Source organism: Epinephelus fuscoguttatus, linkage group LG16, assembly GCF_011397635.1.
Source record: "Epinephelus fuscoguttatus linkage group LG16, E.fuscoguttatus.final_Chr_v1".
NCBI lineage: Eukaryota > Metazoa > Chordata > Actinopteri > Perciformes > Serranidae > Epinephelus > Epinephelus fuscoguttatus.
Genome location: NC_064767.1, coordinates 11,149,609 through 11,437,151, shown reverse-complemented (window position 1 = coordinate 11,437,151; position 287,543 = coordinate 11,149,609). Strand labels below are relative to the sequence as shown.

The 287,543-nt window shown below is 41.8% G+C and overlaps 3 protein-coding genes and 1 long non-coding RNA gene across 8 annotated transcripts; all 4 read left to right on the top strand.

Annotated features, from left to right (window-relative positions):
• The first annotated feature begins 32,021 nt into the window (after positions 1-32,021).
• Positions 32,022-66,466, top strand: b3gnt2b (UDP-GlcNAc:betaGal beta-1,3-N-acetylglucosaminyltransferase 2b). The gene is made up of 3 exons (XM_049600716.1): positions 32,022-32,415; positions 51,886-52,048; positions 61,012-66,466. Exon 3 carries the CDS (start codon positions 61,037-61,039, stop codon positions 62,228-62,230), a length of 1,194 nt encoding a protein of 397 aa, XP_049456673.1. The 5' UTR covers positions 32,022-32,415; positions 51,886-52,048; positions 61,012-61,036; the 3' UTR covers positions 62,231-66,466.
• A 9,574-nt stretch (positions 66,467-76,040) lies between these two features.
• On the top strand, positions 76,041-95,713 carry LOC125903665 (uncharacterized). Its single transcript, XR_007451328.1, has 3 exons — positions 76,041-76,161; positions 85,385-85,449; positions 95,637-95,713. It is a non-coding gene; the product is annotated as an uncharacterized LOC125903665 (long non-coding RNA).
• Positions 95,714-105,258: 9,545 nt separating this feature from the next.
• Positions 105,259-270,045, top strand: ehbp1 (EH domain binding protein 1). 5 transcript variants are annotated; one of them, XM_049600386.1, is made up of 26 exons: positions 105,259-105,679; positions 106,287-106,757; positions 124,653-124,710; positions 124,801-124,896; positions 128,163-128,216; positions 152,731-152,912; positions 155,478-155,617; positions 157,683-157,796; positions 160,203-160,340; positions 161,199-161,463; positions 163,823-164,069; positions 184,083-184,261; positions 185,316-185,364; positions 194,568-195,362; positions 197,466-197,507; positions 197,884-198,030; positions 212,539-212,689; positions 216,053-216,331; positions 221,387-221,541; positions 227,618-227,756; positions 228,180-228,280; positions 231,559-231,682; positions 256,595-256,694; positions 258,378-258,451; positions 268,266-268,380; positions 268,851-270,045. In XM_049600386.1, exons 2-26 carry the CDS (start codon positions 106,654-106,656, stop codon positions 268,939-268,941), a joined length of 3,939 nt encoding a protein of 1,312 aa, XP_049456343.1. In that variant the 5' UTR covers positions 105,259-105,679; positions 106,287-106,653; the 3' UTR covers positions 268,942-270,045. The 5 variants fall into 5 exon arrangements, with proteins under 5 accessions (XP_049456343.1, XP_049456345.1, XP_049456344.1 ...); XM_049600388.1 differs by having other exon boundaries at positions 105,260-105,679; positions 216,053-216,109; XM_049600387.1 differs by lacking the exon at positions 157,683-157,796 and having other exon boundaries at positions 105,260-105,679.
• Positions 270,046-273,680: 3,635 nt separating this feature from the next.
• Positions 273,681-282,618, top strand: otx1 (orthodenticle homeobox 1). Its single transcript, XM_049600820.1, has 4 exons — positions 273,681-274,238; positions 276,864-277,053; positions 277,776-277,927; positions 279,558-282,618. The coding sequence occupies exons 2-4, from the start codon at positions 276,957-276,959 to the stop codon at positions 280,305-280,307; spliced, it is 999 nt and encodes a 332-aa protein (XP_049456777.1). The 5' UTR covers positions 273,681-274,238; positions 276,864-276,956; the 3' UTR covers positions 280,308-282,618.
• Positions 282,619-287,543: the final 4,925 nt, after the last annotated feature.

Sequence of the window (287,543 nt, the reverse complement as noted above, 5' to 3'; positions counted from 1 at the left end):
TCAAAGTAAAACAGTAAATGAATGAAATAAAAACAACCTAAAAAAACTTGAGCTGTGACACGTAGCACATTCACGTTGTACAATGTTAAAACTGTATGTTTCAACAACACTCTGGTTAATGTGTGGTTGGGTCAAGCACAAATTAATTTGGTTATGGTTAGAAAAAGATCATATTTGGGCTTAAAAATCTGGTTTTGGGGGCACAATCACCGCTTAGAAAATGCTTTTTTGTGGAACAATCCTGGCAGGAAAAGGCAGCGATGTCTTGGTGGCAAACAACAGATTTTCGTGGTGTTAGAAAATGCAGAGGTGTCTAATTGAAAAAACATATGCTTTTCCATGGTTCTATCCATGCAGAACCCACATCCATCTTATGGTAAAAAAACAAACAACAAACAAATGTTCTTTGTAGCACTATCCTGGCAGGACATACTGTAATGTCTCAGTAAAAAAAAACAACCAACTTCTTTTCTTAGAAAACAGAGGGATATTTTGGGGAAAACAACCACTTATTGTGACATTATCCATGAAGGAAATGCAGCAACGTCTTGGTATAAAACGAGTGCTTTTCATGGCACTATTCCCGCTGGAAACACAGTGACATGTTTCTAAAAAACACCAACATGTGGCTAAACCTGCTGGAAAAACAGCAATGAGGACTCACTAAGACACAAATGAAGCTCATTGTAAGTTCAGTCAGGAAGACTTTCTTTATGCTGCATCCATTCACAGTTCTTTCTCTATCCCACTGCCACCACTTCCTCCAATCAGCTAACTATGGGTGTTGCCTCTCCTGGTTAGCCAATCAAACTTTGCCACAATCTCCCTCAGCCATTCATGTCGCTGCTACCAAAATTTAAATCTGTTGTCCTCTCTGCTCCTGTCAGCTGTCATTTTTGGCAGATCTCCACCAAGTGAAAAAAATGAAAAATAAATATGTATCTCCTCCAAAATTCAATGGATTCTTCCTTGACCCATGCTACACCCTCCACCAGGTTTTATGACAATCAAGACTGTAGTTTTTCCGTAATCCTGCTGACAGACAGACAAAGAAACAAAGAGAACTGAAAATACAACTACAGTATATGTTGTTAAAGGAATACACCATATTACAGTTACAATGAAAGGAATAATATCATCTGCAATGAGAGAAACCTTCTCTTAACACTGTTTTCATAAAGTTATAGCTCCTCCTGTGATGTCCCTCCATCGATACACACTCTGTTCATACACACCCAGAGGCACGTTGATAACTCTCTGTCTGAGAGAGACTGTGTCCTCTTTGGTTTCACTGCAGAGGAAGTGGCCCATTAGAGGCAACGGTTTGATTTGAAATTGTTTGGGAATGTGTGTTTGTGTGCCCCAGCATAGTTTAGTGTCTGTGCTGAGTGTGTTTTCCTGTGTGTGTATGTACACGTGCACCCAGTGTGTACACAGCATTTGCCTGCAGCTCTGTTGTGTTTGTGGCTCTTGACAAAAGGACCTTGATGTTGTTCCAGCGTTGTTTCAAGCTGTGGTCCAGTCGAGCTGCTCTTCTCATCTCCACCTCTAATCTCTAAAACACAATCTGACTGCTCTGTTCCTGCTCTGATTAGACTGCCTGGCTCCTTGCTGTGTGTCGCTGGCAGAGCCACAAAGTCTGGGCCGACGCACGAGCAAACTGGACACTTATTAATCTGTCACATGTACAGTGCCTCTACGTTGTCTGGCTTGTGTCATCTTGTGTTTACTGGCTATCAGGAATGATAATATACGTATCAGAGAAGCTGTTTTTCATATCTGCTTTTAAATGCACTTTTAATTGGATTTAACCTCAATCAAGTAAGTAACCATTAAAGGGTCAGTTCACCCAAATAACTGAAAACTCACAGCTAGTGGTGTTTAGGGCTGAGACAATATGTTTAACTCCTGATTCAGTACTATCACAATACTTTGGGCCGATTTTTTTAAATACTGCAATTTTGATATTAAGATTCAGTGCGATTTTTGTTTAAATTTTTTACACTAGACCATGGGGAAAAAGTTGAATCACACACAGCTAGAGACTGTATATCATGAGACATTTACAAAACCAATGACATAACGTTATTCAGCCTTTCTGTTATTACTGTGGCATCATATACTGTATAGAAAAGTAGTAAAAATAAATATTAACTGTTTTTATGATCTTAATTTGACAGTTTTATTCCATTTTAACACTTTGTGGCCTTGCACTGTGTAAAGTGCTATATTAAATAAACGTTACTTCAATACCAAAATGCACGTTACATCCTGTGGCTACGCACTATACCACTCCAAAATCCTCCACTTCACTCCCCTCCTAGAGGAGACTATTTGCCAAGAAGTGTCTGTCTCTAGGCAGAAGCTCCAGAGACTGACTCAGTACTGGCTGTAGCAACCAGCAGCTGAATGTCTGTGTTCTTGGACTGTCCGCCATTTTCTACTTTCTTGCCTCTGATTTTTTTTTCTTAAAACAAATATGACGTCACGTTACTTATAAATTACCACAATAAAAGCAGCAACTCCACTTCTCTTCACATATAAATTATATCGATTAAGGCATTTAAAAAAATCAGATTTAAAAATTTTTTTTTTGATTTTTGATTTTTTCCCCATTCTTGGAAACCAAACTTTAGGTTTGGTTAGGTTAAGGTAAAGAGGGAAAGACAAAGGTTCTGGTCAAAATACAAACTGCTTTAGTTTAAACTCAAACGCACCCTGAGATCGGATTTCCAACTCAGAAACTCGGAGCAACCGCATCAACCCCGACTTACTAATTCAAGATGGCTGCCGGTCACATACATAGTGAGTAAACACTCTGATAAAGTACTGTTTATGGCAATTTTATCTTATTTGTTTTACATTAGGTCAGCCATACCCATAGTACTGTTCATGGTTGGCATGTTGCGACGCTGTCTGTGTGTACAAAATACCACATAGAGCATTGTTATCAACTGATATTGCTAACAGTGGCTACAGCTAGCCCAACAGTAGAACGGTAACGTCCGTGTTTTTTTCCGACTTGTCCACTGTTGTCAGCTCGGAGGTGACGTCATTCCCACTTCCAATCTCCGAGTACAAAACGAATGCACCATAAAATTTGGAAAAATCGAGGTCACACTTGAAAAAAAAAAAAAGGCAGGACAGGACAAGAGCAGTGGACTCCTGCATAAAGAACAGAAGTTTAGTTGCAACTGAAACACTTGGACAACATCATAATGAAACCATTTATTATTTCACAATGAATTCTTCTCCCCTGTATTTACAGCATTAGTTGCTTTAAACTCTTGAAGGGTGAGCACTTTATTAGGGCTTCTGAGTCAAAGTGAAACTTGTACATTTTATTGTAAAGTGTTACCACAGTTCACAGAGACACTAAATACGAGACAGGAAGTGAGCAAACATGCATGCCTCAAGGCAACACACTCAAGAGTTAACTGTAACTTTCATTTCTGAGTAAAAACAAGGTTTAGTGAAAACAACTTTCAGGTGTGAAGGGGTTTTTCTTCACGCCACCACTTCCTGTGATGAATCATTTTTTAACATGCAAGCAGATAACCAGAGAACCATTGATTCCTCTCCTGACAAACAAGTAAATCACTGTCATGTCTTTGAGCACAGACAGCGAGGAGGGACTGATCAGGGGAAATTATTTTCACTCTCATTTACTGGTAATCCATCAGTGCAGATGTTACAACACCTGTATGTGATGTGTGGGCCAGAAAAGTGCAGGTTTCATGCCTCACTGATTTTGCACCACACTGAGGCCAGTTTTTTGGGAAAGTTTGAATGTTTTTGTTAAGCATAAAGTGGGGTTTATTTAAGAAAATGACAACGCTAAATAGACATGATGAACAAAGCACATCAAAGGTGCAGCACAGCTTGATTGAAGCATGATTTAAGTTATGAACCTAAAACCACTTTATTTTACAGAATGATAGAATTGTTTCCACACAAAGACTGATTTTTTTTAAAATTATCTATGTAATGATTTCCACTGAAATTTCTGTTTACATGGAGCCATGCGTAGTCCAGTTAATGTGCTCTAATATGTCGTTTATCATATCAAAATACGGAAAAGTGAGAGCGCCGAGTAGCTCAGCACGTGTCCCATGTACTATATAAAGGTAATGTCCTTGCCACAGAGGCCATGGCTTCAATTCCAGCCTGCAGCCTACTGCAGCATGTCATCCCCCCTCTCTCCCCCCTTCACACTCAACACGGTCCTATCGATTTAAGGCAAAAGCCTCCCAGAAAACATATTTAAAAATATGGGAAGTGGAATGGCTGGAGCCAAGCGCAGCCTCCCTCTTTCATTCCTTCAACCACCTTCCTGGAAAGATCGATGTTGCAATGTTTGTGAATATCCAAAAACCTGTCGAATCTCATAATGTTTAAAAGTAAATGTGTTTCTCCTTCCAACCAGAAATGTGGGCTTTTTTTTGGGCATGTACGTATCTCTACGCTTTGTGACAAGTAGTGGACCAAATGCATGACTCTGGAGACCGTTTGGGTAAAATAACAGTCTTTACTGATCAAAAGGTTGGTTCGGTACACAGAAGGACACTCAGTGGAAGGATGAGGCAGAGGCTGAGTCAATCAACAGGCAAAATAAAAAAACAAAAACAAGAAAAAGACACAGGGAAACAAAGGCTGGAACACTAGACACAAGACACACACTGAGAGGCCGTTTACACGTTGCCGGCTATTTTCATAAACGGACATTTCACCGTCTCCATTTTCAAAAAGATCTTCGTTTACACTTACCCGTGTATATATACACAAGAGCATGCCAAACCTGTAGGTGGCAGTGTAACGAGAGACTCAAGCCTTCCATGTATCCATTGTCACCATAGCAACATAGGTCGCACTTTTGACACAGGCGCAAGTTCCAGCGTATACTGTGACGTGGGCTGCCTATAACTTTGTTTATCTCCGTTTATCTCAGTTTACATGCAAACGCGCAACCGGAGTTGTCCAAAATCTCCACTCTGGCCGGAGTTTCTAGAAAGACTCGTTTTCAGAGGAGAAATCTCCATTTGCGTGTAAACGAAGGGCACAAACGAAGGAAGATGTCTTTGTTTATGAAAATCACCGTGTACGTGTAAACGGCCTCTGAATGCTCGGGTGAGGGGAAGGATAACAAGACACAGGTGAGGCTAACCAGAGCAGGACAGACTGCACCGCCTGGCTCTCACCTGATCTAACAGCTGATTGGTTCAGATGTCGACTCAACAAGATGACGTTTTAGATAAACTACTCATTTTTGTTGAATTCTAGAGATTAACATTGTATTTGTCTGACCTGAAGGTTTATTCTGTGAACAGAAAACATGTTGTGTGACTGATGGTGAAAACAAACTGATAAATGGGTCTGATCACTTTTTTAATGAACTGACATCATTCCAGACAGGATGTGTGTCTGTGACTTCCTGTACGGACTGAAGGCTGCTGGAAACTGTCAGGAAACTGTCTGACTTCACTGCGGCTTTTTGTCACCGCCCCCCGCTGCAGGGGGCAGTGACAAAAAGCCCAAGAGGAAATTAAATTTTCCTAAAAAAAAATTAAATTCAATTTTTTCACTGTGTTGTCATATACACTCAGGTCCAAAATACACACACATGTACAAACAGGACCTTTACAGGATGTCAGAGCCAAGGAACTGCCCATGGACAGGTGCCCCAAGCACGCACAGTAAGGAGTCCACGTGGCATATTTCGTCTGGATGGGGACTTGAACCAATCCAGGTCCCTATGGACTGAGCTACCACTGCTCAGGTCTGAGCACTGCATGTAAATGTACTCACTGACTGTGATGCCTTTCCTCAACACACAGCCCTCACATGATGACGATCCTCTCACTCTTGAGGCATTTAAGATCAGCAGTCTTCAGCCATGCTGGCAGTTTCATGAGGCAGTACTTGCTCTGAGCTAAATGCTAACATCGTCATGCTAACACGCTCACAACAACATACTGATAGTAACTGCTTATGTTACTCAGTCACTCTCCTCCAGCATTTCCTGGGATTCAACCCGACACCCTTCCAGGTACCCGTCCACTTGGTGCCCTGCAGGCTGCAGCCACCTCGGCCTCGCATGACCTCCATGTCAGCATACCAGAGCAGATGGATTACAGTCGAGGACAGACGCCACCTCACCATCAGGATACATTAGCAAGGTTTAACGACACAGCATTATGGCAGGCGATAAAGAAGCCAGGCTTCTCTCTAGCATTACCCATGTTCCCAAGAGTCAGCATTTTCCTTGCATGCAGCGCCTTTCTGCAGCGTTATGCTCGGGGCTGTTTCACATTTCTGAGGCAGATAAGGTTGCAAAAGGTCACAGAGAGGTCAGGACCAGGTGATAACTACATTTTTCTTACCCTCTGCTTATTTTCGCCTTATACTATAAAATAACACATTCCTGTCGCCACAAGTGTCTCCGCTTAACATCACGACTCTGCACACAGCATTTATACCATCTCTTCCCTGTTCTGTTCTGATTTCTATTTCTCATTAAAGCCAGTGTTTCTCAGAAACGATTTGAAAAGACTTTTAATCATGTTCCTGTTGCTGACAGAATTGATTATCACATTCCCCAAATGCAGGGAGAGTTTCCAAAAGTTGCGTGTTGGCATCTTCCTGCAGTGTGATGGCAGATTCAGTGAGTTCTCTGCCCAGTGAGGAAAAGTGTAAGTTAGAAAAACAAGTTAAACTTAGTGACTGATGAGAGGGTGAGGCCCTCATAACAAATTAGTTTGGCAGCAAAGGTCAGAATAATGATGGTGTCAATGTTTACAGATGTAGGCTCTGACATATATCTAAACTATTTTTGTTGAAATTAAGTTACTTTTTCAATTCAATTCAGTTTTATTAATAAAGCCCAATATCACGAGTCATAATTTGCCTCACAGCATACGACATCCCTCTGTCCTTGGAAAAACTAAAAAAAAGAAAAAGGTAGAAACCTCAGGAAGAGCAACTACCAATAATAATAACAACCTGAAAATTACATTTAAGATCAGAAATATTCTCTTGATTCCCAAGTAACTGTCAGTCTGTTGGAGGCTGTCCTTCCAGGAGAAACTCCCCCAAAACTACACATTTATGTTAAAGTGAAAACGCCATCTAATAGCCTTCAAATAAGACTCTTAAGTGTCACTGCCCCTCATCAGTCCCCATCAGCTTTTTTTTTTTTGGCTGTTTCAGCATGTTGAATCGGCCAAAAAAAAAACCCTGAAGGTTCAGCATGTTGAGTTGGCGTCGTCACCCTGACTGGCAGTTCAGCTCAGCGCACAAGAAGAGAAATGGAAGTGAGGAAGGTAAACAAAAGAGTTAAAGTCAAAAGCTAGTGAGACCAAAACAACCTTGTTCTATAAGGTCAAATTATTTTTCTTTAGCCGTGGAGCTCTTTAGCAGAAACATTTAGTGATGGTTTCTGTTTTTGTTCACTGACGCACAGGAAATATGTTTATTCTTTCAACGTTAGTGTCAAGAAGGTCTTCCGGTTTCCCTCTTTGAATGACGATCACAGACTATGGCTGTCTGCTGGTGTGGTGAGTTATTTCCTCTCATGCAGGTGCAGAACACACATGTTGGTTGGCACAACTTTCTGGCCAAGACACGGCAACATGAGGTGACACAGCAAGGGGCCTTCATCGCCACTAGTTCTCTGAAGTTGGTGAAGTGTGTCTGGGCCTTTAGACACAAAAATGATTTGATTTTTGTAACAGTTATTTGTTTGCCGCGTTTGTAATTATGACAGGAGTAAACAAGGCAGCCAGGTGACATTCTCATCAAGTGACAAAAATCTTCATATGGAGGAGGTCAGGATGGAGAGATGTGCCAACTACACATCAGACTTTGACATGGGAGAACGCTGTAGGTATGCTGTGTCAAACCCTGAGCCAATGAGTTTCTTTCAAGCATGACTGTGATTGTTCCTAACAGCGTTGTGCACGGTCAGACTTCAGAGGAGCCAACTCAAAGTTTAGTTCTCACACATTAAAATTAACTAGTTCGTGTTCACAGTCCCAAAAACTGAACAAGTTTTACATTTATTTCTTCCATTTTTCAAAAATAAAATAAAATCTCATGATTATCATTAATTTACAGATATTTCCCAAGACCGGTTGGATGCTTCAACTCATTGCCCATGTGTATGAGGCTCCAGTTTGTTTGTTTTTCAGATCTGACAGGCACAATTTGCATATAGGTGTAAGATTTTTTCAGTTGGATTCTGTGACTTACTGATCGGTGGATTACACATCCTTAAAATATCCTAATAAACCAGTTTTAGCAGAAGGTATCTGTGTCAACATGCTCGATGCCGTAAAAAGAGCACTGTTGACTGTCGCAAGAGTGAATTACACTCATATTCAGTGTCATAAGTAGCAAACTGATGCATTCAATTTACCATCTCACCAAAATGAGCACGAATGAATGTGCACATTTAACAAGTTCATGTGTAAAACTGGTCTCCAAAATGATGTTTATCATCTTAAACAGGACTGTGAAGATTGTCTAACCTTAACAAAGGAGTCAGATATTGAATGTTACGCCCCATCTTTGAACAGCCCTATGGGGTGAACAACAGTCCACCACTGACCCAAATCAACCACAGAGAAGAGGACACCTTTAAAACAATAAAATCCATGGGCTTCATTGATATAAGACATGCAGACAAGACTGTAAAATCCCAGTCTGAGAGGCAGCAAGACCAGCAGTCCCATACCAGAGGCCTCCCTGCTCTTAAGCACCACCTTTCCAGGCCAGGTGCATCTCAACGAGCAGTTCACCTCGTCAGGATATGCAGCACGCCTGGGCGGAGCAAGGAGAGGGGAAGGGGACATGTACAGTTGAAACAGACACGTTTCAAAGATTTGTTGGTCTGTTGTCTGTTTATACCCAGATGCATAACATACTTCAGAGTTCATGTAAAAGACTAAACAGCTCCACAAGCTTAAAACAAACAGGCTGACTCTAACATTAGCATATGCTCTCACCTTTTTCCATTTCAGTGCTGTCATACAAAAGAACAGCTGAGCAGGTGCACGCTGTGATTGTAGGACAGTTTAATAGTCTATTTCACAGCATTTGAATGTGAATATCAGGCCTGTACAGAAACAAACACAAATGGCAGGTGGTACAACACAGACTGGTTTGACCGGTCCTCTCAGTCAAACCCCTTAACGTGTTCTCAAACCAGATTAACAGACGGAGCTACTGTGCGTGTTTCCCCTTGGGCTCAAAGTACACAGAGGATGCAGTGTGACATGATATGACCATCACACTGTGCATTGTCTCCACTGTGTGCTTTGAGTTGTCAGGCAAGCATACAGTAAACACCCATCAGTTGAAATGTTAAATCAACTCTCTGTGTGCACTGGCTGGTCGAGTGGACAAAATGATGATTTTAGAGGAGCACAGCAGCTGTGTTTGGCCTTTTGCTTTTCTTTTTTCTTTTTGCAGCAATGAAAAGTGAAAACAAAAGTGCAAATTAAAAATGACTGCTTTTTATTTTTGAGTCTAAATCAACAGGTTTTCTCCCCTGAGAGAAAAACGGCACGTCTCTACATGTCTGTGTTCTTGTGTTTCTGTCCCGCAGTGTGAAAATCAAATCTCATAAAGAGAGAAAGATTCAAATCCACCAAACAGAGACAGTTTTATGGGGTTATTTTTAATTTATGGGGTTTAAACTAGAGTTTGCTTTGTGGGGTTCAGTTTAGATAATGGTTAAATATTTAATTTTGTTAATATCTATCTTTAAGATCTATCGATCTTTTAAGTTTAAAGTTAAGTTAGTTTTACGCTTTTAGTAGTGAGGGATGAGCCTAGAGCCAGGAGTTTAGCTGTTCCACAACGTGTGACTAATTTTCATAGTTTTGTTTATTTGTCAAAACATTTTCACTCCCAGCTCGTCACAGACTCTTGGTTGGCGGCCCCAGACATCCAATAGCTATGTTTGTTAATAATATAATGTAACCTCACATGACATGACATATGTCATTAGCATAGCATGCTACACACTACTAGCACCCAGCAATCATCATTACATATCTGTATATCACAGAAAATACCAAATAAAATGACTAATTATTAATTTAATTTAATAATTCAAATAGTTTATGGTAGGTTTTTTTTTGGAGTAAGAATATCATGTTGTTATAGATGCTATTGACTATTTTACAAAAAAGAAAAAAAAAAAAACACAACACAATAGCCCCTTTTACACTGCCAGATTTTCCGCAAATGTTGGGCCGTTTTGCCGGCCACCTGCGAGTGTTTATACACACAGAGGCGGAAAGGCGAGTTGATCCAAGGCGGCAATTTTCCACCTCATAGGGTAGTCATGCGACCCACTGGCGGTGGATAAAGAGGAAACAGCTGATAGCAGGAATTAAGGAGCAGCTAGTAGCAAGAGGGAAACACAAACCTGACAGAAACTGTAAAGATGAGCAACTGGGGAGACAAAGAATTGCGCAGCTTCCTTGCCCTCGCAAACGAAGAGGCCATTAACCATCAGATGACGGGGTCGGTGAAGAACGGGCCGACTTATGAGAGAATCGCCGAAGGACTGACCAGCCGCGGCTTCCCTCCCACATCACTGTTTACATCACACGCTGAGCTACATGTTTTGTTACTTGCTCACGCACCCCATTGCCCTGAAAAAGGCACATTCTGTATTAGGTGGCATTTTGCTGCACTCCCCGGTTTTGTTTTTATACTGCCAATGCTGAAAAAAGACTGAATGGGCTTTCCTGCAAATTTGCACAATTCCTATCTAAAAAGGGCTATTGTTGGAGGGCCTGCTCTCTCTATAGGCCCCCCACTTCACGGGCCGCAGTGCAACCACATTGCCTGCACTGTCTATATTTACACTCTTGTCGAGAGCTGTACACAATAAGTCACTTTCAACAAGGGGACACATTCAGCTTCACGTAGTCTTTCTTTGTACATTTCTTTTAACTAAAAGATATTCATACAACGCTTTAAATCATTCTGTAGAGAATTCCATAGTTTGACGCCAACCACTGAAAGACACATCTGCTTTGATGTAGTTCATGCATACTGGTGCTTAATGTGAAATTTCCTTCTGTGCTCCTCGTCCTCTGAAATAAATACAAACAATTTTGTTACATTTTCTGGTAACACACAGCTTTTTGACCTTTACATAACTAATGTCTGACTGTAAACTGAGACACTCTCAGTGTAAATTCCATCTATAGACAGTGAAACCAAGATTATATTAGTGGAGTCTGGTGCATTAGATGACAGTGATTTCAGGGCTGTTTCTGGTTAAACAAAAAGGCTCTTACTCTTCAACATAAAATCTCTATAATATCACTGTAGGGACGCTTTCCATAATGTTGTCAGACACTTATAATGGCAAATGAGCCTGTCAGTGGACTTAAACTGACATTGCTATTGCCCATTAATGTTCTTGCAGCCTGTCTCTCTGCTGCTGGCTGCAGTAGTCTCACTCAATACTGGAACAGTTTCAAAAGTTGTTGTTTCCGTTCATCACTTAGACACAGAAACACAGAACAAAAGGGTCCAGGTTGAAAAATACCATACTCAACCTTAAGTGCTGTGGGTGTTGAGTGGTAAACATAAACTGAAGTGCTATTAAAACCCAACCACCATCACCACCCACACACTCTTGTACTCATCACCACTCTGTCTCTCTCTCTCTGTCACACACACATGCAGTCACACACAGGGGACACAGAGCAGTTGCTGTGTGTTGGGAGAGCAGCGTCTTTGATGGCTGCACCTGAGCTCAAGTGTGGCAGAGGCAGGAGGGCGGAGCTGATGGTGCTGGTCCCCTGTGAGTTTGTATCACAGACAACAGCAGCAGCAAAGACACACGTGAATACACTCGGCGCAATGCACCAACAGTATGCTCCACTCAAAGTTTCATTATTTATACAATTATAAATGACACATACTGTTTTTGTTCATGTGTATGAAACTCAGATTTCAGTATGATTGTTGGAAATGTAAATTCTAGATGACACTGATACACTTAAAAGGTCACATTTCTTTGGTCAGCGATGAATTTCAAGACATGACAATCATCTGTCTTCATTTTCCTCCCTCTCCGTCTCCAAATTACATTCTGAAAACATATGTGATAACCATGGTGGAAGGCCCATCATGGATAATTGCACGGCTTTCAGGAGAGTGGGAAGACCACAGATGCAAACAGTGTCGTTCAGCGTGGTGATTACGGTGGGTGGTTTGGTAGGTGGTGTCTCTGGCATTTCCTACATGAGCAGGAATTCTAATGGCAGCAAAGATTTAAATTTACATGTTTGTTTGTTTCCCTGAAGAAAAAGTCTACTCTCAAGAAAGTGTAACTACTTTAAAAACAGCCTGTAGGGTTGTTTCTGACATGCACGGATCCATGGTAGTTAACATATTGAAGCTCCAGAGTGATACTGCAGTCCTACATTAGTGCTGTGAGCTGTTTTAATATGTAATCCTATCAGAGAACTCTAAACGAGGCCTGCAGGGACTTTTACTTTTTTTTAGTTACTTTTTTCCAACCCACCAGATCCACGCACCAACATTTCATTCAGGCAGAGTGAATCTAAAAGGTCTTGAAGGGAAATTAGTTTCCATGTTTGAACGCTGTCACCATAAACTCGATGGTGCTACAGCAACGACTTAGATAACGTCCAACTAATGTCGGTTTGCTCGGTAATGAGAGAACAATTTATCACCTGAAGCTGACACAGTAACTCTCTGTCAGCCCTCAAGGAATGGCAAAATCTCCATGGGAACTGTTTCCTCTTCTCCAACAGGACAGAAAACAGAAAGCAGTGCAAACATGCAAACACTCAAACCTTTTACCCGCCTGAGGCTGCCCGGAATACACACACACACACACAAACACACACACTCATTTTCCTATCCAAATGAAGGACTGGGAGAAAAAGAAAAAGCTTGAGCATATTTTGCATCTGATGTGCAAAATTAAACTGGTTCAAATCGCTTTTGAAAAAAAAACAAATAATGCCAGTGTTTATTTGACTTTCTTAGTGAACCAGATTAATGATGTGATTTTTTCATTTCTTGATAGCATCAGATATGTTGTTTGCCATACATTGCAAATCAAATTGGTTGCTTTATCTCTACATATATCCCAGTTTCATCAGGACTAATCTTTGTCTATTATTTATCAGATAAATTATGTAAATACAACTCTTATATGTTGCGGGCCCAACATCACGACAGGCTAAAATAAACTGTATGAGTCACTGCTGTTCAATGAGCTATGACGCATTGTGTTGTCTCTTCTAGTCTCTCCATCTTTGTCCGTCTCTGTAACATGAGAACAGGCATCGTTTAATGCATCAGATTCGCCCAGCGATCTGATTTCAAAGCTGCTCCCACGTTACCCCGGATGAAACAGGATCTGAGAGGATGAGTCACTAATGGCTGCAAGTTTCTTTAATTTTTGTTTAGTTGTCTGTCACATGTATAGAGTAAGCTTTATGTGAGACACCTCAGTATTGAAAGAGAAAATGAGTCAGAGAGCATCCAGGCATCTGTTGTGCTCCATCTGTCTGAATGTAAAATAAAAACTTCCCACTGACTTTTCTCTTTGCCTTCTCCGAGCTTCACTCTGCGTGACCAAAGCTCAAAGAAGATGCGTGCAACAGAGAACAGACACACACGTTTAGACATGCAACACTTCAAAAGTAAAGTCATGAGAAGTTCCACACATCAGGGCATCTGATCGTGTCCCATGACCCTGTGGGTCCAGCGTTAACGGAACAATCAGCAGTTCTTCCCTCCTGGTTTCAGATCTACTCTGACTGTTTAAAGAGATCTGAAACTGACACACAAATTATCTGTACGCTTTGTTCTCTGTTGGTCTGTGGTGATAACACGATGCATTTTAAAGATGGAGGAGAACAAACGTCACCATGAGATATGTGGGATGAGATTCTCTATCATGTCAGATACTGATGTGATAGCTTATACGTACTTTAACCAGCAGGGCAAAACATCCTGTACAGATCCTCAGTGCTGTAACTATTTACAGTGGCTACTGTCACAGCTAATGATTAACAGCTCAACCAGATCTGGAAACACGGTTTTTCCCCACTTACTGGCCTTGGGTAATAATCTCCTCACAGTCCAGCTGAGCGACATGTTCATTTTGATAACAGCATGCCCATTGATAGATGCTGAACTCATACTGGCTCAATTACTGTGAATAAGCCATCATCCACATGCTTACATTTTTATGTTATTACTATAACACAGTTAGCCTAATATGATTCATATTACTGAGGTAAGAAATGACGCAAAACAGCCATTTCATCATTATTTTTAAAAGGAACAGCATCGCTGACAAATCACTCCTTAACAACTCATTCTTTTGTGTGAATAAAAGTGAAGTTTCATGCACTGTTTGTCAGTATACCTAAGAAAAGTCATCATGAATAAGCCATATAACTGGGAAAGGCTGCGATCTTGTGACCAGAGCGCTGATGGGAGTAAAGAAGGATGTGGTATATGGTGCAAAAGCCCACGTAGGAAGGTAGGTTGGGGTGGTATAGGTCAAACAAACAGGACAAACAGGATGTGATGCTCTGTGCCCGCAGCCACACAAAAGGTTGAATGATTCCTATAACCACCCACACCATCACCACCTGTTCAGTCGCCTTCAATTTGCAGTCACATTAGATCGACACGACACCAGTTTGTTTAGTTTGAAATGTATTAGCACTCACTAGATGAAGCGTGCACATTTAGTTTACATTGTTTTGTCATTTTGCTGTTTGCTTTTGTAAGTTCTTAATTCATTTCTCTTTGTCTTTGAGTTACCTGATGTCACTTCCTGGTTGGAGACTGGTTTAATGCAGAAGGCCATCCCATGGACTGAACTAAAAGCTGTGACATCATAGCAGGGATTAGGTGTTTCTTTGTGTGAGCCTTAGTTATTGACTATGTATGTTCTTCCCTTTGTGTTAAATTTGGTTTGATCTGCAAGTATATCCCATTGTTTCATTCTGTTAAGTCTGTTTGTTGAGTTAATATCTAGTTTTGTCAGCATTAGTTTTTGATTAACAGTTTGAGTTATGTTTTGTCAAGTTCTTTTAAAGGGCCTACTCACTCAAGTTCTGTTATCTTAAGTCATTTGCTTTGTTAAATTAATTTCTGGGAAATAAACCCACCTTTTTTTAACTTTAAACCTGTGTTTTTTGTGCTTCGACTGCATGGGCCACGACACACCAGATAAGCAAGTGAACTTTAAGTTATTTTAAAGTACATCGTCACCATGTTTCTTTTCCAAAACCTAACCTATGTGACTTGCCTGAACATAAACAATGTGACTTAACGTTAAAAATGTAAAGCGATGGCGTCATGCTTGGGTCGCCAGGCCTTAAGATACCACACAAATTGTTGTATAAGTGTAGCTTGGGAGGTTTGACACAGTTTATGTCCCAGACTTCAACTGAAGTACTGAAGTAATTTAACTTCTTAACATTTATAAAATGCAGAACATTATGGCACTTCTCAGTTCTATGGTCAAATATTTATAAATACAACCCCAATTCCCAAAAGTTGGGATGCTGTGTAAAATGTAATTTTAAAAAAGAATGTGATGATTTGCAAATCCTTGTCAAAATATATTCATGTGAATAAGTACAAAGGCAAAATATGTAATGTTCAGTGTACTCATGAACTTTTTTTTAGATATAGACTATAGATCCAATCAGCTGGCTGTCACCTGATTACAGCTGGGGCGTATGACTCCCGTGTCCTGCATGAACTAAAGCAAAGCTTCATTTTTGAAAGTACGATTTCTTTCAAGATTTTCAAGCAGGCCCTTCAAAATCTTAAAGATTTAAAGACTGTATGTGTGGAAGAATGGGCTAAAATCCCATCTGAGCACTGTGAGAAAGTTGTTTCTTTATATAGGAAGCATCTTGAAACTGGCGTTGACAACTATGTTAATTCATTTGGTTTGGTTAACTTGGTGTTTGGGGGGGGAGTTAACACAAATGTAACCCTTGAAAAAATGTAAATTTTTCGGTATTTTTTCTGTATTTATGTAATTTGTGTTACCAAAATATTCTTCTTGCCTCTGCAAATTGCCCCCCAGGGACAAATGAAGTGTGTTTGAATTCAAATTGAATAGGAATGCTAAACGTGTCTTCACCTGTGCTTTTCCCAATGTGACCTCAAAATATCTTCCTTTAAAAGGGTCTGTAGATCCACCCAGCTTATCCAGAGTAATTGAAAACACCTGTGTGAGCATGCAGAGCTTTTACAGTTATTATACTGAGTACTGAATGGCAGAGCATTAATGGTGAATCATCAGCCAGTAGTCGCAGGTAATGTCTACATTTTCTTTCCAACTGGACGGTTTGATCAGTGATATCTTTTATAAGCCGTCTATGGTCAGACAGCCTTCTGATCTGCCCGCACCAATCGCAGCAGAAGAGGGCTTGGATTGTGTTAGAGGAACGAACAGACGGACACCCAGGACCCAAAGTCACAGGACCCAAGGACATCGCTGCCAGGATCTGGGCAAAGAGCTACAAGGCTGCTATTGTTGCTCCAAGAGGAACCTCAAGCAGACAAATGACAAAGAATTTCAACCAGCCCTCCCCTCACGTCCAGCCAGTGTTACTGTAGGGGGAAAATAAAACACAGACGTTTAGGGTTTAGTATCATTTGAACTTCTCCTGGGAGGGTTTATTTAGTTTTGACCTTGTTTTAACATGCACACAATGCAACATTATTGGTTGTTGATGCAGCAGCCAGAGAAAAATATAAAATAAGTTTTTGTCCCAAAACCTAATCACACGTAAATCACAGCATTGTTTAAATGTAAAGTTTCAACATATCAGCTACATAATCATGCGCAAGTGTAACGTACGTGTGGCTTGCAAAAACGCACAATGTCAATATTTATTCTAGGGACTGGGTTGGCCTTTTGCACGTCATGTGATGTGGAGCAGGTGGACCCAACTACAGGACACTGCAGGCAACAGGAGATTAAATACATCATTGCAAGAAAAAGCTAAACCAAGGGTCTAACAAAGACTGAACTGCAAATTTAAATCCAAACTAATCTGACAAGGGAATGAAAAGCAGTTGGAGAAAAGGGTGAAGAAGCCCAGGTGAGAAGGATAAGGTGGTAAGGTGGGAGAGCAGGCAGGGAGCTGATTGGCTGGTAAATACTCTGGAGCAGGGACAGACTAACGAGGCTGATGCAGGGCAGGTGTGTAGATGGGGAAAGGAGGGAAATGCAGCACAGGAACCAAGAGGGGAAATAACACAGTAAACACAAACTCCTCTTAATAATAAACTGACAACAGTGAAAACAAAGACTAAAAAACTAGTATAAGTCTGTCATAGATTTAACTCTGTCCAATCTTCCCGAAATGTCCGAAAGCATAAGGACACAAAGCAGACCGTGACATTATATCTATTGTGTTACACTGTGTGTCCAGTAGTTTTGTTTCCCAACATTAGTTTTACTGTCCAAACTGCCAGGAATAATAAACCTGTAAGTATTAAAACTTAAATATATTCAGTCTAAAAATTATACTGTGATCACAGTCAAAGTTTTCTAAGTCTTAATTTACCTCAATGACAGCTACAGGCCTGTGGACCATTAAACGCAACCTCTTCTCGCCCAGCTCATCGAATACTACTGCTTTGTCAGTGGACCTAAAAGTCAAAATATGACACGCTAAGTAGCTCCTTCATCAGTTTCGGACGTTCACAGATGGTGTCTCAACTTGTGACATGCTTGTTCGTCGCTTGTTACATGCATTGTGTCGAGCCCAGTCTCACTCTAAAATTGTCGAAATCTGGCGCTTGGGTAGTGATTTGCGGTGTCAGAAACCAACGAAAAAAGGCGTCCTTTAACGTCAGCGTGATATGTGGCCGGTTGCCCTTATAATTTAACGGCACCCAGCAGTGTCAGGGGGAAACGTGGTGGGACTAGGACGAAAGTTAAGGCCGCGTAAGTCATGTGTGTTTGTTGTTGAAGGAAAAAAAACGTCAATTCACAGTGCTGTGACGACATTGTGAGTTTGTTTTGAAAGAGACGTTAAATTTCCTGTGAAAACAGAAGTGTATTTTGAAAGAAGACAATGCATGTAACAGGCAGAACTTGACACGGCATCCCAGAGCGTCAACAACCAGCGCACCCAGGGTACCTCGCACGTCAAATGTGTTGTTGTCTCTTCTATTTACGTTTCTGTTATCACAGAAAATGTACAGTTTCTGCTCATTATGTGCATACAGTATTTTTCAAAGTAACCTTTCTATGTAGGTAAACACTTCATTATTAGGTCCATTTTCTTAAGTTTCATTGTTGTGGCCAGCAGCGTCAGAAATAGCTGCTGCCCGGTGAGTATCATACCACCGCGAAAGGAAAAGAGCCTCAGCCTTGTTCTCTGGTTAATATTGTGTGCATGTGTGTTATGATGTAAAATCCAACATGACCTTGAAGCATTAGCATGAGCTAATGTTGCACGGCTGCTGAAAGACTGTTAAGATTTGTTTGTGCCACGTCATGTGGCATTACCCAAAGTATTTTCCCATGACTCTCACCTGTCGCTCACACAACGGAGCCACTTTTCCCCTCAGAACTTCAGAGTCCTGTTTGTGTATTTCATATAAAGGTTACAGGATGCATCATATCTGTGAGTGTGTGAATGTGTGGGTTCATGCGTGCATCTGTGACTGTACAAATCATAGCTGGTGACAAGGACTCCCTCCCGCAGTGTCCCACAACGGCAACGTCTTTGCTGCTTCGAGACATCTCTGGAATTTCCCATCATAAACTTGGATGCCTCCAACTGCAGTTTGTTGTGGTTTAGATGACCTCAGTCGCCCTGTGAGATGCTTTGGCTCTCTGTGTTTATAACTCACATTAAGGCATCTTGTTAGAAACTGTATGGAACTAAGTTATGACATAAACAATCATGAATAAATAAATTAATATGTGTAAAATATCTTTAAAAAATGAGCCAATAACTTGTGAAACTATTAAAACTCGCCTCATTATTATAAAATGTTATTTAATCAATCATGTGATCAGCTGGTTGGGCAGTAACATCACTGTCATGAAATGCGATGTCATGAAATGAACATAAAAAAATGAAAATAAACTTTTGATTATATTTCATTATAAAAACAGTAATCAATGAACATTTTCTTAAATTATTCAACAAAGTAATATTTTATAGCTCAGTGGTTTTCAACCAGGGGTTTGGGGACCAGGGGTCCTTGAGGGAGTTCCAGGGGGTCCCCAGAAAACGGGACGTTTTCTCTATTTGATTAACTTTAGAAGTGAGCCCAGTGTGAGTAAGAGTCATGAGAGCGACTTCTCTGATCATCGGTTTCACTTCCTCTACAGTTATCTCCTCAGCTGTTGTTGACAACTATTAAACTCTGGTGTTAATCTCATTTAACACCCAAAATCTCAGCTGGAGGTGCCTGAAGCAAAATCCATGACGCAATGTGCATTAATTTAGGAACAGTGGCTCTTGAACAAAAAGGTCGAGAACCACTGTTTTAGATGATCTGAGTCGCCCTGTGTGATGCTTTGGCTTCCTGTGTTTAAAAGGCTTCTCTTTCGATAATCTATGGAACCACAAAGTGTTCAGTATTAGATAAATAAAAACACATTATGACAGAAATAGTCATATGAAAAAATTAGTAAAATATCTAAAAAATAAATATTGTTTAAAAAAAAGAGGAAAGAAAGAAAAAACAATTTGTAAAAAAAATTATAAAACTTATTATTATAGAATGTTAATTAATCGTTTATTGTCAAAATTAACTGGGGTGTAGGATTATCTGAAAGGTGATAGGGCAGTGGCATCATGTTAATGAAATGATGAAATGTGAAATTATGAAATTAAAAGGGATAAAATACGATGTGACACGAGTAAAAATAAAAACTGACATTTTAAAAAGGGAATTTTAGAATAAAATAATCTACAATGAACGAAAAATGAATTCTTATAAAAAAATTTAATGAAAATAGGAACTATGACAAAACATTTTGCATTATTGAGTTGAGGGTTAATAATTTCTTACATTATTCCACAGTAATGTAACCAGAGGGTCACCAGTTCAAGGACCTATATGTAAGTATGGAGTGTGGACTGGTAGCTGAAGAGGTGCTAGTTCGGCTCCTGGGCACTGCGGAGGTGCCTTTGAGCAGGGCACTGAACCCCCAACTGCTGAGGCGCCTGTCCGAGGCAGCCCCTTCACTCTGACATCTCTCCATTTAAAGCATGATTAGGTCCTGTTTGTGCATGTGTGTGTATTTCAGGCATTTTCTTCTCCTTCTATTTTATAATTACTTGTTCATTTATGTCATACTGAGCATTGTAGGCTTAATACATATCTTCTATTCATTCATTCAATGTAAGAGGCAAAATGTTTAAAGCACTGTGTGATATCTGAGGTCAGGACACAGTTTACAAAGATTAGCAAACAGTATGCTCAGCATGCTTCTATGCAGCCTAAAATAGCTCCATGTAATGCCTCTAACAAAGTCATTTCTCAGAAACGGCGTATTGGTTTCCTCTTCAGGAGGTGCACTCATTCTTTCATGATACCAGTCATCATTCTCAACATTGTTGTAGAAATTACCCGACAGGAAATGACTCAACTGTCATTTTGACCTTTGGGCATTAAAACCTTTCACAGCGCTGAGGTTAAACTTTTTGCATTGTTATCTCATGTTGTCACAATAACCATTTTATTTTGTAAACAAAGGGTTCCTACACACTATCTCTGGGAGAGAGCAGTCAGGCACACCCTTGTTGTGCATCAGCGCAGTGTTTAGCATAGCATCAAGGGCGTAGGTTTTGTTTCAGCATGAGGGGGGCACATGCATCCTCCACAAGAGATTCTGAGCGTCAGACACTTAACTTCCTGTATTCTTGTGATTTTCCATGCACCAGTATGTGCTTTTTCTGCATCAATTTATAATTTAGTCAGAATAAAAGTCCTCTGTTACTTTAATGTTTTTAGTCAGGGTGACAAAAATACTGTCTAAATGTTGAGGGGGACGTGCCACCTGGATCCCTCCCCAAACTCTACACCTATGCACTGCATTATGATGAGTAACTTCAGTACCAGTAATCTATTATTAATCAGTAATGACCATTATCTCACTTTAAAGATAAGATACCACCCCCCCTGCTGTACTCACTGCACTGTACACACACTGAGAGTACCTACCCTGATATAGTAGTAGTAGTCCCTTGAAATGGTGTTCTAAGGACTATGATCGTTTCTAGTTCTTGGGCTGCGGACAAAATAAAAAAGAGGGTTCTTAGAAATATAAAAACGTTTCTCTGGTCCCAAAACACATAATATCACCAGGTCCTCAGTGAAGAGGGTGTCGGTGTCCATATCACAGAGGGCCTGACCTGAGCGCTGCATTCTGACTCAGTGGTGAGAAAGGGAAAGCGGAGACTGTTTTACCTTAGACGCTTGAGGAAATTTGCAAGATCCCCTCAAATACCGATTTTCTATTCCTGCACCATCAAGAGCAACCTGATGGGTAACATAATTGTCTGGCTCAGAAACAGCACCAACAAGGACCTCAAGGCCCTGCAACGAATTATTGGCTCAGCTGCACATACATTAGGTGCTGCTCAACCTCACATAAAGGATGTTTACACCAGACACAGCAAGAATGAGGCCAAGAGAATCATTAATGACGCCAACCACCCATTAACTGCCTTTTCTTCCCGCTGAGGTTGGGAACAAGGTACTGGATACACCAAGCCTGCACTTAGGCCTCGTTTCTGCCAAGCAGTATGGTTCGGTTCAGTTCAGTTCTTAACACATTATAACAGGTTTTTTTGCGTTTACATTGTCAAAAGCTGTGGATGGTACAAGTAGAACTGATGATTTTTAGTTACCCCCTCTGTTAAAACACCTAGCACACAAATCTGATGCTAAAAAGTGGAGCTAGAAACACTGCAGCCTGTTGATCTGTCCAAAGAGAGTCACCACTGTTGCTCGACAAGGATTAGATGCACAAACGCGGTATTTTTAATATCCCATTGGTTGCAAGAGAGGCTCTAAACCTTCAGCCTGTTCTTTTTTGTTCTGAAAATGTCAGTATGCAATCCAATGAACGATCAACAATGTGCAGATGTTCCTCTGCGTCTCTGATGAGGAGTAAGTAAGTAAGTAAATTTATTTATATAGCACTTCTCACAGAGAGGACTCACAAAGTGCTTCACAAGATAAAATACAAAAAATACAATAACAGAAACAATGCAAAATACACAAAAACAAATAAAAAGTAAAGTGCAGCGAAATACAGAGATGATACAATGGACAATTAATGGAACGCATGCCTAAACAGATGTGTTTTTAACTGCTTTTTAAAAATGTCCACGGAAGAGGCCGCTCTCAGCTCATGAGGTAGTGCATTCCACCATTTCGGTGCAACAGCCTTAAAGGCTCTGTCACCTTTCGTCTTTAATCTTGTGTGAGGGACAGTAAGTAGGTGGACTCCAGCGGACCGCAGTGACCTGACAGGACAGTGAAAGTACACCAGATCCGTCAAGTATGCAGGTGCTTGACCATGGAGGGCTCTGTAAGTGATGGTTAGAATCTTGTGCTGGATCCTGAAATTAACAGGGAGCCAGTGCAGGGATGCCAGGACTGGAGTGATGTGAGTGAACTTATGAGATCTGGACAGAAGCCTGGCGGCAGCGTTCTGGACCAGCTGGAGGCGGTCTAATGAAGTTTTATTTAGACAGGTGAAAAGAGAATTACAGTAATCCAGACGTGAGGAAATAAAAGCATGGATGATCATTTCTAGCTCGGAATAAGTTAACATGGATCTGAGTTTGGAAATGTTTTTGAGGTGGAACTACAGTGAGAGCTGGATGGAGCAGTGACGCAGCTGTCACTATCAGGTATTGCCTGCGGTGCATAAATAGACTATAGACTACTGAATGGGCCTACCAGGCCAAAACCCAGGGGCCCAAAGTCAGGGGACCTCCTGGCCTTCACCTGCAAAATATCAAATGTCAAATCAACAAGTCCTGACCAGGTAGAGACTTAAAATGACTGCAGAGAGACTTAAAACCACAACAAAATGTGTGTCTTGCTTGTATGTAGGAAAGGTGGTGCGGCCCTTTGCCTATCTGTGCCCAGGGGCTCATTGTCCACACACGCTGCCATGGAAACGCAAAACAGATCTACAGTTTAGGTACATGTTTGTACAGGTTATGCTCCAGCTCTACAATACCTTAAGTGTTTGGTGGAAATTTGGCTTAAGGCTGAGGAAGAGCTTTAACCCTCAGGCCACAAAGATCCTAAATGAGGTCACTGCTTAAAACTGAAGGAGGCACAAATTACATTTCACTGGAATTGTATCTTACAGTGTATGTTTTAATGTGACAAATAAAATTAATTGAATGATTGATAGTTAAATGCATGTTTTTGCCCATAAATAAAACCTTTGTGCTTCTGGGAAGCAGTTGAATATGCATGTTGTCTGATCCAAAGATAGCCGGAAGCAATAGTCTGCTTGTAAACAAATTTTTATGATCTCCAACTGCAGATAGTGTGCAGGCGTTTTCTCTATTAAAATGGATTTATTACCCTTAGGCAGTAATTCAGTGCAGGCACACGTGTCCACAGATAGAGCAGGTAGATGCACGGTGCATCTCAAGACAGTTCAACAGAGCTGAACTCACTCTGTCCGTGAAAGCATGTTGAGCATTTTCCTTGCAAACACTGCTGTTTCTGACTGTTTCAACCATGCAATAAAAATTACAACACATGTAGATCAGTGTTACTACAGTTCATCTTGTATTGTTTCCTGTTTCTAAACTGACGCCTTCCTGTAAGCAATGTGTGTGTGTGTGTGTGTGTGTGTGTGTGTGTGTGAGTGTGTGTGTCCCTGGCTGAGCTGGACTGTGCTAACACGCATTGTGTTGGGTCGGCTCAGTTACCCCAGAGGCTGTAATCACCCACACCACCGAGGACCAAGCAGCATCACGCTCATTAAATATACAGACAAATGACGCTTCAGCCCAAGAACCAAAGCAACACAGGCTGAGCTGTGAACGCCTCATAAAGACGACAACGTCTGGAGCAAAGCTTTCAATCACACACAGTTTACAATATGTGTTACCACTGGAGTTAAAAGGAATGCTAATGTCATGTCATTTTTATCCAGCTGTGACAGTAAATAATGTTTTATTAGCAGCGATGCTGGGGCAGGTCTCATTGTGGCCGCCAGTCTTTATGAGGCTAATCCTCAGTCCTGCTCCCAGCAGTTGCTCCATGTTGTATCAAGTGTCAGTTAAGTTTTCCTGTCAGTCGCTTCTGCAGCCCTGTCTGCTAAAAATTTTGGATTATGGATGGGACAGGTGTGACGTTTTGAAAATGTGTTATGTGTGCAACCCACCTTGGAAGATTAAAAAAGCAGCTAGCAAGTTAGAAGCTAACTCAAAGAAGAACATCGTCTGAAAATGTTCAAAAAATTTTATGTCACACTCAAGGCCGACACTGTTGTGTTTAGGTCGCGCCTATCATGCCTGTTTTGCTTCCGGCATGCTGTGTAAAATCACACACTGGGTTGGAATGATGCTGCTGTTGTTTGGTTCTGTGTAAATCCAAAGGCAGCATAAAGAAGGGACTTTGTAGCGGCCCTATAGCTCGATCTCTGGGTAGAAAGGGCTGTTGTCTGTGAACATAATCCAGGCAACCATTACGTTGGCTCAACAACGTAATTAAGAAGGCAGTAACAGACAAACGTAATTTCTAGGAGACAGGGCTGGTTACTAAACAAACTTAAAGTGAATGAACTTGACACAACTTAAAAACACAGATGAAGGTGGTTTAGTCTTTCAAAACATTTCTTGTTTGAATCAATCGTGTGCAGCGACTTTTTAATTCCTCATTTTCCTTTTCTGGCCCTCATTAACAGCAGGGTGCTTTAGTCCCACTTTGATTAAACCTGATAAATGTGCAGCTGGGTGACAGCAGTGGCAGCAGTGCCAGCCTGTGCTCTGCAGACACCCTTGGGTGATCATATACACAGCAAACAACGCCTCACTGAGCACCTGAGACTCTGAGAGGTGGACACCTGAGTCCTGGCTGACTGCAGGCTCCCTCACACCCACCACTCCCTCTGTCATCCTATCCCGTCTTGTTAATGTCGTTAGCCAGGATTAACACCCCGCCCTCTGTTCTGATGACACAGTGATTGGTGGAGGGCTCTAATGTACGGGAGGCAATTAACCCTGACCCACAGCAGGGTGTGGGACACATGCACGCATGTATTCACGTCTATGACATTAAGCTGTGAGAAAAATTAGGCAATTACCTCTGTGAGGTAATTACATCAGGACAACTGTGAGCTAATGTCGGTCACTGGAATCATTTTCTATGAGGTCACTGGACGTGATGGTGATCCATCATGCCATTATTAAACCTTCACGTGTTAATACAATATATATTGATTCATTCTGCCAGCATCGGAGGAAATGTTGGATACAGCAAGCCAAGTGGGACAAATGCTTCTGTAGGCTAACGTGTTTTTCTTTTAGCACTTTCATGTCATTACAGAATGTGTCATTTTATATTTTCATTTGGCCAAACCCAACAATGAGTTAGCCTTTCTCGGAACACTCTCTGAATTCCCTGTTGTGTAGCACGCAGCCCCAAGCTCGCTGGTTCTTGCTGATGATGCAAATCTTTGAAACCACATCACAAATATATAGTTATATTTACAGAAAGGCTCAGTAATTTCTTAAAACAATGAGTCACTGCTTTTAGAGAACAGAAGGAAATAGTGCATTTGTTGGGTTATATTTTCAACTGCCAAGTAATGAACATTTTGTGCACTACAGCGCACTTACGGCAGCAGGATGGTGTATATACACTGCATTTTTATAAAATTACAATTTGTAACTGTAATATTTCACAATAAATCACTTTATCATCACCAAAACGCTATAGCTGTGATATTTAACTGCATTAAATCTTTTACTGTGAAATTCATGGAGGTAAATATAGTAATTCAACAGAAGTACTCTGCTAAATCACAGTAATATATGGAGTATACCTGTGAGATTACAATGAAATACAGTAATTCTATGGGCACATATTGCTAATCCAATCTATGAAAACTGTGAGATTACAATTAAATACAGTCATTTCACAGGAACATACTGTTATATCACAGTAATGTGATGGGCTTTAACTGTGAGGTTACAATTAAATTAATGAACTTCACAGGAGCATACTGCTAAATCACAATAATATGGAGGTATAACTATTGTGAGATCACAGAATACAGCTGAAGATCATTTCACAATAATTTACAGTAAAAATGATACAGTAACTTACTCTGAAAGTGATGCAACTAGTAGCCTGTAAATGTACACTCAAATCTTTTACAGTGCAGGACAGAGTCAAACTAAACTACAGTGTGTCCATTTCAGCGTCGGGAAGGTTACTTAGGTTACAGATTACTTAATAACGTCATCAAAGCAATGCAACTTAATACATTTGATTACTTTTCTTGTGTGAGAGATTGCTGTTACCTTAACTTACCTGTAGAACTTTGCTCAGGCTGGACATCAAGAATTTCAATGCTGATGTTTTTTTCACTGTTGTTAAACAAGCTTTACACTGATTTCAGAAGGGAAATATTTTTGAAATTCCAGCACTGAAAAGAGCTGTTGTCCAACAACGTGGCCACCCTCCTTGGCATGGTCAGCTGGTCGCAGTCACGGCAGACTCTGGTTGCTTAGAGCAATGCTCATTGATTTTATTGGCAAATTCAAACAATAGAATCAATCATCAAACAAAATTCGAGCGCATACTGCCAAATGAATGGTGACCATCTGGACGGAGAGCTCTCTCCTTGTCAGCCACGTTACCCTCGATGGTGTTGTGCTCAACTTTCCAGAAATGTGCCAAAAGAAGACATTGGAAAGCAAGAAAATGAATGTTATATTCAACATATGAGCTTTTTACTGAGAAGACGTGAAAGAAAAAGAGGGAGAGGGAGGGAAAGGGGATTGAAAGAAAGGGGCAGTGGGGGAACAAAAAGGGAAAAAGGACCATTTAATCTGATGAATGCAAACACACACCTCCAACCTCACTGACAGACCCCCTCCCATTGGGTCTGGGGGTTGTTCTATATAGGTAAAGAAGCAGCAGGTGGTGGCAACCATCAGTCAGCCCCCTCTCCAGGGTCTGGGAATGACTGAGGAAACCCCTGCAATTTCATATAACTTTTAATTTATGGGATGGAAATTATAGAGGGAGACAGAGGTGGGGGGTGGGAGAGAGTTTACATATATGTATATGATGAAGAAAACATGTGAGCCTGTGCAACAGCGTGGCTCACTGATGGGTTTTAATAGTTTTTAGACAACAAAGGAGCTCCTATTATCAGACACTGGCTACACAGACAATACTAGCGTGTTGACACCAAGGAAAAATACTGAATATCCCAAGCATTATCCTTTTAGCCTGCAGTAAACTCCAAATGTAATTGTATTTGCATCCTCTTGGCAGTGCTGCTACATACAAATGGCTGTATACGTACTTATTGCAGCAGGAGGATTAATGAGGAAGAGATGCCTGGAGGAGCCTGTGAGGTACAATGGAAAAAAAACTGTTTATGAGTTTCCATCTTGACTCACCAGCACTGGCACATTTCCAGTATCTATATAATTCTGAAACTCTCGCCTGCTTCTTAATACAAGAGTGAAGCCGTTGAGGAGAATTACAGTAAATAAACATGCCATTCTTGATAAGCAAGCAAGTATTGAGAAACAGTGAACCTGGCTTTAAAATAACAATGAGTCGCTTTGTTTTGGGTGCAGCTTCAGATCTGTTTGGCTGCAGGCAAGCGCTACACTTGGCCTTAATCGCCACAGTTTGCACAGCCTTTTTTCACAGCTTCATTTAATGCCCCACAACATATTTTTAACAGCAGCTGTAACAAGTTGTCAGTTTGTTTTTTGGTTGCTTGTTTGTTTTAAGTCATATCTGCACCATCAAGAAAACAGACCTGAGTCTCAGCCATGATTCAACATGAGTCTGAAAACAAACTCCTCTGCTTTGTTAGAAATAGTCAGTATACTTCAGAGTGTGTGCATGAGCAGCTTAATCATATGTGAACCTCGGGATTATTATTTATGAGCGCAGGCCGGGTGTCCATTGTTTCCACGGGGTGACCAGCTGTGGGTCTGCTACACAGAGGGATGTGGAGCCTCCAGCCTGCACACAGCAGATCCCCCTTTTGTCTTGGCCCGGGTCATTAAGAGAGGACAGCCTGGGGACTGGACCCCTGCTGTCTGGAGACCCCACACCCACACCCATCCCACACACACACACACACACACACACACACACACACACACACACACACACACATTACACATACCTCCAACTGCCATCTGGATGCCTCTTGTTGGGACCCTTCAGTTCTGCTGTTGAAGTGTTGCATAAAAAGAGAGTGGACAAAACACAAACAACAAATCTGCATATTAATGAGAAAAGAGCTCAAATGTGATCCAGATGTCAACACACTGCTTAACTGTCAGTACCTGGATTTCAAAAAAAGCTCAACCAGACCTCCTTCCCTAACCAGTAAACTTGCCAGAGCAGTAAACTAACGATGAGAAGCTCTGTCTCAACAGTTCTTTCCTCTACTTTCGCCCACCTGTTTTGACTGACTCTGAATTTGAATGAAATAAACCGGCCTTTGAACCATAGTTATCATACACGTCGACTAGTGTCACTCCCACTGTGACTGCTCTAACTAGTCCACCTCTGTTTACAGCTCAGTGACAGTTGCTGTGTTTGCTAGAACATCAGCAAACAAAGAGACAACGGACTTGTCAGCCTGATTACTGTCATGACAAATATTCTTAGATGACTGCAGGGGTGCTCCGTTCCAGCCTTAATTGACTCCCGGCTATTATAGCTCAGTAATGCACAAACATGAGAGTGGTATTGATCGACTCATCTAACGCTTGGCAGAGACAGTGATTAGGTGTATTCCCCAAAGTGTCAAACCGTTACTTTAAGAGAAGACGGCTAATGTCTGCTCAGAGAGTCTTATACCTCTTTCTAACTGGATGTGATGCGAACGAGCAAATGAGGAAACATCAGATTGTATTCAGTGTTTCCTAACCTGCTCTGTTCATCAGCAAACAGGCTAAGCGATGTGTCAATTGCTTGAACATCTGCTCACCCTGGTCCCATTTTTGCGAAGCTTCGTGCACTTCCAACCTGTTTTCAGACCAACAGCAGGCTCGATCGTGGCTCAAAAGGCTCCCTGAATGTTCTCGTCACTTGTGGTATATCTAGAAAATTTTTCACATGCCATCTGCCAGAGTTTGCTCGCTCGCTGTATGTTAGGAAAAGGTGTTAGGGCCCTGACACACAAGCAAACGTCAGCCTTTGGTCAATGTCAGGCCATCTGTACTTAAGCATGAGTTTAACCTGTAACACAGATTCTACACTGTAGTATTGCTACTTTTACTTAAAAGATATGAGTGCATCTTCCACCACTGTCACCGGGTGACTTTGACGTTGCTGTAGACTGTTTAAACATGTGTCAGTCTGTTATTCAGAGTCAGTTGCACTACTAATAATGATGTGGCCAGGAGCTGGTTCTTATTCAGATCTGTATTTAGACTCTGTTGTCAAATTAGGTGTCAGGTGATCGTTAACATTACTTCTTGTCTTTGCTTTTTGTACACACAAACATGAGGAGGAAAACCTTGGACATTTTAATTGTTTCACATATTAGCCTGATACAAACAATACAAACTGACAGACTATGTTTCTTTCTGTCTTTTTGTTTTTCGTCTTAAATTAATGACTCATCAATCGGCAAACATTTCGTGTCAGTTTGAATGTGGTATGTCAAACTGAGGCTGCTTGACAGCTAATTCCCAGGCTGCTCTCTGTTGCTGGTCAACCCCTGGCCAGGTATCACACAAATCTGCAGTGGTTGAAGAAGTATTCAGATCTTGTACTTCAGTAAAAGTAGCAGTACTGCAGTGTACAAATACTCTCTCAAAATCTTACTTCATGAAATACTAAGCCTACAAAATGAACATTTGGTAAGCAGTTAGTCATGCCGCGTTACCTTGAATTCATGAAGAAAAACGTTTACTTTTTCTCTGATGCCTCCACAGAAAATGGCAAATATTGATTTGTTGTTTGCTTGTTGATCACGTTTGGCAACTGTGAAACTACATGAAAACATCAGTTTACAAACTCTCACACAACTCCTGCAGGATAGTCTCATTGATCCAGTCATATGCTCAGTACTCCCCAAACAAAAACCTGTCTTCAACACTTTACCATTTAAAACTAAACTAACAGTCAAACTTATCAAAGCCAGATTCCAAGGCTAAGATTTTTTTTAGAAGAAATGCAAGATTTTGGGAAGTACTGAGCAAACAACTGGATACATGAGCCTTGGATTATACTGCAAGAGCTGTGTGAGAGTTGGTAAAGGGATGTTATGGCGGAGTTTTGATGTTGTTAAACATGGCCCTCAATCAATCAGTAAATCAGTATGTTCATTTTTTGTGAATGCATGTGAGAAAAACAAAGCTTTCTTTGCAAATTCAAAGTAGCTTCAGTGACTGAGCTGTCGATGTCATCTTACTAACGGTCTTGTTGCCTAAAACGCAGCACCGTTTTGAACTATGTAACCAACTCCCAGCATGTGTTAGCTAGGCTTGATAAAAAATTTCCACACAGCAGGGTTACAACTAACCCGCCTGTAGCACATTTTCTCTATTTTTGCACTTCAAACTTCCGTTCAGTTTGAACTAATGTCCTAATTAAATGAGATATAGCCTACTTTGTATTTTAAATTTGTCTGGTATCTTACTGACATACAGTTTCACAGTCTTGTCAATATTCATACATTCAGTACTCATATTTTGACATGTGGACCTAGGTTACCCAGTGAACTCTGTCTCACTCTGAAGCTGTCAAAATCTGGTGCTTGGCTTGATTTGCAGTGTCAGAAACAAACGAAAGAGGCATCCTTTAACGTCGGCATGATACGCCGTGATTGTTTAACGCCTCCCAGAGGCAACAGGGGGAAACACGGCAGGACAAGGACGAAAGTTAAGGCGGTGAAAGTCCAACTGTGCTGGGTGGGAGTAGTGGTGGATCGGTCCAACAAACACTGACTTTCACCCGAGAGAGTGATATGTGCATCTTGTAAAATTCAAAAGCCAAACCCTGCTCTTTTATTGCCTAAACCCAACCATGTGTTTTTGTTGTTGAAGGAAAAAATAAACTCAATTCGCAGTGTTGTACCGATGTTTTTTTGAAAGAGTCTGTGTAAATGGTCAATTTCCTGTGAAAACAGAAGTGCATTTTGAAAGAAGACAATGCATGTAGCAGGCAGAACTTGTGTCCCAGAACGTCAACAATCAACACACCCAGGGTACCTTGCACATCGTATGTGGACATGGAAAGTCCATGACCAAATGCATATATGTGACGAGGTCGGAGTGACATTGTGCACCAATTCTCAGTGCAACTGTAGAAAAAAAAGCCCTAACCCAAGAAACAAATAAATAAAACGTCAAACAGTTTAATAACATTTAGCCAAAACTAAAATGTGTTAGGTTGTGCCCTGCTCTCCCTTATTTAGGCTTCTGCTGGGCAGTTTAACCTATAATGATGCGTCATAATTTATTCATTGTTTTAAATTTTGTATTAATAATCTAAGTCTGCAAGGTAGTAATTTAACTTATCAGATGAATGTAGTGGAGTAAAAAGTACAAAATAAAGTAGCATAAAATGGAAGTACTCAGGTGAAATACCTCCAAACTGAGTACTTGAGCAAATGTACTTTGTTCATTTCCACTGCTGCACATAAAAGCCTGTGCAAATAGCTAAATCAAACTACTTCAGAAATCTAGTCTCGGTATTCAACAACAGCTCACCTGAGTGAAATGAAGCCATAACCGGTTTTTTGGGGTTTCTGTGTGCGCGCGCGTCTGTCTGTCTGTGTGTGTGCGCTCGTGCCAGCCTCGCTCCGCCCCGAAGCAGCAGCAGCAGCAGCAGCGCAGCGTCATCACCGCAGACAAGCGTTCAAAGAAGGAGTCGGTGCTTCAACCAGAGACTCTTCAGTCGTCGTCCGCGGGAGTGAAAACAGGAGCGACTCACGGTGGGGGAAAAAAACATGGCGAGGTTTTTTTAGCCGGTGAGAAAAAAAAAAGTCGCATGGATTTATCCAACTTTTCCGCCATTGTTGGGATGAAGAAGGACGGCTGAAAACAAGTGAGTTAATCTGGTCCCGGAGGAGTTTTCTGTCAGGACTTTAAAGGAGAAACTACGGTCACATCACGGGCGACCATCTCACCGCTCCCAGAGGTAAACTACCAACTCTACTGAGACTTTACGCATCAAAGTGTAAACCAGGGTATAAAGAAAACATATATGTGTTTATAATTAAGGCTGCCTGCTTGTTTACTTTCATTAAAGGAAAAGAATAAGTAGGCTGCAACATAAACTCCTGTGGCGAGACACACGATATGCAATAGAAATATGAAAGCAGCAAAACAGCATTATCCAAACATATGGCGAGGTGAAGCGCTGAAACGAGCTGTGGACATGGGTTAGTTGGTCGATATGAATTTAATCAACTCTGATGAGTGATTGTTTGTTTTAAAACATTTATCAATCCAGAAAAAGCAAACATCCGCTGTTTACAGCTATTAAATGCAAATATTTGCGGCTTTTCTGTGTTTGTATAACTAGAAATTACAAAGAAAGTGAATATATTCAGTCTAAACTCGTAGCTTTGGCTTTTTGGACGCTTTGGTAGCTATTTTCCACATTATTAGATATTCTTTAAAAGAAACAATGATCAATTTGTGATGGAATTAACTAACAAATGAGTCACTAGCTTTGGAAATATTCATTAGTGGCTGCCCTGGTCAGTGTAAACACTCACATAGTTTAGTGCCAAGTATCCCTGAAACCTCCCAGACTCCAACACAAACACATAATGTATGTTCAAGGCAGAAAAGCAGGCCAGCATTAATCCAATATTTGGAGGAGATAAGTGAGAGAATACTTTCTGAATGCTGCTTTTGTCTGCCTGCTGGCTGTCTTTTATTTCTGCCAACCTACATTCCTAACCTGGAGATCCTCCTATTCCAGTAGCAGTAGTAGTCTACTCTTCCTCCGTCTCTCCTCTCCTCTCCCTCTTCACTCTGCGATGCCATATGTGCTCTCCAAGATAAAAGTTTTTAATCACATGAGCAACATTTTCCAGAGTTGCTGCACAGATGTGTGTGTGTCAGCACGGCTATGTTTAGACAGAAAAACCACACTTTGGATGAGTAGCCGTCATCCAGCCGAGGGTGAGTCTCTGTCTCTCTGGTAAATAAAAATGGGGACCAGACAGTGAATGTTTGTAAAGCAAATGACAACAGAAGCTTAGCTTACGCAGAGCAGTCACATAAACCGGCTTTCATTTGAGCAAACCCCATTTTTGGACTATGCTCTAACTTTAACACCGTTTTATATGGAAAATATGAAATGTATGAGCAAACTGATTGGCTTGTTGAGTAGGTTTGCTCACTTTTCCCATCACACACCACATTAATCTAAGAGTTAATATCTTGGATTCATATGTTGTTCCATTTATATCTTCCTGCTCTGCACAACAGGGCATAGTAAAGATGATGACTCCTTTATTTTCCTTTCAGATATTACTGATCTCTGTTTATCAGTATGATGTCCCTGACCTGCGTGATTAGTAGGTTGTGGTGTAGAGAACAGTATGTACACCATGTATGTCTTTTGTTGTGTTGTATCAGATAAAGGAAGTTAAAATGACACGTTACAGGGTTTTTTGTGATTTGAGGTATTAGGGAAGAGCATGTTTGGTGGTTCTGATTTTTAGAGATTGGAGTTGTTGCTGATTTAGCTCAGTATCAGGTTGCTGTGGTTGAGATAGAGCAAGCATCCAGGAGCAGCGCCTGGCTTTAAAACTGATTTGATGTCGTGGGAAAATGTGGAATTTCAATGTCCAGGTCCGTCATGTGATGCCACGGGGCCCAAAAAGACTTTCCTATAACTCAGTGGATGAACTGTTAAAGCGTCACAACACACACGAAATTACTACAAAGTCTTGAAGAGCTGCGAGATCAAATCATTTTAATCCCCGTTCATGTTAACAAAAAGGCTAAACCAGAAGTTAGCCGCTTTGTCGGTGGAAGTCTCTCGTCTGTTTGCTCTGTTGGCCCCACAATTTGGAACATCCAGGTAATTTCATATTGCAGAAGTCAAGCTTATTTGGCTTCATTAACGATGCTTTACAGGAGAAGATTACACACAACAAGTTGTGCCAATGGTACACGCTCCTGGGGCCTTATTTATAAAACAGTGCGTAGGATCCATAATAAAAATGTACGTACAGGCCATCTGCATTGCCAATTTCCCGTCCCCAAAATGTTTGTAACTATGGGTCAAAGTTTGTCCCATCAGGTCTGTTATTATAGATCACAACCTTTGCGTGGGAAGTGGCACGCACCTCTTTCGGGCTTCATTTTGTGTGTGTGAAATGTTATAAATGAGAGCTCTAGTCTTGTAAGTGGGCACAACCATCTCTTCCTCTCATCCCACACCCTGTTTTGAAGTGTTGTGAATATTGTGTGGATGGATGAAATGTGATTCAAAACAATACAACACTATATTCAGTATATATTTAATGTTTGTTCCTTATTTTGCCGCTTGTTTTTATCTGCTAGCTTGATGTCTGATAGCATCTGTGTACAAAATCATTACAGCTGCTGCCAGATCTTTATTTACCTGTGATTTGTCTTTCTGAAAAATGCCATGTTAGTGTCCGAAAGTTCGGGAGATATGTATCAGTGACTTTGGGGTGAAAGAAAAATGTGCTCACATTCACTTCTCCTACTGGAATGAGGAGACACAGGATGGGCGCTAGTCTCCTAAAGGGGTGGAGTGGTGGCAAAACACGTGATGCAGGAAATGACTCTAAAGTGAGCCATCTCATTTATCAATGATCTCTGGCTTCATGCGCCACTGAGCAACTTTCATAGCAACTTATCATACATCTAGGACACAGACGTGTTGGGTAACCAGGATTTTACTGTGCTGTATTGTATGATTTATCTTCCATTTCAAATACACGAAAGGTTAGTTTGCGTCGCCCAAATGGTCATCCCAAAGTCATTCTGCCGTTTAGACACAGCCAGCACTCTGCATTAACAGCCAACTATGTCTCCACAGCACATGTAAAGTGCTTACTTTTAGACATTTGCTCATGTCCTGCAGCTCAGTGAGCAGGCACAAGCTCCAGTTTCCCACTCAAGGACACTTTGACCGTCGCAGGATGTGCAGTCACCTGTTGATTAAATTAAGCCTGTGACCTTTTTGGATACAGGACATTTCTCTGCCCACTCTGATGTTTTCATCTGATCTAATCTGTGGCACTTACTGGTCCCCTCCTCATTACTATTCCACACATTCCTGACAGTGGCTGACTAACCGTTTCTAGTGGAGAGGAACAGGGATGAGTAATAACATTCATCTACATAAGAGATTCCTCCTAATGTGCTCAAGAACACTAATGTCAAAGGCAGGTCAGCTGTTTATTTAATGGATGTGCACGACTTTGGTGAATAGCAGAACACGGGCTGCTTTATGCCGGCCTTACGCCAAACGACTTTTCAAGCAGTTCCACTGTCGCAGACGAATTTCCAATGTCAGAATAAAATCACACCATATTACCTCAGTTGGCTCACGCTTCCATGATCTCAGTCATTTGGTTTATGGTGGTCGTAAAACTCAGTCTGAGCTGTCTTAAGTCAGTCTTTGTCTCGTCTAGATGTTCAGACATAATGAAACATGCTGCGCTCTCTCCAGCAGCAAACAAGAAGCAGCAAACGGGGTTAGAGAGTAAACATGGAGTCTTGGTTCTCTTAAACTGTGGAAAAGGAGTACAATACATTTATATGCACATTTATGTCGAGCTACGGTTACAGCTCGACTAGGCCATTTAATTAGACTACTGTCCTTGTCCCAGTATACGGGCACGGAAGGGGAATCAATTTATTTACTGAAGAATGTCCGACTCTGCTATGATGGGTGGCAATATGCCTCCTTTCAGCTTGTTAGTACTGGACCTTTTTCCCATTGACCTATTACGTCACAGACCAAATAATTGACAAACACGGGTAGCTAGCAGCAATCTGGTATCATGGTGGACAACTTTACAGCTCTTTGAGAAATTTGATTTTTAGTACTATTTCAGTGAGACTAACACGTTTGCATGTTTTTTAAAAGTCAGCTTTTAGTCGAGTGTTCAGTTAAGCCTGTATCTGATCCACCAACTAACACTTATTATAGTGAGTAACCTTAATTTTTAAAAATGTATCACCTCTCACACCCACAGTCTCCTTTCCACTAAAGTATTGCAGCTAACCAACAGAGCGAGTTGAGGCAACAAAATCCAAACTGTAAAGTTTGTGTGCCGAATTAACAAGAACACTGTCGACATATGACAGCTTTTATCTTGTGTTTCTAGAGTTATGCGTTTTTGCAGACACGTGAGGAATTGTTAATATGTCATATTTCTGAAAGGGAGTTTGAGGTAACATTTTAGACCAGAAGCAGAATGGGAAATAATCTTAAAAGGAATCCCAATTGAAGTCATGCAAATAGTGACCCTGCAAGATCCCCAGTCTTTGCAGAATCGTATATGGTGTGTGACTAAAAACACACATTGTCTTTAGATGTGAGACGGTGTCAGACTTTAAAAGTGTTCAGTGTATGGTAGGCATCAGTTGCAGACATGAAAAAAATGTTTTTCTAAAGTGTTGAATGAAGTAGGCTGCAGCTGATTTAAATCTGGCCCTTCAGCAGCCCTCCTCTCATTTCAAGGTCAGTAATTCAGCACACCCCAAATGGGAGACCCAGGGGTGCTGCTAATTATGGGGACATCCCATCAGGTCTGTACTATACACATCACCGTCGCTCAAGTTGACACAGAAATCTGCCCTGTTTAGAGAGACTGTCACACAGTCCCTCATAGTTTGATTTGCAGCCAGAGTTTTCTCAGGTGACGCCTCCTGCCAGACCAGTTTACAGAGGAAATGTGTTTGCCTGGCTGTTAGCTGCCTGAGCTCCTTATCACATCCAACATTAAGTAGGCTCACAGAGAAAGTCTGCAAACAAAACCGGCATTGTGTTTACGTCTGTGATGCAGAACAGCAGAAAAATGTCTACAGCTAAGCAGATGGGAAGGCTGCAGTAAAAGAATTAATTAAAAAAAAACTTTTGCAGAGCGTGACTGAGCAGGTCAAAAGAGAGGGACGCAAGGAAATATAAAAAGTTTTACAGTTGAGAAAATGTTGTGCCAAAGGAAAGGGCTCTCTGACAACGATGTAAGCATTGGAAACATTCTCACTATAGTGTCCACTTTTTTGGCCCGGGACTTTTTTTAGGTGCCTAAATTTTGTTGTGCTGCTGTCCCCCCGTTCACAGCAGTACATTGCTTAGCTTCTGTGGCGGTACTCCTGCCTGTTTCTCCAAACTGCTGGCGAGCAGACCGCCATCTTCTGTACTGTAATACACTGACAGTAGATAAGCACCTCATACACCCCAAGTGATAAATTCTGAGCTGTCTCTTTAGTGTACAAGAACATGCAAACTGTCAACTTGACTATCAGGAAAGCATCACTGAGACAGTGTGAGCTGTCACTGACTGCAGCTGTCGTTGGTTAAGAGACAGATTAGTGAACCACAATGGCTCATTTTCACTTTCGACTTTTTGTAACAAAGATAGCTTCACGTGTGCATTAGACAGAGCCAGGCCAAACTCATCCTGGACGCATCACCAGGCAGGACGCACACAAATGAAACTGATCGCCTCTTCTGAATCCAGATCTCAGCGTTTTCAGGTTATATAGCATGTGGTCCAATTATCAGTGTTTGGCACATGTACAGTTGAGACATGGGATGATATGGAGATTTTCTGTCCTGATTATCCTGCCAGAATAACTGCAATTAATGATATTATTCCAATAATCATTAAAAAACGCTTCAAAATGACATTAAAACTTACTGGAATACATTCACCCTACATTTTCTTAAGAAACAAGTACTTTTACTGCATCGCAGATAGGACATACATGTACATCTTTTTTTGTGAACAAACTTAAGTAAAAAACAAACAATCTGACATCGTAGGCAACTGGACTTGCTTGAGTTTCTTGAGGACGTTTCACCTCTCATCCAAGAGGCTTCTGCAGTTAGATACACTAAAGGGCAAAGAACGACAGACACTGAAGTTCCTGACTCTACAGTCTCGCCCCAAAACTGAAGAAGCCTCTTGGATGAGAGGTGAAACGTCTTTAAGAAGGTCAAGCAAGTCCAGTTGCCTACGGTATAGCACTTAAGATTACCGTGGCCTGGATGACTGAGAATCTTCACTAACGTATTACAAAGCCAAGCCCGTCAATTCTTGGAATTGGCATCATATCTTTTGTTATGCAATATCTGAGTGCTTGATTGAGATGTTTTGCATTTTTGAGGTTTGTGCACAGGCAGCATGTTTTTGCGGAGTGTCTTTAATTGTTGGTTCCCCAGCAGTCTCTTTGGATGTTGCTTGACATGACGTCCGTAATGATGATGATAATGGAAGTTCACCATAATCAACTTATCGAGAGTGTTTGTCATCATGATCTGCAACAAAATCATATATTGTCCCACGCCTAGTTTACATGCTCTGCTGACTTGCTTCCTGCTTGTGTACACTCATCTCTCCTCTCTTACTCCATCCATTAACTTCTCATCTGGCCTCACAGAGAGTACAGGGGTCCTCTGACAGATGTCACTTTGTAATTTCCAGACCAACTGTATCAGTTTTGCACAAAAGAAATCCGAAGCTCTTTAATGATTGTTCCTGCAGGTTTCATCTGATCCCCTAAAGAGAGCCAGGGCTGAAATTACAGGCTTTGTTTCTTTCTTATATATATCACCAATAATTCATTTAATGAGTCTAAACACAAATGTGTATTTTCCAAAGTCAGCTGCTGTTAAAGTGCTTGGCTGCCACTGTTTTCCGAGATCCATTAAAACCAGCTTACAGGGATATACTGCGGCATGGACACAACTAATCCATAATGTTACAGTCAGTTTGCCGACAGCAGTAGCTTCTGACCGTGGCAAATACATCAGTGGGTTTAAAGTCTTTAAAGGCATTAATGGGAAGATATAAACTGACACCAGTATTGCCTATAATGGCACACAGACAGCCTTTATGTAAGTGGTGTCTCGCATGCATTCAGCAAACTGAGCAAAATAAAGTTTCAGACTATTTTAAGTGCATTTAGGCAGCGTAAGGACATGATGCATAGTTGTGCTGGCTCTGCACGCGAAGAGGTGACTCTGCCTTAAATGTAGGATGTAACACTTTGTGGGTGGACATCTTCAGCCCACAGACTCTGCCAGCCAGGCCAGCGCTGCGTCTGTCATGTTTCAGAGTCATCTTCCCCTAAATCTGATTTTTGACAAGTGAAACAAACACTTGCTCGGTTAGACTGAGATTTAACAGCTGGAGAGCATGCCATGATTTGGCCATTTAAAAAAAATGAATTGCTGGAAAACTCCCACTTGTTAGTGTTCTTTTTTTAACGCCAGAGGAACACAGTGTTTTTTTTTCAGTGTTCAGTCACTTTCCAGTACACTACCAGAATGAGTAAAAACGAAACATACCTGCGCAGTGGATTAGCTCGGGGGGTAGGAACATTTGATGAGGGGAAACAGACTGTAGAGGTGTTGGAGACGGTGTGACACAAAAATGATGATGAGGATGATGTGAAGAAATTAACGACCACGTGTGTTTATGGTGCAAATAATTCAGTCTCCTGGCGGACCGCAAATTTGCAGAATTCGTTTCTGCTGGAGGAACTTAGCTGTCACTTTGCATGCAACAATTGTCACCAGTTCTGCTTTTGTAGCCACTGATATCCGTCCACACTGGGGACCTGTTCCTGAAATTAGATTTTGGCACTGCTCAAGAAGAGCAATACAACATCTCGTGTGCATTAAGGCAGCAACTAATGGTTATGCTCAGTGTCAGTTATGCTGTGGGTTATTTTCTTGATTCATTGATTAGTTGTTTGGTCTATAAAATGTCAGAAAATGCTAAAAAAAAAAAAAAAAAATACAATCAGTGTTTCCAGAGCCCGCAATGACCATCTCAAATGTCTTGATTTGTCCACACCTCAAAGATATTCAGTTTACTGTCATAGAGAAGTAAAATAAAGAGAACATGTTCACATTTAAAAAGCTAGAATCAGATGATTCTGCCTTTGTATTCTAAAAGAATCAAATTAGTTGGTGATTAATTTAGTAGGTGACAACTAAATGATTAATTGTTGCGGCTCTGTGCATCATTTTTATCAGTTGTTTTTGTCTATGAAATGTCAGAAAATAAAAAATGCCAGTCTCAGTTTAAGGAGTCCAAGGTGATGTCTTCAGATGTCTTGTTTTGTCTGACCAAAAGTGCAAATCCCACAGTCAGTTTAATGTTAAACCTGCAGTCTGGTGTGAGTAACAGATTAGTTGATCAATAGAAAACTAATTTGCAGCTATTTTGCTAACAGATTGTCATTTTTTTAAGCATAAATGCGAAATAAGTGCTGTCTTGTGTGCTCTAATGTGTATATTTGTTGGTTTTATAAATGCTTTATGATACTAAGACAAATATTTGGGGATTTTGGACTGCTGGTCACACAAAACAAGACATGGAACGATGTCTTGAGATGCGGAAAGTTGTGATGGACAAGCTCATGGTTCGTTAAATTCCCGTAGTGGAAAAAACGCCTAGTGACATTACGCCTGGTGCATAATTTGGCACTCCTTGGGCTTAACAAATTAGGCTGGTGGTTTTGTCTCTCCTTTCTGTAAACTGTCGGGCAGAGATGACAATGAGACGGGTTGCTGAGGCAGCCCTCAGTGCTTGTGCAACAGGATATGACTGTTTGGAGTTTGGTGACATGTGAGTGGTTGACTCTACACACACACACACAAATGCACCAGGATACAATTACAAGGGAAGTAGCTTGTAAGTTTCACAAGAGAAGTACCTCTGTGAAATGCAGTTAAGTCATGTGACAAAGAAATTTCGAGTGTTTACAGTGAAATAATCAATGAAAGAAATCATGGTTAAATATATACAGAAATTAATACATCAGTTTTCTGTTATCACTGTCTCCACTCTTCCTCTCTCCTCCCCATACCCTCTTCCTGCCTCGAGTCCTAGAGGGTGTGTAACTTTTTAACAGCTGTATAATAATAATCCAGACCTGATGTTGCACAGGAGCCCATCAGACTTCCTTAATTTCTTCCCAACGGCTCTTGATTTTTAGTTCTTTCGGGTTGTTTGAGGTCAGGTTATCCAAGGCTTCATCATCTCTCTCCTTTATTGAATTACACCCTAACCTAATACACCTAGAAACATTACAATCTGATAATCGTAATTTGATTTTGATCTTAAACACAGTAGGACAAACACAATGTGATAAACTCGAGCTGCACCATATAGACAGTTCAACATCCTGTTTTGAAATGTGGTCATGTGTGCAGCTCGTTGTCATGTCAGAAGAAGGAAGTGTACCCGGTGAGTTGGGTGTGGCTGAGTCAGCACCCGCTCATTGTTGTGACATTTATACGTTATGATAGGGAAAACCGAGCTGACACTAATTGAGATGTTTCACGTTCCCTCTCCTTTGACTTTCAAACAAACTCAGTCCAACCTGTAAATTATGAATGCTTATCTGTCTCTCTGTTTGCGTAAAGCAAGCACTTCACCTGTGTACATTTATCTTGGGAGTTGTCAAAAGCATTTGCCTTCCTAACAGCATTAGCATTAGTTGCATTATCACTGTAAACAAAGCCACTGCGTCTGTGTGTTCTTTTCCCCACTGACATACACTTCCTAGACTGCCTATTTGTTTGTGTGTTTTTGTGGTCTTGTTTTTTTTTTTAATGTGTACTCAATAATTCTCTGAAACTGTCTGTCTCTGGTGATTTCTTTTCCTTCCTGTAATAACCGCTGTCATTAGCTGCATTTTGCCGTTTTCCACTGAAAGGCTGAACGACCACATCACCCACAGCTGCAGCGAGGCTTTTTGTCAGGCCACTTACATGCATATAATTCCGTGGCGGACAAAAGTAAAGGCTGAGGTGTTTTCTTTTTCAACTCCTGGTAGTTGCTTTATCATCTCCAAAAAGCACACAGTAAGGGCTCATTTATGCTCAACGTTAGATACAGAAATGGATGGAGCCGTCTGTCTGTACTCTGTGTTCATTTTGTGTACGTTTTCTGAAAGCTTACGGACGAAACAGAGCTGTACCACTGGAGAATGTGTAACAGATGAAGTGAGATATGATACTAGGAAACGACAAAGAAATCTGAATAATGTTGGAATAGAACAAATTAGTAATATAGTGAAAAGAATTCTCTATCCACGTGTTGGGATGTAAGATAATGGCAGCACAGGAAAACCCATTAAATAAAGGCGATAGACTGCTGTCTCATTGCCAGTGGACCGGAGCTCTGTACATGGCTCCGCAGAGGACACGAATGCTTTTCAGTTTTTAAAATGTCACGTTCAATGTCACACATAGGCTGGGAAACAGGTTGGTAAACAGTAGGAAGCAGCATGGTGGCTAAATAACATGTTAATGGTGCAGACTAACTTGAATTCTGTTAAGGCTGCTTGTACGGAGACGGACTTTATTTTGTGGCGGCAAGTTATTGTGTTGTGCAGGGAAAGGGGTGAAAGCATGTCCAGCCGGGTTTCATATTTCCATCACTGCTGATCAGATGAGCGGAGCTGGAGCTGATAAATACCTGACTCTACTGCAGAGTCTTTTGTTCCAGGTGAATGCTGATTACCTTTCCCATTAGGGACAAAAGCCAGGTGTTAGTGGGTTTTGTCCAGTGAAACGAGGCTTTACATGCATAAAATTGTGCTGTTGAAGAAGAGTAAAGCCAGAAGTCTTTTATTTTTTAACTCTTGGTATTGGCTTTATCATCTCAAAAAGCACACCATAAGGCTGCATGTACTTCAACATCAGGATTGAAACATTTTAGGATTAGATTGCATTTTTTTTAACCTCAGTTGAGCCATCTAACAAATTGGCTGCTTTTAGTCAAGAAGAATGGGGCAAAAAAACCCTCCTCTTATTGACCTGTAAATGTCTTAAACCAATGCCAATCAGTATTATTTTAATATCAGTGGATCAAACGAGAAGGTGCAATGTGACAAGGGTTGTTTGTTGTGACAAACTCAAGAGAATTATCTCCAGAATCTGCAGTTTCCTCAGCTCAATGGACCATTTACACATCTTTCAGCTGTTTGGATTCCTGACCTGCAACTTTACTGTTTAAGTTCATTCTCTGCTTTTATCAATCCCATCAAGCTTCTGTTTTCCTCACAAACACTTGCCCTAGTCCAGTTCATGAATTATTAAAGGGGACATGGCAACATTGTGTGTTTGGTGATGTTGTGTGAATCCATTTTGAAGTTGAATGCCTTTTTCTTATAGGCCTATCTCACTGCACGCCTTTCCCCTTGTAGCCAGTTGGCATGTACACATACTTCTCTTCACACGTACACACACACTGAACTCTCATGCCAAATTTCAGCCTCCTAAGGCACAAACTGTGGCTGCTAAAGAATGAGGAAATTTTTGTGGACAGAGCAATCTATACCCACTGTACGCTACCTGCACAGCAGCAAATGACAGACTGACAAAGTTAGCGTCTACCTGGTGAACATAATGGAGCACTTAGCAGCTGAATATCCACATATTTTTCACAGGAGCTGGTAGAGTCCAGGGCAGAGCTAGAAAAAGAGTCAATATTGGACTTATATTTGCCAGGTGGCCAGACACATGACTCCAAATGAAAGATAATGTTGCTCCATATTTGCTGTAGTTTATTCTAAGCAGCTGCACTGGGACATTCTGTTATATCCCATATCATGACCTATAGAAGCTGGTTGTACTTTATAAATGGATGGGATTGTACTGTAGGTTATTTAATACTGTCAAAAGGTGAATATTTACAGGGTTTAATGCTGCCTGATAATGCCATGAATTATAATCCTGACTAGTTGTTGTATGTAACTGCTCCTACAGTTAGTAATCTTGGAGGGTATGGTCATGACTAATGTTGCAGCCTGAGATACAGTATTTACACAATGTCTTCTTTGCTCATGAGGTCGCACTGTGAGTCACGTGTTTCAGGATTAAACGTGGCATGTTTTATGTAATGCATAAAGAGCAACAGTGTTTGTCTCACTCACTCACTCTCACACACACACACACACACACACACACACACACACCTTAAAGTCTAGATTATGTTGAGTGTGAGTGGATGAGTCACGCCATAGAGAGAGGTGACCTTTAGCTTGCAGAGTCAGAGTGACAAGTATTTGTTGATAATTAGAAATTCCATTCTATTTTAAGTGTGTGTGTGTCGGTGTGTGTGTGTGTGCTGGGATTACTGTCAGATGATGAAAGTCTCTTTGTTCCACCACCATTTATTATAACATTGTTTTCGCTTCACAGACTTGTCATTTAATCAGACAGTTGTTACTTTAACAAGACATTTTTTTTGGCTACATCATCCACCCAGGTTTGAGCCATCATAAATCTCTCAAGTCCTAAATGCTGCTGAAGTGTCACGGAGCAAAACGCACAACCTGTTTTAGGCACACTAAGGCCCAATCTCAATACACTGCTTGCCCCCACCGCTCAGCTCTAACCCCTCCATCTCCACGATCACGTCTAGGGTGTCCAGATTCTCTTGTGGCCTTTCAAACTGAGGTTTTTCAGAAGCACACTGCAAACCAAGTGTATGAAAAATCACTTGCAAGGTGGCTGCACGACAAAAGAAGCCCACAAATGTATTTTCTTTGTTATTAAGGATTAAAAAACGACAATAATCATCATGTTATCTTAGTTTAATGTCATTTCAGTGTCATTTTCAGGGTGGCTACAGGTCCTTAAAAGGTCTTAAATTGTCTTGAAATCAGATTTGATGGGTCTTAGATATTTTCTGTCACATTACTGCGAAGATTTCTCCAGCCTGACAGACCCAGTGACTGTTTGTCTTTGGACAGACCAAGGATTTGTGATAATAAATAGCATTTTATGACAGCGATGACATTTTGTTTTTTACATGAAACACATTAAACTTAAACTCACCCAGTTGTTGTTATTTTTCTTTCCTGTTTCTTTTGAACCGAGATTATAGTGTTTACTAGGAAAGAGAACTTGAAAAGGGTGGTATTTAAAGGGTCTTAAAAAGTCAATTTAAGTTGGTTATATCTGAAGACACCCTGATTTGGCTCTTATCTTATAACAAGCATTACAAAAGACCTGTTATTTCCACGTTGCATTCCCCCCTTTGATGGCATATAACACCCGAAATTTAACTTAAGTCCAGTGTCAAAGTTGCTGCACTTGTTACCGCTCCTCTAGTATCAGTGCAGACTGGCAGGGTAGGAACACAGGTTGCTAACTAGCCAACCAGTTGCCTGGTAATGAAGCAGTGTGCCTTTTTTATTTGATGACTTGTTTGATTGATTAACAGCATGAAAATTAATTTGTGAACAAATCACAATTGTCTTGACAACTGCAAAACCACCAATGATGTGTCAGGGTCTTGAACGGTTGTCCCATCTCATAGAGGAAGATTTTATCCACTACCCCTTATAACTTTGTTTTTGGGGGACAGGGGGCACAAGAGAACAGGGAAAAATACTAAATGGGATTGGGCCCAAGTCATCGCTAACCTGCCCTCTGCCATCCAACAAAGCAACTGAATATCTGCGTATCTATCATTCAGGAAAAAAGACATACTGTAGTTATTAAACAAACATGATTATATAACAACATGTTCAACCAGACTTTTGTGTTTGCATATGACTAAAAAGACTTAAACGACCAGTTTTTAAAAGCCAACAGACTCATCAGTCAAGCCCACGTGTCTGTGACTAACTCTCATAGCTCCAGTGGGACCTTTAGCCCTTTGTGAATACTGGTGTTGACTGTCGATATTTGGTGGGCAGACTCCAGCTCAGGTGGCACCTCTCTCAGTTTCAGCCCTCAGGCTATTTATGGCGCTCTCTATTCGCACCATGTCGCTATAAGACCCACAGTCCCACATGCGGTAACATCCTCTTATATTTCTCAGACCTGGGTGAAGTACAGCACAAAAACGTCTCTCTGGTAATTATAATCTACACAGGTGCAGGATGGAGTGTGTGAGCACAATAAAAATGCTTTACATGATGCAAAGAGACAGGAAATAAGTTAAAACAGAGATAGATGCCAATCATGTTTTGTCTTCTAGTTGTAACATACCTTTCAAAATCAAAGTATTGGTGAACTAGAATCATAAAACATCTTGTGTAGGCTTTCCTGATCGATGGGATATGCAATATAAGGACTGTGCTTTGTTTGTGTAACCAGAGATCCCTCTGTATATATTCGCAGGCCATTTGTAGGACACATTTAGGCTGGCGGTATTTCCAGCACATGCATTTTTAGCATGGCATGGGTGGCCGGTTATTTCTCACTGAGGACGTCACACCGAACTCCACTGTGGAATTCAAGAAGTAGAACATGAGAGAAGTGGATCAAGTAAAACATGGCTGAAAGATACACTCTCTGGTTTTGTCGTCGTGTCCTATAGGTGGGAGGGAAATGGAAATTGGAAGCTGTTGCAATTCAGAGCCAAGTCTTGACACTGCAGAGCTGGTTAGGACTTTATGTCAGGTCAAAGCACCCACAGATAAATGGTTAAACCGTAACGCTGCAAACGCTCTGCCTTCATGTTCAGCCTTTATCATTCATCCCTCCTTTTTGTGCTCCTCTCTGATTGGTCGGACATCCCTCTTTCTGCAGTGTAACCCTCTCGGCCAGTTGTGAACTTTGTCCAGTGACCTGATGTGGCCTCAGTTGGGACCACTTGTGGGCTGTGCTGTCTCTTTGTCTGCTGTCACATACACACACACACACACACACACACACACACACACACACACACACAGAACATTCAGCAACATGAGCCTATGTCGGCTTCACATGCTCTGCCCTGGTGACCTGTTTCACACTTGCTGTGCATCACTGTGTTCTCATGCGCTGACCACAGACTCCACACACTGAGGCATTAACTGCTCAGTGCAGAGAACACGCCTCTGTACTTCTAGAACCTTTTCACATACGGCATTTGGGAGTGACTGAGCCACTTCTCTAAATCTTCAACTATCAGAAAACAAGGTTGTGTTAATCAGTGCTGCTTTAGTAGTTGTGTTTTCAGCTGGGAACAGAAATGGCAGTCAACCTGAATATTAGACCTATTTCCAGCTTAGACTTGCTGTGTTTATCTGATACATTTATCCACAGCGGTTATAGAGGCCCTGTGGCAGTGAGAGGATCCAGAGATCATGTGAAATGTCAACAAAGCTCACACGCCTGTGGCATTTCTTTCTTTTTACCAGTTTATTTTTAATTCTTTGTGGCAGGTACTGAAGTACATGATGGAGAAAGACTAGAAGAGAAAGCCTAGTCATTATGAGGGAGTGTCTGAATTATATCCCAACAGATGCTGGATTTCTTTTTGTGATGTATTGGCTGTGTTTTTTTTCTTAATTTGTTCTTTATTTATTTAAGATTGTTTATTTGTTTTCAGTTGTACAAATATGTTAAATTCAGATAACAGCAAACACAAGCAACATCACAAATGAGCAAAAAGGGAAAAAAATGAATCAATAATGTACAAAGGATTAAAAATGTTGTGTAGGAAGTCAATATAAAAAGATTAGCTGATTGACTGCAGGTCTGAAAGCTACATCTAAGTAGATTTAAGTATAGGAGGGACACATAAACCTCAGTTTTCCTACCTCAGACCTCAGAGTTTCTCTAGTTTGACGTGCTGTGTGACGTGTCTTAAACATCAACATGTGACTGGGAGGTTCAGGGTTTTTCCACTTTAGGAGAACTAGCCTGCATGCTAATGACATTATAAAAGCTGCAGTCTCATAATTAGCTCATTTTTAAAAGACTAATTCACCTGCAGAATGTCTATTTGTATAGCACTTACTCTACTACTGTGTGTTACATTAAAATTTGTGAAGAAAAATTTTGTTGCATGCCTCCACAGTGAACAGAATCCAAAAAAAGGTGAACATTCTTCGTAAATCAAACAGGTATCACATTTAACAAGAGCAAAACTATATCAAAACATCTGTTTACAACCTCTCCACAACTCGTGCAGTATAATCCAAGTCTCATTTATCCGGTCATATGCTCAGCACTTCCCAAACACATGTATTTTTGCTAAAACATTAAGATTTAAAACAGTTACGCAGAGTGTTTGCCTTGAGTGTGCCTGAGCAGGCGCATGCGTATGAGCTCCACTTGAGCAAAGGTCAAACACGCATGCCTGCACAGGGACACCGCTCAGCTGTGCGTGAGACTGTTTATATGGAAGTGTTTTAAATCATTAAGGTTTGAACAAAAATACATGTGTTTGGGGAAAAATTGAGCATACGATTGGACAAATGAGACTTGGATTTCACTGTGAGAGTTTGAGGCATGCCAGATAAACAGAGTTTACTTCCAGAATTCAAGGTAACACGCAGTGAGCTGTTGTTGTACAAATGGTCATTTTGCAGTTGAAGTATTCCCTCAAGAGACTGTCGTTTAGCAGGATGCCAAATATCGTGATTTGTTCCTTTTTTAAGGAGCTGTGACCATCTTACATGCTTAGTGGGACATATTACCATTGAAAAATAAATCTGTCAGTGTCCTTCAGTGGACAAACTGGTGGCAGTACGTTTCGAAATTATCTCCGTCTTAGTTTGGCTTCTCGGTTCTGCATTTTCTCACATTTTTTTTATTTCAACTATGTTGTGAAAGAAGTGATCCACAGCTGTTGACAGAGGGTTAATACTACAGCCACTATGTCAGAATGACCCCCGTGACATTGACTTGTCATCTAAAACTGAGAAGTAGAAGCCAGGAATTAAAGGTGTAAAGTTTCTGAACAAGTCAAACACACACTTAAGTCTGAGAAGTGCTTTTCTTTTGTTGAGGACGGAGCACAAACAGAGAGTGGACTCCAGAGCACACACAGTATTTAGGTAAGAGTCAGTGAGTGCATTCAGAAACTAAAGGGACATTCCATTGTTGATTAACTCTCCTTCTCACATTTCCTTTAACATTTTTGGATAATCTTTAAGTGAACGTTTCAGACGGTGTGTACGTTAGCGCAGCCTAGTGAAAGGTGATATGAGCTCATTATCTGCTGACCCCTCATATCTAACCTGGAGAACCAGTGGTTTAATGATTAATAGAACCCAGTGCTGTGTGTGAAGGGAGCTTTCCACATCAGCCTCTTTGGCAAAAGCTAAATTAGAGTTGTTTTTAGTCACTCGCTGATTTATCTGGTGATTATTTTAGATCCTGCTTGTTTTATTAACTTCTTGTTGGTGCTATTAGTCATTTTTGTTTTGCAGTTCCTTCACAGCTGTCAGTAGCGTGGCAAAAAATAAGTTTATGCAACGTCTGAACAGGACCTTCATGACTTTACAGTTGCCTTGTTTTCCAACAGTAATGTTTGAGCTATCAGCTAAAGCACACTTCCAAATAATCGGGGCGTTGTTCAAGAAAAGCATCAGAGTAAACAGCACAGAACTGTTATGATGCCGGTCTGGTTGAATATTGATGCCCGTCAGCTCCATGATAGATGTGGAGCGCAGCAGACGTGCATGCAGCAACATGCCTACCTGAGTAAGGCTGCATTCACACTGAATCATGTGTTCCTGCGATTAGCCGCAGGGTTTGTGCAGCAGTGTGGGAGTGTCACTTAAATGGCCCATTTGTGGAAGAGTGGAGGGTGGAGACCGACTCCGACAGGGAGCGCACAAGAGGACAGAAGCAGCACGATTCTGGCTTCATGTTGGCTAAAATGTTGGGAACATTCTCATGTAAGCAAACACCTATAAACACAAAGGCAGTTGTGCAATATATGGACGTGACTTAGATGATTTTTGCTGGCCTCGATATGTCGATAACATAATTATCGTTCGTGCAAGGGCCATTACTAAGTAGTATTGGACCTTCTCCAGTCAAACAGTAAGTGTATTTGATCTTTTTTGTACCCAGATCTAGATTAAAATGACTGTTATACACTGTGAGCTGTGATGTGGTAAAGTCAAGCGCTGTATTTTTGATGGAGATGGCAGTTAAGTGTGTCTAGTGTGGGTATACCACACGCCTGTGGCAACTGAATACTTTCCATTGAAGAACTCTGTTGGTATCAGGATCATTTTAAGGGTACTGGCATTGTAATGTTTTAACCTGTACCCAGCCCTTGAGCGTGCACACAAAAACAAAGCAAGTGCTCTCCTTTGTCGGACAGTGCACACAAGCTCTTTATACTTTGGTTTTCATTTTACTCAGTATAATATTTAACAATTGAGAGAGACTTTGTTACGTGTTCCTGTGGATTGCAGGCGTCTCCTGGTCTGATCGCCGGTTACATTTTTGGCCACTGCAGCGTGACTTTGGGTTTCTACAGAAGTCGATTCTGTTTCAACATTTTGCCACAGGTCGCTGTTTGTGTTTTTTGTTGTTTCGTCCCCTGTAGCTTCACAGCCGCAGCCTTGACGCACTACTCACATTCAAAAGAATGGAGGGACTGGCATTTTGCCGCAACACCTGATTTGGTGTGAATGCAGCTTAAGAGAAGCTCCAACATCAGGAGCTCTAAGCCTGAGGGGTTAAAGCAACACAAATGTCTTTAAACTAATGAGAATCCCTGCAAAACAACTATTAATGCCACCTCTGGTGTCTGTGGTGGGAAGAACATCTGAGATTCTTTCTGCATCTTTAAATAAAAGCAGCAGCCCCTCATGGTGTGAATGTCTGCAGCGTAGGGTCAGCGTCTGTTTCCTCTCCTGAATGTTGCTCTTGTGCAGACCATGAGGTCATATTGTCTTTATTCCACCTGTGTCTGTTAGCTGTCAGTCAGGACATTTACATGCTCCAGTTGAGTTTCTGCTGTAATCGAATTCCTTTGATAACATGTAAATGAGAAATCCGGTTTCTATAGTTGGGATGGAGCAGTGGAGAAACCTGTTGGAGTGATAAATGCCCATTTTAAATCTTCACAGTCCGAGGGGACGTCTTCAGATGTCTCTCTTGTCTGACTAACTGTCCAGAATCCCAAAGATATTCAGTTTACTGTCATGTATGACAAAAGAAAAGCATTAAGTCCTCACATTGAGACACATTTGAGAAGCTGAAACCGAGAGAGGTTTTAGATTTTTGCTTGAAAAATGAAAATTCAGTTCACTTCTCAAAGTAATTTCAGATTAATTTCCTGTCAACTGACCAATCATTGCAGCTCTACTGTGTATGGACTTTACACGTGCAGTGCCGCACAGCTACTTATGTGGTAGCGCGCTGAGATCAGGGTTGAGCCTCACTGCTTGATCGTAGCGGGTAACGGTGATCGATGACAATGAAATCGTGATCTAGACAAATAGATGATAAATTGTTCCCGCTCTCCTTACTTCCTGCTCGTTATTTTTGATCAGCTCACTTTCTTCAGCTCATTTTCTCTCACGCCTCTCTACATATTTGCATTATAAAATGTTTTGATAACAGACTGGTTTTTTGACTTCTTCTTATTGTGGATATTTATCTTGCCACGTTCCTCGAGCCACACTCCTGTCAGCTTGTTGACACACAGGTCGTTTTATCTGTTTTCAGGTTGGACCTTTCAAAGCTTCCCTCCCTCTCGCGTTCCTCCCTGCCTGATCCTGTTTGCCTCATTGGCTGCTGTTCCCCAGAGGGCGGGGCTAAGTATGGGGTAAGAGAGCCGAGAGACGACACCAAGACGACACAAGCTGAGGAAGCCCTCTAACCTGCACAGGTGAGACGTGCACACACACCTTCAGAAACACATGCAGCATATGGTTATGTGACTTATGAGAGGGAGTTTAAGGGGATATAACAGCAGAAATGGAATATGATAGAGTAAGTCTGTTTTCTTTGGTTTGTAACTACGTGAAAATAAGGATCGTTGTGTTTTGATTACCTTAGAAGGAGCTGTGTATATCTAGGGAGCAGGTACTTCTACACAGAGAGCGCCACGTTGCACTGCGACATTTCTACCATATCACAGATTGTACAAACCAAGCAGTGGCTCCAAGTAGGGCCATTCATGTTTTGGCGCCGGCCACTGTACTTAGCAGCCCCTCCAAGACAAGTGCGTCTCAAAAACACAGATTTCTGTAGTGTAAAACTGCTTTATTCTGTGTTTTTATCTGTTGAAATCACCAGGTCTGTTTGTTTTAGAGAGGAACAGACCTCTGCAGATAATTCAGCTCCTATCAAAACCTCCTAAATGATGAACACTGAGGGAACTCTAACCAGGAGAAGTTTCAGCTGGTTGTAGTCTGCTATCCTCATGGCTAGAAGTCACTGAATCCCCTAGATCTAACACACCGTTCCTTTAAAAACACCTTCAAGTCTGCATATTTTTTTGATATTTGTAATGTGCACTTAAAAGTGCTACTACTTATCAGTAAGTCTTGACAAGATTCAATTTGTGTGATCAAATTCAGAACAGTGTGTTCAAGACATCTTGTACTAACCATGGATGTACTAGGGCATTGCATACGCTGCTCAGTGGGTGGAGCCAGTGGGAGAAACACTACTGTGCAGAATCAGTGGGCTGATACCAAAGAGTTAAACTGGGAAGCTGGAAACTTTTTTGGTTCTCATTCAGTTCTCATTCAACTGAAGGCACCATCTGAGGGTCTGGTATCCAGATCTAATCATAAATCCATGGTACACACTAACGACTGACTCCATAATGAGGTATATGTTTGTGGAAACAGAACCCTGAAACTCATTTAGATCTGCTTTAACTCTCTCTCTCTCACACACACACACACACACACACACAAAGCCCTTTTAACCTTACACAGCCATTGTCTTCTGCTGTCTCACACCCATCCCCCACACAGGTGAGACTCCTCACCTCACTGAACCTTTTATCAGGTGGAAACCACGATGGTCAAACACAACCTGGCATTGTCCAGTAAATTACTGCCAGATATAATCAGAGTGCCACAGACCTGCTGTCTGTGCTGATCAATGAGTCCACATAGAAGTCCATCTGGCTCGCTGTTGTTGCCAGGATCTGACCTGTGCATCCATGCATTGTAAAAAATGTTTGATTTTTAGGTATTATACAACATGTTTACCTCAAAATATCCTCCCCACATTCATTTAAAATCTTTTGGTAGCAAGACATTCACAGTTGAAATTGGTTGTTTGCTGCTCTCTGAGTATATGCTGATATTTTTACGGGGTATAATACGCTGCAAAAGTTTTAGTGCTGACTCCCGGCGCAAACAGAGAACCAAAACACTGAAAAGATTAACTTTAAATTACCACAGAAACCTGAATGCTAATGCCTTTTAGTCAACTATCAACTGGTGCTGCAGAGTCCTGGATTACAAGGTAACCACATGCTAAACAAATAGACTGACTTTACCCAATAGATAAACATTTAGTGGCACATTAACCTGTTTATAAAATCCCCAACGTAAAACATAGTAATTTCAAACCATCTTCACCATGAAACTTTTCCTCAAATTGACTCCTGTTGAACATTTCATAGGCGGAGATATCCTGCATTTAAGTATCACACGACCCTGCATGAAGAGGCCGCTACATTTATAACTGAATTAAATTTGACTTAAACTAATTCACCTTTGATACAGGATGTTCTATCTTGATGTAATTATTTACACAGAGTTTTCCATAAGCACTGGCTTTCAGTTGGATTACTGGACACAATAACTTTAGTCATGTTGTCGTCATTTTTTAGATTTTGGTCTTTTTAAATATGTCTTTTAGGCAAAAAAGGGAGTTCTCACACTGTTGTGTTACTTGCAAAAAACTTTAATGGACAAACAACATTTCAGTCATCCTACACACCTGTCTGCAAGTGATCAAAGGTGTGCATGAGCCTCTATATTTTAGTTTTGTGAAATATATCTTTTAACCAGAGGAAAAATATCAGTCATCGGACATCTAGTTCTTAAAGGCTCTAGGATTGTTGCTTAATCTACAGATTGTACCCCCTTGTTCTTGTACGCCTGCCGCCACCATAGACCACCATAGAGTATAGAAGCAGATCAAGACAGCCCTTCACTATCTCTCAAACAGTAAAACTAAGTAGCACTGATCAAATATTAACCAAGATTCTGTCACTGTGTTGCCTGTCTCTCACCTCAAATGTTTTCGTAAACATTTTTTAGCTTACTGGTTAACTGCAATTTGAGGTTATTTGTTACCGGCCACCACAATTTTGTTTATTTTTGGATGAGCAACAGGCTTTACATCACCTCTTGAGCAAACAGCCCTTTTTCTGTTTTCTCTGGTCATGTAGTCTACTGCTTAGACAGCCCAGTTTTATGAAAAGACCATCTTTCTAGCAGTGAGATGCTTCTTTAAGAAACAAGCTGATTTAAATTGCGTGGCAGCTCCCCCCGATTCCTCCAGACATCCTGTGTCAACCAAAGAGTGACTGAGAGACTCTGATTCTTACCTTTTTAAATTGCTTTTTTCAGTGTTTTACCTTTTCTGTTATTGTTCTTTTGAAGAGGAGGACACCTCTGCGGAAAATTCAGCTCGTGGTAAAAACCTCCTGAGCAATGAACACTTCCCTTTTTACTTTAAAATGTGGGTTTAACAAACAACCGAATCTGCCACACGTTGTCACGTCATCTTTCTTATCATCATTTTAGTTTTCGCTTTTCTCATTGATTTTATCTGTTTTCTTTCTGTGAACATGTCTCATACTGTGTAGTGAGATGAGACTCCTGCACCTAAAACTTCGATTTGTAATCGTCAACATAGCCTCCGTAATTCTCAACTGGGACAGAGGCGGAAATGAAGCAGGGAGAAAACAGTGTGGGACTAATATTACAACACTACATCTGTGTTTGGTGAAATACGGTGGGTCATTTGGGTTGGAATTCTAACTTGACAAATTATGGACATGGCACGTTTGCATGGGATTAAGATTCTGGACATCCTCCGCAATTATTACACAAGGCTGGAGGTCCCCATGTAAGATTAGTGTCATGGGAACAGGGCTTCAGACTACAAATGGCAACCACAGCACTGACGGTAAACTCACTCAACAGTTGAGTCAGCTAATGGTTGCTCTGCTTTATGTCAGTGGTATATCATTTTCCTAAATCTGACCTCCTTTCTCACACATCATCATCACCACACATTTTCATACAGTTAAAACGTCAGTGATCCAGAGCTAAAGATGTTCCCCGGAGCAGATGCACGACTCCTCCATTATGTCATTTATGAGCGCTGTGGACCTCTATTAAGTACAAACATGCTGTGCTTTGTTCGGCTGCTTTATGTCTTTTCTTGGGAAACTGTGTGTGCGTGCTCTGCATCTGAATCTATTCCTATCAAGAACATCTTCATGCAGCATTTTGGTTTTTGCAGAATGTGCACTTAGACAACCACAGGTGTGAACCACAGCAGCACCAAAACAGAAACGAGTTGGCATTTGAGTGTTGGAGGGAAAACACTTTTTAATGTGATGAGAGCTCATTCAGTCATAAATCTGCTCCAGCACTGGCATGTGACAGAAATAGTGAACAGTGTCTTCAAGGGACAGTTTTTACAGTATTACCGTAAACGTACTGCAACCGTACATGAGATCACTGATGCTAAAACACCCTTGTAACAGCATTAAGGCTGAAACAAATGGCTTTTAACCAGCTACAGATGTCCCATCAGCCTGATGCAGGTAGGTGTGTGTTTAGTCCTATGCTGCTGACGCTTAATTAGATGTCCGGAAGCTGTGGTCTTGTCAACATGTTGTTCCTTCTTTAGAACCCCCCCTTCCCCCTCCCACTCATTTCCCAGAAGTCTCCTTGTTTGTATGGGGATGCAGAGGACAGGAAAGCGTAATCATCCATGAGAAAAAGAGAGGGAAAGGAGGGGGGTCCGAAGAGAGAAGACTATGCCCGTGCTTGTCTTTGTTTGTAATATAACACTTATATACCTTCAGGATTATGTATCATTATCCTGTGGGATGTGACCGGCATTTCTCTCTGTTTTCATGCACATATGAGAGAAATTCGAGAGAAAGGAGGAGGGCAGGAGGAGGCAGGTAGAGGAGGTGAGGAAAGAAAAGGGGGGGTAAACAGGGATAGGGCGTAGGAGAGAGCAAACAGGGGCGCAGCAGTGCCAAGTTGTTGCTAGGAGGCCGAGGGAGCAACACGATACAGAGGCAGGAAGGATACTGTGGTGTAGAGGAAGATAAACCCTCTGGAACATGAGTCAGTTATACATTTCAACTGTTTTAAATTAGTGAAATTCATATTTATAACAAGTATCATATAGCTGTCATATTTAGCTCTGTCATGCCATATTCCACTCCTCTGTCTTTGCATCATGATACTTATTGAAGTGCAGGATTTTCAGCGTTGGACAGTCAGCGAATCAGCTGGTCCACTGATTAATCAATTGGTTGATGGAAAGATAATGAATTACCAACTATTCTGATAATGGATTTATAATTTAAGTCATTTTTCAAGCCAGAATGACAAGTACTTGCTTGTTCCAGCTTCTCAAATATCAAGATTTGCAGCTTGTTTTTATCAGATATGATGATAAAACAACTTTTTTGGTTTTAATTTGTTGTAATTTTTATACTCTAAACATTAAATCAAGTAGATAATCAACAGGTGAAACCAATCATCAGTTGCAGCCCTACACCAGACTGAAATATTTAAGGTATGGGTTGGATTGCTATGAAATATTTTATGCACATCCAAGGTCTCGAGAGGATTCAGTGTGTCATGCTAATGCTCTTTTCCTCTTTCCTGGATGAGCAAATGTGTCAGAAATCTACTTGCCCCTATACAGATTGTTTTATTTATTAATTGTAATAACAAAGACTAGGGTTAATTGTCATGTTTAATCTTTTTTTTAAAGATTATTTTTTTGCCTTTATTAGACAGGACAGTAAGTGTGAAGGGGGGGAGAGAGGGGAATGACATGCAGTATATAGCAAGGACATGGCCTTCGAATATGGGACACCTGCTCTACCCACTAAGTCACTGGGTGCCCATCATGTTTAATCTTTGAGCAGATGAATCAGAACCTGACCTGCCTCAGTGTTCATGTTTCATATAAGCACCAGCAAAGCCCCGAGAGAAGAGTTGTCGGCGCCCCTCATAGCTGCCATGCAATCGAGATGCCTTTGGCTCTTGTCATGGCATCTTAGCAACGTTTTTGAGAACTTGACGAACCTTTGAAAAACGACCCAGTGTATCCACTTTGCTCACAACCTGTCCAGGATAATTAGAATCTCCCTTGCGCTTCAGCTCATAAACTTTATCTTTTGTCTGTTGCCATTTTCTCGTTCTAGTCAGTACCGAACACGTGCAACTCTCAACTGAGATGAGATGGAAGTAAAACAGCTCACTTCTTAGCTACTTCTGTCATTAGCTGATGAAAAAACAAAATGTGTAAGTATTTCTATGTGAAGTGAGTTGCTAGATTTACCAGCCTGATGTGGCATTTTACTTGCTTGGGCAATCAGGCAATTGGCTAACACATTCACTACCCCTTCACAAAGAACTGTAAATACATTGTTTCCTTGCAGAGCTGCTACCATGGATTTTTCTTTTTGTGACAGGCATTTAACTGGAAGGGTCAAGAAGTTTTAAAAACAAAGGTCCCAAACGTCCGTAATATGTCCCAGATGCTGAGACATTTGACTTTCAGAGCTCACCCTCGGGGCCTGGCGGCTCAAAAGCTGCACGCTTACTGCCGTTTATTATGTTTTATCATCGTCCAGTCGTGAGTTTTGTTTTATTGTTTTCAGTACAGGATACCTGTCGCTTGAAGTTTATGGCTTTGAAACAAAATTGGAGAGATAAAGTGGAGCGTTCTGGTAGCCCTGGGTGGCGCCGATCATGTAGTCGCCAGTTTGGCTGGGAATCTTCGTTGAATGTCATCCCTTCTCTTTGCTCCCTCGTTTCCCGTCACCACTTTATTCCCAGCTATCTAAATAAAGAAGAGGAAGCCAATAAATACAAGTAAATTTAATTGTCATGGATAATATTGGTCACTGTGTGTTTTCTCAGTACCACAAGAATTTCATAGAGTTTATAAATAACTTAATGAAAACTCTGCTGTGGCTCAAGCAGATGTAAAAGCTGCCTCGCTTGCGAATAGGAGGAAGACACAGGAAGAGGGCAGAATGCAGACATTTTCAGTAAGAAGAGAAAAGAAGTGAGACACAGCAAAGAGGATGTTATCAAGGATGTGTGAGCATGCCAAAGCAGGAGCCTGAGGCAAACCTCCTGAAAGGCTGTATTGTATGTTCGAACCCAGCACACACACGCTGTCCTCATTTCTTAATTCAGTTGACGCCGGCCAAAAAGGGGCAAAATCAAGGTGACGATACACTTTGAAATATTTAGCTTTGAAGAAACTTTCCTCTGCCATTGCATTGCTTAAATTAGGTAGACGGCATGTCACAGTAAACAAAATACACGAAGCAGTGTGCTGCAGTCGGACAGCAGAAGACAAACCAGCACATTCTGTTATATAACCTCAGGTGAACCTCAGGGGAACCTTTTCTAATGGTGCATAATTGGTTTATTGTATTTAGTTTGGGCAGAAGCCAGAACTCACAGTTAGTGCATTATGATTGTGATAACTACCTGTCCTGTCAGTGCACACACGCGTGAGCATGAACACACCCTACTGGATAACCTGACAGCTGTTAGCTGTTAATTTGCAGAGTTTGCAGAATGATTTTCTGTCCAGATCTTGCACGGCGGGTGAAAACAATCTAATTTAGTGGGATTGCAGTGCTGTGATAGAGACAGACACTAGCTCTTGTTAGCAGGAGTGCAAATGTGATTCTGATCTTTTAGATGAAATGTTTGTGCATCTTCATGTGACTTTGTGTCGCAGTGGTCTTGTGGTTGAAATATCTTCTCATCCGTTCCTTCTTAACATAGACAGCCATGTTAAAACTGCATGCTTCAATTGTGCCGCCCCTCACTGACCATAACAACAGTGATGACTTTGTTGTTTTCCTTGAAATGGAAGGCATATGATCATCACCGTGAAAAATCAATTAATTTTTCCATCAGTGATTCCTGTCAGGACTGACCACGCTTTTAAGAGGTTGAGTTGCATTAAAGATCTATTACAAGCATGTTGTCAACAGCAGCTCATTTGATTTTAGTCCGTCGCGCTTACTGGCAGAGTCGCTGAAAGTCCCAAGGAGTCATTTGCAGTTGTGTTTGTTTGTAAACCCGTTTGGTTAAAAATATCTGAGAGATCACAGTGAACATTTGTTAATGCTGCAGTCAGGTGCACATGCAGAAGCCACACTGTAATCATTGTCTAACAAAGATGGTTATTCATTCTCACTTTCTGAAATGTAAATTTCCAGAGGGACCGATTGCTTAACTGTAGGGTGGCTCTACAGAAAGTGTTGTGTCTCTCCTAAGCTCTACTTAGCATGAATCTCTGAGCAGCATTTTCTAAAGGACACATTCAGCTACTGGTCAGCAGCTGCTTTCCCTAAAGTTGGACTGTTAAGCTGTAAATCTGTTCTTTCACTGAACCCTTAAACCATGTTTGGTTCTTTACTAATGTTGTTAAGTTGTATAGTTTGTAGTGTTTTATTGATGTTTTTGACAGACATAAGCACCACAGTATTATGATGCACAGTGTCCAGTTGTTCTGGGGGTCTTTAAAGGGAGAGGTCACCCCAAAATCAGTGCTGTTTATTAGTCTAGATTGTTTTTGTGTGAGCCTCAGAGTGTTGGAGATGTCGGCCATAGAGATGTCTGCCTTCTCTGGAAAAATGTATATATTCAAATGTATATTTTTGGCACTTTGAGCACCACAAGCCGAGTGCCATCTAGTTCCATTATACTGGAGAGAAGGCACACATCTCTATGGCCAATATTTCATTGATAAATAGCACTACGAGTAAGGAGAAAAATAGTTTTTTTGATAATGAAGTGAACTGTCCCTTTAAGGAGGGAAACACGACAAGTACACAGGTAAAGGCCTCTGCACACTGAGTTTCCATCTGAAATTGTCGCACATCTAAAAATGAATGTGACCTCACTTTGTATCAGTCACGTTTGCACGCTGAGTCTGAAACTTTGGTCTGTCGTGAAGATTATTGGAACACATCTGTGTTTTTCGTATCTGTCAGAAGCCTTTAGAGACGCTTGACTAAGACTCGGTAAAGAAAATGACAGAGGAACGGGGCACACAGAATCATTTCATAACTCAGATAGCTCGCATTCAACAGGTCAGATAGTAATATTCAGCTGGATGGGGATGGAGAGTGGTGACAGCCAGATGGGTAACTCCAGTGGAGAGAGGCAAAGGAGGAAATGTGTCTTTTAATTTCGTCACGTACTGCGAATCTTTGCACTGAATAGAACAATAAAATGCATCGGAATCAGTGTGCAAGGTTTCTGTGTGGGTTTTTTCAGATGACTAATTAAAAAATCACTCAGTGTGCAAAGGCCTTAACATGACTAAAATCCATAGCAACAATGACTAAATGACTAAACTTTGGTCCATTGTACATGAAGACATCAGGAATTATCCCTATCCACACAGACATTGAATACATTATAAAACTTTGTGTCCAGTAAAGAGTCCATGTTGTCCATGAGAGACTAAATACAAGTCCACGTTATGGTTCCACTAAAATATGGTATTTAAACGCAACTTGTGAAGAATGAATTTTCTATCCTTAAGATTTTCTTTCTTTCTGTATGTGTCTTGGCTCAGGTGGTGACGGGTGCAGGACGCTGTCATGGCGCTGCCGCGGAGGAAGCTAAAGCTTGTGGTGCCATTGATGATGGTCAACCTCTTCATCTTCATCATCATCTCCCGACACAGCAGCCAAGACAAAAGCAGCAGTCAAAAAGTCCGCATCCCTTCCAAACCCTTCTGGACCAAACTGGTTCCCAGCCCTGCTTACTGGAACCGCCAGCAGCAGATTCTGGACCTTCACAACAATCCCGTCCTGATGGCGAACTACAGCGCCACAGACATTCCTGATTGGCTTAACGACACCAGTTTGAACTCTGACCCCTGCCAGCCCAACTTTAGGGTTACTACTCAGGTGAAAGACTACAACTCCCTACCGGGCCGCTTCAAGGACTTCCTGGTTTACATGCGCTGCCGCTCCTACCCGATCATGGTGGACCAGCCTGACATCTGTAAGAAGCCGCCTTTCCTGCTCCTGGCTGTCAAGTCCCTGGCACCGCACTTCGACCGCCGCCAGGCCATCCGCCAGTCCTGGGGACGGGCGGGTGTTATGGCCAATCAGACGGTGGTTACCATCTTCCTTCTCGGCAACGCCACAGCAGGGGACCACCACCCAGATCTGTCTGAGATGCTTCACTATGAGAGCACCCACCATAAAGACATCATCCAGTGGGGTTACAGGGATTCGTTCTTCAATTTGACCGTCAAAGAAGTTCTGTTCCTGGAGTGGATCCAGACCCGTTGCTCCAGTGCTCGCTTCATCTTCAAAGGCGATGACGACGTCTTTGTCAACACCTACCGCATCCTGGACTTCCTCAAGGGCCTCTCGGAGCCCAAAGCCAGGGATTTGTTTGTGGGTGATGTGATCACCAACGCGGGGCCACACCGAGACAAGAAGGTCAAATACTTCATCCCGGAGAGCATGTACGTTGGGACGTACCCTGCATATGCAGGAGGAGGTGGATACCTTTACTCTGGGGACATTGCTGCTCGTCTGCACAATGCGTCCCAGCATGTAGCGCTCTACCCCATCGATGACGTCTACACGGGGATGTGTCTTAGGAAGTTAGGGCTGGCCCCCGAGAAGCACAAAGGCTTCAGGACCTTTAACATAGAGGAGAAGTACAGGTCGAACCCCTGCGCCTACAAGAGCTTAATGCTCGTTCACCCGAGGACCCCGCAGGAGATGATCCAGATCTGGGCCTGGCTCAGTACTCCTAACCTCACCTGTCAGTGACGCCTCCGCAGCAGGCGGTTTGAGACTGAAACGACCCTGGAGATAAGACATTGTGCATTCTTTTTCCCTAAGGGTCAAAGTGACAAATATTTTATTTTTAACAGGGTCATGACTTGAGAGTTGGCAGCTTTAAGTTAAGATATTATTATATTGGTCACTTGGAGCAAGTTGATGCGTTGTTCCTCTAAAAATGAGGAGGGATGCGTTGTCAACATGGCCACCATAGTATTTTGACTTGACGTCAAACTTCCGTAGACGAGCTAACCCTGCTTTACTGTCAAACGAGCTTCACCCAAAGTGGCCGTGTCTTTCTCTGCGTGCACATATTTATATCACAACTATTTATATATGGCCTTTATAATGCTTTAACACTGTGTGTCAGCTCCCTGATGGAGCGTCTCAATGCTGTATTATATAAACTAAGAAACTGGGATGCGTTCACCTGGGACTCTCTGTGGTGTTTGGTCAAGGGAAAGACACTGGGTCTGGTTATCGACAGTGATGGAAAAAACGTTATGTTTTTAGTACTCTAAAGCGTCTCAACATTTCAAACATAGACAAAGGAGTGAAGCTGTTAGGGCCCGTACACATGCCTTGTTTTTTGTGGCCTTAAATCCATTATTGTCAACGTATATGCGCAGAAGGCGCAGCAAGAACACCAGTGTTCCCAAGCCTATTTTTCAGGGCAAGTCAGCTGTGCCCTGAGATAAACAAAGTTAAACTGAATGCAGCAATGTGCACACTGCATGTCGTGACGAGGAACCACCAATCACAGCCTGCAGATATCTTTCCTTTCTTCCATAAATATCAGTCTGTGTTAAATATGGAGGAGAAGTTTTTGTGCAAGGCTACCCTGAGCTTTACATCTGCCCCATGTCAATATTTAAGGCCTAATACACACTTACGAAATGTTTGCTAGAAGATCAGCTCCAAACTCAAGCTCAAACAGGATTTCCAACACATTCTCACCTCCAACCCGTCAAATACCGACGCTCAGTCAGTGGCTCTACATGTCAAACCATGATGCTCTGGTAAGCCTCCACCATCAGTCTTGGACGCTCAGGGACAGCATGTCGATTTAAGCTTTGTGTGTTTTCAAAATAAACTTAGGTTTTCACAGGAAATGAACAGTTTCAGCTCTTAAATGCACAAATCTCTTTTTAAAAACTTAATTTTTAGGTTTACTTCCTTTGGTTCAGGCAACAAAAGACAGGGGTTGGTTTAGAAAACACCGTCATAGTTTGACTTGCAGTCTTTCCCCCTTTTTATACTACAGCAGTCAAAAAATGCCACCAACTGGTGTGTTTCACACTGCTGCATAAGGGTGCTTCGACGTTTCGGTGTGTGACGCCGAAGGCCACTGATAAAGCGTCGGTATTTTACCTTTGGGAGTGAGACCAGGCTGAGATGTCTACATGGTGCTGGTTATGGATGCTTATCAACGTCAGGCACAACCTGCCTCTGCGCCCTAAGAGTTGGCACAGGAGTAGCACCCCGGGAACCCGATCTCGTGTTTTCCAGGCGGTAAAAGACAAGGCATGTGTCCCGGCCCAGAGACTTCACTTCCTAGTAACAGCCAGTGGTTCCCATGCAGCAGTTGTAGCTTTAAAAGAGCTTCCTGGTGAACACTTCCCAGTAACTGTTGCTGGAGGCTTAGTTTGTGCTGCTATTCCCATCCACACTCCCTAAAGTATTTACTTGTGACTCGCTCCAACTCAACCTTAACCAGTTTCTCCTCATAAAGAACGTTTTCTGTTCTAAATTCAGCATTCAGTTTCTTTAAAATCCAGACTCTTCGTTTTATTAATGATCATTTCTCTGTTTCCATCATTTGTGCTGTGTCTTTTTTTTTCTTTCTAAACTGGAGTGGGTGAATCATGTTACAACAACACTTCCACAGAGCTTCGATACGGGGACGTTCGTTGGAGTGAATCCACACTTTGCTTTCAGGAAACAGGAATGTGAGTGGAGCTCTGTGCAGTTCAGCAGGTCTGGGCTTGGTTTTGACATGGGTGGAGAAATCAAAATGCTGTCTAATTCCGCTTCAGGTTCTCACTTTACACAAAAAGACAAACTGCTCACATGAAGCCTAAGTGCATTTTCAGAGATATAGTTACTTTGAGCTGCCAGCGTAGAGCCTCTCGCTTTAACTTGCCTCCTTAGTGTCTGCTGCTGCTGTGCTGAGTGCTGTTAGATGTTGCTTTACTGTGGCATCAGTGAGTTAGATGCTTTAAAACACAGGTGGGGCTTCACGTCTGAGCTACCTAAGCTTTTATTACTTGATAAATTGTCCCGCAATGTTCACTGATCATTTTACATATCCATTAATGGTGGAAATTACTTCCTGTTGTCTTTATTTTACCTTCGTTCTGGGACTCGTTTTGTTGGTGAAGGCTCAAAATCGCAGGTAACTCATTTTGAATCGTCATTTTATTTGAAGTTACTGCTTCGCTCACTACTGTATGGCTTTACTCTTTTACCCGCTATATGAGAGAAGTGCTGCACATATTTACTTTGCTTCTATTTTACGAATGTTTGCTGTATGTGAGTCACAGTCAGACACACGGTGAGAGTTTCAGGTGGACCTTTACATGTCTCAGATGCTCTTGAGTTCTCTCACAGACCCCGTTAGAAAAGGTCACAGAAGTGTGTTGGATGAATGTATTTTCACCCGTGTTTAGGGTCGGTCCACTTTAATTTATTTTAGCTCAACAAATGGATTTTCTTCAGTATTCATGCTCTGAATGTCAGCGGACCTGACAGGAAGTGTTAGTCTCATCTTGAACCTGGTCCTTAACACTTCGATCTGAGAGTTCCTACGCCTCTGTTAGAGCGCCTCCTGCTGGTCAGGATGGGAATCTTCAGCTTGAACACACAACAATCACTCCAAGACCCAAAACTGTGGTCCAAGACCTAATCTAGTTGTTCTCTTTTAACCACCTGTTCATGATCTCAGTTGTCAGACGGTCCAAATTGTCACTTACAGCAAATTATTTCTCCGTTTTACTGTTTGTGTCACTGTAATGTGACTTGTTTTGGTGACTTTTAGCCTTCATTGGTGTCAGATAGTCGGGGTTTTCCACATAAGAAAAACAAATCAAGATAAGACAATCACTGTAAGATTTTAAGAGGTTGAATTTGTATTTTTTTTCTCTTGGATGACCGACTTACTGGACACTATTTTATCTACCCTCATGTGCTCAAAGCCATCTAACGGATTAAACAAACACTAAAACAGGAGTCAAGAACTGAGTGGAGGTTATTTCTACCCTTGAAATATTTAAGCGAAGCATCACCTACTCACATACCAATAATAATAGGTTACATTCTGTTCTTGTTGCACGCAGTTTGTGGCTACTTGAAATGTTTACATGCTTTAAAAAGTCATCATCACTCGTTTTTAGAGTTGTTATTTTTCTGTTTGATGATTGGCTGTAGAGGTATTGTCTAGTTGTCCACACTGATGAGCAACTCTGTGTTTTACTGTTTCTGTCCTCTCATCTTGTACGTCGAAATATAAGACCTTCATCTGTCGTTGAGCTTTATTTTGTAATTTTGCGTCACAGTTTTCTGTTTCCTGTTTCTTTGACACGCACAACTTCGCCGTGTGTTTGGACAGTCAGTGTTTCTCTGGTCGCAGTATCCAGGATGTGTCATTTTCTGAGCTTCTGTAGATGTTGGTGTTGTTTTTTTAAGGCAGATCAGTAAGTTAGTGGGTGTATACAAAGGTTACATTACCATCAATATGCAGTGAAATGCAACTGTGGCTCCCGTTAGATAATTGTGATGCACAGGGGAATGTGACAGGGAACAATATTTCCGGCCACGGGCAAAATATCCAGTAGAATCTAACAAGAGCGTGATGAATGCGTGAGTGTTTGGGCATTTAATCAATCAGGATCTGGATCAAATATTCGTCTTGTGTTCCCCAGAGAGAAAACGTCTGATAAATCTTTGCTCTCACAAGCCATTAACTCATATTTACGAGTACCTGTACTGTCAGAAACCTGTCATTACTGTGTTAAACAACACCTGCACTAGTCAGAGATGATTACCAAATCTGTGCCTGATGTTTGTAAGTACTGTACGTGTAAGATTATCTTTCAACCACGTGATTGCTTTTTTTTTAATATCTTGAACTTGACTTGATTATTTCAATAAAGTTATATTTTGCTGTTTTTGTATATACTGTTCTATGCATTTTTATTGTAATACAAATAAATTATGTGAAGTAAACGTTCAGTTTGTTTCCTCATTTTCTGGTTTTTATTATACATGTTAAAAAAAACAGTCACATAATAAGTTACAATTTCTTCAAACTGTCCGTACCCTTCTGATGTATTTTTAGTATAAGCTTTACATTGGAGAAGGGTTTTTTTCAGCTAAACCTCATTTTTAAACTAAGTTTAAACTTTGGGCGGCATGGTAATGCAGTGGTTAGCATTGTCGCCCACAGCCCAAGTGTTTCCCCGGGGTGGGGGAGCCCCTCTGTGCAGAGGTTGCATGTTCTCCCTGTACCAGCGTGGGTTTCCTCCAGGTACTCCAGCTTCCTCCCACATTCCAAAGACATGCAGGTTAACTGGTGACTCTACATTGCCCGTAGGTGTGAATCTGTCCAGGGTGTACCCCGCCTCTCTCCCAGTGTCAGCTGGGATAGGCTCCAGACCTGAAGAGGTGAAAGTATTCAATGTTTTACCAGAACAAAAGTAAAATCAGAAAAACATTCACTTGTTTTTTGAATGGAAACCATCATACCAAGCCATTCCAGCTAAACTAAAACTAGAGATGAATTGTACTGTATTGTAATGAATTGAATTAAAGGTACACAAGAGGGATGTGCATGGGCCCTATTATCTCACAAAATAATTTTGGCTCATGCAGTGAAAGAATCTTAGCAGCAGAGGGCAGCAGTGTATAAACTGCCTGAGCACTGACACAACCACTGTGTCCCAGCTCCTCACATAGAAGCAGGTTCTTAGTCTGAAGTGTATTCACCCTTTCCTCTCACGGGCATTTACCCTCCACTCCTTCACACGGGGATAAGGGAAAGATGGGATACAGTTGTCATGGCGACCATAATCCTAAAGTGGTGGCAGTCCTCATCTGGTGCAGGTGTGAGAGAGCGAAAAGGTACACAAGAGGGATGTGCATGGGCCCTATTATCTCACAAAATAATTTTGGCTCATGCAGTGAAAGAATCTTAGCAGCAGAGGGCAGCAGTGTATAAACTGCCTAAGCACTGACACAACCACTGTGTCCCAGCTCCTCACATAGAAGCAGGTTCTTAGTCTGAGGTGTATTCACACTTATACAAAACCAAATAAAGTAAATGAAAAGCAGACAGATGTTTTTTGTGTTAATGCACAGTGTGATGTCCACATGTGGAGTTAGATTGGTTTAATAGGTCAAAATGTTTTTTGTATTCCTCAGTCTACTCAGAAAATGCTCTCATTGGGCCAAGAGCGCTGAGCACAGCAGTGTTGGAGACAGTGCAGACGCATGAATGCCCATCACTCCCTCATTTTTTGGACGTGTCCAAAATACAAATATATTGGAGAAAATATGTTACATTTTTAAAAAGATTTTTGGATATGAAATACTTACTGATGTCAAGGTCCTGTATTTCAGTGCAGTAAGGGAGGGTGTGATTAATAAAAGAGATTGCTATCTGTGTGAGAAAGTGATTACAAAGAAGTGGTACAAATCTGTGGGTGGACATAATCAAGGAGATCTTTATAATGGAAAAGATTATTTCAGAAGACATGGACGCAGCTTCATCGTGAATGTCTGTGGACAATAAAAGGACATTTAACACGTGGACTCATGAATACTCAGCTGCTGTGGCCCCTCACAGTGTTCGCTAAGGTGTTCATGTTTTGTCTAAACATCTAAAAATACTTTAAATAAAGAGTTTAAGGAAAAGAAAGTGATGTGCACTTGGACAGGAAATGCTGTAATGGTAAAATGTGATGGACAGCTTGTTATATGAGACAGTGATCCGTTAGAGATTAATCTAAATGCATCAGTCTCTGTCACCACATTCTTTATGATGCCCTTAAATTCGTCAATGGATATATGTGTTTCTAATTTTAGATCTTTTTGAAAATTGTTCCACATCCAAGGTGGAGAGTAGAAGAATACAGTTTTCCCCAGATCTGTTAAAACCACTCAGAGGAGTGTAGCTGGAAACTACCGGAGCTGACACAGAAGGGAGCAGAGGTAGGTCGAAAGTTTGCCCAATATTGCTTTATAGATAATAAATATACCAGTGCTGTTGTCTACAAGTGGTCAGTGACATCCAACTCACCAAATCATAGAGAATGCAGTGATGGGTAAGGGACTGTGTTTGTTATAAAATGTAGAGATACATGATATGTTGAATCAAGGAGGGGGTTACATGCATGTACAATATGTCACTGTGATCAATCACAGACAGAAAAGAAGCTTCCACAAGTTTTTTTCTCAGCACTGAAAGTAAAACAAGACTTGTTTCTAAAATAAAAAACAATCTTAACTTTAAGCTGTATGAAAGCTTGTCATCTGTCCATATACCCAGGTACTTGCATGAGGACACTCTTTCAGTGGATTTACAGTCAGAAGTGAAGATGCTACAATCATCAAGCAGCTGTGAGCGAGCTTTTGAGAAGACCATAAACATGACATGAATGTGTGCACTGAATTCCATGGCAACCTGTGCAGACATTGTTGAGATATTTGACTTAAAACCACCAAAGTGTCGCTGTAGAAGGAGAGTTTTATGTGTTTCTTTCATTTAAATCATATCAAAGTAAGTAACTAAAATGTTCTCGTTGAAAGTACACGTGTGTAAATAGTGTATGAGTCTGAGCCAGAGGAACACTTCATCAGACACACGCAGCAGCTTCTTTTTTCTTCTTACAGAGACGAACCCATCGCCCTTTACTCTCACGGGCATTTACCCTCCACTCCTTCACACGGGGATAAGGGAAGATGGGATACAGTTGTCATGGCGACCATAATCCTAAGGCGGTGGCAGTCCTCATCTGGTGCAGGTGTGGGAGAGCGAAAAGGTACACAAGAGGGATGTGCAGTGGGCCCTATTATCTCACTGATAATGATCCAACGACCTTTTAAGGAAATTTAAAAAGACGAATGTGGCTTCAGCTCGCTTTTATCAGATCATGGTCTCTGCCAGGAGAGATACAGAGTCCACTTTGTGAAACAGGCTCGGCCAAAACAAATGTAGCCTCTGCATTTCACAGAAGCAAGACTCGTAAAAATCCAAGTGAAACATCTGTGCCGTGATCGGCCTCACTGTATTAAAACTTAATAAGGTGTTCCTCACTTTACAGTCAAGTGTGCACAGCAGAGCTTCCATGTCCTAGATACAGATTACAGCCAACATTACCACCACAGACAATTCAAAACATGAATCTTCACAGCTGTCTCAGTGACCCGCGTGGCATCATGGTATTTTTGTGTATTTTCAGGTCTCCACCCTTGTTTCCTTTTCCTTTTAGACTCCACTGTTGCATCCTGTTGGCAGGGATTTATTCTCAGAACGACTGCAACACATGCAGCATCCCCGAATTTGGCCAGAAATTATACACATTATATATATTTTGAATATCCAACACCTTTTTCGACCGTCCCTGCTTGTGTCATGCCTTGCCTGTCTTCTTCCTCTGCACCATAGAGCTACACTGTTGTTCACAAACTATTTAAAAGACATTAAACAAACATGTTGCTTCATCACCACAAACAGGTATGAATGAAAACCTTATTGCCCCAAGGTTTTGCACAATTGAGCACAAAATAGTATCAAAAAACACATCAACAAACATACATAAAAACAAGCATCATAAAAACATCTCAAAAAGCTTCATCAGTGGGAAATCTACGAGGGCATCAAGTTCAAGAAGTGCCATTTCCTGACGTTGAAATTGGAGCTTGTCAAGCAGCCATGAATGTAAGAGAGCATATTCAGACCACAGAGGGTGCAGTGGACCTGCTATGATGGAGCTTGTGTACTTGTCTGTCGTGTGTAGCACGGCATTTTCAATTCCACTGTTTGAAATACTCACTGGAGCACCACATACGCCACTGAAAATAGTCCCTAACAAATGTGCTACTTACGCCTATTTGCATGACGTTTGGTAAAAGTCACAGTGCCCAGCTGTTTTGGGGAATTATTTAGCCTCTTTTAAAAATGTAACTACATATTCGTTACTCATTTGAAAGACTTAAGTTTATGTCTCAACTGTGGAATTCACTTTCTCTGTATAGGTTATTAACATGGCGAGCTCTCTCTGTATCTTTAAACGTAAATTAATGACCTATTTTTTTATTTTGGCTTTTAATGTGGAGTCACATTACAGTCTTGATTTTTAAGTTTTAACCATTAGTTTTTACCTCTTTTTAAATCTCTCCTATTAATTTTCATTTTATTTTATTTACTCTCTTTTTATTCTATGGAGTTTTAATCAAATTAAATCCAACACAGATCCACTCTCATTTGGTGTTTCATCTTGCTACATTTGCATTTGTTTGGTGCTGTGTCTCTTTGATGTTTCTTAGGTTATGCTTTTTTATTTCATTCATCCATGTTGTTCACTGTTTTACTTTGAAACTCACATCTCTTGTTTCACATCACTTCACTTCCTGCCCCTGTGTGTCTTCCCTCCCTTTTGATGACTTCACCTGTGTCTAATTGTCTGTCCCGCCCTGATTAGCCTCACCTGCGTCTCGTTATCTTTCCCCTCACCACAGTATTCAGTGTGTGTCTTCGCTTATAATAATATGCCAACAGTCTGATCATCAACTTTAACTCCCAGGTTTGAAGCCTTAATTTGAAGAGCGAAATCATTCACATACATGTAAAACAATGTCGGGGACAAAACATCTCCTTGCTTCACACCCAATTGTTGGGAAAACCATCCAGCGGTGTGTTCATTAAGCTGATCCTGGGTGACAGGGGCCTGATAAACAGACTAAAATAGACTTAATGGCACAATAAAACTTCCCCATTAATCCAAATAAACTCCCCATTAATCCAATCAAACGCCTTCTTTAAGTCAATAAAGCAAACAAATGTAAATCTATGCTCCTTAATTCTTGCACGTATAAGGGAACTAACTACATATATGTAATCGATACATGCTCTGGATTTAATGCAATCGTTTTGCTCATCCACAGGCAAACCTGTCCTCTCTGGGTGGTCCACAAGTCTGTGATTCAAGAGTGAAGAATACAATTAATACACACAGCTAATTAGACTTGCACCCCTATAACTGAGAGGTTTAAATAACAGACTTATTCCACTGTCTAGGAATAGTGCCACTATTAATACAAGACTGAAACAACTCATATAAGACATTAAATAACCTTGGTGACTTTGACTTTGGCTCCGCTTTCTTTCCCCCTTTCCTGTCATTCTTCAACTGTAGTATCAAAGTCAAATAGCCAGTAAAGAATCTTTAAAAATAGGCAAATACAGCCAGAGGGCAGAGTCTCTTCTACTGGGTTAACACTGATAATAGAGAGGGATTACCTCTGTATGAGCCGATACATTGTTTTTGGGGAAAATCCCACCAAGAATGTCTTTAAATATGCAGTTAGGAAAATTATATTGTGCAGGAGAAAAAGAGAAAAGAAGAGGACCAACCCAGTCATTGTTAATTATAAGTTATAGGAGTTTGGACAAGCTGGTATTAAGTTTTTGGGGAAATTCCAGTCAAGTCACATGTTTCTCAGGTCTCTGAATGCTGATGGTTAAAATGACACACTGATTTTATGCACTCAAGACAGGTTTTAATGCTTTTGCCTTCAAATTTCAAGTGAGTCTAAAGTCCTCATTTTTGTGACTTCAGGGTTTGCGATTCCAGTGTCTGCGGATTCAAAGACATCTTTGATAAATCGACCTGAAACTTTAGGTTATATACACTCACTGGCCACTTTATTAGGTACACTTTTTCAACTGCTTGTTAACACAAACAGCTAATGAGCTAATCACGTGGCAGCAGCTCAGTGCATTTAGGCATGTAGACATGGTCATGACGATCTGCTGAAGGTCAAACTGAGCATCAGAATGGGGAAGAAAGGTGATTTAAGTGACTTTGAACATGGCATGGTTGTTGGTGCCAGAGGTCAGAGGAGAATGGCCAGACTGGTTCAAGATGATAGAAAGGCAACAGCAACTCAAATAACCACTGGTTACAACCAAGGTCTGCAGAAGACCATCTCTGAACCAACAACACGTCCAACCTTGAAGCAGATGGGCTACAGCAGCAGAAGACCACACCAGGTGCCACTCCTGTCAGCTAACAACAGGAAACTGAGGCTACAGTTCACACAGGCTCACCAAAACTGGACAATAGAAGTTTGGAAAAACATTGCCTGGTCTGATGAGTCTGGATTTCTGCTGCCACAGTCAGATGGTAGGGTCAGAATTTGGTGTAAACAACATGAAAGCATGGATCCATCCTGCCTTGTATCAACGGTTCAGGCTGCTGCTGGTGGTGTAATGGTGTGGGGGAGATTTTCTTCGTACCAACTGAGCATGGTTTAAACACCACAGCCTACCTGAGTATTGTTGCTGACCGTGTCCATCCCTTTATGACCACAGTGTACCCATCTTCTGATGGCTACTTTCAGCAGGATAACGCACCATGTCACAAAGCTCATATCATCTCAAAGTGGTCTCTTGAACATGACAATGAGTTCACTGTACTCCAATGGCCTCCACAGTCACCAGATCTCAGTCCAATAGAGCACCTTTGTGATGCTATCATGTCAATATGGACCTAAATCTCTGAGAAATGTTTCCAGCACCTTGTTGAATCTATGACACCAAGAATTAAGGCAGTTCTGAAGGCAAAGGGGTCCAACCTGGTGCTAGCAAGATGTACCTTATAAAGTGGCCAGTGAGTGTATTTCAAGCTGGATCCCAGGCGGCAACTAATATGTAAGCAATGAAGATTTAGATACCCTTGAAAAAAATGGTGGTGAATGCTTCAGTAAAACATTTGCTTTCACTGCTTCTGATGATGTTCAGATGGTCTTTGGTCAGAAACAAAAAGGTCCATTCTTGTTCTTCATACTGTTGTTGGAAACACACCAGAGCTGGAAAATGGACACATCTAGGACACACAGCCTCTGCCAGAAAGGTCTGACTGTCACAGGAGAGCAGCAGAGAGTTGATTGATTGTCCTCTGGTTCTGATGAAGCTTCTGGATGCAGATTAAACCCCACCCACCTGGTTCTCTCTGCAAAGTGTAATTTGTAACTGTTCTGTGATCCAGGTCTGAATGAGACTGAATGAGAGAGCGACAGCTGAGTCATTCTGACCACTGAGCTCTTTTCCACTAACTCTTCCAGCAGAATGATTTCCAGCACATTTTACTAAAAACTTGGAATTTAATGTTGAGCTCGGTCCAGTTACACTTTGTCAAGGACCTGGAAGGCTCCTCCCTCTGTTCTTAGTTTTCTCCCTTCCTCTGTATGTTGTTGTACTTTGCCCTACTGTGCAAAAAGGGACTCAGGGAAAAAGCAAGTTCGCAAACTAGGTGTGTGTCTGTGTTGTGGGACAGATTTGGGGATACAATTTGGACTTTAATCCAGCCTTGCTCAAGGAAAAGCAGGTGACTTGCTGCAGGAAATTTCAATGATGGAAATGTTAGTGAGAGCTGGACAGAAGAGTGCCTGGAAAATGTGTTGTGTTGGAGCACAGAAAGCATTATTTAAGCCCCTTTTCCACAGCACAACACCCGCTAGTGTAACAGAGTAAATAAGTTGGTGAACCACTTACCATTACAAGCTGCCTTTCTGTCATTATGGAAGGTACACTGATTTGAATTTATTGTTACAAATTTACATGTTTCATTATTATGTTATTTACTGTCTTGTTTTGTTGTTTGTTGTGATGTATTAGTTATCACAGAGATGTCTTATTTTTTTGTGTGTACTTGAACGCCACACTGACTGGCGGGTTGATTGCCTAAACTCTGCTAATTATACTTTACTTTTTATGGTTAAAAATGTGTTTTATTTTCCATAAATGTGCCATAAAAGTTCCCAAAAACACTAATTAATGTTCTGTGAAGATGTTGGGTGGTTGGAGATGTATTTGGAGCAAGTAGCTCTGCGGGTTACTGTGTAGGTAACTTTATTAGCTTGTTAGCCGTTAGTAGCGTAGCACGAGCCAAATTAGCCTAGCAGCTAGAGATCTCTTCCTCTTCTCATATGAAACCAGGGCCAACAGCAACATTTAACAAAGGTTACATAATTTTGCTCCATTACAACTCACAAGGTTCACTGACAAAACAACTGTCTTTTACTAAACACGTTTTCTAAACAAATACAACATGCTAACTTTATTAGCACAAGCCTATGGCATTTTACATTGTATAAATTAGCGTAGCAGCCGGTGATCTTTTCCTCTTCTCATATGAAGTTAGGGAAAACAGCAACACTTAACAAAGGTAACGTCACATAATTTTGCTTCTTTACAACTCACAAGATTCACTGACAAAACAAATGTCATACTAAACATGTTTTCCAAACAAATACAACATGCTAACGTCATTAGCACAAGCCTACGGTATTTTACATTGTACTGCTCATATGAAGCCAGGATAAATCACACACAAGACTTAAAATGCTATTTTAGTGGAGGCTGTATTGTGTCCACAATTTATCGTTTCTTATCAGTGAAATTAAAGTAAATGAAAGCTTTGTTTCCACTGAGGGAAATGGTTTCAGCTTACAAAAATAGACAGGAGGTCTGCGCCGTGTGACGTGTAGTTACATTTCCGGGGAGGTGCATATCAGGCTAGGGCATAGGCTCCATGTCGACGCAGAGCCTACACCGTAGCTACAGCTTCGATTCAACACAGTAGTGTAAACTCAATATTAGTCTACACAACACAAGAGTACTAACCTGTTACACTAAAATCTGGCTTTTTATTGTAATGGCAAAGGTTACAATCGGCATTCACCCCTGGGTCAAATGACTCTCTAGTGGTCACAGGTATTTATTGGCTCCAACTCTGATCTGTATTGTTGGAAACACACCTGGGTGAACTCACTAATTTTACCCCCTTAACCAGCGAGATACAATGACACGCTACCACAAAATACCCGTCCATCTGAGAGAGGAATTGAATAAGTAAAATATATATATATAAAGACATAACCACCACTAAGTTTTCACAGGCTTCCATGCTGCTTCTTGTTTACTAACCTGTTTTCCATGACATGGAATGTGACACCCCCCAAAAAAAACACACTCACCCATAAAGGTACTCTCGTCTGCTGCAGAGCCATGTACACAGCTCTGGTCTACTGACCACGGAAAAGGAGTCTATAGTCTGTTTTTAGCAGATTCACCCGTGTTTAAAAAACCCACGTACATGCTAATTTTGGTGGAAAAGGGTTATTAGTGTTATCTAAAAGATTTTCATTGTCATGGCTGAGTATGTAGCTGATTTCAACTCTGGAAAAGTCTCAGAGATTTCAGAATGAGACTTCTAAGCGAGACTTGGTTTCACACACTAAAACACAGACCAGTGAAAGGTAGAGAAAAATGTTTCATTCCTCTGTAGCATCTTTTCTATAATGTTGTCAGACACTGTTTGCCTCTTATCAATACTGGAATGCCTTCAAAAATGGTTGCTCCCATGAGTCACTCAGACAAAGACCTCGGAAAATAGGGATGTAATTTGAAAAATACTGATGTTTCCCTTTCAGGTTACCCTAGAAAATTTAAATGAGTAAATCCTCAGAATTAAATTAAACCTATTTCTGTTCACTCAGCCAATCGTGGGGCTGGATTTGACTGAAAAACAATCTGAAAATCAGACGGCCATAAGGTGATCATCAAAGCTGACCACATCCTCACTCAATGAATGGCATCATCAGCACGCTGCCAGGAAGCCTGGATGATAAACTGGAGGGTAAGTTCTCGGAAATTGATGGGAGCAGCGATTCTCTTTCTCTCTGTCTCTCTCACACACACACACACACACACACACACACTGATGAGCTGATCTGTACGTCAGGGTCTCGGGAGGTTTCACTTCCTCATCTGTCACCTAAATGAATGTAATCTCTCTGGGACCAAAGGAGCAGCACCACGAACACACACAGACACCTTCTCTGCCTCTCTCCCTCACCTATACCTGACACGCACACACACATATGCAAATACACAATACATTTTTTAAAGCTCACAGAGGCTGTTGAAAGCCTCTGGCATCAGTTGGCGCCTGCAGATAAAAAGAGAAGAATCCTTCAGGCTGAATGGTTCAGTATCCTGCAGCATTTTGTTGAGGGAAGTGAGCCGACATTAATCACACTTCAGACTTGTTGGTCACTCAGCAGCACTTAGAGGGAATAACAGGAAGAGAAAAGCCTGGAAAAAGCATATTTTCACGCCGTTATGAAACCAAAATAAGGTGATATATTATATACTTGTATACATCATGTACTGTACATCACATTTAGAGGCCAATCTTTACAGTAGAGGTTCAACATTATTTGAGAAACTTCCTCTAATAAACAGAGTCTCATTCCTACAGCCAAAAACTTTGGAAAGTTTTTTTTTTTCCCGTTTTCCAAACTGGAACAAGCGAGGTGGAGGAAACAGTGGGTCACAGTGAGCGTGGAGGTTTTGCCTTGTGAAGGATGTGACATGGAGCGAGTGAGTCACTCTGATCCAAATCTGCCCTTTCCAGCGAAATCACCCAATGCGGGAAATCACTGTTTGTTGATGTTTGAAATGCCCCAATATGACAGGTAGAGCCAACAGTTACAGCGTTTGAGATTATTTCTGAGATCTCTGCCGTGGTCATGCCCCAGTACAGTTGTAAATGGAATTTAAAAATTGCTTGAAAACTACAGCAACTTCTTTCCATAATCAGTGTCTCCATTGCTCTGGTTTATCCAAAGACGTCACCCGACAGGTTTTCATTGGAACTATTTTCTACCAAAGAAATAGCCCCTATGAAAACTGCTGACTGTTTTTTGTTTGTGTTATGGAAAATATGCTTTCTCATATTCCTAAATTTTGTTTATTTACATAACAAACCATCTGGTTACAGGCAAAAGAGATTCACAGGAAACAATGCACGCACGCCAAAACCCTGCAGCCTCCTCTTGTCTGAATGCCCAATCTCTATCTCCAACAATTTGTGTTGTCTCGTCATAATGTAAAGCACATATGAGGATAAAGGCGCACACGACTGGAAAGCCTCTCCTTCTGTTGCAAGCTGTAAGACAACTGGCTAATCTCTGCATATTGTAGTCTTTACTGTCAAAGTGTCTGTTTAGCAAAGTGATTCTGCTGTCGGAGAGATTTCAGATGCTGTTAAAAATCAGACATGCCTCATTTTAAGCACACTTCAGTTTGGCTGCACACTAAACTAGGTGTTCTTCCTCTGTTGCATTTCTGACAGAGCAGCAGCTTTATGTGTGTTTGCTGCCCCAAGTGGTTGATACAGGTTTCAGTTTCAACAGAACTGTGAGCTTTGTTATCAGTGAAACAGCTCAGTTGGCATTGCACGTTACTGCAAACCATGGATACATTACAGTACATCATGCATTTCATACATATCATATCAACACTTCTAAAGTGATGCACTTGACTTTTTCATTGGGAGATGGAGGGGATGGTAAATGGCAGGACACCTAGGTGAGTTGACTGCCAACCTGCAGACCACTGTTAGGGACCAACAAACAACAAAACCGGTTGTGTTTCAGCAGGTCATCACTGCATTTCTCGCGGAATTTTAGCCACCAAATGTGGTTCTGTTTTTTAACAACCTGTTCATTTGTTTGCACCGGGGATAGTGCCACAATAAGCAGTTTCCAGTGAAGATTCTCAGTCATCCAGGTCATGATAATCTTAGGCCATATCCACTCAAAGACGGAACTGATTTCGTTTTTTAAAAGTTTTCCATAAACACAGAATCGTCTCAAGATATGTGTACGTAAACATGAAGCCACTGAAAACGCTGTAGTATATATGCAAGGCCTGTAAGTGGCACTGCATCACTGCCACAAAGTACACCAAAAACAGATACTAAGAAATGGAGCATGCGCATAAAACTTGTGCGATGTACACAAACACGAAGAAGAAGATGGCGGAAAATACAAATGCCAGAGGAGCCCACTTTGTATGGACTGACGACGAGGTAGAGCTGCTACTTAGGGTCACACTTGATTCTTCTTCTGCAGCACAAACGCAACCACTGCATAGTCAGCCATTGTTGTTGTGGCGCCTTTACGCCTCGCACATGCGGGTTAAAGGAGAGGTGGGGTTATGGCGTCATCGCTTCAGAAAAGAGGCGTACTGTGTTGTAAATACGGAAACGCGAAGGTGGCGTTTTCAGATTTTTCTCATTTTGGGACCCGGTTTCAAAAGTTGGCATGTTTGGGCTCCTAAAACGCTGGTTCCATGTTTACGAAAGGTCTATACGATAAAAAACCTTTGCGGATACACCCAATCTCATCTCCGTGTGGACATGGCCTTAAGTGCTATATCGTAGGCAACTGGACTTGCTTGAGCTTCTTGAAGACGTTGCATCTCTCATCCAAGATGGATGCAATATTGAAGAAGCCTCTTGCAAGTCCAGTTGTCTACGATATCGCACTCAAGATCACGAAAAGCAGTTGTTTTTTTACCAAGACATCACTGTGTTTCCAGCAGGGATTGTGCCCCCAAAACCGGGTGTAAACATAACCAAGTGTTTTTTGTGCCAAAACCTAACCATACATTAACCACAGTGTTGTTGACACTTAAAGAAACATTAAGTTTCAACCTGTTAGCAACATAAAAATGAAAAAAATTAGACACATCCAACAAACAAAGCCAACATTTATATTGTATTCTGTATCAAAATAAGTAGTAGTAACCACAAGTGTCACCAAATTAACTGAAATCTTAAGGATTATAACTTTAACGCAGCTTTAATCAAAACCTGACTTCATTCAGCAAGAACATTTGTACAAGGACTTTGTTTTAGTTCAAGTGTCAGAGCAGCATGATAAGAATAATCTAGCACTGAAGTAGAAACATTAGACAGCTAGCTGAGGAAGAAAGATAAAATCATCAGTAAAACAATTTTAAATACTTAGAACCATTATGTGATAACATACAAATACATAAAAACAATATATACACAAGTAAGTTGTTTGTTGAACCCTAGAACCAGGCAGGTTTAATGCCCTGCTCTACCCACTGATGTACAGAGGAAATTAAATCTTCATCTCTGGCACTGATTGTCAGTGAGAGAAAGAGTTAAAAAGACAAAAGGGAACTGGTCACATAAATCTGAGATGGAAACTGTTTAAATTTGCTTTGTTTTCTCAAAAAAACATAAAACATAATCCTGAAAAATACAGAAACACTTGATTATAGTAATAAACATAATGATCCTGCTTATTGAACACAAACCCTTGAGACGCAGTGTTTACCCAACGCTGGTACCTGTGAACATCAACATGAGGCACTTTGAGCTCACAGGAGGGCACCGAAGGAGGGAAAGAGGAGCAATTTACTGCAACACAGTGATGAAACAGTGTCCTAAAGGTAGAGGGAGTTATGATGGATGTTCCACCTCCTGGTTTTAATGATCATATAGCTTACAGCTCCTCCAGCTTGTGTTTCCGAGGGAGGAAGTTGTGCTCTAATTCTCTGCATCCTTTGGGGGTAAGAGAAATGATGAGGGAAGGGAATAAAAAAGGGAGGCAACATGGAGGAAACAGAGGAAGAAATGGTGGAGAATAGGAAATGTGGCATGAGAGAGATGGAGGGAGAATGAAAGGCAGGGGAGAGAAAAGAGAAATAGTCTTTATCAGGAGACAGAGAGCGGAGGAAAAGTAAGAGAGAAGGGGAAGGAAGTGTGATGCGGGGAGTGATGGCATGAGCAGAGCGGCCCTGGAGAGTCGTAGCTGAGGAAATCATCACCCTGACTAGTGCAAGAAAAGAATATCAAAATGCAAAGATTGCAATTCAGAGTGTCGCTGCAGCAGCGTGCAGACTAACAATGTGCTTCAGACATGACTCCACCCTGCTGCAGCACACAGAGAGGGAGATCTTTACCTGCACTGCAGAAGATTGGTGCTGTACTGCATGTATGACACTTTTTTTTATTAATACTGAAGCTAATAGCAAAGGTCTCGTTAAAACAGAACCTGTAAACATGCACTTGTGAACTAAGAAGGATCCAAAACACAGGTGAAATGTTAAAGACTCTCTGCAGTGTGGTAAAGTGCCTGGTGCAGCTGCCTCCACTCCTCCTGCCCTCTTGAATCACTGTGGCTGGCTACTGAAACAGAATCAAAGATATTTGTTAAATATAAAGGAGTAAAAGAGCAAATACAGAACAGAAATGTCTCTGTGAGTTTGTTTTCTGGCTTGACAACAAGTTATTCTTACATTTCTGCAAACACATATCAAAAACTCTGCCACATTACTTTTCCTGGCAGGGCTGACCATGTTTGTGTGTTCGGAAATTGTCAAATTTCTCCTAAAATATCCACCAGAACTTGTTTCTCAAGAAATTAGTGGTGTGAAATCAAGTGTTCAGCAAAATAATGCTTTGGCTGAACATAAATAGACACAAGTGAAGTGAACAAGAAGAGCTTTGAAAGACTTTAAATCATGTCATTATTTAGACTTTGTCTGCTATTCGGTCCATTTGATTCTGAGTGGTTGTTTTCCAAACCAAAAGTTTCCATGGAAATCTCTACAAATCTGCACTGAGGCCCCAGTTGTTCTGAAATAATCTATTTGAAGTTTGGCTATCAGATTGGAACAAATCTTGAAAATGGGTTGTTCAAAAGAAAAAAGGATTCTGAAATTTGGAACAAACCTTCACTCTGTGTAGCAGGATTGAGATACCTTGGACATTGCTGTGCTTTCCGCTTCTAGGTAAGCTAGGCTTCTCCTCCTGGACGTGTGTGGGTAGAACTCACTTCACACGACTGGGAAGCTTCCATTTCTGCACTGTACTTAACGTCAACGGGTGAACACACAGCCACTTTCATCAGTGAAGGTACCTCTGCTGGGCTGCAGTCTCTAGCATGGCCACAGAACAGGAAGCTAGCGCTGTCCATGCAATGAGCTGCACGCTGTATTTAAACAAGATGGTGTCACAACAGCCCTTTTCACCTCCAAACAACAGTGGTATCATGCTGCTCCAGTGTGTGATTTTAGACAGCTGGCTGTGGACGCAAAAGAGGCGTGATAGGTGTGACATGTAACACAACAGCGTAGGCCTCTAGTGTGGCATGTAACATATGCAGCAGCAGCGCTTTATAAACAATAACATGGCGTTAACAATCATTTATATCCCTGCTATATGCCGGTTGATCTCCTCCTGTTTGGAGGGTAAGAGGCTCCTGGACCTCATTTTTTGGCTGTCCCTTTTATCCAGATGTTGTTTCTACTTCCATGATTGTACCTTTTATACAGAAAAGCAAGGCGGCATAATGGCATGAAATTCCTGCCTGAAACAGCCAGTGTAAAAGGGGCTAACCTCTGCCTCAGTAGAGCAGGTCTGAAGGAGGAGGAGCCTTTATGTATGGGATTGAGTTCAGGTGTGAGCCTTTTTGCACTACCTGCAGCACGACCCGGGGCTCTGCTGGCATCAGTTGATTGTGAGAAAATGTGAGCTCCTTCGTTCTTAATGCATTTATGTTTGCAGTACCCTGATGCTTTAGTTATTTGATGTTAAGTTGAAAAGAAACTGTGTTAACTCTTGACAGTTATGGGGTAGCATGATATTTGCTCCTTATGTATTGGATTTATTACATCCGTAGGTACCCCTGCCCTACCACGTGTCCATGTCTAACATAAATCACACTTGAAGTGGACTCCTCTACGTTTCATCATGCCTGACAGCACACAACAGTGTTACTCATAACACCTGGTAATATCCATCATCAGACCTGACTGGAGAATATTATACACTTATGTATATTGCTCCTTCTGCTGCCTCTCTTCAGCCACATTTCCACTACTCCCAAGACCCCTTCACTGCCATTTTCCATCCATCCACCAGATGCCCTCAGTCTTTCCCTCCTTCTCCCACCACCTGACTGCTCCACCCAGCTACACACCTGCTCCCACTTTCCCTCATCAGCACTGCAGTATATGACCAGCCCTTTCCCACACAAGTTCCAAGCTCATGAAAATTGCAGCATGGTGGTCAAGCCTGCTTTCCACTGAAGTGAACGTCTCTGCCTGCTTAGTCAGTGTTTGGGCCCAGTCCCTGTTCCCTGAATGCACCACATTGTGACATTCAATCTTTCCATCACTTTAAGCAAATGCTGTGAGGGCCTAAACGTAAAAACGTTAGTGACTGTATTTGCTGAATTCTAGGAGACAGCATCGACTCTATCTTTCATCAACGAGCAGCTGAAAATGCCAGGGTGATGGGAAAGTCTTGAGATTTTTTCCAGTGTGTGCAGAGTTTTTGTTCCAGTACATTTCAAGACCTGACATTTCTGCCCCTGGCTGATCGATGGTGGATTAACTGATCGTTTTGTTGCTCATTTCCTTCAGATGATTATGGGTTAAGATTGAAAAGGCTGTAATCTCAGATCTGAAGAGTTTTATTATCGCAGCATCTTTAATTTCCTTTCTACACTGTCATCATTATTGATGATTAGAGACACACCTCGGTGGAGGAAAAGTCTCGACTCATTTTCATCTTAATTTATCTCTGTCAGTGCAGCTCCCTCCATCTGTCTTGTTTTCCGCCAACATGAGCCCTCTCCTCTCTTCTTATATTTTGTTTATCCTCTCTTAAATTAAATGAAATTCTTTCACCCACTTTAACCACCTTTAGTTTATTTTCACACTGTGCTTCTCCCTTCTCTGCTTACCTCAGATGATCTGACCTGCAGGGTGTGAGGACTGTTAATCATACCACTGCTCTCTCACCTGCGTCAAATGGCCTTCTCACTGTATCAAACCAAACAAACACAGTAAAGCGAGCTGTATCTTTATCTTCCCCAGTGGAAACAGATGTGTTTTTTACCCTGTCATGGAGGAGAGTGGTGGCACAGAATCCCAAATGGAAAAAGTGATTTCAACCTGAAATTTCACTGCTGTGCCTCCTTCCTCTTATTCCTGGAGCTCAGAGGATCCTATTTGTCAGACCTGTGTGGTTTCATTTCAGTGTCACACCCTCCTCTAAACCCTCCTAAGGGAAGAAATGTCTACACCACTCCCTCTGTGATCTCTCATTTTAAATGTCACTTCAGCCGATCACACATCACCACTGCTGTCATAGAGCTGTATTCAAGTTAATTCTGTCATACAACATCACGCTCATTAAATATCGATTTGATCATCTCAGGACACAGAAGCAAAAGAATGAAAGTTGGTAGCATCTATGTTTCATGCTTGTTCAGTTGTCTAACAACAGAAGCATATGTTAAGTAACACCAGCCATCTGAAGGAGGAAGGAGGAGATTCAGCCGTTGTCCTGTTGTTCGAGTGTTTCACTGCAAGAGACTGGACGTTTTCTACAGTAAAAATATGGTGGTGCAGTGGTTAACACGGTCGCCTCACAACACAAGGGTTCTGGGTTCAACCTAGCCGACCAGTTTGCACGTTCTCCCTGTGTCAGCGTCGGTTTTCTCTCAGTTCTCTGGCTTCCTCACACAGTCTAAAGAGGTTAGGCTAATTGGTGACTCTAAATTACCTGTAGATGTGAATGTGAGCTAAATGGTTGTCTCTTTTTATGTGTCAGTGACAGACAGGATGATTGGGTGAAGAAAGAAGCAGGCTGTTCTTATGTACTCTTTGTACCAGTATCTATGAAAAGTAATGCACCAAAACTCATATATATCCCATGTAATCATGAGCAAGTAATTCGTATAAATGGGAACCAGGAAGGCTGTGATCATGTAACCTATGTGCTGACAAACACGAGACTTTCACCCAGGAGACCAGTGATCATGTCCTGTGTGAAACTAAGTGAATTTTGAGGTATTTTAATATTTTAAAATGTACATCATCAACATTTTACTTTTCTTAAACCTAATCTATGTAACTTAAGATTAAGTACATAACATGACAGCACCATTTGTGGGGCACTAATTTGTTAGACTCACCAAATACCAACAAACAATTTGCATGAGTTTATTGCATGTAAAGTCAATGTAAACGCAGAATGAATGGGAGTTTGCAGCATGATGGACATGATGAACGCTATGGATACAACGTGAATGATATGAAATACGCAAATAGCGAGTAGCGTGATTTCATGTCATACACTTTTTTGCGAGAATTGAAAAATCTGAGCTCCAACAACTGTTTCGCCAACAACTGATAGCCAATTAAGATCCTCTGGGGACGTACGATGCCAAGGACATACCAGCGGAAGTTCATTCATCGAATTAGCTGTTTCACACGGGTGTGAAGGGAGTCAACTTAAAATATTCTAACGTTCAAACTCGCGTGAATAATGCAACGCAAAAAATTTGCATCGCATTTGGTTTGATCAGTTTTGGATGTTTAGGGAGGGCGCGCCAATTTATGCCCGTCTCTTTTCAAAATAACCTCCAGTTTTTCACAGGATATTTACATACATCACTAGATTAAGATGCTACACATACTTGCACACTACATTGTTAGATTCAAGTGAGGCAGGAGTTGTATGAACCATTGTATGTGCATTTTTGTTATCATCCGAAACATTGCAAATAGATATATGAATAGACAACATAAAACAACATACTGAAACAAACTAGTCTGGTCTGTCTGAAAATCTGTCTGGTTGACAGGTGACCAAGAAACCCAGTGCAGAAACATTTTAGTATGGCCAGATTTATGGTAATGAATCAATATGTACACTCACAAGTTAAAAGGGGCTTTAATACACTAAAAAAACATGGAAAGAAATGGGTGTTACCACAACTTTTTGCATTTAGTGTTCAAGTTTTCTGTGTCTTTATAGCATCACCTGCTGCTGAATGACACTGAGGAAGCTTTGTCTACATTTTGTGTCAGCTGTCTGTCGGTAATGCTGCGTAAACTGTTTTAAATTCACTTACGGCAAAGCGTTCTGTTTAGAGAAGTAATGAATTGAATTATTCTGATTGAGTTACCCAGGAGGCCTCTGTGTTTGCTGAACATAATTGTGTTGCTGTGTTTGTTTGCAGCACTTCAAATGCCCGATCCTCGAAGGGAACACAGAGAGAGGTGGTGAAGTCAGCAGCTCATTACAGTAAGTGCTGCTTTAAAGGAATTCATGTCATATCTCTCAAGACAGCCATGTTAACAATGCTGCCTCTGAACATATAATAGAGTTACACATACAAACAAACAAGCACCGTGTTATTGTTTCCCCAAATACAAAGATCATTTTATGGTGTCTTGGGCTCGAAATTGAAATCTAAAATCTATTTAACTCTGGGGAACTTGTTTCTAGTTTCCATAATGTGTAATCATCTTGTAGCAATAATATCTGCGATTATGGAAAAATAGATTCACAATTACTGCCGTCCTGCTGGGAAGAAGTCTCATTTTACATCAGCTCATAGGAACCATGTGCCTTAATGTACATAAGCAGGCTCATCACGGAGCTTATTTGACAAAATGTCACCATAGTTGCACCTACAGTACAGGCCAAAAGTTTGGACACACCTTCTCATTCAATGCGTTTTCTTTATTTTCATGACTATTTACATTGTAGATTCTCACTGAAGGCATCAAAACTATGAATGAACACATGTGGAGTTATGTACTTAACAAAAAAAGGTGAAATAACTGAAAACATGTTTTATATTCTAGTTTCTTCAAAATAGCCACCCTTTGCTCTGATTACTGCTTTGCACACTCTTGGCATTCTCTCCATGAGCTTCAAGAGGTAGTCACCTGAGATGGTTTTCCAACAGTCTTGAAGGAGTTCCCAGAGGTGTTTAGCACTTGTTGGCCCCTTTGCCTTCACTCTGCGGTCCAGCTCACCCCAAACCATCTCGATTGGGTTCAGGTCCGGTGACTGTGGAGGCCAGGTCATCTGCCGCAGCACTCCATCACTCTCCTTCTTGGTCAAATAGCCCTTACACAGCCTGGAGGTGTGTTTGGGGTCATTGTCCTGTTGAAAATAAATGATGGTCCAACTAAACGCAAACCGGATGGGATGGCATGTCGCTGCAGGATGCTGTGGTAGCCATGCTGGTTCAGTGTGCCTTCAATTTTGAATAAATCCCCAACAGTGTCACCAGCAAAACACACACCATCACACCTCCTCCTCCATGCTTCACAGTGGGAACCAGGCATGTGGAATCCATCCGTTCACCTTTCTGCCTCACAAAGACACGGCGGTTGGAACCAAAGATCTCAAATTTGGACTCATCAGACCAAAGCACAGATTTCCACTGGTCTAATGTCCATTCCTTGTGTTTCTTGGCCCAAACAAATCTCTTCTGCTTGTTGCCTCTCCTTAGCAGTGGTTTCCTAGCAGCTATTTGACCATGAAGGCCTGATTCGCGCAGTCTCCTCTTAACAGTTGTTCTAGAGATGGGTCTGCTGCTAGAACTCTGTGTGGCATTCATCTGGTCTCTGATCTGAGCTGCTGTTAACTTGCGATTTCTGAGGCTGGTGACTCGGATGAACTTATCCTCAGAAGCAGAGGTGACTCTTGGTCTTCCTTTCCTGGGTCGGTCCTCATGTGTGCCAGTTTCACAGTAGCGCTTGATGGTTTTAGACTCCACTTGGGGACACATTTAAAGTTTTTGCAATTTTCCCGACTGACTGACCTTCATTTCTTAAAGTAATGATGGCCACTCGTTTTTCTTTAGTTAGCTGATTGGTTCTTGCCATAATATGAATTTTAACAGTTGTCCAATAGGGCTGTCGGCTGTGTATTAACCTGACTTCTGCACAACACAACTGATGGTCCCAACCCCATTGATAAAGCAAGAAATTCCACTAATTAACCCTGATAAGGCACACCTGTGAAGTGGAAACCATTTCAGGTGACTACCTCTTGAAGCTCATGGAGAGAATGCCAAGAGTGTGCAAAGCAGTAATCAGAGCAAAGGGTGGCTATTTTGAAGAAACTAGAATATAAAACATGTTTTCAGTTATTTCACCTTTTTTGTTAAGTACATAACTCCACATGTGTTCATTCATAGTTTTGATGCCTTCAGTGAGAATCTACAATGTAAATAGTCATGAAAATAAAGAAAACACATTGAATGAGAAGGTGTGTCCAAACTTTTGGCCTGTACTGTATACTAACTCAAAACATCTGTATCTCTTTGGCCTGTGAACCCCAGATGTGAAATGAGTGCCACAGTGACCCAGAGTCAGCCACCATCTGCTTTGAATTTCCCTCAGTTAAGTTGCACCAGTTATCCTCTTATCTGATTTGAGTCATTCTTCATGCCTCAGTAACTCTGACTGCACGGTGCTTAAATTTAAGATTTGAGGAAATTATGCTGCAGGTTTTAACCTCTTTGCCGCAGACATATTGTCATCTTACATGTTACTGTGGAGAATAACTGACAGGGGAAGGTGTACAGAGACCTCACATGCAGTGAAAGACAGCAGGGAACATTATAGCTGCACTTTATTACTGGATATCAGAAGGGTAGACTACACTTTTGTGGCGACGACTTGTGTCATGACTTAGATGAGAGGGTGGCTCTGTGGAGGAGTGGCTGTAAGGCCGAGGACATGATGGCAAACAGCCTGCAGTTATACAAAAATTCACACCCTGTACAATTTTCATGAAGAGGGAAATTAGCTATGGAGATGAAAACCATTTTTTGTACCAGGCTGTGAACACAACACATTCTCACTCCAAACTTGTCACATAATGACGTTTGGTCATGGACTTTCCACATCAAAATATGATGTGCCAGGTACCCTGGATGTGTTGGGTGTTCACGTTCTGGGACTCCGTGTCAAGTTCTGCCTGTTATATGCATTGTCTGTTTGCAAAATACACTTCTGTTTTCATAGGAAATGTATAGTTTGTACGCTGTCTCTTTCAAAATAAAGTCTTTCAATAAATTAAGTCTCTAAATGCAGTACAACACCACAAACTGACGTTTTTTTCCTTCAACAACAAACAGACGTGGTTATATTTTGGCTATTGGCTACATATGCACATAGTTGGGTTTAGGCAACAAAACATGGTTGGGTTTAGAAATAAAGAACAGGGTTTGGCTTTACAATCACAGGAAGCGAGTACCGTCCTCCTGAGTGAAGGTCAGTGGTTGTTGGACCCATTCACCACCCCACCTGCCCACCCTTATTTGACTTTCACTGCCTTAACTGGGTAAAAACGTTTAATTCTGCTGTAAAGGTGGGCATTTTAACATGGGGGTCTCTGAGGACTCAAGTGGCCATCAATGGAACTGCAGTTTTTGGCACTTAGCTTAGCACTAGCTTCATTTTTCAGCCCTGGATGCTGCCCCTTGGTTTAACCTTTAAACAAACAAATACAACTTTTTAAACTCATTCATGATTTTATAAATTGAATATATTATTATTCTGTTTTTAAAATGGCATTACAGTTGTTGAATAGCACATTATGACTTGTTTAGGACTCGAAACTCAAAGTTAAAGACTTGGGAATTGACTTGGAACTTGTCCGTCTTGCCTCAGTACTTGAGTGCAAAGACCTGAGAATTGTGACTTTGAAAACAATGACTTTGTCCCACATCTGTATTATTCTGCAGACTAGGATCCAAACAGGGAAGTATTTATGCAGCTGAAACGTTTCAAAGCACGACACAAATCTGACCTCTGACCTGCAACAGAGCAGAGAATTCCCCTCCAGAGATTATTACATGTCAAAATAATATCAATAATCTGCTCATATCTGCAGCATGAACCACAACAACTGTGGGGTTTAAACTTCCACTTTCCTCATATTAGATTTCAAAACAGCCCATCAAAGATGATGTACTTGGAATTGTGTGGCTTCAAGTCCGGGACAGTCAGCAAGATTTAATGCAACAGAAAAGCCATAAAAGTGATAATAAAACAGGACTGGGATGGAGGCTGTATCTGGGCTCATCTCCTAATGGCTGACGTCTGTGTCTTTATAGTGGCAGATACAGACAGAGATATGAGACATTTTACTAGCTGAGCTGCTGTTTTTCCAGAGGAGAGGGAGGAGAGGGGTGTAGAAATATCTTCTCTGTGAGCCGCTGAACCCCCGACCCCGGCACTGGATCAGTCTGTGTTATTACACCTGCAAGCAATGAGTGGGCCAGCAAGATCCGCAGCACACTGGAGATCAACCAAGGAGCGTAGTAGGCTTCCCACTGCTCCACCCTCTCTCTTTATCCTCATATTTCTCTCTGATGCAGCTACTTTTCTTCATTCTTCTGCTTTTTTCATTTTAAACCTCATCAAAGGAAGTTTAATGGCCGTAGATTCTCTGTTTCTGGGTTGAGTGTCTTGCTCCAGGGCAGTTTGACAGTAAAGGGGACTCACTGCTCCCCGATCCAATTTTTATGCTCTTATTTTTGCTCTTCATGTCCTTAATAAAATCTTTTTTTTCTCAAACAAATAGATGTGATATTTATTGCATCCTCCTTCCTCCTTTTTTTCTGCCCCGTTGTTAAATTCTTTGCTTTTGGTCCATGTGGAGACGTTGCCAAGATTATTAGGTTTTCCACCTCTCGCTCCTGCCTTCAATATGTTTGGACAGCCAGAGAGAAAAACTCCTGATAATAAACTCTAGAACAAATCAATTATCCCTGTGCCAATCTCGGTGTGTGTGAGAGTGGAGACACAGCGAGCTCAGAAACTTTTCAGATTTTGCAGACTGTGCACAACAGAAGCCGTGTTTCACGAGCTTTATTAGCAACTCAGCAGGTGTTATGAAAGTTTGTTTGTTATTAGCAGTCATCATTATGACTGCTTTAAAGACTGCTGAGTCATCACATCTTTAAAACCTGCACCTCAAGCTTTGTTTTATAGGTTGAAGTCTGAATCAGTTTGTCTTTTATACAAGAACAACAATCGTGTTGTTCACAGGCGGTGACTAAAAAAGTACACAAGAACTAACACAAGCACTCTAAAGCTGAAACAGTTAGTCAATTACTTGATTAGTTTACTGACAGGAAGTCAGCAATTTTTGTAACTGATTAACTCCTTTGTCCCAAAAGACTGTGTTAGTATGACGTGAAAAAAATGTCATAACATTTGTTCTGATGGGTGTAATGTGTGATGTGTTTGTTACATAAACTATAAAACCACAAATACACTATAAAAATATTTATTTGAATGAATACTTTCTTATTTTATTAGGTATTTTGTCATATACAGATCCACCAACCAAGCTGCAATGTTTGACCAGCTGGGATGAGAACGTGTTAAAAAGTTGTCTCTGAACATAATCCAGGCACTGAGAATGTTGCCACAACAACATAATTAAGAAAGCAGTTTAGTAACATACAAACTGCCCATTCCAAGTACAAATACGAACACAGATTATAAAGTCGGTTAAACAGATACAGATACAGGTAATTGTGTACTCACTCATCACTACTAAATTACAGCCCTAACTCAAACATAACAACACCTAAAAGGAAAACAAAGACTAAAATTAATGAACTTTGACACTCCTGGTTTCCACAGCAACCAAAATGAGAGTGATCCGCATACTTTCATCTTCAGCTTGTCATTTTCACAGATCATATTATTACAACAGTAATAAACAAATGTAAACTGTGCCGGCTAAAAACACTATAACTCGTCTACAGTGTCATGACTTATTATTTGTATATCATCATATTCAGAGGCAAAGAATCAGTGAGATCGTCATGAGGAAAAATGTGAATACAAAGTTTAATATCTGTACTGAAGAATGATAATGACGTGACACTGTCAGACACATTTTTCACAGTGAACTTATGACCCTACAAAACAACTGTTCCTCAAAACATGAGCTGCCACATTTCACAACAGTTGTGAAATGAGGGATTAGCTCAGATGTGTTGGTGCATCTCTCTGCTTTGATTTGACTTGTATTTGTGGCTCAAACACAGTTTGTTTTCCCTCAGCAAAACATTATACATCACTGTCTGCTTTCTGTCTCATGGAATAAATGCTTTAGAGCTAACGCTATACAGACAGGAACTGCTTTTCTTTATTTGTAGACAATGGGGAGAAAATTTAAGTTATCTTCTCTGACAAGCCAGCCAGAGGGAAAAGAAACATTAAACCGGAGTGTAATGTTCAGCTCGCTTCGACAAGAGAAAAGGGAATTCACTGCCACCTGCAACGAGCATGACATCCAAGCAATATATAAACACATTCGACATCTGATTCTTGTGTTTCCCGCCTCTGTCGCTGTGTTTTGCACTGCAGAGATTCTCATGGGGTCTTTAACCAAAACTCTGTTCCACCTCCAGCAGCGTTTGACTTCTCTCTCTCTGCAGTGTCAGAGCTAAATGATCAATGGACATGAGAGGATAATTACATGAGTACTGCTGACTGGAAGTGTTGAGCCTTTAATAGTTCATTGTTTTTACATTGAAGGGAAAAGCAAGAGAAGTGGTCTTGTGACTGGAAACAGGCCAAATCAAATCAGCAGAATATCTGGGTGGTGGAAGTGAGATGGGCACTACTTCCTCTCCCTTTAGAAACAAACATGACTAACACACTCTCCCCTCCCTAAACAATTACTATCAAAGGCACCCAGGTGCTGGTGTATGAATGCATGTGACTCTCTGCTTTCAGTCATCTGCAGTCAGCAGTTTAAGACAAAAAGACATTAACATGCACTGAGGGCCTTGTAGTGTCACCCAAAGTCTTCACATCTGGATGCATTTTCAGATGAATCTCTAATAGCTGATGTTAATGCAAGATATTTGTCAAAGTGTCAAGTTTTTCCGCCCTAAAAGTCTACTTTAAAGGAGGTCGACCTGACCTGCCACACAGGAACAAGTTTGTTTAAGTGGAAGACGACTATAAACAAACTGTCCTCACTGAGGAAACACGACTCTGATTAAGGGAGAATGATGAGTGAAGACGCACAGAGATACTCACATGCTAACAATCAAACTCCCAAGTCCCCTGTTAACTCTGCACAAACTGCTTCTTCCTCTTACTGCTGCAAAATCAACTTCTTTTGAGGGAATTAAATCCGCATAGGCTCAATCACTATACAGACCCTACGCCGTAGCCTACGCACGTGGCCTACACCCTTGTAAGCATTTACATTTGTGCTGTGGTGTTGCTGGCCGCTAGTCTAATTTATACAATGTAAAATGCCATAGGCAGCTGTTCTGTCCATGAATCTTGTGAGTTGTAACAGAGCCAAATTTTATAACCTTGCCTTTGTTGAATGTTGCTGTTGTCCCTGAACACACATTAAACACACATTAAACATGGCTTAATAGAGACCATTTCAATCACAGCACAACAGACAAACACTTGTGTTTTGCTGGACACATTTTCCCAAAAAATACAACATGCTAACGTTATTAGTCCAAACCTATGGCATTTTACATTGTATAAATTAGCCTAGCAGCTAGCGAACGTTTCCTCTTCTCATATAAAACTAGGGACAACAGCAACATTTAACAAAGGTAACGTTACAAAATTATGCGCCAATACAACTCACAAGGTTCACTGACAAAACAACTGTCTTATACTAAATACAATTTCCAAACAAATATAACATGCTAACATTATTAGCACAAGCCTATGGCATTTTACATTGTATAAATTAGCCTAGCGGCCAGCAAAATTCACAGAAACCCCGACGCCGACTAGTGGTTTGAAGGTGTACCTGCAGAGTGACGCAGACACCATTGCTGGGATATACTTGTGCGGCAGACCACTAAATCGCTGTGTTGTCTGAAAAGTCTCATTTATCCAACTTACCTTTTTCACAGCAGGCATTTTGGCCTGTCGTAGTAGGAAAAGCACTGCTGTTAGCAATGGCACTAACAATAGCTCTGTTCTGAGAGTCCCAGCGAGTGTGACAGTGACAGCATGCACGATACCAGGACCCTGAAATCAAAGCAGTTAAATTGAATTCAGCCATTGTTAATTTAATTATTTACACCTGTGCTTTTCCTACAGTGACGTGTAAAATAGGCCCATTATATGCTCAGTACATCTCAAACAGACAGCTGATTCCGACTGTAAGCTATCTTTGCTCTCTGTCAGGCCACCACTTTGGTCCAGACTAAAATATCTCAACAGCCACGGGATGGATTGCCATGAAATTTTATGAGGACATTTATAGTTCCTAGAGGAAAAAGCCTAGTGACGTTGGTGATCCCCTGACTTTTCCTCTGATGCCTACAGCAGCAACACGAGAGCTGATGGTCTACCACTTCTTTACTTGGTAGTTTGTTTGTGTTGCAAGGTGACTTTGGTGAATCCAATCAAACGTTTTAAGACTCCCATGTTCAGTAAGGTAAAATTAGTTATCGAGACATTACACTCATCAACCTCAGGGTGGTGCTAGAAAAGTATGAGGATCAACAAAATCATTAGGATACATCCTCTGTGCAAAATGTTGAGTCAGTTAGCCAGTAGATGCTGAGATATTTATCTGTTATCTGAACATTTCGTCTTTCTGGAGGCAGTAGAGGAAAAGTCAGGGGATCACTAACGTGAGTAAGCTTTGTCCTCTGGGGACCATAAATGTCTTCACCAAATTTCATGGCAACCCATCAAATAGCTGTTGAGATATTCGACAATATGTCCCCAGAGTCGCACCACTAAGCTGACTAAAAACACATTAAACAGCACAGATAACAACCTGAGTGCGCCTCAGTTAGTGCACAGAGCAGCTCCTGTTCCCCAAGAAGCAAAACCAACAAGGAACACCGAAGACGAGCGAAAGGCTATATTGATTTCAACATATTAAACAGGCCCTGTGGTGTTGATGAATTACTTCCTGCAGTGAACCCAGTAATGACTCCATCCAGCCACCCTGCTGCTAATTAACAAGCTATTTAAAAAGGCAGACGGCAGTGTCTAATCTAGGCTGGTGGTGGAGGAGCTCACAAGGAAGTCATTCTGTACTCAACCCCTGCCTGACTGAGTCCCCAGAAAGCCCCAAGACAGCCATCCAGGGACTAATTTAGCCTTTGTTCAGGTTGTGTGAATGGAAGTAGAGAGCTCTCTCTTGGGGAGAGTAACTGGAGAGTGACTCGTCTGCTGGACTGTCGCTGTTCATTCAGTGAGCTGATACTGTCTGACGCTTGTTAGCTAATGATCTCGCAGCAGTGTGCTGATCTTGTGACATCGCTCTGGCTTGTTCCCTCTCTGTTGGTCGGGGAGGTTAACGGGGCATGTGTGTTATATTTTCCACCTTCATACTGCTGTGCATTCAAACACTTACATTTTTACTGTAGGGATTTCTCTGACCCTTCTCCTCCACTTCTATGAATCCCAGAGCAAAGTGTGGATGGTTTCCAGTTCATTAATGCCAGAAACATCTCTGGCTGGTTTGAAAATTGGGAATAACTTTATTTTCACACCAAATGATCTCATTATTCCTCTTAAAATGAAAAATTCAAGCTAGATGGAACATGTTTGAGCTCAATGTTCTCTTTGCACAAATTACAAACACATTACATTTGCACATTTCATACATGTCATATCAACGTTTTTCAAGTGATGTAGTAGGCTATGTGACTGTCATCTGGAGGTGGAGGGGATGGAGGATAGGTGAGATGCCTGCCTGCTGCAGACCCCTGTTTGAGACCAACAAAAAACACTGGTTGTGATTCAGCGAGTCTTTTTTTTAAAACTGAGACATTGCTATTTTTTTCTCCAGAATAGTGACAGTTTTTTTTTTTTTTTTTTTTTTTTACTAAGACATCGCTGATTTTCCTTCGAAATTGTGAGACAAAGAACTTTTCATTTTTCTATTTTATTTTATTCTTTTTTTCTGAGACATCTGTTTTTTCTGCCAGAGTAGTGACACAAAAAGCTTTTTATTTATTTTTTATTTTTTTCACTGAGACATTGCTGCTTTTCCATTTGGGATAGTGGAACAAAAAGCTTTTTTTTTTAAAATTTTTTTTTGTTATTTTATTTTTTTACTGAGACATCACTGTTCTTTCTGTCGAAATAGTGACACAAAAGTTTTTTTTGTAAATTTTATTATTATTATTATTTTTTTTTTTTTTTTTACTGAGACATCACTGTTTTTTCTGCCAAAATAGTGACACAAAAAGGTTTGTATTTTATTCTTTTATTTTTCACTGAGACATTGCTCCTTTTCCTTCTGGGATAGTGATACAATAAGCTTTTTATTTATTTTTTTTATTTTTATTTTTTTGAGACATCGCTGTTTTTCCTGCCGGAATAGTGACACAAAAAGCTTTTTATTTTTGTTTTATTTTAATCTTTTTTTACTGAGACACTGCTGTTGTTTTTGCCGGAATAGTGACACAAAAACCTTTTTTGTTTTTACAGAGACGTTGCTGCTTTTCCAGCTGGGATTGTGCCCTCCAAATCAGGTATATAAAGCCAAAACACAATCTTTTCCTCACCATAATCAAGTGTTTTTGTGTCCAAACCTAACCACAGGTTAACCACAGCCTTGCTCAATCATAACATTTGAATGAATCTGCTACATGATAACTTACAAATGTCACGTATCTGTGGTTTGCAGAAATGTATGATGCCATAATTTTTCTCTGGTGATTGGGTTGTTGAGCCTACAAGTGTATCCTGTATTTTTCTTTGTGTTTGAATATGATCCATTTAAATGGAAACAAATGTATGACTGGCATGTGCTTTTTTGAAGACTCATGGTGCAAAATGTGTCAACCCCTAATAGATTTTTGCTAGCAGTAAATAAGCACCTTGAACTCCTCACTGCAGGTCGTTCAAATAATTCAGATCCACTGCACTCAGCAGATGATGGGATTTCAAACCATGACAGCTTGAGTAAACATTTATTTTGTAATCATTGTGAAGCAATACTGACCGCTGCATATCTGCGGTGCTCTCACAGTCAGCATAAAATGGGAATGTGATGTATTGGCTCTCACTATCAGCAGCGAGCAGGCCATATGTAATCAGCACCATGTTCCTCCAGAGGAAAAGTGATTCTTCGAACTAGGGATCATTGCGCAGTTTGTGCACAGCCCAGGTTCTCCCTGGGTGAATGTGGGTTTAATTTCACACAGACATGGATCTGATAGCCTGCCCAGATGAGTGGTAATGGGTAATTTGCTCTCCCTGAAAAGCCATTCCTCAGCAGAGGCACAACAGATTAATTGAACTCTAATTTCAGAGTGATGTCGCAGATCGAGGTGCTCTGACCGCAGTGGTGTGACATTGTCACAAAGACTTCAGTATGATGTGTCCATAAATGTTAAAATCGGCCCTTTGATCCACTTTTGCTCCTTAACATAACCATTTGAGATCTTCTATTCATCACAGGAGTTACTCAGTGATGAAGTGGTTTGTAATAATTTACACCCTCTGCCTGACACTTCTAACTCTACCTCAGTTGAGAAATTACCTTTGGTTTTTGGCAGCCCTCACAGAGCAGGTGTAAGCTTGTTGCTGTCAGTAAACAGTGAGAGTGGTGGCATATCTTTATGATTGCACCTGTGTCCCTAACTCAAATGGATCTTTTGGCTGCATTCTTGGCTGTTGTTGATGGAGATCTGTCTGCCTTGTCTTTGATGGATTTCTGCACTTATAAGCGCTGTATGTCAACGTGAACTGACTCCTCTAGAAAAAACACTTTGATTCTGTTAGACTGATGCCCAAAAAGCAGATTGCTAAATTGTTTTTAACATGTTAGTCTCAGGTCTTTATTTTCTGTTCCAACAATGCACATTAGTGAAGTTTTTTTAGCAGAGGAGGCTTTAACTGAAATTAGGGCTGCAACTAGCAACTCTTTTCATCATCAACTAACGTGGTTATCATTTTCTCGAATCACTCGGTCCATAGAAAGAAAACTGTATAAACTGGCCACAACTATTTTTCAAAGCCCTATGTAACATCCTCAGCAGTCCGAAACCCCAAAATATTCACTCTACTATAATGTGAGACCAAGACAAGCATTCTCAGGTTTACATTTCAAAATAATTGTTATACTTAATTGTTAATTGTTTTACTTAAAGATTATTAAAAGCTGGGGTAGGCATTTCCATTTTGGCTTCATTGGGAAAAATACATCATAATAAACTTTGTGCATATTGTAATTAACTATTCACTATTAAATAAACTGTTGCACCTCTGCTTGGCTCTGTTTTTAGGCTTGGGGCTGCAAGTTCACGTCTATGTAGGTAACGTTAGCTGAAGCCTTGAATCACCATCAGGACATTTACATGACATCAGAGAAAATAGATTTATTGTGTTAGTTTGGCTAAAATCTGACTTTTAAAACACATGTAAACATGTTAGTCCGACTGACATTGTACTAAATCAGATTTCTCAAAGTCGTACTAACACACCCAGATCATGCGAGTTGAATTCCTCCTGCATTTAAACACTCAGTCAGACCAAACTGGCTTAGGCGCTATGAGCATGCTCCACAGTTTCAGTTCCCAGACATCGAATACCATTAACTGCCTAACAGAAGAAGAAACAAGTAACAAAATGGTGAAATCTACATCTGCATTTTTGGATGGATGACGAGACATAGTTCATGATATGTCAGCTGAAATAGTTAAATCTTTTAAAATACATGGATGGGAGGAAAACACAGAATGGTGACCTGTTCAAAAAGTGGAGGAACAGCTCTATGACACTCGATTGTTTGGTCTGTGACGTAATAGGTCAACCACAAAAAGGTCCAGTACTAACAAGCTGAAAGGGGGCATATCACCACGTATCGTAGTGGAGTTGTACATACTTAGGTCAATAAATCGATTCCCCTCCTGTACTTGTATACTGGGACAAGGACAGTAGTCTAATTAAATGGCCTAGTCGAGCTGTAACTGTAGCTCGACTTAAAGGGCCAGTGTGTGTATATTCTACCCATTAACAACAAGTGTATGATTGCTATAAAATAAAATTCGTTTGGTTTTGGTAGCCTTATAATTATGCTTTTATATATATATATATATATAGCAAGGGCCTTGCTTTAGAGAGATTGCCATCTCCCCAACGATGGCAGCAGTAGCACCGAATCCCATTCTGTGCATTCAGCCTCTCTTCTCGCCCGCTCAGCATCAAACACATGGAGTTCCTCATCTGTATGCTCCGGCTCAAACAGGTATGGCTCTGGATCTGTGTCCGCTACAAGAAACTCTTCAAAATCGCGTTCAAAGTCGTCCATTGCAGCTACTATAGTCCGGAGATATTGCTAGGCTAAATAAACAGCTGAGCTCTGTTTACAGGCTACGCTGTCAGTCAGTGTGCAGGCTGGAGATTGGTGGAGCAGAGAGGGGAGGGGGGTCCCCACTCAGTATGGTAAATGAGTATGTGTGTAAAGTTATGAAGTGTGTCTGTTACGCTAGAGGAGTCAGAGTTTGGGACGGAGTGGAGTGTTACCGGAGTTTCTGGAGTGCTCACATAAACGGGCCTTTTTCCCGAACGCTCCTCTGGTCTCCTGCTCGTGAGGGATTCATGACAATATCGTAACATGGTTTAGATTTCTAAATAAATATTCACCTCGTTGCTAGATAGACCTACTCCTGAAAAACTTGTGTGCAAGGCTTTTTGTCCCTACGAGGCCACCGTCATTTACCCGACGGGAGGGGTGAGCGAGTGAGCCCTGCAATCTAGAATTTGACCACTAATGTCACTGTTTTCAACCCATTTTACACACTGGCCCTTTAACTGTGCATGTAAATGAACTGAGTGTGTCCAGCTCACTCCCTGCCATTACAGAGCGCCTCACCAGGAGGAGAGCGTGCAGCAGCCCCAGAGACGGACCCCCAGTCAGCAGCCACAGCAACCTGAGGCTGATTTGCCACCAATCTGTGAACTTTCTATTGCTGCCGTTACACAGGTTAGACCCAGCACTGCCACTGGCCACCACCCTGCTGTGACACCCAGCACTGGGAAGTTTGCACTGGCTGAATTCAAGCTGCTACAACTGCTGACTGAAGGTCTGTCTCAAAGATGCTGCCCACTCTCTTCCGTGGTGGAGGGACTTTCAGGTGGGTAGAAGTTATTTCTTGTCTTATTTGTGGTCTGATAAACAAAGAGAGAGCAGGGGGAGGAGGGGGTGAGAGAATGAGCTGCGTGCAGCTGTACAATGAAATAAGATTAAATAAATCAGTGTATGGGAAACACTTGGTTACTGTATGAAGCACATGCATAGGCTTGTGTTCATCTGGTTGGAGGGGCTCACTCAGCTTTAAATGATTAAACTGTTATTGAAATAGTTGATTTACTATTCATTGACTAATTGATTCACTCTCGCTACCTCGAGTCAACTTGTTGCCATTATCACTGACCTACAGAAAACAAACTTTAATAACTATAAAAAGGAAAAAATATGGAAGTAGACTCATAAAAAGGCCGACCTGACACGCAGGTGATGGAGGAGGAAGGAAGTAGCTGTTGTGACTACATTTGCATATCAAAGTATGGAACTAAATCACATATAAATCAGATCCATATTTAGCCCAGTTGTGGCTTTGATGGCAGTGCTCCAAGAGGAAATCACCACGCCCTTCATCCATCTGTAAAATCCAGTCATCCACCCAGAAACAGAGACGCTTCCTGTAAGTGAGCAGCGAGCTGCAGATACCAGCAGACACTCTGCTCCGAGTTAAGATGGTGCCGATCAAAGCAGAAGATGCTTATCTGGCACTGCAAGCGTGGCACTCACATTTCCTCAGGGACACGAGCATGAATAGGAAACTGTGGAAGGAGGAAAATGTGATATGGTGATCCAGGCTGAAGATACAGTCAGTTATTTTCTTTTTTTGTGTGTAAGACTGACTTGTTAGTAGATGGGAGATATATCTTTCTTGAATATTCCCTACTTATCATAATCCTTAATACCAAACCTTTTTCTGTGTCAAATAATTAGACCAGAGTTCGTCTCTTTTTTCTTGTTAATCCATCTCTAAATACTGTATGTTTTCACTACTATACCTTTATTTTGAAAAAGCTAAATAATTTCAGAAAACAGCTGGGCACTGTAGTTTTTAGCAAACGTTACTTAACGCAGTCAACAGTATCTTAATTGATTTTAACAACAGTAAACAAAGACATAGACATACACACATCCAGTGTATACATACATCCACAAACATGCAAATGAAAGGACACCAGGACAAAATCTCTGTTCAACCGCCAAGTATTTAACACACATGTAACCCAGCCCCACCCCAAAAGTATGAATTGAAAGATAAATAAAATAAAATAAAATAAAATGAATAAGATAAAATAAAGTGAAATAAAAGACAATATAAAATAATTTAATTTAATTAAGTAAAATAAATAATAAAATAAAATAATTGAGAGAGGAAAATATATACATAAATAAAAATAAGAGGGGAAAGAAAATCATAAATTACAGATTGAGGATCGTGTTAGTGCAATACAATACACTTCAGTTTAAGTACACATTATATTAACGTACAGATTTTGACAACAGTTAACAAGAGAAGAAAAACTTTGACAGATTTGGCCAACAATCATGTTACTTTGTTTTTGGTCACATGACAGTAGCTCTTATTTGTACACAGAAAAATAGCAAATACAAATATAAGAAGTATCCAAACATGTGTGCGTGATGCTACAATACATTGCACAATATATAGAGAGAAAATAGAAAAATAAGTAATTGTTCATCATACTACAATCTATGACCACAGTGTAAATGAAAATACAAATGCAGAGAAATGGGATCTGTAAGTGTGTTAGAAATGAATGCAAGAATAGCATGATTAAATAAGAATATTGGTTGAAAGTGCAGGGTTTGGATACTAAAACAGGATGGGATTTGTTGTATAAAAGCATGCTAAATATCACACAAGCCAAATTTCATCTTGCAGCTGCACATTTATTAAATATTAAGGTGTATTTCTTGAGAACGACACCTGTTCTGATGCACAAAAATGCTCATAAAGCGAGTGTTGATCTCAGCTGAGGGTGGTAAAGTTATAAGACTTCAGGTCTTGTGTTTCTGTTCGGCCCACAATACTGTCAGCAGTGATACTTTTAGCTATCTGTGCTCCACTGAAGTGGTTCAGACTCACTTGGCTTATATCTAAAGGACTCTGCTTTGTTAACAGGTCTTTTTAAGTGGTGTAACACCAAACGCCAGAATCTCTGTGCCTGAAGAGCTGGCTTAGATCCTGGAGGACATGTTTTTGTTGGCTCTCCACAGAGGGAAACGGAGAGAGAGAAGTTAGGTGTGAAACTTTCACTCTCCCCGCGCAGTCAGTTGGAGACAAAATCACAGCCAGCACAATCAATACGAAGTCCACTCTGATACTACTGATACTATCTGTGCAAAGCAAAAGCTGCTTTTTGCTTTAAAGCATTTGAAAAGCATTTTGCGTTGAGAGGTGAAGTAGCAGAAGTAGTGGCTCTCTCATCATATGGACTGGGACATTTTAGGAATATGGAACCAGAGAAAACGTGCAAACAAACACACAAATCAAAAGTCAGACGGGTGTATGAGCGGCAGAGACAACCTGTTTGGTTTTTTTACTTCAATAAATCAGGTAATCATTAATCATGTTTCTCTGGACAGAGTGTTCACTCACTGCAGACGGTGTTAATGTCTCTCTTTGCTTTAGATTCATCACTTCTTCTGGTGAAGTGACAGCATCTGAACACTGAATTTGGCCAAATAGGGCAAATCTCAGTTGGGGGGGGGGCGCTCTCCTCTGTTGCAGCCTCACTTTTGTGTTTTAGGCTGAGAAGAACGAATTTGCACATGAAACAGTTCCCTGGTGTAGCATTAAAGTTGTTACAGTGATTAAGGGATGAAATGGCTTTTGCTGTGAGATTATGAAAATCTGCCTTCTCTGTTATTTCCCCCCCAAAATTAAGCCATTAAAGCAGCATAAAAATAGAAATAAAAATTATCGTCTGGCAACAAGGGATGCAAGTGATCATTTCTTTGTTTTCAGGAGATAAATACAAAAAGGTAAGGCGTCTAGAGAGGCATACAGGACTCCACTTGACCCTTGCCACTGTCTCTCACTGCCCTTCTATAATACACTCTTTCTTTCACACAGGCACACACCGGCAGGCCCGTCCTCCTCCTGTGTTATGTATGAAATGAGGCCTCCGCTGACATGCGGGCAGACACACAAAGCGTCATTTAGCACCGGGTCATTTGTCACATCAAAGCATTCCTTGATGCATGGAGGGAGGCTCCCTGTAATCTGTCAGAGTAAAATGTAAACAGGCGACGCTGAGCAGCAGGATCAGCAGGCCCCCCGCTGTCAAATCGGCTCTGACCCCAAACCCCGAAATGTTCTCAGTTAACAGAAACGAATCTGAATGAAAGCTGATCTGAAAAACTGCTTTGTGTTGCGATGGTAAAATGAAGAGTTTAATCCCAAAACACACAATATATCAGTTATCTGTGATACTTTTAAACAAGATCTTTCTCTGCAGCCTGATTTAGAGTTGCATGTATTTCCAATTACGTGAAATTTTGTTTGTTATAATCAGAAATATTTGTGTTTTGTGATCAAATGTCTGAAGGTGAGCAGTAAGTTCTGTAGAAATCCCCATAGAGTTTCATTAACAGCAGCATTTTGTTGTCAAAGTAGATATTTGATACCAGAGCTGAAAAGAAAATCAGTACCCTTCCTGCAATTTCTGACCGACCCCAATTCAAAACAAATCCAAACCACAAAGCAGATTTCCCATTGTTCAGTGTTCCAGATGGGTTTTTATTTTTCAGGGGCAGTTATATCGAGCTGGAAATTGTGGGTTCACTGAAAGAGCAGATATGGCTCCTGGGTGAATGTTTATAGCGCTCAAAAGTGCTCAATAGAAAAACTGGCAGTGTGTTATTTTATATTCTGCTGGATCTCTCTCCATCCCGCCCCTTCGAACAAACAAACAAAAAAAAATCCCCCATGTTTCTTGCAGTTTATGACCCTGAGCAACATATAAAAGGATACAATATCAATTTCCTGTTATTACATCCATATCTTTTTTTTTTAGATTAAATTAATCTGCCTCATATTGTCTTCCCCTCCGTCCTCCTGTCTCCTCTGCTATGCATTTACAAGCCTGTGGTTACAACCAGGGAGTGTGAAGAGTGTGTGACGATGTGTGTGTGTGTGTGTGTGTGTGTGTGTGTGTGTGTGTGTGTGTGTAGACGAGGGGGTATTGATTTCTGATGGATGGTAGGTGTTTTATTTCCTCTCCACATGTGAAAAAGACCCCCCGGCATGCCGGAGTACAAGGTTAACACTCACTTATTAATGTGACAGGACCAGGAAGTGGAACTCTCATCCTCATTAGCACTAACCTGAGGGGGTGAGCTTTGATACTATAGAGTCCCAGAGGTGAAATGTATTGTTTTCATCCCAAATCTTTGAATTGATTTTGTAGGTTAGGTTGCTGTTTGATATCTGATTAGAAACAACAGTTTTTTTCTTTAATCATTTATAATTTGTCTTAAAGGGACAGTGAGTAGGATTTAGGGGGATTTATTGACATCCAGCGGAGAGGTTGCAGCTGGCAAACATCTCCTGGTTAGAATTCCTTCAGTGTTAATTGTTCAGGAGGATTTTAGCAGGAGCCTAATTATCCACAGAGGTGTCTTTCTCTCAAAAACAAACGGACCAGGTGATTAAAACAGATAAAAACCCTGAATAAAGCAGTTTCATGTTACAAATCAGTCTTTCTCCTGTGCTGTTTGGCTGCTCTCCCAGCACCTTCTATGTGTGCTCACCTTTTTTCCCCGATAACTCAATATGTGTTCACCTTTACTCCTGATCTAGACATTCAGGAGGTTTTCACTGGTAGCTGAATTATCCGCAGAGGTCTTTTCCCCTCCAAAACAAACAGACCAGGTGATTAAAACTGATAAAAACACCAATTAAAGCAGTTTCATATTACAAATTAGTGTTTCTCCAAAACAGTTTGGGGTGTCAGAGACAGCCTGCCAGCCTAACACCTGCTAATGTGTGCTCAGCTATTTTCTCTAATAACTTAAGAGCCAGACATTCAGGAGGTTTTCACCAGGAGCCGAATTATCCGCAGAACTCTCCTCTCCAAAACAAACAGACCTGGTGATTTAAACCCCCCAAAACACTGAATGAAGCAGTTTTACCTCACAAAATTTGTTTCTTTGACGCTTTCATTGCACTCTGCTGGCTATGGTGGCCGACGCGAAAACATGAATGGCCATTTCTAAAGCCAGTGTTTGGTTTGTTTGTTCAGGGCTACTGTAGAAACATGGCAGTGCAACATGGCGACAAGGATGTAGATAATAAAGGGCTCACTCTAAGGTAATGAAATTACAGCCATTCTTATTTTCAGGTGATTATACACTAAAGAAAACATATTTGCTATTTATTTTTATTCCATTTTGCCAATATATCCCCCTAAATCCTACACATTGGACCTTTAAAAGTTTGTGCTTTAGGGACTTCATATTTGAATCTATCTCTAGTTGAGTCTTTGGGCCAGCAGCATATATTCCGAGTAAAAACCAGGGTCAGAGAGCTTTTTATCTACACTCACAGTCAAGGATTAAATGTCTTTGAAGGATGGAGGATTTGACCAGTGTGATAACAACAACCCAGAAATGCCTCATGAATCAGTAAATAATCTGTAAATGGCACAAGAATCCCACCAATGGCTGCTGCCCTGGGGCGTTTCTTCAGCCTTCAGTGGAGTCCAGGCGGCAGGCGAAATGATGGAGAGGCGAAGCTGCGTCAAGCCGCGACATACACAGGGAACATGACCGGAAGTGCAAAGATTAGCCTTCAAAATAAAAGAAAGTTGAAACATTTGATAAAAGAAGAGCACATGTGTCCGGTCAGTCGTTTTAAAGAAGGGAATAAACTACTTTAAGATGGTCAGGTGTATTTTATATGTATCATAAAATATCACACTTGAATCCACTTGTTTCATGGTTGGTACCGCTACTCAGGACTCATTTTATTTTGAATACCCCGAACGGAAATCATTCAAAATGTTAGCTAACTTTCCGCACTCCAAAGGACCAGAGCGGTCAAACTATCAGTAACAGTTAGACTACTTTGCTGTGGGAATTCATGCCTGGGGTCGGAATACTTTTGTTTAACTTTGTTTTTAGGGAAAAGCTCAAATAAATGCCGGTTCCGACTCAGTACCGGAGTCCCGTAGCTCGCGCTTACCTGTGGAGCAAATGTGTCAACGGGCAAGCAACGGTTTCCGCTCGTGCCGTGTTGTGATGGCTAGCCGTCGTCGCTAGCAGGCTAGCTAGCTGTATGGCTGGTGTCGGTACTGCTGCAAAGAAGGCATTAATTAGCTACACTCGCTCGGTTGCTAGTTTGTCATAGACAGTCTGCCAGCGCCTACCACTGCTGATAAGGCAACTTAACGGATAATGCGTTGGATATCACGCTGAGGTGAGTGTCACACAGACACAGTTAACCTAGTTTCACATGTTAACTCGTTAGCCTAGCAGCTGAATCATTCCGGTTAGCGGAGCGCAACGGCTCGGACTATTCCCCGGATTCAGAGACATTCCTCCAAATATTACATGTTTACAAAATGTTTACCTGCGTATCGGTTTCGGGTGGCGTCTCTTGTGCAGGCTTTCAATACTAGGTGGTTGACACGACTTGTTTTAATGTAATGTCATTGCTTCTCTGTCATTGTTTCAATACATAGAGCCATATTTTTATTATCAAACATCCCAAGTTAGCTTGTCACTCCAGTAAATAGCCCCCCGGCACGCCGAGCTGGCAGCAGAAGTGCTGGTGCTGGAGTCCTCAACACATTCTTACACATTAACAAAGTGTTGTGTCGGCGACATAGATAATCTGCGTTATTTAAGTGTCTGCGAGGCTACAACCGACTGTAATAGCAAAGCTGTTACACGGACAAAGCATTTCTGTGTCGGTGAACGTTTAGCGGAGTTACTTGCGTTAAAATCAGCGAGGATTCTTCTGAATGCCGGGGCTTTACAGTCTGCTGTTGCTCTACTGACTGTCTTTTTTCCTTCTTTTGCAGGAGGATCACCAGATGGAAATGTTATAATAATGCCAAGTGGATTACTCATCATGCCTTTCGAAATTATGGAGTAAATTTCATTACAGCATCATGCGCGCCGCCACATCAAATCTCGACCACTGCTGCAGAGATTCCTCGTCCTTACATTTGGATTTATCAGGCAGTTTTTAAAGACCAGCAGCCACGACTGGATGTGCGGTCTTATCTTTGTTTCAATGTGTTTCCGGTAAAACATTAATTATGTGTCTATGCGGGTTGGATATGCTCAGAGTCCTATAAACATTAGCGTGAATTCGAGCGAAGGAAGCCCAAAGAAGGAAGTCCAGGACGGGATAGGTACACAGAAACTACCCGCTCCCAAAGAAACATGGCCTCGGTTTGGAAGAGACTGCAACGTGTGGGGAAGCATGCGTCCAAATTCCAGTTCGTGGCTTCCTATCAGGAACTGATGGTGGAATGCACTAAAAAATGGTGAGTTTTTTGGGAATAACTGTCGACCACAGTGCTGTCATTTAAGCCTCATGAAAACTGTGTGTCTCTGTGTGTGCTGGAATGCTGAGCTCGTTCCTGGTGGCCATAATTCACACACAGACACACTCACTCAGTCTCCTTGGTGTGCAGGCATGTCTGCATGCTGGGAGGGGCCCGGATGCCTTGTAAAATTGCTGGGTTTTTTCTCCTTGTGCACCAATGTTGAATTTGTTTGGTTTAAGTCATGAAAAGAGGGTGGCAGGCAGAGAGGTTTCCCTTCCTTCAACCTGAAGGGTTGGGTTCAAGCTGACCCCGCTCTCCTGAAATGTCCTTGCGCAAACCACTAAACGCCTACCAGGTCTAGGGATGCTGTAGGGAATCTGATCTTGACTTCTGACTTTACCGGAAGTAGAGAAACTATGAGAGAACTGTTAATCTTTGTGCTCCTATATTAGCAAACAGATAATAACAATAAGAATATCCAGCTCTTAATAAAGATTGAAAGATTGAAGAGAGAAGAGATCTTTTTTATTGACTGTAAGACAGTACCCTGACTTTTATGTGTAAAGTTATAAACAGTCATTGCTGTCCTCTTTCTTCTTATAATAAGATGTAAGCTCTATTGAAAACAATGACAGCAGATGTCTGCATACTGACATTACCTACAATAGCAACATACCTTTTATGTTTTAAGTTGTTAATTTGTTTTTGCTTTAGGATGGCAGCTTTTCCCAAAGCTTCAACCCCAGTATTTAAAAGTACAACCCAAAGATATTTCTGTAGTAAAGAATGAATGATGAACACTGCAAGGAGGTAGAGGAACTATTGGGTGTTGGGGCAGATAGGTGGATATATGCTACACCTGAGCCTGCAGGTATGTGTCCTGGCTGTAACGAGTGAAGAGCGGGGACTTGTTAAGTAAAGATGTAGCCTGCAGACACAGATTCTCCAGCGGCTTGCTGTAGGCGTGACTAACACAGCCCCACAGACCTTAGACCTGGGACAGATGTTAACGTGTTGGAGAATGGAATGAGAAAAATGTACATCTCTTCCCAGAGCAAAGGGTGGGTGGGCTCAGCACACTGTCAATAATACGCTTTGTTTTGCAATCTGAGCAGAACTCCTCTGTGTTACTCAGTGGAAGAAATACACATTTTTTAGACATTTGTTGTTGTTATGATTTAGTTCTTATCTATAGTAGTTTTAGATAACTGTGATAAAGACATACAATCTAAATTTAGCTACCCTTGGACTGAAGATACATAAATAAGTGCTCAGATTTTGTTCTTCAAGTAAAGTCTGACATCATGCCCATTTCAGTTGCCACTACCCAGTGTTTGTTGCTACCACTCATCTTAAATGTCAGCTTCACTGCATAAACTAGTATTTAGATAACTCCCAATGTAAGAAATGTCTGCCTTTACATCAAATGTGTGGCTGAGATTGGTGCCTCAGGGCTTCTGCTTCTCCCTTCGATTGTGTGTATGTGTGCACGCCTGGCTCAAAGTGTGTGAGAAAGCGTTGGCGCACGGTTTCTGCCTTCCTTGGACTTCATCAGTACGGTATGTTATTGTTGCAGTGGAAACTTTCCATCTACGCAGACTGGAAACAGTCCCCAGAGCTCAAATGGATCTCAAATCCTGAAGCCTTCACAAGTACTTCTTGAAAACCTACAGCCCGTTCATTTTTGGCATCAGTAACAGGAAGAAAGGCTCAGCCCGGTTTGTTTGAGTGTTCCATGTGTGTATGGGTGCCCATACATAAAGATGTAGGTGCTTTGAATGCACTTTGTGTGAAATTTAAAAGCATTTTGCACACTCAAAGGCTCAGTAGAATAATCTCTAAAGTCTAGATAATTTAGGACACTTGAAACAATCAGTAGGTGAGAAGTTCAAGGGTTTGTTCATATGTGTTTTTGTGGTTCTTAGTGTGTGATTTCCATGCCTTACGGCTGGCGTATAACTGATCAGAACATATTCAGATAGTCTCCTGGAGGTTAGATGGCATCAGTTGATTGACACCTCATATCGTGTGGATGTTGCATGGAGTGAGCCTGTATGAGCATTTTCACTGAACCAGAATACATGTTTTGGTGCTTAAATATTCTTTGGTGGTGTCAGTTAATGTGGCCTCTCTCTAGTCCTTTACACTGCCTGTTCAATGGTGAACACTAATGCAAAACAGAGCATTGACCTGCCAGATTATATGATGCACAATAACGGCACAGGTTCTTCGTGCAAACCTCCAAAGCACAATATGATATGTGCCTTTTTAAGAAGAGGTATTAAGTAGGAGCATCTGGATATGTCATCTGCATATTGAATATGATGTAGGCCTAATTATAAGGGTTCTGACACCCCATCAGTCAGCCATCGGGCACTGTGGGTCCATCATTGGGCACCTGTTGCCGACTGTTACTCTTCGTATTTTGGATACTACCGGTATCATCTGCGTTAGTCAGACTTTATCATTGGCTGTTCAGCTAAATGACTCGTGACAGAGGCAGTCTGTGAGAGAGTTTTCTGGCTAAAAGCAAATCAATAATTTCACCACTTTAGAGAGGATTCACCCTGTTTGCCTACTGTTTCTTCCTTTACAAGCTTTATATCTTTTTTTTATCATCTTTGAGAAGGAAAGTGGTGACAGATTAGGAGTCTACGGCTGGGGGAGTTCCTGTTTATCCTGTAGCCTATATCATATGTTTGTAAAGTCAGTTTTTGGGATGCATTCGTTGCCCTAGTTGCTGTAGTCGACTCCTCTGTGGAGCAGAGGGAGTTAGCATTCCACTCACACACCCATTTCAGACTCCAGAATCAATTCAGACCAACCATTAAAACATTAATGAGTTCAGTGTTTGTGTTTGCCAGTGAAATGAAGCAGCATTCACAGTGTTGCAGCGTTGCTCCTTTGGAACTTGATATATAACATCTTTGATAAAAAATGAACAGTGTTTTGTGTTGTCCTTCCTCTGTAGCAGGTAATAATGTTCATGTAGGTCAGGGTTGGAAATCAAACCTCCTTGGCACAAGTTATATTTTGACCTCTATAAAAATGGATAAACTGACCCCTGTTTAATAATTTTTAATGTTTAATACTTTTGGTTTTCTTACACACATGCAGTTTTTTGGGATTGTGCTGTTTATATATTAGTGGCTACACATATAATAGGGTGACTCTCTGTTGTTAACACCACTTTTAGATGCTTATGCTTGCATCAGGTTTCTCTGATATATTTTTATTTCGACTATTTTTTTGTCAATCTCAACTGACACCACTGTCCAAGTGTTACTGGCTACAGAGAGAAAACTAGCTTAGCAAGCATCTCACTTGTCATCATGTATATTAAGTCTATTTAATCATCAATATAGGTGAGCATGCTAGTCTACAAATTAAATATCCAGTGAGCCTTATTTTTTCCACACACAGTTGCTGCCCAGTCCCAGAGAAACGCATGTAATTTTTCATTAAGGCTTAAGCAAATATTACACATACACAGTGGTGTGATGGAGCAGTGCAAGGTCTGCTTACTTTAATTGTTTACTATCTCACTCCTGCTGCTGCTTCTGCTAAGTGCTTGGCTACAGCGTGAGCAATTTATTGTTCCTCTAATTCTCTCTTGCATCTCTCATAACAGTGTCCAAGGATCATGTCTGTCTCATAATATTGTTACTTGATTTGACAGGTTGTTCTGTGCATGGTGTATGGGGAAGTCATGTGTGCTTGAGCATAGGCCAAAGCTACACAAATTCACACTTTATTTGTCCGTAAATTGTCAGTGCATTATGTCAAGCATCCAATTCACAGTTTTCCATCGGTTTAGCTTTTCACTAGCTCTTGAATGCACCACGCACCTCATGGTTTTTCATTCATCGGATTACTAATTGGGACTGATGCATCGCACAGTCTTCTTCTTGTAGCAGATGAAAGCGTCAAAACTCAAAACTTGAAATTGACTGGCTGTGTTGGTTAAGTGAGGTGCAAAGTTCATTTACTTGTCACTGGTGAGTGGGTGAGTGCTGGTTTCGAACCCTGCAGACTGTTAGATCCTTGTGCAACAAGTTGTCAACAGACGGATTGCATCCTGTATAAAACTTTCTCTGTTCTCAGCTGGTTCCTGTTGTCGTGCAGTGCTTTGCCATATTGTTTACTCCCCAGATCAAGAAGAGGAGTTAAGTAAGTGAGGCACGCTCAGCTGCTGTCAAGAGGGTGCAACCCCCAACAGCGAAAGACTACTCGGTGTGAACTTAAGCTTGCAAGCAGCCTTCACTCACCCTGTTAGTATTTCCCTGAGGCTAGTGCTGTTGAGCAAGAATGTGTTGCTAGTCAACCTGTCTGGTAAAGTATAGTTTGAAAACATCGTCATAAGCCAACAAGTGTCACTACCGCTGACAGACGTGTTGACACGAGTGGCGCAGATATGAGAGTAATACGCTGGAAACAACACAGAGACACTATTGATTACATGGTAATTCTATCTGGCTACATGCAAGCGTGGCTAATCGAGACTGCTTCCCTCACTGTCACATGACAGGGATGGTAGAGTGCTTCCTATCAGTCAAGGGCTGTGTAGAAACCCTGGCACACACACGCACAACATCAGTCATTTCATAGGGATTTAGAAACTCTGAACACACTCACTCTCACCAGACTCAGGTGGATTTACACTTCTCTTCTGAGGTGTTCAGTGTTCCCGCTGTGGATTCCTGTGGCGTACAAATTGATTTATTTTTCAGCATTTAACCTGTGGCTTGTTATAGAAGTGATGCAACACTTGATAGATGAGTCCCACATTATCAGCTCTTTATGTTATTTAATTTTACACTCAAAGTAACTAGGCTTTTATTCTTTCATTCACTTTTTGATTGAAAATTGATGTGTTTTTTTCCACTTGTACTCTGGCTCCAAATGCAAGTGTCAGGCTATTGCAAGGGAGATGATTTATGAGCTGTGCAGTTATTATATAGCCTTTGTTCACATTAACCAGCATGAGCCCATGTCTTTGAGGTAAACACTCAGTCTCTACTTACTCACTCACTGTTACTGGATTAAAGCGTTGCTGAATGACACAAGTGCAGAAGTGTGTAACTGAATGTGAGTGCGGGACACCACAGTCCATGCATCAGGCTGTCAGTTCAGAAATGGCTCACTGTTTCGGTGGAAGTGACCAGCGTGTCAGGCTGTGACATGTCGTCTTCTGCTTAACATGTGTGCACGATGGCAAGCGTCCATCATGTCTCTGCCAGAGAAACATCTTCCTGCCAACTTGGTCTGACGTGGCTCTCCATTCTATTCAAATTCGAGGCCTTGACACATTCCTTTTGGCACAACTTTGGCACCAGGAGATGGTTTCACTGCCAGGTTATAGTACGATACAGTTGTTTTTGTTGTGCTGAAATTCTGGATGAAAACACACAGTTTGGATTATCATTGGCTATGAGGTTTTGGAGAAAATAATTATTTAATTGCTCACATCTTTAGTTTCTCACAGTGCTTCAATGCAGTCTGATTGTAAGGCTTCAGTCACTGAGTTATCTTAGTAACTGATGCCAGTAAAAAGCCAAAACTGGGGCGAACACAAACTTGTTTTCATAGTTGATACTTGAGTTGTTCTTATTTGTGTGTTTGCTTATCACTTAATTATAGCATTTGCTGCTGAATTACCTCTGCCGATTGTTTAGTCCTCTCAGTATAGCATGCAGCTCCTCCTGTGATTCTGTAATTGTTTCTGTGCACCAAGCCCACTGCTGTCATCTGGGGCAGCTCTCACACTATCATTAATGCTTCTTTTTCCATTTTCTTCTGTCTTTCTCTGTACCACTCTTATCTCAACTCATTCTCTTTCTCTCTTCTTTTGTACTTGATCTCTCTTCTCTCTGCCTCCCCCTGCTTCTCTCTCTCTTTCTGATAATGTCTTTTTAACTGCTTTGCAGTGGAATCCGCCCAAGTGTAGTTGTTCTGTGCTGCAATTATGGACACAAACAGGCATTTACACACCCCCTCCCACACACACCAAGAGACATGAAACATTGCAGGGTTGTGAAGCAGGCAATGGGGTGTTAAATGTGATGAAAACTGTGCTGGTGTGTCTGCCTCTACTGCTGTCAGGCAGAGAAACACATGGCCCTGGAGACTGCTCATCATTTATCAGCCTGCAGAGCAGAGCTGCAGCATCTGCAGACTGATAAATGCATACTTTATGTGTGTCAGGGTGGCAAAAGAAACACCATAAGCCAACCAGGAGTGTACTGGTGTTGCATTTTGGAAAGCGTGTTCTTAAAAATGTAGTTGTGCAGGTGGAATTTAGGATGTACAGCTTGCTGCAGCTTAAACATGCAGCAGACCTTCCTTCTCTGCTAGTAAAAAAAAGTTTTCTCCCCTACTCTGCGAAACAAGGATGTGGTCTCTGCAGGCTAGTAAATTCTTTATTGTACCTGCCCTCTGGACTTTTTGGAAAGTGTGGAGCTCCTGATTGATCACTTTGTGGCCAGAGTGATAGTGATGGTAATTTATCACACCCCCTTTGTTAAAACAGCAGTCTGATCCTTCTGCAGACCCATGCATACCCCAGATTCTTTATCCCAGTTAGTGTAATTTGTGTGGGCTAAAGGTCACATCACACTTCCCTCTGTGGATGCTCCCAGCCACAAGCAGCAAACTGCTTAGGATGCAAAATGATGCTGCTGGCTCAATATTAAAAGAAAGACACAAAATTAGAACATAATGAAGAACACAGTTTTATTTGCCAGCAACCACAAACGCTCATCTTCTGTTATATTTTCCTTTTCTTCCCATTCACGATCAATTAAAATTACTGCTGGAGCCATGGTCGCCTGACTGCTCATGTATCATTGCCTTCAGAAATGGATGTTGCTTTCCTCACCAGGACTCATTGTTTCTTTGCTGTTGGTGCTCTTAGGCACATGATGGTTGTGATTCTGAGTCAGTATCTCCCTACGGTTGTTAGCAAGCTGGTATAGAGAGAGAAGTTGTTTAGGGAGGGGAGATTTTTATTATCTTATTTACCCTACTGAAAGGCAGCTTCCCCTGATTCCCTTTTTTTATTTTGGAAATGCTCCCAAACACATGATATAACTGATTGCTACTGTGCACAATCTCTCCCTGATGCTTTCATTGTGCTATCTTGTTTTGTGGAAGTAAGGTGTATGTTTACCACTGTTTTGCTGTCTTGTGTCGAAATGTTATCTTTTGTGCCACATTGATGTTAATGGGTACCTATATAGAAGTCAAAATTAGCATTTGTTTCTTTCTTATGAGAGTTTAACAGTAGAAATATAGAAAATATATTACTTTGAGTTTGCCCGCTCAAAGCCTCAGAGGCTTTTTCAGTCTTACAGTTAATGTGGACTCTCCCGCCACCGCACAAATCAAGTGATAAGCGAGGAATGAAAGCACGTTGGAGATGAGCCAGTAAATTAAAGCAACAAGAAGAAAAGATACATACCACTCACAATGTGTGCACTTATCTTGTAGCATCTAACACATGGACTTCGTAAGTTGTGAGTACTATGAGTTCTTGTTGTCTCAAAGTATAGACAATGGCTTTATTATTTATATTTTTCCAGAGTTTTTTAAGCTTCTAAAATCTCAGTACAGACCATTTCACAATTATTTTCCAGTGACTTGAAATCTTTCTGTGGAGAGTTTTACCCTTCACCCACAGGGCAGTCGTGTCAGCAAAGAAACATTTAATTTTCTTCTCCTGGCTGTCAGTCATCACCACTTAGAGTCGACAGTTCCCTCTTCTCTGCTCCTTATATGCTCTTTCAGGGGGTAAGATTTACCTCCATCCCTCCGGGCAGGTGGAGCTTCTGAACTTCACTTTCATCTGTCCAACCTACGTGCTTTATTGTTTGTGACTCATTCCTACTGGCTCTCTCTCCTCAGCCATGGCAGATCCATAATTGGCCACACTTGACCTCCAGTGGTCCATGTCTGCGGTAAAGCTCTCATCTACGAGTGTCTCCATGCAACTATCCTTTTAAGCAAACTTTGTAAATTTCTCAAAAATAACATGCATCTGACTTGAAAAGAAGCAGGCTGCTTACTGAATGTAAAAGGCAGCTGCTTCAAAAAGAGTCTTCACGCTTGATGTCTTCACATCCTCACTGGGAGTAATAAAGTCTGGAGCAAATGTCTGGGAAAACATTACGCAGTCCCAATTCACACCCCACTATGTGGCTTTTTAAGTTATAGATCATTAACCACACAAGATAACAAGCATCTTCTTCAAAAGAGTGATATGACACAGTTGAATCCAGCTGGGCAGTGGGATTGCTGAAATGTGTTAATCTGCGGTGAAAATCTTCAAATCTATTCATTAAAGGGGCAAAAAGCGAAATCATTTCACCGCTAGGTTTGCTGTTGTGCACTGCCTGTAGACCAAAACAAAGTGTGTCATGAGCCACTCCTCCCTCTACCTCTGCTCTCCACCTCCCACCCCACTCGCCTTGTCTGTGCAGCCGAAAACTGCAGCATCTCCACGGACTATTACATCCAGACGGTCCCGGTGTTTCTTCCGCAGGCTCCACTTCATTCAGCTGCCCGATATACCCGCTGCTTCTTCCCACACTAACCTGAATAACAAACCAGGGCGCGGTGCTCTGGTTGGATCCAAATAGAGAGCCGGGGCTAACGTTAGCTGGCTGTGCTGGCAGCTGAGTAAAGTGGAGCCTGAGGAAGAAGCACCGGTTAGCCCCCGCGAGCTGGGAGGCTAGCGGAGGCTAACTGGCTGTGCTGGCAGCTGAGTAAAGTGGAGCCTGAGGAGGAAGCACCGGTTAGCCCCCGCGAGCTGGGAGGCTAGCGGAGGCTAACTGGCTGTGCTGGCAGCTGAGTGAAGTGGAGCCTGAGGAGGAAGCACCGGTTAGCCACCGCTAGCTGGGAGGCTAGGGGAGGCTAACTGGCTGTGCTGGCAGCTGAGTGAAATGGAGCCTGAGGAGGAAGCACCGGTTAGCCCTGGTTTTACTACAGGCAGATTCACTTGCCACAGGGTTGAGGAAATAAAACCTACACAACCAACTTAGTTTAGCAGTTAGCGGTGTCTTTCACTCACTCTCAGTCTCTGCTGTGTTTAGCTATTTCCCTGCTGTCCTGTTAGCGTTAGCACTAGTCGGCTGCCACGCTAATGTCCCTACTCTTCTCCGTGAGCCCACGAGCCCGCCAGGCTCACAGAGAAGAGTAGGGACTTAAGCGTGGCAGCCGACTAGTACTAACGCTAACGTCCCTACTCTTCTACGTGAGCCGGGGCCGTGAGCCTGGCGGGAGAAGAGTAGGGACGTTAGTGTTAGCACAAGTCGGCTGCCACGCTAACGTTCCTACTCTTCTGCTCACGCAGAGTAGGGACGTTAGCGTTAGCTCCTGGAGTTAGCACTAGAGCTACTACGGCTACTGGAGTAACTTACAGCTATGGGGCGCTTCTACCAGCTCTTCTAGTCACTGAGCCTCGCCTCCATCTCAGCAAATATATTACATTTACTACAGGTACCATCATCATTGAAGTAGGCAGGGGAATAGCTAAACACAGCCCGCCAGGCTGCCCACCGGGCTACATTTTACAATGCTAATTGCAAATGTTAGCTGGGCCGCCGGGCTACTCACCTAACACAACCGTAACACCTGACACATTGCTGGGACAGAGCCGCTAATAACTCAATTGAACTCAAATGAACATACATGAACGCGCAGCCAGACTGGCTTGTAAACAAGGGGCTGGAGATCAACACAGAGAGGGTGTGTGAGGTCATGCTATACTCCAGATGAAATTACACCTGTAGTTCTTCACATAGCAATTTTTTAATTCCTTCAATCTAGAAATGATGAATTTCGCTTATTGCTCCTTTAAGCACATAGACGAAATGTAAAGGTCATATTCAGAAAATTAATATTTTTTAATAATGGCCAGACTCTGATCTAATAAAGGTCATGTTTGCATCTGGTGCCAGTCATCCTGACCTTTTCAAATGTTTGGATCCAGGAAAATATAATATAATTAACAGAAAATGAAATTATTTAAAGTCAGTATGACAATATAATAATGTCACATTCACACACATGGTTACGTATGTTATGCACAGTCTTAATATTTTTGTTCACTCCAGGAAGTTTAATTTGATTTAACATCATTTAACAGTTACAGAGAGTGTCCCTGCCACACATTCGGCTGTAGTTACAACAAACATACAGTACACACTTATGCAAACAGGCTCAATCACTAATTAGTGGGGTGCTCTAGCTTTCACTAGCCGACACTTTGGTCTGGTGTTACTGCTTTCAGCACTTTGTGTCATTAACTCAGATCCTGGTTGCCACATATACACTGGCTATCTGTTCTATAACTGGAGGTCAAGGGACTGTCAGCAAAGACCAGAGGAACTCAGTGTCACACACACTCACACTTTTAATTATGTTGTCACTTTTTAAATTCTGCCAAGACACGCAGATCCTGGTGTCTTAGAGGTCAGATGGATGGTTTTTGTCCGTCTTGTAGACTAGTTTATGCTGTTTACAACAGATTGCAAAGTTTTTAATGGCAGACAAATTTTTTTTGAAATGCTCATAGAAACTTGTCAAACCACTTTCACAGCATATTCCACTTCTTCTTATTGCTCAGCACAGTCACATTAGTTTAAAGACACAGCTTTAAACTGCACCTACTTAGGGCAGCAAATAAGTTTGACTTGGGTGCGTCGGTACAATAAAATAACTAGACAGGATGGCAGAAGAGATACCTGCACACCAATGTAACTGGGCTAGAGAGCCACAAAAATGATCACAGACTGAGATCAATGCAAAATTAGTCTATTTAATTAAGATTTCTGTGCACAAATAGGTGCTCAAAGTACAGATAAGGAGTTTAAAAACAGTAGCAAACATTTCAGTCACTGACTCATCAGTGCTACTGACATGAGCGCTTCACAGAACCGATGTAGACACAGACAGGTGTGATAACTCCGTCAGCTGGCGCCACTAATTAGATGCGATCAACTCTGAAGTGCAGAAGCATGACTACCAAATCACAATGACCTTTCATAGGAGTACTTCGCTATTCAGAACATCCTCAAACACTCATTCATGATAGCATAACGCAGGAATATACAAATATACAAAAACACAACTATACACAGAATGATAGAAAAGAAAGGACAAACTATGACAAAATGTCCAACAAGACACAGTTAAACTTTTTTTGGTAGAAAATGAGGAAGTTTAGACGCAGGAAATAAGATAATCCAAATAGTGGTTAGGACAGGTTTTCAAAAACGCATCTTACCTCGCTTATCTCACTCTGTGAGCACTGCATTAGACTTAATGAAGATTTAAAGTCATACTTTGCCTCTTATGTCATGCCCAGTGTGTGTGGACTTGTGTGTGCTTAGTTTATCAGGCAGTCTGGGGTGTGACAGCCACACAGATTGTGTTTGCACTGCTACATCTGTCTTGATAGCACAGGCCACAGTCTGACAGCACAGCAAAGTGAGCCCTCTCTGTTCCCTCTTTTCCCTTTCTTTCATTTGTCACTTCCTACTCTTAGCCATCTTCTTGTTGCTGTCTGTGCTAAATCAAAAAATGCCAAGTAGGCCAAGTGTAAAAAACATTTTTTAGATAAGCTTTTCATGATGGGGCTGTAAGGGCTCTGAGTAAACAGTATTTTGAAAGCATTGAACTGTCACTGTGTCATTTATTTCATTTTGACTGTATCATTGGTAGAAAGTGGCTGTGGTTATGTAGCACTGTAGATCTCAGCTATCACTTTACTCAGCGGGAGACTTCCTCATCCTTTCTTTATTCCACTAAGTTATCTGTAGGTGGTACTTTTTTCTCTTCTATTCAGTCCTGGTCAATATTACTGATACTACTGAAACACATATTTTAAGTGTGCTTTAATTATACAGTCATTAAAACAGCCCTATCCTGTAAGTTACTCTGTCCATACCAGAATAAGGAAACACAGACAGGACAGCTGAGTTTGCAGTATGCACTGGGGTTGTGTCTTGCTGTTTAATCCGAGCACTTGCCATTGTTGGTGTTGAGAACATATACTCACCATTTTCTGTGTGTGAGACAGAATGCATGTGGTGTATTCTGTCTCACATACAGAAAATGTTAAAGCTTTCATGCACTGGATAGAAGCTCAGTCACTACTGTGTTTTGTCGGTTTAGAGTAGAGAGAAGAGGTGTCCATACATATTATACACAAATATGTATGTATTGTTTCATCCCTGTTGCATAAGGACAGTATTAAAATAAATATTCATGATATAGGGTGATAAATATGAGGTGAGAATGCAGTATTGGAGTGTGTGGGTAATGTTAAAATCACTATACGTTACACTGGCTTTTTAAATCACCTCTTATAACCCAGCAGTCTGTATTCTTTGCATGTATCACACTGCAGTCTCATTATACTTCAATCTTTCATGCACTGCAGTGATGCAGTCTGTGCTAAATTACATACACTATGCCCGTATGTATTGCAGCAGTGTCTGTTTTGGTATGCATTGCAGTGCTGTAGTCTGTTGTTTCATCTCTCACAACTGCTGTAGTACAACACAAACTAATCTACATTTTCCCGTATCCTAATGTCTGTGATTGACAGGCAGACATGAAGTCTGTCGGCAGACGTCAAAGCTCTTCCTCCTCTGAGTAATGTCAGCATTTAGTCGGGATGATGCTGTATCTGCTTACACACAGACGCGCAGACATACTTATCATGCCTCTCCTATTCCTTCTTACCCTGACTCTCCTCCTAATTTCTTCACGCTATTGTGATCAACTCATATCTTTCTCAAACAAACACACAGGCCCCTCATGCACAGAAAATTGAACAGGCAAACAATGGCTTCTCCTCATTGTTGGTCTCACCGACAATCTGACTGAGATCATACGCCCCACAGCTCGGAGACTTGGAGTGTCATTTAGTGACAGATCTTAACACAGATTCCTGCTACTTGAAACCTTTCACATTCTACTCCTGGAATTTCTCAATTATGGGATCAATAAAGGCGTATCTTATCTTTATGACAGTTTGTGTGTGTGTCACAAGTTATAACTAATTATTATTTTTATTGTTGATTAACATGTCCATTATTTTTCGAAATTAATTGATTTGTTGTTAGGTCTATAAAATTTCTAAAAATGGCAAAAAATGTCGATCAGTGTTTTCCAAGATGAAGTCCTCAGATGTCTTGTTTTGTCTACAACCCAAAGATATTCAATTTACTGTCTAGGAAAGTAAAGAAACCAGAAAATATTTACAGTTAAGCTGGAATAAATGACAACTGATCGATAAGTAGATTAATTGATGCAGCTTTAGTCACAAGTCCTATTGTGTTGTACTGAGGGATCCCATATTGTATCACAGACTGCATGTGCAAGGCAGCTGCAAGGTGGAATATTGCCAGAGATAGGGTGCCATGTCGAGTCATTTTCTTTCACCTGATTCAGCATTAAAAGGGTCGTCAATATTTAGTGGACAGCTTCCCCTCCTGGAATCTGGAAGTTGCCTAGCACTGTTGTGGCTTTGAAAAGACATTATACTTTATCACTGTGTTTATCACTGGGTCATGTTTTATTGCGCTGCCACTGATCTAAACTTAGCCCTACCCTGCTATGTGTTTGCGTTTCAAAACAATCTGGGTGTGTAGTTGATGTGTATGTGTGTGTAATGCTGGTCTGGGGGCCGTCATATCAAATGTGAAGTGGTTCCGTCCTCCTGCCTACAGGAAAGATACGGCAGCTGTAACATCCTGACGCACCCTCCACTTCCAACCATGCAGGCAGATGGACATGCGCACGGAGCCTCAAGTGTTTCACCACAAGCATATTTGAGCTGCCAAATTAATTTCTTTGATGAGCAAGCTTTATTTTCCTGTCTGTTTTAAGTGGCACGTATTATCCTAAGAGCTAGAGATCACAGGATGATTTCATTTTTTGTAAAACCACCATTTCCCCCTGAGCTCTGACTAAATAGTTAACTGTACAGATTTGGGGAACAGATTTGTTTTGAACCAGTGCAGCTCTGCAGTCTACACCTGCCCTGTTTTACTTGATCTTTTTGTGTGTAACTGCATCTCCTAAGAGTCCTTTTTCTCGTGCCCATGAGCACATGATTTTGTATTGAGCTGTGAGTGCTCACATAATATTTCAGAGTGCTTAGCAGTACTGTGGCTGAGCTAATACAAGGTAGACACTGATGAAGAACTGCGGCTGCTGCAGAGATGCTTTCTCCACTGCACAGCAGCAGTCGCCAAAGTGTAACTCACACTTACAAAGGCACATTCAAAAAACGTGGAGCTGACTGTATAATTTAGATTTAGAAATGGCACTAAAGCCAAGGAGTATGGTTATTAGTAAGACAATAAAATTCAAAGAAATATGCAACGTTAAAAACAAAAAAGGCCAATTATAAAGATCTGCACGGAAAAAGTCTGTAACTAATTATGTATATGAAACATCCTCTTCAGTAACTGCAGGGTGATTCCTGCAAGTGTTGATGTTTTTCTTACCTGCTGTGATGCTAAAATGTCTTTTGAGGAAAACATTGAACACCTACATGCCCACTAATTGCAGGTTTCTCTGCATGAGAGCCGCAGCTAAATGCCTTAAATATAAATGTAGGAGGGTTTATCTGTGTTTTGTGTCAATCTCAGAGGGCCCTCATCTCAGCTCCTGCTGAGCTTATTGACCCACTTTTACTCATATCTGCCCTCTCTCTCTCCAGCCCCTTCTACACAAACACTCACACGCTATCACAGATTCTTATGTTCATCTTTCATCTATGTATCTAATGAAAACTGTGCCGATTAGTTTTACATTTTTATCCTTATTTTGTCTTTCATTTTCCTCTTTCACCCATCTGTGGAGAGTCAGATAAATTACTTTTTGTTGTATAAGCAGCATTTCACAGGGGTAATAAGGGTATATATGACATTTGATAGATGCAAAAGAGCTCACAATCTCTGTTTTGTTTCTCCTACATCCAGTAAAATGATGGGAAACTGTCTGAGCCTGTTGAGGCATTACATCAACAGTGCAGAAAATGTGCTGCAAGACTGTTTCAAAGAAACACAAATGTATTGCCATATGTTCCAATAAATCCCCACTATCTCATTCCCTAACATGCCGTCAGTTTAAACTGAAGGCCATAATGTTAAAATAGCTTTCTGTATGAGTGAGAGCTGCTGAACACAAGCCGTAATGAACACACACTTTAACTGCTTTACTTCAGGGCACTCTGTGGCTGTCTTCATCACATTTCTTTCTTCTGCTGTGGCATTCCTCGCTGATGGCTCATTGATTCCTGTTAAACAGAGAAGAAAATGCAGGCCTTAGGTTGAAGCCGTACATGAGAAAGTGTGAAGAAGTCAGTTAGCCTGCAGACAAATGGTTTAAATTTTTCTCATAGCACAGCGGGTACAGTACAAAGGGAAAAAACAAGGGATGATATTTAGTGTGTGTCTGCATGCTCTCTGATATGGCCTGTGTTATCGGACAATAGCTTCTCTATGTGAGGGCTCTCCTCGAGGCTGAAATTGTTGCCTGTCATTCTCCCTCTCTCCTCTGCTCTCTTTTCCCTCTCACCCCTCGTCTTTCCTTCCCTCTCTGTCTTTCTGTTTTCTCCTTTCTTCTCTCGGTTGTGTCTTCTCTCTCTCTCTCTTTCACACAGTCAGTCATTCTTTTCCCAGAATGGCTGCGTTGCTGTTATTCTGCAAGAGTCTTTGACATAAGGGCCCATGCAAACATAAACCCACTGTTGTGCTTGTGATGCTTAACTCTGGAGTATGTGCACTCAAAGCTATTGATACAGGGCTATTGCCACAGATATAAAGAGGCTCACATCACCTACCACATGCTGACCTCCATCTGTTTGGTTTCATCAGGTGACTTTGCCTTATTTTTGTATTTTTAAAGTTGTCATGATGTCTTGCCAATAAATATGTGGCATTCTCACCTGTAATTGAAGTGTACAGTAGTAGTAGTAGTAGTATCAGTTTGGTCACTGCAGAATTGTGACCAAGATAGACGGTGTACTATGTAGTCTAATGCCAGTACCGTCATATCTGTGATAAGGTAATATCGGCCTAGACGATTTATTGGTCGTGCTCGAACAAAGCCTGGCAGAAGACAAGAATAAAGTGATTTTAATTGATCCCTGTAGGGCGGTTTGTTCCCTTTCTTTTCTCCATTGTGAGGTCAAAGGATCAGTAACAGAGCATCAGCTTGGGAGCTGGGGCTGGAGCTGGAGAACTCATTGTGTGGATACTTGCCAAAACAGTGACTTAAACACAGACTCTCCTATTGACAAACAGTGTTGTAGATTGGCATCAGGTATCAGTGCCACCCTGTTCTCTATGGCCAAAAGCCAAAGCGTGGTTTGGCCTATATTCTAGGATTTGGGGTGTAAATGTATTTTTATGGAGGCACTTTATCAAGGTAAGCCAGGATAAAGTCCTGACAGCTTGGTTCATGTCATGTCCAGTGCATGGTGTGCTTAGTGAGGTCTTCATCAGGCTGATACTGAGCCAGGCCATTCCTATTAAAATGTAAATATTAGTGTTGAAGGTTAAATGTTACTATTAAGTGGTATTTTTAATATAGAAGTTAAACATTTCAGCCTCAGAACTTCACCTCACACACACACACACTCTTTTACAATACACTCATGCACCAGGAGTGACAGGCACGCAGGTTCAGACTTGCCAGCTTGGCAGCTCGCTTACTGCTTTGGCCATGATTTCTGATGAATTCTCAAAGTGTACATGATGTGATATATAGTGTGTATGAGGGAGAGAGTTTTACAGTCCCTAATTTGTCAGTATTATTTTCACATTAAGCCAAAGTAGCATGTCAGTTGTAATTTATTAAGCAGCTCCATGCAGGTTTATATTTATGAAGTGTATGCTTTATAAACTGTGCGTGTGTATGAGTCAGCTAATGCTCTGTGAGAACATTGGCCCTCGATGCGTCTTGATATTTACAGTTAATTATCTTTAAATCAAGAGTGATTTCACATTACTTACTTGCTTGATTGTGATGGATTTGCTGACATTGCAGCAGAGTGGACCATGACTGCTGCACATTTGTACTCAACACACTTCAGGCTACATGCCTAACAGTTTTTAGGAGACCTGTGTCTCTTGAATTCACATCATACATATCGCCTCTCTTATATGTGACAAAGATGTACACCTTGAGCCTCTATGAACATCTTACTGCAGATAATCTGTCACAACACCCTGACTGTGTGTTCCTTCTATTAAATTTAGTATCAAAGGGAGGTGAAGTGTCAGGAGAGGTGACAAAAAAAATCAATCTTTATGTTGTCTATGTGCTCTGTTAATCATTTTCTGAGGGATGGAGTATTTCACTTGTACTTTGGCTACTTTTCTCCCCTTTCCCTGCTATTTCATTTAGTCAGATTACACTGTGTCTCCTGTCAGTTGTCAGCACAGTGTGATTGACCTGGACTAGCTTAGGTTGTCGTAGCTCTCAACCTCCTTTAGTTTTCTCCTGTCACACTAACCTCTTGTGTGAGTGTGTGTCCTGTTGGGTATGCTGCAGTCCACAGAGACGAAGCCAGGGTTTAGCTGTGTCTCATGATTTATTCATTCTGTGAGTGGCTGTGCAGGTGTGTGTATGTGTTGTTGTTGTTGGTGTGTGTGTGTGTGTGTGTGTGTGTGTGTGTGTGTGTGTGTGTGTGTGTACAGGAAAAGGCTTATCAGCGTTTTAAAACATCAGGCATTACGATACAAGCTGATCAATTGGACTGACGGTCTTAACATGCTGATGTGTAGGTACATGGAGACAGAGAAAGATGGATTGATGAATTGATACCTTTTGTCTTCTTCACTCATCTATCTTTTCTGTCCTTCCTCACAGGCAACCAGACAAACTGGTGGTGGTTTGGACACGCAGGAGTCGGCGGAAATCCTCTAAGGTGTGAATTTGATAAGTGGCATCGTCAAATAAAATAAACAAACATTTAAACAAGTATGAATCTTTATTATTTTGTCCCTTTGTCCTGCAGTCCCACAGCTGGCAGCCTGGCATCAAAAATCCCTACAGAGGAGTGGTGGTGTGGCCTGTACCAGAGAACATCGAGATCACTGTCACTCTTTTCAAGGTAGGCCACAGCTGTTTTATTAGCACTGAGACAAGTATATCTATATTTAAGGTGGACTAGAGTTGTTTATAGAGCATGAGGTTTGACTTTTATTTTTAAGATGTGTTTAATTTCACTAAATAGGTGTGTGTTTTTCATTACATAAATGCATCATAAGTAGGAGGAATGATATTAAGAGTAGATTAGAGTCTTATGTTTTTGATTTGTGCATAAAAAGAATGTATTTATTATATGACTGCAAGGTCTGTTTATAGGTATAATAATACAGTTGTGTCTGTAAATGACACAGTTGTACAGACAGTATCTGTCACCGTGCCTGGCTTACTTAAACATGCTGGGCCTCTGTGCTGACAGGCTAGCTCAGAGCCCAGTGTCTTATTACCTCTCTGTATCTTTACTAGCCCTCCTGCCACAAATACCTACGTACCTGCCTCTGCCTTGTGTAGGTGTTCGAAGCTCTTTTCTTTGAAGGCACACAGTGGTGTCTGTGAAAGTACATATGTAAAAAAAAAAGCCCAACTTTCATGTGTACTGCCTCAGTTTTCTAGGCCTGTGCTTGTCTAGCACTGCTGTAGATGTTCGTGTCTCTCTATTCTGGGCCCACTTCCACTTCCAGTCCCAGAGGAAGTAATAAAGCAGTTTTTGTAATGAGACAAAGCAAAGCCACTGAGGACAGGGTTCACCCACATCTGTTTGATGAAGCCATAAACCAAATAATATCACCTCTGCCATCTGCATCAGAATACTTTTCTTTCATTACAGCTGCTACAGTGGAAATTAAGCGATTTCCGACTGCTAGGAGATAAACACAGCTCCGATGAATAATGAAGTAGCACAGAATTATCACGTTGGGTCATATGATTCTTTTTTAAAGGAACACTGCACTAGTTTTACAAATAGAAGTCATTTTACTCGTCATGAAGAGACATACTCATCCTATTAAAATAGCTGTATAATGTATTTTGTTGCCATGATGATATAATCAGGGTTACACTACAAATTTATGATGGAAAGCCTGCACAACAAGGCATGGATTTTGAAATTCGTAGGTATTTACTAGATAGGGAGGGTCTAACAAATAGATGCTGTCCGTTGCATTAATGGTAAATGTAGGATCCAGAGTTTTCAGAGTTTAAGCCATATGAAGGACTAAAATTAAGGATTTATATGAAACCTCTGCTGAAACTATTCTGACCATCTGTCTCTCGCGTCTTCGAACTTCATGAGTAACCTTTGAATATAAAAAAGATTGCTGAATGCGGGTCTAAGTCTGTGAAAATCCAACTCATAATTTAGATATTTCTGCAGTGTGTCGACTCAAGGCTAAAGCAAACGTTGAGAGTGATTTAGAGATGCGCTTACACCCCTGTCTGGCCTGAAGCTCTGCAGTGAAAACAGCTGAGCTCAGCAGTATTTCAGCCTGTTCCTTAGGGAGATGTACACCAGCAGGGAGCCTCAGCTGAACTTTGTAGACAGGAAGAAATGCTGGAATTAATATGTAACTTAACCGGGCAGCGTTCTGGCTGCTCATTTGTGGGCAGAATCTATCAGAACAGCAACGATGTTCAGAAAGCAGAGTGCGCACTTAGTATCATCTGCATTTTCTAAACTTGTAGAAGATCTTGATGTAACTTTGTTAATTTCAAAACATTAATGACTCTAAGTCAGAAGAAAAGGGTTATGCACTGTCACTGACCTGCAGCTTGCAGCACTAAACACTGCAGACAACTCCATAAACTGAGACTAAACCGAGATGGCTGATAATATCAGACTCTGTTGGCTTTTAGAAGCAGTTTATAAGGCAGTGAAACAAAAGAAGGATGGGGCAGCTGCATGACTCGCTGTGTGTGTTTGTGTGCATGTGGGTGTTGTGTTGAACTGTTGTGCCAGACTGCAGGAATATTGATTTCCTGGGGTGTGTCAGAGGCATAGTCAGACAGAAAGGGCATCAGTGCATGTGTTTGCTTGTGTGTAGGTGTAGGTGTAGTGCTGGGGCTGCAACAAACGATTATACTCAGTATTGATTAATTGATTTATCATTTTGTCTGGAAAAGGCAAAAAGTAATAGCAACAGTTACAGCAAATGATTATCTCATAATATCTGACCCCAAAGTCATGTATTAGAATAGCTATTTTAATGGTTAACCCCGTGGTAAATGATTTTCGATAATATGAGTTACAGAAATGCAGCTTTATCCTACCAAATTTGGATTTTAACTTGATACACTACTTCGCTAACTATTAAACCATCATTTTAGATTTGCACAAATAAGTAATTTGATGGTTTTAATTGTTTGAGCAGTGCATTGTGCATATGTGTGCTTTAGCACTGGATTAGGTGTGCATTGTTTCTGTGAATATGTGTGTGTGAAAGGAGTAGGTTGATCAGGTTAGATTTGCATGTCTTTGTATGTCCAGCATCCATTTGTGGTTGTGTGTATGTTCTGCTCAAGGGCAGTGAAGGTCGTCTGCGCCAGCACAGTAATACAGGGCTGCCTGTTGTCTTGCTGCCTCCATTACTGTCTCCTCTCATCATCTCACAGCCAGAGAGGCAGGAAGTGAGACAACACAGAGACACAAGTACAGTGTATCAATAGAGAGGCAAACTGGACCAGGCAGGCAGAGAAACATCCATAGTTTTGCATTCGTCTCCATTATCACATCATGATTAATTGATGTTTGATGTTTTAGTGTTTCTGCTTTCTGTTCAGTTTGAAGTTTGCTTGTCCATTAAGTAAAAAGTATACTTTACAATTAAAACCCATGGTTAAAACAGAGATACACACACAAACTGAATTCCATACTGGACCGGCATAAACAGCAATACACATGTAGAAAGTCAGTGGTTGTTGCAGTCAGGCCAAGAGTCAGTAACTCGTTAACATGTAATTAAAAGTTACCTCATTAAATCAAAACATCAGACACATACACGAGAGAGGAAGGTCAAACCAGGTCAGTGGGTAAATGGAGCAAGAATAGAGAGTATAAGCAGAGAAGAGAAGCTGTCACTCATAAACTGTGAGTCTTCTGTGTTGTAGCTTTTGTGTTGTAAGTCTTCTGGCACACTAAATTGAAAATCTCCAGTTAATGACATGAATTGCTTCAAGACTGAATTATTGAGTGTTGCGTAAGACAGGTTGCGTGATGGTTCATAATTATTTCTGAAGTCTAGTTTTGATGCTCTATTAAATGCACTGTGGTTGCAGTGAAATTAAGTATACTGTATGTTGTGTACTTAAACATTGCTTTCTCCATTACCCCTGCAGGACCCCCATGCAGAGGAGTTTGAAGACAAAGAGTGGACATTTGTTATTGAAAATGTAAGTACCATTTTTGTTTTTGTATTTTCTTTAACTGTATGTGGGGGAAAAGGGGATACTCTATGATGGGATGCCTTGCTCTGAAGCACCTGAACAGTCACGTACAATGTCTGGTGATGACAACTTCAAGGTTAAACTCAATAAAGGTATTATTTCTCATCAGCAACTTGTCTATAGAAATCCTCTTGGCATTACATATGCAGCTTCTGCCACCATGTGGTCAGACCATGCTATTACATCCTTCTCTCAGTGTGAATGGTAGCTCTCAGATTCAACCACAAGCACTGACTTACATCATGTTGGCATACATGCATGACCACAATGAGTGTTTAGCACAGGTGTTTGTGTGTGTGTGTATATGTGTGTGTGTTTATGGCATTAACAGCCTGTAATTCTATAAGCAATCCTGAGGCTGCAAACCTCAGGTGTGCTTTTGTAATATCTAGTATTCTAGTATTATTCTAGTAATCTAATTACCAACAACGGTTGGCAGTAGTTACGTATCCATATATTTAATAATTTATTCATTTGTTCAACTTTATTTTTAGAATGCAACAGTCATTTTCCCTATCTTGCATTTTGTCATATTGGTCACATAACTGTTCAAGGCAACAGAAGCAGAGGAAGAAGGACTGGACTGTTTGTAAGGCAAGGGCCATTTAATGCTATGCACTGTTAGATGAAAACTAGGACTCAAGAGAGAGGGAAGGAGAAGGAGAAGAGAGAGGAACTGATTGAGCAATTTGGGAAAATGGGAGGGATGGATTGAGGGAAGAGGGAGGGGAACATAGGGAAACAGAGAGAAGACTTTGGACATGTACCAGTGGCTAGGGAACAGGAAACTTGCCGTTCAGAAGTGATTTGCTGTGTTTAAACATCTGCTGGAGCCTGTTCTGTGACATGGTGTGCCTAAGCAATATAGATATGTCAGACAAATTAGGCCTTTGTGCTTACACATTTCTGGTTTTAGCCTGTTAGTAGAAATGTGAGGTTATTATAAAATGTATGATGATTGCTTTCTGGGGCAGTGCTGTCATTTTGGTGTCTCCTAAACACTTAAAAAGACAGTTGGTAACATTTCTAGAAGTAATATTGTGTCATATTTGGTGAAGCTGTCATTACATTCTGAAAGAAGTACATAAGATAGATAGTCTATGACTAAAATCATGTTCGCACTGCTGCTAATGGCATTTGCTAGAATCAGACCCAGCGTGCTCAGCAACAACCAGCCAGAGATGAGGAGTCTCTAACGCAGCAGAGGAGTCTCTAACACAGCTGTCAGTCATGTCAGTCACTACATGAACTGCAGTCAAACTGTCAAACTAGGCAGCACTGATCAAATATGAATCAAGATTCTATTACTGCATTGACTATTTCTCTCGTCACATGTTTCCAGAAACATATTTTAGCACACGGTTTTGCTGTAAAATGAGAAAGTTGGTCCAGCTGGTTGGCGGTGCCTGGGGCTCCCATTTAACTGTATCCAACATGGCGGCCAGATCACAAATTTTCTCATTTTGAAGCCAAACAGTCACTAGAATATGTATCTGAAGACATTTGAGGCTTGAAAAGGCAATGCAGTTAAAGAATCTTGGTAATAAAAGTTACCAACCTACAGAAATATTGCCTGTATTCTAATTAATCTGTGCTCTGTAACATTGGAGGAAAACATAACAGCATATCTCTGTCATTCTACTAGTTGTCACTATGATAAAATCGATAATTTACTTTGCTCTGTGAGATCAGAGGTCAAGATTTGCCACAGGGCAATGCCTTTTGACCTGGTAGAAATTCCCTTCAACAGGGTGGGTCCATGCTTGTCTCAGGTGCTTGTCCTGGTCCTGTAGTTGAAGGAGGAGCCCCCCTTGCTTAATATACTCACACAGATCACAGGAAAAGCGTGACCTTCCTTAAAGTATTTGAGTGTCCCCGTCTGGTCCTCACATTTGGCTGTGCTGGTCAAAAATTTTATTTTAGGTAGCCCAGTTTGAAAGATCACTAATGAAGTCCCTCAGGGTGTTTCATGTAACTGTTGCACATTGTGCCAGTTTTGTGTTCCTGAGAAATGCAAGCCTGGGCATGTGTTGCCAAAACTGCTGTAACAGTAAGAAGTCAAGAATGCCATTCAGCATTTGGAGACAAAGTTGATACTCTGCTCTGACTTTGTTTTTGCTGGCATGCGTGTTTTTTGGAAGGTATAGCTGTCTAACACGTTTTGTTTCATTTGAAGTAAACATTAGCAGTTACAGGAAAGAGATGGCACTTATGCAGGAATTAATCTTTAAACGTTAGAGCTCCTGAGAGTCACTAAGATGAGCAAATGAATCTTAAATGAATTCTCAGAGCTGATGCCAACTTCCAAATGCTCTGATGTGTAAACTTTTTTAACGCTAAGAGAAGGGGGCATCACTGGTGATCAACAGGGATAGACCTCTGATACTCCTCAACCCTCTTTTTTTTTTAAGAATGTAGATGGAAAAAAGAAAAGGAGCTGGCTGAGTGCTTTGCCACTGTCACTTTCTGTACACGTCAAGCTCAAAGGAACGACAGCAGAAACTGCTCTACCTTTCTCTCTTTGATAGAAAGCTGAGAAGACAAGCAGGTCAGCCGGTTCTCTCTGGCCAGAGCGTGGGAGAGAGCAAAAAGGAGAGCAAGAAAGGGAGAGAAAAAGACAAGTTTGTGGGTTTGCCTGTGTCTCTGCATACCTGACTAATGACAGAAAGATCAAAGCCCCACCAGCCCCCTGACAGCAGGAATGGAGAGCACAGAGGAGGGAGGGAGGAGAGGAAGAAAGCAACCTTATACCCTTACGTGCTCAGATGTAGAGGGAGCGCCATGATGAAAAAATGGGATAAAGACTAATGGTGTGATTTCTGGATGTATTTGTTTATTTAGAAAACACCTTTGGGGGGGTTTAGGGCCTTAGATGGTTTTATGAATAATAAACAGGAAGTAGACAGGGGTACATTTTGCTTGCTTTTTTTGGGTATGACATTTAGTAATTTAAATTAAAAGACTTATAATGGACAGACAGCTTTATTCTTATGCTCATATTTCTAGTATCACAAGTGTGTTGTCAGGTTTGTGGCTTTAAATCTTGACCTCTCTGCCTGTATGTTATTTTTTTTTTTAATGTTAGCGGTATAGTATGCAGGATTTGTCACTTGCTGTTTGTAAACAGACATTTATACTTGGCCGCCCTCCTCGGCTCAACGAGACTACGAGAGCAGATATGGATATATGGTTAAGGGAGCTAGAGAGTGAATGAAGAAAGTAGTGTGTGTGTAGCTTAACCTCGCCCTCGATCAAACAGACACACAGACCTGCAGCAAGGATCCACAGAGCAGGAGACAGACAGAGACAGCGGTGTAACCCTGGTCGCTATGTTTTTGTAGAGTCCCAGTCATGCACTGCTATTGACTGGGAGCTTTACACCACTTTCCAAAGGTTGACACTCAGACACGTCCCGCACAAACTAAAATAAGGTGAAAATAAAAAAATACAGGCATAGGGCAGGTTCTCTACAGATAAACACTCCACCACACACTGCTTTTGATTTCTAAGTGATGGTTGAGAAGGAGACACATATGGTTTTAATTTTTCATTTGCATGCTATTCTTTTCTTTTATATAATATATTTTTGAGGCATTTTTTTTGCCTTTAATTGATAGGAAAGCCAAGTGTGAAGGGGGGAGAGAAAATGGGCATGACATGGGGCGTCGGTGGCTTAGTGGTAGACCAGGCGCCCCATGTACAAGGCTGTTGCCGCAGCGGCCCGGGTTCGAGTCCAGCCTGTGGCCCTTTGCTGCATGTCATCCCCTCTCTCTCTCCCCCTTTCACACTTAACTGTCCTGTCCATTAAAGGCAAAAAAATGCCCCCCAAAAATATCTTAAAAAAATTTTTAAAAAAATGGGAATGACATGCAGCAAAGAGCCACATGCTGGACTTGTACACGGGGCGCGTGCTCTATCCACTAAGCCACGACGCCCTGCATTTGCATGCTACTGTAAGGGTGTCTTCATAGAAAGCCCACCTGCACTGAGACATTTCTTTCCTCAGGACTTAAGTGGTACTGACTGGTGCTGTGCTGTGACTTAAACCCGTTGAATTGCTGAGTACTATGACCCTTACTGTTATTACCCTTAAAACATATGAAGGTTGGTTTGCAGAGGAACATTGTCCAGCTCAAGCAGTCATTCTCAGCTTCACCTATAGTTCATATTTCCAGGTGTAACGTATAAAAGTAAAGCAACTTTTCATATTATTTACTAAACTGATTAAGTTATGTTTCGAGTCAAAGTGCATTGAGTCTTTTAATTTAAAGACACTAGGTTCCTGGTTTCTCACTACAACAGCAGTAAGTAAGCAGAAATTAAGGAAGTACACAAATTGGCCACAAGAGGGCAGTGTGCCCTAAGATCTGTGAAAGCCATTTTACAAACATTCACAGATAAATCAGTTGGATTACCCCCTTATGTCACCTGAGTGTTTGTGTATGTGTGTCAGTGGGAAAGGTATCTTTGTGCGGCGGCATGTCAGAATGTCTGTGTTGATGTGTGTGTGATGAAAGGTGTAACAGTACCCAAACATGAGATATTTGTGTATGTCTGATCATATTTTCCTCTGACTTTGCATGAGTGTATGGACAGCTCAGATCCCCCCGCGCACACACCACCCTCACCTTTCAGGTATCTAAGCTAATATAAAGTCAGGCAGGATGAATGAATGCGGTACTGAGTGCTGCTCTGAGCAGGAGGAACAGAAGAAGAGGAGAGGTGAGTTCTCCTGACCCCTCATCAGACGGTGGAGGAGAAAGGGGAAGAATACGCCATTGTGCCCGAGCGCCGGAGATGATGAAATTCAAGATCCCCGCGCTGTGGCTTCGTCTTAATCTGGGGGCCCAACCTCGCACTAGGCTAATCCCTCCCCGTCGAATTACTGGCCCTGGTTTGATTGTATTTTGTCATTGAAAATGGCAGTGTCAAACACTACCTTTTTCTCTCCTCTATTTGTTCGTCTGCCAAGGCAAATCGCATAATCAAAAGATGGAGAGAGAGAGTGAAGAAGAGAAAGCGATGAAGGGAGAGAGAGGTGGCAGGCTGAAAATGGCTACACAGTAGTATCTCTAAATTGCATGCTACCCTTGCCTTTCACCCTTTTTCAAATAGGCGCGTATTATCAAAAAGGTGGGCAAATTGAGAGTCAAAAGATTGGACGGCTATATTTGAAGGCATTGTGCTGACAGGCTCTTTTGTGTGTGTGTATGTGCATGAGGGGGGCTAATGTGTGTATGTATGTCTGTGTGTATTCTCTCTGCGTTTGCATATCAACCAAAGCTGGAGATGGTAGACCAACTTCCCTCATCTTCAAAGCTTTGAGGGAGGATTTAAATAACGCACAGACCCACACACACACACGCGTACACACATAGGACTGTTGTATTTAAAGTGAGCAGCTATCATGTCTGAATACATTGAATATACAGTGATACACACTCCAAGGCTCACTCTCCCTGCTCCACCCCCCATCTCTCTCCCTCCAAGTCACACTTCACCTTTTTTCACTCACATTACATCAATGTCACTCAAAAAAGAAGGAATTTCCAAATCTATGGCTGCTCTGCCAAATCACTGCTTACACTGTTTGACAGCCTGTCTGCTGCATGTTTCCACGTTTTAAATATTGGTTTTGAAATTGCCACTTTAAGGACTCATGTCTTTTAACCACCTCTTTTAATACTTTAAACCTACACAATTGTTGCATTAAGGGTGAATGTGTTTTCGCTGCATTTGTCACACACTCTTACAAACATCATAAATAACCCAGTGAATTCTGATCTTTTCTAGAACATTTGCTTAGTATTAATTAAATGTTATGTGTTTACATAAAGATATAGGGTGTGGGGACAACTGTCAGCTTTAATGCAGCGTGTATAGACCAACGTTTGACTTATTTAACTATGTACAGTATATCGAGGGATTTTTTAAATCATGGCTTATGGTAATGTTTCTGTCCATCCTCAGGCCGTGTTGTTACTGCTTTCTTTCCCCTCCTCTATCTCTCTTCCTCTCTGTCTCTTTCTCCTTTTCAGTCCTCTCTCTGAGGTGATGTCCTGTCTATTGTGGACCACATCCAACTCCATTAAGGCCATTTCCACGCCACATTCCTCCCACTTTCGCACACTCATACAGTCACACACCAACACATAGTCATCTCATCGCTCACACAGTGAAAAACCATGACACCCAACCACTCGCACACACACAAGCTAACCTACCTCCATTACCTATACACACACATACACACACACGCCATCCCTCTGTATTGTACCCATGGTGTGTATATTGCCCCCCCTCCCTCCCCTCTCTCTGTCTGGAACACATTACGTAGGCCAGTGGCTTGTGAGCGCTGACTGGGCCTCGGGGAAGAAAAACACAATTATTTCAGCCCTTGGCTATTCACGCAAAGGTGACAAAAGCTGGTATGAAGTATGAAATCCCAAAAGTTTCTCCCGTGCCGAGGCCGACAAATTGGGATTAATTTGCGCTCGTGTGCACGCATGTGTCTCCAAAGTTTTCACCTTTGCTCGTTTCCCATTTCTTAAATAGTTTGGAGAACTCAAAGGGCCTAATTTATTGTGTTATAAAGAAGGGCGCGTGTGTTCGTTGGTGTTGTTCATGTGTGCTCACGGTGCTAATTTTGAATAATATATGCTTTATAGTTAAAAGCTGGAAGGATGTAAATTAGTGTGTGTGTGTGTGTGTGTGTGTGTGTGTGTCACTGTAGGGAGGCGGGGGGTTCTTAGTATGGGATCACACATTCACACACGCTTTCCAAATTAATTTAATCTAATTAATCGCCCTGAGGAGAGGCAACAGATGCTGGTGATTACCCCCCATGCTTGGACCCCTCCCCACACAGGCACATACACACAACCACAAACACACAGTGAGCTTGCACTGGAGGCGCACACACATAACTATTGCAACTCTAAATGCTGCCATTTTCTGCTACTACGCAGCTAAAATGTATTATTTTTGTTCATTGAAGCACATACAGTATTATGGGCTGACTAAGAAAATGAAGACACACACACAATATAGAGCAAATTACTCCACAGAATTAAGCTCCCAGCATAAAAAAACAATGTGTGTGTGTGTGTGTGTGTGTGTGTGTGTGTGTGTGTGTGTCTGTATCTTGCTGTGTGTCTGTGGGTGTGTTGGTGTCATTGGTGAGAACCTGCACCTGTGTCTGGAGGGCTATGTATGTGAGTGTGTGTCCAGTCAGTTATGCGTTAGGGTGCTCTGTGTGTGTGTTAGTGGGATGTAGGTGGCTGTGGAGGCCGGGTGGTCCCTCCTGTCGCCCTAATAGGCTTACTGGCCCCCTAATCCACACCACACCACCCCGTCACATGGCTGGTCTGCTGACTAACTGCTACCACCACCATGAGGTGTGTGTGTGTGTGTGTGTGTGTGTGTGTGTGTGTGTGTGTGTGTGTGTGTGTCTCTCTAACGACATCTCTGTGCAGGTGTCTTATTTGTGTGTGACCGTATCTGTGTCTGAGTGTGTGTGGGGTGGTGTTCATTTGGGACACTGTCTATTTGTATTCTTTGTGTGGTGTGTGAGTGAGTCAGAGAGAGAGACAGCACAAATATTTTTGTATAAATAAAACAGCCCATTGTAAACTAAATATCTATGTGATTTGGACTTTTGGCCCAACAAATCAACTGAAATGAGGTCTGGGTACTTGTGTTTGGGCGTTTAAACCACTTTCTAATATTTAATAGATTAAAAGATTAAGTGGCTAATTGAAAAAACAATCTACATATGTTAATATTGCTCTTTTCACAGCTGCACCTTTAACATATTATTATTCGTGTTTTTCTTTGAGCGCACAGTAGAGCTGCAACGATTACTTGATCAACAGAAAACTAATCAGCAACTAATTTATCTGTGGATTAATCGTTAATCGAATAATCTGTCCTCCTAAAATGTCTGAAAATGCCAGTGTCAGCCTGTCAAATATGGAGATTGCTGCTCCTCCTGCTTTTCTCTCTCCTATATCGCATTGAGTTTTAGACTGACAAAAAAAAACATTTAAAGACATCACCCTGGACTCTCAGAAGGTTGGATGGCCTTAATTCACTATTTTCTGAATGATCAGTCAATTAATTGTGAAAATCAGCAGATTAATCAATAATGAAAAAAGTCGTTAGTTTCAACCCTAGCACACACACATGCTTGCACTCACACACAGGCACACCCTGCTCTGTGCAGCTTTTGGCACACTATCTCTTGGCACGCACCATATCTTCTATCTGTGTGTGTGTGTGTGTGTGTGTGTGTGTGTGTTTTTGCTTACATGCATACATGCATGTGTTTGTTAATTAAACTGATTAAACTGTTGCCCCTGATGATGTGGGGCTTTGCTTTCTGTGCTTGCGTCATCTTTTTCATACTGTCAGTGTGTGTTTGTGTGTGTGGCTTTGTATTTAGTCTCTCTTCATGTTGTTTTGTCTGCTTAACTGTTTTATCTTTGCCCTGTTTATTCTTACATCTCTTGTCCTTGTGTGCTTGTATGCCCCCCTCTGCATGCTGTGTGTGTGGGACATATGTTTGCAGTGTGTGTGCCACGTGCATACAGTCTGTGTGTGTGTCTTAACGTTTGCATGTGTGACTTTGTATTTGTGTGTTGTGTGAGTGAGTGAGTGAGTGTGTCTTGTCCCACTGGTCCAGGTTGTGACCTCGGCTTTCATCTCCTTAGTCTGAGGCTCCTGCAGCCCGCTGCGCTCCGCTCCTGGCCAACAACGCAGCAGATGTCACCAGACACTGCAGCAAACACACACACAGTCTTATGTACACTGTCTTATACACACAGTGTCTCTCCCTTATATACACATTAGGCATATACACAAGGTACACATACAGTATATAATCTCACAGACACAGACACATATATGGATACATTTCTGGCCCAACACACACATTCAGGTCTGAACCAGCCCAAACAGGTTTTGTTTTGCCTCATACAGTGTGACGTTTGACCCCAAAATAAACATCAAAACACAAGTGTCACCTGGGAAACATCCGTATTCCCACCTGTGTGGCCTTCACACGACTGACCCAACAGCCTAAGTTAGCGTGTGTGTTTTGACTGGAGATGTTGATGTGACAAACTGCGGATCACACCATGCGTTCAGTATTTTGGCAAAACTTAAATGGATGATGATGCATTTGTGAAATATACACATAAGGCACAAAAGGGGGAGCGATACTGTAACCTAAACAAGGTGAGATATTGTGATTGGTTGGCCAAAAGAGGGGCAAGACCTACCTGCTGACAGTCGACTGCTAACGAGATTTGTTGTGTTTGTAGTGCACTGCAAGCTAATGCCAATACACTCTCTGTGCATCCAGATCTGCCAGTGAAAGAACTTGTGAGTCTCAGTCAAAGCTAGGGCTTCACGATATTGGGAAAGACTGATATTTTTAAATAATAAACCATTCTAGAATTATTGGCCTGGTTTTTGAAAATGGATTTTTATTCTGTGGACTTTTCTGAGGGGTAGGAGGAGGATAATAGGTTGTTAAATACACTGGTTGACTCAGCATGACGCCTTTTTACTCATTTAATGCTCTTCTATCAATCCAGGCTGGTCAGTGATCTAACATAACTCCCTTATGTTACTCCCATCCTGCTTCTCTTATTTTCAGGTTGCAGTTGACAAGTGTGGCATGCTTTGGTTGTTCATCAGACAGACCTCTCTTGTAGATTAACCTTAGTGTTAATAGTACGATTCCAGCAATGCTGCTCCAAACCGTAGATGGGAGACCTTTGGTTTATTCAGGCTAACTCAGTTAGCTCTACCCTGACTTGTAGCTGGTAACTAACTCTTATAGTTTGGCCACTCGATGCGATGAAGAATGGTCAGGAAATGTCGTGATAAGGTTGCCAGACTACATCACAATACACATGTAACCTGTCTAAAAGCGGCCAGTAGCATTAGTCCTGGAAAATGATAACCGTGTGAGTTTTCCTTTTATATCAAGCAGCACAAAAGTTGTAGCAGGACGTGTTTTAGTTAATTTGCCGAACCTGACATTCTGCATCCTGTGATTGCGCATGTGCACATCGCAGTGTTGGTGCTGAAACGATATATCCTGCAGCCCACGTCGAAGCAGACACAACTTGCATGTATCTCAAAACAAGAGGCAAACAGTGGCGTATTAAACAGATTTCAGCACCGTTTTTTATGAAGTTTGTGTCACTATCTGTATGCCACAGCATTTTTTAGTCCAACTTCCTACCTGATACTGGGTGTTTAATAACAATAATACATTTTACAACAGCAAATCTCAGGCATCATGGTAGGTTTATGCCACATACCACGTATTCTGAACGTCCGTGTTTCTATTTCAGCGGGGAGCCTTTATAATAGGCAGTCCTTCTCTCTTTCCCGAAGTATACTGTCTGACAAGTATCAGTAGAAGTTTAAAATCATTAAAATATACTTTTTTTTAAAAATGTTAGGACAATATTAAATTGAAGAAATCTAATTTCTGTTACAGTTTGATGGCTGTTGTCCCAGGCCAAACATTTTGGGGCCCTGCAGGGGTTTGCCGGCGCCTCTGTGTTGTACAGGCTTGTGCCAGTCTAGAAAACAGGCTGTACCTCCTCCTCCTGTTACTGCCTCCTGTCCCCAAGCTGACCCAGAAGACACACTGACTCGCACACCTAAGCACTCATGAACACACACACATTCACCTACAAACACACATGCTGGCAAGGTTCAGCAGAGGTGTCTACTGTATCAGGTTTTTTTGGGGGGTTGGTGTAAAATGAGACTCGAACCAGCAACAGTGAAGTGAAGAAACCAGAGGAGGAGGAGAGGGAGACAAAGTGGTGAGGAAGGAGGGAGACTGAGATGTAATTTGTTCGAGGTGTGTTGACTTGTATTTGTAAGCATCATGTCACTCATTGACTGTTCCTGTTCTTTGAATTGATTTGTGTGCAAAACCTGACACATCTAGTGCAGCCCCTTAAGTTGCAGAGCATTAATACAGATTAGGTCATTAACTTCTTTCCTATTAAGTTGCCATTCTCCAGTTCACATTGCTAAGTCTTCCATTTCTTAAATAATTTCTGAGTGCTACAGTCCTGATCTCTCAGCAGAGGCTCTTAGGTGTGCGTTGTTGGCTGCCACACCCTCTGCTATCAGTCATCTCTGAGGTCGCCCTCTATCGCTTCATGGCTTCACATCCTGTCACCTGCCCTCCTCGGTCAGCTCTAATCAGACTCTTCCTCATCTGTCTTCGTCCTCATCTCACCTTGTTTTGGTGTCATGGCTTACTGATGGGTGGTCAGACAGTTCTGGTGCGACGTGAGGCATGATTGGACAGCGTAACAGTTATTATCTCCATCTCTCAGTTATTTATTTTTCCTCTGTGCGACTTAAGATGGCTGCTCGCGATGGAGACAGGCCTGTGTGGCCCGCAAAACACTGCCCTCTGCAAATCCCCCTGTTTATCCACAAGCTTGACCCGCTGGGCCTGCGTGGGCGGGTCGTTGGCTCGGTAGATATGTGCAATGTGTGTGTGGGCGGTGGTGGCGAAAGAATACATGTGGAGAGGTTTGTGATGAACTTAGGTTAAACTTGTGTGTAGGGTGACTCATTTGACATTATCTCGTCAAGATCCGCTCACAGTGAGTACGTGCGAGTGTGTGTTTTGTGTAAGAGCATTTTAGGGAGTGAACACACACACGCACAAACACACACACAGTTACTGGCAAACTGAGGCGACTGTTCTGCTAAATGGCAATGAATAGGGTCTTGTGATGCGCTCTGATGCCAGTGCTAAGCCAGCCACTGACAGTTAGACTGATCCCCAAACATGTCTCCATCTCTGTTTGGGATATAAATCTGTACTTGGAGTACCGCACCCAGAGGGAATGGGGTCAGGAATTTGAGGTGTCTTGCAGTAAAGGTGTACACCCATGGGTGTTGAGGAGGTGTGATGAAGGACACATTTCCACCATGAGAGAGGGGCTCATATTGGGTGTGTCTCTCGTCAAAATTTGCTTAGAAATGTCCCTTAAGTTAACGTAAAATCATAAAGAACATTACTAGAGCTCCTCTGTTTTGAATGTCTTCAGCAACTCCTGTGTTATCAGTTGATAAAAGGCCTGTTGAGACAGTATGGTGACCCTTGCCCCCCTTAATGCTCGTTACCTCCTGCAAAGAAGTTATGTTTTCGATTTGTTTATTTGTTGGTGTGTTTGTGTGTCCATCAGCAGGATTGCAGAAAAACTACTGGCCTGATTTTCTTGGAACTTGGTGGTAGATTGTTGCATGGGCCAAGGAACAAGAAGAATTTCACTTTTGTTAACACTCTGTCCCTCCAGGATTTTGCAGGCTTTTTTGGGATTGAAGAGGCCTGAAAAGCCTGATTTCACGGCAGCTTTTCAAAAAAATGCAATACATTCTGGTATGTTTATAGGCGTTTTTAAAAATAAAATTACGTTGGCAAGTGAAAATCACTGCTGCTTGAAGCAGTGCTGAAGGACTGTCTTTGTGAGCCGCTCTCCTCCTGCTCTCTTTGCCCAGTTAGCACAAGCTAACACAGCAGCAGCAGCTAACACCCAACGCCAAACTCTTAAACAGTCCCAACAATCTCATGCAGACATTAGAACAGCTCAACTCTGTCGTTAAACCCGTTAATAATCGTTAGGTAAGATGAGCCGTGTGATGCTAACAGTAAGCTCACTGAGTCACTGTGTCACACAGCTCACAGTCCTGCAGCTAGATTTTACCCTTTTTAAATAGTCAAATTTGCGGTGATTGGACAAAATTGCAAGGTCACACAGATCGTCAGTCTCCTGAGGGGACTGAACATTGCAGAATAGGGCATGTGGGTTTGGTGGAGGCCTGTGCTCCCCAGGTGCCCTTCAAGTTAGTTATAGGCAGGGTTAGAACATTAACTTTTTGTTGACCTGCCACTGTGGCTGGTGGTTTCCAAGAACTACCAGCCGCACAATACCAATGTTTTGGGGTTTTTTTTGGCTGCCAATTTCTAACCCTGGTTACGAGTGCCCCATGAATCTGTAAATTCAGGCTTATGCTCCTGTTTCATGATTTCTAAGTCATAAAAAAAGATCATAGACCAAATAGCTCATCCTCAATGTACACGTTTAGATATGATAAAAAGCTGTTTGTGTTTCTGTGAGTGTGTCTCACATGTAGATGCACATAAACAGAATCTGGGAACCCTATTGTTCTTTCGCAGAAAAGGAATTTCAAAGAACAAGCGCTCACCCATGCGCACATATGCACACACACATGCACACAGACTAAGGCACACCAGCTCCTTATCCAATCCCTCCACTAATTCCCCCTTGGTAGAAGGTGTTCATTGTTTCTCTTTCATTCTAATCTCTCCCTCTCCTCTTTTTAAAATCCATATTAGATTCTCTTTGAGTTGGCCACAATCAGAGGCACTGAAGCAGAGCATCACCCTGCTAATGCTCTTTGTCTCCCCAGATTTGTCACTTAGCATGGAGAGTACACCTTTGTCATGGAGCAGGGTGGGAGAGAGGCAGACTCTCACTTGGGGCAATTGTTTCTTGTCACAGGCCATCTCAAACCCCCAGCAAATCAGCTTTGCTCTGGATTAGGGCCCTATCATAGCTCTGTCAGATCTCAGCAGCCTGCATAAAACAGCTAAAACAAACAGATCTTAAATGTGAGAATTGAGTGGATGCGGAGATGCTGATTCCCAAAAGTCTCTGTGTTGTCTTCACCTGGAAATCATCAGTTGATATCTCTGAAATATAGAAGTTCCATACTGAGATCTTGTTGGGCGTTTTATCAACAAAACCCTTGAGCCTCTTAACATCCTTTTCTCTGTTATCTGGTGGTGACGCTACAACAAAATGGGAGGAGTATCACAATACTTTGTTAGAGATGTTAGGAAATCTATTATTATTTTAAACATGCATCATATTAACTTTCCCCTCTGTTTTTGTGTCCACATGACCTTCATTTTACAAAATATATCTTCCCATACAAGGACATAAAATGACCCTGAACCAGTCTAGAAGCAGTCTCCCCTCATCACAAAGGCAGTAAAGTGTACAGGCTAACATTAACTTTTTCAAACACCTACTAAAGAGTTCAATGCCATTGATTCACTTTCAATATAAGGATGAAGGAGCTCACAAAAACATAGGAGTGATCATCTGGATTTGCAAAAGTTTTCCTTCCATTCCTTTTCGACAGCAATCCCACTCTTCCACCTCTTGCATATTTTACACTGCAGACGCTGAGCTGGAGCAAAAACATTGAGCACAGCAAATGGCTTTGTTAGTCTGTGAAGTGGTAAAGCAATACGAAGGTTAAGTGTAAAGTTGTTTTAAAACCAAGCAGAAAACGTTAGCAAACCAGTAGTCTGCCGTTGCTGCTGTTGTTGTTTGTAGCATATGCTCGTTACACAAAGCAACAGTGTGCATGTGCAAATTGAGGAATTCATGTAATCATTTCCCAAACGCACCTTAAAAGACATTTGAAATAATCTGCATTTTAGTGACCAACTATTTGCATGTGGACGAGAGACCAAAGTAAAATGTATATTGACAAAAACATCTGTATATGTGCAGACAGAGCCTAAAAGCTAATGCTTAAATAAGAATTTAGTGGGAAAAGTGAGTGTAAATGATCACGACATGAATGCTTTGCACTGCTAGTCAGCATGCTAAGCGCTTTCTAACACTTTTCATAACTGCTCTATTAATAAAAGCCCATATTGTCATTAGTTGGTGCCTGCCGGAGGTTATATTCTTGCTCTCATAGTGACAAATTGAACCAGATTTTGTCGGCATTGTATCAGTTCTGCAGAAGTGAAGTTTTTGTGTCGGAGTGTGTCCTATAAAATAAGGTTAAAGTTTACAAGAACTTGCGTGGTCGACCATCATCATCATTCATTCTGTAACACACACACAGCCACTCAGTCATCTTCCATGCACTCAAATCTGTCCAACTTTCTACATGAACAGGCATGGACACAGATTTTGCTGGACACACACACACACACACCTCCACCAATGTCCGCTGCCGTGGTGAATCTGCCGTCCTGATATCCGAACTGCTGCTTCATGCAGGGGGAGTAATCAATCCTAGATACAGTAGCTGCAGGTATTGGCTCAATGTGTGTGTGTGGTGATGTTATTGGCCATTTTAGGCCTCTGTGATGGCCAGAGATGGTGAAATGGTGGGAAAAGTGATGAGCAGGCACTTCATAGACCAGGGATGAACTCCTGCTATAATCCTGTCGACCTATCTTTCTCTCTTCCTCCCTCCCCCTCTTGGCTGTGTCTTTCTTTCTCCATCACCCCCTCTGCCTCATTTTCTCCATTCTCCCCCCTCTCTCTACTTTTCTTTCTGTCAGTCTCCTTGCCATCCACCTCTCTGTCTTTCATTTTCGTTTTCTCTACCCTTCTCTCTTTCCATTTCTTGACCACCCCCCCCCCCCCCCTTCTTTCCAAACCCCCCGTGTCCCTTTCTCTCTCTCCAGCAGAAGTGCAGAGCTAGGGCTTTTGCCTGCTGGTAATTTATTTTCCCATTAGCCCCCTGTCTGAAGTGCATGCTCTGGGTCTGAGTGTGTGTGGGGGGCACTGAGGGCCACCCAAAAGAAAGACCCGGAGAGTCGAAGAGAGGAGGGCACCCTGGACACACTGATAAGGCGAAAGAGAGAGAGAGAGGGAGAGGGGGAGGCAGGGTGGGAGGGAGAGAAATGAAGGTAGAAAGAGAGGATATGAGATACTGGCTTGGTGTCCATCTAAGCATTTTTACTGGTTATGAATTGTGACTCAGACTAATTAGAAAAACTGGATGGCAATGGTGAATTTCAGTTCAACGATGAGTCCATCAACAATTGTGATGATCAATTATTTGTTTGGCATCTTTGTTTGATAAATGACAGGCATCTGGTGGTTTCAGCTTTTTAACATTGAAGATTTGCTGCTTTTCTTGTTTTATATTGGCCCTAAATGTTGATTCAATATCTTTGGACTCTTAATCGAACAAAATAAGACATCACCTTGGGCTCCTGAAAATTGCAATGTCATCTTTTTCTTATATCAGACATTTCATTAACTGAACGATTAATCCAAAAGTAAACCAACAAAGGCGGCACAGAGGTGCAGTGGTGAGCATTGTCACCTCACAGCAAGGGGGTTCCTGGTTCGAAACCATGGTGTGGGAGCCTTTGCGTGCCGAGCTTGCATCTTCTCCCTGTGTCAGAGTGGGTTTTCTCTCGGTAGTCCGGCTTCCTCCCACACTCCAAAGACATGCAGGTTATGGTGACTTTAAATTGTCCGTAGGTGTGAATGTGAGTGTGAATGGTTGTCTTTCTCTACGTGTCAGCCCTGTGATAGTCTGGTGACCTGTCCAGGGTGTACCCCACCTCTCGCCCAATGTCAGGTGGGATAGGCCCCGCCCCAACTTATCCCAACAGGATAAGTGGTTATGGAAAATGAATGAATAAACCAACAAATTAAGTGATAGCACAAGTTTTAGATGCAGTCCCAGTGTTTACACAGGTTATTGTTCTCATGAGAGGTTTTTATATCAATGTCCATGCTGCAAAATGGCTTTTAACACTCTCCTGTTAGTGTATTAATTAAATGTGTTCCCTTAAAAATCTTCCTGCCATCCCTGTCCCAGTCAACACTAGTATTTTGTACATTGTTTAATGGGTTTGATGTAAATGTGTATTAGGTACATCTATATGCTCAAACAGAGCACATAGTGATGACATTAGCATACATTTAAGTCGTGTGTGACGTTGTTGGGAGGCTGAGGGGAGTGTGAAGGAAGCTAGTTTGTATGACTGTCATTCAGCCTTTTGGCTCTTTGGTGTAGAGATGATAGCTTTAAGGTCTTATTAATGTTATTGAACCTCTGGAATGTTGCTGTTCTTCACTGTATTCCTGTGTGGGTTTGGCTTGCAAGCTAGCAAGTGTAGTCCCCAATAAAGCACTCTTCTCTCCCAGTTAGGATTAGACCTTTTAAGGGCTGGTTGGTTTGTGACTCTCCTCCTTTCATCTGCTGCCATCAGAGGCAACCCTGCATTAAAGGCATTCCTCTCTCCACTCTCTGTCTCTCCCTTTGCTTTGTTTTTCCCTAACTTCTTCCCTTTCTTTTCTCTCTTTGAGACACAAACACTTATTATCAATATGTGTAATAACGGAGCATGTTGCCTGCCAAACACAGAATATGGCTCCAGAAGCAAGGGATATCACCTGTCAAGGAAGAGTTAATAACTTATAAATTTGTGTACATCTGCTTTGATCAAAGAAAAACTTTTCAAAATGTTTCTAACTGGCCCTCTCCACAATTAGGTCAAAGGTCAGGCTCAGCTGCCGTGAGGCTACTCTTTAGTGCAACACACACCGCCGCCATACGCCGTGCGTCAAAATGCCCACCTCCATTATATTCTATGAACCAACCCACACTGGCGCCGGCTGATGCACTGTGCCGCTCTGCTTCAGCCCACTGCTCTATTTCCAGCGCGGCCAGCGCTGCAAGAAAAGGCTTTTATGTACGTCTCGGCTGCCGTAGTATCAACTCCGGTTGTTTCAAATTTTTAATAAGAGGACTTTGATAAGAAACTCACCCGTGAAATCCAAGTTGTTGTTGCCTCAAAGTTTTTCCTCTTCTTCTTCCGTTACTAGCAGTTGGCAACCGTGGGCAACTAGTGTAGGTACAGCCACCTAGCAGGCTGGGGTGGGAAATACATGTCGACGGTGCCGCTGTGCGCCACTGCCGGTGTGTGTTGGGGGTGGCACTTGATGGCCACAGCGCCGTGCCGGCGGCAGTGTGTGTTGCACTTTTAGCTGCCATACTGGTAGAATGTATTTTCTTCTTTCATTTGGAGTCTTCTCGCAGTTGGGTTTTTGTTTTCAATTGTTGGTGCACAGTAATTGCTTGTGACTCTGTTTACTACTATCACCTTCTCTTGTGTCGTGAGAGTAGGCTTGTACTGATCGTTCTGTACCTGGCAGTAGGTGCACACCAGACTGTCCCGTATCCAGTTTCTTTACACAAAAAGGACTCCATGTCTGGAGCTCAGTGTCATTTTAAACCATATTCAGCCAAAACTACAGCACACACTGTGCTGTAATCTGCCGTCCTTTCCTTTAAAACAAGCCTAATCCTGCTCTTGTTGTGACTAATCTTCTCTCTTCTCTCACTTCCTTCTCTCACTTTCCCTCGACTGTTTGTCAACCTTGTCATTTTTTTGTTGTTTACGCTCCCCGGGGACGAGGTGGTGGTCAGTGAAAGATGTTCCCATTTTGGGGGTTTTAAGTTAAATCTGATCCACGAGGTGGTTCTAGTGAAGAGAAATCCTTTTTTTCTACTTGTGTGTGAGAGAGACTGTGTGTGTCTGTGTGTGTGTCTGTGTCTCTATGTGACAATACACATAAAAGCCATTTGCACAGTTCATTCCATTATTAAAACCATTGTTATTGTAATTCACATAACCGCAGTGATAGTATTGCATGCCTTTTATGTTCATTGTTGCCTTTAAAAATACACACTGCTTGGGGAAAAAAATAAATCCTCACATATAATAGTAGCAGATGAATAAATTGGTCTTAATCTGAGTGTGTATGTGTGTGTGTGTGTGTGTGTGTGTGTGTGTGTGTGTGTGTGTGTGTGTCTGTCTATAACACATATAGTGCGGTATTCATAGGTGGTATGTAAAAAGGCCTGCCTTATCAGTTATCAGGGGAGGCCAAATTGACACAGAGGAATCACTCCATTGTGTGCGGATTCAAAGAGAGATGTGAGCACATTGGATGTCTCCATTTCCAATAACTGTGACCTTGAGGCGAGAGGAATAGCACTGCGCCCCCCCACCTCCAATCTGCTGACTGCTGAATTCAACCAGAGCCAGCTGATTTTGGGTGTCGGGGCGGAGGGCTAATCGGTGCTACCTCAGGGTTATTCTATAGGGTAAATTGAGTTTGGCTTTTATTTTTTCTGATCCGTGTGAATACAAATTACAAAGGCCTGTGTACACTTTTGTGTGGAGTGGAGTATTTGAACCCCCTATGTGCATATTATCAGCCTTGAGGGTGAGGTTTTGCTTCACATAACTTCACAATAAACACATTTTAAAATGAGAGACGAAGAACGGATATAAGGAAAGAAAAATTATTGTTGTATATAATAAGCAATTTTTCCAGATGTGCAGTTGTAAAAAGACACTTGCACTCAATTAAAAAAATACATATTTTCCTCAGATCTGTAGTGCTATTTATCAGTCAAGATTGTTAGGTGTGAGTCACCGAGTGTTGGCGATATCAGAGTAGAAATTGCACTCTGCTTCTGGTGCTCAAAAATGCCAAAACAGAAACCCCAGATGTCTCTTTCCAGAAATTATGACCCGGTTTCTAAAGATAATCTGCAGACCCTGTTGTGAGCAGTTTCATGTAGGAATTATTTTCTTTATACTGAACTACACCCACCAACTGTATCAGTGTGCAGAAGGAAGCGTGCATCTACTGCTAGCTCACCGAGCACCACTGAGCTAGCTAACCTTACAGATCAGCTGAGGAGGACGTCATGATTTCTGGAAAGAGACACTGCTGTTGAGGTTGTCAAATGTATTTTTTGGCGCTTTGAGCACCATAAGCCAAGAGCCATCTAGTTCCATTATAGAGGAGAGAAGGCAGACATCTCTACGGCTGATATCTTCAACACTCTGCAACTCCCATCAAATCAATCTAGACTGATTAATAACACTATAGGTAAGAGGTATTTATCATTTTGGGGTGAACTGTCCTTTTCATGTAGTGTAAGTGTAACTGACCTCAAGTTGTCCCTTTCATCCAGTTTAGGATTGTTTTGTTTTGCGGCAGCAGGATTAAGTCAGATAATCATCTGCTTGACGTTTATCATCATCGTTGTGATGCCAGAACCATGTTTTTATCTCCTGTCTTCCTCAACAACGTACTTAACATCATCACATTCATTTCAGTTATTGACAAATCGGTTGTACAATGCATATTGCCAACAATAGCAGGAGCACAACAGAATCAGAAAGTTGTCAAAATTAAAATGACCATTTGTACATTTGCAGTTCTCTGGTTTCTCCAGTTACACCAGAAATTTGGGATCTTGGTCAGTCCAGGAAAAGATCATGTTGAATTGTTAGTAAATGTGGTGGTATATGGATCAATGTGGAACATCGACCATTAAAATTAGAAACCATCGACTGGTGACCTGTGTTAAAAAACCATTAGCTGATAGGTGTGTGTGTGTGTGTGTGTGTGTGTGTGTGTGTGGTGGTGGTGGTGGTGGTGTGTGTGTGTGTGAGACCAGGTCTATACAAAGCAGCCAGGTTCTTTTAGCACTCAGCCTAATTAATCCATCTCTCAGTGACAAAAGGATCCCAACCCCTCCTTCCCCTGGCCCGTCCCATTGGCATTTTGGGGCAGAGGGATTCAGCAGGACCCCCGGGCACCCCTCCTGCCCTGACCCCTGCCCCCCCACCAGGGGAGCATCTGTGAATCGATCCAGGGCCAGCTGGCACCAGGGGAGAGGGGCAGGACTGGTACACTAACACAAACACACCCTTCTTGAATGACAGTCATTTATGAAATTAAAGAAGGTAGTGCACAGTGACTGTAGGCAGGTTTGATTGCTCTTATATCTTTAGTCCTTTTCATGTGTCTTGTCACATGTGGCCTGGTTTGTGTGTGTGTGGTACAAAGCTGTGAGTCAGAGCTAACTGTTGGTTTTAAATGATACCCTGCAGTTGTATGAAGATGCAGCTAGGGGGCAGCATTCAGCCATCACCCCTCCCTCCTTCTGTCTATCGTCTCTCTTTCTCTGTCCTTCGTTCTCTGTCTTCCTCTCTCTCCCGCTGTGCCCCCTCCATACACACAAACACACACACACACACACACACACACACACACTCAAACACACACTCAGGTATTTAGTCATTCCCTGGGAAAGAGAGAGCATATTGATAGTCCTATCCTCTCTGTAATAAATTAAACTTCTGTATTGTCCTTCCCTTTCATTTTACACATTGTCACAACCTCCCAGTCACCCTAATCCCAGCTACCCCCCCCTCACTTTCTCTCAAACACACACACACTCACATGCGCACACACACATTGATTGACAAGCAGCATCCGGGGAAATGGAGCAGATTTCCATTGTTTGCTGTCCCTACTCAAATCTGTTGAAACGGTTATTCCATTCTTGCGCCGGGGTATTTGCATATCCTTAAGTATTTCCTATTTTCAAGATCCCTCTCCCCCTTCTCCTCCCCATCCTCCTTTTTGCTAAATCCCCTCTTCTTAAGTGTTTGGTGCATTTAGCAAATTCATTCATAACGTATCTACATGCGCTATTAGCTTAGTATAATAGCCAGGGTGTAATCTGCAGAGAGATAGGAGGTGGAGAGTTCTCCCCCCCATCTTACTCTTCTCCTGATGGGCTGCTCTTTGGACAAGCTGGGGTTGGTGGTGGGGCGATGATACGTCATTATGTTCCCAAGCCAAAGCGACAAGGCTCAAATGTCAGCACGAAATGTCAAGTGGCCTCGCCAGTCAGTCGGTTAGTTTTCTCTGTAGTTTTTTATTTAATTATTGGTTTGTGCAAGACGCGAGGTGAGAAAGATGGAGAGAGATGGAAGGATAGAGGAGATGCAGGGTGGGAGATGGAAGGATGGAACAGCAGGATAGAAACAGATTCTCCTCATCTTTTCCAAGTCAATTTTAGGTTTTATATGTCTTGTACAAATGCACTTAAAAAAGGCTTTCACACTGTGAGCAAAAGTGAGCACATTGGCAGGAGAACCTAACCATGAAGTTACACGAGAGAATGTGGGGTCATGTCAGATATGGGCTATTTGTTTGGCAGTGAGACATACCTTTCTGATTAAACCAGATATTAATCAACTAAGTGATCAGTGTCTTGGTCTCAATGATTTAAAGCTGTAGTTGGTAACTTTTATAGAAATAACTTTTTGTCGTATTTGTTGGAGCTGCCTATATATCCTGACAGAAGTGCATAAGACAGGTAATCTGTAATAACAAATCATGTTCCTCCTAGTAGTGCTCCCAGTGGCATTTTCCTGTGACCAAAACAACCAATCAGAGCCGGAGAGTTCGTCACCTGGCTGCCATGTTGAAAACAGTTGAGCAAAAATGAAGCACCGTCCACCAGCTGGGTTACAAACTTTTTAATTTTACAGTTAAACAGTACACTAAAACATATTTCTGAAAACATTAGAGGTGAAAAATAGGCAATGTAGTTGAAGAGACTCTGCCTATTTTGGCAGTTTGCAGTGATTGACATGACGGACAACTGGGTTACAGACTCCTTGGCTCTGATTGGTTTTCCTTCAGCTGTGGTGGATTTTAACAAATGCTATTAGAGGCACTACGAGGAGGAAGAGGAACAAGATAGTTTTTCGGCAAATATGTTTAAAAGTTATTTTCATAAAAGTTACCAGCTGTAGCTTTGAGGAACTGAATGGCTATGTGCACAGTTCATTATGTCCACCTCTTGACTATTTTCAACCACAGTATGTTTAATTTATTCATAGTCTGCACACCCAGCAGTAATGTTTTAATTAGGGGTGTTGGAAAATATTTGCACGCTTGAGTATTGCAATATTTTGTTTTGTGATCTGTATTGATTCTCAAAAACACTATCAAATTTTAATTGCTTACAATTTTTTTATTTTCTTAATTTGTTTACCTAAAGAGTCCTGCAAGCACTCTATTTTTTATTGATACAGGCAAAGGTTAATTCCTTTGCTGAGATTGCCCAAAAAGTAGTGTTACGATGTTGGATGTTACAGGGACTGTGATAAACACAAATTCAGATTCCACTGTTTTGATTGGTGGTGTGACAAATTTTTAAAAAATAACAGAATATCACCTTGCTTATAGTACCGCACTCTATCGCAGCAAATTGAATCATAAGCCCTGGATTGTGATGCGTATCATATCGCCAAATTTTTGCCAACACACTGCCCTATTTTTAATGACAATGAATAGTAAGAGCTGAAGTCACAGTACACATTTACATGCAGGGTTAGTACGTGTTGACTGGCCCACAGATTTCTAGACCCTATTTGCAGCTTACATAGTTTCTCACTATATTACCAATAGCTTTACCACTCTGTACTGATACCGTGTGTGTGTGTGTGTGTGTGTGTGTGTGTGTGTGTGTGTGTGTGTGTGTTTGTGTGTGAGAGAGTGAGAGAGAGAGAATGAATACCCTGCGGTCCTTCGCGATAAGGCTGAGATTGAGTTTTCCCCACAGATCCAAAACCTCTGCAGTGTGTGTGTGTTTTTGTGTGTGAAGACATCAGGAAACAGGCAATGTAAAGAGCTTGTATCACTTTATCTACCGTACACGCCGGAGTGTATGTGTATATGTATATGTGCTCTCAAACTGGTGTTGTGTGAAAGAGAGCTAGCTGCTCCGCTTTGTTCGGCATTGTGCGCACAAGAGGATGAATCCTCGGGGCTCTGTTCACAGCTCAGACAAGAAGGTATTTTTCTGTGGTATAATAACACCAGTATGTGTGTGTCTGTGTGTAGGTGTGTGTACACTACAGTTACATATGCTGTTTTTAGACATCCATGCAGTGAAAAAGAGACAGAGCAGGGAGAGCACTGCCTGCTGCTCTCATTCCACATGGCCTGTGAAGGGACATGTGTGCACCAGTGTCTGATCCTTACGTTGGATTCAGTCTGTCGTCATGCAAATGAACACATATCAGTTAACCAGGGAAATGTGGCAGTTCCCCCATCACAAAAACAGAATCTGTGACAACAGAGGAGGCACAACAGAAAAGAGGGGACATGGTATGAGAGTGGTATCAACACAGCGAGGAGGTGAACCAGTCTGCTATTCACTGACAGCATGGTGGTGGGAGGGGGGGCAGACAAAAGGCTGGAACATCCCCAACTGTTTAGTTTCCATATCTAGCAGTCAGTGACAAGGCTTTCCGGCAGTTCTTATTTTGCACACACTGTCCTCTGGTGAGCGGCTTGCATGCGTACACACACACACACACACACACACACACACACACACACACACACACACACACACACACACTGTCACTGATTCTATAACTCTTATCACCTGGTCTGTGGCATATTCCCAAATTCCAATTTGACTGCTAGCCCCTGGCCCAGAGCACATCTCTGAAAAGAAGTGCAGCAAAAATGGCTTCAGCATGGACCTTTGATAGGAAATATCAGGGAGGATTTCACAACTGAATTCACAATGAGGATGCAGGAGGGCACAGATTTGTAGCTTGTTCGTGATTACCAAGAAGGATGTTAAACTATGAACATTCGTTTTTTTCTTTGCTTTCCAATTGATCCCTGTCGTGCCAATGCTATGCACTGTAAATTCAGTAATATTGGACTTTATTCACCTAAATGTGCTTCATCTTTCTCCCCCTCTCCAGGAGTCTCCATCCGGGCGGAGGAAGGCCTTGGCCACCAGCAGTATAAACATGAAACAGTACGCCAGTCCGATGCCGACACAGACAGATGTCAAACTCAAGTTCAAGCCCCTGTCAAAGAAGGTGGTGTCAGCCACACTGCAGTTCTCCCTCTCCTGCATCTTCCTCCGTGAGGGAAAGGCCACGTAAGTCTTGGTCTCCTTGTGTAACGTCGTCCTGTGAGTTTGAAGCTCATAAGTAGGGCTGTGCCAAACTCAGAATAATGTCAGTCAAATCAGATCCGGTTGTTTAATATCCGACACATTTTTTTCCCATATAAAGTTTTAAAGTTTAACCGGAGCTCAGTAGGATGTTCAGTGACACCAGCATTCATGTGATATAATAAACAAGCTAACTGCACTATCGACAGATCAGAAATGTGCAATAACATTTTTTTTTGCTGACGCTAGATATCAAACAAAAGCCAAACTGTGTCATATTAAGTTGCTGTGCGCTGTAAACTCACTGCCCTTCAAGCAGAAGAGTGAAGATAATGTTATCCCAAAACCTTACGGTGAAAAGTTTCTCCTCCTCTGTGCCGCTGTGTCATGTCCACGGTATTGAGACAGTCAAGAGCGCCCACTCCACAACAAAATCTGGGGACCAAAACATCCCGAGAAGTACACTGCAAAGCACTGACACTGACGAGCAAAAACAAAAACGACTTGAAGCTATCTCAGTTGACTGAGGGGTTTCAGACTGATGTTTCAAATCTCCAACTTTCAAGGGGCAGTACTACTCACAATGGTTAATTTTCGTAGGCTTTTTCTGAGGTACAAACTCCTCTGGATGACCTTTTTGTTCCTGCTATTATTGAAGTTTTTATTGCGAGTCTTTAAGGAATATACTGGACGTGATGTGCTCAGCTCTGTAAGGAATCACATTAAGATAATCTGTCTGGGTATGTGAGTTGTTCTACTGAATGTGTACCCTTATTATAAAGATGTATAAGAATATACACACACATAATATATGTACACAAAAATGTACATACATTTCTCACTGAGTCTTAGATTCTTTGATTGCACAAAGTTTAATTTACAGACACACACTCAGTGTTTGCAGCTTCTCATTCATTCTCACATATTCATCTTTGATACCACCAACTTTCATTTGAGGACACACACTCTCAATCGCGGTGTTTGCCGTTTGTTGTTCATTCTAATGTGATAGCAGCAACTTTCATTTAAAGACAGCCGCACGCACACAAGCCCATACTGAGCAAGAGCAGAGCAACAAGGCCTTTGTTGTGGCGCGGACGGCGGGTCGATGGCGCGTAACCCTTGTTAACCCTTCGGGGAATGATGTCGACCACACACAAACAAACTCAATCACACCAGTTCAAATGAGCCTCTGGGCCTGGGAAACACCAAACACAAAGAACAGAGGGGAGAATACATTGATTATGATGGAGCGGTGGTTTTGAGGGACTGAGGGGGAGTACACAAGTCTACATGAAATACAAGGAATACTGTAGAAGTTGATACCACTGTGAATAAAGTGGTGGCGGGGGAAAATGAGAGACAAAGGATGGATGGGAAAGAGTGAGAGATGGGAGGCTGAGTAGGGAGGAGAGACAAAATCCTAATTTGTGACAAGTGAAGTTAAAGTATCAGGGGACTGTGACAGGAAGGTGTAGAGACTGATGTCTGAAGTAAAGGTGAAGACAAAAAGATAAGGCTGGAAGGCCATGAAAATCCTTATGTATAATCAAGTAGTGTTAGGCTGGCGTGAAAATTTTATATTTTGCTAAACACTGCACCAGTATACCAGACTTTACCACTCGGTGTTGCACTTGATTCAGCAGCAACTCCCGCCTTGAATGTAATGAGAGTGCATCATTATTCCACCTCGCTGTTTTGTATAAAAAGTACAACACAAAGGAAAGGCATTGTTGTTCCGCCGTTAAGCCGGCAGTGGATGTAGTAACAAAGCCCAAACTATGTCTGTGTTAAAGGAACAGCTATCATAGCAGAACTAGACACTGTGAGCGCCCATGAGAGGCTCGCCTCTTTCGTCAGCTTCAGATCCTAAATATTGCCATAGTTTTAGTTTTCTTTGAGACCAACTGTCATGTATTGTCACATCACCCCAAAAAACACTGAAACACAAACAAACACAACATGGCTCTGCACATCTTCCCCCCTCCTATCTCTACTAAAATTTGATCTCTCTCATATTTTTGTGCTGTTGTTAAATTGTGCTAACATGATATTATGTTATTGCTCATGCAGTTCAACTTGGATTTAGTGCCATGACGCCGTCGGCACGTGTTGCTGATGCATGATACTTTTTAATTTTCCGGAACATGTCATTCTAACAAATGCCACTTCGGTCAGTTTGCATAAAATCAAACCTATTTAAGCTTGTACTCGGGACCAGACTAGCAAAACCGGAATTCGATCCCAGTCTACGATCCAGCTGTTGGCAGCTGTGTTGGTGAGAGCGGTGGGTTGAATTTTGTGTGCTCCTTCGTCTTCCAACCAGCGCATTGATGCTGATGCATTTCCATTTGTTCATGCTTCCATTTATGCATTGTGTTTCCTGCCTCTTTTTTATTATCTCTGGTAGGTTTCACTATATTTAATGTGTATCACTACAAAACTCTTGATCTTAAAACATTATAACTGTATCATATGTATCTCTTTTGAGCGCTGTTTCTACCTCTGAACATGAGTTTCTGTCTGTGTTGGGTGTTTTTTACGGTTCAGTGATGAGGACATGCAAAGCCTGGCCAGCCTGATGAGCATGAAGCAGGCTGACATTGGCAACCTGGACGACTTTGAGGAGGAGAATGAAGAGGATGAGGAGAACAGGGTTAACCAGGAAGAGAAGGCTGCAAAGATCACAGGTGACTTGACACAAAGCACTTTTTATTTCTTTGTAAGGTAACACATGTAGTTTTGTATGAGGTGATATACTGTATAACAGCTGAAGTTAATCAGAGTCACCCAGATGACTGCTTTGCTGGAATCAGCCATTAGACATGAGCACTGCACTGTCATTCAATGGTAAGTATGTCTGCTATAGCAGATGATTTGGCAGCTAGCAAATCAACTTGACCAGTAAAATGCTTTTCCATCTTCCAAACTGACTACTTGGCGGATGCAATCTCAAACCCTCCTGAATAATCACCCAGACCAGAATAACCAGGAGGCTTCAGTGGGGCATCAACTTTGCTTCTTTATGGATTTCTTTTGTTGTTTAAAGTTTCTGCTCCCGTAATTGTGCATGCTTACATGAGTTTCATTTACTGTGTTTTGTCAGCTTCAGGGTTATCTTCTATTGCTTACTTTCCCCCTACTCCAATTATTCCTTGTTCATTGCTTTCTCCCTGTGTTGTTGGACTAGACGTCGACTGATGGTGGCTACATACATTCTGAAGATTCATTCTGTGGTCTTATGTTTGGGCCCTGGTGCTTTCTGCTTTGCTTAATCCAACTTTTCTTCATGTTAAGCTTCATGCTTTCTGTCCTTTCTTTTCCCTTCCTTGCTCTTTGTCTCATTTATATGTATATGCATTGAGCGCCTACAGCGATGCTTCACTAGCGTGCCTCTCTGAATCAAAGGCCTGGCCACGCTGCCAAACCTCCCCACTATCTGCTACCTACCCAAAAAGCCAGCAATACTAACACTAGGCTAACCAACGCATACCCTGCAAAACATAATGTTCTCTTTTTATCTTTTACTTAAGTATGAAAATAATGAAAAGAGAATATATTAAACCTAAAAAAAAGATGCATTGTGCATCTTCACAAATATATATTTTGTGTGTGTGTGTGTGTGTGTGTGTGTGTGTGTGTTAGATGTGTCCTGACTGAAAGATACTTTTCAGCCTTTACCTGTTAGTGTGTAAGATAGAAATAGAATGACAGTAGGGCAGACATTGAACTGTTGCTGTGGTCATTTGACTGGCACAAAAGAAATGGTGATTTTTTTTAATTTTTTTTTTTGTGTCAGTAGGGCCATAACGTGTGTTACACTCAGTAGTTTGAGAACACCGTTTGGCTTGTTCTTACACCTGTTTTCCTTATTGAATAGAAAAATACAACCCCCTCCCCCTTTCACACTTAACTGTCCTGTCCATTAAAGGCAAAAAATGCCCAAAAAATATCTTAAAAAGAAAAAAATCCTGAATTCACTGAGTTAGGTGTAAAAATATGTTGATCTAAAGGCTATTAATCCCTGCGGTCTCTCATCCTATCAGCTGTCCACTGAGCAGCGACTCAGAGTAGTCGTCTGGACGCAGCTACAGTACATCATGTTTCAATAAATATGGCATTAATGGCAACAAAACAAATAGGAGAATAACAGATACAGTGATATTTCAAAAGTAACAGATACTACTACTACTACTATTGGACCTGCTGCAAGTCATTTCTTTTATACGGTACTTTATACAGAAGTTAGCCTGCTAAAACGGCTGCACCTAAAAATGGCCACCACTCTGACCATCCTGCAATGTTAATTAAAATGGGAATGTCCATTCTACTCTCATTCTGTTTGTATGGTGTGTACGTTCTATCAAGTTAGCATAGCTTTTCAATGCAGCAGTTTAGCTGCTCTGGCATCACTATTACAGTTAACCAAAGCTTGCAGTTTGAAGTACAGCATTTACCTACATGTCCCTGTACAAATATATTAGTGGTGAGTATATATTTGGTGATATACTGTCCATCAAAAACTTCTTTCCAACATATTTAGCTAGTTAGTTTAACAACAGCAATACCATTGCAAATCATACTCTGAAATGTATGAGCTCTTTTCAGCTCTTTATATTTAAATATATTTGTGTTATTAAAAGAAAGTTGTGTGTTTGAGTGTGTGTTTGTGTGGATAATTCGATGGGATGTTATTTTGCCTTGTTCACTGCTATTCTTCCTTCCTCCCTTCCTGTATGGCCCTGTCGTTTACAGAGATAGTAAACCAGTTGAATGCCCTCAGCTGCTTACATGGGGATGATGATGATGATGATGGTGTCCTTAAGCGAGCACGCAAAGCAACCGCTAAGCCTGCCGCTTCCTCCCAAGGTCTTTTTTCACCTTTCTTTCACCTCTCTCATCCTGTGTTCCCGACTCCTCTTTCTCTGTCTTGTGAACATTGTGTCACCTCTACACTACAATTCATTACCACAGTTTCTTTCCATACATTTATTTTTCTTAATCCTTACTCTTTCAGCCTTCCTCTCTTTTCGTTTCTCTCTCTTTAAATCAAACGCCCCACCCCCCAATCCTCCTTGACATTGGAATTGTGATGGTGTTGTGGTTATGTGGTGTTACAGTTGATATTGGTCCATGTGGTGATGTGATGTACAAGGTGTTGTGAACACATCAGTTGGTGTTCATCCTTTTGGTTCCTATTCTTTTTTTTTTGTTTTGTTTTTTGACTGTGTTGCCTTCCCCATTCTTTTACTGCAATTGGTAGTGAACCAGACCAGGTAAACTGTATCCAAACAAACTCCTACACCAAAAACACATCTTTTCAGGGAGACAAAGGTGGTTTTGCTTTGTTTTCAAATTCGTGTATTTGAAAACATTGTATTTGTTGTCAGATGAACTGTGTATTGGATTTGTGGTATTCTCAAGTAGGGCTGCAATGATTAGTTGACTAATCGGTAACTAATCCACTATTAAATGAACAATGACTATTTTAGTAGTCGTTCAAATATTGGCAGCTTTGCGCACTCTTCCAAGACGGTGAACTAAAAGCCTTTGGCGTGAGTACGAAACAAGACATTAGATGACATAATTTTGGGGCTTGGGAGAGACAGACCGACATTTTTCAACATTTTAACCCATTTTTTGATAAAATGATTAGTTGACTAATTGAAGAAATAATCGTTTGTTGCAGCCCTATTCTCAAGCTGGTGAGACACTTCATTGCTAAGTTAGATGCTGTTGGGCTGAGGAAGGGGAACATCAGCATTAAACTAGAGGTCTGTATATGAGCAGGGTGTCTACAGATCCTTAAAAAGTCTTAAAATAGCTTGAATTCAATGTTACAATAAGGCATTAAAAATCATTAAATAGTCATAAATTTGATGCTTAAATAAGTAAAACATGATTTGTCCAAAATTCTGTCTGAAATTTTGTTAAAAGGTGTCGTTAACAGGTCTTAAAAAGCATTAAATTTAACTGATACTTGTAGACACCCTGGTGCTGTGAAAGTAGGGCCGCACAAAATGCAAATAAATTATATTGTAATTATTTTGAGAGTTACTGCGATTGATATGAGTCGCAATTTTAGTGAAGCAATTTTAGTGAATTAAAAAAAAAAAATCATGATCATTATGTGAATTCTCTTACATCTGGAATAAATGCTTTGTAGGCCAGGTCCTCTCTGCGGCACCACAATGCTTCATTTATAATGTTACAGTTTAACTTTTACCATAAAAAAATGCAGCTCCTGTTATGTAGATATTGTGTTTTTAGGTGATGTTTCAATTAATTGTGCAGCCCTGTGTGAAAGAAGAGGAGTAAAAGCTTTCATTCTCGCTTCAAAGATTAAACTACATAGTTTTGCTGGCTAGTTCTTCATCATCAGTTCAAGGTTAACTACCTACGGAAATAACTAATCATTGCTTCTAATATATAAATACTCTTGGCTTTCTGTCATACAGGACAAACCCAAAACTTAATTTAGGAGCCTCACATTTTACACAAATGTTTTCCACTTTTCCTGTGATTTAAAAACAGAAGTGAGCTTATTCGGGTTTCTTAGATTACTTTACACACTCAACAGTCACAAACCATGCTACACACAGATGTAAATACACACCCACGCACATGTGCACTTTCCATGGCCTAAAATTGGTCATGAATGTTGTCAGTAAGTGGCAAGGAAAAGTGCTGCACCTCTTATCAGCTACCACCACTTCACTTAGCCACCCTACATATAGACCAAGGGACACACTCTTCATACACACAGCACTTTTTCTCTTTGCTCAGATTCTCACATAGCGCTCAGCAGCACTTCTTGGCATCTACCTCACACACATTTAACCTCTTTTCAAACTGACCCACACCCTGGCAGCATGCGATTGAGCCCACAGTGAGGATGATGAAGATAAAGTGGACAATTCTCCGCCTCTCCAGCCAGGATCTCCGTAGCAACTCTATACTGCCTTCACCGTCTCCCACAGTAACCCTCCATACCACACAAATTTTCCCACAATGCCACTGCTGTACATGCATTGAAGTGGGTTGAAGTGGCAGAGAAACACAGATGTTTAGGCAGCGCTCCCCCAGCAAGAGGGGAGACTTAAACAAGACTGAATGGTCTTAACGCTCATGGTTCACTCCAAAGTGCAGATGTTGGTATATTTGGGTTTGTGAATGTTTGTATTCATTTAATTTTGTGGTACTTACTGTTCATTAAATGTGATTTTGACTCTGTTGTTCCTGTGTATGACTTTATGTTTGATTCTGTGGAAACAGAGCTCATCAACAAGTTGAACTTCCTGGAAGACGAGGACCAGGAAGCGTCTCCTGCCATGGGCTCAAATCCCTTCGATGATCCCGATGACGACCTTCATCCTAACCACCTCAACCCGTTTGGTGATCCTGATGAAGAAGGTATGTTCAACTCTGTGTCCATGTGACAAGAACATTCTGTCTGGTTTTATTGTGAAAGGTGGATATTTTGTCTCTTATTATGAGGTAATGTTATCACAACAAAAGTGTTTATTTTGGGGGTATCACTAGAATGACAGGTGATGCAAGTTAAAGGTTTAGGGTGTGCACATACCTCGAATGTGTGTAGTCATGTGTCACTATAACAGGTAGGCTTCAGTGCTTTCAGTCAGACAGCTAAACCAATATTTTTGTCTGACCACCTCAGTAGCCAGGTGTATTAGTATGGATTATTTGTTTTTGGGTGGCATGCTCACACACACATAAAGCTCCCGCTTTGATGCTTGTTTGCTTGTTTAATCTGACCCTTATTGTCTGTATGGCTCTGTGATTTTGTTTGATTCTTTTACACGTTTCCTTTTGAGTGCATTCTTTCACATGTCTTGTGTGAGATCCTGATCTTCTTACCAGTATTTAAACTTAACATAGGTTTGCTGGTTTCATTTGATTATGGGAATGGTATGGTTGCCTTGTTTTTTTTTTTTTAGGAGCAGTGTGTTCCTGTGGATTTGAGCACACAAGAAACATGTTTGAATTGTTAATCAAAATTGTACTGTATTTGTGGTTATGCTATTTCTTTATAAGGTATTTAAAAACACAAAATGAGAAGGTAAAAAGGCAGGAAAGTCCATAATGCTTAGCTCGTTACCAGGACTACAGTCACTTATCTTGACTCTCCTCTGCTCTCTAACCCAGTCGGGTGACAAGCTACCAGAGCTCTTCTCTAATAAAGAAGATACCATCTTTTACAGTTTTGTATAGTATGTGTTGTACACACAGTCTCTCCTCTCTGTCGAACAGAGCCCCCTGCCCAGCCGGTCTCAAGGCGGCAGGTGGATGACGATTCCTTCTATGACCATGACGCCTCGAATCCGTTCAATGAGCCGGATGAACCTGAGACAGAATTGGTCCCAGGGAACCCCTTCGAAGAGCCCGACCTGGACACGGACCTCCAGTCAGACCCTGAACCCCCCAAGCCCAGGCAGAGGAAGGGGGTGCGGCCTGTCGACATGAGCAAGTACTTGTATGCTGACACCACTCGCAACGAGGAAGAGGAACTTGACGAGTAAGACTTTATTTTAATCCCCCTTTTCTTCATCTTCTGATATTTGCTATCCCTTGACATTACATGATATCACTTGCATTAGTTACACATTCACTTGCATTGGCACAATATAAGGAGCCCTTTTCTGTTTGTATGTAGTGCATTTAACAGGTTGTGTATGTCAGAGTAGAGAAGCCCTTTGCTAAACTGTAGGGCTACTGACATGGTTTGAGTGTCTGTGAGTAGCCCTTAGTAGAAGCAGTCTGGAAGGATCCAGGCAGCCCAGCTTGGTTACTGTTGGCAGGCCAAGTCGTGTAAGACCCCTCCTTATAGAGGCGCACTTGAAGCCCCCCCACCAGGGCCGAATGACGAGGCAGCTCTTTCAACGGGAACAAGGGCCCTGTTGTTTCACTGCATTCTTTAACCTTGTCTCCCTCCTTTCCCTCCTCTGTCGTTCCTTCCCTCCCTCTCTCCCTCTTCCTCCTATCAACTTGTTGCCCCATACTTTCCCTCCTTGCCATCCTCCTTAACTTCCTCTTCGACTCTGCTCATTTTTATTTCACCTCCTCTGTAATCCTCCCCTCCTTCCCTTTCCAGTTTTTCCATCCCTTTAGCCAAGTCCTGTGATGGAATCCTAGCTACTTCCCAAGCAAGAACGTTTAAAGTCATCGAATAGAATACAATGTGTTTACAAAATATCTAATCAGTGATTCAGAACTGGAACGAAACTTATGTCTGCGGAGATCTCTCTGCATAGACGACCTCTGCGGACAAGTGGCCGTGCCTAAATTGTAAATGTAAACTTTTAGCTGTTGAGTGAGGCTGTCACATAGATAGCCATATGTTTTAGTCCCCTCGGCTGTCTAAAGACAGACAGGTTATTGACTGGCATGTTTCTTTTGCTCTGTCTCTTACACCAGGAGCAGTTCTCTGCAGAATAGAAAGTTCAAGAGGGCAGCGCAGTGTTTTGACTGGAGCCCTTTCACATGTCTTTTAGCCAGCGCTGGTCTGTTAAAGCTGCTCTATAGGCCTGCCTGCTTTTCTTTTCTTCACTTCCCTTAACCCCCCCCCCCCCCCCCCCCTCGTATCGCTCTGCAGTCAGATAGACACTGAGTAGCTCTAACCTTCTCTTTCAGACAGATACCTAGTCAATCAGCTTTTTTTCTTCCTCACTCTCGCTCTCACCCCCACCCTCTCCATCCAATTCTCTTGTTTGTTTAGGATTGCTTGTTGCATGTTGAGTGAATGTCTCAAGGCCGTGCCCCTGCTTTCAGTGCCACAAGCATGCCTGTATATTGATAACACTCTGGTATGCGTGTGTAAGAGTGCCTGTGTGTGTGTATGTGTGTGTGCCTTCGTGCTCCTGCCTGCCTGTCTGTCTGTCAGTAGTCCACCATGGGCAGTAAGGATATGAGGTCACACAGACCTGACCTCAGTGCACCTGCATCTTCTATTACCTTACCACTTGTGTGTGTTGTTCATTGTGTTGCACTAAACTCTCATTTCCATGTTGCAATTTCCTTATGATTAACTAAGCAGAGGGCAGTCGGAGCCAAAGATGGGTTTAAATAATCACTATAATTCAGCAAATGAGGATCTGTATTATTTCTTGTGTGCTCAAGTCTTTCTGTTTAGTGTCACTGAATCTCATTGCTATAATATCCGTAACCATATAAAAGAATGCCTCGTCATCATGCTTTGTTTTATTGCACTTTTTTCTTATAGATTTTGTTTTGTGTTATTCGTCATGACAGTTTTTATTTATTGGGATGTTGACAGTTTTAGTGACTGGTTAACAAACACAGTTGGTCTTTGAGGGAAAAGGTCATGTAAATCTTAAAGGGATGATTTTTTTGGCGTGAATTACGCTTGTTAACTGTTTCACTGCCTAGAAGAAGTGTGTACTTACTAATAAACAAGAGGCTTGTGCTTGTGACAGCAAGAGTTGTAAACATTAATGGCGTTCACCTCGGCTGTGCTGTGATATTAGCTAGCTCATTGGTGCTAGCAGTAGGTGCACGCTTCCTTCATTGCGGAGATACTGTTGGTGGGTGTGGTGCAGTAGACTGAAAATAGTTCCTTCATGAAACTGCTCACAACAAGGTCTGTGGATTATCTTCAGTAATCGGGTCATGATTTGTGGAAAGAGACGTTGCTGTTGAGTTGATACATAGTACTACAGGTAGAAGAAAATATAGGTATTTTTGATTTTAGGGTGAACTGTCCCTTTGATAATTTCTCACTCCTATCTTTGCACATTACTACACCTTCAGTTAACAGAAGCATTGCAGTCTGTGAAAGGTCCATGCATCTCCTAGCATGACATCTTCTTGTCTCATCTCACTCTCGCCTGTCACCTCTCTTCTCTCTCCTTTCTCAGATCCAACCCGTTCTACGAGCCAAGGACATCGAGCCCTGTGCGGCCCCCCGCTGGCAGCCCCTCCCTGGATATGGGCAGCAGCCAGAAGAGGAGGGCTCCCTCGCCCCCACGTTCCAGCCCTGGCCTCGGCCCCAGTGCACCAGCTCCTAAACCCAGCTCTGGTCCAGACAGGGAGAGAGCGCAGCCAGTCGGGCCCAGCCCAGTCGCAGCAGTAATGGGGAGAGAGCTGGCCTCCTCTTCCCCGAAGGTAAACAGACTTCACTTGAATATAATAAACTTCATTTATTCCCATGACAGGCACACAGAAGCATGTAAAAACACAACAGCGAATTTGATAAATGCTTGAATAAAATACAGTCAAGCAGCCTCAGCAGTGTGATGCAGCCTGGAGCTTAATGCGTAGTGAGGTGGAATGTTGGAAGAACTTATTTTCACTGAGCAAGTATTAAAGACAACCTCTTATTAAAACAAAAGGAAAATGTTTCTTAAACAAAAGCAGCTGTACAGAACTGTGCCTAAAGCCTAATGAAATACAATAAATAGAATTGGCAAAATTATAATTTATAAAAGAAACAGTGATCAAAAATAGGTACAGATACAGTGCTATTTTTGGCAGTTGACCATTTATCTGTACTTGACACTACAGACACATGTAGGCTGGCGCCAGAGAATTAATCAGGTTTGATACCCAGTCCTACATAGAGGAGTCCTTTTCAGCAGTATGGTCAGAGTTTAATGCCTTAAATGTAAAAATCATGGAATGGACACATTAGATATAATGATGTAAATGTAACATGTTGCTTCTTAGCAGTATTTAGACTATGGGAGATCCAGTGCAGCTAAAAGGTATCTCTTTCCATGGCTTAACAATAAGGATTGCCTAATTGCTCAGGCTAGTAAATGTAGCAACTCACTTATCCAAAATAATATTTGAACACATCATTTTTTTCTGGTGTTAATGATGGAAGTCGCTAAGGACTGAGCCACCCTGCTTCCTTCTCATCTTTTGTTAAGGGTTGCACATGCACAGTTTGATTGGGCTCTCCCCTCTCCCCAATGCCAGCAAAAAAAAGGCAAAGTTTATATATCTATCTATGTGAGCTGAAGTGCAAATGAACTTTTAAATCATCCTGGAAACAAGACTTTTTGTTGCGTGGCATTAGAGGAGGCCTGTGAGCAGGAACAAGTCCATTCCTGGGGCGGAGGGGGGATTGTCATACCATTTTTGATATGCAAGAATGTAGCTTCGCATCTGTGTAATACTATGTCCTTGTTCTGATTCATTTACTTAAATAAAGGTTAAATATCATAGTTAATTTCAATAAAAATTGACTTCTGGCAATAGATTTCTATACCCACTTACCCACTTGACGGGAAGGGAAGAAAAACAGTAGCTGTGAACCCTGTTTGAAATCTGCAGTGTAATTTGACCACTGCTTCTTAGTGAATTCACTATCACATACACATACAGTACAATGGGTGATTTATGCTTTTTTAGTTTTATTAACTCATCAGGAGTGTTTGTCAGATGACCACAGTTTTGATTAGTTTCATAACTAAAATAAATGTAATTTAACATTATTTAAACAGTAACAGAGACAGTACATTTTGATATAACCTGAACCCTAAAATCCCAGAATTCCACACCTCTAGTTAACTCAACTTACTATTCTTCATTCTGACTCCTTCTTTGTAGCATGTGTTATTATAAGTGAGTGACTTGAAGCATTTTTTTTAAGTGTGTGTATGTGTGTGTGTGTGTGTGTGTGTGTGATTGCGTTTGTGTGTCCACATCCAGTGGTCCTTACATTAGCTTTTTTTCCGCCTGCACAATCCCATCTTCTGCCCCATTCTTTATGCTCATGAAACTCCCCAGCTCCTCATTTGAATATAGGTATTTGTTTATTGGGGTGTTTTCGTATGTTTATTTATTTATTTAAATTAGGTAAATCATGGCTGGGTCTAATTAAATGGCTGATGGTCACACACACTCACGGCAGGAGTCAGACCACTGGTGGGGAATGATTGGCTGGGGGTGTGGGGACGGGTGGGGGTTAAAAATGAGTGTGTGTGTGTAGGGGCTCAATGAGCCTATGTGGGGCTTAAACACAGGGGGCTTAACTACAGCAGAGCGATCACAAGGGGGTGTTGACCCCCTGCGCACACACACTCACACTCACACTCACACACACATGAAAACACACTCTATACAGTTACTTATACACACACACAGACACACACAGGTCCCTCCTCCCCATGCAGCTGGCTAGCTGACTGTTTTAGTGTAGCTGGGCGGTGATGCTGGCCGTCCATGTAATTATGGCACAGTGCCTTTATCACCCAGCTGCAGTTGCCTGTGACCGTGGGTGAGGGGGCCTAAACCACTTTAATTACCCAAAGCCAGTGGCCTGTGGTGGGCCACACTTCGCCAAGAGATGCCCCTGCCTCTGGAGCTTGGGGGTGGAGGGAAGGAGGGAGGGACGCAAAGAATGAATTGTGGGTGAGGATTGAAGAGGAAGGGGGGGGGTGCAGTGAAGGAGAATAGGTAGAAGATAGTGAAGGGTAGAGGAGAGGAGAACAGTGGGGGGAAGAGGAGGAAGATGGCCAGGGAATAGTAGAAGGAGAGATAGGATGTTCACAGTAAACAAGGATAGGCCTACAGGGTTTGTTGACATATACAGCGAGTGTGAATAGGTTTCTCGTTCTTATTCACACCAAGCATTACGACACACACGCACACGCACACACACACACGACTCAGCCATGTGTAGGCTGTGAGATGACCTTTGAATGTATGAAGTCAGAGAGGATTAAGAGGAGACATTCCCACTATGAGAGGCCAAGACGAAGCCAACACATCATCACACTATGGACGTGTGCAGAGTATAGATGTGTGCTTGTGCTCGCATGCATGTTCGTTTCTGTTCTTATAGTTTCTAGGATGCCTAAGGCTCAGTTCAGTGAGTATGCACTGGGGCAGGTATAACCTTTCCCCAAAACACAGCTAACCTCTACCTCTCTCATATTAGAGGTTTCAAGGTGTGTATTCTCCATTTATATTTATTTCTACCGACTATTCATGTGGGCAATTGGTATGTAGGACCAAGATAAACACACACACACGCAGTCTAATCTCAGAATGTGAATAGAAATTGATATATTGAAAGCAGCCATACTCGGTTATACATTTACAACCTGCCCTGAGGGGTATGAAATGTCTCACACCTGTTTTGTTGAATGAAATCTCGTCTTCGCTAACCAAGAAGAGATTAGCATGTCTTGAATCACATTTACATTTTACACATTTATTCAGTGCACAGGTAACAAAAGCTTTTACTGCTTGATCATAGTTACACCGGACAAACAGTTAAAAGTGTAAGGGTCAGAGCCTTAGTGCTCGAATGATGTTCCTGTGATTGTGTACTGATGTTCAAAAGATAGAACTTGGATAAAAAAATAGCCAAAACAAGAAAGATGCTTAGTTTTCTCTTAAGATGAGAGCACAGCAGTGGAGTAGAAGAATGAAGGAAAGAAATATGGATCATGGAGATATTATGATGTGAGCTACTATAATACCTATGTATCATATACTAAAAATGAATACTGTCATATTTTGGCTTAGCTAAACTCTCTTCTCCTTGTCACGTACGAATTCACTCAGGAGGTTTAGCATTAAACTTTGTCTTGTAGATGTAGTTTTATCCTCCTTGTCATTGTATTAAAACCACCCACTTCAATGCCAGCCTGTGAAGAATCGGGACATCTACAGGACATATGGTGTGCACCCACTTACTCCGTACACAGGTATTACACATATGGATTGGATTTACATTAAGCTCTAACAAGAGCTCAAAGCTCTGGATTTCTGCCAGTGGAAGACACGTTCAGCACTATCAAATTAATGGACAGGATAAGACGGCAAATACTGAACAACTCAAATGCATTTATTGAAACGTGGGTTACCAGTTGTTGGGGTGTTTCATCTTGAGACAATCCAGGGGGACCTGAGAGACCAATGCTTAGCAAATTTGCATTTAGCATGCAGGGTTTAGAGATGTAAATGGAGGTGTACAACCTGCAGCATCTCAACTTTTTTTTCCCCAGGGAGTACATGTGCTCATAAATGAAAACAAATTGGGAGAACAGCAAAAAAAAAAAATTAATGTAATACAGAGTTAATTAATAGAAATGTATCAAATGCATATTTATACTGCAGCTGTGCAGCACTACTCTGGTCAGAGCAAGGAAAACAGTCTCAAACACAGTCTGTAGCCAGATTTGTATTTCTATTTTTTTGTCTATATCCAGAAAGATACAGACCCAGCAGAAAGACAGGATCAGTTGCTTCATGCTGTCATCTCTCTGACGCTGTTGTTCTCTCTACACTAAAACATTGAATCTATATGTTCTCCCTCTGCCGGTTCCAGTGGACATTGAAGTGACATCGCTAACGCTTTCAGCTGCCCTGTCTTTATAGCCACCATGCTAACGTTAACTTTAGCTGCCTCAGTTAATATGAAATGCAAAGCTTTGTTAGTTAGTCAAACCTTACGAAGCCCCCTCGCAGGATGCTTCTTTCTCCTCGTTTCCTTTTCACTCAAAATAAAAATAAATGGGCTTGATTTTAGTAATGTCCACTCATGTAAAATTTAGCCTATTGTATTGATGCTTTTTTCCCTGTAATCTAACTTTTACTAGATGACACTGGTTGCATCATTACAGAAGATTCTTCTGTGATTGGTGCATTGCGGCTTGTGCAATTCTGGGGCTTGTAGTTTTTGAATGATGAGCAGCACACTGCTACTTGCACGCTGTGCTCCTAAATGATTGTTCTGGATCGCATGGATCTATTTTAGGAGCAAATAAAAGTAAAATGCTCAGTCGAGCCCCGCTGTGGAGGTTTTCTTCTCTATGATGCCTAACAGACTTCATATACAATTAATGCAGTCTCTGCCACTTGTGAACCTGTCTCTTGTCGTGTTGGCTTCCATCTGACAATATGAGGTCAGTCCCAGTGTGAACTCATCTCCCAGTCTTTCAGACAGCAGTGTCTCCCTGAAACGAGACTTTGAATAAGCCTCTTTACTCTTTGTACGTAATACACACTCACAAAACTGGGATCAGGGTTCCCCAGTATAACTGCAGCATTTTACATTGGACCCACAGAAAGTGAAGGTTAGAAGAATGCTTTACAGGCCAAATGACCAGCTGTATATTAATTTCTTCTTGAACTGAAGTCCATGGGGACCACATTTAACAACAGCAAAACTCCAAATTTTATCTATCTAGTCATGTGCTCAGTTTTCCCAAACACATGCATGTTAACTAAAACGTTGCAATATAAAATATTTCCATCTACTAGTAGCGCGCCCTGAGCATGCCTGGCCATGTGTGTGCATATAAGCTCCACTTAAGCAGAGTTCAAACGCATGCAGGTGCCCAGTCACACTACTTGGCCATGCATGAGACTGACATGTACTGACGTGTTTTAAATCATTTTATTTTATTTTTTTTTTTTAGCCAAAATGCATGTTTGACAAGTCCTGGGCACAGGAATGGATAAATGAGTCTTGGATTAAACTGCACGAGATGTGTGAGTCTATAAACATATGTTTTGATATAGTTTTGCTGTTGTTAAACATGGTCCCCGTTTACTTCAATTCATGAAGAATTTTCGACTTTTTGGAATTCTCTGCTCATCATGGAGGCATGTGAGAAAAACAGACTTTTCTTCATGAAGATAAGGTAAGTAGCGAGTAACTGGCGTGCAAATGGTCATTTGCTGGTGAAATATTCCTTTAACTCTCTGGGTCACTCACTGATGGCGGCATGTCTTTAGCTTGACTCGCAAGTGGGCTTCTCAAACTGTTGCCATTGTGCATTCACTCATTGCACTTTTATCTTTGAATACACACACAGTATGTTATCTACTTTCAGTTGTTGTTGATAGTATCTCAAATATGTTTCCTTGCTGGCAAGAGTGGGTCTTATTAGACGCTTCATGTCTCTCATGCCACTGTGTCTGTCCATTGTCCTGTCTGGGAGATATAGATCCTCAAAGACGTCAAGTTTAAGTTTAGCATCTGTGAAGGAGCTGGAAGGATGGAAACGTCTGTGGGATTAATGTAAATGAACAGAGGGAGTTCCTGTTGGGCGGGTTGTGAGCTCTGTCTGGTCTGATTCAGTCCATCTCTTTTCCCTGGGGCTGATTTCACCCCTCCCAGTAATTCAGTGATCCCCTGCTCCTCCTTTTGTTTCATCTCCATCTCTATTCCTTAGTCAGACCGCTCTACACTTAGATGCGCTGATCTTTGGATTTTTATCAAGTTTCCGCTTCATGAATTATTTGCCTTATTTTCATATAAAGAAAAGTTGGAAGCTGGCATATGTCTGAGGGCAAAAGTTTGAACAAAGAACTTCTATATTATCTTAATATTTACTCAAAGAAAGAGCAAGCCATCTTCAAGTTGAAGTTGCTGGCACTTAGTTGCTCTGAGGAAACATGTGGATCCAAGAACTGTTGATTACTTTAGAAAATAGTGGTTACTACACAATGACAGAAGATATTTAGAGTTTGCAAAATCACCCAGGTAAAATCTGCCAGAATCCTACATGATGTCTTCACCACTTTTCCCTCTTTTTCCCCGTTCCTTTTTACACACTCATCCTTCCCAGAGATGAGAAAGTGAACCAACACTAGACGTATGTTTTCTTTCTCCCCTTCAGTTGAAGGGCTAGTGTGATTACTTATGTTAATCAAAGGGTTCAAATTAAATAGAGTTTTGCAGGTTGTGAGAGCTCCTGTGCCGGGGGGGAGGCAGAGGCCAGAGCTCTCCTTCCTCTCCCAGACTTTGTTTTCACAGCCCCTCCTTCAGTTCAGACTACCTCCAAATTGAAATTAGAATAAATTAACATTATTTAATTGAGTTCGCAGAAGGCTGCGATATTTCTTAATTAGCTTTCACCGGGGTTCGCGGCAGGAGAGGACCACATCCGCACAGTGAAGTGTTACTGAGGTTGGTGTGACGACTGAGGGATGTTTTTGGAGGACAGAGGGGAGCCCAAGAGACAAGGACAGTCATCTCTGGTCTTCTGATCTTTGCCCAGTCCAAGGTCTCTCGTCTTGTTATCAATTATATCCGTTCCAAAGTTATTCCATCTTCTCTGATAACTTTGACATACCTTTAACAAAGAGTCTCAGCTGAGGACATAACGAACGTCCCACAGCCTAATGTTTTTAAACAGTGATTAAATACATTTTATATGCAACTTTCTAACACCAAACATGTCTCAGTATTTAAAATTTAAAAATGTACTTCCTGTGCTAGAGCGGAAATTCTCAACATGTCTCATGTGCTTGGGTTAAAAGAAACAATGGGGAATGAATGAATCTTATATTCTCCTGTATTTCTAATCATGTTTGTCAAGACACTATGGTTTTTATTAATGTGAGCATTGGTATTTGTTGCTTGTGATAATATTTTTCTGAAGGAAGGGGTGTGAATTTATCATTTTCTGGACTCATTATGCATAGTTCTATTGATTCCCATCAGGGATGGATGATATATGTCGAGTATACTAAATGTCTTGCGCCGTTTTTCCACATGGGGAATCCTATAAAGTGATCGATTGAATTAAATGAGTATAAATTATAAACTATACTTTCCTTTTTTAAACCACCGGCATGAGACTCGCTTTGGCATTTCAGTTTTCTTGCTCTCTCCTATGGCTCTCTCCCTCTTGAAGACACAAAAAGAATTTAAAAAAAGACTTACAAACGTGACACATCACACACACGCCCCCCTATTCACCCATACCACTCCTCAGCGATAGTGTATCAGCAGATGTTGTGCATGTTGTTGTATCTGCAGGTCTCCAGACAACGACTATTAAATCGCATTTTGCAACCATGTTGCATCAGTGTGACCTGCACGTATTAATATATAAACTGGAGAGCTGTTAGTTTGTTTTCTATTCACAGTCAATAAATTCGTATCTTTAACAGTGCTGCTGTAACGGTTTAACTTTCTGCTAAGTTCCAGGTTCACAGCAAGAATATCAACACTTCTGGCCTGAGACGAGCCGGGTGCTCCAGAATAGTTTAGTTTCGGGTCAGAAATGATTTTGTTATAACAGTACTTTATTTAACTTTATGATAACATACTTACTTAGCTTTATTTTTACAGTAGTTTATGTAGTTGTTAAGTATTGTTGTACTGTGTAGTAGTTTGGAGGAGATTGTAAAATTCCAGATAAATACGTTTCAATATATCCAAATATATAGTGATATTGTTTAGAAGCCATATTCCCCAGCCGTAATTATTATTATGTAAGTATTAAGTGAATCCAAATGTATAATAGAGCAATAGAGAATAGCGTATGAAGGGTGCCATTGTCATAAATCAAGTTACCGAATGTACTTGATTGTCTTTGATTTTTCTTCATAGTTCAGTGGAGCTGTGAAAACACTGAACTTCTTGCTCGATCCAGGTTAATGGTTCTGGATAAAAAGTTTAAGTTAAAGGTAAATATAAGATTTCCAGTGTGATTTGTGTAGCCACAGTATATTGTTGGGTTAAAGTAAAGGATCACAGGAGAGCTGTGTCGCTTAAATTTCAGAACCTGGAATCATTATTAGCAGGGAAAACATAGCGGTCCATTTCAGAGACCAAGGTATTGAAGACTCACTGGCTCCCCTTGGCCACGTTGGCCTTTCCATAAGCTGTGTAATATTAGGAGAATAATCCTTGAGAGGAGTAAAGCTAAGTCAGTGACTCTCAGTGTCTGCCTTTTCCCAGTGTGGACCCCTCCCCAACTCTTATTTGCAGTCTCTGAGTGGTCTGTCATTGGATCTTGTGGGAGAGAGGAGACCCAGTTTCTCCTGTCGGGCAGTTTAGGTCCGATCTTTGGGCTTCCTGTTGTTGCTGCAGGGCATCGCTGTCATCAAGTTGGGTAGAGAGGTATAAGACATTACTGACTACTGAACAAACTCACCTGTTTGGATCCCTTCTAAAAAGTTGGGGAGTTAAGATAAGGTAGTGTTCTGGGTCAAGTTGTGTAAGGGTTAGTTTTCAGTTTGCTTGTTTAGTGGACATGAAGAGTTAGAGTTATGTTTGAAAGACATGGAGGTGCTCAAAAAGGAATTCTGATGTGATACACAATGTTGATCCTGAAGTCTTACAAGACATAACAAACAATATGTTTGATAATTTCAACAGAATAAATATAAATCTGATGTTAGTATTTATTCAGGGACTATTCTGAATTCAATTTTATACACGGCTGCCACGAAAGAAGGAGCATGTGTGTTGTGCGCACTAATGTGCAATCTTGTGTGTGTTGTTGTGAGGGATATATTTTGATCCAGTTACTGTAATGCGGCTATCATTTTTCCACCTCTTCCTCTGTTGGGTGCATGTCGAGTTCACAAGTTAAGCACTGCGAAGAGCTCACTCTCCTCAATACCCGCGCCGACTGGTGTAAAAGGGCCTTCCGCAAAGCGCCGCTTGTAATCTGCCTTTGGTAAGTCCTCCTTAGTTTTATCTGCCAAGGATTACCTCACAAGCTGCAAGCAGGAGAGAACGAGGGAGACGCAGAGCAAGAGAGAGAGAAATGAAAAGCAAGTCAAACAGAAAACGATGAAGATGGAACAAAATGAAAACAAATCGCTGTGTAATCTCTAAAAGAGAGAGACCTGCTTTAGAGTTGAAGGGAGGTTTCCCTCGCCACTCATTTAGAGAGGGAATTGACTAATCCCTCCGTGATTGATGTCTGCTATGAGAGGCTCTATAGCAGACTAATAGGGCTTATGAGGATGACCAGAAAGTCCTTTGTGTGTGCATGCCTGTGTGTGTGTATATGTGAATGAACCAAACCTTTTTGTCTTGTGTGTCCTGCTATCCAGTGGCCATGGAGGCCAGGGGTTTGAATGACATGGCGGCCGAAGAAGGGGTAACTTTATCTTAATCTGGTCTTAATCTGCCGCAGTCCTCCAGGTGTGTGTGGGCTTAAACCCAGAAGGATCCAGGGTTTTGGGGTGAGGTTTAAGGGGGCTTCGGGTGAGGAGATAGAAGTCCATGCACTTGAAAACTCCTTTGACCTGAAGAACAACTAAGACCCCCCGCACATTCTTGAAAACCACGCTCACTTAGTCATGCCATACCTTACTCCCGTCATCCTTAAGTGGCCCCTGCTACATTTTAATTGAATTAAACCAACCGTTCTCTATAATTTAAAAAGGACCTTAGAAGTACCTTATGAATTAGTCTTAGTGATTTGTCTTCCAAATTATGTGCATGCGTTTAAGTGTGTGTGTGAGTGCGTGTGCGCGCACTCTGTGTTTGAGGAAAGGAGAGCGAGTGTAGAAATGATAAGGCTTTAATTGCCTCTTTATAAAGCCCTCCAGCACCCCCTCTTTTGGACTGTTACGGTATGCAGGTGTGTGCTCTTATACGCTATAGGAAATACTAAGTGGCATTTTCAGTGCTTAACGCGTAGATCACTGAGTGGGATCATTCCCTCTGCTTTTAATTGAGCACTCTCGTAACAGCTCAACGAGATTTGATCATGCGGTCCTGTCTTGGTTATCAGAATGTACAGACAGCAGGCGTTCCCCATCAAAAATATCTTCATATAGGTTGGTTTGCCCAAAGCAGTTTTTGGTGGTTTGTTAGCTATGCCAGTGAGATGGTAGTATGTGTCCATTGTTTGGTTGTTTTGTTTGTCCCACACACATTAACAGACATTTAAGAGAATAAATCCTAATGTCTTTGATGATCCTTTTGATCTTGTACCATCAGTAGTCAAAATTGTTCACTTCTTCATTGATTCAGTGCATGACAAAATACTTCAAAATCCCTGGCTACATCCCTGTCAGCCTTAGCCAACTGCAAGCTAACGTTAGCATGTTAGCATACTGAAGATTACATGTCAAAATAGAGAAATAGCTTCAGGCACATGGTGTTGAAATGGAGTAGTACTAGATGATGTGCATATTAGGATTTGTTGGTGCATGAGACAGAGTATTAAAAGCGGTCAACCAATCAGCCACGACAAAGACAATGAGGATATTTACTGATATTAAAAGCATTTAACCAGCTAAACACAAGTTGACTTTGAGTGAGCTTAGCACTAACTGCTATCGTTCACCAAAAATGTGTTTACAAAACAAGACCGGTCATTTTGGGCACTTTTTTGACAGCGGATCAGTTTGAGTTATTGCAGAGAGAAATAGAAGAGTCAGGAGCAGCCACCGTGAGCTGTTAGATAAAGAGCTGCAGGCGACAAGCTGCACACCTTTAACTTGGCGAGGTAACCAACTTCTTTCACTGTGCCCTGCTGTAAGCAGACTCAGGCCATGTGCAGCCAAAAATCATATGACTATTGCTCACAGAGTGATGGAAAAAGGCCAGTTATTGGAAACTTCTATCTGTGACCTGTAGTATTAAACACCATTTGCTGTTACATCAGTAACTACAGGTGTCGCCAAATCAACCGGGACTTATATCTTTGCCACTTCAAGGTTTCAGTGATACACCATAAACTACAGCCTCACAGTTATTCACGTGATCTTTTCCCTCTCTTTGTGTCTTAACTTTCTTTATCGATTCCTACTCCCTCTCTTTCTAGATGCTCTTGTCATACTCCTCCCTCTCCTTCTCTGTCTGTGTGTAGCATTTTCCTCCACCACACCCTTCCTCCTCTACTATGTGTGTGTGTTGATGCATGTGTATTCTGATCAGGAGTCAAAGGGGTGACTTTGTAATTATGTTCATTTTAATTGGCTGCGCTATCACCCCTCTCATCACTTTAGAGCCCACACTGCGCTGGACAATGGCAGTCTATAGTGTGGGGGGGGCTGCACAACTGCTGTGTCAAGACCCCCCTACACACACACACACACACACACACTCAGTCAGCCTCTTTACCTGCGGAACATAATTCCTAAAGTGGCCTCCTTAATGAGTTTTCCCTGCCCAGGCTTAGATTAATTGATAAATGGCAGCGTTATCAGCACAGCTGATCTCTGAATCCATTGCACCACTAATTTGTTTGTTGAAGATGGCAGTTAAAGGAGATTAATACGTTATAGATTTATAAGAGCCACCCCCCTCCTGTCTCTTCCTCCTTCTCTTCCTTCTCTCAAAGCTTTATTTATTTGTCGGATGAAGATGAGGAGGTAGAGGAAGAGATGGGTGGCCTTCGGATTCTTTTTCTGGAGTCTTTAAGTTAAAATTGCTCGGCCAGTAGATTGTAAAATCAAAACATGCAACACATTCACTAGTAACCCTCATCTGTAAGTCAAGGCAGTCTAGCAATGACCTGGAGCCTCATTACAGAAAAATGAAATGAAATGAAAAATGTGTGCTAGGAAACTATCCATTGTTTATATTTCAGAATTGGATCTTTATTTGATCAGTTAAAGTTCATATGTTCAATCAAATTCTTGATGACCAGTTAATCCATCGTCAATTAATCGCTACTGTCGGTACTATCTAACAGGAGCAATTCTAAACTCATACCTGTGTCCTGTCCTATCTCAGACCTCTGATCTTAGCTTCAACACTCATTCTGTTATGGATGTGTCTGTGTTTAGAATATACATAGACTGCCTGTATTGTTAAATACAGTGTAGGTTACTCAAGATGGACAAAAAATAATATTAGCGGCTCTAACTTGTCGCTGGCGAGCTAACTTGCTATCATGAACATAAAAGAGAGGCGTTCAGTTTTAGCTATGAGGAGTCGGAGGCACTAATCGTGCCAAAAGAAGAGATGAAACCCTGCCTTTCGGGAAGTTTAGTTTTTTCGTTTTCTCTTTTTAAGCATCATCATACAGTTTGAGTAGCCTTTCAATAATTATATTTTAGTGCTCTTGTTGTCCCCTATCTTCATTGTCATTACCATGCAGATCCAGCAACAGTGCTGCTGCCACTTTTGCAGTTATTTTGAATTTAGGACAGGGTCATTGCCATCCTAATTTAGGATTCCTAACTTTGGAAACCCCAAAGTTTCTGTGATGAGACCCCGGCACTGTAAATTTTGTTAGACTGCATCATGCTTTATGTGTAACTTGCAACATAGCAGCTCACAAATACTGGATTTAAAGCCGAAATACATATCAATATTTAAAAGTTAAAAACATCTGATAATCTCTGCTGAATGACCCCAAACATATTTTTTGGCATTTTGTGCGGCAGTCTCTTGGTATTTATCGGTTGATACATACATCTTTAACAAAATTCACACAACAAACCTGTATTGGCTGATTTTTTTTGGTCTAGCTCTAAACAATCACTTAAAACTCTGTATTCAAGTCACATCAGTTTTACTTTGGATTGAAGCTGCCATCATGGGTGTCAAACGTGGCAGCAAGTTCAAATTCTGAAATACTTTTGGATCTCATGGTGTTGCCATAGAAAAAGAAGGTACAGGAAGAGGCAGGTGGACAAAACAGGCTGTAAACTCTCACTCTGAACTGTTGACTCTGAGTTATTGAAAAAGGTGGTTGAGACCTCATGTTGTGAGTACTGGATGAGGAGGAGAAGGGATTGGCCCAGAAGGAATTTGTAATCTCTCCTGTTGGATCTGTGTAACCCAAAGGAGGGAAAACGTGGAGATGGACCCAGGATGGGAAGGCAGGAACATTTTCACCATTGGTGATGTAGTCTTGTTTTGTCCCTGACTGGATCCTAGCTTCCATATCATCAACCCCCATCCTCTTACCGCACACACTGACACACACACTCAATCCCAAACCTACCCACCCTGCGTGTCTTTTTTTTTCCCCCCAGCCAAAGCTAATTTGCAGAGGCGTGAGTGTGGGTAATGCTACTGCCGTTTCCATGACAAGCTAAAGCCAGCACTTACACCGCATTATGCCCCTGTGTTACACGTTAGGCGTGCAAGCGGGCGGGTGGGCACACTGCAAGCTGGCACAGTCACTCCTTTGTCTGCTTCCTCCTCCAAACTGTGTTATTTCATGATGTTTTTTTTTTCACTCAATGGTTTTTATTTCAATTTCAAAGCCTTGTCTGTCTTCTCCTGTTTGCTTTTTTTTTTTTTTTTTTGCTGCTGCTTTGCATGGTTATGCCTTTGGAGCAGAATAGGCCTTGGAAGCAAAATGGTCCTGGAAAAGGAAACCGCTTTTCCTGATTTTTGCATTTTACATCTCAGTAGCCAACTGCCGAAAGGCCCCTCTGTCTTGGCCTGCAGGTTCACTGCTAGATGGGAAGCATATCTGCTTCTGAGCGAATCACTAGCAAGCCCCCCCCACCCATCGCCATCATGATGAATTTTTTCATCAGTATTTACATATTTTCCTACTTTGTGACATTACACAAAGCCATGGCAAACAGATTTGTTAATAAACTGTGGAACAAACAGTCCCATATCGTTTGGCTCGGCGGCAGAGCAGCTGAGTGCCTTGCTCAAAAGTAGCAGGTTCAGTCTGTCAGATGTTCAAGCTCCCTGCGAGCTCTCAGGTGTAAAGAGTTATCGTTCTCTCTACACCTGTTCACACACACAAAATGATGCCTGACTTCACTAAACAGTGTCTACATGCGCAGTCACACATACACACACTTTCTCTCACGGCTCTCTTTGGAAGGAGCCCCTCCTCGGTGTGATTACAACAGTAATGCGATATATCCTTTGTATGTTAATGTGTATTATTTTTCACGCTACATTCGTTCTCCTCTCCTGTTCCTGCCTTTTGTCTTCCCCCCCTCTTTTCCTATTGTTCCATCCACTCCACATCTCCATTTACATAATTGAACTTTTGATTGGACTTTGCGCCCTCCCCTCTGCTCTCATGCAGGCGACGTTTGAAATCCGAAGCATAATTTCATGGGTAAGATGATGCGAGGTGATCATTCGTCTTTTTCCCTCTGTCTTTTTCTAATGTGAAGACGCCCCAGATTAAACAAATTGCTTGTTTTGATTGAAGGTGCAATTAAGTAATTGAGAGTGTTAGTAGTTGGAGCCCAGCCAATCAGATGAGAGCTTTCAATAGCAGGATGGACAGGCCACTTAAGTGCACTAACCTTTATCCTCTTAAATGTGAACAGGTATTAATGTTTTTCAAGTGTGTGTGTACATCTTGGATAAGAGCCGTGTGTTTGCCTGCCTTTTCTAAACGGTCTATACAAACAGTATATATGTTTCTCCCTTTACTGTATGCTTTCACTTCAGCATGTGCCTGCAGTTCAGTATCAGTACATTAGAATTTGAGTGTGTATGCATATATAGTATGTGTGCCTTTCTACTGTAGATCCTGTTGTCATTTCAAGTGTGTCTGTGTGTTTGTGTGCTTTGCAATGTGTGCGTGTGTCTGTGGACTTTTTTTTTTTTTTTTTGCCGTAGGCTCCTTGAGCGGATTACAAGTTTTTAAGAGTATGAGATTCAACACCTCCTCAAATCTGACACTCTCTGACACTGCTTTGAAGCCATGAAAGTGAGATTGGAGAGACACGGAAGCTCTTTTCTCTCCACAGAGTCGTGGGTTTATGTCATTGGGTTGAGGCCAGTTAAGTTTCCATTGAAGCGTTTTGCCCCAGAGGGAGAGACAAAGCTGCCACTTAAAGCGTTTCACTTGTATCTTTTTTATGACTTTGAAAGGCCAGTTTTAATGGTCTCCATACTCTGCACACGTTTAATTGTGGGTAATGCGACGTGACTGTTTACGTCTGTTCATCTTCATTTTGGCCAACAGGGTGACCCAGAAGTACACTGTCTTTTATATCTTTACCCCCAAGTTTGCAATTAGACACATTGCTAAAGCGTCTTTCTAATTCAAGTTCAGTTGCTGACTAAGGCTCGAACAGATGATTATTTCACTGTCAATTAATCTGTGAATTATTTGATCTGTAAAATGGTAAAAAAAAAAAATATATATATAGATCGGTGATGTTCTCCAAATTGTTTTGTTCAAAGATAATCAGTTTACTGTCATAGAGGAGTAAAGAATCCTGAAAATATTCACATATAAGTAGCTGGATTCAGAGAAATTTTACTTTTTCTTCTGAAAAATGACTCTATCTAATTAATTGATTATCATATTATAATGATTTAATAGTTGACAAGTAATGGATTAATCATCGCAGCTCTATTTCTGACTATGATTTGAAAAACAGATTTTAAAAAAAATCCCTGCACCTATCAATTTAGTGTCATTATTTTTTATTAACTTTGGGGTTAAAATGAAATATACATGTACAGTATGTGTAGTATATTGCAAAGTGTGAAACCATCTTAGACTGTTTTGAGCCGATCCTACTGTCAAATCTTCTTCATGTATAATGTTGGTGAAAAGGGATTTTGTTTAGTATTGTGCTGTTCAACTCTCGGTAAGTCACAGTTAAAAGGTATTTCAGATTATTTCTGCCCTCATACAGTACAGTTGATATTGGCATATTGCCCCAAAAGCAACATTTTCCAGCCTCGCTACAGAATTGTTCTTTTGCTTAAGACCTAAGATCGACCTGTGACAATTTTCTAATTTTCCATATCATGGTTCATCCGCTTTTACTCATGATTCCAGATCTCGAATCCCATCCCACCCTCCCAAAATCACATTGCTGACACCAAAAATCCTCCTGACACCAGCACCAACAGGAACCTGGGTGCTTCCATTCGCAGGTTTCCTCCTATCTTGTCATTCAGGCATTGTAGTGAGCTTAACCCCCCTTCTTTCTCTCTCACATCCTTTTCCCTTCTTCCATTTTTTTTCTTTCTTTGCCCCGTCGGATGTATGTTGTTGACACTGAGGCATCAGGAATAATGGAATCTCTTGTCAGTGGCTTGTATTTTTCGCCCAGGCTGTTAGGGCTGTGTATAATAGTAGCAGAGGAGGAGGAAGAGGGGAGGTTATGTGCCACTGATAGTAATGAAGGTTGCCTTTTCATTTTTTAATATGGAATGTTTGTGGGCCGAGGCAATGCTCTCCGCTAATCCTACCCTCGAGCTGAGCTAGCTACATGGCTGTGTCAGTGTTGCACACACACATCCAGTGACATTCACACAGACAGATAAAAGACAAACACACACACATACACACGCACACACACACATACATGTACACACCTGCCTTTAGGCAAGACAGCAAACTGTTTGATAAGTCAGGGTGCATTTCTGTTCCTCATGAAAATTTCACTCCTCCCGTGTTTGTGTCTTAAGGAAATGCAGCCGGTTCCTGTAAAAGAAGATATGGTGTTTGTTCAATATTTGATGGATATGAAAGCTTGAGTGCGCAGATGCATTTGTAAACCTTTATCTGGAAGGAGCCTAATGGAACAGTCTGGGCTGCCGATTGAGAAAATTACATCAGTTTGGGTTGTGATGAACGTGGGGTCACTGCTTGTCACACGCCGCTGTCGCTTCTAAAAACTGGTTTGTCAGGAAGGAAGAAAAGAATCATTTTTGAAATGACACATCAGCTAACAGAGGTTTTAAAGCACCCGAAGTAAATAACACACCATCCTTGACTTCTCCTCAATATGTTATTAATTGAAGTTTGTGGTGTTTTTTTTTTTTTTTTTTTTTTTTTTTGTACCCTCTCAAAGTGCAAATTATGGTGCATATTAATATGTGTGTGTGTTTGTTTTCTGTTGGCTAAGACACCTGTGTGTTAATAGGTGGGTGTGTATGAGAGAGCGAGCCTTAAAGTCTGTGTACCCCACTAGCTAATGCATGTGTTTTTTCCAGTGGCTGTGTTACGCAGGTGTGTATTTGCGTGTGTGTTTTCCGCTGGCTAGGGTGCAGGGTCTTCGGCACTGGAGTGTGCTGTGTGTCTAATTGCTTTAATAGCACCTGGTCTCTAATCCCAGGTAATTAGAGCGCTCAAATTAGACGGCTACTTTCAACCGTCACTTGAAGAAGCAGAAAGGGAAGGCCTGGAGGAAGACCGCTCCACTCTGAAACTCTACAAACACACACACACACACACACACACACGCTCACTGTCACTGACACACACAAAAACAGTGGCATAAGCAGAGGACAACTGGAGGAACAAGTTTAGCTCACACTCATTTACAGAAAATGTAAATAAATGTTTATCATTTTAAGGTCTCTTAGTTTAAAAACACACATTACGTAAGATTAGTCAGTGACAAAATTAGTTGATGAGGTCAACAAACATTGCTGTCCTTATCCACGTACAGTAAGTGCGACCGTGTTCGGTAATCGGTATTGACTTTCTGACTTTTTATCTCTTTTCTTTCTCCTCTTCTTTTTTCCCCCTTGCGTTTGTTTGAGTGGCACGCAGGCATTGTCGAGGCCGCCTAAAACGTGTCTGGAGAAGCTGTGGGGAAAGGTTAAGGCCCACTTTTAAAGATGAGCCGGAAATGTCAAGTGTCCGCCCCTCAGGCTCCCGCTACCGTCTCCCTGTACTGAGACTGCCGTAGGGGCCTGCATGACTCACACATACACAGACACATATACACACACACACACACTGGTACAAAGGTTAGGAGTTGCTATTAAAGATGGCCTCCAGTCTCTTGCATCAGATTTGGACCTTGTGGCGTCTCAGCAGGCTCCAGGCTCGCAGTCACAGGTTAAACTACAACAATAGAAGAGTAAGAGACATCCAGGTGGTCATGGACTACAGCTCATGGACTAATATTGCTTCAGTACTTTATTTATGCCTGTTGACATTACAAACCAATTATTTTTAGTGCCTTAAAGTCTGTCAACAGCAAGGACAACTACATATCTAAAGGGTGACTTACGTAATCTTGTTACAGGCTTAAAAGCATATATAGTCTGTCGAGTTTTGGTTTAGGCAGTCGTAAAAGTAGGTTGAAGTGTGGTCATACATGTCTAGGTCTCAGCATTAAGCTTAAGCACATTTTCTCTTTGGAGTGATGTCATCAGTCCAGTCGTAGTAGCCATAACTTTTTGATTTCCAAAAGAAACAAGTCTAATTTCTTCCCTATGTCTCTGAGTTCTGCAGGATGTCATGGGTTCTGCAAAGGCTTAAAGACACCATCACCTCATACATTTCCCCAAGTCTTTTCCCCATTAGTTCTTCTGTTCTTGCAGTAGCACAAAGCCACCAACAGAGGGGGTTGGTCGGCCACCATAAGCCTTGACACAGGGCAGAGACAGTCACACTGTAGTGAGCTGTGTTTTCTCCAGGCCTTCACTGTGTGTCTTTGAAACTGGGTTAACTCGTTATGGTGGACAATATCAGGTTGTGTAAACCAACACATCTTCATTCACTTTCACTACTAAAGGTTAAGTAAAGGTTTGACTTCCGTAATCATCTCGTGCTTTGAGATTAAACATCACCTGGCTGCGAGAGCGGTATCATCATGACATATTGCTGGTGTCATCCAAGTCAATATTGTACAAGACGGTGAACAGTTAAAAGAGAGTAGACATTACAGAGGAGTGTCACTGCAGCACCTGATGTCTGGAGGTGTTCAGTCGTATTAACTAAACAGAAATCATTGATAAGTCTTTAATATGGTTTAGTGTCTGAAATGCAGTTTAAGAGAATTACCCTGTATATTTAAAAGCCTTTAAAATTCAACGTAAGCATGATGAAACTTAGACACCCTCTTAAAACATACCGTGTCATGCAATTAAAGAAATCTGTCTCTGTTAGTCACATGTTAATGTCATTGTCCTGCGTATAATAGTAATGTTTGAACACATTTCATAGTCTTTTTGATCACTGTCCTCTAATGAATTTAATCAAGTCTTGCTGACATTTTTGCCATTTCTCTCCATAACAATCTGAGAGAATTAGCCCATATCTGTCGCTCCATAACCAGATTAGTGAATAGCCAGCTGAATAATCAGAATAGCATTGGTTCTGCTGGCCCATCAGAGGAAGACCAGTGTCTCCACGCCACCAAGGATTTGTGGGATTTGGAGTCTGGGAGAGGAAAGGCTCCTAATGGTGAAAGCTTTCGACCCAGATAAGACTTCAAAGGCGGCGCTAATTAATAAGATGTTTACATTATCCACGGTCATACGCTGCTTTGTGCATGACCCTTAACTATGGTGTGTGTCTGAGTGTGTGCGCGTACGTGCATGTGTTGGCTCATTGTATGTTAGTATAGGAGGCTAATTGGATGGGTGGAGGTTTGCTAAGTTAACATTTTATTGCAAAAAAAATAATGAAAGTAGCTCACATGTGGAGTGCAGTGCGTGTGGACGATCTTTTGAATTAAAACCCTTTTTGTTTTCTGCCTTCTCCACCTTCCCTTTTCTATGTCCCTCCTCCTCCTCTTCCTCCTCTCTGCTTGCAGCCCAGCCCCGTCCCGAGTCCAGTTTTGGGAGGAAAGCCCAACGCCAGCCAGTCTCTGCTGGTCTGGTGCCGCGAGGTCACCAAGAACTACCGCGGGGTGAAGATCACCAACTTCACCACCTCGTGGAGGAATGGGCTGGCCTTCTGCGCCCTGCTGCACCACTTCAGACCTGACATCATGTATGAAACACATAAGCACACACACTAAAAGAGTGTTTCTTTCACAGTAACAGGGCTAGAATTAAGACCAAAGAGTCAGATGTGGGTGGAAACCAGTGTTTAGATTTTGGAAGGTGAGGTGGAAGTGCTCTGTGTTCACATTAGATGAAGACTCTTCCCATGTGCCTCTTTCAGTAACTTGGTATGAAAGGCGTAGGTTTCGTTTCAACACTAGGGCCACATGTGAAGTAGGGAGTTTGAGGTTCCTCCAGAAAATTCTTGGCATCAAACACAATTTCCTGCATCCTGGTGAATTTAATGCACCGAATTTTTTACTTTCTGCATCAAATTATGTTGTAAATGTAAATGCTTCTATTATGTTTTTATTAGAGGAGACAAACGCACATGTTGTAGATGTTAAGGGATACCTGTCTCCTGCGTCCCACCCGAAATTTACACCTATGCTTTGTATCATATTTGCACAGTTACCTGTCATCATGCAGCGTCCTTGTATCCATCATTCCTGTCTGTGTGTTTGATTAAGAGGACAGATGTGTACATACTTATGCATGCACGACCCAATCTGTCATTTACATATTTAAGTACAGAGTTGCATGTTTGCCACCATCACTTATCTCGTTCCTGTGTGTGCCAGGTTATAATTCTTTGAACATTTAATATTTTACAGGCTGTGTGTGTCAGATTCCTTAAATGTTTAGTGTTTAATGTGTGTTTAACACTCAAAAGTCCGACATATGGAAAACCTGCAGCCCCATCAAGAGAGCAGACATGACGATAATTTATCTAAACTCCCTGCTCTGTGTACACGTGTGTGTGTTTATGCTTGTGTGACTTTGCACCCCGGTGTGTTATTTTTACATATTTTCCACTCTATTAGTTCTGTTGATTGCACTGCTATGAAATTGCATGTTACAGTTCTAATGCCATTACATGTGACGCATATTTAAACGCACCTCTTTCTCTGCTATCTCTCTCTGTCTCCCATTCTCTCTCTCTCTTTCTTTTTTTTCTCCTCTGCCTGCCTCCTCTCCACCCCACCCCACTGTTCTTCCAGAGACTACAAGTCGCTCAATCCTCAGGATATTAAAGAAAACAACAAAAAGGTAAGAGGCAGCCACCGCTGGGCCCTTCACACCACTTAGCTCCCTCCCATCCACATCTCCATTTGGCCTTATTTAGAGATCTGCCATTAATCCCTGGATATAGTGTGTATGTGTGTGTTTCTTGGTTTGATGGGGGAGGGTGGGGACACACATGAAGGCAGACAAATGCATGCACTCACAATCACACATACGGACAGAATGTTATAATGACAGGGTTCCCCCTGCTGTGATGTGTCTACGTGGCCATAACTTAGTCACCTGGCAGAGGTGAGATGGTATCTTAGCTCAGCTGCCCGCTGGGAGCTTTCTACACTGCCTCTGCTATGTGTGTGTTGATGTTTGTGTGTATGTAATATAGCGCTGCAATCAATCACATTTTTTTTTACATTCAAAGCAATGTCTATCATATTTAATGACCTTCATCACCCTAAAACATCAATATTTAAACTAAGTAATCCTCAAGTTGAATAGAGTGATTCATTAACTCTCTTTGATAAATAAACATAGGTAATGCTGTTTTGACTGATGCGTTTTTCACTCGCATGTCTCACACGTCAGATGCACTGTCATTTTAATCTATGTAGCTGTCTGCGCTGGCTCCTTGTAGGCTCATGTCTCACAGGCGCAACTGTGAACTAAAGTGTTTATTCACACTTCAAGTCCATTTCTTCATTAGTACAAAATTGTAACCAACGCGGTACATTTTCTGCCATTTGATAACTTCACTGCTAACCTTTCTGTCTGCTCTGATCGCCAACAGCTGTCTGCCCTGAGCGTAGGCACGGTCTCTCTCATACACTCTCATTACTCTTTTATAACACAGTCATATGCATCTGTGTTGATGGGAAAAAAATAGATTAGTAATACTCTCACATTTTGAAGGAAAACTGCACCAAAAGTTTGGCTGCTCTGTTGTTGTTAGAAGTACTGCTCTGAAATTCATGGATTTGAATGCTGTCGTCATGCAAGGGCTACACTAATGTGATATTTGCAATCTACATACAATTCTAAAGAGGCGTCATGCAAACAGAGCGTACAAGTTGACTCCACAAGGTTGTCATCAAGGATGCGTGTGAGCCAGTGTCTAGTAGCTAATGGTACTAATTACATAAACAGCGCTAAACAACGACATCAGTGCTAACAAAGCGAACAGTGTTGATACGCACATGCACTAACATGCACACATGGCCGGACTGCAACAAACCAAAGAGAGGCTCAGATTACAACACACACAGATGTAGCAAAACTTCTGCTGTGTATATTAATGCTCCGTATGTTGCATACAGAAGCTTTAAATCCTACAAATAGTACAATAATAACAATAATAATGATAATAGTAATAATGATAGTGTAGCCTGATCTTTATCTGCAACTGTGGAGAAATACCGGGTTAAAACAGAAGGACTAGACATGCAAAAAAAAGGCTCAGCAGAATTCAAAGGTTGATTTAAAATTCCAACGTCAGCCTTATGAATGAAGCTTTGAACTGTTCAGCACAGCCTAAATACTGTAAGAGCATATTTGTCTTGTTTAGACTGTTACTACTTTTACTCTTTTGTTTCAGTCCTCTCTTCTCCCAACAAATTAAAACCCACATATACGGACTCACTTCTAAAGCTCAACTGAATAACCCATTCACACCTTGCCATGTGTCATCACATCTGCACATTCACAGTTTGAGGTACACACAAGCACACATCACCATTTTCCCCTCTGTCCCTCTGGCTCTTCACATGCACATTTACTTTTTCCAAACACACAAATGCACACTGCTGTTTTTCACTTTCACCGTGTTACTACACACTCTCACACACATATATATACACACAGACGCTCTGTCCCTTCTTTGGCCCCGAGGGCTACACAGAACGATATGCGTCGGGTTCCTGCAGCTTGATTTCCTCTTCTCATACACACTCTGGCTCAGCGATAACCTCTGGTGGCCCTGTTAGGCATGAATGCTACCCTGTTGACAATAACCACAGTGGAGGGAGAGGGAGAGACCCAATCCCATATCTGCTAACTGCCCCTCACCCCCCTCCAGGTGCTCAAGTAGCCCTGAAGAAATTGGTTAGATATAAGTAATATGGGAATATGCCGTAGAAGGTGATAGCTGGTGAATAGCTGCAGCACTGTACCCAGTGCTCTACGACCAGCTCCTCTGTAAAGATCTACACTAGCTGCTGATGTACATTTGGCCAAGCAAGCTATTCCTTTGCAGTGCACAGAGGTGACATACTGTAGGTGGGTATCAGCCTCCTGCTGCCATAGTGCTCGTCTAGCCCTCAAGAATCTGATTATACACATATATAGGTATTATTGGAAATATGTGAAACAAGGTATCAGCTAATAAATGTATGTTCTCATTGTATATGGACAAGTTGCATTATGCAGGGCTAGATGTGGCCAGCAGTTTGAAAATGTCCTTTATCGGTTCATAAAGTTAGTGAACCAGTGAAGCAGCCGATTCTTTTTGATGTGTTGATAGTTTTGTGGTTGACAAGCATGTTTTCCCAGGTTAAAATGAGCCCGACATGTCATTGACGGTGTGTGCCACTGTCTGTTGGCTCTTACATTAGTTTTTCACATAGAGTGACAATAAAATCTGCATGTAAATTGTTTTTCTCTGCATGTGAGATGTTATGTCTGTGGGCTTTTACACTATAGATGTTGTTGGTATCTTTCCAGTAGTGTCACATACAGTAATTGTACATGAATTACAATCTGTGCTGTAGGTGGCTGTGATTGTGAAAGCCCAGTGGGTTCAGAAATGAAAGAGGAGCAATACATCGTACAGTGTTGTGTTGTTGAACAAGAGAATATATTGCCTGCAAGAAAAGAGAAACCCCCTCACACCAGGCTCAGCACAGTGTGGTAGGTTAAAGAACCCAAAGAGCAAGCAAGGGAAAGAAAAGAGACAAAGAAATTAATGTAAGAAGAACAGAATGAGAGAGGGTCATGAAAAGAGACTTCATACCATCCACAATAGAGTTGCTTTATAAGGAGTTATTAGAATGTATAGAATTTATTGAATGGACGGCAGAAATGGAAATGTTATAGAAACGACAAGTATCTCTGCTTTTCATGGCTAGTTGATAGACATGCCCCCCTCCTCCTTTCACAGTCTATCTGTGGAGAGTGATTGCAATGAGCTCAGACTGTGCTGAATTATGACAGATAAGGACAATCAATATTGGGGGTGGGTAGAGAAAAAAAAGGAGAAGTGAATATTCAGAACACTTACAGCCTTTGAAATGATCCATTATCGATGGTTATGTGTATGTATGCTTGTGTGGGAATGATTGTGTGCGTGTCCACATTTGTTGTTTGAGGAGTTTGCATGTTGAGATCGCCTGCGTGTCTTGTCTGTTTTGTCAGTGTGCTGTGTGTGTGTGTGTGTGTGTGTGTGTGTGTAATGAGGCCAAGGAGAAGTCATTTGTCATGCCATCTGATAGTGTAGCACCAAGCACCAGGCTAAAGCTCCCTGAGCACAACCGTGAGGGGTTGGGCTGAGGGGAGGGGGCGTTGATGATTGACAGTGATAGATAGCTGTCAGTCACTGAGAGGGAGTGGAGGGGGGAGCAGGGAGCAGCGGCCCGGGGCCGGCAACGCTAACATTTAGTCCAAAATAAAAGCTTTGTCAGCTTGGATGATTGAAAGTGAGGAAACTAGATATTTGCCCAAAATACATGATATTTGTGTTGGATTAAATGTTGCTTTGATCAGTCAGTACTGACAAATCCAGTAGATCAATTCTATTGACAGGCTCGTTGCAGATGTTGTCAGCTGAGCAGCAGTAGGGCTAGCTGATAAAACTGAAAGCACCATTTATAGTAATTTGTTTTATACAATTACTCTATAATGCAGTATGTCCATATCCACACTCCTGTATGTACTGCCCCTATTTTACTTACTTTTATATGTTTATATTGTTTTTAACATCAGGGAGTACCATCGTAATTACGTTGTCTTGCACAGCAGTGTGATGATAATAAAGTTTCCTATCTTATCTTAAAATTTTATGATGTGTATCGCAAAACATGAAATCACAAATAAATTAAACTGATTGCAATAAGCTGTGTTGTGCTTTACAAAAGGGCTCCTACAAGAAAAACAAACCACATAACAGTGTTAGATTATAAGTAGCTTGGAATCAATAATTCATCTAACAAAACTGCAAAGAAGTAGCAAAAGTATGATATGACATGAAAACTCGAATAACTATAATACTATATTACTGCCCAGATGTACGATGCATGCTCCCCTCTTTTCAGAGATTCTACATCAGGTTATGGTTTTTCAAATAATATTTTAAATGGAATAAAACGTGAAAAAGTGAATGAGTTAAATTTTCTGAGGCGACCTGTAGCTCACTGGGTAGAGTGTGTGCCGCCTGTCGGCTGAGTCCTTTGCTGCAGCTGGGTTCAGTTTCTGACCTGTGGGCCATTGCTGCCTATCATCCCACCTCCCTCTCCAGCCTTTCCTTTCTATGGCTGTCCTGTCAATAAAGGTCAATGTCCAAAAATAAATAAATAAATAAAAAGTTAAATTGTGGGAAAATGACCTAATTACTCTTTGTGTTTTACCTGATGCAAGTTAAAATAGGTTTTTAAAAATCTGCTAGTATTCTGTATTTTTTTTATTGTCAACAAATACGACAAAAAGACCAGAATGCATTGATCCCACTGTGAAGCCAAAGCCTGACATATCGTATTACTCAGTGCCATAGAGCTCCATTATTGACATTTTTAATGATTTACATTTTAGTTGGAGCCAGCAGGCATGGGAGTCCTGAACACGTCCAGTTTCACAAACCCGCACCTGCAGAGCTCAGAACCAGAACGGACGCGTTACCTACGGTTATCTCCAAGTCAAATCTGAACACACCCTCGTTTAAATCCTGCAACCTGACCTGTGTTTAAACACACTGTTTTGCTGTTACGCCGTTTTGCGTAATGCACCGTACCATTCAGATGTGCAAAGCCCTCATTCAGTCAGTTTCCACTTGCTGTTGATGTGATGCAAAGTGACTCAAAGATAACCAGTTTTAGGGAAATGATCTGTCCACATATCTAAAGAAACTGCCTTGTTGCTATCAGTCAGCTGCATCCTCAGCTCCAGAATGATGTTATGTTGCATCTTCTGCATATTTTGTCAGTTAGCTGTGTGCTACAGTTGTCCGATCAGGCAGGCACTGCTGAGCGTCCTCATGTCCAGCTCGCCCACCTGGGATTTATTTTCGTTTTCACCCGCTGCCCGACTGTATTTAGTTCATTTTCTTACATGTACCCGTGAATTTATATAAATATATTTGTTACCCACTACAGAATTTTTTTTGTGGTTTACCTAGTGGGTACCCGACCTTGTGTTGGGATTCTGACATGTCAGTGCCCCACACAAGTGTCACTGTCAGGGTAAGGAAGTGTGATAGACCAACCCATTGCTGATTTTGGTGTTTTCTTGGGATTTGCTGACTGTAACAAGGATACAGACTTATCCTTTAACTGCAGTGAGCACATACTGTAGGCTACCACCACGGAAAATAGTTCACTTGAAAACAACAGGTCCTCCCTCAATATCAGTGTCTCAGTATGACATGCCCAGTGCTCGTCAAGCTGTAAGAGAAGTTATAGAAAGAATAAATCATGACACTGAGGTCAAAAAGACTGTAGCGCATGTCAAGACTAACATCGACCCTGAAACAAAACCCAGCTCGAGAGCCTCCCTCCCTTCTTCCTCCTCATACAGCTCTCACGTTCTCCCACTCTCGCTCTTTTCTCTTTCATTCTTTCATTCTGTCCCTATTGAGCAGCAAAGTTGTCGCTCTCTTTCACAGCCTACCCTGGGCGAGAGGGGAACAATGTAAGCACACTTTGCTCCCCTGAATACGTGTTAGAAACCCAATCAGGCCCTCTTATTCCCCATATTCTTTTTCTTTCTTTTCTCTCTTTCTTTTTTCTTTCACACTCCCTTTCTGCCAGGGGAAGGAGAGGAGGAGGGGGAACTTAAACAGGCTCGCTGTAAAGGCAAACTCCTCTCTGTTCTCCCTTTTCTTTTTTCCCGCCGTCAGTTCTTTCTTCCTGCCTTGTCTCTGCAAGCACAAACACATGCTTTCCATCAATAGAAAGGGACAAAAGAGGTGAGAGTGAAAAAGACTCCTCCTAACAAAAGACATCATAATTGATTGTAAATTGAGAAACATCTCTCATTTAAACCACCTTTTTATTCTCCATTTCTCTCCTTCTATTCTCATGTCACCAGTTAGAAACAAATACAGTTGGAGGAAGATTTACTACAATAAAAAGGGTTTTCTGAGCTGTGTCCAGAATCACTTCCTTGTTCACTTTTCACATTACAAACAATAGATGACTCTGTGGTGAGTGGTAAGATGAGATTTCTTACCCTTATAAAAGATCATGACTCTGCGCCATCACTGAGAGATGTAGTGTTGCATAAAGCCTGATGTAGGGTTTACAGAAGGGGCAAATGTCAGCCCCGCCGCAGATTTCTGCAGTGCAGGTTTTAATTAACAATTCAGCATTGATAGCACCACCACCAAATTAGGCAGATACTGTACATCGTACTTGATCAGACTTGATCTGTGTTGTGCTTGAAGTATTCTTTCCACACTAACTGAGTTAAAAGTCGATCATTTGCTTTTGAATGTAGAACAAAGATGGTCCTCACATTTCTTAAGTAACTTGAATTTCATCCATGCAGCTTCTGTTTCTCATTAGTGAATAGGAGACTACCGTCAAGCAAAGAGGGTTTGCAGTAGAAATGGCCTTCTCTTAATGTGTGTTACTGAAAAAGCCCTCTTGAGTCTTTCCTCCACCGACTAATATTGTGTTTGATTCAGAAACTTATAGAAGCAAACACTAGCAACCCATGCTGACCAATCACAGTCCTTGTAGTTCCCACCTGGTATCTCCAGAGCTACTGTAGCCCTGAGGTTAAGTTATGGGGGGGGGGGGTTGCAGACACTACTATGTTTTTGGTAATCTTTAGGGCACTATTTAGTGCATAAAGTTTGCATGTAGAGTTCAGACACTCGAATAAAATTGGGGGGAAGATAGGTTTGTACAATAGTTAGCAAATATCTGTTGTAAAAGCCAATATTTTCTGTCATATTTATAATGTTACTGTTGGGAAGAGGAGGAGCTAAATATGATCATTGGCAATAATTCGTAATTATTAATATTAATTATGAATTATTAAAATATTTGAGTAATTAATTAATAACTAATTAATTATTACATAAGCATAGTAATCAAATTAGCTTACAGCGGGGCACCACCGGGAAAACCCGGACCAATGATCAAACGTAAATTCAGTCTCAAGAGTGTTCACTTATGGTCATCTGCTCCAGGAACACAACTGCGAGGGCTTATATTACATACACGGCTAGATTTAGCTGCATGCTAACATCAGGGAAATCTGTAATCTGTGGTAATTCTGACCGGTTATGAAGATTCTGGTTTTACGCTGCTATTGGTGATTTTCATGTTAAAAAATGACGCATTACAGTTATTGCCTGGCTGTAGTGATGGTGCAGAGACACTGCGTGTGCAGATTTGGAAGACCTGGAAACAGTGACCAACCAGTGGGCTTAAAGAGACAGGTGCTAAAACGGAGCGTATCAGATAGAGGGTGATTACAGGTGTTACAGCACAGTCAGTATGAGGGAAATAATGTGTTTTAAACATTCAAGCATGTAAGTTTGTTCTGGTAGAAACCTGAAAATGAGCATTATAGTTAATGTAGCTCATCAACAACCCATCAACCAGATAGTGGTTTTACAACATAGCTCCCAAAAGGTATCGAATGAATGCAAAGCAAGAACACATTCATTCATTCATTCATCTTCTAACCGCTTCATCCTCTTGAGGGTCGCGGGGGGGCTGGAGCCTATCCCAGCTACATCGGGCGAGAGGCAGGGTACACCCTGGACAGGTCGCCAGACTATCGCAGGGCTGACACATAGAGACAAACAACCATTCACGCTCACATTCACACCTACGGACAATTTAGAGTCTCCAATTAACCTAGTCCCCAAATCTGCATGTCTTTGGACTGTGGGAGGAAGCCGGAGTGCCCGGAGAGAACCCACGCTGACACGGGGAGAACATGCAAACTCCGCACAGAAGGGCTCCCACGCCCGGGATCGAACCGGCAACCCTCTTGCTGTGAGGCGAGAGTGCTAACCACCACACCACCGTGCTGCCCAGCAAGAACACAATAAAAAAAAAATCATACGTGCTTCATAAACCCCTTGTAGATAAATAAAGGTTAGAGAATGTGCAGGGGGAAGAAAGAGAAGGACAGGGCTGAAAAAGAGCAAGCAGGCTCTTCAAAACAATCCTTGGGGTAAGTAAAGGTAAAAAAACGGAGAAGGGTTTGGAAGCCAGAGAGGGAGACGGAGAGAAAGAGGGAGAGATTGATAGACTGGGGAGATCTACGGAGGCAGTGAAACAAACGAGTGCTGCAACAGGTTGGAATTAGATCAACACTATCAAGCAGCCCAGATACAAGCTGTGATACCTGGGAGAGATGGATGGGGAGGTGGTGTGTGTGTGTGTGTGTGTGTGTGTGTGTGTGTGTGTGTGTGTGTGTGTGCGCGCGCGCTGTTAATCTATTTATTTACCTGTCATTGGCTGCGATAATGGTTTTCATCCCTTCTCTCTCTCTGTCTCTCTGTCTCAGTCTATCTGGTGATGGGGGATTGGGTTTCGTGTGTCGCTTGATAATCAAACCTGTATTTTCTCATCAGACTCTAATCAGACCAATTACACGCGTGACGGAGAGCGTGGGCAGGTTGATGTAGGGGAGCGATAAGGACACACACACATTCACTCTCACACACACACACTTTGGGATTAAGCGCTCTGTCTTGGGGTATCTGCGTCTCTTATCGGGGACAACCATCCCTGACATGACCTGTCAGCAGTCATGCCAAAGGTGTCTTTCACTCACAAACACACATGAGCACATACACACATGGATCATGCATGCAATGCACCAAATACAACCAATGTCTGACAACCAGACTTCTCCTGTCTCATCAACCATTGTCACCCTTCCGTCCCATCCATTTTTTAAATAGTAAACTATTTATTTCCTCTGATTTTGCAGGTAGGCATGATGACATAACAATAGTTCTGTTGTATGAATCTGAAACTGAAAGCTTATGTCTTTTTTGGCAGGCATATGATGGCTTCGCAAGCCTGGGTATCTCCCGTCTTCTGGAACCATCGGACATGGTGCTGCTGGCCATTCCTGACAAGCTAACAGTAATGACCTACCTGTACCAGATCCGGGCCCACTTCTCCGGTGAGGAGCTCAACGTGGTGCAGATAGAGGCCAACAGCAGTCGCAGCACCTACAAGGTGGGCGACTTTGAAACCGACACAAACGCCTCCATAGGCCAGGACAAGTTCTATGCTGAGCTCAACGACGTGCAGAACCGTCAGGCTAACTCTGAGCCTGCTGAGTCTGCTGGTGGTGTTAACACTGAATCTAATGGCACTAAAGCCACCGAGGAAGAGGCGATGGAGCCGGGTGGGAAGGCTGAAGTAGGAGCGGTTAGTGTGCCAGCAGCAGGGCCTTTACAGGCGCCTGTCCCATCGCTGCGCACAGCATTATCCGCCTCAGCAACAGACTCAACCCACATGACACCATCAAGCTCTGAGGATAGAGGGAATCTCCTTAAAGCCAACACTTTAGACCTTAGTGAGTTACCGCAGAGAGTGGAGAGAGAGATGGAGAAGGAAAGACAGCAGAAGGATGAGGTGGGAGAGGAAAGAAGGGAGGGGAGTACAGACCCAGGGTCCCCCACCAGGAGAGGGGCTTCCTCGCCCCACCAGAAACTGGGCTTCTCCTATAACAGGGATGCTGACCTCATCAAGAAGAAGAGGGCCAGCCTGCGTCATTCGGAGTCTGAGCCCGCCTCAGACACCAGCTCACCTCCAGTCAACCACACAGACACGCCTCCCAAACAGGTAAACACCCAGACAAATAACAGAATACAATAATTGTATTTTCAAAACTCTTTTAATGGATATTCCTAAAGTAGAGAAGTACCTGTCTGTCAGAGTGCTTTTTAATTTAGTTAGAGCTGACATCAGTATTTTAACGTATTGAATAGTTTATGTTTATTTCTTATATTTGATTAATCACTCTATTTTAATAAAAAAAAAGAAGCCAAGCAGCCCCACTAATTGCAAGGATGTAGAAACAGGAATAGTTTCAGTGTTTTGAATATAGTTAAATGTGTCCTTCAAGGGTCAGTAAGAGATACATTAAATTATCTCGCAGCTAATTATAAATCCTGCACCTGGAACAACCTCTGGGTCCGTCTGTATGATGTAGACTAATTCATGTCTTGCTACTTAAGTCAGGTATTAAGATTCTGACAGCGTTTACATGCAGGTACCTGCCTGGCCCCTAAATGGATTGTTCAGGTTTTTATCCTTGCACCCTGGCTTTGATTGAAACTTTCACTGCTACATCAGTCATAAGACAGAGGATGTGGTGAACACTCATTCCCTCCTGGCACTTGCTAAGCTTCAAATCCCGACCTCGTTGATGCCACTGCAGAGATGACCGTACCGAAATTCTCTCGTTCTGCATTAGATGTTGTCGTCGCCTGTCTCGTTGCCGAGACCCAGACACATTGAGGCTGGGCCCTCAACATGTGGCAACTATAGAAGGCACCCAGGAGAACCCCCTGCTTTGACATTTCATTATATTTTTCATTATATTTCTCATCCCTTCAGTTGATGGCAGTTGGTGCCGTGACTGCTCAGCCGTGGCGACGCTTTGCGCAGAGCACACCTCATCTTGTCTCACACACGCACTGGCACGCACCTTAATGCGTGTGCGCATACAGTCACACACAAACACAAGTTGAATACATTGCAGCCTGCGTTGGTTAACCCCAGATTACCGCTTCCTGTTTACAAGTCAAAAGGTCACGGGGCAGGCGGGGGAGGCAGCAGGGGGGTTATGACAGCTATGACACCCCATTTTGATCTGCTGTTATCAAGCTAGTGGGATGCATCCTCGCCTGCACCCAGGCCAGATTTGACTTGTTGAAAGGATAAACATGTTTCAGTGCTGTAAACAGCCTGGTTGTAATGTGCCTCTGTCTAAGCCAAATGTAAAAGCACTGTTTGCCCTCTTTGCACCCCCTTATAATACAGCCAGGATTACCTGGCAGATAAAATTCTAAGCTAGGTGTGTTTTGCTTTCTTGTCAAAGCCATCATGCTCTCCACACCACTAGACCCAGACAGGACTGTGAGCCCAGCTCGTAGGTCAGCCATGTAGTGCCAAAGTACAGGTCCTGTATATCATGGGGGATATACCCTGCTCCTATATTTGGAAATGTGGAAGCTGTTTGTATAAAAACTTGCTATTCTAGATAAAAATGTGTTCATTTCCACGGCATGTCAATTGTTTAGACATTTTTGTCTAGATTACACAAGTTAATTTGTTAAGAATCATCTATTATAGGGTGTGTGCAGGTCCTTAAGTCTTAAAATGTCTTAAGTTCAGATTTATAGTTAAGTAGTTTATAGTTAATTTGAATTTGCAAGGTCCAGATTGCCACAAATATTTTACCTAATTTCAAATATCCATTTTTTTAAATTTTCTTTTTGTCAAATTAGGTCAAGCTCCTTTGCGTGAAGGTCAACATTTCTGATGTTACAAATCTTTAAAACTACCACTGAACCAAACACACTCTTTTTACCCTGTACTTGCACTTAACCTTTTGGCAAAATGTAATGTAAAGTAATGTTAACTCCAATAACCATATAACTACATAAAACAGACCTTTACTCAGGACTACATATACACTACTTACCCTAAGAAAAAGATGAATGGTCCAAAAATAAGTCTTAAATTTGGTTAAAAATCATCTCAAAAAGGTCTTAAAACATTAAATCTAAGTGTCTGATACCTGTCGACACCAGTCCAAACAATATTATTTGTTGCATTGTGTTAATAAATAATTTAAAACCTGTAATGCTAACTGCATATCTAGAGGTGGTTTTGGTTTTTGGCAACACACTTGGAGCTAACATGTTTTCTCTTTCATAGGAGCCAACACCTGCCCCTGTATCAAGTCCGCCTGCTGAGAAGGTGAGTAAAAAGTTGAGGACTGTAAAAGGAAAAATTATGTGTTTATTCTCATATTTGTACAGTCAGAAACCTTTGATGTGGTATGTGGTGTCTGCAATATGGTTTTGTTGTTTGGTTAAATGTTGTGTTTTGTATTTATGTGTAACGGTGTACGTCCTGGGATGCAAGACAAATTTCAGAAAACATTCTGATAATAAAGTGAAATCCAATCAAATTATCTCCTAAAGAAGAATATAAAGAGAATTTGTGTGCTTACAGGCCTTGTTTTAGCGAGGGAAAGGACACCTTATTTATGACACTTTTTAATTAGAATTGAGCTGTACTGCCATTAGTATTGTTTGATGTCATCACGCTCCTGCTCTGTTGTTGCACACAGAAGGTGCTGTCTCGTCAGGAGGAGCTGAAAGAGAGAGCCAGACTCCTGCTGGAGCAGGCACGTAGAGATGCTGCAATGAAGGCCGGCAACAAGAATGTCCCCAGCACAGCCGTCACTGCACCAAACAGGGCCACGAACGTCTGCGATGTAAGTCAGAGTGGTGTTTGTGTGTGTGTGTGCATGGAGGTTTTTTTTTTCTCTGTCTGATAGTGTCTGTCACGTCTTAAATGACCACGAAATTGACCTCCCTATTTCTTTCCTACCTGAGGCTCAGTTTGGGTCAGCCTGGGTCTCCAGGTTTCTGAGGAGGGGGCAGGTCTGTCTGACCTCTTCTGTGTGTAGTAAGTACAGGCTGTCCTGACTTTGAGTTGTCTGTCCTTGCCTCTTTGCTCCGTGCACTGGAGTGTTGTACAGCATTGCCTCAGTGTGCCGGAACAGCTAATAGAGTGACCACCAGCCTCTTCAAACCCCCTCATGTCACTTCCACAGTTCTCTAGTCGCTGCTCACTACACTTGCAACATGCTGGAAAAGCCTGTCCAAACTGTCTCATCCTCTGGCAGTCCACTTTGTTGAACACTTTATGAAAAGGCTTTGAGAAGGGGAGAAGACTTTTCCTTATTAACTTCTGCTCAGACTCTCTTATGGACTGCTGAACGTCACAACCTGAACATGTCAGAAAGAAAAACCAAAATATGGATGAACTGCCTCGCTCCCTCTCCTCTCTTTAAACATTTCTCTCTCTTTCAGCCTCTCTCCTTGGTCATCTTGACTCTGCACAATTTTTATGACATCCCGACCAAATTTGCTGCCCCCTCAATTTCCCCGAACACTGAGTAAATGTTGTACACAAACACCTGTCAGCAAAAGTACATTCATGGTAAAGGGGGGTGGGAATCGCTGTTCCGAAGCAAACTAGACTAGAGAAGACGTGAGTGAAATTGCCAGCTCTGAACCGAGCACGGTCCACTGAACATAATATACTGGGAGGCGGGGGGGCACACTGATGTACCAGGAGTTACCCTGGGAAAGCACTGTTGTCAAATCCTCAGTGACGTTTCCAAATGTTTCCAAGAAAGGAAAATGTGGGGAGGGGGCAAGAAAAAAAATATGGTCTTGTGAGAATTGTGACGACAACGGATTTGAGGGTAAAATGAAATAAATACCCTTTGGTAATGAAATATCTAAAAGGCAGCAGCCGCGTGCCCCTGCATTTGCTGCCTGAATCCTTAAAGAGATATATGCCCTTGAATTAGATGGTTTTTACAGAGTGTGTGTTTGTGTGTGTGTGTTTACGTACATAAGCGCGTTGTCAGTGTTTGTCTGTGTGTCGGCATGCAAATGTGTGTGTTGATGTCTGCGTGCAGGCCACAGGAATAACCATTTCGGCATAATCTGAGCAAATAAATGAGGAACTTCCAAGGACTGGTGGCGTTAAAAGTCTTCAGAGAAAGAAAGCAAATTAAAAGAGTTTTTCAAAGCTGTGGCAGTGCCGATATATTTCCTTAGCGACAAAAAAAAGGTCCTCTTCTGTCCCTTGTTGTGCGGCAAGATGGCTGACTTCACTTAGATTAGCTCCTTAAAGTAGCCAACCCGCCGCTCTTTCTCTCTCCCTCTCCTCCTGATTTCCTTACTCATTTCCAAGGACAATTGGTTAATAACCCCCTCACACACACACACACACACTGCTCCCATGCATAAAGGAAGGAGGGAACGGAGGAGGGGCGAGAGGAAGATATTGAATTGTTTACACTTTTTTTAATAGAAAACATTGATCAAAGGAATACGACTGGCCTTGAGGCCAATGTGCTGATAATTGTTAGTGATTCAGATTAGATTACTTGATGTCTTGTTTTGATTAGCGCGTGTGTGTGTGTGTGTGTGTGTGTGTGTGTGTGTCCTCGTGTTATCAGCTGGAGAGGCCCAAGCCTTTCCCATTTAACTCTCCATCCGTCTAAGTAGGTGCTTTGCGGTTTAGCATGCATAAGGTATAATTTAATTCAATTAAAGCAGGCTTCATTCTTGCAGGGAAGTGGCTAATGTGGGGGCAACAGAATGACAGAATGAGAGGAGGGGGCTGCATTAGCTGTTTTGGGGGTGTTGAATTCAAAGCACAAATGACACATCAGTTAGTTTGAGATCTATTAACTAAAATCATGTCTTTTTCAAAGCCGTAGAAGTTCTGATTTACATGTGACGGTGCAATAATCGATCAGTTAAAAAAATACTGAAAGATTTGTCGACAAGAAAGTTGCAAAATAACTGTTAGCTGCAGCGCTAATTCTCTAAACAGAATAAGAGCATCTATTCCAATTGAGACTGGTGGGAAACCTTCTTTGGCTTTAGAAAAAGGGGAATCAGATCTTTACATTGAATATAAAACTCTTGTCCCAAAATTTTCCTGAACAGCAGTTGGTGAGAAAGCTGGACTCACAAAGTCTGGTCCCTTTGCAAATTAGAGGCGTCCCCAACTAAGAATTTACACTGTCAGGTCTGTTTCGTCAAGTGATAGTCTGAACTTTTCTTTGTTTGTTTGCTTGTTATGTTTGTTTCTCATTGATCCATATTCTCATTTGCAACATTAGTCTCCGTTTTTTCCACACCAGACAAATGAACCAAAACTCCCAATTAAACAATTTGTCTTCTTCACTTGGCCTAAGACCTTATTCTGTAGTAAGACTTCTCCATCCAGCACCTTTTGGTATAGAGGTGCGGCGCTGTCCGTAGTACTGATAGGGAGCGGAAAAAATCGAAAGACATACAGACAGAGCATGTCATTTAGTTTGCTTCCTGCTTGATTTCTGTGGTTGTAAAGGAACTTTTGACTTTCTCTTACAGGGAGAGGGAAAGAGAGAAATGCAAGCCTCAAGCTGATTTTTATGGAGCCGTTCACAAGTTCGAAAAAATATTTTTACTCTGTGAGCGCCATGTTCAAACATGAGTAGCCTAGTTGGAATGATCCTTTCACAACTTTATAACTACATTTTCCTACAACTGCAATGATTCGGCTGTAAGACTGGCAATCAAATTGTTAAATAATTAGCTATCCAGGGTCACCCCTTTCAAACAGTCAAAGGAAGGTGCAACAGATACATATTACAGCATTAGGGTATCTTCTCTACTGTTGCAGTCATTGCTCAGTCTAAATGCTCACACTAAACGTGAGAAAATAAAAACATAAACCGACTGTATGACAACATTGGTAGCACCACACTATATGATAACATTTAAAGGTCTGTACTATTTGTTGTTGAATGTAGCTCAATGCAGACCAACATGTTAGATACTTGTTTTGTGTGTGTGTGTGTGTGTGTGTGTGTGTGTGTGTGTGTGTGTGTGTGTGTGTGTGTGTGTGTGTAGCCCTGTTCTCTTGACCTATGCTCTCCCTCCTGCCATCCCTAATTGTAGCCCACAGTGACTGGTTCTTTCATCTAAGGTCACAGGTTCAGTTTTCTCTCTTCCTCTCCCTCTCCCTCCCTGTCTTCTCAGTCACTTTCTCTCTGTCTCTCTCTTTGTGTTCATTTATTGTTTTTAACGCTGTTTTCTTTGTTTTTTCACTCGCTTGTCTTTTTCTCTGTCTTTAAGTATTTCTCTGCCACATCTTGTCCTTCTGTTCTCTCTATCCTGTGTTGCTGTCTGTCCTCCTCTCACTGGTCTTTGATGGACCAGCACTTCTACTGATAGTTTTGAGCCCATCACCTCCTCCTTGTAGGTGTCTTGTAATGTTATAATGTCACAACCCCCCTACTCACACAGCAGATAGTGGGTAATTAATAAGCTGTCCTAAAAACATCTAGGCCAAGGACTTTGTTCTCTTGTTTTATCCTTACTGCAGACGCCCCAATTTTTATTTGTCTTTCTTTAGCTCTTTTAGTCTTTCCCTCTGTTATTATTTTAATGGAGAAGCGTGTGTGTGCATGTCTGTGTGTGTGTCTGTGTCTATTCGCTTCAGGTCTTCTCATCCATTAGCAGATGAGAACAGTAATTTCACACCGGCCTGGCCAGGCTAATTATCAGGATCCACACTAGGTTTGGGAGAAGTGTGTGTCTGTGTGCATGTGGACACACAAGGGTGTGCTGCTGTGTGTGTGTTTCTTTGCAAAATTATGTGTGTGCAGTTATATAGCACCTGTGCACTTTTGCATTTTATTGAGCGTGTGTGTGTGTGTGTGTGTGTGTGTGTGTGTGTGTGTGTGTGTGGTATGCGTTCCAAAGTGCACGCAAATGCCTTGGTGTTTTCCAGGTAAGAGAGTTCCCCTGCTCACTGACTCGTTGTGATTCCTATAATTGGGTCCCGTTTGATTTTTGCCGACCAGCACCCCCCCTCCTCCGTCGTCCCCCTTTCCTCCTCCTTAGAAGTGGAGGGGACTCCTGGGTCTCTGCTGTTGTGACCTGTGGGTGTTGTCATCCACTCCCATCTGCTGTCTGTCCTCTGATCCTGACTTGACTGCATTCATGTCCTCATTTTCTCCTCTCCTCCTTTTCTCTCTTTCATTTGTGTCGCTGGTGACCAAAACAAAGCCCTCTGGCTGAACCTCGGCATTCCTAAAGGTTCCCAAAAATGAGAAGTTATTCTGACGGTGCTGTATTTCATCCAAGTGATTATAACAAATATGTTACATTGGTAACAAGTTAGCTGTTTCCTGGCTGTTGGCCTTAAAGGCGGATACCCACCAAACGACCATCAAATAACCAGTTGTGACGAAGGCTGACTGTTGTGTTGTCTCATGCCGCCTGTTGCCGAGAAGTTCCACATGAACACACTGTAAGTTGACAGCCAACAACAGCCAACTAGCATGTACGTTCTGCACTTGTGTGAGAGGAAATAACTCTCCATACCAGTAGGTAGCGGCAGTCTGTAATTATTTAAAAAGGAATGCCAGACGACCACCAGGATGGATTCAAGAAGCTAGTTAGCCAATTATCACAAAAGTAACATAACCTGATATTAAAAGAACAAATAATTTTACCATGCGCTAGCAAACAATAACACAAACAGTTACGAACCATTTGTGCTAACGAGCTCACTGGCTAAAAACATAATCTTACCTAAAACATCAAGTTTGGTTGAGTGATTTTGCTTACTAACGGGCTCCGACGGCTCAGATGCTAATTCAACATGCTGAATCTGCTGAAAAACAGCCTACACGGGCCAGGTAGTGCCAACAATGCTGGACACACCGTAAGAACTAGGGCGACAGACACTCACCCACTGTGTCAGGGCCCTAATGTGAGTGTTGACAGCGTACTACATGTCATAGTTTTCATGATCCAGAAGCTCACACTTTAGCTCAGATTAGCTCAAATTGCAACTGAGAAAGTATTTTGTCTGCAGTAAATGCTAGTAAGTGAGTACTACTTACTCCTCTATCAATAGACTGAGAAAATGCCTGTAATCTAACATAATCCTGTACACATTTGATAATCATACACCTCCAGAATACAAATATTCTAATCGCAGCATATTTGTGTTTGGAGAAAAAAAGGTTTAATCCATAATTGAAAAGGCCACCAGTGAAGGGCTGCCTTTGCAGCATATAAAAAATGTCTATTTTGAAAATGCAAATATGGTCTTGTGCGCTCTCCTTTTTTGTCCACACTTTGTCCTTTACTTCCCCCCTCCTCCTCCTCCTCCTGTCCTCTCTCCTTTTCAACTTTCTCCCAGCAGTAATAGTTTTTTCTCCAGGTCTCATTTTAATGTGGCTGCCGTCCCTTTCTTCTTCCAGCTCTCCCTTTTTTTCCTCTTCTCTTCTTCCTCGTCCTCCGTCACCCCCCCTCCTTTTCTCCTGCTCTCTCTCTCTTCTTTTTGAAGAATCTGCCCCTAATGAAACTAAATAGTTTGGTGGGCAGTTTCTTTGGACTGTGTGTGTGTGTGCTTGTGTTGGAGTGTGTGGGTATGTGTCGTGGCTGAATTGGCTGGAGTTGAGATCAAAGGCAGTCTCTAAATTGAGTGTGTGTGCGTGCGTGTGCGTGTGTGTGTGTTAACGAGCAAGAGAAAGACAGCTCTCTCAATTGCATCACAAGAGCTGATCAAGCCATCAGAGAGGAAAGCTGTAACACACACACACACACACACACACACACACACACACACATACACACACACTTGCATACCTCATGTACCTCTCTTTCTTCTTCTCTTCTCTCTTTGTCAAGTTATCACATGCCTCATGTTCACGTTTGACCAAGTGGAAGTGTCAAATGTTTTTCATGTCCACTCTGTAGCCCCGGTCTATCTCTGTCTCTCTGTAGTCCTCAGGCAAGGAATGCTTAATGTTCATTGCGTATGAAATTACAGTAATCCCGCTACTTTACTAAATGCTTTAAGAATTTGTTTTGGCTGGAGTCAAAAGTTGAAATTACTCTATCAGTGTGCACATTTGTGAGATAGAGTTTAACATTGATTTGATTTTTAAATGCATTCACAGGTGTATGAATGTGTGTGCGCATACATGTCATAGCCATGATATTCAGGCTTCTTAATAGCTTCTTTGCATATGACGTTATACATCGGTGCACTGTCCAGATGGAGGCAGGCAACTGGAGGCAAAGACTACCAACACTGCACAAATTTCAATTTTCAATTTTATTCATAAAGCCAAATATCACAAATCACACTTTGCCTCAGAGGGCTTTACAGCATACAACATCTCTCTGTCCTTGGACCCTCACAGCGGATTAGGAAAAACTAAAAAAAAAACTTAAACAGGGGGAAAAAAGGGTGGAAATCTCAGGAAGAGCAACTGAGGAGGGATCCTTCTTCCAGGGTAGACAGTCGTGCAATAGATGTTGTGTGTAAGGAACAGGTCAATATAATAAATCTACAGTTATCCATATGACAAAATGATACATGAAGACAGAGGAATGCACGACAAACAGCTATGACAATAGCTACAATGATATTATAATATGATAATAATATTTTGGTAGTAAATATACTATACGTATATATTAATATGTGATAGTATATGCAATGACAATAATAATCATATCTGTACAATAATAGTAGAAGTATGACTAATAATAATAGTAGTAGTAGTAGGCATCAGGCAGGACCACGGCAGCAGCACAACCACGATCCAGGTGTCATTGCGATTCAAGGGAACCTGCGAGACAGTGGAGCACAAAGGCTGCGGAAAAGAAGCCAAGTTAGTGATATGTAGTAATAGGACATGGATGTTAGCAAAATGTCTATTATTTGTGCTGTTTACGGCTGTTCAAGTCGATTGAATTGGGTAAAAACAAAGGCCACTTTAAGTCCAAAAATGAATGGATGGAAAGTTAGAGGTGTTTATGTTGCCTTGTCAGGTCCAGAAGATTTGCATCCCTGGTACCAATGGTACTGTAGAAAAACAATTAGCATTATATTTTCAGAATTTTGGCATCAATTAGTTACTGAATTATTGGTGCTGGTGCCATCTCTATCACATATTGCACCTGACTACATGTCAACAATCTGTCTGCTTTTTAAAAAGGTGGGAACTTATTTCATAGTGAAGCCCTTCAAACACACTGACTGCCCCTTTCTTGTTTGTAAAGGTTCATGTTTGGTTACAGGTTACTGTGGTTTTTTTGTCACCCATCGTCACAAAGTTCAGCTCATGTTCTCCGTCTCTTTCTTCCTACCTCTCTTCCTCTCTCTGTGTCTCCCTCACCAGTAATTATCCTGTCTGTTTAAAGGGCAAAACCTTCCCATCTTACTCACCTGTCGCAGCGACAAGCTCCTCTGACTTTTGTGTGTGTTGAGTTGTCCCCATGTTTCACTCTACCTGTTCTACCTGTCCTACAGTACAGGCGCCCTTATTCAGCACACACACACACACACACACACACACAGTGCTGAGAACAAATGTGATACCACTGTTTCACAGAACCTCAGAAGTCAAACACACACAAATTTATTTGCTCAAAAAATGTCAGCCTCATATCGCACACACACACCTTTGTTCTGTGAATTCGTGACACACATTCAGTATATCAATATTTGTGTTATTCTTACAAACACAAACAATTTCATCTGTAAATTACACTGTCTTTGAAGTGTTTGCCGCTGTGTTTTTTATATGCCGCAGTGTCAAAATAAGTACATAGCATGGATCAATGCAGTGGCCATTAATAGCACCTTCACACCCAGGATACTAAACAGGACAGGATAACACACAACACCTTACAACACAAAAGATGCTACAGTGAAATACAATAAAACATCTTAATGAAAAGCACCTAATCATTTAATATCCTCTTTATTCAGAGCACTTTTTTAAAACTTGAATTCAGAATAATCCCAGTCACACGTACACGACACAAACAAATACAAGCACACACACTCGGTCACAACCCCACACCACAGCAACATGACACCTCTGCACAAAAAACATGCGACCATTCAGACACACACACTTATATTGAAACCATCACACATACACACACTGACACACAGGTACACAGCCCGCACTTTCACACCACTTCCACGCTGACATCTCACAGATTTATATTTATGTACATATAACACACATACACACACACACACTCATACACACAGACCCCTATCATGGGCACGCACCCGTCGAATCATAATTAGGCCGTGTCCTGGTTCTTTGATAGCCATGTACAGTGGCTCTTCTTTAATTCTTTATCAAATGCATTGATCGCTGTGGGCCTCGCACGCCCATTGATCCGCGCACTCTGTCTGGAGCCAGCCGATAAGCTGCCCCCCACCCCCCACTCCCTCTCTCACTCTCTCACTCTGGCTCTTGCTCTCTCTCTTTTTCCAAAATTTGAGCAATAAGGGGTTTTGAATGTAATAGATTTCAAAATTTGATTCATGTAATATTTTTAAATATGTTCATATTAAATTAATTGTGATACCTTGTGCTATAATCACAGTACACCAATATTTGAGTCAAGCCTCTGCAGTTGGTTTCAGACTGAAGACCACATTTCCCATAAGCCCCACAGCTTCCTGCCACAAATAATATGTTGCTATGTGTTTATCTCTTCCACTTTAATATCAATCCTTTTACCAAACCTGATTAAAACCTGGGGTGGGGAACCCCTCTGTGCAGAGTTTGCATGTTCTCCCCGTTTAAGCGTGGGTTTTCACCAGGTACCACAGCTTCCTCCTACAGTCCAAAGACATGCAGGTTAATTGGTGACTCTAAATTACTTGTAGGTGTGTTAGGTGTCTATGTGTTAGCCCTGTGATAGTCTGGTGACCTGTCCAGGGTGTACCCCGCCTCTTGCCCAATGTCAGCTGGGATAGGCTCCAGCCTAAATTTGGAATATCAAGAGGATAATAAGTCAGTTTATTTATAGAGCACAATTGAAAATAACAACGTGGGTTGTGTAGTTGTTTACTATGTGTTTGTCGTTGTGGTAGGATGGCTTTAAATGACGTTCTCCCTGCATTTGCATCATGTCTGGATCATCATTCTGGCATTTGAAACAATGTTTTCGAGGGTGTGATTACACAGCTATGTGATTGGTTGTGTGTGTGTGTGTGTGTGTGTGTGTGTGTGTGTGTGTGTGTGTGTGTGTGCCTGGACAAGATAGAGACCTAAAGCACCTCTTGACTGTGAATTAGCCTGTCATGACAAATGTCTGGAGCTGCATGACTGGCTGCCAGACTGGCTGGCTATCTGGGAGGTTGGCAAACCCTTTTAGATAGTGATTGTGTGTGTATCCCTGTGTGTGTGTGTGTTTGTGTGGCATCACTCTGTGCCCACGCCAGGTCTCTGTACATGACCAGTGGTGCGTGCCCTCCCTCCCTCTTTCTCCTCACCCAGAAAAGAGCAACCAAGGCGACAACCTGCTCTCCCTGCTCAAAAAAGAGCTTCCAGAGCGGAGAGGGGTCCTCACCCCGACGCCAAGCCCACAGAGGAGCCCTCTGTCTCAGCTTCGCACTCAACCGTTTAGCCTCTCTTCCCCTGGAGGTTCCCAGCAGTCAATGGGAGACACAGTACACAATTGTTCTTGCTGTCGCCATTTAAAAAGGAAAAGTCTCTTCTCCTCTTGAGTCTCCATTCTTAAAGTAGTGCTACCCACTGACCACCAGCTGACACGCTTTCTCTCCTCCCGGCTTTGATCATGTAACGGCTGGTTGGGTTTGTGCGTCTGCTTCTTTTTCAAAGTTGTGTCCCTATGGTCTTTACATCCACTGGTTGTTAGTGTCCTGTGCTGCCAAATTAAAAGGCTATCTGTGTTTATATTCCCTATTACATGAAATATCCATCGCCACTTTCCAAGATAGAAATAGTGAGCGTCATCATCACTTTTGTTGTAGCCACTAGATGGCATTTTATCACCACTCCATCAACAACTCCTACCTGTAAACAAAAAAAAGTTCTCACATATTGCGTTCTTACAGAACAAAGAGTTGTAATTGGGATGTCAGTGTTAGCAACAGTTGGATGACAGACATCAAATCTCAATAGGTCCAACAAAGAGATTTTTTCTGCATAGTTTCCAACACTTCCAAAGTGTTTTTTAGTTTGATAATGAAAACCCAAACATTTGTTGCACCTCTACTTTTCCTTTCAGTTCCTAAAGTTGACTCTGTTATACCTTTATGATACATCTACAAAGGACAGATATTCTAGTTTTAACAGATCAAAAATAACACATGCACACAAGTGTACTTAACCACAGAAAGACTGGATCCTAGATTATGTCAGACATCGTTCTATACACAACAAAAAGCCTCTCCTCTCTTCTCTCCTCGTCTCTCCTTCCAAACACATTCTCATATTTTTTAATCAGTGGCTCTGTAGCTGACCGAGCTAGGAGTTAGTCAGATGCATTTTTCTATAGTGTTAATCCTAGCCTCTGGATAGGCAATTTCCCATTTCCTGTCCCCAAAATGGCCGACAACAATAATGCAGTGGGATGTTTTGGAGTGTGTTGGGGCCAGAGCTGTATGTGTGTGTATATATACATACGTATATATGCACCCAGGCACACTAAATTGGTAGTTGTATCCATATCTGTAAAGGCCAGATTGGATATCAGAACTAGTCCATAGCCGGAAGGCCATCAGCGACATTACTGGTTATCATATTGCATTTGTAAAAGCAGGGAGACACCTGCATAGAAAACAGCTATAAAGTAGAAAGTGAGGATTGAAGGAAAGAAATACTGGAAGAAAACAACACAGCAAATATAAAGAAGGAAAGACAAAATAAATTTTTGTGTCATGGCATATTGGTGCAATCCAGCAATACTGTTGCAGGCATCTGACTCAGTGATTAGTACCCTACTTTAGTCAGCCAAAGTCAGTCAGGGACTTGAACAGAAAATGCAGAATGAGTTCTACCAACTCAGAGAAACTAATTGACTCCCAAAACCTCACCACCTTTTTTTTTGTTTACCACTGACCTTCCTCCTAACTCATCTTGATGTCGTCTTGCAGTTGTCCTCTAAATCCACGGTCTCCCAAATTAAATTATCTACCTTCTCACTACAGATCATTGCATAGTACTTTTTTGCAATTACTCTAAGGGCGGCATCTGTACAACACTTGGATCTAGGGCACTGTGCATTATCTTAGGGTTTATAGAGCTGGGGATGATGTATGCTACTTGTAGTTTTATTGTATGTAGTTGTAGTTTGAATGCCCGAGACAATTTTTTTCCCAAGCAAGGCAAATCTTTTTTCTAATCTACAGTCCATTCAAACATGTTTTTTCTTGTTGTGCACTGCTCCCTGTTCTCTGGCTAATTTCTCTCTACTTTAAGACCTGCAATGGCTGAAGAAACCAACGCCCATCCTGTTTGTACCAATTTTTAACCTACTTCTAAGCTTCTGTTTTATTTAAGATTTGAGATTTTTTTTTTTTTTTAAATAAAAATTGTGTCTAAATAATAATAGTATCATAAGGAGCATCTGTTTATGGTGTTCCACAGGGTTCAATCTTAGGTCCTCTGTTGTTGTCCATTTGCATCATGTTTTAGGTCTCATAAATGTAAGAAAAATTGAATTTCCACTGTTATTCTGATGATAAAAAAAACACTACGTTGGTATATTTGTGGTTAAAATCTTGCAATCCTTAGCCTGTTTATTGGATATTAATGCCAGTGTCCTACAGCTAAGATAATCAAAGTGTGTGTAATGAATTTATTTGGCCCCTAAAGTTCTGTCAGCCACCTAAAATTGTGCCTTGAAGCATTCTCTTTTGATAAAATCTTTTTTCTCAACAGTTGACATTTAATTGTTTTAGGATGTCTTTTGTGTTGGTTTTTGAAGAAGTGCTAAACAAAAAGCAAAGTTTCCTGGTGTAAGGATACCACCACCCATTTTGTTTCAAATTAATCATAATTAACAGCATAGTTTACTGGAACTGTTCTGAATGAGATAGTTTGTAAAGAAGTGTTGTTATGCTTTACACTCAATACTTTTCTACAGGCAGTACCAGCTTACTGCCGTCCTCACTCTTTATCTCTCTTTCGGTCTCTCTTTCTCCCATTCCCGCTCCCACTCTCTCTCTTTTTATCAGTCTCTCTCTAAGGTGTGTTCCCTTCTCCCTGTGGGCATCCCCTTGGGCTCTCTCTCTCTCTCTCTCTCTCTCTCTCTCTCTCTCTCTCTCTCTCTCTCACACACACACACACACACACACACACACACACACACACACACACACACACACACACACACACACAGGGTGCATTAGGGTTGCTGTCATTTACAATACAGCCCCATTGTCCCAGTCTAACAATGGCTACAAACAAACAATTGACATGGAAATGGAGAGATGTAGCTCATTAGCGGGCGCTGCTTGTTTTGTTAATGGATAAATGGGTGGCTTCAATAGGCCAGCCCTAAAACCCCTGCCTCAATATGGAGAAGCCTGATTAACAGGAAACCACAGGGAGGGAGAACAGTGACAGAGAAATGCAGCTTCACTCTCCCTTGGGTCATATGTAGTTGTATATGTTTGGGAGAGAGGAGGGTGGGGGGTGCAAGGTGGAGTTTTAGAGTGTAGGTGTTTGTGCTTAGGTTGAGCTGTGTAAGATGAGTGCACGATGGAGTTTGTGTTAGTTTTGTTAGTTTGTGTGGCTCATAACTTCTGTTGTTTTTGTTACAGAGGCTTAAATCAAGCAGGCAGGATTCAAAACAGTATTTTTTCACTGTTGTATTTTTTCAGAATTGACTTCTGCAGTGAATAAGACTTTGGCTGCCACAACTCAAGTCTTAAAAATATCACAACAGCCTGAAAACTTCTTGAATACAATCTCATAACTTTGCCCCATCTGCTCTTTCAGAGCACCTTAAACTAATTATGTTTCTTTTTATTGTTTTTAACTTTTCTGTGTCTCTAATTTGTGTGTTAAATCACATTATGACATCCTGTCGTGGATATTTGTGTATTTCTACCTGTTTACCATATGTACAGCCTGTGCATTCAGTGTGTGCTCGTGTGTGCTCGGCCGGGTCGTCACCAGTTAAGTGTTTGTCAGTTGACATCATCAAGGTTTTCCTGTTTGCTCTGTAAGTGTGTGTATGTGTGTGTGTTGTGGCCTGTGTTATCAGTGGGATCAGATTGGATTGGCCTGAAAATGGCATTTCTGCCATTACTCTGATGGTGACGGCTCAATACTGTATGTCTAGTGCCAGGAAGATGCAAGTGTGTGTGTGTGTGTGTGTTTGTCTATCTGTACACTCCTAACAGCATAATGCACTAAGATGTGTACCACCATTTTGATGGCAAAACATCTTATTATGTATGTTGTAGTAGATGGTGAAGGTCTGTGAAGGTTTTATTACATTCTGTGTGTGTAAATGACTGAGCATAGTGTCTTATCTATCTAAGATATGCATTCATAAAGCACTCACCATGTGATAATATGAAATCATCGGCTGAAATAAAGCCTGTTAAAATCCAATTCTCTCTATTCTGAACTCAGATCCATTTTGTCTACCTCAGCTCTGCTCTCCTTAAATAAATAAAACTTTGCCATTGTCTGATTTGTGTGCTGTCTGCATGCCGGTGTGTGCACTCTGCCAAGGACTGTTTATAAGGGAAAAGAAGCTTCACTCTGCACATCCGTGAGGGCTTCAGTAGTCCCAACAACTCCAACAGACTGATGCGTCTTCACTCTAGCTGATTGTGTCACCTTAGTTTCAGGAGACACATTCTGTTTAACTTTTATATCATACCATAATTTTTTTCATCAGGACCTTCAGTATTTTTGTGAAATAGCTCATGTAAATTAAGGTGGGCCAAAGTTAGAGGGCTTCAGCTGTTATTTGAATGTGTCAGATAAATATTTGAAAGAGGGCCAAGTCTGTGCACATCCAGGCCAAAAATACTTCACTGCAGGGCAAAAAGAAGGTATGCACACTCCAAATAAGGCACCAAATAAGTAGTTTATTTCTCTCTGCATGTCCTTCTACAACGTCTTCTTCAAGTCATATAAATTAGCAGTTAAGCTCTGACTAAGTATCTGGGAAAGCCCAATATAAAAGGACTCCTGTTGGGATAGAGGAAATAAAAAAGCTTGATCAGGACATCCCTAATAATCATTAAATACTGTGTTGTAAATGAGCGATTTCGTTCTTCATGATTTCTTCTCTTGATCTCATATCATTTACCTGTACCTGCGTAAGAGTAACTGAAATTTATTGGTTTATCTTTTTGTTTTCGTTCATGTTTGTGTGTGCAGGAGCGGGATGCAGAGCGGCGGAGACAGCTGAGAGAGCGAGCCAGGCAGCTGATAGCTGAGGCTCGATCCGGAGTCAAGATGTCAGATATGAGCCTGCTGGATGCATCCAGCACTGAGAGGGGCAAGGGCAGCAAGGCTAGCCCTGCAGGAGGTCAGCACACACCCTGCAGTAACAAACATAAACGCACACCCTGTATGGACACACAATGTTTTATTCACACATACTTCCAAACTTTGATTAAAAGGCCTTATATTGACCCACACACACTTGCTAACACTCATAAATCTCACTAAAACTCATTAACGATAATACAAAAGAAAAGTCACACTAGCCTGCTGTTGACATACCCTCACATCCTTCATACACACATTTCCATTATGCTCTCTAAAGGGGTTCTGCTTAATCCTCAGAGAAAAACAAAATGCCATTTGACAACGGCCACGGGTCTAAAATGCACCACCCTCATATTCAGAGCAGCGGTTTACCCTGCGACTCCTCCCTCGTCTTGTTCACCCAGTAATTGTTAATCAACACAACACATTGTGCTGCCAAATTATGCTCGAAATACAAACACTTCTAATAATGGCTTGCAGGGGTAGCAAATGCTGCCGTGCACATTTCCCACTGCTTTCCATTTCCTTGAAATTGGGGTTATTATGATAATGACCATTATTAGGACTCTCTAGTCATTTGTTTCAGATTCCTCCACATTACTCCCATCTTTTTGGTTGTTCTGTTCAGGTAGATCAGGTGCACTGCATGCAAATGAAAGGTGAGGGTATAGAGGGTGACAAAGATTGTGAGAAGTTGAGAGAACAGTATGAGTTGTGTAACTGCGATCAAGGAGAAATAGTGAAGAAGACACTTGATACAAAGAAATGGAAAGACCGCCAAACATTGAGCTATGGTGTATTGTTGGTTAAGAGGAGACATAGAAGGGATGGAAGAGTGATTCAAGCACCAATTACTTATTTTTTCTATTAATTTTTTAGTTTCTAAAATGCCAGAAAAAGTGAAAGGTGATGTCTTATAGTATCTTGTTCTGTTAAACCAGAAGTTCTCTTTACTAAGAATTAAATAAGCCAAACAGTAGAATATATTATGACAGTATGTTTCTGTAAACCACAGAAATGTAACATTTGCATGTTATTATGTATGAGAAATGTAAAAACTTGACTTTTCTTTACGTTTTAGCCACACTGTGTTTAACATTTGGTTTTATTTATGCACAAAAACCACCAAAATATGATCTTTTCCTAACCACCATGGTTAGGAAAAGATCATATTTTGACTTAAAACACCTGTTTTTGGTGGCACAGTCTTGGCTGGAAAAGCTGCAAATGTCTCCCTTAAAAAAATGAGTGTTGTTGTTTTTCGGTCTCAAATACTGATGGCAGACGTTTTGCCAAGGTGTCACGCCATCTACCATCCCCTCCGCCTCCTGATGACAAGGTTAGTTACATATAATCAGAGCTGTGTAACCTAAGAAACATTGATATGATGGGTATTAAATGTACAAATGTAACATATCCATGGTTTGCAAAAATGCACAATGCCAAAGTTTTCTTCTGGTGACGGGGTTCAACAGAGAAAAGCTGGAACCAGAGAATGTTCTCTTGAAAAATTACTCAAGGGATTAATTGATGATCAAAATACTCTGCTAATTGATGAATCAACTAATTTACAGCTCTGGTAAAAAGATTACAAATACAGAGGAAGAAGTCTAAGTAGGAAGATCAGAAGAAATAGAGGCATGAGAGTGGTGGTGGGTTCCTGGATCGAGCAAACAAATCAAAAACTTATAAAACCCTAAACAACCAGAAGTGAGATCAGCGACTTGTTAGGTGAAACAACAGAAGAAAGACAGCGCGGCAGAGGGAGGGTAGCACTTCATTTATTTGCTCTTTCAGCTTTTCTGAATTGGACTAATTGTTGATCTCATTAAAAATGGAGTTGGAGGAAAGAACGGAACAAGAGAGGAGGAGGAGGAGGTGAGGAGAAGAGAGAAATGCTGTTGGCTGTGATACACAAGGCCTGCCGAGCAGAACGGCTAATCCTAGCCCCCACACTCTCCCTCTCTCCCTCTCCCTCTCTCCCCTCAACACCATTCACGGTCCTTTAATGCAGCTCGGGCTGCCCCCTCCAAGTGTCTGCCCGCAAAGAAACTTTCCAAACTCCATCACCATGGCCTCCCATTAATTAGGCCCCAGCCAGCCACGCAGGAACGGCGCTTGCAAGCACGCTCCGCATCGCAGCTAGCAAATTAGAAAAAAAAAAAAAAAACAGGAAATGCTGTTATTTTGATTCTCTCTCCTTCTCTCTTTGTTCTCGGTCTCTCTACCCACCAAGTAGTAAATAGCAGAGGAGGGAGCTTGCAATGTCAGACGCTGTTTACTGATTGTTTTGTTTTAATCCATGGTGGGTTATCCATGCAGCTAGAGCTGGTCAGGTCTCCATTTGAGTTTCTTCTAACACAGTTTTTCTTTTGTTCCTAATGTGGAGACGCTGTTGTTTCTACTGAGCCCCTCAGGAGACTTAATGGAATATGTGCTTTCATGTTTTTGTGGTTTTTGTTTGCCCTACCTCTTTTATCTGGAACAAGAAAGGCAGGCAACAGATCTTTGAATGAGGGGAATTAAACCGAGGTCTCAGTTTCACTTTGTGTGTCAGATATTAGTGCACTGATGCACATGAACCCATTGACAGACACCCACCAATCAGTCAAGGTCCCTCATTGTCACTCAGGTGGCCTTTTCATACTATGAATCTGGTTAGATATTAGATTTATTAATTAGTTGCACACACTTAAATCCAGCAGTGTTGCACAGAAGCACCAGGTTTGAGTCCTCTCGTTCTAACAAGTGCATTAAATATTAAAGCCTGTTGCGTTGCTTCGTGTCACTTATGTCTCGGCCAAAAAGTTGCACTTGAACACACTGCAAAGGCTACAGACAACTACCAACTAGCACGTACGTTCTGCACTTGTGTGAGATGAGGTAACTCTCCACACTAGCAGGCAGCAGAAGTTTGTCTTTATCATCCAAAAGGGAAACTGAAAGACAGACAGGACAGATTCAGAACGGACCGACTAGTGATAACAGTGCGGGATTGACAGAAAAAACTAGGGCGACAAACACTCACCCAACATTGAGCAACAGCTGACCATCAACTTGTTGCGTCAGGGCCCTTAGGGTGACATTTTATTTGCAAACGGAAGTAATCATCCCATCAGGAGTGCTGGAATGCTTAAGGGGAGAAGAAATGTTTAAGATAAGGATTATGGAGTCGGGTCACTTAGCGTGTACTCTTACTACAGATTACTGTTAACACAAACTAACCAAGACTTTTCTTTCTTCACTCCTTTTTGTGTCGTCATTTTGTCCTTTTATTCCTGTAACACCTATCATTTAACTTTTCCTCTCTGCCCTTACATCCTCACTTTCCTTCCTTGCCACACTGACTCACCCTCTTTCATACTCCCGTCCCCTCTGCTGTCCCACTCCGCACCCACAGATGTGTTGGATGGAGTGCGAGGTCATCATGAGGATGATGCCGCTGATGGTGAAAGGGGTGAGGATGAGGAACAGGGGAGGGCTGAAGAAGAGCAGCTCCATTTTGGTGGTGGTGATTATGATGATGATGATACTGTTGCTGCTGCTGCTGCTGCTGCTGCCACATCTGCATCTGCGCTGGTTACTAACCCACTGCCACTGGAGGCCAATCTTCCAGCCACCTCCAGCAGCCACGTACCCCTGGAGCTTACTAACCCCGGCTCTGAGCTAACTTCTCTGGGTAAAATCACTGGCTGTGGCTGTGTGGTGCTGCATGCTTTGCCGTCTTGTTTGCCTTTTTCTAACTCACACATTTACCTTCCTGGACCTTCTTTTCTGTATTTCCTAAATGTTCAGAATAGATAAATAACACATAATATAGCACATCCAAAGAGCGCTACAATGGTAATGCTTTTGGGAGTTTTCCCCCCTTTGTGTCTTTGTTATACTCCACCTTACCTCCTCCATTACTTCTCAGTGCAGTGCAAGCATTTACTCAAGCCCAGTCATGTCGTCTAAACTGTCCTCATCAAAATTTGAACAGGCTGGCAGCCGTCTGATCTACTTGTTCTCTTACTCACTTACACTCACACCTCACAGTCTCTTACTTGAGTGCATGCTGTCTGTCTGTCTGGCCTCTATTTACTTGCCCCTCTGACCTCAGCAATCTACTTTCTCCTGACTCAATAGTGCTTCACGCAGGAGAACTAACTTACAGTGTACATTTTTGAGTGCAGCCATAGTGTTGTGGGTGTTATTTTTTTCTGTTTTCTTCTATTAGAAACTTCTTTAAGTAGTAATTAATAAACTCTGGAAAGTGCTCCCCAGACAAAAATGAAATCATATCTTCAGGAAAGCATTTGCTCAAATCTTCAGAGGTAAACTAATTACTTTGTTTTGTATTTTATTTATTTTGTTTGCTTCTTCAATTTCCTGCCGATGTGAGATAGGTGAGCATACAGTGAAGGACCAGAAGAAACAAACATGAAAACAGCCGAATGTTTCCTCCAGCTTTGAAGTGCAGTATCTCTGCACTATTTGTTTGGGTTTTTTCACCATTTGTGTGTTTTTGTTCTTTGTTGGTGGAATATTTTATGTGGTCTTGAAAGAAAGAAATGGATGGTAGTGATTGTAACACTAAAGCAGCTGATACCAAACTTCATACTGTAAATGTTTTTCCCCTCAACGCTCAGTTACTGTCATTACTTTCCTGCAGCTCAGGTCATTCACCCCACCTCCTCCTGTATGTCCTTGTGTGTTTCAAGAGAGTGTGTCTATGTCTGGCATATGTATGCATGCATCATGTGTGTGTGTGTGTGTGTGTGTGTGTGTGTGTGTGTGTGTCACGGAGGGAGGTGACACATGAAACGGTTGCCCTCCTGTTCTTTCATCTTCTTCAGTGCAGTGGCATGGCCTGGCAGGGGAGCTGTGGTTACCATTCCCTGGAAAATAAAGCTGTACCCAGCTCCTGGAAGGCAGAGAGAGAGACTGAGGGAGCAGAGAGGAAGAAAGAATAATAGGGCGAAAAAATTAGGGATGGAGGGTAAAGGGAGGGACGAGGTTAGGTTTGACAGATGGAATGAGAGGAAGGAGTTAACAAGAGAACTGTAAGACAGTTTTGGTGAAAATGAATGTGACAGGTGCTATAAAGGAGATTATTTCAGCATTAATGTGAAAATACAGTGACTCCTAAACGTGAAAATCAGTCGTCATTTGGAGTTATTTAACCCAAAATTAACGATTTAATGCAAACTAGTAGGTTATGGTTCCAACACAAGATTACGGCAGTATATGCTGATAATTTGAATACAGAAAATAAAAGCATCAGCAAGATTGAATTAAAAGTAGAATTTTTTAAATGTCATGTAACTAAAAAGATGATGTGTGTGATTTTGAAAAGTTTACTAGGCACACTCAACTTAAACTAATGCAGTCTAATAGTGCCAGCAGGAAAGCAAACAAAAAAGAAAAGAGCACAAACGGGCACAGCACACTCCAGATAATAACACTAACCACATTCAAATTAAATACAAAGCAGTTTTTCTTTACAAGTACAAAAGTGTTTATTCATGGGGTTTTTTTTGTTTGTTTTTTTGAAAAGGAACATATACAGCAAGGTGGAAAAAATAGGGAGTGTTTCACAAAAAAGATCAGGTGCTCCTCAAGGATTGGGCAGTCCAAAAGCCGGCGGTCCAAAAATGCATCCGAGGCACTGTGACTGTAGTTAAAAATCCTTTGTTAATACATGGATAACCAACCTGTTTCGACTAGAGTGTCTTCATCAGGGTGTCACAGCACCCTGCAGTAAGGTGTTTTACAATGGACAGAACACATTAGACTTTACGCCCAGGCCACACTGCCTGCTTTTCATTTGGCACCCATGTTAATAGGTTACAGCTGCACTGCCTGCTTGAGGAGCACGGCTCAGCTGTGGCTCATCTAGAGATTCAAAATTAGCGACATGACGCCTTTCATTATAGTGTCAATGTCCATTTCTGTAGAATATTTCACAGACATGATATAAATATTTGTTTTTAACTCAACACTTCTTGTTTCCATTTTAAATTAAAAGCCCTTAAGCATTTCTGTTGACAGAATCAAATTCATTTGTCAACACAAGGCTTTATTTTGGCTTTGATATGAGTCAAACTCAATGTAGAAAGGTAGAGCTGGCAGGCAGCGTGCCGCAGCACCAACTCTGTCTGTGTGAACACCACATTCATGCGAGCTGCAAGCCATCATGCACAGGTAGAGCTAGGTAATGTGGCCCAGGCGTTACCCCGAAAAGATATTAGTACAACGTCTCAGATCAAATTAAACACACCTTCTCCATCTGGAATATAAAAATGCAGTCTCTACATATGTAATGTGTTCGCCATTTCTCTTAACCACAAATCATACTTTGGCACAGAGTCCATTTTCTGCACTCGCAAGATGAACTTTTTGGGAATCACCATCCCAAACAAAACAGCCATTGTTTATACTTTTTAGCAAACAATAAGGACTGATGTTCATTTTTTTGTTGACACTGTTTTAGAGAGGTATTTATATATCTTAAGGTCATTCTGGAAGCTATAGTTTGTGGTGCTGCTAAACTCTGTTGCATTGTGCTGCTGTTTTTCCAATATATATATACAGTACAGGCCAAAAGTTTGGACAAACCATTCAATGCGTTTTCTTTATTTTCATGACTATTTACATTGTAGATTCTCACTGAAGGCATCAAAACTATGAATGAACACATGTGGAGTTATGTACTTAACAAAAAAAGGTGAAATAACTGAAAACATGTTTTATATTCTAGTTTCTTCAAAATAGCCACCCTTTGCTCTGATTACTGCTTTGCACACTCTTGGTATTCTCTCGATGAGCTTCAAGAGGTAGTCACCTGAAATGGTTTCCAACAGTCTTGAAGGAGTTCCCAGAGGTGTTTAGCACTTGTTGGCCCCTTTGCCTTCACTCTGCGGTCCAGCTCACCCCAAACCATCTCGACTGGGTTCAGGTCCGGTGACTGTGGAGGCCAGGTCATCTGCCGCAGCACTCCATCACTCTCCTTCTTGGTCAAATAGCCCTTACACAGCCTGGAGGTGTGTTTGGGGTCATTGTCCTGTTGAAAATAAATGATGCGTCAACTAACGGCAAACCGGATGGGATGGCATGTCGCTGCAGGATGCTGTGGTAGCCATGCTGGTTCAGTGTGCCTTCAATTTTGAATAAATCCCAACAGTGTCACCAGCAAAACACCCCACACCATCACACCTCCTCCTCCATGCTTCACAGTGGGAACCAGGCATGTGGAATCCATCCGTTCACCTTTTCTGTGCCTCACAAAGACACGGCGGTTGGAACCAAAGATCTCAAATTTGGACTCATCAGACCAAAGCACAGATTTCCACTGGTCTAATGTCCATTCCTTGTGTTTCTTGGCCCAAACAAATCTCTTCTGCTTGTTGCCTCTCCTTAGCAGTGGTTTCCTAGCAGCTATTTGACCATGAAGGCCTGATTCGCAGTCTCCTCTTAACAGTTGTTCTAGAGATGGGTCTGCTGCTAGAACTCTGTGTGGCATTCATCTGGTCTCTGATCTGAGCTGCTGTTAACTTGCCATTTCTGAGGCTGGTGACTCGGATGAACTTATCCTCAGAAGCAGAGGTGACTCTTGGTCTTCCTTTCCTGGGTCGGTCCTCATGTGTGCCAGTTTCCGTGTAGCGCTTGATGGTTTTTGCGACTCCACTTGGGGACACATTTAAAGTTTTTGCAATTTTCCGGACTGACTGACCTTCATTTCTTAAAGTAATGATGGCCACTCGTTTTTCTTTAGTTAGCTGATTGGTTCTTGCCATAATATGAATTTTAACAGTTGTCCAATAGGGCTGTCGGCTGTGTATTAACCTGACTTCTGCACAACACAACTGATGGTCCCAACCCCATTGATAAAGCAAGAAATTCCACTAATTAACCCTGATAAGGCACACCTGTGAAGTGGAAACCATTTCAGGTGACTAACTCTTGAAGCTCATGGAGAGAATGCCAAGAGTGTGCAAAGCAGTAATCAGAGCAAAGGGTGGCTATTTTGAAGAAACTAGAATATAAAACATGTTTTCAGTTATTTCACCTTTTTTTGTTAAGTACATAACTCCACATGTGTTCATTCATAGTTTTGATGCCTTCAGTGAGAATCTACAATGTAAATAGTCATGAAAATAAAGAAAACGCATTGAATGAGAAGGTGTGTCCAAACTTTTGGCCTGTACTGTATATATATATATATTTAACGGGAATAGACTAACTATTAAAAGCTAATTAAACTATTGAGAAAGACACTATAACACAGCAAACGCTTAAAAATGCAACATGCTCCCTTCGCCTTTCTTTCTCTCCATTTTTTTCATTCCTTCCATCTTGTCCTGTGGTTACCATGGTGATAGTCCCAGCAATGTACACACAGTACCTCAGCATCTCTCTGTGGTACAAACAGGGCTTAAAGCTGCCTGGTCTGTCCAGATCGCTATCTTTCTCACACATCATATATATTTACAGTGTACTTTATATCCCTTCACACTCATGTATTAGTGTGTATGTTCCTTATATGTTCCTTATCAATGGCTTTGTGTGTGTGTGTGTGTGTGTGTGTGTGTGTGTGTGTGTGTGTGTGTGTGTGAATGCCAACTAAGATGTCCAGCCTTTCCTGTCCTTTTAACTTTGTAGTATTTGTGTACTGTATGTGACACGAGGTACTTTTGTTTACTTCAAATGTCTGTAGTTTTTGTACTCATTATCCTTGTCCCTGGCTCTCCAGGTCCAAACAGTAAGCATGTGGATCTGAAGCTGAAGAAGCTGGTGGAGGTCAGCCCAAGAAGAGTCACCTCCCCTTCATCCCCGTCCTCCACCTCCTCCTCATCCTCGCCCACTGCCTCCTCCACCTCCCCTGTCAGCCCTGCAGAAGGACTGGAGGTATGCAAATGCTCCCCTGAAAACACCTACTCTCTCCTCTTTTATCTCTCTCTGTCTGTATTTTTCTGTCTCTCCTCTCTTCTCTCCACACCATCAAAGGGTCAGTCCAATCAATCAGGTCCGATTGACCCTGGTGTTCAGCTGGCTGACCCTGTGTACACATCAGTCAGTCGGACCACTTCATGTAAGACCATAGCTTATCCCCCTTGTGTCCATATGAGTCTGTCTAAAGCCACGAGACACACACACTGGCATCATAATGCTCTACATAACATGTAGCAGTCCCCTTTTATTGACTATGACCTTTTCAGACAGTTGTGTGTGTGTGTGTGTGTGTGTGTGTGTGTGTGTGTGTGTTTGTAGGTGAAGAGTGGGGGGTGCTGCTGTTGCATGTGTCTATCTTGTGATGTGAATATTGAGTCAACAACAAATAGTCGGCCAGTCTTAACATCTGTTTAATTGATTTTGAATGTCAAGTGGAATAAGGTAAGTGCGTGCGTGTGTGTGTGTCAGTACAAGTGAAACCCTCTGTGCTTATGCGACACAGGGTGTCTTTGATCATCGATTCACATAAACACCCTCTTGTGTTCAAAGCCTAAAAGGCTTAGTCCTTTATGGCCAAAGGAGCGCGTATGTGTTGTGTGTGTTACCACTTGACCCTCGCAGAAGTTGAATCACCTGTTTGGTTGACACCTATCCAAAACACCTAACCCAAAACTGTCTCTCTGTGAATGATATTTAATTTTCGAATCTCAACTGTGAACTAAACTTCTATGGAGTCAGTCAGCGGTCAGCACCTTATATGGCGACTTCATCGTCACACACAGTATGTGTGTGGGTATGCCTGGGTGGACATAAGGGAACGTGAGGCATTACAAGCTCTCAATATAAGGATACTTGATATATTTATAAGAAATAAATGAGATCTGCGCAGCTGCAGGTGACGTTAAGCTTTTTCAGTTGAACATCACTCGATCTAATATTACAGGCAAAATGGCAGCCAGGCATGAGAGTGATTAAAGTATAACAAAATAATTGAAATGAATGTGTTATGTTGGCTTATCTCTTCAGTCCATGTAGTGCAGAAAGGTAGGCTTACCCTAACCCCTATCCGAATTTTTGGGTGTTCCTTTCTGACCCTGTTCTTTTTACTTAAAATGCCCGTCCCTACTTATAACTAGAACAGATGAAATTGCTATTTACAAGACGAGACGAGCTGAAATGTGTAACTACTTGCAACGTGCCATTCTGCAACTTTCTAAAACCCTGCTAGTTCACACCCATGCAACTAGATGAGACGGTGTATCATCTCAGTGCAACAATTCTCTGTACTTCTGTTCTGATTTTCAGCTTTTCAGGCTTATTTTGTGGCTGAATATAATTTGTAGCTTCCTAGAATATGAATGAGGATAGTGATAGTTAGGTACTGGCTACAGCTGCATTTGTAGTAGTGATGAACGGTGAAAAACTGAACAAAACAAGCATCAGATGGACTGTATTCATAATAATTATGCCACAATAATTTAAATAAGCAGCACCAATTAATATATTTGTTGGGTAGTATAAACACATAGAGCGAGCAGCAGCAGCGACCCACCGTCCGACACTGGCACACTGTGAGGATGGAAATAGAGGGCTCGGTCGCAGCAAATGAACACGCCGTCTGCAGTCATTTTGACTTGACCAGCTGATTTCACTACAAGCCGATTGGCTGTAGAAACAGGTGACGTGTTTTACGTTCTAAAACCAGCCTCCGGTGATTTGACCAGCTGAGTTGCAGTTGACACCATCAGCTGGCTTGAGTCGAGCTCAGACCGACCATTTCACACCGCTGCAACTTTTCTCTGCAACGTTCTAAACGATCTCGTCTCGTTGCAAATCTTTGGTCTGAACTGGGCTTAAAAGATGACTTAATAAGAAGTTTCTGGCACTCAAAAATCAGTTTCCAGGCCAAATTGAAGATAACAGGTAAAAAGGCAACTAAATAAACAGGCACAGTAGTCTCAGCAACACATTGTTTCTATATCATGCTGTTTTATTGTAGTTATAACTCCGATACAGTAAGCAATGGCTACTTTTTCTTAGACGTCTTTGAAATTTTGTAACAGCATTGTTAAATGCAACATTTAGCCATTATTTAAACTCCACTGCTTCCCTAATGTACCTCCATGTATGTGCTATTTATTGTCACTAATGCCATACGTATGGGAAGCTACACAACATAAATATACTCAACACAAAACTACTAAAACAAATCAGTTATTTCTTCATTTCAAAGCTGTTTATATTAATATGTGCTCATGTGCATAAATATGTTTGTGTATGTGCATTTGTATGACTTCCTCTGTCCTTTAAAATAAGGATAAACTGTCTTGTCCCAAGAGGATTGGGCTTCCCAAAAGTCCTTCAGGCGGGTGGAACGACCTGCAGGAACATCACAGACACACACACACTCTTTTCTCTCATTAGTGATTGTGTGTATGCGCAGCCTCGGTAGCGCACGATAAGGGCATGCGACGCTCAGCAGACTGCAACGTTAGTCACGCAGCCCCCTGCATGCACATTCACAGACTCGCACACACCAAAAGCACTGAATCACCACTGCCACTGCGATTATGGCAGCGATAAGAGATAAAGAGGGAGAGCCAAAGAAAGAGAGGAGGGAGGGAGGGTACACCCCAATATCTGCCCGTCCCAGTGTGTAAAAGAGAGACAGAGGGGTAACCAAGTGGGCAGGTGCTCTGTGTGTGTGTGTGTGTGTGTGTGTGGGTGTGGGTGTGGGTGTGGGTGTGGGTGTATGATTGAGACAGAAAGACACTGTATAGTTAGTTTTCAAGACGGTGTAGAAGGCCAGTTGAGGTGTTGGTCATTATCATGTTGCTGTGTTAACCCCTGGTTGTAGTCCAGTGAACACGTCAGATTCACAACAGTTAAACAATGAGTAATAATTGGGTCGACGGCCTCAGTGTCCTAATCAGTCTCCCCAGGGATTTACTCTTTTGCTAAATCAACAGTTTCCTGTAGATATTGCAGGGGCTTGCAATTTTTACCAGACAAGACACTGAAATGAGAAAACAAACAAACAAAAAAAAACAAAACGTGAAAATATGACAAGGACAGCAACATTAATCCAATAAATCCTTTGACATCCAATTATCAGTGATACACTGTTACACTTGTCCTGCAAACAAACATGAAATATTCATTAAATCAGTCACTTGATGGACTCCTGGCCACAGCAACTCATGGCCCTGTGAATACTTTGAGTCGGTGGCTGGATTGGGAATCAGACTCCAAACCCTAACAGTATTTTTTGCTTTACCAGTGACTTTAAGTACCCTTTCTTTACTTTATATTGCTTAATAAAAGGTGTCTGTGTTTCTCTGACTAGAGATTATTTGTGCTTTTTGGGGATTGCTAGCCCAGTTAACATGATGATGGAATGTAAGCAGAGCACCCAATTGACTCAGAGGAAGCATGCATTTTTTTAAAAAAAGAAATCCTGTAACATGTTAAGTTGGATATCATAGTGGCATTCCTCCAAACAAAGGACATTTGTGTGAAAATATTTGCTGTTCTATTTTGCCACCTCTGCCCCAGTAATCTCCGAGAGACAGACGCCTTGAGAGACATCACTTTACAGTATGTTTGAACATTCATCCAAGTGTCACTTGGGACTCCTAAAATTTGAAGTTGCAGCCTTAAAGGGACAGTTCACCCCCATAATCAAAGAAACATATTTTCCTCTTACCTGTTGTGCTGTTTATCAATCTAGACTGTTTTGGTGTGAGCTGCCAAGTGTTGGAGATATCAGCCATTGAGATGCCTTCTGTTGGAATTAGATGGCACTCAGCTTGTGGTGCTCAAAGTGCCGGAAAAAAAAAAAAAAAAAAAAAAACATTTTAAAAACTCAACATCAATGTCTTTTTCTAGAAATCATGACCTAGTCACTTAAGATAATCCACAGACCTTGTTCTGAGCAGTTTCATGTAGGAACTGTTTTCTTTCTACCGAACTACACCCGCCAACCGTAGAAGAGAGAGAAGACAAATGTCTCTATGGCCGATACCTCCCACACTCACACCAAAACAATCTAGATGAGAAATAGCACCAGGTAAGAGGATGTACTTGTCATTTTGGGATGAACTATTCCTTTAATGTTTATGTAAACCAAACATTAATTTGGCACTAAACAACATTTTTTTTATTGAAAGATGGAAAGATTCAGTGTAATATTATTTAGGTAAGTAAAAGACACTGAAGACGTGCCTGTTTTTCTGCTCCTCACTTTCCTGCAATCAGTAATTTAAATCTACTGTCTGCTTTCTGGGCTTCACTGGCACACACACAGTCGCGCTTTCACACATCCAAGCCCTGTCCTTATATTTTAAATGTTTAATTGGGCATTTTGTATATAGCACTGCATAAATAAATTTGCCTCGATTTTGACTTGACGTGAGGCTTTAAGAGGCTGGTAGAAGCTGACAGACTAATAGACAAAACAAAGTGGGAACAGACTAATTGCTGACATTGTTTTTGAAAGTCAATAATCTGAAGCTAAACTAACAACTCCCCGTCTGGAGTTCGTTCCCCGCCCACACTGTCTCTATTAGTTTTCCTCGCTCTGCACACCCTGCTTGACTATCTTCCTCCGTCTCAAGCAGTGGAACATGTTTGCCCTAATTGTCGACTTTATTACACGTTTCGCCGTCTTATTAGCGTTGCCACAACGTCAATCTTAGCCGGAGTCGGTTTCTTTTCCACTCGGCTTGGCATATTTGGAGGCCTGGTAATAAAGCATTTCTGCACGCCGTTTTTGATAGTGGAAGAAGCGAGCGTGTAGCTTTTTAACACATGTTCACTTTGAAAACAATAGCGTTTTTTTGCATTTTGCATAATCTGAATATATTTTCTGGCTCGAGGTTTTGTTGAAAGTCAAGTTAATTGCCTGCTTTTTGTCTCTCTCATGAGTAAGGGAGAGAATGAGAGTGTGTGTGTGTCTGTGTGTGTCTGTGTCTGTGTGAGAGAGAGTGAGTGTGTGTGTGGGGAAGTGTGTGTCTGTGTCTGTGTGAGTGGGAGAGAGTGAGTGTGTGTGTGGGGAGGTGTTCAAGCAAACCACAATGTAGCTAACATATCAACTTTTACCAGATTTATCTCATGGCCTGTCAGTAAGCGTGTTTGTGCACATGTGTTTGCATGTGCACTAATGGGGTACGTGTGTGTGTGTGTGTGTGTGTGTGTGTGTGTGTGTGTGTGTGTGTGTGTGTGTGTGTGTGTGTGTTTGGTCACAATAATCACAGAGCAGCTGTGAAATCCTGAAACTGCTGCTGCCTAATAAAAGCCTGAGAGCAGATCTAAGTGGCTGGTAGAGGCTGACAGAATAATAGACGAGATGTGGAGAGGCAGCAGACTAATCGCTGACATTGTTTTTTAAGTCAATAATTTCAAGTTTAACAACTTCTCCATTTGTGTGGAGGGGTTTATAGGAAATCTCTTTTTTTTTTTTTTTTTTTTTTTTTTTTTTTTTACAGCAGCCATCATATAGAGTTGAACTCTCTTTTTGCACTTTGCTAACACCCCTCTTTCCATATCTCATCATCTTGAGAACAAAACAGATCAGCTGTTGCAGGAGAACTGAAACATCATGGCTGGACATGTGCACTGTATACTGCCTTACATTGCAGTTAGATTTATTTATGGTATGGCCTGATACAGGCAGCTAACAGCTAATGCGTAACATTAACGTTCTGACAATTTCAACATGATTTGTTGTAAACATTGTAGCATTATCAGTGAAAAAATAGGCTGGTCTCTACTGACGCATCACTAGTGAGTTTACTGCATCCTTTTATCCCGAAGATGTCTCAGAGAATATCTCTGTTTAAAACAGAGATAAAGACACATTTACAGCACATTTTGAGGTTTGACATAGTGCTGCTACCTTTTTTGCGAATTATCCCATCTGTAGCCTCAGCTTCTTTGTCAGAAACAGTAAAACTAACCACTGTTGATTGCTCTCTGTTATATTCCTGTGACATACAGCATCAACAGTAAACACTTGTCCACATCTTGACAGAATAACGCTGAGGATTTGCGAGCAGAGCGGCTGCGCAGAGCGACAGAGAGGTTGCGTAGCCCAGTGGTCTTCACCAAGGATTCAGCAGTCAGGAAAACACAGCTGAAGTCCTTCAGCCAGTACGTGGAGAGCAGACCAGGTGGGGGACAATGCAACACAAACACACACTCTATGCATACAGTATTTACCCAGGGAGGTATATTTGCACAGAGCAGCACTTGACTCACATTCATCTAGTTCACACCTGATAGCAGGTAACATGCGGGATGTTCACAGAGGCTAAATAATGATTCTGCTGTTTGAAACCAGCTTGATGAAGGTCTTCTTTTACTGTTCCTTGCCTCTTTTTCTTTTTACTACAGTCAGCAATTCAACTCCATAATGTCAAGCACCATGTAAAGTATACTGAAAATGCAGTCTTCACAGACTCCACCAGCCACCTGGCACTTTAAGCATGTTAAACAACATATCTATGCTATGATAGATCAACAACACAACTTAAATAAATCTCTCAACGTCTTAATTGTATCTCATTGTGAATGTCTGTCCGTCATCTCACCAGAGGTGAAGAGGCAGAAGTCTATTCCTGAGGATCTGAAGAAGGCTGAGGAGGACAGAGGTTCGCCAACGGACCTCGATATTCGCAGACCATTTGAAGAAGAGGTTTGTCATTTTCTTTTCCCTAAATTATACTTGTGTTTGCAGAGGGTTTCATCTCACCTGCAACAACTACCAGAAAAATCTGGGAAAAATTATAAAATCCATACCATCAAAGACCTTTTGGTCTACTTTGCCCACTGCTGTAGCTTTGTGAAGCTTTTATTGTGGACCCTGCAAGGTAAAATAGATGAGTTAGGGATCTGGGGAGTGAGGTGGGAGGTTGTATCCCTTAATTTCTCCCACTTGGCCTTTTTTTATTTTCTGTTATAAAGCTTTCTTTCTGTCTCTCCCGTCTTGTCTTAAATAAATCTGTCACCGAGCTCTTCTGCTTAATTTTCCCTCCTCCTCTTCACCTTGTCCACCTCTCATCCCTTCACACACACACACTTTCCCTCTCTACTGTCCTCTCTTCTCCACAGACACCCAAGTATTGATCTAACAGACTGCCATTTTAATTATAACAATGGTAGATATCAGCTGCCATTTAGAGGCGTGTGTGTCTGCAAAGAAGTTGTGTGCCTACATGTCCTTCAAGTGTATTCACACACACACACACACTAACACACACACTCACAATCTCTTCTCAGCCTATGTTTGAACTTGTGTGTACAAAGAGTGTGTCTATAAGAGTGCTATTATTTCACTGAGTGTGTGTGCGAGTGTGTGTGCCACTGGAGACCATGGGGTGAATCTCTTTTCGCATGCAACCCTCTCTTACCCTCGACCCTGCACCCTCCACCCCAGTCCCATGCACGCGCACACACACAACCAAACACACACACTCCTCCTCCCAGAGCCTGGGCCCCAGGGTTAATGGGTGTTCAACCTTTCCATTATCCCGATCAGCCAAGAATTACCTGCTGAATGATGTTTGCATTAATATAATATATATGGTAATTTCCCTCCTCTTAATTACGGCTGGGCCGAGCGCGGCAAGGGGAGTGGGCTGATCATGTGTAAAATTGATTTGCCAAGGAAAAATATGGTGATAGAGCGAGAGCGCGCAAGGAGGAGGAGGAGGGAGGAGGGGGGGAAGGGGAGGCTGCTGGGAATCAACACACATGCACAAATCACACGTGCGCAGAGCCACACACTCACACATTGGGAAGAGTGCAGGAAAAAGTGCTGGCCTGGGTGGAATGGAAAAAAAAAAAACTTTCTCTCTCTCTCCTGCTCACTAGTTCTCCTTCCCATTAAGAAAAATGAAGTGCATCAGCAGTAAAATGGAGATATTTTTTCGGATGCATCCTCAGTAGTGAATTTGAATAAACATTTTCCTCACTCAGAGGAGTTTCTCAGGAGAATAGCAAGCAGTCAGGAGACAGAGGTGAAGAAGGGTCAAAAATGGAGTGTGTATTAAGTGCATATGGTTATAGAGCAATGTGTGTGTGTGTGTGTGTGTGTGTGTGTGTGTCTAAGAATGTATAGTTATGGAGTGGCTGGTGTTTGTGTGTATGAGAAGTTGGAATAAAGACTTACCTGAATTGGCAGAGTGTATATATGTGGGGAAGGAGAGCTGGATGTAAGGTTTGGTTTAACTGTGGAGACATTTAACCTGCAGGTGGGTTTATACTACACTGCAAAAAAAGTATTGAAGACAGGTTTATTTTTGCAGTTTAGTAAATACTCAGAACAGGAAACTGTTTAGAAACTTCAGGGCTGTAAATTTGTGATTTGAATTTATTTTAAACACTTGCACATTTGGCATTTAAATCCACTATTGAAAAGTTCAGAATTAAAGCTCAGTGAGAGATGACTATAATGTGACCTGTATTGATTGATTGAGAACTGGATGTCAAAAGTGTGAGATATAACTGGAAAATATGCCCAGAATCAGCTTCATTCTCAATTTGCTTTTATATTTTGGTGCATAACAATAAATCAGATTTAGAAAATGACTATTATTTGTCAATCTACACAGTTTTCAGGCAATTGGCATTTGAAATGGGTCGTTTTGTGAATCCTCCCTACACACACAGCGCACACAGACAGCAAGGGGGTAGCACAGGGTTAGCCATGAACAGAGCCCCTGGTGCAGTTCAGGGTTTCATTGCCTTGCTTAAGGGCCCCTCTTCAGTGCCCAGGAGGTGAACTGGCACTGAACCGTACTTTGTCCGTATGAGGACTTGAACCACTGACTATCTAGGCCCCATTCCCATTGACTTTGCTACTGCTGTCCCAAGTTAATATAGTAAGTAAATTCTAAAACGTATGTACCATATATCTGTTTTTAAAATGAAAGAGCTGTAGAGTTTTGTGCAGGAATCTTGACCATGAAGTTCACAGTATGAAGTATAAAAAATATGTTCTATGTGCAGAGATAACAGTCCCAAAGGTGTGTGTTGTAACTCCTAGCGACAGAAGTGCAGACTGTACATGCAGCGCAAAGTGCTTTTGGATATGTGAAAGATTTATCTGTCATCCATTAATCAACACAGTTGGATTAACTGCATCAGTGTAAACAGTGATCAGAGCCTTTGATGCAGGAGAGTAAGGAGTGGTTTTCAATACAGTGACACAGTAAAGGTGTAGCTTCGCTTGATGTCGTGTAGGAGGTTTGAGCCAACACCTGTCGCCTGCAGCTTTTCATCTTAGCTGTTCATTGTACCTACTAATTCTTTAACTGATCCTACCTTTGATTATCATCCCATCATTTACCACACATTTATGTTAAGGAGTTAGATAGATAGATCTGTAATTCAATTAATTTAGTTTTATTTTCGATTTAGATTCGTATTTCACTTGGGCTGAGCTTTGAAAGGAGCAGGTCATTTGTTCGATTATCTATCAGTAATGTTGCCAATGATTATATAAGAAAATTCCTTAAAATTTGCAGGTGTTACTTCAGTTGTTTGGTGTAAGTAAAGATTTACTTCAGTACATCTTCATTCACAGTGATTAGGTGTTTAAAGCTGCTTCAGATGAAGCTCAGAAGAAACGAGTTAGTCATTAGCCGTTTGTTTTATCTCTCACTGTGAAGGTAAACTCTTCTTTGGCAAAATTCTCTTTTGTTTTATGTATGACAGATTTATGCACATCTATTCATACATTTCTGCTCCCTCTGCTTTTCATTTCTTTTTCATTCTTCTCCCTCCTCTTTTTTCCCCTCGTTCATTACCTTTTTGCTTCATTCCTTCTCTATACTCCTCTATTCTCCCTCGTTCTGTCTCATCCCTCCATCCTTTTTTCTCTGCCTCTGTTTAATGCTATATCGCACAACTCTTCCTTTTCTCTCATAACCATTCTCTCCCTGACTCTGTCTCTCTCTCTCTGGTTGACAGAAGGCGTTCAAAGACACCAGTCAGTATGTGGTTGGGGAGCTGTCTGCGCTGGAGAGCGAGCAGAGGCACATAGACGCCCGAGCAGCTCGCGTGGAGAAGAGGCTGCGCTATCTCATGGACACAGGTACCCCAAGCCCAATTACACTGGAAAAACTGTTTTGGCAAATTGAGCGTACGCACGCACATACACACGCATGTACACTCAGGGAGTTTGTGTGTGTTTATGTGTGCGTTTGTGTGAGAGAGAATCTTTGAAGCCCCCCCCTTCTCTCTCCCTCTCTCCCTCCCTCTCGGTTGAATGTTGCACGACGGAGCGCTGGGTGGATATGAAAGGAGGGGATTGGGGGGGTGAGGGAGGAGGAGGAGGTGGAGAAGGGAGGGGAAGGGTGTGTGGGGAGGGAGAGTAGGAGTGTGTCTCGGGGATGGGAGAAGAAGGGAGACCTCTCTGGGCTGGGGTGATAAGGGAGCCCTTCATGGGGGAAACGATAACTGGGTGCGATAGCGGAGCCCCAGCCGAAGTCTCCGCTGCAGCCGTTTGCCAGCCGCGGCCCCAGCCAGCCAGCCTCCACACTATTGAACAGTGCGCTCAGCCATGCACGGCTACACACATACACACGCACACACCCTCCTTCCCCTAGTACATATCTGGCCTTCATTGATATGCTGTATAAGGAAAGACGGGGGTGAGTTAAAGGGAGGCGAGAGGGAGAGGCAAAGAAATGTAAAAAAAAAAAAAAAAAAAAAAAACACGAGGCAACACAACATGAGCACTGACACAGTTCACAAATCCACGACAGACACACACAAATGCTTACACACCCGCGCATACAAAGTGCAATCTGGTTTGGCGTACAGAGCCAGATTCGGAAGGTTTTTATTTAAGATTTGGCCGGGGGTAAAGCCTTGTTAAGACATGAGACAGTGTGCCGAGCCAAAAGAGGGGCCTTGGCTCCGTTAAGTCCCTAACTGAAATTGGAGAATAGCATCCCATTTGTGATACTAAACCATCCTATTCCTCACCCAAGACTGCTGCTGGAGACAGAAAAACATGGTTCCAGGAAGTGTAAAATTTTGCAAATGTTCTGAAAGTGTAGCTACAGTGTTTGCTGTAGTAATTTAGGAGCAGCTCTCATGCTTTTTCTGATATATCAGTGCCCACCTTGGTGGATTTAGCCCCCAAAATCCTAAAAAAGCAACACAGGGGAGGATAGAAGAGGAGGTTTTTAGTAAAGGAAACTGGGGCGGTGGGATTTACGCTCACCTTCCCCATCCCATTTGGGTCCTGATATCGAGACTATCTCTCCTCCGTTTGTTGTGTTCGCTCTCCTCCTTTTCGCCTCCCTCCCTGCCTCCGTGCCCTCTTCCCCTGTCGGAGCGCACGCCATTGTGTCAATCTGAAGGGCTGTTTTTCCTTCTTCTTCTTCACCCACTGATAAACCAGCCGCTAGCCAGCAAGACGCCAGGTTATTTACTTCCAAACACCTTCAGCCATAAAGATTTCTCTTTATATAGTTATATAAATATATATATGTACCTGCGGTCCCCTCCTGAAAAATATCATTCACTAGAAAAGGAAGAGGGTGACAACAGGGAAGGTGAGGACAAAATAATAAAAGGATATCACGAAGAGAAATTCACCTTGGTTGCTTTTCACCCCCTTATAACATCAGTGGGGAATGAAATCGAGAAAATGTGGTTTCCACAAGTATTGCACTGACTTGGTGAGGCAGTGCAATATATATACAGGTGATATATTGTGTGTTATATACTATAAAGCTACATCTTTGAAGTGCCACATTCGGTCAGTGCCGCTTATAGTTATCATCTTGTTGCTCATTACAAAATAAGAACAGGCACCTTCAAACGGTTACTGATTCCACACTGGCATTGTGTCGCAGCACAGGAGTACAAAAAGTTGCCACATGATGTTGAGCACGTTGCTCACTCCTGAAAGTGCATTTCTGTTTCCATATCTCATTTTGCAGCACTTATCCCAGAGACTCATCCAATAGGTTATGGATTGGGCCTTTAGGCCAGGGTCTGGAGGCATCAGAGCGAGATGCGCCAGTGACAGGTGGTAACTAAAGTAACCTTTATCACCTCAGCAACTGAGGTCACCTTTCTATAGGCTGTCATAGATGATAGATATTTTTTCTCGGGACTCCAGAATGTCTGATTGAAGTTGTGGCTGATTGGCTGTAAGCAAAACATCCGGTATTGATCCATCACATCTGACTGGTGCCTGCACTTTTCAAGGGGACATGGTGAAAAATTACCACCAGCTTCCAGCAGATGTTGATATCTTTCACTCTGCCAGCCACACTTTTGAAGGCCAGCCAATGTCCAGATGTCATTTTATTTCCCTAATGTCTAATTAGATGTTCAATCAGATGCCTGGTTCAATTTTGGGACTTCAGTCACAGTGCAATTAAATTAATTTCACAGAGTTAGCTCTTTTCTTAGGTGCCAATAAAAGTTGTGACATTCTCCTTATGACGAGTATATTAAAGCTCAACAAAGCCAATCACCAGTTTCAGCTTTTTGGCTTGCTAGTGTACACAACACTGGACATTAGCATGCATGCTGGACAAAACATGGTGGTCTCCTACCACTCTCCAGTTGAATGAATTAATACCTGGTCATGAAATCCACCACCGATCTTCATCTCCTGCCTCCAAAACTCTTGTGTCTCTGCCCAAAGTAAACCAAGACTAAAACAGTAATACTCTGAAACACGGCTGCAACTCAAAACACTGCAGCTCTCGGCAGTACAACTACATCACCTGTCACATGACACAGGTATCACAACTCAGTAGAAACAGAACTGTGTGTTTCTACTCTACAAACCTGAGACAAGCAGTTGAGCCTTTCAGAGCAGGTCTCTCTCAAGAAGAGCTCAGACAGGAAACTAATCTGACACCTCTTTCCACTTTTTTAATTGAGCTGGATTCTGATGTGATCTCAACGAAGGATTAGGTAGTAAATTTAAAATTTGATCATTTAAGGGGAACTTGGGTCAGCACCAAGAGGTAGAGGTGCAGTGAAGGCTACTGAGGAGTAATGAAGAGAGGAGGACATAGCTGTTGATGTGTTGAGAGATTTACAGATCTCTTTAAACAGAGTTTCTACTTAGAGGTTAGCAGTGCTTTTGAATTAGTGTATTCTGAAAAATTGTACAAATGTGCTTTATTGAGTATTCCCATACAGTTTTATATTAGCTATCTGTTAAATAATGTGTGTAGAGTATACCTAGAACAGTGTGGAGTTTGTTCATAGACTTTCTAAGCGGGGTGGATGTCATAGCGGTGCATATGATCATATGATCCAGACCTCTTGAGGTAAGTTTGGGTGAGCTCAGTGTGCAGTGGTGCTGTGGTAGTGCACAGCGCTGCAGGACTGATGGGCAGATGTGAACAGACAGACCGACTGACCCATGACTGATTGTTCATCTCTCTGCTCCACCAGCAGAAAGCCTGGGAAGATCCACTGTGCTCTGCTGGTCCTCAGTATTCCCTTCTTTGATATCACATGCTTTCGCTGTCATTCCCTCTTTCTATTTTCCTCTGTTGTCTCAGTAAAGAGTTTGTTATTCTGCTTATATGTGTGTGTATATTTGCCACAAGGAATGAAGTCTTAAATAATCTTCCTGTTTTAAGTAACTTCCTGTTACTTTCTTCATTTTTTTGTGCTTTCTTTGTCTGTATTATTTCTTTTTTCTTGTCTCTCTTTCTGTCACTCTTTCTTTCTCAACCCTCTGCATCACTTTTTATTTGCTCTGTTCCTTTTTATCCCTGTGAATCTCTATTTCCTTTTCCTTTCTCTCACCCCAGCACTCCCTCCTTTTCCACACACCCCCTCTCCTCCCCTCCTCTCTCCCCTGGTTTGGGCACAATGCAGCTTTCTGCGGCATTTTCTATTACGCCACGGCCCTCCCCAGATGAATCCCAAGTAATTGGGGTGGTTAATTTATTTACTCAGAGGCAGTTCACAGCACATTAAATAATAGAGATAATTGAACAAGAATTGTCAAGTGTCTTCTGATATCAGACACATTACAGGAGGGAGTGTGCATAAAACTCCATTTCTATGCCCCCATTGTTTATGGTAATTAAGTACACAGATTTATTCCTTGGTTGCCTTCCAAGCTTATGGCAAGCGCCATTGTTGTCTTCTATTAATATGTAATCAGTAAATAGTTTAATTTTCTAATCTGCGGTTGGAGAATTCACTTTCTAACAACTCTTAATTACTGCTGGGCTCTAATGAGTCTCGCCATGCCGACGCAGCCAGCCAATCAGAGGCCAGGCCTGGGTCGGGGGGGAATTTGAATTCCTGCGGCGCCCCCCCTCGACTAATGAACTTGTTATTCTTGCACCACTGGGAGCACTGTCCTTCACACATGCAACATTAGGAGAACGTTCACCTCCTGCAGCACATAAAAACCAAATATTTGTACGAGTTTATTGATTATACGAGAAGAATATCTGTGCATTTCAACAGAAGCTGTGTATTAATTACATACACTCCAGAGCATTATTACATGGCTGTCTAAGAGTGTAAAACTTTAGTTTAACTATTATGTAACCTTTATACACAGTGCTGCACGGCATGCACAGATTGAAAACTTTTGATGGCATCTTTAATACGTGTTTTATTACCATGCTAATTTTCATCAGAATTAAGATCCCATTCATCGTTATTGTGTTTCTAGCGATGCATGTAATGCCTCTGACCTTGGCATTGTTAGTTTTCTAAAGGTATTGTTACACAGAAAAATATATCAAACCCTCCTTATTGAAAATTCAGCTTGAGGTATGAAGAAGCATTCAAATGCATCTTGTAGCCTTTGCAGAAAATCCCCTGGCCCCTGTTTGAATATATCTCAGCCACCCCCTACCTGGCCCCTGCACCTATTTACACACACCTCCCATTTCAAATAGCTATATAACCTGCAACAATGGACGCAATTATCCAAATAATGGCACTTAGCCGCACCGTAAAGCTGCCTCTCACCTACTGCGCATTTGATAAGAGATAAACAAGCAGAGAGAGAAGAGAATGAGTTTTAGCTCTCCCAGATTAACATATGTTTAAAAATTGCACTCGAAGCCGATAAGATTGACACAGGGTTTTTATGGCGCGCGCTCCTTTAATCTGCCTTTGTGTCTGCGAGTCGACGAGAGGAGAATGGCACAAGGAGGGATCCGGCAAGAGCTTAATGTACTTTACACATGCAGCCTATCCCCCTCAGTATCTGAGAAAGGGACAGAACGGACTGTCAATGCCGTCACGTTGGAAAGGGTTGCTGGCCTCGACTTGGTGTGTGATTGTGTGGAGGATTGCAGAGCGGCTTAAACGTCAACCTGTGGCTCTAAATCACAGTCATCCAGACTTAGGCCTGCAAGCCAATTCTGATTCATCTAATTGTTTTTGTTTTATTTGCCATTATCAGGGATTATGAGATTTAAGATCACTACTCTGTGATGTACTATCTTTAAACTCATATTTTGAAATTGTAATCCACAGAGGATTGCTTTTAAATTTATTTTCCTTCTTTTGAAGCTATTTTTCAGGTTGGTAATGTGTTCAAATTTCCACAGATCCTCCATGTGTAGTCCAAACACTAATGGTGATGGATCAAGCATCATTGTGTATTACGTTTATATTTCTTAGCATCAAGTGAGCCGGCCTCTCACTCTTTTTCCCATGCCTGTCGTCCTAATCCAGCATTGTGGCAGCATCAGCTTATAGTTTGACTAAAGATTTAAGCTTGGGCTACGTGAGTGGCATAGGCACTCACGCACACACTCACATATACGCATGCACATCAAGCCCCTGCCTTGTCTCGTTGCAGCAACACAAACAGCGTGTGCAGCTTTAAGTATATTATCAGAGCCAGTTCTTTCACAAACGTATTGCTGAAGAAGCTTAACATTAATTATTGTAACTTTGGGCAGATTACATCCGTGCCCGCCTTGTAAGCGCAAGCAGACTCATCTTGACCTCCTATACGAGAGCTTAAAGACACAAGAATGGCATTTTACCAACTTTAATGGGATAACCAGTCTAATCTTTCAGCACTGACAGAAGAAAAAGTGTTTAGACTATAATACCCTCCCCAGTTCACACACTGAAAGATGGAGGGAGAGAGGTTTTGGTGATGGCTTTAATCAACGTTCACTTTGTTTTTCAGGTGCCACATTTTACAACTCCTCTTTTTCTCTCTGTTGTATTTTGTTGGAGTTTGAAAAAAAGTGCCCTTTTGAAAACGAAATAACATTAAGCTTCAATCATGGCTCTCCCAACAAAGGTAGACTTGAAAATAAACATGGGCTACGCTGAAGGCTTGTCCACGGCGTGAATTGTGATTGAAATTGTTGAGCAGAGAGAGATTGTGTCTGTTGTTTATCCATAATCACACACCCAATTCGTAAGCTAAGCTCATGGCGACTGAGATAGACACGGCCAAAAAGAAGATGCGTCTCCTTTTTGAAGCCTTTGGTCATTTTCTTGTTGTTGTTGTCAGGGTTACGAAAAGAGCACTCACTTTCAATCGAATGGTTTTGTATCAGACCGCGGTGGAATGTGTTTGTGGTCATCTTGAATTCACTTCAGGAGCAAATGCACCGTTCTTCCCTATGGGGGGAAGAAAAGAAATCTAGGGATCACTCCTTTAAAACCCCATTGCCTTTTTCTTGCCTTTGAGGGGACAAAACAAAGGATTTGAGCTTTTTGTTTTGTGTGAAAATGTGTGTGTGTGTGTGAGTGACTCCAAGGTTCAACTGGGTCAGAACACAGATTAACACCCCCCTTCACACACACACACACACACACATACACACACACACACACACACATACACTCCCATCCCCGCTCATGCCCTTAATCTCCTCGGCCATTTGAATGTTTGAGCAGCAAAACAATTTAATTAGTCAACTTGCAAGGACTCTGCACAAGCGACCAATGCTGAGCTCCTGCCTCCCCTGTGCTTTCTGTCCCCCCCACCCACCCCCAGTCCAGCACAGTGACACCACCCTCACTCCCAGATGTGCGCTGCTTCTTTTTTTTTTTCTCCCGCTCGGTGTCAGCCTTTCATACATTCTTTAACAGTGGGGATGAAAGGGGGATTTTTAGGAAGATTAGGGAACGGGATCCTCTAGGCATTGTCTGAGAATCTTCAGATAAAACGAGCTGGGTGGATGGAGTCAACGGGAGGGAGGGAGGGAGGGAGTTAGGGTGGAGGGAAAGGGGGGTGTAGCTGCTCGCCACATCCCAGAGATGTGCAAGTTAAATTTGTTTGTAAACTAGAGCAGGAATTACTGTGCGCTCCTTCTTATTTTCAATTTTTGTCCTTTCTTTTTGGGTTTCACTTTCCTCCTCTGTGACGATTTTGTCCCTGCTTTTATTTTTCGTACACCCTAAATATTTTTCCACGCTCCCTCTTAATCAGTTAAAGTTGTTCCGACTGGGCCAGTCTCTCCTCCTTCCCTCAGCCTGCCAGCGATAGGGCCGATTAACATTTTCAGCAGAGGGGTGAGTAAGTGGGGATGGTGGGAGATGGAGGGGAGGCAAGGGGGGGGGGGGGGGTTGTTGGAGAGAATTGGGAGGTGGACAATGGCCGCTTATGATAATCTGCTCTTTATTGGAGCATCCCGCCAATGCTTTCATCAGCCGCCTCTCTGCCTGAGACCCCATGCAGCAGCCGGTCCAACAAACCGTGCTGCAAGCTGCCAAACACATCGTCACAGACACGCGCATGCAAACACAGAATACACACACATATACACACAAGTTACACATTAACAAACACACTGAATATGTCCCCACACATACAGAGGGGCCTGTACTGCACACTCTTAAGCAGCACAGTGATGCACACAATCAAATAAACCAGAAAAATAAAGCACTGTGGATTTAATTGATTGTTTTTGTGCTGCAGCTGAAAACCGTCTTTCATTAAATACATCTTAAGGGTTAATTTGACTCTTTGAAGTGAAGCTGTCATGTTTTAATCCACCTGTTTTGCTCCACCTCTACGTTTGTTAATGCAAACTTTATCCTGCTTCCATCTGTTAGAAAGCTTAAATTAAAAGGAGAAACATTCCCGTGTAGCTCAGATTCACGTGGGATATTTGTTATTTTGTTGTTTGTTTTTTTTATGTGGTCGATTATTAGTTAGTTAACAAACTGCGACCCAACAACATAATTGAATTTCAACCTTGCAGTCAATTAATCAAGGCTTTCTTATGGTAACAGATGTGGTGGCACTCCACAATGCAGGTTAATGACAGAGGTTTGGCCAGTAATTACACCATTCACTTGCTAACACAGCTGCTCGCCATGCTGCCGTTGTCATCACCCCCCTCATACACACTCCTCCCCATTTCCCATTGTAATGAGCACTCCAGGCTACAAATACCAACAGCTGTCTTTTCCAATACATTTCCATTTAAATATCTATTTAAACACAGCAATTTTGCATTTGTGTATTGAATCAAAGCTGCAGTCAGGGCCAGTGGCAGTAAGTGCTGGTGTTTGGTATCAGCTGTAATGTAATGCTATTCCAGATTGAAAGGATTTATTTGACACATTTACAAACACATTAGGGACAGAACCGAAGACTTAATTCGTCTTTACCTTCAAAGATTTGATGTTTTTCAGCAAAACAAATATATTTTGTTGATGCAGTGTAGTGACACGACTGAGCTGTTGCCCTTAAGCAAACCTGTGAGTGAAGGGAGAAACAGACAGGGAGTGAAGACGGAGAAGGAACGGATGCAGTGATTGTGTAACAGAGAGAGACGAGGGGGGACGAACTAGTGAGTCGCAGCACGGAGATGTGAGAAGGATGACTAATGTTGTTAGCAGAGCCATTACTGGTCCGCAGATTAATTCATCAAGCAAATTCATCGTTCACCTCCCCTCTGCCTCTTGTCACAAGGCGTGTAATATGACACCCCTCAAATTTGTTCTAACATCTACCCCAGGGGGGGTCGAGCTCCCCCCTCCTCACACACACACACACACACACACACACCCTCCTTCTCTTTGCTAATGGAGCAGGCGGAGCCACTTATGCTAAAAAGATTGCAGCTGTCTGTCAGCAGGTTGAAGGGGGGGCTGTCCTCCACTGGGGGTTATCGCTGCTCTCTCTCACACACTTTTTCATTCAGAAATTCCTCTACTCCCTTCTCTCCTTTACAAATATAAATAACTTATGAGTGTCTTGACCTGTGTGTGGGCGTGTGTTTAAAGCTAAATGAGGGAATGATGCTTTTAAATCAATTTATAAACCATCGAGAACAAAGTCTGAGTTTCATTTTGGATTTTTTAAATACTCGTAATGCCCGAGTTTCGGTACAGATCTTTCAACAAACCCTTTTTTTTATTTAACAACGTGAATTAGAGTTCCTAAAGTCCCCGTTTTAGCTTCTGTACTGTGACATGTTTCCCAGTGAAAGTGAGATTTAAACCACTAAAAAAGTGGGTGAGCTTGAAGTTCTGCGCAACACAGAGCCACAGTGGACTGTCGGCTCCTTACATAACACCTTACTGTTAGATCAGGAGGAGAACAAGGAAGAGGTAAATGAATTAGAGCTCCACCACATTGTCTTTAAAATGAAAACAAAGGTATTGCCCACTGATATCCAAACACACATCTCGTCCTGTCTCTCTCCATATCGCTCTGTTAGCTATTAAAACCCACAAACTGTGAAGTGTGGTTTTATGTAACCACTGTGGCTAACTAGTCACCCAAAGTCTTACTTGATAGGATGAACCTTTGTAAACGCCCTGAGTGCAGGATGAGTCATCCGACATTTAAATCGTATCAACCTATCACAGGATGTTACAGAGAGATAAAGGACAGGCATTTTTATATTAAAAACTTGGATGCTGTTTTTTAAGAAATATTTGGCACATACCAAGAGATATATTATCACAGAAGACCACAAGATTAAAACTAGGAAAATGTATTTTTCATTTTACTGGGTCTTTAGATAATGCCCAAACTGCATAAGAATTTATTTCTACATAAAATAAGCCAATATTTTGATTTAAATACAAAATATCTCTTTAAACAATAAGTTAACAGGACTATGAATATGACCATACATCCATTGTCCTTCCTTGTCTTAGCCAAAGTGTATATTCCATTACAGTGTGTTAAATCTAACTCCTGGCGCGCATAGAAAACCCTACAGATGTGTGCTGACGTTTGTGTAAAGCTGTCCTAATTAACACCATCAACAGGTACTGAGGTTTACACTAGCACTAAATCAACTCGTGTTTCTCCGCCCCTCTAAGCCCCCCAAATGGTTCACACCTCAGTGTGTGTAAACACATACTCAGGGAGCTAAACCACCTGGCTTAACCTTAGCTTAGCCCCACCGAGCCCCGGCTTATCTGCACATTTCAACAGTGATTCCATAACACTGCTTTTAGCTCTGGAGCCGCATGAGTCACAGAGGAAGGCCTCAGTGTTTAGGGTGGTTTAATAGAAATGAGTTGATATAACATGTGACAATCTGGAAATAATACAATATAAATATTTTCTTTTTAAAGACAGACTTTCTCCTCGTTGCCGCTTTATTTCATACATTTACATATCTAAAATTTTCCTTATCTACATTCTACATTTGTTGACTTTGGTTGAATTATTTAGAGCAATATAAATTGTGTTGGAGCTTTTAACTGATATAACTACTCGTGTCTCAGTTTGGTGTTTTTGCAGCATTCAAAACAAAAAAGGTTCAAATTTCAGCTCAGACTTCAAGATATTTAACGTTTTGAGCAGAATCCAGCTCGATGACATTGTATTCTCCCTCTTCATGTGTCTCCTGCTAGCTGTACTGATTATGTATTAAAAAAAAAACAAAAAAAAAAAACTCCCCCCAGCCCGGCCACACTCAAGCAGAGCAGTCAGAGGAGAAAACGAACCCAGGGCCTAACAAATACATGAAGGTTTGGTTTAACTAAATCCCACAGATAATGGCTACTGTGTCAAAGACTAAAGATAGCGGGAGGGGTGGTGGCGGTGGTGGTGGATGGAGGGGGGGATTACTCCAGCGTTTTGCATCAGTTGCTTTCAGCTGGGTGGCCCTGCTTGTCAAAAAAGAAGGGAGAGACGGAGGGAAAGAGAGAAGGAGAGAAAAGCATTTAACGCGGCACATTGAGAAGAAGAGGGCTCTTAATGCCATCAAAGCAAGGGGAGAAATCAGCCATTAATTTATTCCAGCCCTCACACACGCACGCACACACACACACGCACTCGTGCATGCAGGCAGGCGGGCACACACACACACACAAACCATGTACACCCTTTCTGTTGTTTCCTCCAATTGTAGATAATTTCAGTAACATCTGGTCCACGCCAGTCTTGGAAGCCCACCAGGACCAAGGTTGACAAAATGTTACCACTGATCCCCTTCCCTCTGTGTCTGTGTCTGTGTGCGCACACACCTTAAATGATTTGTGTGTGGATTGAATTATAGCCCTGACGTGAGGAGAAATTTTTCACCCTTAGATTCAGGAGGAGGGGCAGATGACTGGGCTATTCATTGGCTGATAAGAACTGATGGGGAGGTTAATAAGCTACACACCCAGGTCATCGCAGGCTTTTTACTGGGCTACGGAGGAGAATGGAGGACGATGATGATGATGAGAGGTGTGTGTGTGTGTGTGTGTGTGTAGCAGGTTGTAAGCCCGTGGAGTTGGAGGCAGTGCATCTCTTCAGTATCTGTACTTTGACATACCTTTTAAAGGTCCCTCAAAGTTTTCTCTATCACACTAAATTAGCTAAATTCTGACTTTAATGTAAGTGAATGAATGTGTGCGCTTTGCAGTAATGGGTACTTGCACAGCTTAAATGTTCTCTAAAAGCATCTTGCATCTCTGAAGCATTTAACATTTATGTAAATTGTTTTAGTGTGCACCTGTATGAGCAGTTGCAGGGCAGACCTGTGCAGATATCTCATCGCAACACTGTTTGAGCAGTTGGTTGCTATGTCAGGTCTTGTAGTAACCAGGAAGCTAGTTATCTTTTGTTGTCTTTATTGATAATGATAGTAATACAGAATCTGCATGTTGGAGACTTTTTGCTCCTCCTGCTGTACGCCCTCATTTAAGTTCCTACTGGGTTGCCCAGTCATTAGCAGACACACTTGATATTTCATCAGTGGCGTCTAGGTGTGGGTAACAAGCCACATTCTGCCTCTGGTCATTGTCCAGACCAACTTTGGCTTTGCACTCAAAACTGTGTAGGATGTTTGTGTAAACATGGTTATATGTTCACTGATAAAGCAGGTAAAATAAGTTAAGCTGCAGCATGAGCTTCAATTGCTACGCTACCAACACTCAGCTACATGCAACAAGATGTGAATTGATGATGTAATATGTTAATTGGTCCAATAATTTCCCAGTGAGTACAAAGCAGGGGTGTCTAAGCTTTTGTTTAACTGGGGCCAGATTAGATAATGGGAAATGAGCACGGGACCCACTACTTCTTGCATCATGTGTGCCATATATTTGGAAAGACAAGCTGCAGGCCGTTTAAACACCATCCACAGGCCACACTTTGAGATGCCTGCTATAAAGTTACGATGTTCAGCTTTATTGTCTTTACACGATGCAGTGTTGCACGATGTAATGCAGTTGTAGCCTCCTCCACACTACACACAGAAGATTTATAAACACATTCAGATATTTAAATTGGAATGAAACAATAAAATAGAACAAAGTATGTAAAAGTAGCACTGAAGTAAAAAAAAAAAGTAAATTATAATTTATAGTTTTTATACATTACATTCATATTTATTCACCAGCTTCACCTCTTCAGCATGTTTTAACACCAAGCTCAACATTGCTGTCATTTACAAATAGAGCTCAGACTACATTTTTTCCCACAATTCCCCTGTGTAACCTGAGGCGAGAGGCAAGCACCCCCACTGAGCAGAAGACAAAACACTCAAACAGAAAAACAGACTAATCTCTCTTCCTCTCACTAGTCTCTTTCCCTCCCCTCTGTCTCTCACACACAAGCACACACTGACTATTTTAGCAATGCTGCTGTTGGATACCAAGCTCCCTTCATTCCAAATACTTTAAGTCTCTTTCCTTAACTTTAATACCTGTTGAAGATGTTCAAGAGATGCAAATCACTGCTGTCAAATTTAAATTTGGTGGCACAGAAGCGACATGTTGTAGCGCCTCCAGATGTCTTAGTTTTACAAAAGCAGCAGTGAAATGTGAGGGAATTTATTTACATGCACATTCATTATATTACTGTAATCATATAGCTGAGCTCAAAAGTTTACACTACTGCCAGGAACTTGAACAGTACTGCACATGCTGTTTGGAGCATCAGTCAAAATGTACAAAATCAATGTTGAGCAGGAAACGCTGCAACGTTCACAATATACACAGTAAGTATTCCCTTAATGACAGATCCCTGACATGTAAGTGGATGTGTTGGTGCTGAGGAGTAATGTGAATCAAATGAGTTTAAACAGGTGGAGCTGAAGATGTTTTCCCAGTGAGCATCACCACTGGTGTTGAGGTGTTTGATTTTTGTGTTGAATCACTGAACCTTAATAGAAGTCAGCCCCCAAAGGGCCAAGCAAAGGCTCTCGTTCTGAAGAATAGAAAAAGGCACCAAGCAGAACCCTAGCATGGGGTCTTTCCTCTCTCCTCTCCCCCTCCATACCTACTCTTGTCCCAGGGCTAATAGGGAGGCGCCTGGCGCCTTTCCTGCTCCCTATCACCCACTCACCTTAATAATAAAAGCGAGCCCCCTGTGGAAAGGAGCTAGCATGAGCTGGTGAAGAATCATGCTGTTAATAGGATGATGCCTTTTTGCCTTTTGTCATGAGATTATGAACGGGGATAGCCTCTCCTCGCCTCTCCTCTCTGCTCCTCCACTCTTCACACACAGCTACAGGCCTCCTGGAGGGCCCCGTCGAGTTGGAGTGGAGACAGGCGTAACCGAGGCTTTGTTCCTCTGCTTGTATGGTAAAAGGCTCACTAATGAAATACCTTTTAGGGGGTATCGGCAGGTGAGCTCCCCAATCAGGCATTTCAGCAAAAACACACACAGGCGTACGTACACTCACATATTCTCCGGCTCCTCTTCTCTGCCCCCTCTTGCTATATTAATTACCTGAAGTGCTCTGGCCTTGCGAAAAGCTCTCGATTCTGCCGCTCCCCTTCTTCTCTTCATCCAACACGACAGCCACAATGGCCTAAGCTAGCCTAAAGTGGGGGGTGCAACAGAAAAGGCAGGATGATAATAGTTGTAATGAACACGGGTGACAATAATGAGAAAGGTAATTGAGAAATGGTGTATGGCAGGCCCCCTGATTTTCCTTTTCCAGCCCCAAGCTAAGTGGGGACAGGTTGAAAATCATCTTATTTAGAGCTCAGTTAAATGGTTCTTGTAGAGTGTTGGAGAGAGCAAGGATTTCTGACGCTAAAGCTAAAGCGAGCTGACAAGCATTAAGTAGTGATACAGCGGCCTAATGGGTTAGAGAGTGTTTAAAGTCGCTGCTGGCGTCATAGACTCTCTTTTAATTTCTTATTGACGTTGAGTGGCATGGTCAAAACAGGCTGTGCTGTACTGTTGGGATTATTGTTAAACACTTTAATGCTTCACTGCCGTTCTTTTCTTTTCCACTCTGCTCACTTTGATTGTTTTCTGTGTGCATGGATGTGAGAAAATGCTCCCTGTAGGACAGTGCATGCATCAAAGACTCGCTGTTTGACCATCGAGCAGATCTGTGTATTCTGCTTCCGTCTTACACGTAGTTTTGTGTGTGCGTTTGTGTTGTCTACCTTTTCTTGTGTGTGTGTGTGTGTGTGTCTCTGTTTCTTTCTGGCCTTCTCACCCAGGCTGTGATAGAGACAGGGCGGTCTGGGCTTTAACAGACAGAGGCTGCCTCCACCAGCCCATAGTCTGCCACTCTCTGATAATGTTTATTGATTTGTAGCAAAAACACAATTTGATGGAGTGGGGCGAGGGGAGGGAGAGGAAGAGATGTGGGGGTTGAGCTGAGGAGGGGGGAGGATTGTATTTGTGTGATTGTCACAGCTTGGCTGGCTCTTCTGCCAGACAAACAGAAAAATACTCCGGAATGGTATTTGTTTTGTTTTGTTGCGTCTGTCCTTTTATTTGATAATCAGTTAAAGAATCAAATACTAACTCATAGACACACATTTATTAAATGAGAAGGTAGAGACAGTTGAAAGAGGTGAAGAGCTGAATTAAGCTGATTTATTGTAGTCTGTAGGCTCTAAGCAGAGCATAGGCAAGTGGCTTACGCAGTTGTGAGTATTTATACTTGTGTGCTGATGAGTCTGCTTCGCTCTGCAATTACACGGCCAAAACCCTAGTTGGTGCTCGGGGGTTTTATACCACTGTGTTGACTTTCTTCGTGTATCATAAGCTATTGAGCGTAAGCTCTAAACTGATTGGATCATAATGGAGCTGAAGGTCTTCCACACGTTCATTTATTTGTGGCACACTGCTGCAATATTGGTATTCACCACCACATATAGATTTTCTATTTTTGCAGCTGAGTCTCTGTTGCACGGGTGCCCGTGGCAGAGCATACTCTGTGCGCAGATGGGGTGGCATTATGCTAGGTGCACTGAAAGTGAAACTTAACCATTCGTGAAGTCACATAGAAATAGAATGCTATATTTCTTAGAACGACAGCGCTCCCGTCTTAGTCTTGTCTGTTGTTTCTCCAACCTGCTTTAGATAAAAATAGCTTCTCATGGAAACGGCTCACCCTGTATGTAGTCCAGTGCTGGGTCTAACTTATGTAACGACAGCAACAGAAAGTTTTCTTTCACTGGCACCTGCAGCAGCTGCTTCTCTAATCCATCAATCAGATCAGATCGGTTCAGAACGAGCTGACCAGAAAACTGATGGAAAGAATCTGCGTCTTGAACTCGACAAACTGCTGCTGAGGAAAAAAAATAAAAGCCATTGAGAGTTCTGCCTGCATTGCATTCACAGACAAACCTCTGAAATCAGAGAGGGGACAGAGAATGATTACAAAGGGACACAGTAAATGTGTCCGGTTTTTCGGTCCAGCACTGCACCTACAGCACAGAGTCAGCAAGGTTTAAACCAGCCTGTAGGAGTGTGTGTAATTAAGAGAGAGAAAGCTGCATTACACACTTTTCAACCCTTTGTACAAGCAACAGAAAGTGTGTATGCGTGAATGCATGTACACATGTGTGTGTGTGTGTGTGTGTGTTCAAAGTGAAGACTCCCAATATGAACATTTCATCTCCAGAGTGAGTCTATTATGTGAACTCAGTTTGCCCGAGCCCCCACCTCTTCTTAACCTCTAAGGTGGAGGAATGAGAGGTGTCTGGAGGTTGGTCTACTGTTAGCTCTGAGGTCAAACGTGTTTGCCCAAGGGTGTGTATGTGTCTCTGTGTGTGTGTGTGTGTGTGTGTGTGTGTGTGTGTGTTTCTGTGTACATAGGAGAGTTTGCAGAGGAGAGCAAGGAGGCGTGTGTGTTTAAGAGAGAGGAGGATGAGAGGAGGAAACATATTAGCAGGACAAACCACATCGTCTGTGTTTAACATGGTCTCTGAACACAAATGTTCAAACAGTGACATGATGGGCACTGCTAGGTACACTCTCCTGCTCATTAAAAAAGGCTTTGGCAGTCCTAACGTCTGCAGTTCATCTGCCCTTAACACAATGCTCATGATCAGGGCTGCGTGATTACAGCTAAAATGGTAATGGCACTTACTTTTGCCAGATATTACAAGCACCAATAATGATCATAGTTATTAAGAAAACTTCAGAGACAGTTGTACAGGTCTTTTGCCCGACCCTGTCTCTCCTGCAAAATGTTTTTCTACAGTGTCCGATCGTAGCAATTAGAGCATGATTTATATATTTTTATTGCTGTGAGGCACTCACAGCACTTGGTTAAGGTTAGGTACAGATTGTGGTCTTGGTTAAATATTGATGAGTCAACACTGACTTTAAACATAGGACCGGACATGTTTGTTTGTCTTAATATTTACCTGAAACCACAATCTTTCTCCTAACCGTGACAAAATTGCCTTTGATGTTTAAACCTAACCGCGAGCAAGATTCAGAGTGCTCATCCCACTCTCAGGTGTCCGAGTCCCTTCCTTTCTACGCCCACCATCCACCCTGACCTTTCTTGGGACTTCTATGCAGCGCCAGGACGTCTGTAGCACTTCCTTAACGGGAAGCTGGTTAGCATAATCCAGGCACCTGATACTGTACATTTTTTCCAAAACACATTTGGCAAAACAAATTAGTAGTATATAAACATTAGTTGCAGCGAAACATTTCTGTATTTACCAGCAGTTATATTTATGAAATATTGTTCTTGGGTATTTGTTACCCAGCTGTTTTTTAATATTTACAAACTAGCGTATTCTATGCAGTAGATGTAGTGATTTAAATTAGAAACGTTTGTTTCGTATCTTCATTACCAGCATCAGGCAGCCACCTCGGTAATGGAGAGACAGAAGGGCGGTTTGCACATTTTGAGGCCAACTGTACTTTGGTTTCACTGGTTCATGATCAATTTATACTGGTTAACTGGTGTCTGGTGTGGTGGGTGAGCCTTTTTTAACCCAGGACAGATGTTACCCTTAAGTCCCTTTCCCACTGGACAAAACAGCCACGGACGTTTGGCTTTTATCTTTAGTGGGAAAGGTTACAATCTGCAATTACTTCCAGGACAAGTGACTCTGCAGGTATTTATCACGCAGCCACAAAATACAGTCTGTCTCAATCCAAACAGCGCTCAAATGTCTTTCAGAATTAGTTGGCACAGAGTTTGAAACTCACAGTTTCTCACAATTTTAACCTTAATAATTAACAGATAGAAAAAAGATGTTATCAATAACATTTTCACTGGCCTCCATGCTGCTTTCTACTGTTTACTTATCTGTTTTCCGGCGTGTTCGTAAAGTCAAACATGACACACTAGGAAAAAAACATAAAGACATGCTCGTTAACTGGCAATGGGACACAAGTTTATTTTTATTTATTTTAAGTATAAATAAACCTGCATATCTGCGCTGATTATGATATAAAAGGATATGACATGATATATGATATAACACCTCAACAGGTGTTCTTCAGACCCATATTGATCTTTTTTTATTGCTCTTGAATGTTATATCAGCATTCTACTTCAATATTTTAACATTTGACCCATGCTGACTTCCTGTCATTATTGATTATGGAAATCACAATCATTACACAAGATCAGACATGATTAATCCAGCAGTGCTGCATGTAGGGGAGTCTCTTCTGTAACATCAGCACACTGACTGAAAGATAGACCTCCACCGTTAACACACTTTGTAATTAGAAACAAATAATTATGCAGCCCCACTTATGATTATGAAAAAGACCCAATTCATGCCTCAGTCACACCCCACTCCTGCCTCTCATGCTCTCTCCCCCACCACCACCTCTTTTGTAAGTTGTAAAGCAAGCAGTGGTTGACAAATGACACCGGTGGAAAAGGCAGTCATTGTGCCTCAGTGTGAGAGAAGGTTTTTCTTTTTTCTCTTTCTTATTTTACTTTTCCCCTTTTTTCTACCCGGAGGGAGGAGGGAGGGAGGTAAAGAGGTGAGTGTGAATCGGTTAATGTGTTCCATTCACCAGACATTATACACAGGTTCAATAAAGCAGGAATCTGCTCTATACGCTGGGACCATTGTGCCATTGAGGGACGGCTAAAAAGGCCTCGAACAAGCCTCCCCGGAAAAAATAGCCCTCAGCACCACTCCAGTAGAGAGCAGAATAGAAGAGGAGAGAGCAGGAGGAATCACATGTGAAATGTGGAGAAGATTGGGAGGGGGTTGAGATTTGCACATATCGTATAGTGTTGTAATGTTGCTGAGCTGAAAATTGCAGCAGCTGTTGCACTCAGAGTATATTAGTCTGACGTACTTTTAAAAAACATAATTCTAACATTAACAAGTTTATAAGAACACTAAAGAAACAAATACTGCAGGCTTTAGATTTTGTTTTATGTGATGAATTTTGTCTTTTTCTTTTTCTATCACAAGCCACACTCTCAGTCTTTCTGTGTCTCCACTCCTCTCCTCACATTAATTAAATCAAGTCTTCAGTAGGCTACTTACGCACAATTCCCCCCCTCCGGTCCTCGCCACAGACCTCTCTGATTAGGCCGGCCCCTGTCATGCATATTCACATCTCTGCAGTGACAGCCTTTTAACGAGCTCTTACCTAATCACAGGAAACAATGTTCATCCTGTTCTTTTTATTCCGTCTTTTTCCACATTTCCTTTCATGCGTCTTTGGCTTTCATCTTCCCTGATCCCCGCTGATATCAGACGGGCTTGACGGTCGGATGGAGAGAGCGATGGGAGAGACACAAGTGCGGCTCGTCCCTAAATAAACAGCAATTCAAGAAAGTGACTTGGACACAGAAGAGAAGTTCAGCTCCGCGTCCTCCCTCTCCCTCCTCCTCCTCCTCTCCTTCTTTCTCCTCCTCCTCCCCGCCTTTTTACATGTCCGATAGACAAATTGGATTAGCAGCTATTGGATTAAATGGCAAAATGGTGGGATAAGAAATGAGATGAACGTGCTGTGATCACAGCTTTTAATGTTTTTCTCTTTCTGTCTCATTCATTCTCTCTGTTATCCAAGCTTCCTCCTTCAAGGCACAGAGAGGAGACGTTTCTGTAGTGAAGACAAGTGTAAGATTTACTGCTCCTCCAGTTACTGTATTTCATGTAATGCTTATGTAATGTTTAAACAAATATCTGTAGTTTGTAAGCAGACTGGTGGTCAAAAGGCTGCTCTGTAACTGGAAGGTTCAAGTATTGACCCCTAAATTGCCCCCAGTATTGATTAATTGACTTATTTTCCTCAAAGGTGGCTAATTGCACTGGAGAAATTTATTTATATATTAGTTGAACATCAGAAACAAATGTTTTATTAAGAGAAAAATGTCAAACAGATTCCCACGTCCTGTGCAAAATATGAACAATCTTTTCCTGCTTGTATGCCTGGCAGCTTTGGAAAAAAAAAAGAGTTAATGTACAAAAGTATTTACTCACTAAAACTACTCTTTGCATGCATTTAGAGAGACCTAGCACAGTAGCTGTACACACTTAATTAAAAACCAGCGAAGGCCACCATCAGCGGCAGCAGCAGTTTGACCACCTCAGGGTGGGTTTCATTATTCCTATCTACACTGAATGGAACGGTGGCCAAGATAGCTATCTTAATCTTATTTGGCTATAGAGGCTCACGCTGTCTTTTCACCCCGTCTTTGCCTCTCTCCGTTTCTTTTCTTTTATTTCTTACTCTCTGTGTGTCTCATAGGGATGCATGCAAACACACATTGACCCTCACTTGCCAGCCTGTCTTCGTTCCTTAAGGATAACAGTCTCCCTCCACACACACACACACACACACACACACACACACACAGCAGTTCATGTCATTGTATCCAGATTGTGTTTGTTAGACAGAGAGAGTGAAACAAGAGAAGAGGGAGACAGGCAATCAGATAGAGGGGTTGTCGGGATGTGTGTATCAGTTGTATCTTGGCTCTGTGTGTGTGTGTGTGTGTGTGAGTTGATTGTATCTTGTGTTTCTCACCATCGCAGCCACATTGATAGCTGAGGTAACACCGAACGTGATATTAATGACGATAAAGTTTGCTGTAGGTAGGGAAACCCTGTGTATCTCCATCAGACATATTTCACTAATCCTTTGATGTCCTGATCAAACATTGTACCCATGCCAAACTTATTGCTCCAGTCTCAGTTGATTTTGGCCTGTTTTTGTTTTAATTTTTTTTCCTGCTCTGCCCTGCTCTGTGTTGAGCACTGAGAAATGGCGTGTAAGGCAAGCAGCAAGACCCAGAATGCAACCTGCCAAACCGCCAGATGCTTTGATCCAAGATGGCCCCCTGAGAGCCAGCATGGATCCACAGCTTCTCAGAGCCAAGGCTGGATTCACAGACACAGTGTCAGCGGTGCTTGCCAGGGATATTTACACCATTTGTCTTCATACAACACAACGTTCACCAGTTTTTTTTCCTCTGTTGTTGTCACTGTTAACATATGCCATTTGGTGGGCGCGCTCATTACAGAACAGAGTGTGGATATCAGTGGGAATCAAACCCCCGACCATTTATTAGAGCCTTAATTTATGCACTGACCAACAGAGTACAGCTCTCTAGTAATCTTTTACATACATAATCTGAAACAGCCCTGGCTTTTTACTGAGTTCACTGATTGGTGACAAAAGATGGGAATTGATAAGATTGTATTGATGCCAGTGTCATTATTGATTCAGCTTATCAGTCCAGTTCTTGATTGATTTCCTTATTGATTTCTGATCAGTTTTTTGTGTGAAAAAAGTAGGCCTACACAGGTTTTCAGCGTCAGCACAACTGTTTTATTGCCTTTGAGTCTGAACACAATGTAGATAATGACGATTTTTTTTTTTGTACAGCTTTTGTTTTCTATTTATTTATTTTATTTTATTTATTTGGTTTTTTTGTCAGAAAAATCTGCCAAACCTGCCTGCGCTAATGTTTTTATAACAGGACATTTACTCTCGGAAACAAGCAGCACTGTTGTCGTCTTTCTTCGTGAAATGAAGCCACACTTTGGATTGTTTCTTCCTCTCTGCCATGACTCTTTCTTTTGGCAAGTTTCCAACGACAGTTTGACGACATTGCCTTGCAATTCACAACTGTCAGAAAAACAGGCAGCAATAAGAATAATTGATAAGCTCGGAGGCATACGATTGCAGTGGATCAGACAACGTGGAACCACTGTCAAATGTAAAATGTTCTTATTCCCATCCCTAACGTTGTCTAATTTTCTTGGTCACTTTCAGCGACATAATGGAGTTAATCAAATACACTAATTAAATGATGTAAATATTAGTGCGACTAATCATTTAAACAGTTTATCTGACAAAACTGACATTCATCTCTGGCTCCAGCTTCACACATATGACATTTTACAGGCTAAAAAATAGAAGACAAATGAACGATTAATCAAGTTATGAAAATAATTGTTGCAATCTCAGTAAACACAGCAGTCATTGTCATTAAATACAGCAGCGACTAACTTAAATATTTTTAATGACAATAGGTATTTTCTGAATGCCACTCCCTCCAATTTACCATGAAATATCTAATGTAAAATGTGACTAGTATTTGATTTTGAGGTGTGTTGAAGAGTTTAAGCTACCTCTGGAGACACGTCTGTCTCTTTAAGAGTCAGGTAGTATGTGGAGGTCAGAGTTCGACTCTGGAGTATGAAGGGAGGAGGATGCTGAGCAGCTGTCGAGCGTCCTGCACCACTCGTCCTCCTTTCATCCCTCCATCTCCTCCTTTCTTTCTCTGCTTTGAAATCTCTCACCTGCTTGCCCTTATTCCCTCTGTCACTCCCTCCCTCTGTCCATCCCTACGCGCCCCTCATCTCTTCCTTTCTCCTTCCTTCCACCTTCCACTCCTTCTTTCTACCTTCCCTCTGACCTCCCTGCCTTTCTCTCTTTCCTTTCCTCCTTTCCTTTCCCTCCCTCCCTTCGCCTCCCCTCCCTCCTTTCATAAATGCGGCTGGTGGTTGGCTGGTAGCTGCTGGCTGGCTAGCGGTGGGGGATATAGCTTTATAATCCCCCCTCGTCTTCCAGCCCGCCTCGCCACAATGTCACAGGAGCTTAATATTTGCCATTATTATTTGCTTGTTTTATTTGACTTCGAGGCAGCACAATGACCTGTCAGCGCCGGCTTTATCCCCCCTCCGAGTGTCGTCCGTTTCAAAGTTGACTACAGTAATCCACGAGCCCCCGATTCCGCTAAATCCTGAAGCTTTCTTTCATTCGCTCGCTTCTTTTTTTTTCCTTCTCTCTCTCTCACTCTCCCGCCCTCCCCGCTCCACCCTCCTAAATGAAATTACATACATCTGCTGGCTCAGAGTATCACAAATGTCCACACACTCACCGGTGTCCGCGCGCACATCCACGCGCCTGCCTTTTGTCGTCAATGACGCAGCGGCCCAGTACTCCCTCTACTCTGCAATGAGCGTGGTGTGTGTGTTTGACTGGTTTTCTCTCAGCTTCATCAGTCTTATACACAGATTATGATCAAATTCAGGTTCCCATAAAGCACCAAGCCTGTTGTTTTTAAGTTTGTAGTCTTACAATAGAAGTATGAGTAGAATGAGCTGTTAACACTATGTCACTCATGTTTGCATCTGTCAAAAAGAAGGAGTGCAAAAGCCTCATTTTAGAGATAATAAATTAAAGAAATTATCTCGGGAAAGCTTTAAAAATAGAAAAGAATGATGTTTTTCTTCCATTGTACAGTGCGTCTTATTATTCAGAGGGCCTCCAATTAATAAATAAGTGGTATGAAATGTCTTCTTAGTGTTAATTCTGTTATGATGGCTGTCGTAGCTTCCCAGCTATTAAACCTTCCTCTTGAGAAAAAAAAAACAAAAAAACAGCGAGAGATAATAACATAAGCCTTAAGACGATCTTTCATCTCGCGTCCTCTGTTTTCATCCATTTCTTCTCTTCACAGACGCACTGAGTGTCAGATTAATGCTGCTGTCGCTGTTTAAATGGCCTCCAGTGCCACAAAGCTTGTATCCCAATGCTAGACATAAACAGCGCTGAGTGAGCTGACCATAGCACAAAGTTTATTTATACAGCAACGTGGAGAAAGAAAGAAAAATTAAATGCCAAATCAGAGGCAGACAATTTTAATTTGATAGTATTTTGTGACAATTTACAAGTCAGCTGAAGCCAAAACGCTGACATGTGTCTACATCTCGTCATGTGGAAAGACTTCTTCAGCTAATTATGCACGATTCCATGTCAGCTTTACATTTATGAAGTAGTTGTAGGAGAATGTTAATAACATGTAATACATTTAAAGGTCTGAACCTGTCACTTTAACTACATAAATTAGATGTAAATTAATACATGTTATTGGAGATTTTGTCTTGTTGATATCAAACCAGCATTTTTCTGTTGTCAGCTGGTCATAATTGATAATAAAAGCTTGTGAAAGAGCATTTAACACCACCAGAAAACTTAAATAACATAGATGTAATGCTAGTCTCTGCACTGAAAGACACTAAGTTGCAAAGCTGCCCTAAAATAACTCCCTAGTAACTGGTCTTCAAATCACTGAAATCACTTCACTGAGGCAGCCGAAACGCACGGCTCCTCTTCCTGTCTTTACTCCAGGTCAAACACAAGCAATGGAGGCCGTTCTCGTGGCGAACATTTGAAGCTCTCCATTCAGTGTGCTTTGTCCATATCAGTTGTTCACATCCCATTGTACCCTGTAAGTAAGTTACAGCATAGAGCTCTAGCCCCAGGCGTGGGCGAAGCTTACATTAGCCATGCATCTGAGCCTTGCTAGCTCTCCTGTGTGTCGAGCCGGTATTACACTAAGAGAGAGTACCAGAGATGTGTGGTTTTTTTTGAAGGCCCGCTGAGTGATTGGTGGGATATGTATTGCCCTACAGTGAGAGGCTCCACTCTGTAAAGGTGCTCGACGGTAATCGCTGAGTTAATCCCGCCCCGGTTGAAGCTGTATTGACGTTGTGAAGACATGGTGTGAAGTATGTGAATGTTTACACAAGGAACATAAGCGAGAGCAGTGTATTTACACACACACACATACATACACACACACACATAAATACCTGGTGGACATACTGACTCTGCAGTGGCAAAAAGATTTGAATGAATCATTTATCTGCATCATCTCTTTCATGTGTGTATGGTTGTATACACTGTGCGCTTTGATTTCATAATTTAAAGACACAGAGGAAGACAGAAAATGGCCGTCTCACTCTACTGTAACTTGTTGTTATTGTTTCCTATTTTAGCTTTGTCTCTTTTAACACCTGTCTTTTGGAAACAACCGAGGAATCAGTATTTACAGCTTATTCAAACAGCGTACTATCATGTATGTAATTGTGCTTGTTGTTTCTGTTTGTGTGCATTTTCCAGGCAACAACAAGGAGGAGGAGGAGTCAATGATGCAGGAGTGGTTCATGTTGGTCAACAAGAAGAACGCACTCATCAGACGACAGAACCAGCTCTCTCTGCTGTACGTATCTCAGATGTTGAGTGTTGTTCTGTCTGTGGACAAATTAACACTAAATCCACAATGCTCTGTTTTGAAATCGTTAGCACCTGTTTGTTTAACTCCTTTTTTTTCATGCCCTGAGAACAGGGTTCCTATGCAGTATGGGAAAGTATGGAATTCAAGTAATTTCTAGCTCTGGATATGTGTGTAAAAAAGTAAAAGTTTGAGAAAATATTTGTGTTTTCAGACTATTGCCCCCTCTCTGTTTCAAAAATATGGCTTTTCTAAACATTTATAGGTTACGTATGTTGATGTAGCTTTAAGGAAAGCCTTTGTTTTTTACTGCCTTAGGAAACCTTTAAGGCAGAGTTTATCGTCGTTTCCGTGGACACAGTAAATAAACAAGGCAGAGCAGATGCTGTGAAATTTGAATATTTTCACTTCTTTTACTCCTTTTTTATTCTTGTTCACAAAAGACACAAATATGTGGGTGCAACAATAATATAATGTTACTTATTTAATATGTTAAGGTAAAATAATATGAGTGTAGGTAGCACTGGTTACATTACTTCTCTTTGGGCAGTGATGAACTTGTCTGGGTTTGGTGTTGGTTAATTTTTATGAGCTACAGCACCTGTCTTCAATCTTTTATCAGTTATTCATGGTCAGGTTGGATTTTAAAACTATGTATTTACAAGATAAACATCTGTCTGTTTGTAGTCAGATGTCAAATGGTCTGAAAAATCTGCAGAGGAGTCAGGAAGTTTGAGTCTGGGAAAGTATGGGGTATCAAAATAGATTTGCAGGATCCCTGTGAGGAGAACTAAAAACCTGGAAACATCCCACTTGTATTGGAGCATTAGATCAAACTCGTCGAAGCTGCATGGGATTGGAGTGTACGCTCCACTCCATTCTCCCCCTCTGTCTATCCGCTCATTGATTTACATGTGGACGGGATATGAAATCAATAGAAATGTGGCGATCATCACTCTATCGCTAGTCTCTTTGTATGTGGTCAGCTGCGACAGGTGGAGAGACGCGCGCACACACACGCTGCTTTTTTTTCTTCATTTGCGGCTGTTGGGATTTCAAAGTGTGCGAGCGGAGGAGAGATTGAAGTATTCATAATCACATTATATCGTGGGAAAGGGGAGGCTTTTAAAGTGGCCAATTGACAGAAGGGCTGATTATTAGCCCTTTCTGTTCTCTCTTTGTGGAGGCGAAGAAGAAAAGGCGCCTGTGAAGGACAAATTCTATTAGGGACCGAATAAGCTCATTTTTTAATATGGCTGAAAGAGGAAAGAATTTAATTTGTGCTGCATACACACACACACACACACACACACACACATACACAGCACATATACTCATGCATACATACATGTAGACCACACAGACGCATGACATGTTTATAGATTCACATTTATTTCATTGTCTTTTTCATTTCTTCCGTTTCTGTCTCTCTTTTCTTTCGCCACACACACACACATTCACCCAGGGCTGTGTGAGGCGTAGTATGTGTATCAGTTATGTGCAGTAGATTAATGCGAAGCCAGAGAAGGTCCAGGCGAGTCGCTGAATCGATGTTTATTGCAGGTTTCTTTAAGTGCTTAATGATTTAGTCATTAACATATTGATGAACTTTGTTGTGTGTGTGTTTTTTTCCTCTCTTCTCTCTTGCTCTCTCTTTCTAACTTGCCACAGGGAGAAAGAGCACGATCTGGAGAGACGCTTCGAACTGCTGAACAGAGAGCTGAGAGCCATGCTGGCCATCGAGGGTACGACACACACACACACTCTCGGGCGGTCTGGGGATTTAATATGGTGTCTGCAGGTGTCAAACAGTAGAGTTTTGACATCTCTCTTCTCTGTTTTATTTACAAAATCTAACTGGCAAGGTTTAATTTCTTAACTTTGTGTCATTAGATTTATTTCGACAACCAATTGATTCCATATAGATTCATTTAGAGTTGCTGCTGATGTAGAATAATCTTCCGGATTGTACTACTGATTGCAGACCTCTCGCGTCACTTCTAATATTATAGTGGAGTAGAACATCCGTTAATGTTGTTTTACCCGACAAAATGGCTACCAGAGAAGACACACAGCAACAGTTGGAGTTTATTATTTATTTCATGGTGATAAATGGAAGGCAAAGCTGCTGTTGATCCATGTTTCTCCTCTTGTATGGTTTTCATGAGCCTTTCTTGTCCGGCTGTTGGCCAGCCTTCATCGAGAGCCTGAAGCAGGATGATTTGAATTCTGCATCGGCTTCTTGATGAGGATTAAGATGCGAGCTTGCGAGGGATTTCACTCCCTGATACTTGATCAATGCTATCTGTTTCCTAGCTAGACCCCGACTAGCTGATGCCTGATTTGAAATCCAGCCGCAGCCGCATTGAGAGACGGTTTGCGAGGTTAAAAAAAACAAAAAACAGATGCAGTTATATTATTGAAAGCTTGTTAACTATACCGCAGCCAGAGAAGCAGCCATTGTGTCGTATCAAAGTTGTCAGGGGGCCAGGGAAGTTTAATCCCCTTCGACTGCGTCCTCTTTGGCAAAATGAACCTTTTGCCAATCAATGCTAATTGATTTTGCCATTCGACATTGACCACCACCACCACCCCCTTCCCCACCCCACCCCATTCTCCTCACAGCCTTCGGACACCCATTGTAATTTCACCGGGCACCTGATAAGCTACCTGGTCCATAATAAATCAATTGTAATTAGCAAGAAAGGGGGCAGGGAGGAGGTTGAGGGGAGCAGACATGCGTAGCCAAGCAGGAGCTGCAGACGGCGCCACGCTGCCTGCATCCAGGTTGATTTCTTCTGTCTTCGCACAGCCATTTTATTTATTTATATTTATTGAGCTGCAGTGTATCTGCAAGTCGAGTCAAATGGGAGGATTTCATTTTTTATGGTTCATGTGTCCATGGATGTTTGTGTGTGTGTCCTTTTGTCTCTTCGTCATCCTTTTTATGTGTGTGTAAGTGTCTGTCGGTTTCCTGCTGCCTCTGTGAGAGCATATTTCTTCATATATAGGATGTGTATCATGTGTCTGCCTTCTCTGCTGTGTGAGTGTGTGTGTGGAGGTGAGAGAGCAGAGATAGTGTGTGAGGTGAGGTGGAGAGGTGGTGTGTGTCGTGTCACCGCGCTCCTCTCTGCCTTCATGTGGACTTGTTGGATTTGCAGCTGACTAACTTATCAGCCGGCCTTATTTTCCTCCCTAAGGGAGGCACTTAACATTCACAGGCTCTACCTTTCTGTAGCAGCCACAGATAGTTCTGAGCTGCTGGGGAGAGAGGTGTGTGTGTGTGTGTGTGTGTGTGTGTGTGTGTGTGTGTGTGTGTGTGTGTGTTGGTATGTGTTTGTGTGTGTGTGTGTGTGTAAGAGAGAGAGAGGGAGGATCTGTTGGTCTGTTTGTCTCCATCTGTGTGTTTACATCTCACAGGTGTGTTTGTGTGTCCGTCTTTATGTGCGTGTGTATATTTGTGACCGTGTGTGTGTGTGTGTGTGTGTGTTTGCCGCCCAGCTCCCCAGCTCTTATTTGGTGCTTGGGCAGGTCCATTGAGCGATGGTCGGGCGTGCGAGTAATTGCTGATTTGGTTGGCCAGTCGATGACACAGAGAGAGAGAGATGCACTGTGAGCCAGAGCAGAGAGGAAAAAAAAAACACACATCACTGAGATCCACCTGCCCTGACACACAGACCTGCTGAGAAAAATATATACCTGCAACGATACACACACACACCACTCTACCTCTATCTCTTCCACTCAGTCGTCCCATGTAGTTACATCTTGGACCTCAGTCTTCATCTACACACACCATCTGTGTGCGCCACAGCTAACTGGCTAACAGTGCTAACAGTTTTTAAATATGCCTATAGAGTAAGCTCTGGGTTATTTTATAAACTGACATAAAGATACATTTTAAGAATAGTCTGTATTTATCAGTGTAAATAATTTAAATTTTAGAGATTAAAGTGACAGCCAGCTGGGTTTGGCTGCTCGGCCCAGTCTCTGTTTGATGCTGCAGACTGGAACAGAGAAAGAGAGGAAAAAAGTTTGACTCATGACGTGTTATTCTACATTTGTATTGCTGACTGGAGCTGCATGACACTCAGACACATGAGAGGGAGGATGAGAGGACGAGAGGAAGAAAGACGAAAGTGCTTTGAGGTGGAAAGAGGAGTCAGGAGGAGAGGGTTCCTCTGAAATCAACTCTGAAGCTGATATTCTGCTAAAGAACAAATTCCTCAAAACTTTTCTTAGATTTTTTTCCCCTTTTCATGACTCAGAAGATCTTAACAGTCATTTTTGGTGTCATGATAAAACACACATTTCAAACACCTATAGAAGTCGCAGAGGGGGGAAGGAAATATAGAGGGGAGATACTTCAGAGGTGGAGGTGCAGCAGAGAGGAAGTTATAATCTTAAATTTATTGCTGTATAACATTTCATGATTACTAGATGGCAGGAATTATTTTTATAATTTAGGGTGTTATGTTGCTGCAGTTTTGACCCCAACAATCAGTATCAACTACAGTAGAGATGAAACAGAGGTTTAACATAACAAATAGGGCCAGAAAAAGTGACATCCCACTAATAGTCAGCGTTCCCACGCATCCTGAAGTAATTTATCTAAAAATAAGGCCTTAATTGGTTTTAAAATGTCTTCAATAAGTTGTTAAAAGCTCTCAAAATACTAAGACATGGCAAGCAAGATTTTCTGATTTATTTTTTTCTGACGTTCACATTACTGATATTAATGGGTTGAGATGCTCAGAGCTGAGGATCCACCGTCCCCTAGCTAAGTACATATTTAACAAAAATTAGCTATTTAACCAAGATTTTGCAGCATGGCTGAAACTGGTATAAGGCAATGCATGAGAGGCTTGGTGTCTTTTATGCAAAACATTTTTCTAACTCTGCAGCATGGGAGTCAGGGCAGAGGAATCCCACATTCAGAGTGTTCTGTTCTGTTCTGCCCTCATCTCTGCCACATGACAAAAAAGTCGTGATTTATGTTACAAAATACATTTGGGCAAAATTGTGCTTTATCTTAAGTGGCCCCTTTTACACTGCTTGTTCCAGGTGTGAATGTAACACGGCTATTCTGCCTTGCCGTTCTTTATAAAAGGTACAATCGCAGAATGGGGGACAGAGTTGTCTCACCTTTAAGCTGGCAATGGAGGTACTAACAGCGCTGAATTGATGCCTGTGTTAAAGGAACAGCCAGCAGGACAGGACGTTTTGATGACGTGTTATGTGTGATTAGCAGTTAGCAGCTAACTCAAAAAAGAAGAACAGCAGCTGAAAATGTCCGCAAATTTGGATACAATGAGGTCCAGGAGCTCCTTATCCTTGGAGCAGTAGATGAGATCAGCTGCTATATAACAGGGACAGTAATGATTATTTTTATTGTTTATAAAGCACCTCTGATGCATATCTTTTATGTCACACTAGAGGTGACACTGGTGTTTTACATGTCACACCTGTCATGCCTCTTTTGCGTCTGCGATGCTAGCATGCTGTCTGTAATCACACACTGGAGCGGCATGATTGTTTCTGTGTAAAAATGCAAAGGTGGAATAAAGAAGGGACTTTGTAGCGGCCCTATAGTGAGATCTCTGTGTGAAAAGGCCTAGTAATTGATGTCAGTTCATGCTTTGTTTTCTTTAACTTTGATTATTGTAAAATGAATTCAGAGTAGCATTTAAGAAAAAGTCCTAAAAAGTCTTAAATCTAACTTCCGTTAACATGTAGCAACCCTGAACATAGAGCAAATAATAATAGGAATACAGTTATGGGCAACAAATTACATTTATACTAGAGGTGTTGTCTGTTTCCTGACCTGCATTATTAAAACTTCTGAGCATCACAGTCTGACTAAGTGAGGAAAGAAGTCGATGTTTCTCCAACATTAAGATGCTGTAAGTTTTCTGAGTTTGATTAAATGTGCAGCTGCTGCAGAATAAAACAGTTGGGGATGGGTGGAGGCCACCAGGCCGGCGTTGATGTTGTTTATGAGCATGCTCAGTGATAACCACCTCCCTTGTAAACTCCTTGGTGTGATGCCAGGCGGGAAAATGCCATCTGTATGCCACACTCTCATCTCCCTGCCACAAAATTGATCCACTATGCCCTCTTTATCTGCTTACCGATTCACACCTATGTATCCACACACACAAAACTGTGTCTTGGCTCCCTTCGAGGGCCTGTGTGTGTGTGTATGTGTGTGTGTGTGTGTGTGTGTGTGTGTGTGTGCATGCGCATGTTTTAAAGTGGACGCCCTCTCGCCATCTAAAAGGGATTTATGCATAGCCGGGTCCCAGAGTTTTTCCTGTTACGGTTTGATATGATAAGCTTTTTTATATGTTTAAAATCAATATGTAATCCTATGCAGGAGCTTATCCCTCTCCACACCCCCGACACACACACAAACACACACACACTTCCCATTTGTAAATCTATTTGGGCTTTGTAACACATCGGGGCGGCGCGCTACAGACCCTGATTGATTAGGTGCACTGTGGAATCCTATCACATGGGCGACTTTTGATGATGTCGCCAACTCTTTCAGGGTTGCTAGTTGACTGGAACCGCCGATAACAAGTAGCTTCGTTCCATGAGTTGTCGAACTTGAGTTTTGAGGGGAATTTAGGAAAATAACATCATTTTTTTTTTTTTTAAGTTATTTATTTGCAGTGAGCATGTTGGTGGGGCTTCATTCAGGTGGCACAAGAACCGAAGATAAAGCACTTTAAATGTTCAAATTCTCATCACTCCCCCAGAAGATGTGACTTTAAGTGCCTCCTGTAGTGTGGCTAACGTGATATTATATGCTGGTTATTGTGACATATGGTGGAACAGATGTGCACTTTGTTTTAGATTCAGGCTTTAGTGTCTGGATCGTCTGGATCTGCCTGTTATAAAAAGTTAGAAGTGGGTTTCCTGCTCTCTCAGTGTCACTTGTTTAAGTTTTAAGAGCTGTGCTGTCTCTTGAAGTTTTCAGTTTATGAGTCAGGAGGACAGATAAAGAGTTTTTAAGTTGTTGTCTGTAAACCTTAGTGTCCTAGAATTAGACAGTAGAGCTGGTGATGTTCTGTATTTTTTTGACTGTTACAAATCCAATGAAAATATCACAACTAATTTTGCCTCAGTCGCTGACCCTGTCTGGAGCTTTCAGCCCCGAGCTCATTGGTTCCTACTGAAGACAAATCTTTTAATCAGGTTGAAGATATTTCCTAAAAAAGCTGAGCCAGCCCGGTTGCCAGAAGAAAATGTTGGTGTTAGATTCACTTGTTTCTCGAATGAATGACTTTATTTCAAACCAGAGTTAAAAAAAACCATAATAAAAAGCAAACAAGACAAAGATAAAGTCCGAAAAGGAGTCAATAGAAGCAAAACTTCCATGTCCCTACTCCTGTCTTACATTTCTTCTTTTAACTCCTATATTATTTCAACACATTCCCATATTTATTTACAACTAATATACAACTATCCCCAGTCTATTTACCACCCAATTAATTAAATAAATAAGTTATAAACCCAGTTTATTTATAGTCCAAGTACCACCCAATGTTAGAAAATAAATATGCACTCCCCTAACACAACCTTTCCTCTTCTATATATCTACCAAAAATATCTTATGCATCATTTCAACGTTTTTAAAGTGACGTAGTATATGAGCCAACGGAGGGGATGGTGGATGGTGTGACACCTTGGCGAGACGCCTGCGAAGCTGCAGACCACTGTTCGAGACCAACAAACAACAAAACCAGTTGTGTTTTAGCAACCTGTCGCTGTGGTCCCAGTGGCTTTTTAGTCTTCAAACGTGGGTGTTTTGGAGCGACACGTGAGTAGGGATAGTGGCACAAATAGCGAGACACTAATCGAGACATTGCTGCTTTTCCTGCCGGGATTGTGCCCCATAACAAGGTGTAACCACAGCATTTCCACAAATGTAACATCTGTGCTTTGTAGAAATGTACAATGCCAACATTTTTACTGCAGATTGAGTCGGTGAAAAACTGTAGTTTGTCACAAATGTTACTGAAACAGGAGTGAACTGTGAATTTTTAGGGACTATTTTCTGCTGCAGATTCAAACGTGGTGCACTAGTGAGTATTTACAGCAGCTGAATGGTGTATGTGGGACTGACTCAAAGTGCCCATGTTTATTGCAATGAAGGAACATGTCACCTGGTGCGACAGTGTGGCTGATTGATGGGTTTTAGATGAACAACAGTGGAGCTCTGTGGCACAGGAGGAAGATATATCAGGCAGTACTTGTTAGTAGAATCAATTTAAGAAAAATATAATCACTCTTTTTAGGTCAGCACTGGATTAAATTTCAAAATGGATCTGTTCCTCCAGTTTGTATATCAAGAATCAGATCGCCAGTTTTCAGTGTTTGCATGTGACATAACAGAGGATCAAATCTCCTGGCTGCTGTTGAGATAGTTTGTATTTATCAGCCTGTCGACTTTCTTCTCCTCTGGTGACACTTTTTGTCTCTTGACTCCACTTGGACTTCGGCCAAAACCAGCTTTCGGAGGCCTTTTTACACACGAACAAGAGGTAGAGTGAGCAGAGCAGAGAGGACGAGAAGAAGAGAAATGAAGGGGGGATAAGTTTGCAGTCGTCCCAAAGTCTCCAGAGAACGTTCTGTCTCCGCACATGAAGCTGTGGATCAAATCCTTTTGATGTCACATTGTTGTGTGTGTGAGACAGGAAGTGAGAGAGAAAGAGAGAGAGAGAGAGAGAGAGACACGGAGAGATGGATGCACGTCAGACGGCCTCTCCTCGCTTTGAGAGAACGGGGCTTTGGACCAGTTTGCTCTCTTGAATAAATTTAGCGTCGGAGAGACCGGGCGGAGGAGGGGTTCATGGGGATTTGAACCAGCGCATTCTTGTGTGCCTTGTGCAGACTCACATGGTTACCGTTGGCGTGCACGGCGAGGGTTATCTGAATACGCACCCACCATGTGAGTTGTACACACTCCTCCAAGTCTCTAACCTCTCTCTCTCTCATGGGGGAGGCGGGGTTTACGTGGAGGGGGGTTGTGAGTGGCTGCAGGGTGTTTTGTTTGTTCCTGGGTGTCTGGTTACCCAGCCTGCCCTGCTCTGGTGTTGCCTGGTCACGTCTCTCATCGGCTCTCTTTATTGTTTACCTTCCTAATGAGGGGGGCGGGACTCTGCGACATGTGATTGACAGCAGTGTGCTCGCCCCCCTGTAACCCCCCACCCCCCACCCCTCAACCAGGACTTTGGCTTTTTGGCTGAGATGTGCTCTGAAGGATAAGGAGGGCAGGATCAAGAGGGAATTTTTTTTACATACCTCTCTGTGTTTTTGTGGGAAGTTTTTTTTTTTTTTTTCTTCCTGAGCCCTCCTCTTGTGGGCCGGCCTTCTCGACAGCGAGAGGGAAAAGGGGGGGGATTGTGGGAGAGTGTGGAGTTATGGCGGATATGGATAACACACACATTCCTGTCTCACAATTATCTGAAGATGATGACTCACATGATGACTCATCTGTTTCTACACTCGACACAAATCATCTCCATCCTAAATTAACCTCGGGTTTAAAAAAAGAAACAGAAACACTCCTCAGCTGCAGGTTCGGACATATTTGACGGTTATTATAAAGTATTTGTCGAGTCCTCCACAAATCCCGAGGAGAGCAAATTTGCTTTCCTGAGAAAAAACGAAGAATGAGGGAGGGAAAGGAAGAGAGGAACGCAGAGAGCCAAATATTGGGACTGTGTTCATTTCGCTCTGTGGTTGACTTCAAAGGGACGAGCGGGGCCAATGAAGAGAGCGCAGACCTTTCAGGACAAACACACTGGGCCCAGCGTGACACACACACACACTCATACACACACACACAGCCTGACTGCCGCAATTTGACTCAATGAGGAGGGGGGGAATATTTATTTTTAATAAAGCCACACTTATTTTGGGAGTGACATTTTACAACATTCCTTTTATTCTGGAATCAATAGGCGGTTAAATATTGATAGAGGGGTGAAGTTGCCTACGCGCCACAGAAGTTGCACACGTCTCAGCTGTGTTTGAATTCTCTCTGGGATGGAGCAGATTTTTTTTTTAATATGAAACGATGGAGGGTTTTGGAGGGGACACGTTCTCACACTGAGCCGAGGAGTAGCTGGAGATTTCCTGTCTTTCCTTTAGCTGCTGGACAGCGCGGAAAATCTGCAGAGAGGTTTTATGTCGGCCTGAGATGTTTGTGTATCTGAACGTGTTTCAGTTGGACTCAAAATAAAACTACATTTTGTTGCACTGGTGATCTGAGCTGTAGCAAAGCTGAATTTGTGTAAAGCACAATTGCTCAATAATTAGATGCTGGATTGTTTAAATTTTACAAAATGATTTGCCGTGATGTCGCTCTTTAAGCAGTGTTGGTGTTTGGGGGTGAGTTTTGGGGCTGACGGAGGGAGGGAGGAGCGCTGCCCCGGTGAATGTGGAGCCAAGGGCGCCAGGCGGATATTTGAGCCCCAGGGGGAGTGAGTGCTCTCCTGTGGGCAGCCCCCCTCCCCTCCAGGGAGAGGCTGAGGGGATTTGGATCGGGGTCCCACCTGGGCCCTGTGGGGCCCTGTGGGGCCCCTTCCTGCAAAGACCCCGGAGAACTGAGAGAGGAGAGTCAGGGGCTCACCTGTTTGTTTGTTTATTTAGCAGAGGAACAAACTGTCTTTGACTTTTAGATGTTTGTATTTATTTAGATGCTTTTATGAAAGATTTCGGATCTTTGAGTGTTTTCTTAAACTAAGAGGAAGCAGAAACATAATTTCACTCAATCTTTATCTAAGATTTCTTTACTAACCTTTAACCTCAAATATCAGCCCCAAGACTTGAATAATTTCAAACTTATTTTTGCCTAAAATACAAATGAATAAGAATACAGCATACAATGTGGCTGTCACTTTTAATAGGGCATGATTTTTTTTTTTTAAACGTAAAACACAATCATCTGTGTTTTTGAAATTATGATTGAGGACTTTATACGGGCAGCATTTTCCCATGGGGACTGGACTCCTCATATATCTGTGTGTGCATCATACGGGCGCAGATTAACATGACAATATCTTCAAGTGTGTTTGCTCGGGTCAACATACGTCACTGTGAACACACACACAACCTGACGGAGTGTGTTTCCACGTCATGTCTACACACTCGTCCGTATATGGACGTGGTCTCGATCTCTACGCAGCCCAGCAGGTTAATAAGAAGATGCACTTTTACCAAAGTGTCCACCAGTCCATCCTGTTGAGGCTCTGTAGTCCTTTACTGTGACTCAGTTACCTGATGAAGAGCTGGAAACAAGTGAAGCCGCGTCCACAGATTTAAAAACAGTTTTGCTAGAGGAGCTCAGGAGGAACATTTCTATTCCAGGTAACTCTCTCTAGAAATGTTTTCACTCATCTTGAACTGTGAGGGCGTTCATGAGTCACAAGTTGCTGGCAGGACAAAAAAACTGAAATTTTCATCCATGTGACAAAGTGTGTTGACGTTTGTTAGTCCTCCGTGTCTCCTGGTCTGAAGGAGTTTGTTCCTCTGGTGTCGTTGCAGACTGGCAGAAGACGGAGGCCCAGAAGAGACGAGAGCAGCTGCTGCTGGATGAGCTGGTCATACTGGTCAACAAACGAGATGCGCTGGTCAGGGACCTGGACGCCCAGGAGAAACAGTGAGTTACCACACAATCCTCCAACACCACACACACACAGAACAAGACTGAGTCTAAAACATTAATGTAAACTCTGGGAACATCCGACCCCTGTTTGGTGAGTCAGTGTGAGAGCGTCTGCTGCCTATCTGTACGTTTCCAGAGCTCCCTCAGAAACTGTAGTGAACACATCGCAGGGCATGTTGCGTTCCAGCCGGCCTGCATGCATGCGCAGCAGCAGCACACCTGCATGGGCGGGATCCTTTCCAGATTGGCGGCACCGCCCGCCAACAGGGTGCCAGGCGGGTGAAAGGTCGGAGCTCGGCCCCTGGCGCTAGGCCACCCCACAGGCGGCACGGCGACGGTTGCCTCAGCACTGACTGTGTTACCTGTGTGTGTGTGTGTGTGTGTGTGTGTGTGTGTGTGTGTGTATTCTACCTCCTCCCTGCTTCCCCTGACACATCTGACCTTTTGACCTCTGCCCTCCACAGGGCCGAGGAGGAGGACGAGCACCTGGAGAGGACGCTGGAGCAGAACAAAGGAAAGATGGCCAAGAAGGAGGAGAAGTGTGTGCTTCAATGATTGTCAGTTCAGAAAAACGCAACCAACAAATGTAGCCGATAAAAGAAATGTACCATTATTATAATTATTATTATGAATATTATTATGATTATTATTGGATAGTAGCTTTCCTAGACATTTCTATCAGTTACTGGAATCCTGATGTGGTTGTTGTTTTGGTCAAATTAACCGCAGAGACGGGGCTGAACTCAGAGGCCCTGTGATGCCTTTGCACCAACTTTATACTGACTCAAACTGTCCCACTTATATACGATATTTTTTATTTGAATTCTCATTTTCTTTACCAGGAACGGTACTTTGTGTATGTAATATTAATATGTAAGAGACACGAGCAGTGCGAACCCTGTGTGACATTTGCATGTACTGATGCAGCAGCACAGCCTCCTCTGTCTGAATGTGGAGACCAGTCGGTTTGAGGTACAGCACAACTGGGTTTAATGGGGGGAATGTTTTTTTCTCATCACGTTGAGAAGATGACGTTTCAGTTGGACTTTTAAAAGGAGAAAAAAAAGAGTCGTTATAATATCAGTCTCGTCAAGCTACTTCATTACTTGACTGTGTGTCTTTTAATTATTTCATTTTAGAGTTTTTACTTGTAAGATATCTTAAAGGGGGGACGCATTCATAAATCTTGCATAAATCTTAACTTTCCTATTGCTTTTTTTAAATTGTCTTGGCTTGAAAGCAGTTTACCAAAAGAAAGATCATGTTTAAAAAAAAAATATCTCATGTTGTATATTTTCATCACTGCTCTGACCAATAGCTTCCAAAATCCTCTCTTGTTTTATTGTCAGGATTCATGCAGTCAGAAACAAAAATATATATATTATTTATTGCCGTTTGTCCGTTCAAGCTGCTTGTAAGTGAACCTACCATCACGTTTCATGTGCGTTTTTTTTTTTTGTTTTTGTTTTTTTTTTGCTCAACAACTTTTTGGTTTCTATTTATTGTATTCTGAAGAAGAGAAATATGCTTCCACGTGCATCACTTAGAGCTCCACATCTGGTGCAGTTGTCCTTTACGTGTTGAACATTTATCTGTTTATTTATTCCAGTGTCATAACCCAAGTCTTCAATAATAAAGTCCTTATGATTTCATACTCCACAGAGGCAGCGTGTGGCGTGTTTTTAACTCTTCATTTTAAAGCTGCAGGTGTTTAATTTGCACGCATTTGGACGCTGTTTTTTGATTATTTTAATATTTAAACATGGAGTTTTAGAGCATGTGTCGCTCTAAAGTGTGATATTTTTATTTATATAATTGCACACACACTTCAAAAACTTGTGATACCAATACTTTCAATCATTTTACCTCCAATCCCACATGATCCAGACCGTATTCCTGATCTCTCTCTTTCCACACAACAAAAACTTATTGAAATGCATGCACGCCTTTGGCTGCAGCGCTGCACATAAGTGGCCCCTATCACTGCATTCACCAGCGAGCGTTGCGTTTAGCAATGCTTATTATTCGGCGCTCTGTTCAATTCCCCTGCGACTTGTGCGTGTTTATAAATTAAAATTGGCGTTCGGGTTTTTGTTTGAGGTCGTTGCTGAGCAGGTTCCTCCGAGGAAGATTAGAGAAATCACTTTGTACCGAGCAGATGTTTTTTCCCTCCTCTCCCTCTCTGTGTTTCTCTCTGGGCCGCTTCTGTGCGCGCTGGAGACGGAGGGCAGAGCTGCAGAGGCTCGGTCACCCGCAACCAGAGATGGAGATGGAAATAAAAACTGGAAAACTATCAATATTAATTTTCAGATGTAGAAAAATAATATTTAACCACTTTATAATTCCCACAACAGCAGTTTCCTGGACGCACACTGGTGTCAAACTAAAATAAAAGTGGAAAATGTCCCTGCAGTAAGAAGCAGGATGTCTGTGGTTGAACCCTCCACACCACCCCTGCAGGCAGCCTCCCATCCCCGATTAAAGCAGGGAAATAGGTTGTGACAGCAGACGTCCTCCCCGGCCTTTCTAATACTTTCAAATTAATTTGCTGATTCGTTTCTTCTCTGCTTGGGACCGACTGTACGTGCACATTACGCACTCCACGTCCCCCGAGGCGCTTTGTTTTAGTTTGTATTATAGCGCGTTTATCACGGGGGTCTGTGATCTGCACAGTAAAAAGCAAAGAGCCAAAACGGTGAAGGACGTTTCGCTCGGTGCCGTGTGGTGTGTGTCTCTGTGAATGAGTGAGTGAGTGTGTGAGTGAGTGAGTGTGAGGGAGAAAGTGTGTGTGGGAAAACCTTAAAAAATATTCACAATGCCTGTCGCTTGTGCATGGATTTAAACCTGTTACATGAATATTTTAAATATGCTCTGTGTTGTTTTAAAAGCTGGATGATTCTAGAAAATTCCATGCGTAAAACTAAAGTTTAGTTCCTGAATTTGACCAAAAGTTTTCATGTTTCTTCCTCTGAACATCAGAATTAAATCAACAGCAGCTTAAGTGCAGGCCTAAAGAAACAAATATCAGATCATACATCTAATATTTTAACATATTTGATACATTTGTTTGGCATTAAAAAGATGAAAATGTCAGATAGAGTCGTGTCTTACCTCCTCAGCATCACCCGGGTGTCATTAATGTTCCTACTGGAGCAGAAGGAGTCAAAAACATTTGGAGTCAGTTTCCTATTTTTCAGTGAATAAGAGCGACGCACTGCGTAAAAGGCGGCGGTGCCTCGGCGCTGCTGTGCAGCTGAGGATCCTTCAGCTGAATGGATTATCTCCTGAGCTTTGATGTCTCCTGGCCTCACCTCACAGGTGCTGAGCGCCGCTCGGCCCTCTGCTTTACTTCCTTTCCCCGCCGCCGTCCAAAAACCTGCACCTGAGGGAGCCCGGGTCTCTGCGTGCAGCGCCGGGGCTCCTACAGCACTGTGTTTTATGCATCATCGTTTTAATAAGCACCGACAACATCCCCGCAGATCCCCGCTTCCAATCCTGCCGGCTGAAGGGACAAAACTTTTCCCCCTCCTCTCCTCGCCGCCTAATCCCAGGCTTTACCAGCTCAGCATTAAGAAAATTCAACTGCAATTTGGGATTAGACAAAATACTCTTATTACAAAAGGTTGGTGCAACTTGATAACTTGATACTTGTTCAGGGGTTTATCTCGGGGTCTTACTCACATCGAGAGAGGAGGAAAAAAACAAGAAATGTAGGGGAAATGTCAGAATAACCCGACTCTTTTGTGTTGTGAGGGCCATATTTGTTGAATGGCCTTTTTGCATAATTTAACGGGAGCCTGTGTGTGTTTGTGTGTGTGTGCGCGCAGAGGAGAGGAGGGGTGATGGTATTTCGGTCAGACCCTCCGCGGGCCCTCTGACTGCTCGGACTTCAGATGTGGTGGAAATAAAAAGGTGCGTAAAAGTGTTTGACCTCCAGTCAGCAGCCGGGCAACACAAACCCAAATCAATTAACCCCCCTCCCCAAAAATCATGTCGCATCTCCTCTCCGTGCATCTCCTCTCCTCATATCAACACCTCATTCATACATTTGAACGTGCGTAAAAACATGGACTTTATTCGTGTTTGCTGAGGTGCGTTCATGCGCCCTTTCCCTCCACTGTGCTCCTGCCTGCATCACTACAGGCCTCCGCACACAACCTCCAACATCACTTTGTTCCTCTTTTTTTTTTTGACCATTGATGTCTAAGTTTCTCTGTCAAAGTGCTCTCGTCGATGACTTTTAAGTCTTTTAAGGCCTCCACTTTGATACTCCTCCTCCTCCTCCTCCTCCTCACACACACACGCACGTAAAAATGTAATTTCCATCCCTGCAGCTTCTCTCTGAACATTAGCTCGCTTTCAGCTCGGGCCCTCGTTTACAGAAGTTGCAGAGATCCACAAAAGGATAGCCCGAGCTGAGCTGCTGCATCCCCGCGACCCTCACTGACACCCGGGCTAAAAAACACAGCAGAGAAAATACTGTTTGTTTTTGTGTGTGATGGGTTAAAAACACATTAAAAAACACCGACATATAAAGTGCAGGATTTGATTCAGTGACCGCAGCTTTTTGGTGCTGATTTTTCTTCTTCTGCGGATTCTTCTTTTTCCTCCGCAGTGAGTTTGAGGTCTATCCCTATTAAACTTTACGTCAACCATCCTCAAATGTAATTCTAAATGGGGATTAGACCTCATTAATATTCATGAGGACTGGTGTGTGTGTGTGTGGAGAGGGAGAGGAGGGGGTGTATCACAATAAAATCAAAATGGATAAATTTAACTTCTTTCCTCCTTTTTTGTTATTTCTCACGTTCAGTTTTTGGAGGGTGAGAAATATCACAGAGGAATTAACGGTAATAATAAAAGTATTAATAATTTTAAAAAGCAGCTGAGGCTTCCGGGCCTGTCGGAAATGTGTTTTGTGGTGAAAATGCGGCTTTCTGTCAAACTAAACACCCTGTCAAACATTTTAAGCCTCACAAAAAACATTTTCCATCTCTGGAAACATTTGAAATTCATAATTTTTATTTAATTTAACAAAAAAAAATGTATTTGAGAATAAGACACCGTGTGATTCAAGGATGCTAAAAACTGTCTGATTATTTAGAGGAAAATGTTTTTTAATGGAGGAAAAGTGCAGATTTTATTTTATATTTGACAGGATACCTCCAGTGTTTCCTCCACTGAGCTCCGTGCAAATTACAAAATAAGAAACTATTCGCGTAAAATGTGAATAACCGCTAAATTCGTCTTTTACGCACTCTCAGCTCTACACTCTGTTTCTCCTGCAGGCCTGTGAAACATTTCCATCTTTTTAAAAACCTCTCTTTGGTTCGTCTGGTCTCGGGACCGGGACCGGGAGGAAGGAGGGAGGTGGGGGTGAAGTGGGAGTGGGCTCTCCCGGCTGCCTCTGTGCGCCCATAGGCCGCCCCCGCCGTCCGTCAGCCCGGGAACGCGCTCCCATTGGCTGCAGGAGGCGGATCCGCAGGTGTCCTCCGCTCATAGAGGCGCAGGGCGGAGAGAAGGTGATCAATCTCCATCCGTCTCCATTAGAAATCACCTTAACACTCTGACAGACAACGACAAGCCCCCTGAAAGCAAATGAGTTTGATTTATTTGGCTGCAAAAACACGCGGAACCGCACCGAGGACGCGTTGGTGACGCCCGCGCGCTGATAACTGCGTGTTTTTTTGTGTCCGTGATGCTGCCCGGTTTGCACACTGTTGTTTGTTTCTGAGCAAGTCTGCCGCTGTTTGAGTTTTGTACCCTGCAGACTTCCTACTGCTGGATAATTTCACTGCTGCTCGCCTCCTGTGACCCGACAGCTCGGGAGAAGGGAAGAGGAGAAAAACAAGGTAAAGTTTCTTCAGTTTTACACATTCAAAGTCGATTAATGTCGAGTTTGTGCGCGTTTTTACGCACAGGAACAAACTGTGCAGCGTTAACAGAGGCAGCTAAAGTGTGGAAGCGACAGAAAGTCACTTTTTTAGACATTTCAGGAGCGGGTTTTCACCTTTAACTGTGACATGTGGACCGCGTGATTTCAATTTGCACCGCTGCACGTTTGCAGGAATTTTTTTTTTAGCGGATATATCAATTAATCCTCACCGTGGAGGACTCCGACCTGAACTGGATAAATTGAGTCAACTTCCTCCGGAGTAGATAATTTTCATATTTCTATTCCTGTTCGTTCCTGCGAGTTTTTTTTATTTGAGAGCAATTGGCCATTAAAGCGTTTGAACCACTTAGTAGATAATTGGAGAGGCGTGTTTTGGTTTTTGTTAATTTATTTTGCTGATAAGAGCCCTTCTGAAACGCTCTCTCCCCGGAGGTCTAATCTAAATTCTAATTGAGTTCATTTGCACCGAGATCTCGCCTTTTCACTCTCCGGCCTGGCAGGGCTGCAGAACGCGCTGCAAGGAGCCGCTGGAATACACGTTTGGTTAGTTCAGGTTTGGTTTTGGTCAGTCAGGAGCTCATTGTTAAAATAATCTCCTCTGCAGAGACTCTAATTTAATTCACACCATTTTAACATCAGGCTGTTTTTATGGGTGAGATAATTCCGCACTTATAGAGGTGAAAATCAAACTTTAAAATCAGCTTTAAAAATAGATTTCATGCTTTCAAACCTCCTGCAAGATTATCAGTGTTGTCTAAATGTAAATGCAGGTTATTTTAATGTGTAAGGAGTTGATGAATTAGTGGATTAATATATTTTGAGATGTTTATTTTCCCCTAAATGCTGTCTTTAATTCAGTCGTGTTTACTGAGAGAAACAAACAACCAAAAAGCAAATGACGTGGCCTGTAAATAAACAGTTTTAAAACCACAGAAAGGGTCAACAAATCATAATTATGCTTTATAGAAAATATAATTTTACCGTGAGTGTTTTAATCTGGAGAAAACCAAAAGGTGAGGAAATAATTTGACTTTTTTTTTTAAGTTTGGGTCTTTACCCCTGAGCCTTAACATAAAAGCGAGGTCACTTATCTTTTCACAAATATATCAGACTCCTCAGATGTTTCTCTGTAAATATAAATATAAATTTACCCTCATACCAAAACGGATTATTTTGATGTATTTTTATTCCCCTGTGGGTTCAGTTGATTTCAGATCCACAGGAGCCTCGCTGTGGTCAAAATACACACAAAGTCTGACGACCCGAAACAAACAGAATGAGCGAGTACAGAAAGACTTGAGACAACCACAGCTGTGATTTTTATAGATTATCAAACCACATCCATAATCCAGCTTTATACAACTGTGACTGTGTGAGTGAGTGAGTGTGTGTAGTGTCAGTGCAGGCCTTCACACACACACCGAACACACTCATATTAAAGTCAGGAAGCGAGTTTACACTTTAAACTTTATTTTTCTTGCAATGAAAATAATTCAGACACAACTGTAGGGAAATAAGTGACAATAATAATAAAAGGAAAATTTGACTTTTTTAAAATTGGAAATTAGATTTATTATTGAAAATCTTCTTGCAGCGTTTTGCTTTTTGACTTTAGAAGTGACTAAAGTTTTGAAAAAAAAAAGTGAATCCAGTGTCACACTCATTATTGGCTGCGTAAAACTGCATGACATCATAGAGGACAACAGATTATTTTGGTTGAATTATTGAGTTCTGTTTGCTTTGTTTTAAAGGAGAATTTAGATCATCTTCTAAAGTAAAAATAGCAAAGCTCGCGGTATTTTAACAACATGACAAATGGAGAAAATGTAGGATTAAAAAGAAGAGCCTAAATATTCTGCAGGTAGGAGGTGATGGTCATTTTAAAAATAAACGTGCAGATCAACATTCATGCAATGTGTGCTCACACACACGAGGGAAAAAATCAGAAATGTATTGAGACAAACACAGGATCATCCTTACTAATAACTTGCATATTTTTACTCTAACTTTCTTTGTCGTCTTATTAGATTTTAGTTCACGTTTAAAAAAGATTCAAGACGTGACTGCAGTGTGGTTTGTGGATGAAAAGCTGTGTACCGTCAGGTTTTATTTTGCTCCGCTGGGGTCGTGAGTTGGAGCCGTTTGACCCCGGTTATCCCCTCAACAAAAATCCAATATTCCTGAAGGGATTTAATGTTCGTCTCTGCCTCTAAATGACCAGTTTATCGTCCAGTAATTCGCGCTTTCATATCCTGCTGCTACTAAATAATAACTAAAGGGATTTTAGTAACTTTATGCTTCTGTATTTGTTGGCGTTTTCATGCGTAATGTCCCAGTTTGATTCGTTTGGAAAAGTGAGAATGGAGCGAGATTTATAACAGCTGAACATCAAACAATAGAAAAGACTGAAATGCGCACGTGTCATTGTGAACTTACATTGAGGAGTTTTATCTTAAATGTTGGTGCCAAAAAAGAGTCTTTTCTAAATATTCTCCGTGCGTTTAGGATGAATTAGGCCCTCACCAAAGCCTGTTTTTCTTCCTCTATAAGCTTCCTAATATTTCCTCCTGCATGTGCGCAGTGACTTGGATCGGCCCCCTGTCCCGTCAAGCTGCAGCATCGGGGGAAACCGAACCACTGGTCTGAGCTGGGTGGAGCTGTGACCGCCTGTAGCATGATGTCCTACCTCAAACAGCCCCCCTACGGCGTCAACGGCCTGGGGCTCAGCGGCGCTGCCATGGACCTGCTGCACCCCTCAGTGGGCTACCCAGGTAGGAGACCAACACACACACACACACACACACACACAGCCTACTCACAAACACTTTTAAACATGAATGCACCCAGTCAACTATAAGACCTCCAGACAATAATGGAAAATTACCAAAATATTTACAAGTCAGTAAAGATGTTTTTAGCTGGTAATAATGTGTGTTTGGGGGCCTTCATGGATAAATAAGAGTTTCAAAAGTGTGTGTAAAATATATATTTTTATACCAATTTGACCAGTGTAAGTATGATGTAAGATGTGTATCATGAATAGGCATTATAAAGGAAATAATAGGCTACACATTCAGATGGTGTAAAGTAATATGAACTGCCTTTATCTTCTTCTGTCAGCAAGGAACAGTAACCGACTTTTTAATCTAATAGGCATAAAAGGAAACATTTAATAGGCCTTCAATTAAACACTGATGATTTTTATCAATATAAAAATAAAGATTGGTTGAAGTTAAATCGTCTTTATTTCTCCACAGTAGAAAACAGCATCAGAATCAAACTTTTTTTTCACTTTAATAATAACCATAACAATAAAAATCACACAGCAAAACTTTTAATATTTAAAAAAAAAATATGGACATCATGTTTAAGTAAGGATATCGCTATATACTGTCTGTAAAATTATATTATTTAACATTTCTCCGGTGTTTTCTCCTCCTCCTGTGTGTGTGTGTGTGTGTGTGTGTGTGTGTGTCGGGTGTCTCCTCTGCAGCGACTCCCAGGAAGCAGCGTCGGGAGCGGACCACCTTCACCCGCTCTCAGCTCGACGTCCTGGAGGCTCTGTTCGCCAAAACCCGGTACCCGGATATTTTCATGCGGGAGGAGGTGGCACTGAAGATCAACCTGCCGGAGTCCAGAGTCCAGGTGAGACATGAAACATGTTCAACTCTGTATTTATACACGCTGTGTGTGTGTTAGGTAAAACAGTGGCAACGTCCCAAAGCACACACACATACCTGACAGGACCAACGGTTAACTCTGCATAGCCTATATATGAACTTAATACGACGATTAATTATGTTATTAACTAATATTAAACGGTTACATCTTTCATACAAAGACACATTTTTACTATTATATTCTATTATAACACGTAAAACTTAATACCAGCAACTTAAACGTTAAGGCCTGTAAACGTTAAACGGTCAAAGGAGGATTTCAACGGTTAAATTTAAACTGACGTTAACGTTTAGCTAGTTAGCTTTTTTAGCTAGGAGCTGCTGTTACACTTCGGCTAATCAAAATTATTTATTTATTTAAAAAGTGTGCTAGTTCAAAATTATTTAATTTCTCGACACTCTTTGTAATTAGAACATTGTTTTCTTTACAGCAATTAATTTTTCGTTATTATTTTAGAAACGGACCGTTGCTGTTGCCATTTCCGGTTGATGCTAATTAAAGTTTAACGTTAGCTAACTGTTAGCTAGCTTGCTATTAATGACGTGGCGTCCTAATATCGTCGACAAATCCAATTATGCTACCGGTAAAATAAATATTTTTCCTGGTATTTATGCCCGTAAATATGACTAAAAACCTACTTTGTTGTGTGCTTTAACAGGAGGATTATATAATTAACATCTAAGGAAAATATTAAGAATATTTTTAGGCCTGATAGATTACAGTTCGTTGAGTTCAGTGATTTAAGCCTCTTTTTAAAGGCGATAATAGCGGTCGTATGGATTAATATTGATCAATAATAGTGGGATTATAGCTGGTATTATTATGATACACACTGGTTTATTAGCTGTTTAGTTACTGGTGAAGTAACTGTAACGTGTTACTAACCAGTGAGCAGGGGCAGTTTAACGTGTTTGGTGCGTTCAATGGTTGTGGTTATTTCTACAATCCGCTCTTACCCACCTGTTTCTGTTTTAGCTCACCTTCACCACTTCATCTCATGCAGGTAGATAAATCAGTTTGTATACACGGATGTAAACAAAACTACATTTCCGATCAGGAAAGCTTACTTTTCAGCTGAACCAGTTTCTCATTATGATTTGATGCAACCGAGCTCAAGTCTGTGTAATTTGATCTGAAATATGGGATCTATAATGAAGAGGTTGGGAGCATGCCAGCAAATACTCCACAAACAACTCACTGGTGTACGACCATGTTGAACAAATACTACTCTTGAAAGGCATTAGGGGAAAACCAAGGCCTCTCGCTCTCACACAATTTGAGTTATTCTCAGAATGTGTGTGTGAAACAAAATGCTCTACATGATCCTACCCTCTCGGTGCTCTAGAGTTACCCTACTGTGTGCTGAAACCCAATAGCCTGTTATCTTAGAGCCGTCTACCAGGTATGAAATTAGACCCCTGGCTGGTCCGAGCCAAGGGGCCGCAGTGGAAATGAACCTTGATGGCTAATAACCCCCAATTTTCCTCCATAATGTACTCCCAGCATGGCCTGGGAGTATCTTTTTTTTCTTATGAAATGCTGAGGTTGTTTGTGTGTATGGTTGCTAACTCCTGGCTGCTGTTCTCGCTTGTAGGTGTGGTTCAAGAACCGGAGGGCCAAGTGTCGCCAGCAGCAGCAGAGCGGCAGCAGTGCCAAAGCCAGGCCGCCCAAGAAGAAGTCTTCTCCGGCCAGGGAGAGCACCGGCTCTGAGAGCAGCGGCCAGTTCACGCCTCCTGCTGTCTCCAGCACGGGCTCGTCCTCATCTTCATCCTCCTCCACCAATCACACGGGCCCGGCGGCGCTTAGCAGCACCTCTACCTCCATCAGCACCGTCTCCTCCATCTGGAGCCCCGCTATCTCCCCTGGAAACGCTCCTGCTCCTGCAGTGGCCCCGCTCCCCGAGCCAGGACCCCCTTCTAATGCCTCCTGTATGCAGCGTTCAATGTCAGGCTCCGCCGCCGCCGCCACATCCTACCCCATGTCCTACAACCAGACGCCGGGCTACGGCCAGGGCTACCCCACCCCATCCAGCTCTTACTTCAGCGGCGTGGACTGCGGCTCTTACCTGGCCCCCATGCACTCCCACCACCACCCCCACCAGCTCAGCCCCATGACGGCCTCCTCCATGTCAGGCCACCCGCACCACCACATCAGCCAGTCATCAGGCCACCACCATCACCACCACCACCACCAGGCCTATGGCGGCTCCAGCCTGGCCTTCAACTCCTCCGACTGCCTGGATTACAAAGAGCAGACTGCAGCCTCCTCGTGGAAGCTCAACTTTAACACCACAGACTGCTTGGACTACAAAGACCAGGCCTCCTGGAGGTTCCAAGTCTTGTGATCAGGCTTTTCCCCCCTTCTTCCCTCCCTGCTCGTCAGCTCCCTCTTCTTCTTTTATTTTCCAGATTAGCATATTGCTTGTTTTTAAAGACAAAAAGAGTTTATGAACCATAAGATAACAAGATAGCAGCAGGAATGCTCAACAATCGGACTTTGTTTTTCCTCCCTCTCGTCCTCCACGTCTTTAAAAAAAAAAAAAAGAAACAGTCCCTCACGTATGAAGAGAAAACATCAGGAGCAGTTTCCTGACGATGAAGAATGGGGTTTTTAAGACGCTCATTCTTGGATGACCTTAAGAAAACCAAACTGTTTTTCAAAACTAAAAAAAAAAAAAGTCATTTCAACCAAACTCCTTTGACCACCAGCTCTCTGGCTCTCTGGATGGGAGGAATATTTTCCCCTCTGGTGCACCAACAGGAACTGCCTGCAGTGCCCCTCTTTACCTCCAAACCCAATCAAATCCTGTATAGTTTTTATTTCTGAAATTTGTTATTTTAGGATGACAGAGATTTTTAGTCAGCTGCGCCGAGGAGCTGAAATATGTAAATATGTATTTGGGTCAGTTACAGTGACCATGTTTAGTTTGTGTTTTTTTTTCCGAATTTGAAATTGTTTATTACCACTTTGGGAGTTTAAAAAAAAAAAAGAAAAACCTGTATGTAAATCTTTCCAAATATTCCAAAGAGAACAAATTGGCCATAAAGTTCAGCTTTTATATACGTTGTTTTAAAAATGTTTTGGCAATTTGAAATGTCTTGGAGGGAAAAATCTAAAATATAGATGCAGAACTATGGGCGTTCGTCCAGGTTACAGTTTGTTTTCCGGATATTATTATTCTAACCTCTATACATTTTCAAACCAGACCTCCTCTCTTGGGCATTGTCGTGATATTGGACATGTTTGAACCGCAGCACTTGGCTTGATAATGGAGTCAGAGCATTTTTTTTTATTTTTTGGAGAGGAAAAATGTGGATTTATAGCTCCAAAATGACAGTAAGATGTTGAATGTATCTTTAAGGCGAACCACCCTTACATACATGTTCATCCAATAAAGATCCGTTAAGTCATATTTATTTTCCACAGTGGATTCTGTCTTTGGTTCCCAACAGGGAGTCAACTTTTTATTTATTTATTCTTTAGATGCATGTACAGCAGCAAATTACAAACTCAAGATTGCTGTTTTCTCTCATTTGAATTAGTCACACTTTTATTTAAAAGCTTGTTGATTTTGTTTATTTCCTAATTATAACGGGGTAAATGCAAATTAGGCCATAATTAATACAAGCCATGAACGCGTGTAGGCCCCGCATTTCCATTTTAGAGAGCAGCCAGTTTTAATCCTCTCTGTCTCTGACTTAAATTGAAACACTAACATCTCCCCTCGCTTTAGGGAGACCAAGTGTCTTTTTAAACTGCGGCGTTAAAAAGCCCTAAATATTGAGCCGCGAGACATTTGATCGAGGCGTAATTGAATGCAGCGCTGTAATGGCGTGATAATTACTCCTGCGCCCTGAGTTGGTTTCTCCAAAATAACCTGCAGGAATTTCACCGCCTCTGATGCGGTAATTACGTAGGTGGGGCCAGGTTAGGGGGTCAGATGTAAGTGAGTGAGTGTGTGTGTGTGTGTGTGTGTGTGTGTCTAGTGCTCGCAGGCATAAACGCATTATAAAAGAGGAGGAGGAGGAGGAGGAGGAGGAAGAGGATGAGGGGGAGTTAAAGAAAATATCGCGTCAGTTCTCTGGCAAGGTTGTTTTGGACGAGCGTGTTTTGAGCCGTGAAGGCCGCACTGAGAGCAGCAGAAACAGATTTCATGCAAATTAATGGCCCCGATCAAAACAACCGTCCTTGTGCAAAGAAATTACCCCCCAAAAGAGAAACGCTGTTGTTTTAATTAAGACAAACGGGAGCTTTTTTATCTGACTGCGAAGATTGAACAGAAATTAACCCATTAAGTGTCTCTAATGAGGGCTGCAGCTAACCTAACCATCAGATTAATCACTATGATTGATTATTAGTTTCTTGATTATTGTTTTGTCTTTTTGTCTGTTTCCCACACCGTCGTCTAACCCACCAAAATATCCACTATTTTTTTTAAATAAAGCAAAAAAGCAGCCAATAGTCAATTATTAAAAATAGTTGCTGGTTAATTTTCTCTCTGACTAATCGATTAATAAGCTATTCATTTCAGCTCGTTTCAGGATGAGGAAACATATTACTCACAGCTTTTTACATGTTAAATATGAGGCAGTTTTACTTACTTATGCCTCTAAAAATATTAATAAATGAATAATCTGAGAGGGTAAAACTCACTCTTTGCTGACAGATCTAAACTTCTGAGGAGGGGTCGCAGGTTGTCACAAGTTAAAGTTTATCTGAGAGACAGAAAAGAAACATACAATTAATTTTTTGCGAGGTTTTGCTCTTTTTTTTTTTTTTATAGATATGAGTTTTACTTCTTTGTGCATCTAAAAACCATCCAAACTAAACAATGTGAGAGGTTTTACAGCCTGTGATATTCTATTGATAGGCTATTTCAGATAATTTTACCCACTCAGGCCTCTAAAAATCAAAATGAAACATTATCAGAGAGAAAATCTCAAGATCACAACTGATTTGCTGCATTTTAAATTGTCACGAGCCTAAAAATGTTGCGCACCACTGTCCCAAATCTAATCAACCTGATCAGAATTATCAGCCTGATCGATCCCCACTGTAGGCCTCTGTGTGCCTGTGCAGAGCCTGTTTCAGCTGCAGCCTGTCCCCTCTCTCTGTCTCTCTTTATGTAAATGAGGCCCGCAGCAGCTGAATAAATATCTGCCGACCAGGACATTAAACATGTTTGCGCCAAGACGCGCAAACAGCGCAGCGAGTGTCCACCAACAGCGGCGGATTTGTTCGGATTTGCATCAAACAAACATTTGCGACCAAAAATCTTGTGGGATGGTTGAAGAGAGGGAGACAGAGAGAGAGAGGGAGACAGAGCCACAGGTCCGTCATGAGACAGCTGCTCACCTTCAAACAGCGGCTGAGCGGTGGAAACGTTTCTGACAAAAGCGCAGAGCTCCGTTATTTAATGTTTCCTCTGAGGATGTGAAGCTGCAGCCGACGTGTCACACACACATGCAGGAGGTGTTTTTCTACAGCAGTCAGGACACTGGCTCAATAATTACACTGTAACATCATAATAAAAAGCAGAAAAACATTTTTATAATGACCAATTTCTCGCTTCGGAAGATTTTGGAGATACAGAGCGAATAAAACGGGGATGAGAGAAGTTATGGCTGAAGTATATTTAATCCTGCGCTAATGTGAAAGACGTATGATTTACACTGAGGAGGAGGAGGAGGTGTGTTTTGTTTCTGCAGAAAAATAAGACCGAATCTAACATTTAAAGGATTGTTTACCTGCTGTAGCTGCGACATAAAGCTGCAGGTGAAACGGCGTCTCGACTTGTTTGAAGAGAACAAAGCATCTTGTAATACAAATAGTTTTTAACCGCATCAACCACCCGTAATCAACAGGCAAATTATTTTGTTCTCATCGCGATTTCCTGCAGCTGTTTGTGCAGCAAACGATGTCTTACATTCAGTATTTAAATCTCGTGCCGCCTATTTGTCATCAAACACGACATAAAATGATGTAAATCTGTGTTGTTTTAGTCAACTGGATGAAAGAGGAGCCTCGCTTTAATTTACCTTTGTTACAGGCTTCAGCTGCTGGTAGATTTATTTTTTGGGGGGTGGGGGTGGGGGGTTAAATTTGGAAGTGTATTGTTTCAGGAAACGAGAATATTTCCCAAAATGCAAGGTAATTAATACTGTAATTATTTTGCTTTTGGATCGATTTAAATTTCATTTATTTGCATCATCAAACTCTCAAGAGCTGAAACTTTACAACAAAGAAAAACATCCATATTTAGAAAAGTAAACAACCTAAAACCACATTTTAATAATTTAAAATTAAATTTTTTTTGTCCTTTCATAATATTCACACTTCATTTGTACATGTGTTTTTATTGATTTTAGTTTTAAATTTAAATTATTTTAATGGTGCAGCCATGTTAGTTTATTGCAAACACACACATCTGCTTACTTTAGTTTACTATGTTTCCAATGTGTTAAACACACCTTGAATTAACAGGTATCTTCAAATGATCACTGATCTAAATCCTAAATAATCTTGAACGCACTGTGATTATCAACCTTCTTCGATATGCCAGACATTTAAAGACAAGCACTAAACATTTTATTATTAGTTAATGATAATCCAAATTAGTTATTTGTTCTCAGACTCTCCTTCTACACTTTGTCTAAATTTATTTGCCGAATAATTTTGTTTTTTCCTCTTCAGATAAACAAAAAAAGCCAAATACGTTGATACCAAAGTGTTTTTATCACGGCCTCGTCTGAGCTGCACAAAGGAGCAAGAACCCAGATCCACCTCTACCTTAGAGAAGGTTTCAGTGATTATAAGTTGATGATATAATCTAATAGTCAAACAGTTTGTCTTTGTTTGACACACCTTTCTGATTTTTAGAGATTCAAATTCTTGGAGTGCTTTGAGAGGATTTTAGGTGAACACAGAGTTCAACCAGCATGCTTTTAGGGACACTAGTGACTGATAAACAATGTCGTAAATCTTTGAAATTGATAATTTTCTTTTATCAGCATTTCATTAAAGCCTCTAAAATGTCAAAGTGTTAAAATTAGGAGCCAAGGTTGAAAAATTAAAGAGATACATACAAGGATTTCTGCAGCTCCATTCAAGGAAAGTCCGTCACTTAATAAAAAAGCACATTACTGGAGCAGTTCATCACTTTAACACTTGTGTGTGTATGAGTGTGTGTGTGTGTGTGTCATTTCAACCTGAGCTGAGGGTCTTCACACTGTTCAATAGGACGATCGATTGCAGAGCATCGCCTGTTGTCAACTGTTGACCTTTTGGCCTCTCGCCTGCTCCGGTGAGAGGTGTGTGTGAATGTGGGTGGACTGGAAACTGTTGACATTTTGTTCACACTTGTCCAGGAGATGAACTGGAACCGAGCTGGACCTTTTTTTTTTTTTTTTGTCTTTGCATGAGTGGTTGTGATTTGTATCTAGAAACAGAGACAGACAGTGACAGATAAAGACAGACAGAAACTTTGGTGTGTGAGACCTCGCAGGCCTCGATGAGTCAAAGTGTGTGTGTGTGTGAGAGAGAGAGAGAGAGAGGAGTCTGGAAGGGACAGCAGATGCGCTGATAGCAACCTGCATGCTGGGACTGTTTTCTTCTATTTCCATGCAGGACAGGAAAAGAAAAACTCACACTCGTCTTTCATTGGCTGCCGACTGTCGCCAGACCTTGGCATCCCCGTGTGTTCATAGGCCGGTATGAGGAGTGAGAGATGATACAGAGGAGGATTATATTTACCTGGGAGGTTAATCTGGGGTCAACTGTACACCGATGTGGGCGGAGTCCGGGGCAATGTCTCAGGTTTCTCTGCTTTGTCAGAAAAGACTTCTTCTTGAATTTTGTTTAACATCAAGTGTGGGCACATAACGCTGGTGGTTGCAGTCCGTTTTGTAGATTTTAAAGTGTTTCCTGGTCCGACATATTCACATAACAAAGCCATTGACAGTCGCTCGAATCCAAACTCAAAGACGGTACCATTTGGTTCCTATGAGGGGATTTCACAGTCGAGTCCAGGTGGAGCTGATGGAGTGAAAGCAGCTTAGTCATCCCTCCGACACAGGGCACTGACAGCATTCATGAAATTCCTCGTGGGTTTACATACTGTAGATTTAAGTTGAGCAGAGCACAGGCAGGACGACGTCGTCTTTTATTTCCTTCTGGAGGCAAACTCCTGACTCCACACCAGTGGAGTTAAAGAATGAGTTTTGGGGGGGATTTGGCCCACTGGTCACCTGACCTGAGATGTGATGAAGGTTCAGTCACCTCTCTACTTGTCAAATAGAGACCGCTCTGGTCACTCTGTTTGCCAGGGCTCACATACCGTATGGCTATGACCACGTATAACCCTGACATGCTTTGTAAAAAAGACAAACAATCTAACTAAAATGGAAGAAGTCTCTGTCCGTCTGTCCTTCAATTTTCTCGACAACCGTTCATCTGATCGACTTCACACTTGGTGTGTGTATAGCTGAGGACCCGAGGCGAGCTCTTGAGATCTACAGGACATAGTCATTAGTAGTATGTTATGCACACACTGTGTAGTGTATTGAGAGGGGACGCTGTCGAATGGCATGCTGGGTACAGCTTGCTTTATATTGATCGCTACAGTACATCCAAGAACAGATGAAGACGGAGAGACTGGAGATGTTACACTGTGGTAATACTGGCAAAACATTGATTTACAGATACACATCCATTCTGAATATTCAGCTGTATTGATACAATGGTACCGGCTACGCTTTTTTGCCTTCTCTTATCAGTCATTCTGCTGTTCTCTGCATATGACCAAGGAAAGACAAGTTGTCGTCATGTTTTAGCCTTGCTGTGTACATCTTTTAATAAAAAATCTAAATTGCCGTCAATGTCAGGTTTCCCTGTGGTATCGAAAATAGTGTCGAATATCAAATGTTTTTCAAGATATCGTATCAAAGTTAGAAATTCCACTCTAATTAAACACTTAAAAGATCAGCGATGTAACTTTCAGATTGAATGCATCTGTTCCCAAATAGCTAGCTGTTAGTAAATGATGTGTACACTCTAGCATTGCCAGGGGACGCGTCTACGTCAAAGCAGCTGTATCGCTCAGAAGCAAAGGAAGGGCAGTGTCGAGTGTGAAGCTGTTTGAATGAACGGTTTTCGAGAAACAACATGCAGCAATATCACAACCCGAACTATCAGGCCATTCAGACAGGCATGATTTGAACGGGCACTGCCCTACTTAAGAACAAAACACTCACACAGCAGAAGAATAGAACATGTTTGTAGAAAGAAAAGCTAGCTGCTCCATGAGGCAGGTAAATACAAACGTTAATGCTAATATTAGCTTCTAACGTGCTGACGATAACAAAAAGAGCAACAACAATTAAACAATTAAAGAACGATTTGATCTACAGAAAATCAATTGGTGACTAGTTTTGATCGATTAATCATTTTAGCTAGTAAAAAACAATCTCAACATTTTCCTGTTTTTCCTGTGTTAGCATGCTCACATTTTCTAATTAGCACTAAACGTCAACAAAGTGTGTCATCAGTTTATCAGGTTTCTGATCAGAGGGCCAAACTCCCC

Bases quoted from the DNA above. Each gene is read 5' to 3' on its own strand.
- otx1 (XM_049600820.1), top strand. From the start codon at position 276,957: ATGATGTCCTACCTCAAACAGCCCCCCTACGGCGTCAACGGCCTGGGG. The intron at 277,054-277,775 runs GTAGGAGACCAA...TCTCCTCTGCAG, and splicing joins CCCCTCAGTGGGCTACCCAG to CGACTCCCAGGAAGCAGCGT. The intron at 277,928-279,557 runs GTGAGACATGAA...TCTCGCTTGTAG, and splicing joins TGCCGGAGTCCAGAGTCCAG to GTGTGGTTCAAGAACCGGAG.
- ehbp1 (XM_049600386.1), top strand. From the start codon at position 106,654: ATGGCCTCGGTTTGGAAGAGACTGCAACGTGTGGGGAAGCATGCGTCC. The intron at 152,913-155,477 runs GTAAGTCTTGGT...TTTACGGTTCAG, and splicing joins CTCCGTGAGGGAAAGGCCAC to TGATGAGGACATGCAAAGCC. The intron at 195,363-197,465 runs GTAAACACCCAG...TCTCTTTCATAG, and splicing joins CAGACACGCCTCCCAAACAG to GAGCCAACACCTGCCCCTGT.
- b3gnt2b (XM_049600716.1), top strand. From the start codon at position 61,037: ATGGCGCTGCCGCGGAGGAAGCTAAAGCTTGTGGTGCCATTGATGATG.